We start from the raw sequence: 288,358 nt of genomic DNA, 5'->3' as shown, positions 1-288,358 counted from the left end.
TGTAACCTTTCCTGGATATGTGAGCAATTTCACCTCCTGTACAAGCGCTTATCAGAAGGTTTTAGGTTTCTCCAATGACACCAATTCCCATGTGATTTAATTTAAAAAATGAAGTACCTCATTACTATTGCTGCTGGTAAATTTCCCATGTAACTCTGAATACATAGATCAGTTAAGGGCAGATGAAGTCTTTAGCAGTCTGACTATTTCTTCAGTTGTGCAAGGGTTGTTTCTTCCTCCTTGACTTTAAGGATTTATGCATAAGACGAGAGAGGGTACTGTTTCCTGGCAATTCAGACAATCTCTGAACTGTTCCGTTCTCTATACTCACCACATTGTGTATGCAAAAACCCTGAAATGCCAGCCAACACTGCTGAAGGGTCATCCATTAAGACTGATAAAATGACACCATATTGTTAAGAATTTCATTTTAAAAATTTCTTTTAAATTTCAAACTCTGTGGAAAGCAATTTCCTAGTGATGATATATGATAATCCATACTTTTTGTTAGTGGAAGACCTGAAAGACAGCAAATGTCTATAGACCATTCCCTTACACTAAAGCAAACCAGAAGTGCAAAGACCTGACGCTGCTTCTGCTTTTATTTTGCAGAGCTAAGCCAGCCTGGGAGCAGCTGAACCCCCATTTCATTTGGCCCCTTCTGCCTTTCTTCGTGTTCTTTTTTCTCTTCTCAAACAGATGTCAAAACTAGGAACCTGAGCTAATTTGTGGTTTTAATACCTTTTTATTTGTCAAGTTGCTTTGAGTTCTTCTCTTTCTTCCTCCCTGCTTTATTGAAACCTGCTACTTTTGGCAAGACACACGAACAATATTTTTCTAAGTATCATGGGAACAGAAGTCATTTACAGAACTTTATTTAGGTGATTAGACACACACGTAGAAGTACCTAACCAAATCAAAGGCAGCAGCACTTGCTATTCCTCCCAACTTTGTCTAAACTATTTGACTACTACTACAAAGCTGCTCTGTAAACAATAATTACTTTTAATGAACCTGGTCATTAGACACTTATGTACATTTTTAATGATTTTTGACTCTCATGCTTCTACGCATCTGCCATATTTGAAAACATGGCTGTCCCCCCAAAGTCTCAATATTTGCATGTTGTGAGATGTACCTAAAAGTAGCATTTATACCACCAAAAATTTTTTTAGACATAAGAAATTTAAAGATTCTAAGCCATTTAACTTTTATGACGCCAAACTAAATTAAATTTGATTCATAAAGTCAAGTTAGATACTTATTTCCCAAAAAGAAAAAGATAACTGAGCCTGATGTCAAACTGAATTTTACAACTTGAATGAAAAAGTCAAATCTCATTTTCAGGGTGTTTTGGGGTTCTGTGGGTTGCCTTGTTTAATACAAGAGAAGTGACTGCTTACACTGTGAATAAGAAGTGTTCATATCATTTTCCCTTTGTCGAACACATCATTGTTTAGGAATTCATGTAAAAGATGACACACGCTTTAATGGTCTCCTCTGCTTGGACCGAGTTGTGTCCATTCCCAGTGACTCGTCTAAAATATTATAGTCTTTTTGGGGAAAGGATGTGGTATGCTGAAACTTTCTTGTCATAGTCATTTGAACTACAGATAAAAAATTTTGAAAACCATGAAGGAGCAAGAGATAGCACCTTCCTGGAATACAAGTGAAAATGGCACAGAATTAAATTTATTCTCTTCTGCTGTGATCTAATTAATATTTGCATATGTTACAAACTGGAAATGTTCCAACAGTTAAGGATATGGGAAACAGCCTACAGATTTTTGTTGCACGGCACCTGCTCAGAAGTTCTTCATTTGAATACATATTCATGTGGAGGAGTTACTTCCTTCTTCACCATGGAGGAAGTAAATATGAATGTAGGATCTCTCACCTCTCATACAACTTAATCATAACTGACTATTTTTTAGCATGCAAACTCTACTTGAACAGCAATTTTCAAGACCTAAGCAGTGAGGACAAACTTGATTAAGGTCAACAGACAAAAGAGCAGAGGCTTCAGCACACTCAAAGGTAAGACTTGATCTGGCTGCATGTTTTCAGGAAGGAAGAAACAAGGTGTGTGAGAGGAACACTAAGACATGCATATATTGGCAAGTTCCAAGAATTTGTGTCTCATCCCTAGACATGGTTGTTGACACAACCCGAAACTGTGAAAAGGAGAGAAAAAAACAAAAACCTCCTGAACACCTACCAAAAAATCTAAATAGATTAAGTATAAACAAGGTCAAGACCTTGCTCCTAGTTTAGGTATCTATTATCCTCATCAACAGTTTCAGAGATAATAATGACCAACCATACCAAGGGTCAGACTGAATTTCTGCATCCTTCACTGTGCACAAGATAAAAAAAAAAAAAAAAAACCTGACCCAAAACATCTTTGCCTAGTTGTCTCCTTCTCAGAGCTCTTGCTAAGAACATCAAGAGAGGCACAAAGCTGAATGAAAATAGGCAAGGGAGACACAGAAACAGTTGGCCTACCTACTTACTGAAGAAAAAATTCTGTTAGCTTTGTGTGAATAGGTTCCCCACATAACGAACAAGATCTCGTGTAGCAAAGGTTATGCAACGGTTTTTCCAGGGTTATTTTTTCACAGCAGTTAAAGCCAGCTATTACTAAATTAAGATTTTCCTGAACACCGAACTACCCAGTATGGCTCCAACAGTAATTAGTGTTTACCCTCAGTAAAACAGTGACAGTTTCAGAAAAGTATAGGTCAAAGGGTATTTCCTTCTTTCACACAGAGAAATCTACCCATCACATTGATTTACTTCACTTTTCAAGTCTAATTATCATATATAAATTTAGAAATGTCATCTAAATAACATGGTAGAAATGTAGGATTTCCTTGCTCCACAGCAAAACTGGATCTCTAGAACAAATCTTCAGGTGCATCTGAACACTTGTGATTTCAAAAAGACCAGTATTATTCTGCAAGGAAGAAGTAAAACCAGACTGAGGACAGCTTCAACGCGTACAGAAGGAATTTGATTTACACACAAGAAAAGAATAATTCTTGTCTTACAGAACAGAAAAAGAGAGACCATAAAGACATTATGCTGTAGTAAATAAAGATACTTTTTAAATAGCAAAAAGTGTTTGTACCTTAACACACTTTTTGATGGTGTCTTTTATATTAATTGAAGAGTTACCCATCTGTATTTCAATAGAAGCCGCTACTCTCATTATACAGAGAGACAGGGGAAAAAATGTTGTCTATCTTCCATAAGCAACCCTGGAACACCTCAGACTAGTCACCAGATCAATGCAGGCACAACTGAATTTGATTATTTTACTATACAATCTCTATAATTTTTGAGCTGGTAGAAAAGTGAGGCAATTTTGGCTACATTCTGCTGACGAATTAAGACACTTGAATGTGTTTTGCAAATAGCTTTCTCAGCAATACTGAATAATCAATCCTGAAAACATAGTTTTATACCTTTCATTTTTTTATTTAGTGTTGTTGGAAGGAAATACCAATTTTTAATTTTGAATTAACTGTCCCATAACAATTCAAAATTCCCCTTAGAATTTACTGCGTACTGTTCCCTGTTTTAACATTACTTGCAGGATTCAATACAGTCCTATCTTAAAATAGGACAGTGACAAACATTCTCTTTGGAATTAAAAAAAAACCAAAACAATTAAGTCACCAGAGGCAGACATAGTCATCAAACTTTACCAAGCGAAACAGGAAAATAATTTGGAAATTCCAATAATAGAGACAGATTTAATGAGTTGCAGTGTAAAAATCTCAAAGCTGTTTAATCTTTAGACTTCCTAGTTGTATGAATACATTATCTAAAGATAATTTAAGCCAATCTAACTTTTCTATATAGGTATCTTCCCATCATATACATACACACACAAAATTAATCTAGAAGATGCTCTGTCATTATAGTGCAAAGACACTTAACTTATATTCCTGAATCTTTAAAGCATCTATTTTGGCTTAGGAATCTACTCTTGCCATTTATTTTGTCCCCCAGGTAATAGCTATACATTTCAAATTGTACTTGACTATTTTTAGTGTGCTGAAACCAACCAGAAAAAATGGATTAGCTGTTTGTTTATAACAGTGAGATTTAAAATTAGGTACTTGACATTACAGAATTACCAATAAGAAAGTAGCCATTATATACTATTATTTTATTCAGAAGAAATACTTTTCATTACTTTTTTTTTCCGAAGGGCAATAGGACACCACTACTTAAGACCTACTGACAGCAGAAAGCTCAAAGCATGCACAGAACAACCTCTTTTACACCAACAATATTTGTCTGATAACTTTTTCAGCGCTCTGTCCCTTCCAACCTCTACCATTCTGTGAAAACCTTTCCCAAAACCAGGAACGTGAGAAAGCAGGCCCATATTCACCAGCTTTCCCTGTATATAGAGGGGAATTTACTGTGGCATCAGATACATAGATAAGAGACTGGTTCCCTACTACACTAGAAGGCTTTTGCTTTGCTCAGCGTAAGTCCATTTGCAGTTGCTAGCATATAACAAAATCTTGATGTAGCTAAAGCAGCGTGCAGTTTCTGCCAATAAAGTATTGCTTGTGACCTAAAGTAAAGGCCAATAATAAAGGCAAAGGTCTTGCCCAATTAAGGAAGACAGTTCCTCTTCCAGTCATTCCCTAACAAGATGATTTTTGAACTTTGTAGCTTGTTACATCTTTCTCTGCATATGTGTAATCACCCTTACTTAGAGATGAAGAAATTAAACACAAAAAGATTAACTGGAGAAAGCAGAGTCCAAGACCATAACGCATCTTAGTTACAAAACAATTACTTCTCAAATTTCCTCTACAATCCTTGACAGAGGCCTTAGAGTCTTATTCATGTATGTTTTTTTTTTCCTGGTACTTAGCTACTACAATGTAGATTTTAGTAAAAAATTTTAAACACAATGTATTATTATAATTGCTAGATTAAGCTAAAAATTTGTAAATGTAGATTTGGAAATTTAAATACTGTTGAAGATATTGATGTATACAATGAAATGATTTGGAGTTTAAAGATACCTCTGTGATATCTGAAACCTCACCTGTACTAGTGTCACACTTATGCATGTATAATCCAACTCAACCTCTCTATTGAGTTAATCAATCTTGAGCAATTCCATTATTTACAGACAGAAATGTAGATGTGGGACAGGTTCACCAAGACTAATGTGTTACATTTCAAATCACACTGACAATGAAACTGCAATGTCATAAAATTTAATAAGTTCTACTTGTTTGCATTTCATAGAAATTTCAAGGTCGAAGGATCAAATCAGTCATCCGGATTCACATTTATTCATATGTACAAACTTGGCAAGGTTTGTATTCCCAACGATGAACAATAAGGTTTTCATGAACTGCAACTTCTCTAGAAGTCTGGCATTTTAGCAGTTCTGGGCAGGAGATGCTTTGTTAGGATACCCATAGATGCATCTCAAAAGACCCCTAGAAGCTTGGCTAGTATAAAACAGCTCCAATGAAACAGGACAACGTGAGTTTGTGCCTGAAGACTTTTTCTTTCATTTAAAGAACTAACATGATACAGCCACATAAAAACTTCACTTGAGTTTCTTTTGAGCTTATGTGGAAGAATTTTCTTTTGATGCAGTAAATGACCTCCACAAGCAAAGCAGAGCATCAGGAATAACACTCTTTCCATAATCTCATTTATAATAGAAAGATACTTCCTCATTATAATTATTTTATGTATGCAAGGTGCTGTATTTGAGAAAATACACAGCTGCCTAGACTCATTTAAAAAATTGTAGAAAGATCACCTGTTAAGGAATTTGACATCTAGAAGTATAACATACTAAGCACTCCCTAGGTAACAGAAAATTAAACTAGATCTTCAAACCTTCAATTATCCACTACTTCTAAAAACCCAAAATATTACACTTTAAAGGATGCGATATGTTTTCCTTACAATTACAGCAAATATTACTCAAAGCAGTGTCATGCGACTTTTACTGTAAATCAGTATATTCTCGCAAGACTCAGATTTATATTTAATATCAGATTACTGGAAGTCACTTTTAATCCTTTAAAAATTGATATGCAAAAGTTTTAGGTGCACAGTACTTCCTCTGTGCCAAGTAACAGCTGTGAGCATGTTTAACATGTAAGTTGTAGACTCAGAGAATTAATTTGAACTAGACACTAGGTGTCTGACTTGCTTCATGATAGGATATGCTTGTTCCTAAACTGATGGGAAATCAGAATAATCAGAGAGCAATTCACCCTGAAACAAAACAATTATTTTTTCATATATATAAAACCATACACCGCCTGTCTTTATCTCTTAGTAACAGGAAAGCCTGCAGGACATGTGTCTGAATCCTTTTGGGCAACACAAAGGAAATGGGGAAGGAAATCATGCAATTTTGTGGCTCAACTCTTCATATCGCTGGCATAGCTGACCCTCTATGGAGAGCTTAGTACTAGACAAAAGTAAATGTCAGAGTCAGGCCTGGCATTTCAGGGATGTTCTCACAAGTCCCAAAGTGTAGGAAAAGCAATTCCATATTAGTCTTTTTTTTTTTTGCAGCCCTTGTATCAAAAGCTCTATTGCAGTGCCAGCAGTTTTGTCTTTTTTGTCCCTTTCTTTCATGCTTCATTACCCTCACTGTCTCTGCTGTTGATATCCTTCTGTAAATGGAAGTACACAAAACAAATGGTACAACAGTTACCCCAACAGCAGGTTCTCCTTCAGAGACAGGACTGAATGACTGGTTAATTAACTGAATGTGGTATTACTCAGTAAAACATACCTTCACTAAAACACACCTTGCCTTGTCTAAAGAAGGGGGCAAACATCTGCTTTCATAAATCCACAAAATTAGCTAGTTGCTATCAGGAGAAAATGATTCTAACAAATCTTTAGGCCAGAGTTTTATAACTTCACACTTAATCACAATGGGTGATGAAGTCATAAGTTTAGCCCTGACAAATTTTATTGTATGTACATACATTCATAAATCTTTTTCCTCACATGACCAAAGCACACGTGTTGTACAAGAACAGTGTAATTTTTCTTTCAGATGTGTCAGTTAAAGTCTAGGCAGTTCCACCATGAGTGAAGACAGTCCAAGGTCATCTTTAATAGTTTTAATATTTTAAATCTTCAGAGTTAACTGATGAGATTTAAATCTTGCTGAAATTCTTTTAAAGAAAAGACTTCTAATGAGGTAACTCGTGCACTTGGTTCAGTATAACAACTATCAAATTTAATATAATTGAACTAATCTTGAAAAAGGATAGGCAAGATAGCATCTCAAGAATTTCAGTGTTTTCTCCTATTCTGTGGATTTCTGTTTTCAAAAGCCATTACAGGACAAAAGTTGTCTCCAAGTGAAACATGTCTTAGATAACTGATAAAATAAACCCTGAAGTCAAGATCTGCTTTTCAGAAGTGCTTGAGCCAAAATTTACATCAGGCAGTCTTATAGCAATATTCTTTTCAAAATGTGTTCCTCTGTAACCCTTGCAGACCTGCCAGTCCATGTGTGCTGGCTGCCTGTAGCTCCCTCCCCTGAGCACTGGTACTTCTCCCTGTGAAGTGGGCACAGGCAGGGCTGAGGAACATCACCAGAGCACACGCAGACACAGGAGACTGGTCTGGGCAGCACCCACAGAGTCCGTAACAGAGCTGCAACTGTAGGACCAAGTTCCATCTTGAGAAGAAATGGCAGGACCTTCATGTCCCTGGGCCTGGTGCTGCTTCGGCTTTCTCTCAGCATGAAACGATGCTGTAGCAGCCACTTTGGACAGGCAGCTCGAGCTTAGTAGTTTCACATAAAGGTGTGAGGGAAAGATCAAAATCCTCAGAAAAACTGCCAGATCTAGTCACCTTTATTTCCTCCTCATAGCATCTGCCTTTTTTTTTTTTTTAAATACTAACCTCAAGAATTAATAGTGAGGTTCTTTTAAAGTCAAAAAGTGAAAGTGATTAGACTAACACATTTTCAACCCCGCCTTAGTACCGTGAACTGATATTCTAAAGTCTAGTCAAAAAAATCGTTACTTTGCCCTTGTATTATAGTCTCTATAGTTTTCATGAGCAACCCTTTGATGGCAGGCATGGATCCCACATTGCAAAAAAATAAGGCCAGATCTCCTCCATTCTCACTCACATTCAATGGAATATTAGGGAATATTAAAAATGAATTGCAAAAGAAAACTGAGCCTGCAATTGAGGTTGTGCTTTTATCAAGAAATCATTATCTTGATTGCTCCCTTTCATACGATGCTTTTCGCTCTCATAAAGGATCTAATCCCAGGAAAGAGATGTGTTGGGTACAAGCAAAATCCAGCAGTAAGACACTCAGATTTAGAAGTTCAGTGTACCTTAGATCTTTATTAAGCAAAGGAGATACAAGATAAATTTCAATGACACAGAATCCTTCAGAAAAGGAGGGAAAGAGGTAAGCATTTCAGGAAGCAGAAAGACACCTACAAATAGCATCAACCCTCATGGTCAATGTTAGTGAAGGAAACAACATTTTTCACAATAGAGCTGTAGAGGAAGAGAAGGTTATAAAGCAAAGAAAGTATTTGTGCTGAAGCTAGGGTTATTCATTTGCATGAGAAAGGAAAAAGCTTTCAGGAACACAAAGCTGAATAGCTTGGGAGGGAAAGAATCAAAACAAACCTAACTGCTATGAATCATGTCATATTTATTGAAAACTGCCCAAGGCATTTCCTATCTGCTTAGGTAACCTAGCTAACCCCGTTCAGTGATAACGGCCTCCAAGGCAACCACAGACTTGAAACAGAAAGATTTCAAAAACCTAGCCAATGCCTGAGGAACTTAAGTTACAGTTTTGAAACTTAAGACACCTAAGTTGCCTCCCAAAAGGATCATTGCTACTGTTGAACACTGTTTCAGAGCTACATCTTTATCTCTGCAGCCAAGGGAACAGAAAGTGGAGTTTGACAGGTTAGTGCCAGCAAAGAGGGATGTTACAAACCACCCACGTCGTCAAGCCTAGTCCCCTGTGGTCATGGATAGACATTCAATTTTGAGTTTTCAGAGAAAGACAGGGTGAAATAATAAATGAGGAACCATATCTTATATCACATATTAAAGGATAAGTCTTTCTTGACTCCTACACAACAGAAACTATTCATAGAATTACGTGGTGCAAGCAAGCACAGCCTGATCCTTTCACAAGCTTTTGAAGATATCAGGGCATAATCTTCAAATTTTTCTCCAGAAGTTCACTTATTCTGTTTCCCCCCCCCTCCATGAATTTACCTAGAACCTTCTTTACATAGCTGGCACTTTATGTACAGTCCCGCCTGAAATATTATTCAGCTGCTTGAAAATTCAGAAGACTTCTAAATGGCATGATAAACAACTTCAGAACGTTTACTCTCAAGGCACTAGTCTTCCTTAGCATAAAGGGAAAGAAGAATTACTTATAGTACGCATATTTTTAGTCAGCTTGCAAAATAATCTTCATTTTATTATCCCAAGATGAATGTTCAACTACTTTGATTTTACGTTTGTTCCCTTTGCTTACATCAGTAGTTTCAGTTCACACACAATTATCTTGAAAAAAATTTAACCAGGGTGTACACAGTATTTCAAATCAGATCCTGCATATCCCCAAACAGCAGCACTAGCACTTCGTTTCTTCCAACGGAAACTCCTTGCTCGATGTCCTCTAAAAAATCACATTAGTGTTTTTCACAGCTCCATCACATTAGCAGCTGAAAGTTACCCTTTGCTTAGCTTCATTCCAATTCCTATTGGAATTGGGCAAAGTCACACAATCCGAGATGATTAGCTCCTCCTCAGCACTATAAATATTCCCAACATGTATTTTGTCCACAGATTTCACGTGCACATACCTGTTTCCTACACCCAGTCACTAATGAACATTCCTATTTCCAACACTAAGTAGCAAATATCACTGATTATTTCTCTCCATATTTTAGTGTAACCTGTTGTTTCCCATCCAACCATATCATTATTCTTTTTGTATTAATCCCCTTTCTGTTGTCCAAAGTGGAGGTTTCAAAATTTCCACTTTGAACAATCATTTCCTGTAGGTAACAGTATCAAATTTTCTTGAATTGCAACACTGCATTTCTCATGTATAAGAATGGAGTTATAAAAACCCCAGAGTAGTCACTGTTTCCCTTTTGATAAAACCAAGTTACAATTTAATCCCACTTTCTGTTCATTTCTGCATGTGGATTATTTTCTTCAAAGTACGTTCTTTCTTTCAAAGCATTGAGGGGGATCACCTCTCCCTTCTCTCCCCCTGTTCTTGAACATAGTTACAAGGTTATATATTATCTAGCCAGAGTACTGAGTCCAATTCTACAGATTAACTAGAAAACTCTTCTTTTGTATTTGTGACACTATAAATTTTTAGTCTTATGGAATTCATAAGACTTCCTTATACAGTCACAGTATGGAGACTATGCCCTGTACTGCCAAGCTGTAACTGCAGACCTATATTTTGCTTGGATTGCAAGAACTAAGTTGCTAAAACCAAATTACCTGCTTCTGCTGATCCAGGCAGGTGGTATAGCCAGTACACACTGTAGCTGCTGCCCTGGGAGGTCTGGACCCTCCTCTAACCCTCTTGTCCTGGGCGAGCTCCCTCCCAAGTGATGGGGAGCAGAAGGAACAGCAGCACAATCCCTGCTAATAAATAACAGATCGTGACAGAACTGCAGTGACACATACCTCTGCTCGTTTATGGTACCGTTTAGTCTGATGCTATCTGTGGGCTCACTTCAGCTTGTTGCCACAGTAAGGGCAGAAGTAAGGTTTTGGGAGGATGGATCTGCACGCCACCAAGCCCTCACCATTTTCCTCCTCTCTGTAGGAAGTGTGCTTTTCTCCAAGGCAGATCATGACAGATAAGGACTAGGGATGAGTGCTGGAAAACTGGGAACCATACTTTAAATGCTTATTTAAATAGCAAGAGCTACCTTAATGAGCTGGGGAACAACCTACTGAGTGACAGCATATTTTAGTTTATTTTTCCAGAATGTATAAAAAACTCACATATTTGTCTTTTCTAGAGCTGAGTTTAATATGAGCAATATCACAGTGTTGGATCAAGAGACACAAGTACGGATGAAAAAACTTGAAAGCAAAAGCAGCTAATTGTGGATTAAAGAAGCCACAAATTTGTCTTTTCCAGAGCTAAGTTTAATATGAGGAATAACACAATGTTGGATCGAGAGGGACAAACACAGAAGAAAAATTTGAAAGCAAAAGCAGCTACATAGATAGATCTACTTCAATTATATTTAATGAACATTTTGCCTTTTTCTAGTATCAAGTCAGCAAAATGCCATTTGCTCAATCCACTGAAGTTCACAGTTGCCACAAAGCAAAAGTTAACATTCAATGAGTTTTTCCTTCCCTAATAAATAACAAAAAGAATGCTGATAGGAAAGAACCTTCTACTGCTGTCTTGCCCCTTCCACCCACCCAAGAAAAGTCAATATGAATGACAAAAAGTTGTGGGGGATATCATTTGGGGAGGGTTATGGGGGATTTTTTTTCTTTTTAAATAAAGTAGAACTCCAGCTTTCAGTGAAAGAACTCTAAGCTAATCATCCTTTATAAAGTATCTGCATTTTTCAGGCTCTACTTTTTTATCTATACCAGTACATTCAAGTCTGGCACAGTTTTTGGGAGGTCATAAATTTTGGACTTGTGAAAAGTGACACTCATGATTTCCCCTTGAAAGGAAAAAATCTAATACTAAATTATTCAAGGAGTTTGATTTATTCCTGATGTGTAAAAATCTTTAAATGGATAGTTGTATTCAAATATGCATTAGTGTTAAACACATGCCTAAATGTTATTCTGGTTTACATCTTACTGTAATAAAAGCAGAAAAAATCATCAAGATTTGTACATTTGAGGCAGAAAAGAACAGCTTCATGAATATGTGAATCACGAATATGACTGTACTGTGTTTCTCTAAAAATCTACTAAACGATATGTTGGGTTATTGTGTCTATTCTTGCTCTATAATATGGTACATTCTTGTCCAAGGCAGTGGTGAAGCATATCAGTGACTGTATTGGCTTAGGTAGCAACTTCCAATGCAAAGAAACATCGAAGCATCTGCAAAGAAATATAAGAACTCCATAGTGTTTAATCCTTAAAAGAATGGAAGATGAAGCCAGCCTACAAAGTTTTCTACAGGCAACTGTTATTGGTGAAGATATACAAGCCACACCAAATTAGTAAGGTAGGTCTTAGTCCAGTGTTAGTCTTTTTCCATCTGGATATTTAAGCACTCAAAATATATTATCATGCTGCTGCCTCTCCCTTTTTGTATTCCCTCCCTCTACCAAAATGTTTGGTTTAATTTGTCTTTGGTTTGTCCCCTCTTTTAAAGGTTAAATTGTTCACTTAATCATTTGCTTTATAAATATCTTCTGCTGTCACATTTATTTGCGATTTTCAGTAAGTCTGAGATATTTCACATAGAAAACAGAGGACATAGCAACTCCATTACCTAAATTTGAACTTAGAAATACTTATTACTCAAAAAGCATTATGAATAGCTAGTCACTTGTGACTCATCTGAACCTATAAAACAGACACAATTTTATGCTAAAATTCTAAGTATGCTGTTTCTAATACCATTGCAGAAAGAAGAATTGTCCTGATTCATCCAAGTAGTCCTGACTCATCCTAATGGACAAATGACTATTTGTAGCAAAAATTATAGGAGTTATCGGCTATGCAGCCATTAACATTTACCACTACTGATCCCTGTGTTAACACACTGATTATAAGCCCAGAAGTTTGCCTCTAGCATTTGGTGGAAGCATTTTCTCTAAGATTAATCCTTAAGTTACTTAGTTCATAGCGTATAAAAGCCTTCTGATAATTTCCTCGCTAATGATTTGATCAGTTTTTTTGAAGCTGTAGAGTTAAATTCTTATGCTGAGAAAAGGTGTATACCAAAAGAGAATGAATGCACACATGCACATACTACACTCTTTCTACAAGAGCAGTAGAAAAAATAAACATGAATATTTAAGATTTTTCAAATCCATTATGTTGCTTTAGTAGTTTAACTTGCTCTGAGTTCTGGTCATAACTGAATATATCACTTATTCCGACTCTTAAAATTCAAGAGTAAGAAACACCAAGGACTGAGGCTTTTTAGTAATCAAAATTACTTATATATTGCGTAAGCTAATAAGAGAAGGAGGAAAATCCATTTCACTTCTTTCCTCATTTTGTTTATAAGCAACACCAAGTGCAGTGAAGTCTAAGTATATGATTGCATTCTGTTTCCTTTCCTACTAAAACTTTTATTTCCTTCAAGACTTGATAGAGTCAATCTGTTGCTACCAGTATGTGCTACATACTAAGGATTAGTAGATTCTACAAACTTCCTCTGCAGTTAATTGTCATGGTGTAAATCTGCATTTCATTAAAATTTTACCTGCCATTTCCTGAAGAGTAACTTAATTTAAGCCCCTTGATCATATAATGCCAAAATAGAAACTTAAAAAATGAGTCAAATCCTGAGGAAAGCCGATATCTGGCTCGCCATGACTGCATCACTGAAACCGCCACATTTTGACTGGGAAGTGTACACCAGGGAATTGAAGACGCCCTTGGTTACAATTTTAGAAAGTTAAGCAAAAGCAATTAGTGAACATTTCACATTGTTATGGGGCACTTTGATGTCTGTACTCAAAGTATGCGCAGGTGAAAATATTTCTTGTGAAGAAAATAAACCGATCTCCACTGGTTTCCATTTCTCTACAGACAGGATGATTTTTCCATCTAACAATTTTGTTTTGCCTGCATCATTTCCTAGAACAATACAAGCACAGAAAATTGCAGAAGAAAAATGACTTCCAATTTACATTACACATTCTTTAATTTGTACGTGTTTGAAGTGTACCAAGAGGTATATTTAGTGTGCTGATCTGCCTAGATTTCATTCCTCACTCATTCCACGCACCACTTTACAAAATCTAGCGTATTCTATTTTTCTCAATAGCATTCAACACGTTTACTTCAGATTACAGATCTTTCTTAAACAATGCAATCCTTCTATTAAGAATCTGACATCCACCTTTAGTCATATTCAAGGAGTATTCTCCTTCACAACACTTCTTAAAGTAACATTAAATAACCCAGCATGATATTTTCGTTTGAAGTCTTGCTGCTGCTTGGTCTCCACTGACTGACAGACTTCAGCTCACTCTCATCTTAACTGCTGTCACAAGTACTCAGTAAGGACTTTCAACAAGGTTCTCACCCCGCCTCTTACTCACCCTGACTTTGCTGTTTCATAATCTTTGTCATTATCATTATCATCATGCTCTTGTCAAAATCTTATTCACACTTCTTTTATTAGCAAGCAATTTTACTTTGAAATGCCATTTTTTCTTCATTAGACTTTCAACGAAAATAAATCTGACACATTTACAAGTATTGCTGGAGGTTCTGTTAGCTCAGAACAACGCACCAGACAACCCTTGCTTTAAAGAGTCTGTCAATCATTTTGTATCACACATCACCACAGTTTCTAAAGGCTTCCTTTTACACACTAACTGTAGACATTATGGATGTACCAAGAGACAAAGAGGTATAATTGTAACTGTTTTGACAGAAAAAAGAATACTGAAGTGCTACATTTTTTAACCACTATTTTGTGAAAACATTCCATCAATATTTTCTGAAAACAGAAAATTTTTTTGCAGTGCTGTTTATCAGTCTTCATTCAGTGTATAAAGTCCCTCTCATCCTCTTAGAGACAGATTGCCCATCCAAAATATTTACTTTTTTGTGAAGTAAGGCTTGAGGGTTATATGCAAAGGTAATACTAGTGTACTCCAAGACAAGATAAACATTTGATTCTTACTAGAAAAAAACCAGTAGATTTAGCAAGAACATAGATATAAATTTGATAGAGAGTACTTAGCAAAATGATAGCTCTGAATTATACTTAAAGTTGTAATTATACTCCAAGTCCTGTTAGGCCTCTAATGAGATTTGACAACAGATTCCACTGGGAAGATCCAGAGTACAATTCGCAGTAAACTCACTAAGACAAGAAACTGCTGTTCCGTAATTCTGGTAGCCAGATTATCTTGCATACTATTAGTTAGCCTGTATCCCACTTTTTAAATTATTAAAGTGACCAATTCATCAAGAAACCATTGTGATTTTCATTACAGAAATCATCATCTGGTAGCATGCTTTTCTCTCCCAAGATGGTCACACAATCATGTCTCAGGGGACATCTAAACCCTTAGAGGAGTAGGCTCATGTCAAAGGTAGGTGTCTCTCGGAAGATATACTTAAGAACTCAAGTACCTATCTTTCAAGTGTCTTTAACCCTCTCTACTGCCTCAAAGCCTATAGTATTTCTCCTACTTGTCTTAATTGTTTTAGCAAATAATGATAACAGACAATCAAGAAAATCCCAGGAACCCTAATTTAGACTTCTCACTGTAGATTCAACCTACTGTCCACTAGCTAGATTGTCTTCTCTACCCCAATCTGCCAATCTTCAGCTGTCAGTTTGGGATAGCTTGCTTTCCTTGAATCACAGAATGGTTAAGGCTGGAAGGTGTCTCGGGAGGTCATCTGGTCTGACCCTTCTGCTCAGGCAGGGCCACCTAGAGCCAGTTGGCCAGCACTATGTCCAGACATCTTTTAAATATCTCCAAGGATGAAGAATCCAACATCCTTTCTGAATAAATCTGCTTAACTCCCTTTATACTCCCATTTCAGCCATACCACAATGTTCCAGCCATGCACAAACAATATCAACTATTCATGAATTGAGTAAATAAGCTAGGGATTTGTGAATAATTGCACAACCCTTTTATGGCCTGGTCAAAGATATGTGATACAAAAAAACCATACTACCTTAGATGCAAGCACTCTGTGCACGGGACTACTTAACTGCAACAAAACAAAGTTATTTGAGCTGTGGGAGCAATTTGTTGCTTTATACCCTCAAAGCTGAATATAATTATCTCATAAATAACTAAAATGAACCAAGCAGCAGTGACAGGCGCAAAAGCAAGATTTGTGTTGAATGCAGAACTTCAGGAAATCTGCTTTCTTTTGGCACATTAGTTCATCCTGGTGGCATTCTGCACACTTCTCTGCAGACCTCCTGCCCAGGTGCACTCTCCTTTTCAAAGGGAATTTTGTGCTGTGACCAGAGAAGATTCCTGGCTTAAGGAAATGGTGACTTTCAGGTTTGCTTTAGAAGTGAACAGGTATGCTTTATTAGCTCTAATCTGTTTCACATGAGAGAGTTCATAATGTTCACAAGTGTGTATATTTGCTACAGTACTTATAATTCTTCGTAAGACAGTCTCCATAGTATATTTCTTTACAAAAGGAAAAATATTTTGACTTGTGGCATTAATTTCTTCCTTAAAATTGTAAAACAGCAGTAAACTAACAGCTACACAAAACCACGGCTTTGTTCTTGCAGTAAATTCCTTTTAATCTGGCCTAAACTAGGCATCTCTGGAGGAAAACGTACAAGTAAATACGCAAATAGTCATATTGCAAACTCATCTTACCAGTCTCTGTTCTTAACTAGTACCGAATTCACAAAACTACCTTCAGGTGCAAGATTTTTTACTATGTTTCCACACAGATACACCATACATTACAACTGAGAATATGTTTAGATAAACACCCCACAAGACAAGGAAATTAAAATTAATTCACAGGGACAGATGATAGTGGTGCTACTACAACAGCAACGTCTGACAGTTTTTCCAGGTATGGTCTGTAACAGACAAGCAGAAAAACTGTCAAGACAGACTTGCAGCAACCAAATTACAGTTTTACTTTTGAATATCAGAGAATTAAAGTCCCCCAAATCATGCAAAAGTAACAAATTACGAGCATTTTCTCATTTTGCTTCATCTTACAATAAATTAAGGAGAAAGTTTTCACCAATGTACGATGTGCAGCAGCTATCGCTAGACTCCGATTGCCAAATAAAAGTCAAAGTGAAGCATTTAGGCACCCAGATGGGAGCAGTTTATTGGATGCTGACTCCTCTAGAATATCTGTGCAACAAATGAAGCTCTAGATGACAATACACAGATTTTTAATTCAATGCAATTATTTTGCTGGTAACAGTGGAAGAAGAATGAATCTTGCAAGTAACAGTTAAGTTCAAGATAAAAAAAATGTTCAAAGTGGTAAGGAAAAGAGCACAAAAAAAGAAAGCATTTAGGAGTTGAAGGGAGAGGAGGGAGAACACTGCAGCAGGCAATATCAGTCTTCATTTGAATGAAAACATCAGGGTAAAATCCATACTGGCAGCAGTTGTAACAACATGTCCCATCATGCACGTTCAGTGTAGGCACTCATTTGCAACCATTTTAAGGTTGTACCTCATTATTTAGAATATATTTGTCAGATTAATCCTCCTTAAAATTATTAATAATGAAAAAGGCAGATGTTAGCAACAGTAATAAGAGCCAGCTATGAATGCAGCAGTTTCTTTTTTTAGAAGCTTGCTTAAAGTCCAGATTCTCTGGATTTTGCCCACTGCACAGACACAGAGAACAGCACATACTGTTTTCACACATTTGCTTAGTACTGTAGCCACCGGGTCCAGCACCCTGGCCTGTATCTTTGACCTGTGGGGTACAGTACTTGGCTACACGAGCATGAGAGATAGCATTTTTTTCTTTTTTTCTTCTGCATTGTTGACAAGAAAAATCAAACATTAAGTAGTACTTCAATAAATTTTGTTGACCTGTTTCTCACCAAAACATTTAAGATTTTTATGTTATAACCCATAAAAAACTTAAAATTTCCATTATATACAACCAATATTGAAAGGGATTTTATATTTAGTTTTATTGTTACCTCTGAAGGCAATCATTCCTTTGTGCATTACTCAATTTTGATACTTAGTGCAACCGTCAATGTGAAATGCAACCAACAATTCATGTGTGCCTTGACTTTTTTATGGACTGGAGAAACCAGGAGATGCTATTACAATCCAAACCTTAAATCACTTCTGCTGTTTAAATACCTATTCAATATTCTCAGAAGCCTGTTTAAAATCTTCCCTTTAAAACTTCAATGACTGTAGCAAACTCAGAATAATAGTTTTGCTTGAGTAAGGAAGGGAAAAATAATAAGGAATAATCACCAAAGGCCCATATACAAGCTACTACATCTATTTTCTTAGAGAACAAAGCATGAATTTTGCAATACAATTATGTAACATAGGCATAAACTTGTTTGCAGTAAAATTGCTGAAGACTCATTCTTGTTTTTGTAAAAAAGCACAGCACCCACTGATTTAACTGACTTCAGAATTAGTCTTACAGCCATTTCATACTTCCACTGGCGCTTTTTGGAATGAATTTTTAATTCTCTTTCCAAGCAAGCTGTCATCCCATTGATCCATATCTAATACATGTTTAGAGTTTCTTAATAGTTTTCTTACAGTTTTGGTGGCTTGGCCAGGGGGGACGGGACTGGGTGGCTGGGTTTTGTTTTCAAAAAGCCCTTCGAAGGCATATTATTTGAGACAGGAAGGCACGTGAGACAACTGCTGCTGGCACAGTCCGACAAGCTGTGCAGACTACTGGACCTGCCCGTTCTGCACTGTAGCTCTCACTCTGCCTGCTGAGTGGATGTCAGCATGCATTTTGTTCAAAAAAAGAGCATTGGTACTTTATTTCAGGCTATTCCTTGATCTGCAACTCTGAAGCATAACCCAATTGCTCCTTACACCTGTTTTGCACAGAGGAATGAGTTTTTGCTTTGAGTCAAGAATTTTTAGATATGGGTTCTAGCGAGAAATGGACTGCAGTCAGACATCTGTGGTTTCCCTCAGCAGCAGTGAAAGCATCCAGAAAAAAATAACCTTGTGACAACAGTTTTTTGAGAAAAAAAAAAATCACATGAAACATCCAGCAGTAAATTAAAAAGGGAAGACAGGGAGCTCTTTTTTCCACTAAATGTTCAACACTTCCACTATCTACTCCCCTCCTTGTGTATTGTTATGTAAGCAGAGATAAAAAAATCATACAGAAAAATGTTGCATAGCCCGAATACTACTTTTTCAAACTCCCATAGACCTGATCTTGCAGAGGCTCTACTCCTCTTGCATGTTTCATCATTTTTCTGCAAGCTTATTTGACACAAAATACTTGTTATCTGACCACTCCTGAGCAGCACCAAGTTCTTGATCAGCATTCACTCCTAACTTGGTCTGAAACCTTATAAAGAATCAACAACGATGCAAACTCCTTGCCATGTCTGACCTGTAGGTATTTGAAGCAAGAGTAAACCAAATAATTTCAGATAGATATCTTTTAGTATGTAGTCAGGAAAAAAACCATCAAGGTATGTGTCTATAGCATCAGCTGACATATAAGAACCACATGTCAGGGCATTTCCATTTACCCTCAACAATTTTCTACAAGCTATGTTACCCCCTCTCATCCCCTCCCTTATTTTATTTCTGGTACTGAAAAAAAAAAATCAGATTGTGCCTCCTATTATCGCTGTAGCGCTTTACGAATGTTCTTTAAATTAGTAAGATATCAGAAGTACAACTGTGATAAACTTTTGGCAAACTATTTGTTCACTGGAGGTAAAAAAACATTTCTAAAGCAACCAATGCTATTAGTGGATTTGTGCTGCATTTGCTAAATAGTTTTGCCCCTGGGAAAATGGCAAAAATGTTTTGAAGTTTTATTTGCCTTTTTTCTTTTTTTTTTAAAAAAAAAAAAAAAAGATCTGTGACTGATCTGTTTCCCTCAAAATCCAAATGTGCATGTACAGTTAGGAGAGCAAATGTGCTTCAAACATGATGACAGGAAATCATCTTGTCCATACATTTTTAGAAGATACCTATAAAACCTCACACCCATAGCCAGAGGAAAAAAAAAAAAAAAAAAAAAAAGAGAGTCAGAGCATGCTGCCCGTTTGCCCACAGAGGCAGAAACCAATTTCCCTGGTTATTATAGCTAGGAAGTTCTGGAGCCTCAGACCAAAGAAGGGATCAATCAAGCCCCATTCCCAGATTCCCATATTTAAGAAGGTCAGTAACTCCTGGGTATAATGCTGTTTGGTTTCTGTTTTGAGTTGAATAAATGCCTTAATAGCCATTGTGACTTTTTCACTTGAAAACAGAATTAAGACTCTTCTCACATCTCCACCATGTGTCTGAACAAGTTGGATTCTGCCCAGATACTTCCCAAGCATTTGAACATGTAGGTTCAAACCCCAATGAAAAGTTGCAGATTCTGAAATAAGACTGTTTTGAGACACACAGAGAAGGCAAACGTGCTAAGTCCTGTCATGTGTTCCACTGGTATAATAAAAACAGGTTTATTATGGAAGGACATTCAAATTTCCAACAGAACTGCTTCAAGAGTGAAAGAAGGAACAAGCACAATATAGTTTTTGTTAATTGAAGTTAAATATTTACACAGCCCTTCTGTCTCACATGAAAACTTCAGAGCCTAAGCTTGCCAAGGGCTTGGACAGCCACAGTTGGCATGTTAATTTTGCCAAAACTTTCCCAGCTTTGAAGAATTTCACAAAATCTTAAGGAGGGAAAAAAAAGAGAAGCCAGGGGAAAAAAAAAAAAAAAAAGACAGACACAACTCACCCACAACACCAAGCAGTTTATTACATGAGCACAAATAGGAACTGTCTAATGACAGATTACATCACTAGCAAGCATATATATCCCTTCAGAGAATGGCAGCAAGTGAACAGAAGCATTGGAAAACAGAGGTTAAAGACAGCAAGGCAGGCTTCCCTTGTTCTGAAAAAAAGGTGTTCATCTTTCATCATTTCCCATAGATCATTCACATATGAGAAGTGTTTGTTCGCATGCACCTGGGGGAGGGAAGTTTAAGGAAAGTTGTAGAAAGCAAGCTCACGCAGAAACCCAGAGATCTGGAAAGGCATCAACTGCTTTGTGAATGTTTGTACTAAATCTGAAATTTTATCTTGTCATTTGAATGTGCTCAACAACATAAAATGAGTTTACCATGCTGATACTATTATTACATCTTGGCTGAAATTAGTTTATCGCCAAACACAATGAAAGCTAAAGATGCTTAGCAATATGAAATATTCAAACTTCATTGTAAGTATTCAACTCAGAGCATAAACACAACTTTAATGCAAGTAAATCAGAGTCCAAGCAAATGTTTAAGGATTTGGTTTTCTTTTCAAGATCATGGGCCACTCTCCTGCATCAAGACACAAAGGAATGAAACTTTGAGATTTCTAGTTCTTACAGAAAAAGCAGGATCTTACAGAAGAGGTCCAGAGGATACAAACAACTCATTGAGCAGCTCTTGGATTCCACTCCTAAGGGAGTGTGCATTATTAGTTGGTGACACATCTTAATCAGGTAATGACTGGGAACCATTTCCAGGGGAACAGCCGTTTCAGAAGGCACATCAGAGGACCAGCATGCCTCCAAGTGCATTTTGTCGCAGCTCAACAAGAGCCCCAGAAGCTGTCTGGGGAGGAACTGAAGATCAGCACTGAAGATAAGGGGGGAAAAAGCAAATATCAGAGTACTTTGTAATACCTGTTAAATTATAAATACCTTTGGGAAGCAATTGGTCTGAAATATCTTCCTGGATTCACTGCTGCATATATACAGTGTTATTACACATTGACCTTAAAATGAAATCATGAAGTTCTCCCTTACGAAAAGCTTCAGCTATCTTTAAAAATGCTGAGGAGTTACACCAGTGGACATTGACAATACTTGTATTAAGCCTCCTGGCCAGAACAGAAGCCAGGTTTGGAAGGTTTCTGGAAAAAGCAAGCCAGGAATATCAAAAGGTCCTAAAGGCTTTGAATAAATCAATGTTTATGGTAGGGCTATGGGAATTAGGTACTGAAGTGTTCATTTTCAAGAGAGTTGTACTGATGACGATGTCACTGTTTATAAACTTTCACATGAGTTTACGCATTAAAGCAAAGGGCTGATTAAGTGAACAGCTGCTGATTACACGGTGGTATTGTGAGCTGCATTGGCAACAGAGAAGCTAAGGGAAGACAAAACAACAATATTTAGGAGAAAGGCTGTCACACATAGCAGAAGAGGAGCAAAGCAACCCTCCAGCAGCAGAGGGGTGAGCAGAGCACCCGGCTGGCTGTGAACTTGGCATCTCCCCCTGCTCAATTCACCCCATCTGCTATCACCACCCTGACTGAGGGAGGCCACGAGCCATGTATCAGCTCATCCATCTCCCTCTTTCCCAGAGGTAGGGCCACCAGCTCAGAACCGCAGGCAGGGGCTGGGAGCTCACTGGGCAAAACCAGCAAAGTGAGCAGCCTGGAGAGCACAGGGCTCTGTCCCATCGCAATCTAACACGGAGATCAACAGAAAAGAGCAGGGAGGAAAGGGTGGGAAGAGCAAAAGGTAGAGTGAACAATCCTGGGCAGAAATCAGCTAGGTAACAAGTATCTGGATTATAAATTTAACATTAAGAACTAATTCATTGGCATCAGAGGGAAGAAGCATTACTTAAAGGTTACACGAATGTGCTAAAACCACCTGCCCACCATTTTTTTTTTTTCTTCAACAGCCAATATTACAGAGCTCAATCACCTTAACTATCCTTTGGCCACGCTGAGAGCTGCTGTTTCCATTTTGTGGTTTTGTTTTTAATGAGGATGGAATCAATGCAATCAAATTTAATGACAGAAATTACCTTTATACACCCAATAGATAACAAATTTTATTATTTACCTAACGATTGACTAATAAGAACATTTTTAATCAGTTTATAACTCTTCAGATACAGCACTGTCTGACTTGATGAAAAATCATGAAAGAATAATGAATTGCCTTCCCCTAAGACAAGTGAAGCTTAGTAGTGTTCCTTCTCTTCTAATAAGGACTAAGAAATAAAGCAGTTCCATTGTTTTGACATAGCTTTGTAGTTAACGTATTAACATTGGATGTTTCTGCTCACCCCAGAAAGAATGTTTCCTTGATTTAAGATTTCAAAAAAAATGAACAGAACAAGGGATAAAGCTTAAAAAGGAGAAAGGAACAAATCAGGAAAAAAGAAGGAACAAGTAAGACAGGTCTGCCTAGAGGGATGTACAGCGCACAGTGTCTTTATGTAACCAGCACAGAAAGCAACTTCTCTCTCTCCCTTTGGATGTATCTGCAATTGTATTGCTCATGCTTCATTAGCCCCTAAACGATCTAGTGCAATTCCTCTGAAACACATTGGGCCAGACTAAGATAGAAGGAGGTAAAAAGCCTGGTAAAAGATTTTTGAGAACAAATTGCGCCACAGCTGCTGTAAAGCTGGTAACACTGGACGTACAGCATCAATGCAGCTAAGGCCCCAGTGCTCATGTTAACGACTTCACGCATACAGAGATGACTGGGAGAAGAATAATGGTTTCAAAAATAACTTTACAGTATTATTGCAAGAGTCATCTGGTAGTCTGCATCTTCATTATCTGCAACCACGCCACACAAAACACTTATCCTTGGAAGACAACTAGATCTTTTAAGAAGCATTTGTCAAGAAATTTTCTCGATTCTATCAACTGACAAAAAAGTACTCACTGGGCAGTACACAAGATACAGCAAGTGTTTTGTATTTTAATCCTAGAATTAATATATCTAGGCAGTATAGATACAATCATAATTAATAAACATAAAAAACCTTTCCTGCCCTTGCAAGTAAGGAAAAGAATTTGAATCTTCAATTGCCCTTAGCTCTCACAGTCTATTTTATAGTTTACCTCCTCCACTGTAGCTTCAATACTTTATGGAAGAGATGTTGTATTTTTCATTAGTCTTAACTGTTTCTCCAGGCTTTCCAGCACTCTTATCAGTGTGCACTGCAATACGTGCAGAATATTGAAATACAGCTGCCTGATGTTTTAATAAAACTTTCAAGTTCATATCTAAGCATCACACATTCAGTTGGACATAAATTCATTCTCTTCACAAAATAAGATTTGAAAACATTGTGTTAATTATTGTATTCCTTAAAGATATTGCAGATAGGGCTGACCAGTCAAGCTTTTAATTCAATGACTGCATTGCAGGTAGACCTGTTGCATCCCTCCCAACCCCCGCAAAAGCAGCTGTAAAATTATTTAGTTTAAAACCATCAAGCTCAGCTCTTGTTCCAAGCGAAACATCTCTCATTTTTCATCTTTCCTACATCATGACCAAAACAGATAATGGTATATCCCAAGACACCCAGCTGGGAGTAATAACCGTGTGTAGCCTGTGCATCAGTACAGAAGGCAGCACCAAAAACCCTTGGAGAACAAACCGCATGTTTGTGGAGGAGATGTTTGACTACAGACTGCCCACTGGTCTGATATTCACAGCCTTGAACATACACTTAAGCATTTGAGTCCGTCCTTCACTTGAGATCTAAGGTCCTGTCTTCCTCTTCAGATGTGGTTAAAGGATGAAAGGCTGGTCATATCTTATCTGCTCATTCAGTAGTTAAAGTGCCTGTCAAGAGAGCAACTGATTTGGGATTTATGTGTTTTCAGCCTGAACAAAGAAATAAGAACGACCCAGATTGAAAGCAAAGCAAGAAGTTCTGCTCCTTCCAACGCAGTCAGGGAAAAACCAAACCATGAACAATGAAATTAAGCTGCACTCAGTTAAACCAGAACTGTGAGCAGGATACTAAAGAACTCACTTAGGGTGAAGTGAGGCTTAAATCTCATTTAAGATACTACCACCCTCCCCTCCCCCCCCCCCCAAGTGTACAAATACTCCTAAAAATCCTGAAGTCTGAGTGTCAGGACTTGCAGAGGGTTAAGGACAGAGTGAGTGAAGAAGAGCTGGTAAAACTCATCACAAACCGAGTCTAAACACAAGCTGGTTTTTTGCCTCCTCTACGTTCCATTGAGAACTACAACAACAACAACAAAACATTTCAGGAATAGATGGACAACCAGTAAGAACTAGATGACATGGTAACACCTGGAACAAGGCACTAGCCGTACAGCAAGATTCAAAAACAGACTGCTGAGCAGAGGTGGTTTTCTTGGACATAATAATTAGTTTGTGTTGGCTTTCCTTCTTTTGCATTGAAGAGATGATGCTGAGGATTATATAAAGCACACGTACAACTACAAAAATTTAACTGCAGAAAGTTCAAGATATCCAATGGAAAAAAGCTTAAATTAATTAAATATTGAATTTTTCACCAATGGTGTTTTAGTTTGACTTTATGTTGATTTGATTATAAGCATTCTTCATACTGCCCCAAGATTAATTTAAAGTGAGGACTGCTCTGCTAGCAGATCCTATGTCACAGGCATATAACCTTACTGTGTGAACTACAGAACATGAGTATATCACATATGAATTTGATTAAACTGTGACAGTTAACACAATCTGACAGCTGACAGTACCCCGCTAGACAGAACCCCAGGACAGCTCTCCACATACACTAATAAACAAGACCAATATAAGAAAGTGAGAGGAATTTATACCATTGACAGCGGAGAAAGCTCCATTGATCTTCATCTCTATATATCTCCAACAGGATTACTACAGCACATGCCAATTCAGTGAGAGTTAGTGTCAGAGGTTTATGCGTTTCACTTTCACCTGCAAAGTGCGAGTGCTCACCTGAAGAGATTTTAAAGGAAAGAATTTTTGTTATGACCAGTTTATTGGTCAAGTTCATTATTGTCATTGTTAGACAGAACTCTTCAGAGTCCTACTTTTTGTAACATAAACCATAAGATGAATAGAGCAATTTCACTTTTAAAGATGAAAACTGAGAGAAAAAAGAATTCTAGAGTAAGACAGTTGAATCAGCCTAAATTCCGGAGGGAACAAGTACAGATTTTCCCAACTTGCAGATTCAGCTGAAGGCTCTTCAGATGAATTACAGTCTCTCAAAATAACGAGCTAAGATCAAACAGAATTGCTATCTCAGTGCATCTACCAAGTTTGTAGACTAGAACAGTAACTACAAAACACGCATCATAGAAAAGGAAACCACTTATTTACACCAATGACTGTCGTAGTTCCAACTTACCAGTTTGGCCCATCTCCCCTCTGTTAACTCAAAAAGTTCTCGTCTTCCATACTGCTGCATCAATATTAACACAACAGATAAGGCTCCTAGAACAATGCCTTACACCATTTGTACTGAACTTTCCCCTTCCGTTGTGTATTTCTTTACTGCACATTGGTTACCTCCCACTGAAGTCTCTTTTCTTGATTTCTCCAGGAGGAATTACTTTACCCACTCAAAATATTCTCTCACAATTATCATTGCCTCATGTTGGCTTGACATGCAGGCTTTCAGCAATTGCTCTCTATAAGAGAGATTAAACGGCAATTCATTAAATAAGTTCATTTTATCCTAGTTGCACATTTGCCTAATCAACTTGCATCTTGATGAGACTCAAGCATACATGTATGTGTACAAAAGCCATCATAAGGCTATATAGAAAGTGTTTTCTTTCACATGTTTCTTAAGTTCAAAAGAATCTAAGTCACTCTGTTAGAAAGGTATTACAATATTTTAAGTCTCTCTTTAGTGCGGTTATTTTTTCAGTTAAGATCACAGTGACTTCTGTCCAGGTGTGTTGTTTTTTTTTTTTTTAAAAAAAAACAAACCCTTAGAACTTATACGCAAAAGAATGTTTGGTTCAGTTTCCTAAACAGCATCAATTCTAATAAGCCAAGACATGTTTCATTAATACACTTGCTCACAGGGAAGCCAGAAAAACTGTTCTAGGCAGAATGAGCTGCATTTCAATCATACAACTTTTTACATCTGAAAAATGTACCTATTACAATATACCTATCCATGCAAAATTATTGTGGCACAGCAATTTCCACACCCCTCCCCCTCCATCCCCCCCCCCCCGAAGACAGATGGCAAGAAATTGGTGAAAAGTGTTGGGTGCTTAGCTAGAATTACAGTGTTTCATGAGAATGCACTACAATATCTTTTCTATTTATTTTCGAAAGAACTAAACAGTTTTGGTGTATTTTATGTTAGATTCTATGAATGGAAAATAATGTTGTATGGGTTGCATCAAGATGATAAAGGGCTTGTTCTTCTAATTTTTTTTCTTAAAAATAGCTTTCTTTAGTACAAGAAAGCACAGGAAATAAGTAAGAAGTTTGAAACTTGAACTTTATTACCCAATCTCACTATCTAAAAGGAAATTCAAGAAGTTTAAGGCTTAAACATAGTTTATTGTACTCCATTTCTTTCTCTTCTCTGACTGTTATCCTGCTAACTCTAAATCTGATTATACACTTTTTAGATATTTTCATTCAATTGTCTGACATGACTAGGGAATACAGATTTATTCTCAATATCCCCAAATGCCTGGAAAGTGGAGACAAGTCAAAACCTGTTCAGGATAGTCACAGTCTGTCATTTGATTACACATATCTGATTTGTATTTTTAGATTAAGAGGAAAATTTCATAATTTTTTGTTTTGGGTAAGCCCTCATTTCACAGCAGAGGAACACACACAAAAAATCAAACATATAAATACTGATGCCTTAAAGTAACATTAAAATAACTGCAGTCAATTAATCACTAAAACCACAACTTGATACTTTCTGGAGATGTATAACTCTCCTGTGACCTGAAGAAACACCATAAAAAGAAAAATACAGAGCTTTGTAATCATAAAAATCTGGAGAGTTTACAGATAAATTTTGCAATTAGTATAGCTGGGTTAGAGCATGTCCTGTGTGTCCCCCCAGCTCAATTTTTACATTATTTTAATCCATGTCCTGAATACAAGCTCAGTACTGTTCCCCACTGGGACCTGGACTCTGACCTCAGCTTATTTTGTGTTACACTGGTACCATGTGACAAATTGTGGCAGTAGTATTTTAGGAGCTGCTTTATTGCAGTGATAAAAAAGTGACAATATTTTCACTATTTATAACTTGCACAATTTTTCAGTACTATTAAGGTTCTAATATAAAAATGCAAATGACTGGGTTTGTATACCTAAGATATTTATGGCAATAATGAAGTTCATAAGCACACTAGACCATACGGGTATAAAACAATTCAGTAGGAGTAGCACTTCATCATCTTCTGAGGCATCATCTTGTTGAAAACAATCTAGAGTTTAAATAAATGGGCTAAAGCTTGAGTAACAATCCAGTCTCTCCTCTCACATCTCCCATTAATCTAGTATCTAAACCCAGAACTCATTACATTCATATTTATTAGCCAGTTTGTCACACTCCAATTTTACCCAAAATATCATTAATGAAACACATATTTCCATTCACAATAATTGGAAGTTAACTCTTCAAACGCAGTTTCAAGACTACCCAGATGTATTTTGTGCAAAGTATGATATTAGGTAGTACTGTTACTTGTCTCCAGTGCCACTCCTCTGAAGAGTGCATAACCTTATACCAATTCAAGAAGAGTTTAAAAACAGAATTTTCTTGGTTATTTATTTTCTGTCAATTCAACCCAAAGACACTAGTGGGAATGAAATTCTTAAAAATGCCTACTAAGTACTTAATCCCACTTCTTTCCTTCTCACTCCAATGAGCAGAATTGCTTTTCTTTTCATTTATTATAAATATTTTATAAAATGCATTATACTGTTTTTTCCGCAAGACTTCAGTTTGAGGAAATCTATTGCTTCAGTGCCAGTGTTGCAGCAATTTCTCCATATTAAAAAAGTGGACCTTCTTTCGGTTCCATTATTAAAGCCTTGATCTTTATAGCTTAAAGAAATCATTTATTGTTCCAAATCTGCACTTGCTTTTTCAATTGTATTGCAGGTACCGTCTGAACTTGCTCTCAGTATGAAGTGAGTAGTATCTTGCAGTTCTCCATTTTAAAAAGCATTATAGAGAATTTTAATGTCACATCCCAAATTTTTAAGCTAGTTCTGAATTTTGTGCAACTTCTTATTTTGTGTTGTCTGCACGTTTCACAGGCAAACTCACGGCCCTTCACCCGTTTCATCCGTTAACAACAACATTCAACAGCAGAGGAAGAGCTTTAAGAAAACAATACAGCCACAAACACCTCCAGTTACTGGTTCACAACACAGTCCTATTTCTGTGTTTTTTGCAACCAATCACACATAACATTTTTTAACGAATTGAGAAAGTTTCTTTCAAGCAGTTAGGGCTTATACAGTTAGCTTTTTACATGTCATCTTGTCACCCCTCTGGTACTGGTTTCAAATCCACTAATGTGATTAAAGCACTTCTGTAGGATGACAATCTGCTAAGTGCTCTACAGGTCATCACTGGAAAACTGAATGGGAGTCACACCTGACTAATTTGTCAAAATCAATGTTAAAGAAAAGGAAAGCTTATGTGAAACTTTATCTGTTAAAATGGCTGCTGCACAAAAAGATTTCTCACACAGCTTTTTAGAGGTGTTTCCAGATTTAAAGGAAACAAGCCAGAATATACATCATCTAATTTCTGGAGTACTTGATCCCCTACTGACAAAAAACCCAAGAAGTATTTTGGCAAATATTCATTTAGTAGCTAAATGCAGAAGAATGTGAACCAAACTGTGAACACCAAGAAAATGACTGTGACAGAGCTCCTGTGAAATCAGAGTAACAGGGCTGACTGGGGGGGTGGTGATGTTAAAAAAAGTTAAGAGAGAAATAAAATAGTTTAGATCCCCAAATTCCTCAAAAGTCTGATTTGTGTTCATAAAGGAACTATACCACAGGGTTCCAACAGCCAGGTACACTTTAGGCAGATTACTCAGACTTAATATTCACAGTCCTCACTGCTCTCAAATGTTTTATGAGGCTCGAGTAAAAGCGTCTTATATCCCTAGTCCAGCGCATGCAATATTTATGATGTGCTTAGGGTAATGAAATAGATCTGATAGACGTTCTGAATGCATATACAAAGCAAGGTCTGCGTTGAGGCAGGCAGAAGCTTTCACATGGCAGCATGGTCACCAGAATATCAATCGTGTGGTCCTCTCTTACAAGAATAAATGAGCAGATAACAAGGTAGTGCACTCTGCTTTCCAACCCCCCCCCTAAGGTGGGACAGCAAAGTTCCTTCTTACTCCTCTGAGAAGCTTCTTCACTCTTAAATACTTCTGTCTTGTTCTCTGCATCTACTGGTTAAGAGTAAATGGGAAATGCGGTTACAGGAAATCATATCCCCCAGACAGTCTTAAAAAGCATAAAACTTGCATAGTTACGGAGCCAAAGAATAGCTCCTTCAGTAAAATATTGCTCCAGTGTGAGCTTTTTCCAGGAGCAGAGTAACACAATAGAAGTTTGTTTTTTTTTTTAAAAAATGCTTTCATAAAACTGGATCAGTAAACATCCATTTCTGCCACCTCTCAGACACTTCATTCGTCGAGTATTCATGACCTGAATTGCTAAACCCAAGTTCCTCATCCGTAATGAGGAATACCATACTGCAGTGTAACAGGATTTATCCTAAACATACTTAGAAGAAAACACTGCTTGTATACACTTTATTTTTTAGTGATCTTTTATTGAAGCACCTTCAGTGTTTCAGAAGAGATTCTTCTCTCAGACCTATGATTAGCTCTAAAAGTTTCTAGCATCTCTACTGCAATGACTTGTCAAAACATCAACATATCTATTTTTTCAGACAATAAACACAAACTTTTCAGTTGATGTCCTTTTATGAAGCACCATTGAAAAGAGCAAGGAGCATGCCAGGTACAAAGTTGTTCAGTTGCATCTTGCATAACTAAGGTTTTTAAGATTTTTTTTTTTTTTTTTAGCAAGCGACACAGCAATCAGTTACCACATTGTACAATATCAGAAAGTTTTCTTTAAATCATGTTGACTCAATCAAATGATGACAAAACATCATAACTAATCGAGGAACTTTTAAGCTTATTTTTCAGGTTTTTAGGGGTACTTCACACCATGCAAAAACATAAAAGCAAGGAAAAAAACATTTGGGAGGTAGGCTACATGAAAGCGTACTTAAAAGCAGTCTTTCCTCAAGTGTTTATTTAGTCTCAGAATCCACTATGAATAGCTACAGCTCTTTTTTTGAAATGATTTTCCAACAAAAATTGATTTTTCAACTTCTAAGGAACAAAAAACAAGTTGTACAAAGAAAAAACCTAAATTTCAAGGTGTGGTATTTTTTCTTTTAAACTACTTCACAAAAATGGGTTAGGGCCAAAGAAGTTTAATTCTCTGAATATCTATGTTCTAGAGAAACATAAATTGGTGCTTCAAAGCACTGCACTTGTCAACACTGTAATTTTCCACTGCAAACCAAAATCCTATTTCTAGCAACAACTGCTCATTAAGTTACAGATACCAGTTAAAGCTCTGTGAAATTCTTTGACAAACACAAACAGGATTTCCCCAAGACATTTTAGAAAATATATACTTCTACTATATACATAATTGCATCTTATAAACTCAGTTGAGATGAAAGGAGGATATGTTCTACATCTCAGTTCCACATCAAAAAAAAAAAGGAATATAAGTGGCTTTCACTTTCACAGTTGGTCCATATTTTGCAGACACAAAAAGAAAAATTAGCCCAGAGGCCTTTCAAAATCCAAGGATATTTGTTCTCCTACACTGTTCCAGACACAAAGCAAAATCTCAAATTTGAAATAAAATCCAAATGAGATCTTCTTTACTGCAGAGCATGGAATTGAAAAACAACTGCCAAGCAACGTTTCCCCCCCTCAGAAATCTACTGTTTGAATTTTAAAATTCAACAAGAAAGCCTAAGCCCCGAGAAACACAAGAGTGACCTGCCTTTTCTATATACCATGAGAGGAGACAAGTGTTAAAGAAAACTGACACTTTAGGAAAGTTAACTGATATCTTTGACACCCCTTCACAAAATAAAAAGATTAAACATTGAATAAACTGATGAAGAATAAATCAGTATATCTCGTAAGACATGTAAGGTGTTCCTTTCCTGCATACAAAATGGAATAAGAGCAACTACAAATGACCAACAAACAGTGAAAGATAAGAACGTCCCAGGAAGAAAAATTGAAGTTACAAACACAATTGGAGTTAATATCAAGTAAATAGACAAGAAAAATAATCCCACAGAAGAAATATACTATTTCCAATTGTACAATAAGTGTGTTTACCTCCAAAAAATTAGAAGTTTAGTGATTCGAACCTTGAATCCCTTAAAAATCTTCATCCTTGGAAGTAAGACAACACACCACAGCTGCTTTATTTAATAGTTTAGTTTATTATACATTGCTGCAAATTCTGTCCTATTAAAAGGATAAATGAAAAACAAAAGCAGATGTAAAATGTGTTCAGTCTGTTGTGTAGTGTTAACTAAAACCACTTGGAAAAAGAGTGAGCAGTGCATCACTCCCTCTGAGAACTACTGAGAATTCAGGTAGTAAAAAACCTCTGCTAAAAAAAATGCAGGAGGGAACCTTTATTACAACTGGATATTAAATAGCTGAAAATACAATATTTTTTGTGCTTTTACATTAAAATATAAAAATTAAGAGCAACATTGATCATATGTTATCCATGTTAATTGTTACACAATAAAACCAGATTTTTTCATTGTCACTACAGATGGATGAAATCACAATCCTTCAACTTTCTTTGGCTTATTTAGAATTATTCATCTAGTTGAACCTGAGAAACATTTCATTTTATATATTTTCAGTGTCACATTAACCTGCTGGAATTTCAGTCCCTACACATCTCCTATGACACTAGCACTTCCACTCTCTTTCCTGAGCAAACTGCAGATTTCCATCTTCCTGAGACATGCGCTTCATTACAGGCTTATCAGGAAGACAGTCTAACCCTACAGAGGAATGAAAAGCACTGGATTCTCTAACTCCACCACAACACTGTACATATGAACACTTAAGTGACCTGATGTCTTGTGTCAATTCAATGAAACAAAGCTTGGCTTTCAAAAAAAAAATTATTAAGAAACTTTTACATTTTTCAATGAAATTTATTGGTGAAAGGACACCTGAGACAAGACTTAGCTTCAGTTCAGGTAGTAACACTACTTGCAATGTGATTTGTAGGAAAGTTAATTCTCATTCACTCCTTTATTAACCAGTCTGGGTGAGTTTTTGATTTGCTTATCTCCGATATAAAAACAGGGATTTGAAAAATACCAAGATAAAAATGCTATCTTACAAGACATCTGTTAATTCCTATTGCTAGTTGGGGGGCAAATCGGAAACCGCTTTTCACCCCTTGTGCAGCCCCAGACTGTTAACCTGTCTTTTATGAGACTAATGAAATAAAAATTCACTATTCTTTTATAAATGTAAAAATGCAATAATGTTTGGAGACTTCTGAGCACACAGCAGTTTTACTTATTGCCAGTATGACACAAATAAAATTCAGAATGAACACCTCCAACTATATTGGGTTATATTGTCAACAGAGTGAAACAAACCTGACTGCAACTATTTTAAAAAAAAGTGAAATGTAGAGGTATGGAAAAGAGAATAATCAACCAGCTAGTTTAGTTCCATATACACACGAGTGAAGACTAATATACTCTTTGTTACATTAGCATGTGGACACCGTCTCAAAAGTAGCACAAATTCCACTCATGAATGGCCAACCACTGACCCGGTCAGAAACTCAGACCCACACTGACAAAGCTGCTCACAGAGCTGAAGTTGCTGCTTGGCAGAGCCATCATTTACACCACTAAGAGGGAGCAGTGAATATGACACGGTCAGGAACAAGCTCTATGACAAATCACAGATAAATCAACTTAAAAAAAAAGGCAATGATATTCATCCACAGCTTCTGCTCCAGACACTTTGCAAACTGTAGTGAAAATGCATTAAGATCTGTAATGAATATTCTCTTACTTTCCCCCTCTGAACATTAGAAAAAACCTGGCAATACTGTTTATTTGGTGATTTCAGATAGTCAGTTTACAAGGAATAAGGAAAACACTCCAATAGCACAGGAAATAACAGGTGCATCTAAAACTTCTGGGTGCTATAATAACAAAGACCTGGCACAGAGAACAGTTCAGACTATAAAATTAAAATTTTGCACAGAAGTGTTTACGTTTGCCAACAAAAGCAAATATTTCCCTAGAGCAAGAGCAAAATTGGAGCTGATCAAAGTGTGGTTTGTTTTTTTGGGTTTTTTCTTTAGTAGAATGAAGGCATTATTCTGCCATTCACTAGATAGGACTCATAACTGCTAAGAATTCACTCTGGGCAAAGAGAACATGCTTACAGCCTGAAAACACACACTTGGTTAGATGAATATCACCCTTTTCCACCTGCCACTTGGATGCAGTCTGCCAGTTGCCTACCCAGTCCTGCAATAAAACACCACAGGCCACCTGCCTGGGATGACACTCAGCTCTAATTCAGTATAGGCAACACTTCCCATCCCAAAAGCATTTCATGCTATTACAATTTTAATTGCACCACTTAATAAATGTAAAAACACTCTCCTAGCTTCTGCTGTTGTATATAAAATGCTGCTGCCCATCATAAGATAACTGCTGAGGTATTTTTAAATGCAGTATCTTGATTGGCAGGCACTAGCAGAGAAGCACAGCTAAATTTATGCAGTAATTATTACCAGAATTCCACATAAATTTTTAAGAGAACATAGAATGAAGTAAGATGGTTTTAAAGAGGAAATAAAAAAGCATTCATTCAGTTAATGCAAATGAAATACCACTGCTTTGTGTTTTTAGTGATAATGAAAGTAAAAGCCTAGTCATACAAAGTTTTGAAGGACAAGGCAAATATATATTTCTGCATGACATCTATAGAGTGTCTTGCTTGAAAATATAACTCTGTTGCACAAAGCTACAGATCTGTAATATTCACGTATAGCTGTCTTTTCACGCTAACCAATCTCACTAGCTCTGCTATCATAGCTACCAGTTAAAAAAAAGTGGGAAGCACTTAGAAAAGGTGTTTCGGCACAGCCTGCACTCAGGTCCCCCTTATCAGAGGCATCTGTGATGGACTGTGGTCAATTTATTACTATTTCTGCATCTGCATTTCAAATGCTATTGGGAACAAGCTCCACATCAATTAATACAGACATAGAACACCCTGATTTTCCAGCCTCTGCAGCGTAAGCCTTTTTTCCTCTAGATATTTTTACTACCTACCTATCTACTAACTTAAAACTTTTTTTAACCAAGAAGGAGTGGTGGGGGAGAAAGAGAGCTCCCTCCCTTCCTTTGTCCACCTACAGGTAAAGCAATTCCTTCACAACAAGATTTTCCTGAAACAAACAAAGCTCACGTATCAATAGCAAGGATATTGAGGGTGAAACAGCAGAGAAACACAGCAAAAGGACATTTAAAGCCAGGCACCAGGTTTACTGAGAACAAGCCAAGCCAGGCTCTGTGTAGTGAGCAGAGGGGAATTGGACACAACTGAGCTAACAGAAAGCAGCAAAGGCCCCCAGGAAACCGGAGAGCCAACTTCTCTCCAGGACCGAGGGAACACAACATGGTTTTACAACAGCAGAAATGGTAGAAAAAACTCCATTACCACCACCAGCCTTAGCACAGCATACCTGTTTGCAGAAGAGCAGCCAACACAAGCCCCTGGAGAAACCATCTCCTCGCTAGTCCAACACAAGGAAAGCCTGAAAACACCAAGCTCACACAGGTACTTCTGACAGTGGAGACAAATCTACAGACTCCCAACAAAGAGCTCAGCTGCCTCCCAGTCCCCAGCCAAACTAGAGCTGTGCGCCAGCATCCAGCTTTCATGGGCAGAGGGCAACACAGGTGGTGGCCCTTTGCATCAGGGGTGGCAGCAGGGATCATTGTACCCACCTGGGTAGCACATCTCCAGGTGACCATCAGCACACACTCACCTCGATTTTGTGCTGCTTAAGAAGTTGAAAACATAAAAATATAAGAACTTAAGAAATGCTCCCCAAGCCCATCTAGCTTGTGCATCGTCCCCAGCGCAGGAGCTAACTGGTGGTGCTCAGGTGTTTGTGCAGCGCACATGGGTGTGGCCCCTCTGCTGTCCCTTTTCCCCTGTACCTTCACAGTCCATGATTGCTGTACAGAGTGCACCCAAATATCCGTTTCCAGTATCTCTGAATAACCCCTTTTTTGACCCCTGCTGACACTGTGCCATCACAGCAGCCTCCCACAGCAAACAATTAGAATAGAATAGAATAGAATAGAATAGAATAGAATAGAATAGAATAGAATAGAATATTTCAGCTGGAAGAAACCTGCAACGACCATCTAGTCCAATTGCCTGACCAATTCACGGCTGACCAAAAGTTGAAGCACGTTATTAAGTGCATTGTTCAAATGCCATTTAATCACTGACAGGCAACGGGGCAGCAAAGTCCTCTCTAGGAAGCCTGTGCCAGTGTTTGGCTACTCTCTCAGTAAAGAAATGCTTCCTAATGTCCAGTTCTACACCTGCCTGGTCTGAACCGTTTCCACGTGTCCTACCACGAGATTCCAAGGAGAAGAGCTCAGCACCTCCTTCTCCACGTCCCCTCCTCAGGAAGCTCCAGAGAGCAATGAGGTTGCGCCTCAGCCTCTTTTTCTCCACTCTAGGCAAGCCCAAAGTCCTTGGTCGCTCCTCATAGGACATTCCTTCCAGCCTTTTCACTAGCTTTGTTGCCCTTCTTTGGATGCTTTCAAGGACCTTCACCTACTTCTTAAATTGTGGGGCCCAGAACTGCATAGAGTACTCAAGGTGAGGTCGCTCCAGTTCTGAATACAGCAGATAATCTCCTCATTTGCTAGCTGGTTATGCTGGTCTTGATGCACCCCGGGATGTGGTTTGCCCCCCTGGCTGCCAGGGCACGCTGCTGGCTCCTATTGAGGTCCCTTTCTGCAGGACTGCTCTCTAGCCACTCCTCTTCCGATTTATACTTCTACTCAGCGTTACTCCATCCTAGGTGCAGATTTTCTGAAGTTTGTTAAACACCATATACTACTTTTCACTTGTTTTAAACTAAGCCAGTGTGATTTGGTGGATATCAATGTTAATGTTCACCATCTCCGTCACCACCAGGGTTTTGTGAACTCAGGCAACTCCTTCTCGGCCTCCTTCACTCCTCAACAGGAATCCCAATCTTTCAGTGTTTCTACCCAAGGCAGCTGCTCCATTGCTGAAATGACATCACTGTCCCTCTTCTGGCTCCACAGGGATCTTCCTGACTTAAGAAAACCAGAGCTGCTCACTGTGTCCAAGTCATGAGCACACCAAGGCTTTATACAGCAGCAAAATGACAACTTCTCACTCGTTTTTCATACACTTTCTGCTGGCATCCATCATCATCGTAGGGAAAATATCTAATCAAATATTGTCTTCTGGATGTGAGACAGTTATATTTCTAGTTAGCAGATGAAAGTGTGTTGTTTGCCTGGCATTCTGCTGTGCTCCCTCACATGCAGTGTGACTGACTTGTGTTTAGAGCTGCACAGCACAGGAGTATTCAGATGTTGTTTCATTGGTTTATAAGATATATTTCTAGCATCCCAAATGATTAGAAATAATGTGTTTTTTTCCCATATGTTAGCCTGTTCACATCAATATTGTAGTTTTTAATATTAACCTAAACTCTAAGCAGTTTCAATAATAAGACTACACACTACAGAAACCTCTAACGATTTGAAGAACAAAACTGAAGGTACAGCTGGAGAGCCAGTTCAGCCTGGCATAGTATACAGAGTGTTCTTCCGAATTGGGAGAGAAAGGATTAAAGGCAGTAGTCTGTCCTGGCCAGAACAGGAGGCTGAATTCAGATTCTCCTATCTCAGTCCCAGTGCTCCCATATCTGTAGGCCATAACAAACACCTTTCTTTAAATCAGGGGTCTTGTGTTCCAACAGAACAGACAGAAAAAATCGGTAAATTTTGCACAGCAGACCTGCTTATGTCGTAATTCCACAACCAGTGAGGTTGGTACAGTACTACGAGTGCCTGAATCTTCTCAGAAAAACACAGGCTGTCATAATTAATTGTCAGGATGTGGTATGGACCCTTGGATGCATGTGACTCCAAGCAATAAACCTGTGAAATTAAAGTACTTATAAAGAAGGACTTTGCTAAGTAGTAACCAGTAGATACTCTTTACTTGCAGAGAAATGAATAAGAATACGCCAATGTAAATTCCCATATGGTTCGCGAGAGGAGGCACTCACGGAATGCCTTTTTCCAGGCTGTGTGCCAGAACACAGAAGCCATATCAAAATTTTCTTCACTTGTGATCACAAACAAACAAAAAAATCTAGCCCCACCGAAATGTGTGCTTCCTGATGCATTCAAACTGTGTGTTAATTCATTTGATGCAATGCCAATAAGTATTCTCTTTCTCACCTGTCATGTAAGACCAGTAAGCGGTGTAATTAAAAATAAACAGAACAGGTGGTTCTTTTCTTTTTTCCTTTTTATTTTTTTTTCATGAAAAGACCTTTGGCTTGCATACATATGTTTAGTTTTTGATTTTTTTTTACAATTGAATAAGCCCAGTAGTTTTAAGAAGATTCTAAAGTCTGGTATAGGCAGGAAAAACATCAGAAAAGTGTAGTGAGTCCGTTTTCATGAGTTAGCCGCTTATGACAAAATTACACGTATGATGCCACATCTCAGGCTGATGTCCCCAGCTAAATATCTGTCAGATGACTGTGTTGGGCCCAATACAATATGTATTGCTTTTAAATGTAGTGAGACTGAAAAAAAACCAACTGTGGTGAAGGTTTCCTGGCAGTCTTTCAGGATGTCAGTCGGTGAGCTTTCTGCGAGCTGAAGATCTCACAGTCTAAACACCAAGTCATTTCTTGACTCCTGCAGATTTTCCCAGAGCTTGTCTTTCATAGTCCCCAAGAACCATGAGTCTTCATATTATGATATTATGTGTATTTTTAAAACAATCTGTCCCGTTTGATCTTAGTTATACCTTCAAACTTCTTAAAAGAGATTTTTCGCATCCTGAAGTTGCTATGAATTCTTTTAATAAATAAATTGCACAGAGGTGAAATTTGTTTTTTTTTTTAGTCTTTTAAATCACAGTTATAAGACAGAGTTAATAATTTAAAACTAACCTAAAAAGGTGATAAGAACTTTGCTACTTTTCAGGGATTTCTTGGTCAGACAGGTGCTGTACTACGCTGTGTTTTCTTTCTTTCCTCGCTTCTCAAGAGTTTCTAATTCACCAAGTAGTAAAGATAATTAAAATGTACTTGCAGCAGAAACAGGCTTTAGAAAGGACATCTATGATGAATTTTTCATAGAACCTTGCTTGGGCCTTGGTGCCTTCTCAGTTGCTTAGGTCTAAAACCAGAAAAGCACAGTTCAGCTGCTTTTGGCTGTGAAGATCTCATTGTTTTTGCAATGATCAGATTATCAGTCATGAAAGGGTGCAATCAGCATCACTAAGGCCTGAAGAGCCAGTTCTGAAGAAAACTACAAATGTTAGTGAAATCTTAGTTAAGCTTAGTGATAGATTGTGTAAAACTGTATCTTCAACTAGCCTAGGTTTTTCATTGAAAAGGGATTTTTTTGTCAAATGTTGTGAAATAAAGAAAAAAAACAGATATAGATTGGTTCTTCCTGCTGAGAGGCTTCTCATTCTGATAAACCTTTTCCTAGGATGTTTTTCTTCAGTGTCTCTCTTACTTAAGGGTTAATGCCGTATAAATACTCACAGATAAAGACACTCAGATGTAACCGAATTTTCTGACAAAAATTAAAGTGGCAGAATTATAAAACAGTTTGAGAGTAATGTTTGTCCCTTCTGGGGTGGCCAGAATGGAAAAGAACTAGAGCAGTACTCTACTCTAAACGGAGAACGCAGTCCCTGTAATCCCCTAGGAACTCCATATATATAGAACTGTCTTCAAAATTCGAGATAAGAACACTTCTTTAGTTGGTCCACACTAATCTCGCATTACAGTAAATCTGGTGTTTTCTATTCTGATTCTCTTCTATACGTATAAGTTCTTTGCCTAAAGAGTCTTGAAGGAATATGTGTCCTTGTGTAACGGATGTATAACAAGTCCTGCTGTTTTACTGTAACCAAGTAACTACTCATTCTGTGGAATTACTATTTTTTTAGTTACTGGAGATTCAGATTCTGCAGAGTAAGATCATTTCCAAGAAAAAAAATAGCGGATGAACTAGCACGGTATAAAACAGATTGATAGTAAAAGAATTGCTATGTGCATTTGACAGAGGTGAGTAGGTTTTGACAGCAGTATTTGATTCTCCACTAAAGGATATTTAAATAAACTTCCCCTGCATTCAGATGTCACTCAATGAAAGGACACACTCATAAATAAACAGAGATTTATTATGCTTTTCTATCTTGTGGTCTGTTTTTAGCATGTGTCAAAACTGCAATTTGGAAAAAACAGTACTATTAAGAAATAGTCCTTCACCAAGAAAGAGATATTGCTTGTCGAAACTCTTGTGCCTTTGAAAAAAAAACCCTCAACATTTTTTAACAGAGAGTGAAAAATACATGTATAAAGTTCCTCTCTAACTTTGAAATGAACAATCTCAGGAAAAGAATCTATGAAAAGAAAAATAAAACAATAACCTTAAGATATTCATTGTTTAAGTATTCTGGTTCTTGAATTATTCAGCTTATAACACACATAATTCATAGGAATTGATGCTACATTGTTAAATTAGACCATAATGTGGTAAGGCAGATATATTAAATCATAATAAACTCTCAGACAGAAGTGTGGAAATTTATTTGGTTACTAAAATAACCAGATGGATTTACAGATTTTCACTTTAATAGATTTCCATCCACTGGGTATTTTCTAGCTTAAGTTAAATTTCATTTCTAACTCCTTTTTTAACCAGGTTTTAAATTTCATTTTACTGTTCTTTCTGGATCATATTTTTATATATTTCTTTAACGAAGTGTGGTTTCATAACCATCCATGACATTTTGAATAAAATGACTTCATGTAAAATTAGCATACATTCTTCCAATTTTTCTAAAGGACATGTGTAAGCAAACTGCTTAGAATAAGCAGCTGCAACTATTTTTGTATGTTTATCAAGCATGGCTTATTTTATACAACTGTGCCATTTGGAGAATTAAGATACAAAGAGCCTCAAGACAAAAAAATACAATTTTCGTTTTGCTGTGTTCCATGGGTAATGAGCTGCTTTCTTCTTCAGATGTAATTTCTTCTCTGAAATGTAACAGGCTTGCAAACAATATCAACTGTAGTGACAGAGTATATGGCTAAACAAAAAGAAAAATACTATAGTCACACCACAAGGCAAAAAGGAGGAACCGTCAGTGCAATTTTTATTAACTACCATTAGAATAATGCTCCACAGTAGAGTACATGGGTTCTCATTAGTACTATAAAAGCTTGTCTGGAGAATATAAATTCATAGGTACATCCGTAACTTCGCCAAAACTGTAAATCTGGCTGCACCCCACCTTGGGTTATAACCTCCTGCCAGCTGTTCCCTCTCACAGAATACAATTTTATTTTCCCTAAAAAGGGAGGCCTCTTTACTTCTTCACCCAATCCCTTCTCTGCATCTTTAGTGGCTACCCTGAACATAAGCTGGTAGCATGCAAAGGCGTTGCAGTGGGATGGGTAGGACCACCAACGAGGAACATGTTCCCTCCTAGCAGAACAGAATGACACAGAATCACAGAATCACAGAATGTTAGGGTTTGGAAGGGACCTCTGTGGGTCATCTAGTCCAACCTCCCTGCTGAATCAGGGTCACCTACAACAGGCTGCACAGGACCGCGTCCAGACGGGGCTTGAATATCTCCAGAGAAGGAGAATCCACAACCTCCCTGGGCAGCCTGGGCCAGGGCTCCGTCACCCTCAGAGTGAAGAAGTTCTTCCTCATGTTCAGACGGAACTTCCTCTGCTTCAGTTTGTGCCCATTGCCCCTTGTTCTGTCGTTGGGCACCACTGAAAAGAGTCTGGCTCCATCCTCCTGACACCCACCCTTCAGATATTTATAAGCATTTATTAGGTCCCCTCTCAGCCTTCTCTTCTTCAGGCTGAACAAGCCCAGTTCCCTCAGCCTTGCCTCATAGGAGAGATGCTCTAGTCCCCTCATCATCTACAGCACCTACAGTCACGGACCAGCCTTGGCTGGGCTCCAAGTCGAAATCTGTCTGAAGAGGATCCACACCTTTTTCTGGGTCCATTGCCATCATCATACTTTCCTTCTAATTACTGACCCCCAAAGGGGGCTGAACTTACTCACCCCCAAGTGCAGCACACTGTGAAAAAACTTTTAAAAGAACTAAAACATCAGCAAACTTATTTTAGCCACAGGACTTATTTTGGCCTAGATTTTGTATCCAAATTTCATTTTATTTATGGGTACGGCAGAATTTGAGGTGGAGGATTCACTGCAAAAAGTCCTTCAGAAGCCAGAGCGATGGATTTAGAAACTAAAGACTATTCATGAATTTGAAGAAGGTGAAGATGTAGAAAGCATGTTGCAGTACCTAGCATACCGAAAAATAAAATCTTATTCTCTCAGTTAAAATTAGTTCAGCCAACAGTGTTGTCAATCCAGTGTGTAAAGAACAAAAAACCCATGTGGCTGCAGTCATGTCAGCCAAACAGATGTAAAAGATGGAATCTCTGTACTAATCTGATATCAGTCTGAAATCAGTGGTAGATGCTGCCACCTGCAGAATGGGAACTAGTTAACTGAAGTTTTCTCGTGATGCTCTGGGAAAATGCAACATACGTTAAACATGCAGGGGAAAAAAAGATGCAAGGCGATGGTTAGAAGTTGCAGCAAGGGATATTCCAGTTAGGGAAAGGAAAAAAAATCCGCAAGGATTCCTGAAGTGCTGAGACAGATTTCCCTGGGAGGAATTTCTCTCTTTTGCAATCTCCGTTTTGGAAACTCAGAATTAAACTGGACAAAGCCTGGAGCAACCTGAGCAGCTTTGCACATCAGGCAGGCTCAGATGACCTCCAAAGGGCTCTTCAAGCCTAGATTTTCCAACATTCCTTGAAAATATGTTGGGCTGCTGATCACTTATATTTAACACTAAGGTCACTCTTGCCTGTATATGCAATTCCTAGAATTCTTATGAAAACTATCAGCATATACTGGATCCAACATGAATTGCCAAAGAAGATAATGTAGATAATTAAATGGTATGTTTTTCAGTTTAAACTGCATCCACAGCTGCTTGCGCTTTGACTGTTACAGATGAGTTTTATGGCTCATACCAAAGCTGCTGCATTCATAGCACTGCCTTGCAATATCAATAAATAAAAATAAAATACTAAATATTCTCAAGTGGATGTACTTTAGTGCTTCGACGTAAAATTAATGAGAAATACATGCATTTCTTTTGTTATGAATAACTTAATCAGCATGTCAAATCACTTTAAAACTTATTTATGTGTCAGGAACAAAATTGCTTTCCATCTCCTGTCAACTGCAACCTTAGTTGGGACTGGAGATGGAGTAGAAATATTTTATTAAATTGGCTATCATATAGAAAATTACAGTTTAGCATGGTATTTGATGTGTAACGCCCTGGTTGATGTGTCTTGTTTAAGCACTAGTGAATTAGAAACGCATTGAAGACTGCAGCTGGTATTACCTATGCTTTAAAGAAGCACTGATGTAAACATTTTGTTCTCAGCTTGTTTCTTCTGTACTCTGTTGGCACTTGCTGAGCCAATGCCAATAACAAGTTTTAGAAGCCAACACTGCTCCATACTTCCCAGAAAAATAATCTCTGTTTTTTTATTTCTTAATTTAATAAATGAGCCACTACACTTTCTCACTGGCTTGGTTACTTCTTCTGTGCATTTCGCCCCTTCACTGCATGCCTGGTGTAACGGATACCAAAGGAAAACCCGTGCAGACTGAAATCATGAGTTTATGCACAGAGCACTCAGAACACAATCCACCTCCTTTATATCCTCACTTTTAATATGTCCAGGAGAAACAAAACCCATAGGAGGGGGGAAATACCATAAGTGCTTTTGTTCTGTACACAGCAAAAGGAGTTGTGGGCACCCTGAACTATGAGTGTGTCAGGCTCACATTGCTCAATGGAAACGTCCTACTACAAGCAATCGGTAATCTCGCTCTCTTCTTGTAAAATAAGATAAGTATCAGTAATACAAATTACTTCTATGCCTAGTTTCTGTTCACTTTGCTGGCTTGTACTGCAGTGTGGAGCCATCAGGCAGTTGTGACTTTGCTTTGAAATCTTGGCTGTTTTGGATATTTAAGATGAACACTCATCTTGGGTATTTTGGAAATATGACTTACAGCTGGTTCTGCTTTGAAATGTGACTTTAGAGGTGACTACCAGATTATCTTCTGAGAGGAGGCAGCTTTTTACTATGGGATTACTCAGCCAGCTGAAGCTGGAGCCCTGGCTGGAAGCTGCTGCCAGCACAGCTCAGCGCAGGAGGGCAGCACACGGGAACACAATGCTGTGTCCACCCTAACCCTGACCCTCGCCCTGTGCCCTCAGCGGCACTTGGGGCCAGGACGCTGTGGAAAATGGCTGATCTCAAGACAGAGGTTTGGCTAATGAGACATCAATCTAGTTGGTCTGCGTACAGCCCCAAGGTTATCCTTCATGAAAGCGTATGCAGCACGCTCTGCCTGCGCTGACAGGAGGAAACTTCTCAGGACTGGAGTTCAGCAAGTAATTTTGTTTATTAAGAAATGATTTTTTTCTTCTCCATTGTTCCCCAAGGACCAAAGGATTCATTTATAGAAGCGTATTTTCCACGGTTAGTGTGAAAACTTCTCTTTAATTCCCACATTGAAAGGCAAATTCTGTATAAAACAGAAAATGAGTATGTGGGAGGTTTGACTGGTAAAATAAATGGTCCCTGATAACCCATGAGACGTGGCAATTACATTTAGTGTGGTTTAAGGAGATTTTTGGGGATTATGTTTTGAAACCAGAGACCTTTAGAAAGGAGTTTTTGTATTCATCTTCTCTTGCAGTACCTGATCTTGCCGTCCCTGCTTCTTCTCCAGGTTAGGACAGGTTCCACCCTCCAGAACTGATCACGCTCTGTTGGTGGCTTACTATTTTGCCTTTTACTTGCACATCTAGACTCCATCCTGAGTAGCCTGAGTTCACCCTGTGCAAACCTGAGTTGTGGAGCAAATGACCTCTGAAGGAAGGTGGAGCTGTGTCCTTCCCCCACCGTCCCTTGGGAGTGTGTGACCAAATGCTTTCACCAAAAGCAGCTCCTAAAGATTTTCTTCTTCAGCCAACGGAGGAGTTGATCCTGACTGTGTTAGCTTTGGCTGTTTGCAGGGGAGAAGAGGGGGCAAAAAAAAGCACAGATCTCTCACAGCATTAAACGCAAAACACCATACCTGTCAAGCCTGATGAGGACGTAAAGCTGATGCATCCCAGAAGTCCAAAATCTTTCCTGTTGCCTGGAGAGGATGCTAGTGCCCTAGCAGCAAACTTAGGTGCCTCGACCACCTTCTATTAGCTGCTTTACTCAAGAATTGTCTCTTTCCCCTACCTTGAGTACAGCAAGTACCTACATTCCCCTTCTGGGAGTTTCTCTTCTGCCTTTTCTTTTTTCAGCACTCATGTCTATCACTGGAAGAGAAATTGCTAAGCAAACACTTCTGCTGCTCTTCTGCCTAATCATTTCCAGCTTTTCTAAGTAAATATCAAACAAATACTGCAACACATTATTTAATGTACTTTCTCCACTCCTAAGCAGCCATCCCAGCAAAGTCCCAAGTAATTTTTGTTTTGCTTCATAACAGGACTTCCAGCGGTTTGCTTCTGATTCATATCAAGCCCTGATGAGAAGCCTCCCTGATAATATTAGCTCTTTTGTTGATTTCTGCTGGTAGCTTCCCTCCTCCTAATCAGGTCACTTGGGACAAACGTGGTTCTTTATAAGCTGGTTGGCTCAGGTAGTAAATAAATGCACATCTGATGTAAATTGTGAAGCCAATTAAAACTGTAGTGATTTAGAGCATTCAGGTTCGCAATGCAGTGAACCCAAGCATAAGTCTGGGTGATGATTTCCAAATGCAATAAAAGTCTTTGCTAGAGAAAAACGTTTGCCAAAGAGCAGCAGTGTTGACAGCAGAAGGAGGTCACGCTTCACCACCTCTCCGCCAGTCTGAGTACCTGGTCGTAAGACCTGTCTCTGGCCTTTCGCTTATTGACTGTTTGCATTATCTCAATTAAGCCTAAGCTTTCTGGGTCAGGAGGATGGCTCCTAATTCCAAACTTATAAATGTCACTACAGCAGCAGGTGCAGTATAATATGAAAAGTACCAACCACAGTAGGAGAAATGACAGAGAGAAATGTTCCCCTTCCAAGCGTGTTCATTTTTTGATCCTGTGTCCCCAAACACTCGTTGGTTGCTGTTCTTTGATATATTTAACACCATATACTGGAAAAACCTGGCTGAGGTCGCTGTGTTCTTAAGATCATCATTTTTGGCACAGCTTTCAGGGTAGGATCTGCAAGATTCACACACGTACATGGAGTGTCTCTCAGGTCTGATGCTGGCTCATGTCTGGCATCCCAGACAATTTTACTTAAATCAACTGAGCATCCCACAGACACAATTTTCGCACCCAACCCAGCAAAAGCTGGCACTTAGGTGAGAGACGATCAGTCACAGCGTGCATAGTGCCAAGCCAGATAGAAACAGAAAACATAAACGATGTTAAAATAAAGACAGAAACAGTGACTTTAACATTTTGGGGATGATTCTGAGGCAATCATGTCTCTGCAGGCAGCTCCTCCTGCTGCTGTTTCACTTCTGCATGCAAGCATTTTCACTGGGGAAAAAACTACTCCATCATGCCACAGGCTCAGCTCTTCCTCAGGAAGAGTATACAGAAAATTATTTATACTCATGCACAAGGCGAGATTGTGTCAAGAGAACAATATCCGTTTCTTCTGAAAAACGTTTCTGTCTGTGTTGGTACTGTCAGCGATGTTGGATGAGGAATATGGTTCACACACTTCTCAATAACAGGTTTTACAGCCACATTTTTGGAGTCTGATCCCAAATCCCGTAAAATCCATGAGAGTTTCAGCGGACATAAATCAAGAAAAATAAGGTGAGAGTATATGCATATTATAGTTGTGTTAGAGGGTTAAACTAACAATGCTAAACTTATGCTGATGAGCTTATGTATTCACGCATGCACATAAATAGACATAAAATAACATGCAACAACTCCTGGGATAAACATTATATTTTTATTTTACTTCTGTTAAATGCTTTTTTATACATTGATAAAGTGTAAGAACACAAAATTTAGATAAAAATTTACATCCTTCTATTCCACCCAATAAATTGCCTTGGTTTTTAGTCAGTCATCCCTTTGATGACACCATTGAATTTTTAAACACATAAATATGCTGTAAGAACAACTGGGGTTTGGACAACACATTGCCTCAGATGTTTTTTTTTATCACCACTGTCACCTATGAGAGACTAAAAAGAAAAGAGATAAACTGATAGTGAGGACAATGTGACATCGCTTTGTCATGTTTATAGACTTCCTCTCTGATGGATTCACAGAGTCTCCACTGTGATTAGAGTAATTGATATTCGGTCTACACTGCAGAATAAACAACAGGGACTCATAAAAAGTAACCTGACCACAAAGCACAATTCTGTTACCTTTCCTCTTTTTCCTGCTTGGCAGTTTCCACTCTCAAGGAGAAAAATTTGCAGTAGTGATATATAAACTTTAATACCTTAAGGCCGAAGCCCAAGACTCTACAAAACAATTCTGAAAATCAGAAAAAATAGCACTGATCACAGAAATCTTTTATTGGTCGTATTGTTCTGTTGCTCAGCCCCCAACTGTCCGTTTGCACAGAGGATGAATTGCCATCTGTTATCCTTGCCCCTTTGATATCACTGAAATAAAAAGCAGATCAAATCATATATTCTGACTTCCAATAGCAACTTTTTAGACAGCATGCAATTACACATTGACATTCCTTGCTGGTTTACATTACAGAAGCACACACGGACACATGACACACAGAGAAAGCCCCCGTTTTGTGTTGCACTGCAGAGCTGGGACACGGCCGCAAACACCCTCTGAAGCTGCCGTCCTTTTCGCTGGTACAGCTGCCCTGATGGTGATCGCTGGCAATGAGCAGCCAAGAGCAGTTGCCTCCTCCATGGTCCCAGGCTGCTGTGAGGGAGGGCATCTGTCCACCCCCTCAACAGCAGTGTGATCAGTTAAGCTTTGATGGAGGAGGAAGAGAAAACAAAATTGGATACTTCGATTGAACATGGTGAATAATAGTCTTTAGTCTGACATGTAGAGTTGATCCAGTCAATAGAAAATCACTGAGAAACATCAGCAAGGCCTTTCTAAATTGCTTTTTTCCTTATTTTCAGGTATTTGCACTGGTCAAAAGCCCATCTTTGTAATGGAAAAGACTTCTGCTTTCATCCATTGCTTTCAGAAATAACTTGCTCTACTATGAATAAATGATGTGTTTTCCAGGAGCTGAAGCATTCTGTGGTCTGTTTAGCACACAGAGAACAGTGCTGTGCTGTGAGCTACGTGCTGATAAGACACTTGGTTTTCTGACCCTTCCTTGAATGGAGTACCTTCATTATGCATCCTATCAACAGCTCTGTGCAACAGCGAGACCTTTACGCTAGATATTAGGATGATTAAGTCATCTTCAGGAATAGTAATAGATAAAAGTGCTGTACCAACATTTAGGGTTTGAGCATCATTTAGAGAGAAAAATAATAGGTATGATATTGGGGAAAGGTCAAGAAGCAGTTTAGGTTTAAGATTTAATGAAAACCCGTTCATGTTACACAGAAGGCTATAAGCTGTATTATTTTATGGAACTCAAAAGTAATATCAGCCAGTTGGCCTTTTGCAAATCAGGGGTTGTAAAGTACTATATAAACCAGCTGAGACCTCTTTTTAAATGTCATACTGAAATCCGCACGAGATCAGCATGCTAGGAGTAAAATTAAGAGTATGGTAGGTGAAATCAGATGCTTTGTCTTGTTAACAGCTGTTTGCATAATGGTCCCCTGATTTAAAGGCATCTGTTGTTCTGCAGCCCATCATCTACCACTAATACCCACTATGTTAGAAATCAACCTTCCTTTGTATACACAGTTTGTGTGTCCCTCGTTTTTGTTGCTTATTTCAGTGTTGCTGTCTGATGCACTAGAGAGAAAACACACTGAAATTCTGATCACATACACTGGAACAACATGAAGCAGCTACAATTTTTCACTTTCCGATCAGTGGAGTCTAATGTGTCTTTGCATCCAAATAAACTATTTGCATGACAAGCAGACATCTGTACGAAATTGTTAGCATTCAGTTAGCTAATATCCTTCTTCTGTGGTATTTCAAATGCTGAATCTTCTGTTTCATTTTAGACAGACCAAGCTGGTGCAAGAGATCTGTTAAAAGTGGATTTTTATGAATATTCACTCTATTTGGACAAACAAAGGGAAAAAAAACTTGAATGGAAAAGTGCTAAGTTTGCTTTTAAAAGCTCATGCAAATGCTCTCAGATCATAGTGCTTATTTTTATCCAGCTTTCAACTGCTTTCTCTTTGCTGTACATCTTAGAATGGTTAAATAGTTTATTGTTATGTTTTCATTTGATCATGTTCTTCTATTTGACAGTTCCTGGTTAATTTATGGGGCTTCAGCTGGAGTTAGAGTCCCACCTCGCCACATGTGTCTTGAGCCCTTCAGGTCTTATTCTGGTGAGTAAAAATCACCTGGACAAGGTCTTGAATTAACAGGGAGCTGAAAAGAGCTCCAGCCACTGACTTGTATTTAATCCTTAGAGGAAGTGTGTTTCTCTCTAGCATGTCTGCATTTCAAACCTTTGCCTGCACAACTTTAATTAACCTTGATAGGAGCTTAATGGTGGAATCTCTACATGCTGAGATTAGAGTGTAACAACAGGCGGTTGTTCCAGTTTTCTGAGGAGAGCAAGCACCACAGCTTTCAGATGAAACGCAGCCCTTGAAAGCAGTGACAACACACACTGCAAACTGCATATGCTGCAGACCCAATTTTCCGTAATTCCATCTCAGATAACTGACGTTAAAGTCAGGACATATCACAGAGTAACAAAAAAAACCAATAGCCATTATCAATGATGAAAGTGCTTTTCTGCTTGTTATTTGGGAGGAGACACAGCAAAATGAATAAACATTTGTCCCACTGGGGAGACAGTCAAAAATAACAAACGTGAGGTACAGGGGCATCTTTTTTTTCTATCAACTGTGTTATTATTGAAGTGTCATTTGGTGCCAGGGCTTCCCCTGGTGATGTTCGAAAAGCTGCCTTTCAGTGGGCGCGTGTTGGGTAGGTAAGAGGAAGGCAGTGACCTACCCTGCTGCTGGGAATCCCCGACATCCACAGCACTGTAGAGCCATCAAATTTTGAAAAAGGGACATTCACTAAAAACAGCGTGAGCGCCATTTTTTTTCCTTGTTTGCAGCAGTTTGCAATTGATTTTCTAACAGGATACACTATATACCAAATTTTCACCCTTACTCTTTCTGATCTATCTAATGACCTTCCTTTTTTTCCTGATTTTAACCGCACTGCTGCACTGTGTTCTCCAACACAGTTTAAGTAAATTTGCTATCCATACACTACCTTTGAGATGAAGGCCAGCATCTGACACTGACTTCCCTGCTCTAGGGTGGGCTGATTGTTCTGTTGAAGGCTAATCTTCCCCCTGTCCCTCGCCTTGTATGCTACCCAGTTAAAATATAAAAACGATTTACTTCTCAACAGAAGCAGAGGAAATATCTGAAACATTTGATTTAAAGTTTTCCTAAGGACAGAATCAGACACTCAGCATCACAGATTTTACCTCCCACTGGACCTGTGGTTCTGCGTGCAAATGTCAGAAAGCAGTTCCCCTTCATTCATAAGCAGAGAGTGGTATTCTACAGAAGGCAGAGCCCAGCAGTTTATGAGAGAGGATAATTCAATTTTCCCATTGCGTGCACAGTCATCAGAAATGTCCATTGCCTCCCATACTCCAACACAACTTCACCAGACAACTGTGTTTTTATATATGTAAAACTAAATTTTCTACTAAAAAAAATCTGGATGGTGTTTTGCTGAATTTGGATGGTTTTCCTCTGATCACCAAGAAGAGCAGACTGGCATTCAGAGCCTCGGTTGGGATGTGAGGAGAGACTGGGTTTTTTTCTCTGTTGAACAGCTCATTCTTTTTTTTTTTTTCCTTCTTCCTTCAAGCTCTGAATTAGTTTCACATCAGCTTCAAAAAGAAATAGTAATTCAAGAATGTTCTTGTCATCTACCTAGCATATTTGGTGGTACTTGCAAACGATTTGTCTTACACAGGTATGCAAATCAAAATTTATGAAACAGTGTCTTGTAACTCAGACGTGAAAGACTGATGTGTGTGGATTTATATCACAGGTAAAATCTGCTCTGTTCCTGTAATTTAAACTAGGTCAATACTGAAGCATTTTATTAATGACAGAATTCACCAGCAACCAGGGAACTAAACATTTGCAATCCATCTCAGCAACACAACAAATAATCCATAATGATAGACTTCTATTAAAAGTTTATATGCACCTGCCAGTTTCTCAGTGCCCCTGAGCACCTCATCTGAGAGGCTGTGCTGGCACACGCGCCCCAGAACCTGGGGGTTACCAGCAACCCCACCAGCAACACTGGGTCCTTCAGGCTGCGGATGGGGGATTTGGCATTGCGCGTGCCCGTGCCATTGGCAATGGCCCCTTCACCCACACCTCTGCTTTGTGTCAGATTCAGCAAACTCCAATTCCCTCATGCCATTTTAACCTGGCTGACTTTCATCTTCCTCTTTTTAAAGCACGACTTTGGGGCAAATGCTTTCCCAGAGAGCTGGCCATCTCGCTCATGGTCCTCTTCTGGCAGGAGCTGGAACCCAGGACATTTTGCCAAGGGTGGGCTGCGTGAGATCTCCTGTGGATTTACCAGGTTAGTTTTAAAATCTAGTTTATTTTTTAGGCTAGTTCTGCAATTTTCCTTAGATAAAGTTTGAATTAAAACTTTCTTAAGCTCCCAAGCAATGCTTTGTAAAGATTGTAGGCCAGACTTTAATAGGGGAAGACTGAATCTATTTGACTGAATAAATTCATGAATAATTCCATGAGCTGCTCTCCGGGGGAAGAACAAAATGGCCTGGACAGTGCTGCAAAGCAGAGTACAATACATAGAGTGAAGAGTCACATCTTCCACAGTTAGGGTGTCTTCCAGAGCAATGTCACCTGGAGAGCCTCCAGCCGTTGACAGGACAATTTATCACCAACCATCTACTGCAAAGGACAGCTCTACATATTTCCTGGTTTTAAGTATTCCCTGCTCTACCGAGACCTGATAAAAGCTCATGCTCTGGATCAGGCACCAAATCGAACACCGATGGGGGGTTTCATTTCTTCTCTTTCCTTGTATTTCAAGGAAAGGGTCTACCTGGATCTGCATAAATCTGCTTTCAAGGCATGTCTGTTCTACCTTCTTCTAGTCACATCTGCATATTTTGTCCCTTCATATGGTATATTCTTTGAAAGACAGAGACACTTCTCTCCTCCTTTCCTTCCTATTTTCTGTTTGCATGTATTTAGTGAGACAGAACAAGGAGGTGAACGTGAAGGTGCTACGTCATTGCGTCATGTATCTCTGGGCAGTGCTGGCGGCCCTACAGATGAAATGTCATTTTGGTTTTTGTGCATTAATGGAAAAAGCCAGGGGGTGCCCATACGATAAACAATTTAGATTTACACTGTGCTTCTGAACTAACGTGAGTTTTCATCCCGCAGGCAGAGGGAACAGCACATGGCAGTCAGTGGAAACAAAGAAATCTCCTCATTGCTTTCACAAACATGTTATGAATACTCTTTTGCCTCAGTTCGTTTTTATACCTCCACCAAATACATCATCTTTTCCCCAATGTCCTCTATATCCATTTTCTGCTTTTTTTCAAGCTCCTTTCCACTTCTTACTCTTTTTCTGTCCCCTCTCCTCCCTGGCCCTACATTTTAGTCCCACCCTGACTGCCTTTGAAGTCCGCAGCTCACAGATCTCAACTCCTTAGACTAGCTCAGCCTGACTGACTTTGTAGAAGTGCCCAGAAATAACAGTCTGAGAATCATAAGAGGTCATAAAATAGACTGTTTCAAACCTTTGCCTGACTCTGCTATCATAAGGCATCTTTGAAGTCTTGTAAATAACCCATCTCACCCCTCCTCTTTCTAGCAAGAACATACACGGCAAATATCCAGTTACTTTTAGGTCTTTAGAAAACTGCTCCCTCCTCTCCCCTCCCTCTTTTTTTTCAGTGAAGTAGCAGTTTCACAGGCAAAATCTTCAAAACGAGAGTTACCATCTCCGTGCACTAAGAGGAGTGCTGACATGTCCCTGCCAAGGAGCTCTGCTCTGCCCCTGGCGACCCGCACACCCTCTCGGGTCCACAGGGCCAGAACCATCCCCTCACATTGATCATTTACGATTTTTCACCAGGATCAAAAAAATCAGTTTTGGATAGAAATTATATAAGCATAAAGTACTGCCATTGTCAGAAATGTGAAACGGGGAAAAAATCTATGATTCTAATGGTGGGAAACACTTAACTTGCCTGCAGTTCTGAGCAGTGATGCGAGATGTTTTGTTTTCCTCTGACCTCTTCCTCCTCCACCTCTGTCTGGGGCAAACCCCGCAGTGTGGCAATACTTACATTCCTGCGGGAACCTGCCATTAACAATTACTCTGAGCTCTGGAAAGTGATCCAGCATTCAATACCTTGACCACCTCTGCAGTGAGAAATACTGCACAGTATGTAGATACTCTTTAAATGCTGGATTAGGTTCAGACTGTTAATGCAACTAAAAAAGTTCAGTTCTTTCACTGAAAATTTGGGGGACACTACAGTTAACAAGCAAAGGGATATTACAGTTAATAAGCAAAGGGATATTTTTCATTTCTATGTTATGGAAGAAGCACAAACACTTTTAGTGATATTTACCTTTTACGTTAAGGCTGGAGGTTGGTCCATGGAGCATGTTGATCACTGCAGTGACCACTAGTACGTTCAAAATACTGGTACAGTAAACTGGTAAGGCCGAGCCCAGGCCAGCTGTTGAAGATAAATGTTTAAAACACACCAGGTAATTGTTTGAAGATTTAAATACTCAGATAGAACTCTAGTGTAGTATCAACTATGAAGGAAATTGTCTCAGTCACAAATAAAACTGTAACTAAAAAACATGGCTTTTCTCCTCTCAAAGTAGATGCACAAAAATTTCTCAGCAAGAGAACTTCTTACATTTTTCTGTAGAAACCCGTTTCTTGTTGCAGTTGTGACGTGCTTACAAGCATCAAGTGTTCATTTCAGAGCATAACACAACTAAAAGTAGAGCCTCTGGTTTATTAAAAGCAAAGAAAATAACCCCCAAATTTCCAAAAATGAATAAATGTTTAATTAACCAGTTTTAAACTGGAATTTAAGCTGAACTGTATGGAACTTTTTTGAAAAGAAACAGTGCCTAAGAAGATTTAAGTTGCTTCATGGCTGCACATGTTGCATGAACACTTTTCTATCACTACGTCTTCGTATACCTCCCTGCTGTCCACATGCACATTTTGAAAGCCCTCCTTATGGTTTCCAATTTGTTTTTAAGACTTTCCAGTGAGATATAATTCTAAATGAAAGTACTAAAAAACCTAGTCATCACTAAGTTTGTTTCATGACATTTTTAAACTCTAACAGGCACAGCACACTTCTCAGATTGACTTTGCAGTCCAAAATCAGTTTATAATTTGCTGTATATAATCATGTTCGATGTTTGACTTCAGAAGAACTTTGTACAACATTCCCTGCAATTTATACAAAGTTCTGCTAATTCCCCTCTACATAAAGTTAGAACCATCAAGAACAATTTCTGCCTTGCACCAGGGTAAGACATAAATGACACTGAAATCAGTGGTGAGGGATAGCAATGTGATTATAATGAAACTAAAGAGTTTTGCTACATGTGGAGAATGTGAGAAATATCTGTGATGTTTTTAAAAGAAAAGCAGATTACTTGACACAGATGGTCTGTTAGTATTAATGGCATTCCAGAGATTTATGCCCTGGTAAGGAACTAGGACATTTGATGTAGGTTACTAGAGATTTCTGGATTAATTTCTAGGGCAAATTAACTGTCAAATGTTGATTATATTTGTTGCCTCAAATTACGTGGAGAGAGTACACTGAGGAAAAAAAACCAAAACCAAACAATGGCCTTTAGATTTGCAGATTATTCAGAACCTGAGTTCGAAACAGAGATGTGCAGACCCAATTAGCCGTGACAAGGGATCTGCTTGGGGTGCAGAGAGGTGGGGAGCACCTGGGCGCGTGGGAGCGGGGCCCGACTGCCAGGACGTACCTGTACCTAAAAGCTGCTGCTGACAGGCAGATGGATTTAGACGCCATCACATCGTGTCTCGCATTAGAAAAGGATGTTCTGCAAACGTGAAAACTTCTGTTGGCTGCTGAAAGGGTGACTCCAGTTGGAATCCCAGTTCCTTTAGGTGGACGATTCCCTTTATAAAAAATGCGCTTCGTGCCAGACTGCAAGAGCTTCACCACAGCTCCGCTCTGCCTCCCGTTCATCTTTGCCTGTGAAAAGAAACTGGTTTTCAGCACTCATCTCCTCACTTCCACACTGCCTCATCTGAAGGGACCTTCCAGCTCCTTAATACATATTTTGGGTCACAAGTATGCAACACAGCCAAGAAAGGGGGAGCAGGTTCACCCAGCAACAGTTTGGTTTTCGATCACTACCCCACAGTGAGACCTATACTGTATACAGACCCCTCTCTCTAGAGTTGATCCCTTCATACTGATTTGTGAGTCTATAACACACACTCACAAAAGGCTGGACTGTCTTGGGGAGCAGATCCCTCTGAAAACCCTTGCTGTACTCTTCGTTTAGCAGACGCTTTCCAGTTTAACATGTCTTTCACAACATTTTCAGGTCTGTTACAGTGGTCTGCAAGTCACACAGAAGACACAATAATCTTCAATCGTACACAGCTCATCAGGCCTAGAGCTGCTAGTACGTCCTTGGCTTTGCACAGAGGCTGCACAGACCGTCTGAGCTCCAGGCTCACTCCATCTCTCTGCTTTCTCTCACATTTTTGTTGTGAGAGGCTGCTAGGATTACCCAGCCCTAGAATTAAAATATACACGTTTTCCAAAGACTATACAAAGGTTGGATGTAAGCTTACCTCAGGTGTCTGGGAAGGCATACAGAATGTATCTGGGACTGCTCTGAGGAATAATTTAATTCCACAAAGCTACTTCTCATCATGATCAATCATATAAAAATTGGTCCATTGTGTTTTGGGTCTTTTTTCTCGTCTCTGATATTCTCTGCTTCTCTGAATCATTTTCAGTTGTATGATTCTCACCCACTTTCACACATGGGGATACAACTTACTAGAACGGATATTGTCCATTAGTTTAGCTATGTGAATCTTAAGCTGAAACACCAGCCCTGACTTATCAGACTCTTTACTTTGTATGCTACTCAGCAGCAACAGAAGGTGGGTTAGTTATTTCGGATTCTCATGGAAACAGCTGCAGCTGTTTCAGTGGAAATCTCTGTCGAATAAGACCTGGATCATTTCTTTATTACTCAGGTTAGGCTACTTGTTCTGCACCATTGTTCATCAGATCAAAAGACCCATCTGTCTGTTTTGAAGGCAGAGTGAACGATACTGAATTTTACAGTCAAACTCTGTGTTGCTTTTTAAAAGGTGCAAATTAAAAGGAAATAGTTCCCTAATAAAAAAAATTTGATCACCTTTACCAGAGCCTTCCTAATACTACGGAAGCAGTAGTTTAGATGTCTTTACATGAGGGTTCAACCAAAATAATCTAATGCTACCTGTCTGCATCCTTTCCTCTGCGATAGGTTACAAAATCATCTTCACTAAGAACATCTGGCAAATTAAAGTTCTTCCAAATAAGCGGCAGAGTTCTGCTGATAAATTTAATACAGCACAAACCCTCATGTCGCTGGATGAAGAGTTTGCAGAATATAAAAATGTACAGAACATTAAAAAGAAAGCAGCTACGAAATGTAGGCACTACCTATGCATGCTGCCTGCAAGCTTTGCACAGTAGTTTTCATACAATTCCAACTCCCCTTTTACATCATTCCTAAACTCAGCATTTGAACCGAAAATAGCTCTTATTCAACACCAGTTCATTCCATTTCAAAATAACAAATGTTATTTCAAGTCTCTGTAAAGCTCTGAAGCAGGCTATTCTAAAGCTGATGACATGTCAAGTTTGATAGGATTGAACCTACTCATAAACCAATTTCATTGGCTGGCAAAGATAAGTTAAAGACATAAATATGCTTCTTTTTTTAATCACCACAAATATTGCTTAATTGTACATGCAAATCTTAAAAAATATAACCTACATCCAGCTGACAGAATATTCACAGCTTAACTCTCACATTAAACAGAAGGATTTACTTGACTGGATAGAGTAAAAATTCATGGATTATAAACTCCCAGAGAATTTTCAAAAGTCTGATTTAAAGTTTCAACATCCATGTTTTCACCCTGTATTACTTTCCGAGGAACACAGTGAGCCTCCTGCTGCAGGAGCCAACTCGTGTCTCATGAGGTGCATCTCCATCAGTATTCTGGTTCACGTCAGGATTATGCTGTTAACGTGAATCTCCGAATCACCTGTCCTCATGCCGTGTCTTTTACATAGTGAGTGCCATCTCCATATACAACAGCTGAATTCATTTTGGATGAAACTAAACCATGGTATTTCTCCAAAGGAGGCACCTACTGTGCCCCAGCTGTGGATGGGAATTCACTCCAGAGGACCAGGTAAACATAATCCAAAATATGGTCCCTGAAATGCAATGAGAGTCGATGAAGAGCTGGCTGTGGGAGGTATATTTAGATAAGTTTGAAGCACAGAATTTACTTTGTAATTTAGAACAGAATGATTAGAAAGTACAATGAAGTTTGGAAATGGGAAGAATTTGTGAGGTACTGTAAACATTCATTATTTTCCTTTGATGATTAACTTCTTACACAAGCTGACTGTGAATACCAAGGCATCTGCGTATATGTGAAAAATATAGTGTGTTTTTTTTCCACAAGCTCTGAGCTGTTAATAGACCATAATAATTTGATAATAAGCCAGTTAAATATAGGATAAAAGAAATTCATCCTCTTCCTTTGCTCACTGATGACTATAAATTTGTGAAGACAAAAAAAGTTATGTAGTGAATAAAAATCTGTAATAACATGGTAGCTGACAAGTAAATGTACATTCTCTGGTTTTAAAATGCAATTCAATAAAAAGTAAAAAAAATCAAATTGCTTGGAGAGACTTAATTGGCATTTGAACTACACTATTAACATTTAACATGTAATTGATTTGGCAGTGTAGTGATAGGCCATTATCTGAAATCCTTTCCTTAGGACTCTGCCATGGTTATGAATTTTGATCTGCAGACCGTACTCCAGTCAACTGCTTGATGTCCATGTTTACATGACCAAAGAAAAGACTGTGTAAAAGGTAGCGGAATGATTACAGTCTAGATGGCCAGAATGGCAGGGTGAGAGATGAGGGATTTGAACTAAAACATTTGACTTTCCTGGCCACTGAAGTAAAACTATCCATGCTGCAACCGATCCCTTGCTCTCACCCTCTTCGCTCCTGCTAGAAATGTCACATGGGAAAAAAATATTGCCTTCATATTTTCAACTTAACATCACCCTGATAAGAGAAACCCAAAAACTTTATTTCAGGTCAAAACCAAGCTGACATAAAGACATATTCAAACAAATTATGACAATGTTGCCAAAGTATTCAAAGGTGATTAACTGTAGTGGGAGCATCCAAACAACAGATGTAGTTTGGAAATAATGCACAAATATTTTTCCCCCTAAGTAAGAAATCACTTTCTACTGCAATATTTCAAGTTTGTCTATTTGGTTTTAGATTATCTAAAGGAAAACATTTCTGCTTCTTATGTGTATATTTTAGACTTCTACATGCCTTTTCTCCTCTTCTCTGTACGTTCCTTTCCCTCTCCACCCCTAGAACTCAGCTCAAAAGAACAAATTATTCATTACAGCACCAAATCCAAGAAAACTTGGCTGACTTGGGGTCTGAATTTGAAAGCTGGTTGACCTTTGAGTACAAGAAGGTGCGAACTCCCATTTAATCTCTTCTGTTTTTGGAGCACTTAAAAGAATTTGGCAGAGATTTCAGAGGAAAAAGGCACGTCAAGGACCTCTGAACAGTTTTAGACTTTCTCTCCTGTATCAAGCGATTATTTCCTAACACTGACAGAAGCTTTGAATATCTGAATCCTTGACTGCTCCAACAAATTTGGCTGAAATGAGCCAACAGGAACAAACAGCAGATATAGACATAGATGAAAAAGCATACCTCACAAGAACCAGCTAAATATCTGGCAACTGAATACTCCTGGCTTATCTTGCCTAAAAAAATTTTATTTTTTAAATAAGAAAAAAATACTCGCATGTTTTTAAATGCCTTAGCTGAAAAGTAAGAATGTTGAAAAAAACCCTCCTATTTGTTCATACTTTTTTTTTTTAATCTTAAGATACTACCAAGTAACAAAGGTAAGCACAAAAAAACTAACTTTGCATTACCTGTCTCATAGAACAGGAGCACAAATGTTTAACGAAATGGAAACACAGACAATTTAACATTTCAACAAATAAATATGTTTGAAGTTTACAGATTATCTATGAGGTAAAAAAGTTTAGTGGCATCTGTTCTGGTGTTTACAAACAGGTATTCTTTTGCATTCAATTAAACTGGGAAGTAAAATCAAAATACTCACAGTTATAATAGAAAATCCTCTTTTTTCCTGGGAATTTAGTTCAAATTAAAATTTCTGTTGATACTAGGCAACCAAGAGCTTTGGAAATAGTATTAACTCTCATTTCAAGGTTCAAGCAAATCTTTGACAACTCATACCAGAGGATTATGTAAAAATGTAGGAACTTCCACAGAGAAATACTAAGTAAAATATCTACTACTAAAAATGCGCTGTTCTTTGAAGCATCTGATTATGATCTTTTGTCAGCAACAGTAGTTTGTGATAATAAAGGATGCTGAAAAGATAATACTGGGTCCAGTAAATATAACCTTGAAATAATTGAAAGTATCTTTACAGAACTCCTCGCCCTGCCAGTGCGGTTGGCCCAGCCCGTCTGGCGAAGGCATTAATTGTTGTGGAATGTTTCATATGTGCTTTGGGAAATTGTATAGAATATCTCCACAGCTGTGCATGTTCTCTCTGATAACATGCTGTCACCCTTTTGTTAACATTTGTACTATAGAAATATAGCTATTTTTATATCCAGAGCTCAGAGGAAAACAGGGATAAATATAACAGATGTAACACTTATTTCCCAATATATAATCAAGATGGGCTGTTATTATAATTGTCACAGATTCTCTTTAAAAACATTTCACGTTCCGTTCTGAGCACTGTAGACTTGGAAGTGCTGACAGGGTAAATCTTCATCATTAATGTTGCATAAACCCCATGTAAACCAAGGCAAGGTCAGCCTTCCTAACATGCTGTTTTGGGAAGTAGAAAGAACAAGTTCCAGATCCTTTAACTGCCACAGAACATAAAAGTTGTTGAACCGGAAAGGGAAGGGTGCATGAATTACCGCTCAGCCTGTATATTCTGCAACTGCATGATTTCCTCCTCACTGGTATGTGCAATTTCCCATTCTTTCCCCAGTCCTTTGCTTAATTAACATGAAAAAGATGTTCCTCTCCATTATTTGAGAATATTCTTTGGTTCTATAAGTGAGACTGTAATTAAAGAGACTGCAAGAAAGGAGGAAAACAAGAAATATGAGTCCTAAATTAATGAGATATTACAGATATTATGGATTAGAGCAGTTCAACCTTGCCAGCTAAAACAATAGCAGGGAGACAATGCCTGATTTTTTCTGCTTCCATTAAAGCCATTTTTAATTAAATGAAACAGATTGAGTGGAAAGCCTTTCTTTTATTCTCTCTCCAGGAACCTATGATTTAGGGTTTTTTTTCCTTTTTCTGCTCAACATGACACGAAGGATGTTTGCCTAGCAATGCAATTGGAGGTGACAGGAGAAAGTCAGCACTCAGAATTACCAGGTTTGATTTCTTCATACATTTCATTGCAACATCAGTCACAAGCTGCCTTCCACACCGCCGTCTTCACCCCCCCACCCCAAAAAAAAAAGAAACATATGGCAGGTTTCACAGGGGCTCTCCCCTCTTCTCCAGCGTGGGGCTGGTGGAAAGCAGAAGAAAGCCAGTGCCCCATGCGTGCTGGGCGGCAGCACCCCACCAGCTGAGCCATCCTTTAATTTGGAGAGATACACGCTAGGACAGTGACCAATTTAAAACAGCTCTTCCCAACTGCAACAGATGATGAAAGATAAAAAAAGAAGCAGGGTGTGCCAAAAACCACCTTGAAAAACGACACCAGAGCTGCTTTTAATGTACATACGTACTGGAAAATGACAGTGTGAATCACCTTGCGGTTCTTCTGTGGATTGAGAAAGACGAAAAAACAATAAAATATGTTCTTCAAAGGAGCAGAATGAATATGAAGGGAGGCATTGCCCATAATTTGACACCTCTTTTTAATGTCTCATTGAACGGTAATAATAAGCATCAGACTAGAAAACTGGGACATTCTTTTTAGTGTGCAGAGACGGATTTTTTGACTTTCTTCTTGCCTCCTGTATATTCTGTACTTGTGCAGCATGCTCCCTGAGACTTACCTCTCTGCTGTGCAACTGCCAACAAGCCTATTACTATGGCCAGTCAAATCTACTGCTTCCTGACTAACCTATCCCATGCGTCACCTGCTCAAGACATTTCATAAGGCTTCCAACTCTTATAGCTGAAGACAGCGAAATTCCCTGGAAAAAAAACCAAAACAAAACACGCATAATAGGGAATAACAGTGTCAGTAAAAAATTATGGCTAGAGAAATGCCTTCAAGTGCTCTTGTAATTGTTGTTAATCAAATTTTCAGCCTGGCAAGAACTTTTTCTGCTGTGGTGATTTGTTGGTTGTTTTGCTCTGAGATCACTAAGATATGCTTAACATGTACAATATTTCCAATCCCACTTCAAAGGCTGATTTTGGAGAGATCACCTTCTCGGCCTATGATTGCCTGTTTAGGCCTGTGTTATTACACCACTCGCACTCTCTTCACTGTATGAAGTGTGGAAGGGTTGGGGGTGGGTGTGGTATGCACACATGACTACACAAATGTATTTATGAATTAAAAATAGACTGCAAAGTATAAAAGAAATGTTTAGTAACTTCTTTGTATGCACCCACACTTTTGTTGTGGATCTAGTTGAAGATATCCCTGCTCATTGCAGGGGGCTTGGACTAGATGACCGTTAAAGGTCCCTTCCAACCCGAACTGTTCTATGACTCTATATTTCAAAGATCTTTTCTACAGTCCTTTTAGCTTCGTGGAATATGGTACATAGAGCAACACTGAAAGATGTACTATACAAACCCCCTCTCTTTGACACTATGAATTAATCTGTCCTTACAGACATTTAATTATAGGGGTAGTTGAATCCTTCATGCTTTTTTGCTTGCTATAACAACTATGTCCTATCTGACTCCCATATGAATAAACCACTTTACAAACTTACATGTTCTTGTTATGTTAAGAACTGCATATTCTGAACTGCCACCGACACCATTACCGACTGCTACGAGAAGAGCAACACACGTTTTTTCCTCGTTGCCACGATGTAGCATTCTCCTTATCTGGCTGCATGCTAGATGGACTAGACCTATATCAATTGATGAAAAAAACCACCCCTTTTTCTCAAGAGTCATTCTCCGAATTATTTCCCTTGCTTTCGGTGCAAAATGCAAAACAGCTCCACAAAATGAATCCAAACTCATTATTTTGCATTTCAGTCACGAAAAAAATAGGATCCCTGAGTCATTGTCTACATTTTCTCTCCTTTACAGTTCTCCATTCAGCAATTAAAATTTGGATCTGTGAAAGTTTTGCAAACCCAGGGAAATAAAAAGATTTTCTCAGCCACTTTTTTGGTTTTTCTCTGGCAGACTTTTCTGAGTTAGTGAATTATTTTTCTATACAGAATAATTCAAACCAGTATGTTTCCCGGAGGATGTTAATTTCTTTTTTTAAGCACATTTTTTCCTAGTTAAAATGGTATTTGAAAGAGCGAGAAGGAAATGAGTAAAGGAACGAGACAGATGTATCAATCACTGAACAGTTTTAAAGAGCACAGAATGCAAATATGTTATGTCCTGATTCGGGAATAATAAGAAATTAGAGCTCACATATTATGCATGAAATAAATCCAGCTTCAACCTCCTTTTGGATCACACCAGTCCATCAGGAGATGAGAAGGGTGGAAAGACGTAAGAAAGCACCTTCAGGGTACTGCAGGATGCAAATGCAGAGCAACGTACAAACTGAAAAATCAGGCTTATTTCAACAGACTTTATAATATAGAGTTGTCATATGTGCACCGAGGACTGGCAATGAAAAATTCATTTCTGATGCAGTACCATTTGCCCCATCAAAGACAGTCCTATAATATTAAGGTCACTATACCCTGAGAGCAAGACCCAGCTGGCATCACTAAATTTAGCTGAACGTTAGGCCATGTGGGAATTTCTTACAGATGGCAGTCATCTCATCTTCACTGGAAAAGGTAAAAGCAATATAATTTCATTACTTGTAGTAAGCCTTTGCCTGTCACATCTGCAGAGCAATGACACCACAAGAAGATTTTTTTAAAGTACTAGATTTTGCTCAAGTAACATATGAAGGCTTCACTCTGCACGTGAATGAGCTAAGAAATGGGTCAGTTTATCAGCACTTAAAGCTCATTTATTGGAGTGTGTTAACTTTGCAGAAGTAATGGATGTCTTATTATTAGCAATCACAAGTGTTATCAGAGCTGTAAAACCATTATTTAGCTTAGCGCTGTTCATTGATTAAGAAGCACTTTCAATTAAAACTACCAAAATTTTGGTCTCCTTCATTAGTGACATAATGGAATTAAGATGAAAAGGGATCAGTTTGGAGATCATTTTGTGAGTATTAATGAATTCTATTAATCAACATTACTTAAAAAATTCTGTCTTGGAAATGATAGCTAAGTTGTTAAAGAAATATAGCCAAAGTGGGAATCTCATATATGTTTCATTTTAAAATTAGGAATCTAAATTAGAAACCTGCTTAATAGGAGGTAAATTCTACCTGCCAAATTCACTTTAAATTTTGGAGTTAGTTGGTGTTCAGATTTTAAATTCTGGTGCTTGTATTAGTAAGACAGAGAAAAATATCCACCCAGGAAATCCTGTTCTGTCTTCAGTCACCCAGAATGAAGAAAAATAGAGAAAAGAGGAAGGATTCCAAGTAAGTACAGATCTCCAAAATTGAAGACCTCTCTTACTCAGGGATATAAACATCTGAGACGTTTAAATGTTTTTTTTGAATCTGTAAATCCATACGTATTAATCTGTAACAGTAAATCCCCCATTTTTTTAATGTCACATTAATACACATTGTATAGCTTTAAAATAATTTGAAACTGCATTTATATAATCCAGTTTTGCTCAGTTTCCCCCACATGTAACATAGGAGTCAATCTAACATGAATGTTTGTGAGATAAGATACTTGTTTTTGAAATGCAGTATGTATATATCTACACACATGAAGCAGGAGAATTTCCCTTCTATTTTCTAAAGGTTTTTGAAAAGTGGCAGCTTTCTTGATGGCTCCTCAACACAGTGAGAGAGGAACACGCTCTTCCAAATTATCCAAATCCCCCTGAAGTTTCTACTGAAATCAGAGAATTGGGAAGCTTTTTCTTTGGGAAAAAAGTATCATAGCACCAGATCCAGGATAACTGCCATTATGAATGCTATTTGCTTTAAAGGTACTGCTTGTTCTGAAAAGCAAGTTTTTTTCACTTTCATTACAACTCTGAAAAACTTTAAGACTGTAAGCCGCTACCGACTTACTCTGTGTGTGACTAAAAACATCCAAAAATTTGCAAACTATCTTTCAGTTTGAAATACTACCACTCTGCCTAGTAGCTATCTTAATTAGCAGCCTTTAGATAAATCTTAATTCATTTTTCTGTATATAAAATCAAAATCTCAGTGGTGAATTTCAAAGGATTGGTAATACTGTTCTTGGTTTCTTTCCTGGGATCCTGCAATAGCTACTACAGTGATCTGACATTTAAAATTCCTTTTCATAGTGAAAATAGTATTATTTCAGAAGATGCTTGGACATCAGTTCCTGGTTTGTGTCCTATCTTGTTCATTCCTACCAAGCAGAGTTTTAATATAATGTGCAAGAAAGAGATGTATGTATTCATTCATTCAAGTAAATGAAAGTATCATCAAAGAACTTGACATGCCAAATGTTGGGCTTTACTTGCCCTCACTCATAATTAGCAGCTTTGAAACACTTCTGAACCTTTCTTAGCATTACTTTTCCCAAACAATACGGAATAAATAACCCACGTATACATTATCTGTTGTTTTAATTAATAGCTGCATTTAAACTCATTTATACACAGATACAAATACATAAAGAATTCTTGACACTACACACTATATAAGAATGTTATACACACTGTAACAGAAAATACTGTCTATAATATAATATAATATAATATAATATAATATAATATAATATAATATAATATACGGGTGGATATATATGTTATTATAAGTATATAACTTTTATATACAAAAGTAATATAAAATGCAGATGCTATATAAATGTTCTATATTATAGTATATATGTTATGTTACTATATACTTATAGATAATATATAATATATATTATTGTTGGGCTTATAAATATAACTGGTATATGTTAATTCTAATGCTTGTACTTCACTTCAGGTCATCACAGAACATTTATTCCCAGAAGCTTCACTGTAATTCTATGGTTAAGAAATAATCTGGCTGAGGGATCCTAAAACAATCTTGAATTTTAAAACCTACTTTATGCAGGTCCCATTTCAGTCAGTAATCAACTCTTTCTTTGACATCTGTAAGTCTAGATTTTGTTTGGGGGTTTTATTCTTTGATTAATTGTGATCTATTTTAAAATTTTTATTATTTTAGATGATACCTTCCACTGCATTTCTCAAAAATTTGCTCGCTTGAAGGGCAACCAAGGCTGCAATGAATTATGAATCTGTAAAGCTGAGAGTAAGTGAATACATGTTAAACAGCACGTTTTCCTGTATCACAGGAAAGATGTAAATAAGTTGTCCTTGTTTAATAGGCACTGAAGAAAGTGTGCTGAACACTTTTTGTTAACTTTGCCAACAGGCAGTTATACTTTGTGTAGTTTTAAAGGCTTGCATAGAAAAGAACAACATGGAAACTACTGCTTACCACATTCAATTCTGTTTAACATTTTTGTTAATTACAAAATCAGTGCCACGGCAGTATTTTCGTAGAACTACGCCTGCCATGGAGCCCACAGTAACACTGGGGTTCAACACTAACAGGTCGACGTGATACCTCAGCCAGGATGTCAGCTCCTCAGCCAGCGTCGCCTGTGCCAAATCAGTAGGCCAACTTCAGTGACCTGAGGAATATGAACAAACGTACCTGCAGATAATGTCTTTTGTCAATGTTGTGCTCGCCCCCACTAGAGCAGGATTTCATAGCAACATAATCCTTGAAACTGACACTTTAGCCGACAAGTTGACAGTGGAAAAGACAGAAAGACAGGAAGAAGAAAGTGAGAGGATATTATCCAATGCATAAAATGAAATTCTTCTGAATATTACATCACTTTATACTACAGGTCAATACTTGACAAAGACAGATGTTTAACCAAGTGTTTCTTGAGATGTCAAAATATTAATTGCTTGTCATCACTTTAATAAAAAATATTGCTACTAAATTACAGCTACAACATGAGATATATACTTGACAAATATATCCATGTATTTGCTAACTACTATATTGTTTTAGTTAAATATTCACCAACTAAGCATTGTATAGAGCCAGGCAGTATGTTTGCAAGATGCATGCATATACACCTACATGCATCAATATATCAACAACCTTCCTCATCTGTTTTCAGGTACACCTGCGAACTGGCAGGATTGCATGAATAAAATAGCAGACCTGATACTACCTGTGTTAACCTAATCTCCAGTCCCCGGGAATGGAAGCCCTGCCAGTTTTAGGAGCATTCAACACTTCCAATCACAAGGCCCTGTTTTTAGAAGCTCCAAGCTTTAGTTATTAGAGTTGCTGTTTCCATTTTGGACTTCTACCCAACATATTACCTCTCCTTTAATTTCAGACAAAACAATTTAACTCCTGTCCAATGTAAACTCAGGGAAAATAGAACTTTTTTTTCCCCCAGACATAAAAATAATAAAAAAACCCTAATAATAAAAAAAACCCCTTTCAGTTCTATACCTTACTAATGACTAGACACATGTCAAGGTTATCTATTTTGTCACGAGTATATTGCTCGGGGTTTCTTTTCCATTATCTGCAAGACAGGAAATTTTACACTTTGAAAAATGTGGCTGATGAAATCAAAGTCCACCAAAGTGGATTTTGTCTCTGTTCACCATTTTTGATTCTATTGTAGATTATGCAGAGTTAAAAAAATTTCCTGAAATAAAAGCTGTCCTCATTTTCCTAGAGGAGCCTATGACCCTCTGTATTTTTTGAATACTTTGCTAATTTTGGTTAATGGTTTCTTCTGACCTTCTCTGATGTGTCCCCTATCTGTACATAATCAGAAAGCTTCCCCCCCGTACATTTCTGACAATGATTTCAAATGAACGGTCGCTTTTGTTTCCTTTCATTTAGTTCAACATAGCTTGGTCACTAATTACCAATACATAATTCTAAACTCTTGCAATTAGTGTTAATTACAATACACGAATCTATAAAATTGAACTATTGATTATGATAAAGTACAAAGAGATCACTACATCGTTGCTGTAGTACAAGGTTGAACATGTTGTGGAAAAATAAAATTCTCATTATTGTGCTTGCTTTTCTGAATCAGTGTATAAAGAATTTTGGGACACTATCATTCTCCTGTGTAAATCAAGGTGAAAGCATTGAAGTAAATGTAAGGAAAAAATATTTTCAGTTAAAGAACACTGAGAAACTACTGGAGAGAGTCCAATGGAGGACTACAAAGATGATGAGGGGACTGGAACATCTCCCCTACGAGGAGAGGCTGAGGGAGCTGGGCTTTTTCAGCCTGAAGAAGAGAAGACTGCGAGGCGACCTAATGAATGTTTATAAATATCTGAAGGGTGGGTGTCAGGAGGATGGGGCCAGACACTTTTCAGTGGTGCCCAGCAACAGGACAAGGGGCAACGGGCACAAACTGAAGCTTAGGAAGTTCCAACTGAACACAAAGAAGAACTTCTTTACATTGGGGGTGATGGAGCCCTGGAACAGGCTGCCCAGAGGGGTTGTGGATTCTCCTTCTCTGGAGATATTCAAAACCCGCCTGGATGCGGTCCTGTGCAGCCTGATGTAGGTGACCCTGCTTCGGCAGGGGGGTTGGACTAGAAGATCCCCAGAGGTCCCTTACAACCCCTGTATCATAGTTAATGACTCTCACTAAAGTTTTGCATGTCTGGTAATTATATGTATGATTTACTTTAGACATGAGTTGTTTCATGTCTCGAATTAAGGCAAGAACAGGTTAGCAATCTCTGGGTATGGTTAATATTTTAGGTGTGTTTGGGGTTTTTAAACTATTAATTTAAATAAATCTTGCATAGCAGTGCATTGTAATATATATTTAATCACAAGTATGCCAACTGCTGTTGACTGCTTGGTCAACCTAAAAGGGAACACTGAAAGTGAAATAAAATGGCAACTACCAAGTAGGATTGTAAATGCAGACTTTGCTATCTATTTTTATGATGAAATGGTTTTCTTTTGCATTTTTAAGTGGAGCCAAAATGGGAATTTTTCTTATAGACACCTTGACAGCATATATAGAAAAAAGAGTGTGCAAAATCTGTAGAACAGAAGACAGACAAATAAAATAGGTATTTCTAGCTATTATTAACTCTTTTGAGTTTTTTCCAGAAATCTGCCCATTTCCGGATCTTCCTTTTAAGAAATCAAATTTGATTTTTTTTTTCAACAAGCAAAGAAAATGTGCTAATATTTCATATCCTTCTATAACGTTTTTTACTCTGAGGATCTGACTTAAAAGAATTAAACTATCTTATCCCATATTGACATATTCATATTATAAAAAGTAGGGTATTGCATCATTTCTACTGAAGTACTTACAGAAGAGCAAGACAGCTTTCTCCAAGCCACAAGGTCAGGCAGAGACACAGAACTCAATGTATCTTAAGTTTAATCTTCTAAGACTCAGTGAGAGCATCTTCTGTTCATATTGAAGTAAACTGTTTGAATAGAAAAGTCAGTCTTTCTGGCCACTTTCTAACATGTGCATCTGAACTGGACTACCACTGTAATTTTTGGCTTTTCATAGCCCATTATTTCTGAAAAATAATTTGCCAGCTTCACAGCTTATTGCATAACTGAAAGAAAATTGCCCTATGGATATAAAAATCAGTATGAAATGTCAACAATGGGCTGGATTTAACTACCTTAATTCTTATGCAGAGAAGAACCAAGACTTATTTTTATGCATCCTGATAATTAAAACAGAAATAAAATCTAATGCAAATAACTCAAGCAAAATGATGTACCATTTTCTACTGAAGTAAATGACCCATTTTAAATACAAATAAGCTTAAACATTTTGATAGCTTTTCAACAAGTAAATTAGAGGAATTTAGTGTGCTACTTTCATAAGCAGGCATTGCCTTGATCTTTGTCATTTTGGTAAAGTGAACACCTTTCAGTCACAAAGCAAAGTAAAATCTGACCGTGGATGAAATTTCACTCCAGAATTTTTAATTTACATACACACTCATATATGTATGTGCATATTTACATCTAAATGTATGTATATACACATAATATGCACGTATGCTTACATATGCACATAGATATAGCTGGGCAGGAAGAGATTCATTCAGAGAAGTCTATTATGCAAAAGGAAAATTGAAATGGAAGTTAAAGGTGTGAAACAATCTAAAATCCATCTGATGCTCTTTGAAAAGACAATATGTTTGGCCTGCTCTTAAATTGGAAATTAAATTGTTTTTAACTGCTAAACTTTGGAATATCTAATAGAAAAGTGTTTTGTCTCCTTATGTATAATTCTCATTTGCAAAGAGAAGGATACGGTCCATGACCTGGTTGCCAGGCAACCGCATGGAATTACAAAACATTTTCTTAAGATGTGCTGCCCTGCGGTATGACGAGTCCGCACAGGGAAACAGGCCCAGTGACACGGTTCTCTCTGAACCTGATCATAAACGAGCTGGAGAGTATTCTAGAGAGACCAAGTAAGCGTGACTGTGACTTAAATCGTATAAACTGAAGTTCCTTTATGACCATGTTCTTTATAATGTTGAGTAACTATGAAACAGAGGAAATACAAAGGTCTGTTTAGCTTCGTCCCAGCGCTGGGATGTGAAACTACTCACTATTACGGCTGGAAGGAAAGAATGGTTATTGATCCAGTGAGGGAAAATATACACACATCTGCTAGTGTCAAGCAATGGCAGTGCTTGGAGGGATTATTGTGAGGGAGTTCTTTGCTTTCTTTTCAAAATCCTTTACTTTTACCACACAAACTCTTATACATTCCAACATCCTCTTTAAAACACTATTTTCTTTTAGTCCACATATAAATTTAAAAGAAATTTCCTTTCAAACTGAAAAGATGTTAAAAAGTTTTTGAACTTTAGTTGTCTGAGATACAACTACCAAGGATAGATTTCACTTCAGATGAATACCAACCTCTCAGTACAAGACTCTTCAGAATAGTAATATTTATTAAGCCATACCTCCAAAATATATCAGATATATCTACAACATATACAGATCAAAGATTAATTTATCCATCATTACTTTTCTAAATTCTGTATCATGTGGATTAGTCTAAATATAGTAGGTATGAAGATAAGCAGGGATTCCCCCAGTCAGCATCTTCAAGAAGTGAAACTGTTAATCATTCTGAAAAAAAGAGGCAATCGATGGCCCATCTGAAGGTAGTCAAGTAATCCTCAGATTAGCCATAACTGATTTCTACAGCTTTAATCAAAGCAAGAGGATTAATTCTCCCCACCAATATGCCTTTAGTCATTTCTGTCTCACCTGATCTCCACAGTCACCTAGGGAAAGGGATGTACAAAAGTGAAAACACACATGCATGCAAACATATCCCAGACCACAATCCCATCGCTAGAGTAAAGCTTCTAACAATAAATCTTTTGGAAACAAAACAAAACAAATGAAAAATAACCTCACAACACCCCACCCATCCCAATATTTTGTGCTGTGTTTCTGATGGTAAACAGATTTATTACATTAATTATCTGGTGGTGAAATACCAATTAAATTATGCACATTCCCGAAAAGCAGGGGGCTACTCAACCGTTCACTGGTTCAATGTATGTTATACTCCCCCCCACCTCCCCCGCTATACAGTTGCTGACTTACAAGGCATCTTTTCTTCATGCAGTGGACACCAACCCCAAGCCACTTCTTGACACAGCAGTAATAAGCAGTTCTAACATTAGTAGATGTGCTGTCAGCACTGATGAATTCTTCAGAAAGGTGAAATGAATGCCAAGTAGGCCAGGTTACCTCATTCCCCTGGGACACGTACGTGAAGATCCATGTCCTTTCTAGACAGGTGACTGGAACAGTTTAAGTGACATTTTCAACCGATAACTCAGATACTTCAACTAAGGTGTCTCATATGCAAAGAAAGATTGGTTTTTGACATAACTAGAAATTAGCGCCAGCTGTAGATATGGCAGGATCACAAGTCTCTTGCTCACTGAAAACGTGGCCCACATTTGCCTGAAACAAATTTATATTGTATTTGATAGGTACAATTTGATGATGATTGATTTTAGGATCAATTGTGAAAAGCCACATACCTTCTGATTATTTTGGTGCCAGGAGTTTGCTTCTTCTGACACTTAACATGGATAATCTTTTATTTGACAGTAGTGCAACTTTGCTGAGCAGTACTTTGCCAACATTTGGTCAGCTTATGAGTTTTTGTTCTTTTTAAAGTAGTTGAAATTTCTCTAGGAAGAGAAACCTACCATTCTGCAACAGCTACCTCTGAGTAGAGGAACATCTACAAAGCATCTGGGTGAAATATTATTCACACCAGCAAGGAACAGACAGCTGTTGGACGAGACTGTTGCAGGATAGTTAAAACCTTAAAAGCCAAAACTGGAGCAGAGCGCATCACTAAATGAAATAAAAATGTGTCTATTTGCTTTTTAAACTGACTCAAAAGAGAGGAAAAGCAAACCAATATAAGTAAACTACTTTCAATCTAGTAAAAGCTGTAGTGTGCTGCTGTGTGCAGTAAAAAGAAGGCAAGAGTTTACAAGTTACAACTGCTTAAAACACTTCATGCAAGAAGAAAGCATAATAGCATTGCGTCAGGCAATTAACTGTTCCTACGGCACCAGTTTTTGAGAGATCTGTATCTCAACAAGATAAGGCGTATGAATTCCTAAATTAGACCAGTAATAACATACACACAAAGAAGCAAAAGCATTCTCTCTTCCTTCTTCTCTCTTCCTTTCTGCTTTCTCGCCTGTGTGTGACAAGGTGTGTGGGAAGCTGCCAGAAGCTTCCCCTATGTCTGATGGAGCCAGTGTCAGCCAGCTCCAAGATGGACCTGCCGCTGGCCAAGGCCAAGCCCATCTAGCCATAGTGGTAGCACCTCTGGGACAACATAGTTAAGAGGAGGGAAAAAAAAATTGTGGTGGAACAGTAGTGGGAGAGAGGAGTGGGAATATATGAGAGCAGCAACCCTGCAGTCAGTGCAGAAGGAGGGGCAGGAGGTGCTCCAGGCACCGGAGCAGAGGTTCCCCTGCCGCCCCTGGAGCAGCCCATGGTGAGGCAGGCTGTGCCCCTGCAGCCCATGGAGGCCCACGCGGGAGCAGAGACCCACCTGCAGCCTGGGGAGGACCCCACGCTGGAACAGGGGGATACCTGGAGGAGGCTGTGACCCCGTGGAGAGCCCACGCTGGAGCAGGTTTGCTGGCAGGATTTATGACCCTGTGGGGGACCAATGCTGGAGCAGCCTGTTCCTGAAGGATTGCACCCTGTGGGAAGGACCCACGCTGGAGAAGTTCATGGAGAACTGTCTCTCATGGGAGGCACCACAGGCTGGAGCAAGGGCAGAGTGTGAGGAGTCCTCTCCCTGAGGAGGAAGGAGCGGTAGAGACAGTGTGTAATGAACTGACCACAACCCCCATTCCCTGTCCCCCTGTGCCAGTAGAGGTGAGGAGCAGCAGAAAATGGACGGAAATTGAGCCCAGGAAGAAAGGAGAGGAGGGGGGGGGGAGGTGTTTTAAGATTTTGGTTTTATTTCTCGTTACCCTACCCTGATTCGATTGGTAATAGATTAAACTATTTCCCCCAAGTTGTGTCTGTTTTGCCTGTAATGGTAATTGGTGAGTGATCTCTCCCTGTCCTTATCTCAACCCACGAGCCTTTCATTAGATTCTTTCTGCCCTGACCAGTTGAGAGGGGGAGTGAAAATAGTGGCTTTGGTGGACACCTGGCATTCAGCCAGGCTGAACTACAACATTGTCTTAGGGTACATGACCCATGAGAAACTGATAGAATCCTAGGTATCATAGAATCATAGAATCACTAAGGTTGGAAAAGACCTCAAAGATCATCAAGTCCAACCGTCAACCCAACACCACCATGCCTGCTAAACCATGTCCTGAAGTGCAATATCTACGTCTTTTGAAGACCTCCAGGGGTGGTGACTCAACCACCTCTCTAGGAAGCCTATTCCAATGTCTGACCACTCTTTCTGTAAAGAATTTTTTCCTAATAACTACTCTAAACCTCCCCTGATACAACTTGAGGCCATTCCCTCTCTTCCTATCGCTAGTTACTTGGGAGAAGAGAACAACACCCACCTCGTTACAACCTCCTTTCAGGTAGCTATAGAGAGCAATAAGGTCTCCCCTCAGCCTCCTCTTTTCCAGACTAAACAATCCCAGTTGCCTCAGCGGCTCCTCATAAGACTTATTCTCTACTCTCTTCACCAGCAGTCACAGAGCTTACCCCAATCAAAAAGGCCCTCTGCTGTAGTGACCAAAGGCCATCTGTAGTGGACAGAGTAGGGTTTTACCATTTAAAGTGTATTGATCTTGTTGAGATCAGCACAATTATAAGGGATGGAACTGACTTCCCATGACTGGTACTTAAGCTATGAAAGTGTAACTCCATTCCACCGGCAAAAATTTTTGTTTGGATCCTAAAAGCCATGACTCTTATCTCCATCCCTTTAACTCTGCATTTCTGTCAACGCTTCAGTGCTCAAAAATGGACTAGTTGTGATAGCAGTTAGAAAAAGAACCCAACCACCAAACATCTTTTATTTAATTAAGTAAGCAGATTTGAAATGGTATTATTGAAAGGTAATGGACCCCTACCGTTCCGTTTTTACAGCTGCTCTTACGAGTTGTATTGTACTTCAACTATGTTTACACAGATATTTTTTTCCCCACATTAACTGCCCCTTAATTCTTAACTTGATTTAAAACATAATCTGCCATAAAGGTACATGAAATAGAACAGACTGAGAAAATACTTGAGAATGGCTGTTGTTGACGAAGAAATTAATTTATAGTATGCAGTTACTGATCAGGTAGAACAAGAGTTTGAGAACTGGACTGTATTACAAAGCATTTCTTCAAACATCCATTTTGGATTATTGCTGAAAAGTACTAATTGGTCTATTCTAGACTAATTTACAAACATTCATAAAATAGTGAAAAATGCATGCTTTAGAAACCTGGTACATTTCATGCCCCTGGACTAAAAAGAAGATGAGGATGGAAGCAAGTGATGGGCATTTTTAGTGTAGATCAGTAGTGCTTAGAGGGTTTTTTCTTTTGTACTAACAGACTCTTCAAGTTTTCTCTCATTTCTTTCAGGTGATTTTTTATCTTCGGGTTTAATCCATGGAGGGCTGTGCAACTTCTGTTGAAGGTGAAAATAACATCAATGTCAGCACTGCATACATGATATGCACATAAATGAGCAAATTAAAAAGTATGTTACAAATCCACGGCAATAGTGCACACAGAGCTGTATTTCTGTTCAACGGATGTACCAGTCTTCAACAACTATAAAAGAATATCATATCTGTCAACTGTGTCTAGAGAAGGATTCTGATCTCTACTAAAAACACATATTTAACAATCTTTGACAGTGCAAAACCATGCAAGTGTAATGCTGCTTTATAATCACGTGATTTTTATCTTTTTCTTTTGGTCTATCAAACGAAGAGCTCAGATGTACAACTTAAGACTTTTCTGTTGGTAATATGGCTGAATGTAGCTTCACATAATTGCAGATACAGAATTATTTTGGAAATCTCTTGCCTCTCCTGCTCCCAGGGCTATGGACATCATGTTATTAAATTAAGTCATCTGACTACTAGCAGAGTCCAGTTCTTCAAGTATTGTATAGTTTTGCAAATTGTTACCAGCCAGGAGCCATTTTGAACAGATGGTTGCAATTAGGTATCGTCAAGAGTCTGAACTGAGTAAGCAGTTGTGTTTCAAAAGCATTAGCGTGGAATACATAAATATCCTTCAAATAACTGCATTATTTACAAGACCTTTTAATAAAGTCCCAAGAATTCCTGAGAAACAGAGTACCTGAAAGCTTGTCTCTATTTCTGCTGTCTTCAAACGAGATGTTGAATTACTGCGATTCCCCAAACATGTCTTGCCAACCTGTCAATACAGATGTCAGAGATAACTACTTCATATTTTTTCCTAAAATATTCATGCTTTTCCTAAAAAGAAATCACAGGGTTTTCTTTCAGCCTAGTTGATCAAACTGAACAGAGCAAAGCTATCACAGCTAAGTGAATCCCATACTCCCATCAATCCTATAATAGTCTAACGTGGCTGTAAATTTAACAACTTAACACTTATTTAGCGTTTTTTTTTTCATCACAAACAGCGAAGTTTGTTACTACAGTGGTCTCATGGAACAGATAAGTAACTGCAATTGTTATGGGTGAGGAAGTAGTAACAAATAACTGAAGTAACAAATAGCTGAAAATTAGTGTTACATTCAGAACTTCTCTATTACTATTATCTTGTCTAAACTGCTAAGTCTCTTGTGTATAATAATCCCTGAGCAGGGATATGTGTAATAGTTCCCTGAACAGGGAAGTCAGATGACTCTCAAGGTACAGAAAAGCGTGTTAGATTCATTGCCGTCAATTTATTCCAGCAATAATGTAATTTTCTTTGCCAAGATGCTTTTTGATATCAGGGAAAACAGAGTTGAACAGCATAAATACAATTAATTACACAGTAGATTTTTGAACCAAAGTGATCTTGTGTTACAAGTCTTAAGTAGAGATTTACCCAATACTGAAATTTCTGCTGTAATTAAATTCAGTCCCTTCAGGAAAGTGATTAATGATGCCATAGGTGAAGAAATTCAAATGTGAAATACAGTAAAATATTTATAATCTTCAGTCATCACTTTAAAACATGTTCACATTGGAATTTCTCTACTTGTTTTGCTATTGAAACTGATACATTTAAATTGAGTGAAAATAATTGAGGGGTTTTTTTTTAAGTTTTAAGTCATCAAGACTCTTTCCAACATAACAGTAATTTATTTTAAATTTTAACATAACTCTTCCTCTGAAATGTTTCCTTGTTAGCATAAGCCCTTGCAGATTTGTGAAGCTAAGTCAATCCTACATTTACACACCAGACATAATCCAACATACTAATGAAAAAAGGTGAAAAAATTGTTAGTATATGGACATGAGCTTTGCTCATAGGAACATGAATGCAAATGTGCCATCCACAAGAAACTCCCAATAATATCCACTACAAGGTTTGCTGGCATTTGTGCAACTTTTTTTTTTTTTAAATTATGGGTTATAACATTGGTCTAGGATAGAATAAGCTGTTTGTGTCTAGGAGAGCAATGGAATCATGAACAAAAAGAAAAAATCTCTAAATGGTATGTTTTGAGGCTATTTTTTTTATAGACTTTCTTAAGAAAATGGAAAGTAAATCTGAACTCATCCTAGAGCAGCTCAAATCATAACACATGAAAAATTACCATACTCACCAGAGAACACTGAAAATAAACACCCTAACATGCAAATTAAATATCAAGATATTTTATAAATATCCTTTTAGTAGAAATGACATTAGACTGGAGTTAATTAAAAACTGAGAGATTGACAAGGGGAAAGAAAATCCATTAAGTTTTTGCACTTGAGAAATTCTGACAGCCCCTTGCCTGTGACAAAGTTGATCTAGGAACAGGTGTGAGTACAGAAATGAAACATGTTGAGAAGAAAGCTACTCGGAGAGGAGACGCCTGCCTCCCTCCTGAAAGCTGCTGGAGAGATGATGGTACTGCCAAGGATTTTATAGTACTTCAGGGGGGTTTTACTCATGTTTAAGCTACTGAAGTGAGCCTCTGAGACGGTGCAATTGAGACAGTTGTTGGTGGAGACTCTTTTTCTAATTTTTGCCACTGTACACAATAGCTAATAGAAGTTGGATTAATATTAGATAATAAGGAATAATCAGGGTAGTACTGATTAAAAAACACTATTGATAAAGCTCCTATTCCTCCTCTTATGAAAAAATGAAATAAAAACTGGTGGTTTACGTTCTAGATAAAGACTAAAGAGTGAGATGACAACGAGTAGAAATTTTTAATAAAATTTCAGTACTTCAAAAGCTTAAAAGTGTGGTCCTGGCAGAACTTGCATTTAGTATGTTTACTAGTGAACTAGAATAAAAAAAAATGTATTCATCCTAGTCGTGTTTAGAAAAATTTGAGGGTTTCAGAGACTCAGAATCACAGAATCACAGAATAGTAGGGGTTGGAAGGGACCTCTGTGGGTCATCTAGTCCAACCCCCCCGCCGAAGCAGGGTCACCTACAGTAGGCTGCACAGGATCTTGTCCAGGCGGGTCTTGAATATCTCCAGAGAAGGAGACTCCACAACCTCCCTGGGCAGCCTGTTCCAGTGCTCCGTCACCCTCAGAGGGAAGAAGTTCCTCCTCATGTTCAGACGGAACTTCCTGTGCCTCAGTTTGTGCCCATTGCCCCTTGTCCTGTCACTGGGCACCACTGAAAAGAGCTTGGCCCCATCCTCCTGACACCCACCCTTCAGATATTTGTAGGCATTTATAAGGTCCCCTCGCAGCCTTCTCTTATTCAGGCTGAACAAGCCCAGTTCCCTCAACCTCTCCTCGCAGTGGAGATGCTCCAGTCCCCTCACCATCCTTGTAGCCCTCCGCTGGACTCTCTCCAGTAGCTCTTCATCCTTCTTGAACTGGGGAGCCCAGAACTGGACACAGTACTCCAGATGAGGCCTCACCAGGGCAGTGTAGAGGGGAAGGAGAACCTCCCTTGTCCTGCTGGCCACACTCTTCTTGATGCACCCCAGGATTCCATTGGCTTTCTTGGCAGCCAGGGCACACTGCTGGCTCATGGTTAACCTGTCGTCCACCAGGACACCCAGGTCCCTCTCCGCAGAGCTGCTCTCCAGCAGGTCCACCCCAAGCCTGTACTGGTGCATGAGGTTGTTCCTCCCCAGGTGCAGGACCCTGCACTTGCCCTTGTTGAACCTCATCAGGTTCCTCTCTGCCCAGCTTTCCAGCCTATCCAGGTCACGCTGAATGGCAGCACAGCCTTCTGGTGTATCTACCACACCTCCCAGTTTGGTGTCGTCAGCAAACTTGCTGAGGGTACATTCTAACTCTTCATCCAGGTCGTTGATGAAGAAGTTAAACAAGACTGGGCCCAGTACTGACCCCTGAGGGACACCACTTGTCACCAGCCTCCAACTAGACTCAGCGCCGCTGATGACAACCCTCTGAGTTCTGCCATTCAGCCAGTTCTCTATCCACTTCACCGACCACTCATCCAGCCCACACTTCCTCAGCTTCCCCAGGAGGATATCATGGGAGACTGTGTCGAAAGCCTTGCTGAAGTCAAGGTAGATAACATCCACGGCTCTCCCTTCGTCTACCGAGCCAGTCATGTCATCGTAGAAAGCTATCAGATTGGTCAGGCATGATTTCCCCTTGGTGAATCCATGCTGACTACTCCTGATAACCTTCTTTTCTTCCACTTGCTTCATGATGGCCTCCAGGATAAGCTGCTCCATCACCTTTCCCGGGATGCAGGTGAGGCTGACCGGCCCATGGATTTGTGGACGTCCAGATCGCTTAAGTGATCCCTCACACAGTCCTCCTCGACCAAGGGAAAGTCGTTCTCTTTGTAGGCTTCATCTCTTACCTCCGGGGCCTGGGATTCCTGAGGGCCAGTCTTAGCACTGAAGACTGAAGCAAAGAAGGCATTCATTAGCTCTGCCTTCTCCGCATCCTCCGTCACCAGGACACCCTCCTCATTCAGCAGCGGCCCCACGTTGTCCCTAGCCTTCCTTTTGCTGCTGATGTAGTTGAAGAAGCCCTTCTTGTTGTTTTTGACATCCCTTGCCAGCTTCAATTCCAGGTGAGCCTTGGCCTTCCTCGTCGCATCCCTGCATGCTCTCACTACGTTTCTGTACTCTTCCCAAGTGGCCTGTCCCTCTTTCCACATTCCATGCACCTTTCTCTTCTGCCTGATCTCCGCTAGAAGCTCCTTGTTTAACCATGCAGGTCTCCTGCCTCCTTTGCTAAATTTCTTTCTCAGGGGGATGCATTGCTCCTGTGCATGGAAGAAGTGTTGTTTAAAAAGCGACCAGCACTCATGGACCCCCCTGCCTTAGAGAGCCCTGGCCCACGGGATTCCTCCCAGTAGCTCCTTGAAGAGGGCAAAGTCAGCCCTCCTGAGGTCCAGGGTTTTGATCCTGCTTATCGCCCTGCTTCCTCCACGCAGGATCCTGAACTCGACCATTTCATGGTCACTGCAGCCGAGTCTACCTCCAACCTTCACGTCCTCCACCAGTCCCTCCTTGTTTGTTAACACGAGGTCCAGCAGCGTGCCTTTCCTTGTTGGTTCCTCCACCACTTGCATCAGAAAGTTATCATCGATGCTCTGTAGGAACCTCCTGGATTGCGCCTGCCTAGCTGTATGGTCTTCCCAGCTGATGTCAGGGTGGTTGAAGTCCCCCATGAGAACCAGGGCCTGTGACTGTGAGGCTGCTTGCAGCTGCCTGTAGAAGGCCTCATCAACCTCCTCCTCCTGGTCAGGTGGCCTATAGTATACACCCACCGTAATGTCACCCGTGTGAGCCTGTCCCTTAATTCTAACCCACAAGCTTTCAACTCCTTCTTCACTTGCCCCCAGGCCAAGCTCAATGCATTCCAGTTGCTCCCTCACATATAGAGCAACTCCCCCACCTCTCCTTGTTGGTCTGTCTTTCCTAAAGAGTCTGTAGCCATCTATGACAGCATGCCAGTCATGCGAGTTGTCCCACCACGTTTCTGTGATGGCGACCAAGTCGTAGCCGTCCTGCTGTATAATGGCTTCCAGCTCCTCTTGTTTATTGCCCATACTACGTGCATTGGTGACTCCTAGGTGACTCCTAGGTGAGCAGCTTGAAGACAAAAGATGTTACTGGTCAAAAAACTCCTAGGTGAGCAGCTTGATGTTACTGGTCAAAGTCCTAGGTGAGCAGCTTGAAGACAAAAGATGTTACTGGTCAAAAAAAAGAACAGGATTTCAGGTTGTGTAATGAAAAGGACAGAAATAACCCTAATGAAATACGGGATCATTTACAAATCCATAACTTACTCTAACTGTATATACTAAAAAAATTCAGGTAACCTGTTTCAGCAAGACAATACACAGGAGACAGGAATCAAAAAATATTAACTGAAAGTAATGAAAATATAGGTCAATCATTTAAGACATATACAAAAGAAGAAGTACGTGATTATGAAGTAAATGATGACTAGTCCTTGGATTGGTTTTATGACTTAGAGCAGTGAAATAAGACAGAAAGATGGATTTCTCTGAATCGTAGAGTACTGCCTTCTCGCTTATTTTCCCTTCTCTAATATTTCCTTATTTCAATAAAAATTATAACAATTTAATATATTATATCTAACCATTAGTGACAAATCCTGGAAATTCACCCACAAATTAATTAATTTTACAAAATAATCTCTATATTTCATGTGTGGAAGCATTCTTTACCTCACCATTAAGTTGCTGTCACTGATATTTCCAATACGTGGACATGCATTTTGAAACTATGGGCATATTTGTAAGACAAATATCATGTTCGTTACATTGCATATGCTGTATTTTTATTATAACATGTCAAGAATAATCTAGTGTTTGAACACTCAACTTTAAAAGCACTAACACACAGCAGTCAGAGTTCCAAGTAGTGAAAATTAAACCTTTCCCAGTGAAAAGGCTTCAGGAAAAAGAAATTCTGGAAACCTTTATTCAAGTGTGCTTGATAGTCAGCCATGCCACTTCACCGATTTCACTGTTATTAACTCTTTTCAAATTGCATAGCTTCTTTTTAACATCTTAAAATTTGTCTTAGCCAACATGTACAATTTTTCTGACTAAACACAACAGAAGTCTTACTATTATTTTCTTCTACATGGTTGAGAAATAGATGAAATTTCATGATGTTGAATGCTTGTTACTTGCTCTAGATAAACTTTAACAAACACATTAATGATCTATTCGTGTTTGTAAAATAAAATTTTCATACAAGTGCTTTCTGCCTTAAGCAGTACGTTTTGTATCTAGAACAGTAAGTGAGAAATTTAACAAGGCGTGTTTATTTGGGGTGAGGCATATGTCTTGAAATACTGTGCCGCCTCTATCAGTTTAGTGTGCAGTTTGATTAACAAAGTATCTTTGTGTGAAATTCTGGCTATAAAATAAGCAGCTTGATCAGCAAAGTATGCAAAATTTCAGAAGTTACAGTATCCAGTTCACTTGGTGAATTTCACAGCAGAGCTGGAGAGGTTCACAGCTGGATGTATAAATTATAAAGGTAGATCAACCAAGCGTGCATCTTCATTTAAAAAGAATTTTCAAAAAGCCAGTTAAAATTCAGCAGGTCCCTTGGCTATTAAATTATGCAGTTTGATCTGCAAGCCGCTGAACAATGTAAGTAGAAGGGTATTCCACTGCATCAATGCAGTGAATAAGAACTGGCTTTATGGCTCAAATAAGCACCCAACGTATCGCAAGTAGACAGTAAATCAAGAAGTTTAAGTAAGTGATATTATATTCAGCTTCTACAGTTAGAAAATAATTCTGCTGCTGCTAAAGGGTACCACTGACACAGAGATTTAGTAGACCAAACATCGCAGCTTCAGCACTCCCTAGCATCACTGTGGACCTCCTCCTGGCTTCAGCGGGCACTCAAGCAGAAACACGGGAAGATTGCAGAGCGTGGTGGAGGAGAAAGGACTGGCCTAGTTCTGGAGAAGCTAAACCAGGTACAGGAGGAAAGGACGGCATGATTAGGTGAACTGACAAGCTAGGGATCTTAGTGAAAGTGGTGCTCTGCCGTATCATTCCTGTTGTCACAAGTCAGCGTCCCCAGCTCCACAAGCTGTGTGCTTGCCTATGCTCCAGGCCAAGGGAGCACAATGATTTGTTCACTTACCATGGCAGAGTTTAGCTTACACCAGCATAACTCACGTAGCAGAAGAATGAGTTGAACACCATTGAAATTTGACTATGCTTGGATGAGATATCTCTTTGGAACTAGATTCAGATAAATTTGCATTTCCAGATCTTTCTGTAATTCTTGTATTATTGGTTCAAATGGCCTGAAACCTTTAACAGACAAACTTGGTTACAATTGGCTAAAACTTTCAGAATTGAAACTAATTAAAAGTGAAAGAACTTAAACAATTTGTATTTAAAATTGGAAAAGGCTGTATTTCCTCATTAGACAAAAACTACAAATTCTATCAAACTTTGCAATGAATTTGAAGTTTGCACTGTTATTTAACCCCGCTTCGTTAGTAAAGACATGTGCCTGTCGGTTTACTATGTATACCATAGACCTGTTGTATATTAAGAGGGCTAAGTTCTACTTCTTCTTACAACAAATTGTTACTACTTGTACTCCAGAATGACCGAAATTTTTTGGATCATGAGATTTTAGCTCTTTACTACCTGAAGTATACACTTCTCTGACTGACATATTTTTTTTTTCATCCCACATGCAATAGATATTTTGATTTTTTTATATTTCTCCCCCCCCCCCCCCCCCCCCCAATTCAAATTTTCCAATTTCTGAAGTGACCTGTTACCAAACTGAGACTTTGGAAATGACAATTTTTTGCTGCCATATAACAAACAGCTTCAATTAAATCAGTAGTCTGCATGTAGTTATACCCACTGCTGAATATGGTTTGATGTTTTGTTCTCTTTTTTTCTTGCCTTCACAACAATTCCCGTACTTCCATGAAACATTTCCTTAACTGTTTGTTTTTACGTTTACCATTTACTTATATGCAGAATAGATGATGTTGTATTAAAACATCCTTCTGCAGCAGAAATAACATCATTAGCCAAGTTAGGCCCACAGTTTACTCAAGGACACGTTTCATCAGATCTGCTCATGAATTTATAACGGAACTGTATTTCAATCTCCTTTGACCCTCACTGTTCAGAAGAAAGATATGGAGCAGGATGTATGTGAAGCGTGCGTATACGTTTTCCTAAGACACCTCTGCAGTTCTTCATACCCCTCTCCTGTTTTAGAGGACAAGGTACTGAGCGGACGGTTAAACTAAGATGATGTGACTTCTTATGATCTTCACAGGCCCCATTTAGGGAATGGAATTACTGAATTCACTTTAAGGATTTTATCAGGTTGAAAATTTAGTTACAATGATGATTTCCTTTTTCTCTCATTAGTCGCTTGGGAAAGGGATGGGAGAGTACAATGCGATCAGAGCTCTGCAATTGAAACTGATAGAGAAAAATGAAGCAAAATGCTGTGGTTGCTTAGAAACACTACAAGTTTTGCTCCAATACTCAGTGTCCTTTGTCACTGAATGATTAATGAACATGCAATGTTTGTTTACTGCAAGAAATTAAGGCAGTAAATAAAACTACTATCACTTTTATTTATCAGAGAAGACTCTACAAGGACAAAGAGCAAGAAATCTAAGATGAGAACAGAGAACAAAGAAACACTTTATAAACTGTTTGATATTTTGGCACTACCAAATAGGTGGTTTTAAACAATGTGTTACACATGTGAGAGTTATTTTATATGAAAAAGGGGCAAAGTACATTTTGGCGTACAAGCAAAAGAAATCTCCCAAAACCTTTTGGGAAGAGGTAAAAGAGCTCCGCAGAACTTGGTTCTGCACAAAGACTTTCGGGAGCCAGTTGTAGGGAAAACAAGGACAGGACTAAGAAAAAAATAGTATTGACAAAATTTCTCTAATAAAATAATAATGACCTAATTAATGGAAACTTTTAAAAGAAAACCGAAGTTAAGATTTCTTTAGTCTTTGAAAAATTTCAGACGATTTGAAAAAAATGAGATGTTGTGTTACAGGATATCTTGCCTACCTCTGGCTACTACAGGTCACATGTCAAATTTCATGACAACAAAAGTGTCAGCAGTATCTAATTTCAAATTCAGCTAATATAATTTTCCTGCCTGTATCCCATTTGTAAACAACATTTAATTTATATTCATTCCAATGTAAACTACAGCAATTACTATGAACATGTATAAAACCATACAGAAAAACATTGCAGTGGGATTACAGATTTGTGAGAGAGAGGGATGCTTAGCCATACAGATGAAAAAGTATTGACTGAGACCAACAACCAGCATTTTCCCTTTATTTCTTGCCCTAAAAACTGAAACATTGCATGTTCTTCTCTAGTCAGTCTTTACTACAGTAATTCTTCTCAAACATAAATCACATTTTTGTTTATCAGAGAGACAATCAGAGGATCTTTGCAAAGCTCTGAGAAAGTGTTGCTGAATTAGGAGGTTTCTAAGCAGCATCCCAGTTTAAAGCATATTCATTAAGGCCCTGGTCTTTTATCTTGGCATCAACTTTCATTTATTTTTCTTAAACAAATGGCACATGAGAGTCTGTCATCCAGTCTATACTTCCCTCTTTGGGGGTTTAACAGCTGTAAAAACTTCTGATAAAAACACACATACCCAACTAAATAATGATAAAATTACAAGGAAAAACTCTAATATATTCCTGAGTCTGGAATTTTCTCAGAGTGATAGTATTCACAGGTACAAATCACAGCTTTGTACTATTGAAGTAAAATGATCCTTTATGAAAATAATCTGATTCTAGTTCTTTCAGGATTTAAGGTGGCATCTCTAAAGTCATGAGGGTTAATTGTAGAAAGAGATATTTTCAGTTCACTTCACAAATTAATTTGAATTCTTCCTTGTCTCAAAAAATATAATTAGTTAACACAAGATATAAAAAAAAAAAATAAAAGGTGGGAAGAGGTTGCTAGCCCAAAGTCATCATCTGCAAAGTTATTTTGTCCCATGTGGTCCACGTTCAGGCAGACAGTGTGTGTAAGAGAAAGAAAATAAGTTACGACTTACACAACAACCAGGAAGATTACTTTGCTCATCACTGTGAGCAACCCACAGGACAAGACGTGGTCAAGGTAGGTCCTTAGACTTGTGAAATAGTTGGGACAGTTGTGAAAATGTGTTTTAATGCTTTGGTTCTCTTTGAAAATTTTACGGCCTTTCTTTAATCAATCCTTGGGTATACAAGAAAACTTTCCCATTTTTATAATTGAAGTCTGTGTAGTGTTTAAAGCAAAATAAAGGGATTCTGCCAAACTGGGATGTTTTATTCTCCCATGATGGGCTCCAAATGACCTGGTGTCGAAAACTGAAGGGTGGAATCCTGGAAGTGCGGATGGATTTCTCATAAAGCTTCATGGGTCAGTGTGGGGATGGTAGTATAGAAAGGGAGAAAATTCTCTGAGAGAAGAATAACTTAATGCCCCTCTGGCAAGAAGATACAGTACTTTGAGTGCAGCCACTACTTTTAAAGAAATATTTCTCTAAAATATTATGGATATTGTGCATTCTCTTAGCTATAGCGTAGATCTACTCTTTCACTTTTAGGATGGGACTGTTGCGGTTTGGCATGCCCGAGGCCATGCTGCTTCACTGCACAGGTTGCTGCTCCTCAGAATAGCTCCTGGCTCTGTATTGCTAACTCCTGGAATTCTCTTTGAATCATATCAATCAATTGTGTTTGTATTAACAAAAAGCAAACTGAACACTTTTTATTTCCAATTGAACATGGAAATAAATAAAAAAATATATACCTTAAAAGTCTCACGTAATGTAAGAAGAACACATCTTCCTGTATCTAAGCTTTTTAATGACACACGAGATTCTGTTTCTAATTCGGATAAATACCAAACTATTTGTGGCGTCCTAGCATGGAGGTGTGGCTGCCTTAGTAATCTTTTTTGTAACTTGGCTCTGAAAGCCATTCCTTCAACAGACACTGCAAGCGTAGCACAGAGACTTCATAGACGCCTTTTTGTGTATTAGTGTGAATCCTAGATTGACTTTTATTTTAATATGAACAGAATGAAACTGTGAATATTCCATAATGTGCCCATTTTTCAGTTGGAAAATTAATTTCTAGCAATATGTTTAAAAGCAAGATAGGACTGATAAAACTATCACTTGCTTAATTTTCCAATGAGGAACACTATCTAGCAAGGCACAGTGAATCTGAATACCCCTATGGTATACTTTCTGTAATTTTACTACTTTTTCTTCCCTACAGGAGGTTTTGGCAAATACAGATTTAACAAACCTTAAAGATATAAAATTTAAAGGAAATGTGAGTCCCATAGAATATACCACTAGTCTTAATGTATGATAATTGAGAGATTAAATGCTATAAAACTTAATCCTACTACTCAAATTTAGGTGTATAGCCTAATTTCTTTTTCTTTGAATTATAATGCTACTTAGATGAAAGCAGGGAATAGGGTTAGAATTTAATTTAACTTGAATCACAAAAAACAGGTAGACTCCTCAAGATTTCTAACTCCAGTTGGAGTTGTCTTCTGCTTTCTCAGAAAAAATTTTCATACCAAGCAGCATACCATGCTGACTAAATGGCTAAAAATACTAGTTGCTAGAAGCACGAAAAGCCACCACCGCCCCTAATCAGAGCCACTACTTCCACAATTTCATGGAAAAGTATATCTTTCAGGTGTCTTTCATTGAATTTCTTGCTATAGAAACTAAATATTTCTTGATTTGTGAAACGCTTTAAGGACTTTTTTTCCTCTCTGCTTTAATGTATTTACTTCTGTAAAAAAAAAGTTGCTTGAACCTCTTTCCACAAATACCCAGCCTAAATAAATTCAGTCTCTACCTAAAGTAACCTACATTCCATCAAGCTTTCCCTAACTTTTGCAGGTGGTAACCAATCTCTAGTCGTAATCTAAATGGAGCTCACTCTGACTTCAGAATTTTACATCTTATTCTTCTCCTTTTTTGATTTTTACTAATAAGAATTGAAGTTTCCTTCGTCCTTCTACATTAAGAAAGGTGCAACAGCAAATACTGCGCTCTTCTGGATATGCAATTTCTCCTTGTCTCTGCCCCCCTCTAGAGCATGTGACAGAGGGAAAGTCACTTCTAATTGATAATTAATAAAACTAGCGACATATTTCTAATACATGGAAAAAATGTTAAGCTTTGTACAATTTGTTGGATACTGAATTATCTAGGATTTGTTTTCCAAACTTTTCTTCGCACTGCTACACATTGCCGTCATCGCTACCAGCAAGCTGCTCAGTTACCTCCTGGGGAGCTGGTTATATCTGGAGGCAGGCAATGGGCTCGGTAGTTCATTCAAGAGCTTTTTCCTGCCTTCTTCTACATTTCATCTGCAAATTAGTCAAGGTAGCACTATACTTTTTGGACTATTGAGCAGAAAATACACTCTTTCAACAAATTTTATCTCTCGTTTTTTTCTTTGTTTTCCTGTTTTATTAGTGTTGTTCTAATTGCACCCATAACACTCGCGTTGGGGATTGCTGTTAACAGCTCCCACCAGGCTGTTTGAATGAAAGTTTTGCCTCACTAAAAGCAGCAGATTTAGCTTTCTGTCAGACATGTCATGAGAAAAACACAGCTTGCGGCTTTCCTAGACTGGCAGCAGACGAGATTACATACTTTCAACTATTATGCTGTCACCTCTTGCATCTCCCTGAAGGTTTTGTTTTATCAAATGAAGCATCGGTGACAGCTCTGCCTGGTTATTAGCGGAAACAATATATAAACAAGGTTCTGCATCGTGCTGTAATGCAGCAGCTCTTCAACCAGGAATACGCCAATTCTTGAAATGGTTAAACATCACATCACATCTTTTCCACCGCTCTAACAAGTTCTATTAAGCAGCCTTTGAAAGAAACCTGGAGAGTATACCTGCATAGATTGACAGCAAAGAGTATTTGCTCCTCAGCACTTTAATGAAGAATATAGATGGCTTATAAAATGTATGTACCAGCTTGACTGGGAAAAGTCACATCAATAAATGCCTAAGGTATTAACGTTTTCATACAATCCAGATTAGACCCTGATTTCTAGGTGAGCAAAACTTACATCTTGAGAATCGCACTCCTGGATGCTCTGATTTTCTTCCTTTCTTGAGGCCACGTGAAGATTCTCTTTCTCTGCTGAAGCATTTCGCTGGACATGGGAAATAAAAAAAGAAAACCAAATAAACCGTTAATATAGGTAAAATTTCAGAAAATTCACATTTGAAAAATCAGGATAACGACAAGACCAAGAGGTCAGATATTGCAAACTGTTCACTACTTTATAGACTGCATTTTCAGAAATTTTTTAAAAAGGGCATGTTTTAATATTCACTCTCATTAAAGCACTCCCTTGCAAAAGATTTCTTCCACAGAAGTAATCAAGACTTTCTACCTGAAAACTGGCCACACAAAAGTGATGTGATGTGTTTTTTTATCTTTTTGGTATGTTAAGCAAAATCAAATGAAGTACAAACTAAACTTCATTTTCTTTTGTGCAAACATGTGGATGTGGGGTAAAGGAGGGAGAAAAAGCATTTTCAGAACTCACATTTCTCTGACCCTCATGGATTCTGGGACAGGTTTAGGCCCTGAGTTGAAGCTGGTTATGAACCGCTTTAGCTTACTTCAGCTGTCTACTGTCTGTCCCTGCTGGGACCTCACATCACTGTGAGCTGGCAAAGCATTTTCCATTCCATGCCTTTCACTTACCTCCCCACACTCCAAATGGGCTGCGGTGTGGAGCAGTTACTCTACGATCCAAGCTATCACTTTATATAAGCAGTGAATATCCTTCCACTGAGACAGTAGCCATTTCAGGCATGTTTCTCCATATTCCCTACAACTTCTCAGATTCAAAGGGACATGAATAGGAAGAATATGCACTGTTTTTTATTTTTTTTATATAAAGCTTGCATTGTATTTATACCTCACTATCTTTTAATTTAGCTTGATAACTTTACAATTTTGTGGCCTTAAATACTAGACCACGTATTTCAGAAAGAAATGATCCATAAAATCTGGAAAATGTATTAGTAAATTAACTGGATATTGTGATACATGTACCATTGCCTGTACACCACAACTGTGTACTCTCCTGAGGCATAAAGTAACTGAAACAGCTGGGTGCACAATAGTTTGCTGATACTCATGAGATGATCCTCATGACCACCTTGTTCTGCAGAATTATTGTTTTAAAAAGCATTCGTCCTCCAGTGTATAATTCAAAGTCCCCTGAAATTCATGGAAGGAATGCAAATTATGTAAGATTTGGAAGTGTTTACAAAATAAAACTTACTTTGCTAAAAAACCAAACCAAAACAAAACAAAAAACCCCCAAACCCTTAAAACCCAAATCAAAACATAATGACTTATTGTTATAGAAAACTGATACAATATATTCCCCGAAAATAATTAACTTTTAAAAAATAGCATTGCTGAGCCTTGCTTTTTGTTGTGTTTCAGATCATGAGGAGTTTGTAACTATCCTTAGGGATTTGACTTCCACCAAAATGTCTGCAAGACATTTTGAAATTCATTGGGGGGGTGGGAATAGGGAACAAATCAAAGTAATTTCTCTGCAAAGAAACATTAGAACTTCAGATATCAGTTTTGAAAGCTTGAACCATCCTTTCCTCATGTCACTTATACTGCACTGAATTACTAACAAATTCAAAGTGTTCAAAAATGATGGGGAACAGGAGAAAACAAACCTGGCTGGTTACTATTCGCAATATAGTCTCTGTTTAACAGCTCTTCAGTGAGGAATTGTTAGTTTTACAGAGCAATTGACTACTAGAAAAAGTGATGAGGAAGTGAACAGATTTAAAAGATCAATATAAATAATTGTTTTTTTAAATAATGAATGTCATTTCATACTTGTATTGAGCGATTTGTCTGTTTGGACTGAAAGAATTACTACAGTTCTGCAAACTTAAATTTCTTCCCATTGAATATGAGCAGCGTCTGTACAGTGAAGGATAGTACACACACTCGCCTGACTTCTTGACTGACTGAACCAGTAAATCCACAGGGGATGCCAGGAAAAACAGTCAGCTTGAAGCCTTATTAACTCAGGAGAATAAATGTCTGTGCACAGTGCCTCTAGTTTCAGAATTAGATTCCTGCTCAAGATTGGACCTTAGCAAATAATAGATGCAGGATATATACCTGATTTCTCAGCACGTTGTATTCATTTCTACAGAAAAGGAGAAGTTTGGGATATTTAGATGAGGCTGTCATCAAGAAAACGCTTTCCCAGTGTCAAGTTTTCAAATGCTTACAGCATTTCCTGCCTCTAGGAAAATGGAAAATTTCCAATTCTCATCCTCTTTAATATTCAAAATAGTCAAGTGCAATATTATATCCTAGAAGTCTTACTTTTTTTTCTCTCCCAAAACAAAATATAACATTTTTTGAGGTGTTTCAGTTTTCATACGATTGTCTTCACTAATAGGACCAGGTTCTGTAACAGCCTTTACAACTCTCTTGCCACAGCTGCGCTGCTCAGACGCCGGCCAAGCTGGGGAGCAGCGACGGGTCTGCTTCGGTCCCTGTCCCTTTTCTAACTGACAAACAGCACATCCCTTCAGTTATTGCACAACCACCATCTCCAACTATTTATGATATTGTTACCCTAAGCTGATGCTGATCTGCGTGTCTTGAGTTCTAGTTTAAAATACCATCCTGCTTCTTGGAGTGGCCAAAGGAGGACAGCAGAACAGAGGGCAAGAAGGTGTCTTGCCAGGCCCTGGCTGGGTCCTGCAGGTCTGAGTTCTGTCCTTCTGGCCAGAACTCCACAGGGCTTTCTTGAATCTTATGTAGGTACTTTTAATTTATAACATTTTGAGACTAATACTGACTTCTTACATGAAAAAGAAAATAAAAATAAAAATTCATATTTTTGAAGGCTTATCTGTTTACTGATGATGTGGGAGTCTTTGAGGTAGAGTTGGCAAACAAGATCCTTTGTTATTAAAAATAATGTCTCCGAACAAAAAAAATGAATATGCTATTATTTGTCTGAATGAAGTCTATTTACTAGACTGACAGCTTACCTAATAAAAATGCCATCAAGTATTCCAGAGTGAAATGGTTTGGAAACAGTTTCTGAACTCCTTCCCAATTTGCTTAAAGCTTTCTGAAACCTCCTTAAAGCTTTTCAACACAGGATTTTGCATGCGAATATTTTTTCAAGGGTCATCAACACTTTTATCTTTTATTTTCTTTGAAATAATTTAGAAATTACAGCATCCTCCTGGTGAGACCTTACAAGCTTGACTAAAAACCAAGCTTTGCATTTTGCATACTTGAAATAAGCAAAATTGTTTGCAATGCATTTAATGTATATGATTGCAGATGAAACTGGTGCGCGCTTTGCTTGCGGCAAAACCTCCAGAACACTTATGACAGAGCAGCAAGCCAAACTCATTATTTCTTTGAGTCGTCTTCCAAAGTCTGCACTGGAATAAATGACAAGGGCCCAATTCTGCTTCATGCCTTTGAAATTTCCTTCCGTTATGCTCTATGTATTTTTCATTTCTAACATCATGCAGATTTTCTTCTCAAAGTGTGCATTGTTATTATAATATCGTCATCTTAACTGCTAAATAAAACTGCAAAGTTAGGTCAACTGAATTCCATCTTTAATAATGTGTTTTGACTTTGATATGTAGTTCAATTCTTTCCTATATTAGAAACAGTCTTATCAGATCTTTCTTCTTCCCACATGGCTTTTTGGCATGACCATACGATTCTTACTCTCTCTGGTCAGCATTTGTTCACGTGAGATGCCAGAGCACTATTGACAGGGCTGCTTGCCAGATGACCTGCCAGCCCAGACATGGATTCCATCAACCCATTGATTTCCTGTTGCTTAGACTCTCACAGATTACTCTTCTCTACACTAAGAGTTTCTAGTCATATTCTGCATGTTAAAAACCCCAATATTTAAGGGCACTCATATCAATTTATCAAGAAGATTGCACAGCATTTTGAATATAAGGAAACAAACCAGGCAATTTCTGGCAGGGTGCAAGCTCATGATACCCAAGGACCAAAAAAATCGCCAGTTCTATGACAGCTGTGATGATTTTTTCCTAATGATGGGCAATGTCCTGACACGCATATTCATAGCCGAGTCTGCTAAACTTTAAATGCAGAAAACATTGGAGTTTGTCCAGAAATGCATTTTTTGCTACTGAAGGCTTCACTGGCCCAATCTACAAACATTCAGAAACTACCCAGAGGAAGGACTTGCCAGCCCGGCTTTGGCGTGCCCGCTGTACCTGGCTGCACTTCACAACCTCCGTCTGGCGCGTTGAGTGAGGCCGCTCTCAGAGACCCCCCACCTTGGGCTGGGGGTTGCTGCTACTCACCCGCCTCCTGCGAGGTTACTAAACCGATGAGCTGCAAAGGGGCTACAAATAGGAAACAACCGAGGCCTGAGTGATCCCTGCTTCTCAGTGCACGCAAACTGTTTATATACTTCTGGGAGATGTCTTCTTCCTTTGGGATGGAAGCGGCTTATTGACACGTCTAGGAAATCCAGAACTGCTCAAGGACTTGTAGCACTTACTGTGATAAACTAGAGCAGTTTGGTATGCAGAAAGCGGATGAAGTTGTCAGAGCTTTTCTGGGCAAGGTGCACAGCACGAGAGCCAGAACGATCCCCTTGCCAAAGTCAGTTCTGTCTGATTGCTCCTGGAAACCAGGGAGTTTGTCTGTATATCACATGGGCACACAGGCCAACTGCCACGTAATGCCTCATGTATTTATTTCGGTCACGAAAATGGTGTTTATCCTATCACCTTTTCCTTCCCCCCTCTGTTTGAGTAGCACCATTCGCAATTACAGTAGTTCACAGCGGCATTTTAGATAGCCTTCTGACTCGCCCTCCTAGCCCTACAAATTTCAGACTTTTATTATAATTTTCCACAACAGAAATCACAGATAAATATTTATTAATATCTGCGTATAGTATAAAGGAAATCATTGTATCGCATTTCTTCATATCCTGACTTTACATCTTCCACAGTTTAACCCTCACGTAGAAATAAATGAGAAGTCCAGTTGCAACAACAGTAATCACCCTATATATTTCTATGACACTGCTGGTCATTGTGTATGTATATACATATATTCATGCTTACAGTAAAGGTAACCATCTTTTCTCTACTGCACAGTCAGTATTATTCAACAGTAAGTGGGAAAGACATAGCTCAGTTTTTATTTCCTTTTAATGCACATCTACAGAGTTACATTTATATAGGGCTATTCTTTTCAAAAGACTGTAAATCCTACAATGTACCAGATCTTTCAACTTCTATATACTGTTTCTTACATAAACAGAATTACCCTTGATTGTATATTTTTTTTATTTGCACTATATTTAAAGATCTTTAAGGTGGAAGATAGCTGCTTGCTGGTATACATTGTGCCAACATTGAGCATTGAGCACAACAATCAGAAGTTTTGCAAAGAATCTAAGACAACCTCACTGCCATTAAAAGTGAAAATTGTTAGGGCATCTTTAACATGGATACCAAAAGACCACATTTTCTTCTCTTCACATCTCACTTGCATTTGTATTGGTTGTAATGGAATTTCTCTGGGATGAACATTCACAGTACCCTTAAATGGCTGAACATCCACTGGAGGGAAAGGACTTGTTCTTTCAAATACATCATTGGGGATGATAGACGACATATTTAGATTTTAATTGCCTGAATCGTCCTTTTCATAACATTATTATGAATGCGGAATTTTCCCTCACACATGCAGCTGCCTCCCAGCAGTATATCATGTTGGTCATAATATAGACATTGATGTGCTAAAATTTTTCTTTGTTAAGTGCACTGGGTCCTTCCTCTCTTGAAAAAATTACTCTAAAAGAAGAAAAAAGTAAATAATTCAAAAAATCTCGTTTGTCAAGATCTATGGAAGATATCTTGAAGTTTTCAAGTGCTCTAGTTTTTCCTAGTGCATAATTCTTCCAGATAAAGTTAACCTCATTGGGAAAAAACTAGTTACTAAGCACCTCAGACCAGTGGAACTCCTCTCTAATTGAGCATCCTTCCTACAGGAGAGCTGGAAAAGCTCTCCCTGAACTCCAGAGAGTGGGGGGAGTGACAGCTTACTGTCAGAGACCAGAGCAAAGCATCCTCTCCAAGGGAGTCCAGCGTGACGCGTAGCAAACTCACAAATGTGCTTAAAGACAAGAAAGAAGCACAGAAAGGGAAGGTGAAAATAATAATAGGCCTCCTTTCTCTGGTAATATACAGAAGGCACTTGCATTTACAGTATGGAGCAGAACTCTGTTAACTATGCTCAGGGATCTAGTGTTCTGGTTGCCCAAAGGCCTCCAAGACAGCAGCAAGGGGCTGCTAAACGAGACAGGACTTGCAGGAGACCGGTGCTCTTCTATAGAAACAGCTGCACAGCTATTCTAGGGCATCTAAATAGGCAATGGATGCCAATGCAGAGCAATTCCTAAAACACCTAGCTATGCACAAACGAAAAGAAGCCACATCTGTCTATCATTGTGCTCTAAAATCTGCTGGTTTTTCTTCTAACACAGCTTATATTTAAAGTGTTATATATTTCAGAGAATTTAAACACACGTTTTCTAGTAGGACCTTAAACCAAAATTTTCCATCGCCTCACTTCCTTGTAACAACTGCAGTTTCTTATTTATATTTCCATGCAGTTGAGGCGGGGAAACCCTCGTGAAAATGTATGCAATCAATTTTCTCAGGATCAATAAGAGCATCTCTGTGACGATTTATCGTACCTCAGTTTTCAACACAGAGTCAAATTGATGAATTTACTTATATTTAACTGTAAAGAAGATAGAGGGTATCTAAGTCACATGCTTTGATAAGATCATGCAAAAGTAAACAAAACAATATTCGGGGAAGATTATACAAGAGAGAGCTAAAATTACCTAAATTAACTGAAAACAAAACTTAGACTCTTCCTTCTACTGACCTTATGAAACCCATAAATAATCATCTACATTGAGCTGAGGACAAAACATCATCACCTCCTTGTCACCTAGCAGACACGCAGATGTTTGTATGAAACATATGAGACAATGCAAAACTGAAATTACTGGAGTTAGCTGTTAGGTAGGCTGTTCAGGAAAATTAAACACTAAAGAGAATCCCATATATAACTCAATTTTGGAACCTAGTGAGGCTAAACATTTATAGAGTCCAAATTATATTTTAATCAATAATGACCACCATAAAAGTATCTAAGTAGTTCCAAGTAGCACTTAGTGCACACGTACCTCATGTGTGCATATATAATTATATATAATTTATATCTAGTGTATAGCATGATTTATAATCTTGATGTAAATAATATTAAGTTAGATATAACTGCACTGTGTGTACATGTGTGCATAAGTGTGAGAGAAGAGACAAGCACAAGATAGAGATTAAATATCACCAGTCTAATTACAAAATTCATTCTTTAGTCAGTTCACTCTCATGTCCTGGTTCTTATGCTTCCTAACTGACCAGATAAAAAGAACATTCAATAAACCATGATTTTAAAAAGTATGTTTCCAGTATTTAAGGAAAAAACAATCTGAACATTTTCTAAGTCCCACAAGGTGACGATTTCATGAGAGTCAGAGAAAGTGATGGGTTTGTTCTTTTCTGTGTGTAGTTTCCTATGTTTTCTTCCAGAAGACACAGTCAATGTTGAAAAAACTGTTATTAAGCTTGCCGATGTTCAGGTTTGAAGGTCACTGCAAGCTCTCTAGAGCATGCATTATTCTTTTGTGTTGGGTTTGGGGTTTTTTTTGACAGTACCCTTTTTATATTTTCAAATACTCTGTGGCGAAGAGAGCAGACATTCGCTTGCACAAAGGACTGTAAGGAAGAAACTTCCTGGTGTGGGGTTTTTTTGTTTTTCACAGGAGATGAATGGCCCTTATGTCTTAGAATATTTCCTGATCATAATAATAGTAGCAAGAAAAAAACTACTTGTAGATGGATCATGATGACTTACAGGAAAAAACAGCAAAATTAATCAAATAAACTATTCACTCTGAAGCACTTGTTCCGTTCTGAATTTGTACATGTCTTGAATAGCCTACGCAGTAGTTTCCAAAGAAAATGCTTATAACGCCCAGGCTATCAGATGCTCTAAACAGAAAGAAAGCAGAGAAAAGAATGACAATTCTAGTCCCCTTTTTGCAGAGTGTGGAACAACAAGATTGACATCAGTACTTTTTGAGTTTGTATAAATGTGTAATAATCTGAGAGCGAGGCATTCAAATCTGTTTGATTACCCACAATATTTTAGTATTTACTGGTTCGGGGTAGCAAATCTATGTTCTATTGTTTTATGCTTTACTTATATTACTAGACTCTTTCGTATGAGCATAATTAGGAAGAAAGTTAAAATAAAGGTATTTTAGCTTTCAGTAAAAAGGTATATTGCAGTTTACACCTGTTACTATCTCTAAAGCTGTGGATACCTCCATATACCACCTCCCCTCAAAACACTGTTGGTCCTAAACAGCTTATACTTAACACTAATTTTATTTGTCTTTCGCATTAATAGGGTGGAGAGCATCACAACTGGCCGAAGAACAGCCCATAGTCTAGAACTGATCAGATAGCATTTCCTTAAGGCTCTTACAGCCACAGAAATCTTTGATCAACACCATTAGAACTATATAAGACCTAATAAGAACCCAGCAAAATTTCAGTTTGGGTACATTCTGACAAGCTAAATTTGCTTTATAAAATCATTCTGGCTGCCAGATTTTTTTAGCTTGCACTTTTTTCAGTGTGCCTCCTTACGACTTAAAAACAAACTAAAGAAACAAACAAACAAATCATTAAAAGTGAAGCTTGATTCCAGTGATAAGAGAACTAATCTGTATAAGTCTGAAATTTATTAATAGTTTACCACGGAGGATGTTCAACCATGTTCTGTGTACAGGGCAATCCTTCTACTGCCATATACTTTTGGGTGGTGAGAGCTTGTGCAGTTATAAGAAAGATTCTTAATAAAAAAGACGTTTGTAACTTTCTGTAGATAACAGAACGAGATCTGCAGCCAAATACACATGGAAGTCTTCTGTAATGTAAGAAAAACTACTGAAATGTGAAGACAGATGGCATTCCGACATTACTCGGAATGGTGCTGCCTCCGAACAGCATCACAAAAACCAGCTATTCAGCTTTGAAGGTCACTGAACACTAACATTTTCCAAATGAGTCCCAATTACAAAAGCACCTGTGCCCAGTAATTTTATGCTAGTCCAATGAAAAATGCAACATATTTAGTGTCGTGAGCCTCCATAATTTCTCATTTATTACCTGAAGTAAGTTAGCCTATTGTTTACCCGCTCTATTTTGGTAGAGGGCATAATTGCAAAGTGAATTTAAAGGACATTTGGCTTACATTCTGTCAAAACCCAACATGTTTGTCCTTGCTAAAAATATTCAAACTTGTTAGTCATATAGCAAACTTAAAGTATGCTAACATTAACATCAGACTAACATTTCTATGTATGTAATAACCTATAAAATGAGCTCACAGAAATGGAAAGTAGGTCTTGTCAGGAAAACAATACAGGATTTCAGTATTATCATCAGCAAGTGACACTTCATTCTGTAACAGAAGTCAGCAGAATTGGTAAAATATTTGCTTCATACGATTATTTGTTGGGATTTTGTCTGTAACTGGGGAGGTGTTCCCACAGCTGTCTGCAGCTTCTGTCTCACTGTAATCATTTGGCCGATATGTAAAGAGGAGAAAAACATCTTTTGAAAAACATCTGTTTTATGAGTGTATACCAAGATATAAAGGTTTGTGCCTGAAAGAACAAAACCAAAATTACACTTCATATAATCCAGTTAGGAAATTTAACAAGTTGTACAAGATCTCTTCTACTCCACCTGCAGGCATAGCTTTTGTTAATCCTGACTTTTACAGGTGAGAGAAATGCTCTATTCCTATACAATTTGTTTTCTTTGAAGGCAACTGGGTTAACGACACAAGCCTTTTGCGAGGGCCGCAGTGCTGCCTCTGACGATGTAGAGAGGCGTGAGCTGCATACATATCGGGTACGCTGAGGACAGCTGCCTGCGGTGGGAAAGCTGCTGGTGACACGGTAGGGGTTGGGTCCTGCAAGCTCCGAGGCACCACCATAGCAGTCTCAGAGGGAGCTGAGCAGGTCCAGTGCCTTACAAAAAAGAGTATGATTCCTCTAAGACATCACTTGCCTCTATTTTTTTAATCCCCAAAAGTAGTCTTTTTCTTTGGCCTTTCTGTTCTGAGATTTCCCTTAGATTAATTTCCTATTCTGTCACAGATTCTAAAGAAAATGTTTGTGTAGTACTACAGGAGTTCAGTCCTGAGTTCAGATCTCATGGCACTACAGTTAGGTCACTGGGTTGCCATAAAGTTGTGCTGCAGACATTTTTATAATTCATCCCACAGTGTGTTGTTGTGGTCCCCAGACAGCCTTTGCATAAATATCTCAGGAGAAGCTGATCCTAAAACCTTTATTTATATCACATAGGCATGTATATGTCAATGGATAAATTTAAGAACATAAAAACACCATTGCTGAACTGCTTTCAAGACTCTTTACTGCACCCAATACACCTAAACCAATATCACCTAGATAAAAGGAAAAGTAGAGTAAGTTCTAGAACAGCCAAGAAAAGAATTACATTTATTACTGAAAGCTCTGTGTAGTTGACCTAAAAATATGACTGGATTTGCTGCATAGCACATCAAGAGTTTCTTGAATTATTGTGCTGTTAAAGGACTTGGTAATAGACTGCTAGCATCAGTATCATTAATCATCTGCATTTCAATTATAAAGTTTTAATTTGTTGTTTCTCTAAGTCAAGCAAAAGAATTGGGGGCAACTTGAGAAGTAACTGGGTTTGGCCACAGTAAAAGCTATATCTACTTTTCATATCCCATAATTATTCAAAGGATCAGTTCTGTGGAATATTTTCTGTGCTACAGACCTGACAAAAAGCACTTGAATATCAACATTTTCCTGATAACCTTTTAAAAGCCAGGGTTAGCTCTACTATGTTTTGCTGCCTTACACTAACAAAAGTGTCCTTCAAATCTTATTTATTAGTACATTTTTGAAATCCAAGAAAGAGAGAGTAATCTTCAGCATGACTTGCAGGGTCATCTACAGCTCTGGTAACATATTACACGAACTTTATTTCCAGGAGATCTTTCTGAGTATAAAAAACAGATCTTCAAACATTTTCCCCTGTGCACCTTGAAGACAACAGTCATGAAAATACAACTTGAGACTACGGAATCCCCTACAGCTCCTCTCAGTACCGCCAGAACGCCCACACCATTTCTGGATATTATACTTTCTACTTACTCGCATTGTCACCTGCAAAGACCAACCCAGACTCGCCAGCAATTTACAAGTCAGAGTAGCTGAAGGATTACACAGACAGAGGGATACAGAGCAAATGACTGTATCTGACTGGCCTAGGCAAATCAGAGCCTTAGGGCAGCTGAAAATGCATCACCTATATAGTGTTGCTCATTAAAAAAAACCAAAAACAAACAAAAAAACCCACCCCAAAACCCCAAACCACCCCCCTGCAAATCGGGAAATTAAGGACAAGATGTCAGAAAGCACATAAAAAGAAAGGCAACCAGTGTAATATAAAAAAAATTAAGAGGCATCAGAGATGTGATAAGTAAAAAAAGAGCTAGCATAATATATTCTGATAATGTGTCCGCATGTCACTAACAACAGCAGAGTTATTCATGCAAGGTTGTCTCCATCTTGATTCCCCGTTTTTAATTCTTGCTTGTCACATCATAAATCAAAACTTATTTGGAACAATGAAAAAGTGCGGACCTGATAGCAAACAGCATGCTCAGAATAGGTCTCCTACTGTGTTTTGCAGTAGACAGTGCCCCTTATTTCATAGACAAGAAAATAGAAGTACCGCGTGGCAAACTGCAAGATCACTTAATTAGTGGAAATGATAGGAACAGAACTTCGTTTAATTCAGTTGCCCATGGTGCATTTTACACAGCTTACCCCACACAGGGACAGTAAGTGAAACAGCAGTCCACCAAAATTAAGAATATTGTGATAAAATAGAGAACTAATTCCAACCCCAAACAAATGCAGATACTCTTTTAGGCCCTAAACATGTGAAGTGGGTGAATACATTTTAGGTTTCCTGCATTTAAAACATAAAGATGAGAGCAGATATAAATAAGGATGGCAAGTAAACTACAGTTTACATTCTGCATAGGAATATCAAAACCTTAAAAATGCACTACATTAAAATTTAAAAAATTTAAACCTTCCACCAGCAGAGCACAGGTTGTACATCATTTGTACAAGTACCATACTGCATAGCAGGGTGGGTCTGGACTGTTGTTTGTATTATGTGCTAAAATATCAACTACATCAGTATAGCCCATTTCTCTATGGCTCCTAGTGATCTATTAATGAGCACTTTGAGTAAAAAAAAAATCAAACCAGCAAAACTTCTTCAATAAATAACATATACGTTTTAATCTCTAAATAATGTATCTGGAGAGAAGTTGTTTTTTTTTTTAATGTCTTCCTAATAGAGATTTAGGCTTGCTTGCTGTGACTGGATATCTCAGATCAGCATGTGTGATATAACACACTGAATATTACTGTAAATATCTAGGTACAATGTTATGGTTTGAGGATGAAGGGTCACCTTGACCAAGTTTAATTGCTTTGGCACTTACATAAGCACTTTACCGCCTCTCAACAGATTTTTTTTATGCAAATCAGTAACTTCATTTTGTAGATTACTTCAAACAAAAGCTAGCTGATTGCGTTTCGGCTATTTGTGGCTCTAAATTCATACTGAAACAACTTTATGCAACTCTACTGAGGCTAGTCTAATGCTAAAATCATGCATTGAAGATGATGTTTTTTCACTTTTTTCTCTCACTTTTTTTGCAGTGGAGTTGAACATTCACTTTTTCCTGCTGTCTTCGCAGTTCTCTACCCATGGAGTCATCAAATTTTTTTTCAAATCTATCATAATTTGAAACTATAGCTGTGCTAAACTTCATGATGGTCTAAACTACGATATTACATTCACAACTGGAAATGGAGTGGAAGGGAGCTGATTCCCTCAAGGTTAACCTTTGCACAACTGAGTTTAAATTCTATCCCAAGTAATGAGCTAAAATTACTCCAGCTCAGAGCACTTCTCTGTACTCCAAAGTCCGCAATTCTTTGGATGGCAGAGGATGCCAACATGTAAATAATTAATAAATAATTAATAAATAATTAATATGTAAAGTACTCTATAGTTACTGTATCATCCTGCTTGCTTTTGGTATTCACTCAATAGTACAGCATTTTAACATGGATAAACAACAGAAACCAGAAATAAAACATATAACAGTCATATGTAACCTTCCTCCATGGGAAAACTTGTCAGCGAAGTGTTGCATTCTCAATGTTTAAGAACAAGTATGGTGGATTTTGGTTACGCTTCTCTTTGTAGGAAAAGCATTTGTAGATGCGTATGGACGTGGTGCCAAATGTCAGAATCCTGTATTGTGAAACCAAATTTAAGCCAAAAGAATTCCTTATGTTTTCACACCGGTGCCGTGCACCCAAAGGCACAAAATGCAGAAGAGCACTGGTTAAAGAAACCGCATTGGAAAGGTACGTGATACACACAGAAATGTGTAATTCAGTGCTTCTCCGTGAATATTTTTCCAATATTTGACAAAATAAAATGGCTAAATGTGAGAAAGGACTACCCTCAGTTTTTATTTTCCTACCCTTGTTTGCTTGGGTTATCGGTCCTCCCTTAGCAGCACAGAACGGCAGGAGGAAGGCGACAACTTGCAGCACAAAGCGCACGGAGAGGACAGCTCTTTCCTCTCCACAGATAACACACCCACGCGGGATCAGTGGCGGTTCAGGTCAAGCTGTCGGCTAGTACATGTGTGCTGCCTTGCAGTCATGAAGGCTTTAATCCTATCCACACCTCTTCAGTGAGGAGGTATTCCATAGCCCCACATTAATCGTTTCATATGCAAAACAGTTTCGAAGTAATAAACCCAAGCTTTCATACAACCTTTCTTCTGAATTATGCACAATTCTCAGCCATCTGAATGCAAAAGGGTCCTTAAAGCTAAAAGGTTTCTCTCCTAGTAGTAAATCAGCAAGATTGTTTCACTTCTTTCCACACAGGCTTTTTGTTTTGTTTTGTTTTGTTTTTTTTAATTCCCTGAATCTTCCATCCCTTATCATTCAGCACAGGCTTTTCTCAGTAAACCAAGATTAAAGCAAAGTTTAGATCTGGAGATGGGTCAGATGAAACACAATCTGTTTGTGTGTTTATATTTATCACTTTTTTTGTTGTGACTATCTGCTAAATATGAATAGAGATTTTCTTCAGGTAACTGAATAACTGTGAGCAGTTGCCTGTATGACCAATCGCAATCCCATCCGTAAACACATTTTCTTGCTCTTCTGTCTTGCATTCATTGAGCAGCTAATAGAATTCTGACCCAGAAAAGAGGCATCCCTAACATCCATTGATTAAAACAGTTTTACAATACGAGTATTAGTAACAACGACCAAATAATTTTTCCTCTTATGAACTTTTTCTGCCAGATAAGTGATGATGAAAGACTCATTACAAGTTTGCTGTTGGCAGTGGGACAGATTTTCTTCGTACTGTGCATGAGTCACTGCTGTTGCTTACTGCATAGGCACAGAAGAACCTGTTGTATGCAAGCACAGAGCAACGGATTGCGAGCTTTGAGTGGTTACTGAAAGGGAGACTATTTGATTTGAAAAGAGAAAATAATACAGAAATCCCTGCATATAGTAATAAATTTACCTCTGTATAAACATACGTATAACCATTGGCATTTTCATTCTAATTGTACTTGATTGGTGACAGGTGGGGCAATAAAAAAAAATGAGAATGAGCATCCTATTCAAAGCCGTAATTTCAGTTTAGCTTAGCAGTTGAAAATTCAGTTACACATGTTCCTTCATGGTAGAAGAACTTGTGACGAGAAATTGAAGCAGTATTTTCAAGATTAAACAGGAAAGAAAAATGGTAAATTCTTATGAACTTCACAGATAAGTACAGGACATACTACTAAGTAGTATGGAGCTATAATACAGGAGATACTATAAAGTAAAAGTTTAAAGAATTAAACAAGCCCATACTTCACGCACTTCAAGTGACCTCACAGTAAAACAGAGTAAAGGAACTAAAAGTATTAACAAAAATCTTTTAAGTACTCCACAGATGTCTAGAATTGGGGATGGGTGTAGAGGTTGCAATGCACTTTGCAGCTGTATTTTCAGCTGAGTTCTTTAAATAAAGTAGAAGCACTAACAACAATGTTGGCAATACCAGGGGCAAGGCAGGTGATGGCAAAGACATTGGGAGAAACAGAGGGAAAAAAATGTTATACTGTTGTTGTTTGAATTATAACTCCCAGGTCTGCTTGATACATGTGTGCTTCTGCCAAAGAATGTGCATTTGAGAAAAGCATTGAGTTTGTTATTGCTCTGTTTAATTAAAACATAAGGAAGCTTTTCTATCTAATAGGAATTCATCCATTTACTGCCTGTGAGCTTTTAGTTGTACTTACAAGCACAGTTTATCACCTGCTCCTGGCAAATGAGGCCGCGTGTCCCTCACAGGTCTGCTGATATCAAACGTTCATCTCCATTCCTTTGCAGAGCTTTTCTAATCAAGGAACTAACTACTGGAAAAATCTAAAATAGTCCTTCAATAAATTAAAAAAAAAAAAAGAAAGAAAGAAAAGGCGGCAAAGGCTGCAGAATCTGCCTACAAAGCAAGGAGAATCAGAAAATACTGAGCGGCTTGACCAGCAAGGCTGTCCTCGCTTCTTCAGCTGTGTCTGCTGTCTCTCCTATCAGCTGAAGCTGGACTGCTCTGGATGCCCAGGACAGCCAAATTAAAGACAGCTGGGGTTCTTGTTTGTACTTTATTACTCTAACAGGAACATGAATTTATATAAAAATTGTAAACTCCTGACTACTTTCTACAGTTATGCCCATGTACTAAGGATTAGACATTTCAGTCCCTTCAGTCCCCTTCTGCTCGATGTTTCCAGGGTACTAAAACTGCGGAAAACGCATTCCTGCTAGAACATCATCACATATTTCCAAACTGACTGTTACATGGTCTTGTTAGTATTATGATGCCTACATAAACACCACAGTAGTACTTGTACATAAATTCAGCCATGATGAATGCAATTATCTGTAGTTTATAGCACTTCTGTTCTGGAGGGTAAGTGTGTTTTCTGGCAAATTATAAACACCTGAGGTGTACATTTGTGTTCCCATAAATACAAACTGGTTTTAAAGCCATTCTACAAAATACACATAAACACCTAGTAGTCCTAGGACCCTTTGCATAAAGTGATAGGTGAAATAATAAGCAGGCAGTTGTCATTATAAAGTCTGGAATTAAAAAAGAAAATAAAAAAAATAGAGAACTATAATTAGAAGAGCTGAAGTTTTGACTTCTCTACGTTTCAAAATTTTCTATCATTCTTGATCCTATGCCTAAAGATTCCTATGGCAAATAATTTAAACAAATGAAAGCTAGTCTAAACCCAAATTTTACCCAGATAGCGGGAATCTTCCTAACAAAGAACAGGCAGGATCTACAAGGGAAAGAGGCAGCTGTTGGACATACTGTTTACTAATGCATGGATTTGTTCCCACATCTTTTCTTTAATCATATTTTTTCCTAGTAACTTCTGACTTCGTAGTATGTCCTGTGCTTATCTGTGTCCTTTTTCTTCATCATTTTGGGCTGCTGTGTGGATTACATGCCAGTATGTAATTTGCCAGGGCTGCACTGGAGTCAATCATGATATATTGGCTTGACAGGAAAAGACATTTTCATGGAGGCTCTTAGAAGTACGAAATGCATCATTCCATGCATTTGGAAAGGGCTTAGCTCACATTAGTCCAATTCAAATAATGAATAATAATGGGCTGGACAGCAAAGTCCTAGAGCCGCAGGTGGCCTTTTCTTCAGAGCAGCAGAATGCTTCTAGGGGCACTCAGCAATGATGATACAATATGTCACATGCTAAATCAATGTGTAATGAAATACACTGTCCTGGTCTAGATTTTATCTGTTCAGCTCTTTTATCTAATATCTAAAAACCAAAATATGCTTAAGGGTAATAGGGAATAAGGGGTGGTTATAATTCTGCCTAGCTGAATTGAGGATTACACAGGGAGAGGAGTTACCCAGGTTTTGTCTTCTAGTGAATATCCATGTAAGAAGAGGCAGAATCTGGACTTCAGTTACACTGCATCACAACAGGCAAGGTAGAAAAGAAGGTCTGAGTTATGTGTTTATAACTCCTTTTTGTCGAATTTCTGGTGCTGAGGACATGGACGAAAGCAATATTAAAGAGTTTTTTAAAGAAGCGGTAAACAGGGAGAATAAAATTTTCAAGGTATACAAAATTTTTACAGAAAACCTTTGTGACAAATATTATGCCAGATGAGACTAGACTTTCGCAATGGTTCCTTCTGTCCTTAGCATATACGACAACGTAACAAATTCACAGTGTAAAGCAGCTTTCACTGCTATGAAATGCCACAATATTACTCCAACACGGTATCAGAGTCTGGGGGTAGACAGCAGAAGTCTATTTTTCAAGTGGCCTAGTTACTCATGAACACTTATGTCTAATGCCTGAACGCAATTAGCTGACTTGATATGGATCATTTCACTTCAAATATCTTCTAATAGCCATTTGTTTAGCAGTAACTCTAGATGTTTATTGTAAACATATCTGCAGCTAAAGCAACAAGAAAAGGAAACAGAATTAATTAGGTTTGCAAAACAAAGCTTTTGTTGGACCATCATACACAGACTTTAGAGAAAAACACTTGTTAATAAGTTTATACAAGTCAATTACCTGTATTACATTGTATCTACACCTATAATTTCACATTCCCTTAACAATAGCTAAATTTTACCACCATTTTTTCTTTTAGAGTAGGCAAGTTCAAATACCTAATATTTTGTAGTATGCAAAGTTCAAGGATGGCTAGAGAGATGGGTATATACTCAGGGGTACAACTACATGTATAAATACTCCTTCTACCTCATGTATAAATACACTTTCTACTTCTCTTCATTTTCCCACCTTTTCTAAAGTTTTAAAACAGGCTATCCTTCACTGCAGAGGAGAAATATTAAGATACTTAAGCATCTTAAGGGGGGGGGGGTGGTGTGCTCAATGTTATAATACTTAAGAAACTGAAACAAGCAAATAAGCACATTGCTTCAATAACAGTCTTGATTTTCTACAGCCATCACAAAGGAAAAAGCAATCAGCTGTGGGATAATTAACATTGTATAACACTTCTTACACTTCAGAGCAGCAATAATATACACTATCAGAATCTGTTTTATAGGCAATTACAGTCTTCCCAGATGAACAAAGCAGCGACTAAAGTTACAGTCACAGACATGAACATCTGTATTTTCAGGAAGACAAAGCCAAAGATGCCCAGCCCTGGTAGAGTTACAGACCCCAGGAGGACCAACTCTGTGAAGCGGGAACCCTTCTGAACTGCAAAAGCTCAGTTTTGTAGTTTTATGGAGAAATGCTTTACATTTTGAGACGTTGACTTTTTTCCTCAGTCATGCTTCAGAAGAAGTTTTCTTATCAGTTTAAGAAAAGGTAGGAATCCTGGCAGAGGAAGCTTTTCCAAAATAAATTCTGTTGCTTCCAATTGTCTGTTTCTTTAAGTCCCTTCTTTTAAAGATAGTTGTTCTTATGAAAAAATACCTGACAATATGATTGCCATCATGACCATAGTTCCGTCAACAGAGATGAGGACCATCATTTTTCAAAAGATATGAGAAAATAGGATTCCATAAATAATCCATAAACGACCTCAAAATATTCGGTAATAAAGAAGATTCAGTAGTCATTTCTTATATGACTCAATTTTTCAGTGCTTCAAGCATTCAGCTTAAGCACCACCCATTTAACTTTTAATGATTTGAATAAATATAGGCTGGATACTAAATGTTTTTTTGCTTTCATTGAACGTCTGCTCTTCCATTATATGAGAGCACATTCCTTCAGACCATGTAACCTTCTCATTGACAAAAAAATAACATTTTTTTATTTTTTTATTTTACATGTTATTTATTATTATTTTAACATAAGATAATAAATGTAGCATAAGGGGGAGCTTAGTAATTCTGGAAGATGATGAGACTTCAGGTGTAGGCCAGCAGGTGACTTCTTAAACCGTTCATGACTAATCTGAACTTGAACACCTTGGGTTTATCACCAGTCCATTCTGCATTTCTTTGCTTTATGATTCAATGCAATGTTTTTAATCAAATTGCTAGAAAATTCCTATTAATGGCCAAAATGCCCAGAGTCAATCAGTATTTTCTTTGTAACTATTTTCTAAATCGCATCTTTGCTCCAATCAAAGAGAAAGATCATTCAACTATCTCTAATGTTTCCCACTTGACTCCACATACACATATCAAGTGAAACTTTGTAACAGCAGATTAATAATACATACTGTACACAGGATACCCACGTTAATAATTTTCGAATGAATCCTTAATATATCCTTGGGTAGAAAAATTCCCTTGGGAGTACTTTCACAATTACATTCAAGTTTGTAAGCCACTTAAAATGATTAATTAGATCCTCTGTGCATTTTGTGTCTTCTTTTACTCCTAACATTGGTGGTGCTAATACTAACAAATCTTAAAATAGGTTTACTAATGTGCAACTGCAATGGCACATAAACTCAGTTTGTTTTTATTTCTCACACAGATAAATTTTTTAGATGTACTGGGTTTGCGCAGCAAGGTTTTGGTAGCAGGGGGGCTACAGGGGTGGCTTCTGTGAGAAGCTGCCAGAAGCTTCCCCTATGTCTGATGGAGCCAGTGCCAGCTGGCTCCAAGATGGACCCACCACTGACCAAGGCCAAGCCCATCAGCCACGATGGTAGCACCTCTGGGATAATGTAGCTAAGAAGGGGGAAAAAAAAACCTGCATAATGGCATTTGCAGCAGGAGAGAGGAGTGGGAACATGTGAGAGCAGCAGCCCTGCAGAGCCCACGGTCAGTGCAGAAGGAGGGGCAGGAGGTGCTCCAGGCACCGGAGCAGAGGTTCCCCTGCAGCCCCTGGAGCAGCCCGTGGTGAGGCAGGCTGTGCCCCTGCAGCCCATGGAGGCCCACGCGGGAGCAGAGACCCACCTGCAGCCCGGGGAGGGCCCCACGCCAGAGCAGGGGGATGCCCGGAGAAGGCTGTGACCCCGTGGGGCTGGTTTGCTGGCAGGACCTGTGGCCCTGTGGGGACCCACGCTGGAGCAGCCAGTTCCTGAAGGACTGCACCCCATGTAAAAAACACGTGGAAAGGACCCATGCTGGAGCAGTTCATGAAGAGCTGCAGTCTGTGGGAAAGACCCATGTTGGAGAAGTTCACGGAGAAGTGTCTCCCATGGGAGGGATCCCACGCTGGAGCAGGAGGCAGAGGATGAGGAGTCCTCCCCCTGAGGAGGAAGGAGCGGCATATACAACGTTTGATGAACTGACCGCAACCCCCATTTCCTGTCCCCCTGCAACCGCTGGAGGGGAGGAGGAGGAGAAAATCGGGACGGAAATTGAGCCCAGGAAGACTGGAGGGTGGGGGGAAGGTGTTTTAAGATTTGGTTTTAATTCTCTTTATCCTACTGTGATCTGATTGGCAATAAATTAAACTAATTTCCCCAAGTTCAGTCTGTTCTGCCCATGACGGTAATTGGTGAATGATCTGTCCCTGTCTTTATCTTGAGCCATGAATCATTTTCTCAGCCTGTCCAGCTGAGGAGGCGGAGTGAGAGAGCGGCTTCGATGGGCACCTGGCCTCCAGCCAGGCTAAATCACAACATTAGCTGAACATGTAACAAACACAGCAGCTAGGAAAGGCAAAAGATTTAACAATATGTTTCTCTTTTTCTGCTAAACGTAACTTTAACTACAATGAGAAATACTGTACTTTTCCCCAGTCATCTCCACTGCCAACCATGGGTGGGAAGAGAGAGAGAAATATTTGATGTAAGATATGAGTAGGTGAGGAAAGATATCTCTAAAACAATAACATCTGAAAAGTAATTAAAGGGATCTTCTCTTTCTCCCTTTTGATCGAGAAAAAGACACGTATGCTTGTCTGGAAACCTGCAGAACACCACAGCAAGCGTAAGGCTGCTCTACAGCTCATGTGCCTGGCTTTAGACTGAAGCAGAACTTGAGAAGATGGATGTAAGGTCCCAGGTCTGCGTGAGACCATTAGCCATACCCAACAATCCAGTCTTTTTGAAGTTATTTAAAACATCGCTTAAGAAATTTAAATTGGAAATAGCCATATCCCTTTTCAGCCCTTGTCAAGCGGTAACCCACAGTATCTTTGAGATATATTATGTACTGGATTGTGGGAGACTTTATCGAAACATCTGATAGTTAAAGGCATTACTTAAAAATGAAGGTATTTTGAGTGAGGCTTTGGAGTATTTCTCATACAAAGGCCAATTGATCTGCAGTTAACATCCACAAAAATGCAGCAATACATGGTTACTGGTTACCTCTTCAGCCCATTAGCCCATGGCTAATTTCAGAGTTGAACCCTGGGGTAATGGGCCAGTCCAGCTACTTATACTCTGTAACAGAGAGGAGTCAGGTCAAATAGTTAATGAAATGAAGATAATTATAAAGATCGTGTCACTAAAACTTGAAGGAGAAATTTTGGGGTTACGGACTAAATAAGAGATGCTAGGTGCTTTTTTTCCAATTTCCCCTGATTGTACTCAGCTGAAAAAAAACCTCTGGAACAATTTACTATCAAGATAATGTGCTAATAATGAACACTTCTTTAAAGTAAGTAATAAAAGCAAAGAGCTTCAGCTTTCAATTTAATGATCTCTGGTGTTAAACATTTTCCAGCATGTAATAAAATTTTATTAAAAATAAGACACTGAAGAAAAAGCGCTGTAGAAAAAGTTCCATGGACGCTTTCTGAGGCAACAGCAAAAACATATTCAATCTAAAGAAAATTCTGGAAAGAAAAGATGCGAGGAAGTGTTGCCGTACTCTTATGACTCATCATTAAAAATAATGCAAGACTACGCTTGGCATCTAGTTGATCATAATGCGAATGAAAGTCTGTAAGTCCAAAGAGAGCTATAACAAACAGAACAGAAGACACTTACATGAAGAAATAGGTCATGCTAGTCATGCTTCTGCAATTAAATTACCTTTTATCTTTTTAAAAACAAATTTCTTGCTGCATTAGTCTACAGATACTTCTAGTACCTGAGATTTCTCTGGTAAGTACCTTAGAAGGAGACACATATTCCTTGCTCTCTTTGAAATTAAATTCTAAAACAATGGACAGTGTCATTTTTCAATGCTATTTAATTCTCATGATGTTTATACATTAGGGAAGGGTGATATGATTGTATGTCCTTACTGCGCGTTACAAAATGTGGCTGACTCTGCATTTAGTAATTGCCTTTTTTTTTTTGTTTAATTACAGTTTTCCAATGCCCATGCCAAATACAATGAGGTCACTGAAACTGCAGGTGTCAGTGATATCTCATTAACTCCAGCAGAAGCAAAGTCTGAGGCAACAAAAGTAGAAAAGCACTGAGGTACCACAGAGGCCGGCTTCCTCAGGCTTTAATGGAGCACAAATCTATTCACTGCCCTCCACGCTCTTGCTGTTTGCTTATAGCTGACCACAGATATTAGATCTGGTGCCCTTAGGTTCAACCTCTGTTTTCTCTGACAAAGTTATGAGGATGGACACCATTTTTTTTCCTCAATTGTGAGCATACAATTAATTTCCAGATAAATCCAAGCACACCGTGCTATATCTGTATTGGTTTCTATTATCCTGGAGCTTCATTAAAACCAAAGCTTTGCTCTACGTGTTTTTCATAATTACATAAAGTTTTCATTTACTGTCCAGCAAAAAAAACAGGCTTAATTTTTGTTTAAAACCCATCATCATTTCAGGTCTGATCTCATATTTTATGATCTCTTTGAAACAGACCCTTTAAAACAAGTCCATTAACAAAGCTGCCTCCAACAACACTGGACCACTGTTCTCTGAGATCTGAAGATTCATTTTACAGGAAAAGAAATAGCCTAATCAGGCTTATTACTCTTAAGTTTAAGGGAGGGATAGATATCAGAAGGGAATATTCAGCTAGACAGAATGAGACAACGATGCTGAAAAGTAGTAAGTTAAGAGAAATCATGAGGAGTATTTAGCAATGAAGAACAGAAGAATGAAAGAAAGCAAGGAAATAGAGGAAAAAACGCTAAGTACTAGAGCCTTTCTCTGCCCTCACAGTCTGAAACACCAGGCAGATGCAGAGAACGACTCAGGCAACAGTGAGGAAGTACACAGCAAAATCAATGGAAAATTAGAACAGAAGAGTCACAAATACTTCGCATTTTAAAGCTCTGGTTTTCCAAATCCACAAAGCAGAGATTATGTTACAAAAAAGCACATCCTTATCGTGAATTTCAGATATCCAATTCACTTCACTAATATCTTTTTAAATTCAGACTAGCGTGCTTTATTTTTCAGAAGTCCATTTGCGCCTCTTTCTGCCTCTGGGCTAGGGTTATGACACACAAGATTCGGGGTGCTTCCTGGCCTGAAGCCATCATGTCACAGTTTGAAATGTAATGCCTAATGAGAGAGAACTTCCAAGTTATGTTTTCAGCATGTTATACAGAGGTCACCCTGAGTGAAAAAAATAATCAGACACATCAGAAAAGCTTTCAGCAGCTTAATCTTTCCCACAAGGACAAAAATAAGTCCATAATTACATTTGTGTTGTTTTACAGGTTCTCGAGCAAAGAATTTGCAATTGCTTTGTTCAAAGGGTCAGAACCTTCAGTTATACTGGAATATTATGATAAATTTTATGAGCAGCAATAGCTCTGATTTTAGAAGACATTTGTTCTGATCCAGGTTTCTTTGTCAACCTACAGAGGGAGAGAGATGAGATGATGCATTGCTACCTTCAGTGGTTAATTTTTCATGAACTTGAAGCTATTCTGATAGTTTTCTAGGATCTACAAAGGCACTCTTAAAAGACAGCTTAAAAAAACTTTGTTTGGTCTTCATAAACATGGATTGGGCCCAGCCTTCACATTCCAAACATTTCTTCAGTCTTTCAAAATGAGTATGTATATTTTGAAGAAATGCACACGTATGACTACAATGTTTTTCAAATTTCTAGTCAAGTATATAATTACTATAACCTAGAGTATTAACTGTAACATTATAGCACTTGTATAACTAATATTTAGTACAAATAATTAATTGTATTATTATTTTATATAAATATTGATATCAATCACTTCTGGGTTTGTAGAATGAGATGGGTAAGGTTTAGAGCCTAAGAAATATTCTGGCTTCCTAGATAAATCACGGTATCTTTCTAAATAGTTATTTTTAAAAAAAGACTTCAAAGCCTCTGATTAAATTAGTGAAAAAACTAAGACTCTTGACACTATGATCATTTGATTTTTTTCAGCAGCCTTGCTCTGTGTTTGTAGTAGGTGCTCAGTAACTATGTGCTCAGAATTTCTAACTGCGAGCTTAAATTTAACACAAATACATTATTTCTGCGTCAACACAGGAAACTCAGCCTCTTGATTTCCTACACGGCCATTTTAAAATGCTTTTCAGAGCCTGCCTTGTTCCTGACCAGCTTGTACCTTCTTCGAACAGTCTCACAGAGCATCACTCCTGCTCTGATAAGAATGATTTTTCTTAGGCTTAATGAAGATATAAAGTGCCTCAAGCTCACTTTGCTGGCGAATGAATAAAGTACTTATTTCCAGATAAAAGGAGGATGCCCCACAGTACCTTCACTTTTCTGAATTTTTTCACTGATCATTGTGTGCTGGAATCGACAATATTCACTATACATGAGGCAGAAGCAAGAGCTCCTTGCAGCAGTTTTTGCCACAAAAGTGATGCATTTTCTTGTGAGATCTTTAAATCTTTAAAAACTGGAGTGGCAGTTGCCCTTTCATTCTGTACTATGCATGCCTACAGCAAAATGGTTCTCCTTCCTTTTCAGCCTGTATTTCCCCATCAAGGCCAGGACGCTGAAGTGGCTTTCATCGGTGGTCCTTCTACCTATGCTATGTACTATATGGGAGGGGATGTTATTCTTCGCGGTTTGAAATTAATGTATATTTCAACTCTTAAAATAATGCAGTTCACAAAATTCACAAAAACCACAGGGCATTTATACTGAAGGAATTCATCTGGGGAATACATGAAACAATGTTTTCACGTTAGGCAAAAACACTATAGAGCAAACTAAACACTTTTATTCTGTTATCTGTGTCACCGTATTCCCTGTCGTTTGTGTATTCCACCTTGCTGCTAGAAATATACTTTTCTTCTGTTTCACTTCGTATTTTGGTTTGCCATTAATCTTCCAGTGGTACTAAAGCTCATCTTGTTGCAAGAGGAGGACAGGTATATTTACCCTGCACAACCAAAGATATTTGAATGATAGCTATTATAATTTCTTTTTCTTAATGGTATAATATTAACCTTTTTCAGAAAGAGGAATTAAAAAAAAATAGAGCAAGAATGCATTCCATCTGCTAACTCCATATAAATTCCTAGTTGTTTGTGACGACAGGATACAGTAAGTGCAGAAAATGCCTCAGTAAGAAGGCACTGCCAGTGCTCCAACTCAGGGATTATACCAACCCACATTTCCCACAGCAGGTAGCCTCGTAAACATTACAGTTTCCATCCATTAACAATATTCTGTAAGTACCCGGGTCCTTCAGCACTCATCTGGAGATTAAAAAGGAAAGCGGAGTTTCAGTCCTCCTCCTTTCTCATTTTTCTCTTTCCGCATCATCTCTGTAATGGGAATGAGGCATGGAAACTGCTACAGCAAAAGCGAGATCCGACAGCTCTCGACTAGCTTGGAAGCATTTTCCACTGGCAGAACACAGAATGGTTATTGCTGCGACATTACAGCACAAAAGAAATTCTATAATAAAAAGAATTGTCAACAATCTAGAAAGTTAAAGACCTCATAGTTCAGGATTAATGGCCAGCCTTCTGGTTACGCTTGGTTTTAGCTGTCAGTGTCACTGAACTTGTGTGCACAGAGCCCTACATCCCTCTGTAATGGTCAGTGCCTTCAGCACCGGCGTCGGTGTTAGGACAGGTAAAATAGTTTTGGCTTGAAATATCAGCACCAATTCAAATGGTGAATTCTGTATTTTATGTTCTTGTACATTGTGAATATTGACTCATTTAAGACATGTCACAAAACACACCTCAGACTGACAGTGCTGCTTCTGATTACTTTAAGGGAACTTTTTCTATGATTTAAATGTAAGAATTTCCCATTAACTACACACTCTTCCAAACTCCTGAGCTATCCAGGACAATAGTTTTTTTGCACTGATCTATGCACTTTTATGCAGTGATTTGCACTGATTTTTTTTAAAACCTCAGTTATGTTTCTTTATATCACAGTCTCTAGAAAGACTAAAATCCCTCATTAGGAAATAAATTCTTAAAATGAACCTTCGCAATAAATTTGACACTTGCTTTCCTAATCATCCCTTCTACACCGTGTTCTTATGTTAAAGATCATCTCTAAAAAGCACTCGGGTACTTTGGTTACCAATTATCAACACTAATATACAACCTACTTATTAACACCTTTTTAAAAAAAAAATAAAAATCAGGATTCACCCCAATCCCAGGGCTGATTGTCCCCAGATGATACAGATATCATACACAGTATGGTGTTACCCTTCAGTAGGTTTAAAATAAATTTGACACTTTAAGAAAGTAATTTTTAGCCTGAATGAGAATATCTTTGAAATAAAATATTTGCCAGACAAATCATTTCTTTCCTGAAGGTGAAACTGCTGCTTATCAGACATGACAAGATGTGTAAGTGCTGCTCAACTGAAGCTCCCATTTTTCCGTATGAGAACATATTTAAGTAATCACACACCTAAAAATACTAGCCTGCTATATCAAAATGTTTATGTGAATCTAACAACAACAACAAAAAAAGCTATACATCTGTAGTTAGAGTTAGTTGGTTTGTAATAGAAGGAAGAAGCCAAGAAAAAGACAGATAATAATCGATGTCATTATCATAAAAAAAAGCCCTCCGTAATACAGCTCAAGCGCAGAGAGCATTTATTCTGGACTGACTGTGATTCTTTGACAACCTATTTCACAGTAGCAGATTTCAGTGGTTTTATAATCACAGATAATGCGCAGATTTGTAATAATGAGGTGTCAATGTGTGGAAGAACAGGATTGCAGACCATTATTTTCTCAGACATTTTCATGGCATGTGCCAAGTGCAGAGAAATGTGAGCAACGTCTATTAAAGAGGCAGTCTAACTTCTTCAAGCACTTTTGGATACAGAGGGCTGGATGCTGGTTCTCAAAAGGCTGGAGCATAGAAATACTGACACATTTCACAAACAGGAACATTAAACACAAAATCTGCATGATCATGGAAAAAAGAAGGAAGAGTATTCTGTTCCAGAGGGAGGTTCTCCTTCCCCTCTACACTGCCCTGGTGAGGCCTCATCTGGAGTACTCTGTCCAGTGCTGGGCTCCCCAGTTCAAGAAAGATGAGGAGCTACTGGAGAGAGTCCAGCGGAGGGCTATGAGGATGATGAGGGGACTGGAGCATCTGTCCTATGAGGAAAGGCTGAGGGAGCTGGGCTTGTTCAGCCTGGAGAAGAGAAAGCTGAGAGGGGACCTTAGAAATGTTTATAAATATCTGAAGGGTGGGTGTCAGGAGGGTGGGACCAGACTCTTTTCAGTAGTGCCCAGCGACAGAACAAGGGGCAAAGGGCACAAACTGAGGCACAGGAAGTTCCAGCTGAACATGAGGAAGAACTTCTTTCCTCTGAGGGTGACGGAGCACTAGAACAGGCTGCCCAGGGAAGTTGTGGAGTCTCCTTCTCTGGAGATATTCAAAACCCGCCTGGACAAGCTCCTGTGCAGCCTGCTGTAGGTGACCCTGCTTCGGCAGGGGGGTTGGACTAGATGACCCACAGAGGTCCCTTCCAATCCCTACCATTCTGTGATTCTGTGATCTCTACCTTGTATTCCCTACAGTAATACCTGTGAAAGGAAGGAGACCTCAATTGCTGCAAAGGCTCTGACCCTAAACCAATCTTAAAGACAGGCAGTGGCTTGTTGGGCCTTACCCTTCCGTACACCTACGCCTTCATGGCAGAGGCACAGGCGCTTCCAACCCGAAGAGAAGGACAAGCAGAACAAGACAGACATTTCTACAGCCACATTAATTAGGAAAAACCTACTCCTGAGATCCCAGACTGAAGCTCAGTCTGCTTCACGTACAAAAGAAGAGTCCACTCTCCTGTAAAACACAGAGCTCGTGATCTTAATCTAAATGATCACTAATATCCCCATGTGCTGCTATTAATTAATACACTGCTTTGTTTCCAGAGGTAATAATTTTTGGGAATGAAGGTTTCTTCCTATGAAACAAGTGATTAAGGAACCGACAGTCACTATTGTAAGAGTAGCAATGTGAGATCCAGATTTATAGTTACATTCTGCTTTCTGAAATTATAGTTCCATTTTAATTATATACAGAAAGATTACTAATTTTTGGCTTCAGCCTCTGTACTAATAGCGAATATCAACAGCTGTCGTATAAAAATTACCAATTGGCTATGAGTTAGCAGTTCCTATTTATATTTCAGGAAAGAGTTCTGGAATTTAAGGAGGGCATTAAAGTGTCCTTCAATAATTCTTCTGTACAACTTCCTTTTTAACTGAAATCACTCATTTCTTCTACGCCTATTGAATCATTTGAATACATAAGTAGAATGCAACCCTGGAAATTAAAATTATCAGGACAGTTGTTAATCACTATAAATCCTGACTATATTAAAATGCTTGAATCAATTGAAACAAAACACTTCTCATCAATTTTTCTTCCTCATGCTTTCCCGTAAAATGCCCTTCCTATCTCTGGGACATGTTGCACGATTGCAATATTCCCTATGGTCTATTGTCAATTCCATAGATCCCTTTTGACAAATTTGATTTGAGGTGTCTCATGCTGTTTTATGGGATTTTTTAATCAATCTTTTTCACTAGAAAAACATGACAAGCAACAACAGTCTTACTGTTTAGTGCTATACTACCACAAACTCACTATCAGTGCCTGACAGGTAAATAATCCTACGAATTAGCATCCTCACCTATTTTAGATGCAAATCCATCTTCCTTGTAGATTTGTTACTCACACATGGTCCATTTAGCAAGTGATAGACAGAATATTTTTCCTCAGGAAAAAAAAGTAGCTGCCTCCCAACTTGAAAAAAGGTTTATTCACATCAGAAACAGGCTTAGATTTACCCTCAAAATTCATTCTAATCTTTCAATGAATTTAAAATCCTCCTTAGTTCCAGTATGATGCTCTTACAGGACAAACTTTCACAGATACTGAAAAATATAAAGCTGAGAAGGAAACCATACCTTGGTGCTTGTTACTTGCAATGGAACTTTGGAGCCCTTTGTAACCGGGGATGTCAGCTTCTCAGCTGGTTTCGGAGGAATGAGATTCGTGGTGGGAAGCTGATTGTGCAGAACGGCAGACAGGCAAAGCTGCACGGTCTCCTTCAGAGCTTTCAGCTGTGACTCCTGGGGGAAATAAGAAATCATCACTTCTCGAAGATGTGTTATTACGAACAGAATTGCTTACTTTCTCATTCTGCATTAAACCAAACATTTATGAGCAGCTGCTGCTTTTTCTTATTAACAGAAGCAACTAAGGCTGTTGAAAGCAGTTTTTATCTGATGAGGTTACTGTGAATTACACACCAAACTGCCCAGAAATTCATTGTGCTCTTCTCTTTCCTCCATGCAGTTTAATCCACATTGATTATTGCAAATTTTTATTATTTTATCTGAAAAGAGACAAAAATACACTCTACCAAATATCATACACTGTCCAGACTTTTACATATAACAGAGAAGTAAATATTTACAAGTATTGCAAAGATGCAGACTTTGCATGGAATTTTGTTCATACCATTCAGAATAATTGGTATTTTTCCACAGGTTACAAAGCTTGATTTTAATCCGACAAAGATTATTTCCCTCATGAGCATATTATGCTCTTGCAGTGTATAGGAAATAAACCATAGGTCTTTTCATCTGTTAAGAATATAATTGTCAAGATCCATCACTGCCCATCAAGTCAAACTAAAACTTAAGTGAAGTGCTTGCAACTCAAGTTAGAACACTGCTATTTTACTCACAGAAATATAGATAGATGTATTAATGAAAATAGCAGCCTGTCATTGAAAGAAGAAGAGACAGTAAGAATGGTGAGATAACTACGGCACTCGTATCTCATTTTAAATTTTAAATCTTTGCTCCATCACAGCAAGACACTTAGGGTCAACTGTTAGATACCGAGGTGCCTTTCTTATAGTCATTTCAGGGGGAGTTAGGCAGCATTTGGCCCTCAAAAAAAAAATCTTGTTCTTATTCATTATGTTAAGAATGAGTCTATACATATAGGCTACATCAGCACATTTCAACCTTCAAGGATTTTTTTAAAGATACATAAATCAAGCTATAACATGGCAAAAGTAGATGGAAAATATATGTACAAGTAACATTACACATTACATGCTATATATGTGAAGTATTACATATACAATACAAAAATATTTTAGTTATACAACTCCTAGGCAGTGGCATTCAGCATACACCACCTTGTTTTAGTTTATTTGCTAAACAGGTATTTTTTGGAACTGACAAACATTTCGTGTTTTATATCAGATAAACTTCCCCTGAACTGGAACTGCGGAATATATTTCATAACCGGGAAAATCTGAGTGCTTCTTTAAAAATAAACAGTTAGTAGAGTACATTTCAATGGTAGGATCAAAGACAACCATGAAAAGACTATTAATGCACAGCATAATAAGAAAAACTAAAGAAATGGGAGATGGAATAGAGTTTGGTTTGTTTGCAAACAGACAAAATTGAATGTCTTTGGATGAAGATGAGTACATTGAGGAGGAATGCTAGATTATCATCAAAGAGGACAGCACCTCGTATGAATAACTACCTATTAAAATGTATGAACCTTGAATCAGAGTGATACGTCGCTGACCTAACGGCAGTATAAAAGGGAAAGGATTACTTTACCCATCTGACTCAGGGATCTTTTAATATCTAATTGACAGTAGAAGATCTTAGCACACTTCTTTTCATGTAATGTGCCTTTTCCACTACCTTTTCAAGAAGCAACTGCACAGAGAACATAAATCACCATTTGACATGGTCAAAATATGCTCAGACACCAAACTGGCAGAGGTAGCAGACTGTCTAATGTTGCTTCAAGATATGGACTTGGCCATCATAGCACTATATGACCCCAGTGTTCCTTGCAAATCACACTGATCTGAAACCACACTCCTCCCATCCAGAAATCCCTCTGGATAACTGCTCATTCTCTCTTCTCCCCCCCCTGCCATCTGGTGCTTGTTCTGCCTTGGCTATGGCCAGTCATTTTGCCATTCCAAAAGTGAAAGCAGAATAGGTTATTCTGTTTTCATCCTGTGGGTAACAAAATTCAATTTTGACTTTGCTGATAGATATATAAATGAGCAGCATGAGAGTAAAACTTGAGGAAACACTGTTAGAACCAGAGATGCCATTTAACAAAAATTCTTGATAACCTTGCATAGATATGATTGTGGTCAAAACAGGCTGTAGCTGGTCAAAATATTGCCAACGCATGATGCATGTTGTCAGATTTCTCAGATCTGTTTATACTACTGTCTTGCGGTTGGATTTAATATAGAATAGTTTGGGCTGTGGTAATGCAAAATTTGTCATTCTTCCAAGGGTCCATCATGGGAACTAGAAAAGTGCTGCAGTGTAAACAGACTTAGAAGAGACACTAAGTCAACCGACAGCACAAACCAGTATTTAATAGAAAACTCTGATACCCTCCCAAAAGGAAAATACAGTTTAATACCTATTTATAGGCACAGTTTGACATTGGATCACTCAATTATTCATTACAAATATAGCTGAAGTTCCAAAAATGCACATTGCTTTACACATTGCTTCCATTCCTTTAGGTGAAACTGTGTGCTAACATTGCCAAAACAGTTACAGCCAAGGCTTCACTGAAGACATGGATGGACTATCATTCACCTCAAACTTTTCAGTTCATAGTTCAAACAGAAAAGCTCTTAACCAGGGGAAAAAGGTACCTACAACTTACACGGTCTTATTACTCTGCAGCTGGAACTAGTCAAACATGGGTATTTCTAGTCTCATAAAACTGTCTCATAATTCTCACTAGCATGAGCTTTGCCTTTTTCCTTCATTTGCAGTTCATTTGCTTTTTTTACTCCTGCTTGCCATTTCCACTGCAATTCCACAGTACGTAAGCAATGACGCCATACAAAGACTCTCTCAATGACAATTTGCAAGATGATGACACTGGGCTTCTGGTAAGCCTATGGACCCAAAACCGAGCCCTAAATTAATATTCTATGTATCTAATAGGAAAGAAACAGAGGGTCAGAGAAGTTAGCTGGGTGTGCTGGAAATCACAGAATCACAGAATGGTAGGTGTTGGAAGAGACCTCTGTGTGCCATCTAGTCCAACCCCCCTGCCGAAGCAGGGTCACCTACAGCAGGCGGGTCTTGAATATCGCCAGAGAAGGAGACTCCACAACCTCCCTGGGCAGCCTGTTCTAGGGCTCCATCACCCTCAGAGGGAAGAAGTTCTTCCTCATGTTCAGCTGGAACTTCCTCTGCTTCAGTTTGTGCCCGTTGCCCCTTGTCCTGTCGCTGGGCACTACTGAAAAGAGTCTGGCCCCACCCTCCTGACATCCACCCTTCAGATATTTATAAACATTTCTAAGGTCCCCTCGTAGCCTTCTCTTATTCAGGCTGAACAAGCCCAACTCCCTCAGCCTCTCCTCGTAGGGGAGATGCTCCAGTCCCCTCACCATCCTCGTAGCCCTCCGCTGGACTCTCTCCAGTAGCTCCTCATCTTTCTTGAAGTGGGGAGCCCAGAACTGGACACAGTACTCCAGACAGGGCCTCACTAGGGCAGTGTAGAGGGGAAGGAGAACCTCCCTCGTCCTGCTGGCCACACTCTTCTTCATGCACCCCAGGATTCCATTGGCTTTCTTGGCAGCCAGGGCACACTGCTGGCTCATGGTTAACCTGTCGTCCACCAGGACTCCCAGGTCCCTCTCCGCAGAGCTGCTCTCCAGCAGGTCCACCCCAAGCCTGTACTGGTGCATGAGGTTGTTCCTCCCCAGGTGCAGGACCCTGCACTTGCCTTTGTTGAACCTCATCAGGTTCCTCTCTGCCCAACTTTCCAGCCTGTCCAGGTCACGCTGAATGGCAGCACAGCCTTCTGGTGTATCTACCACACCTCCCAGTTTGGTGTCATCAGCAAACTTGCTGAGGGTACACTCTAACTCTTCATCCAGGTCATTGATGAAGAAGTTAAACAAGGCTGGGCCCAGTACTGACCCCTGAGGGACACCACTAGTTACCGGTCTCCAACTAGACTCAGCGCCGCTGATGACAACCCTCTGAATTCTGCCATTCAGCCAGTTCTCAATCCACCTCACTGACCACTCATCTAGCCCATACTTCCTGAGCTTCCCTAGGAGGCTATTATGGGAGACCGCTTCGAAAGCCTTGCTGAAGTCTAGGTAGACAACATCCACGGCTCTCCCCTCATCTACCCAGCCAGTCATATCATCGTAGAAAGCTATCAGATTGGTCAGGCATGATTTCCCCTTGGTGAATCCATGCTGACTACTCCTGATAACCTTCTTTTCTTCCACTTGCTTGATGATGACCTGCAGGATAAGCTGCTCCATCACCTTTCCCAGGATGGAGGTGAGGCTGACCGGCCTGTAGTTCCCTGGGTCCTCCTTCTTGCCCTTTTTGAAGATTGGAGTGACACTGGCCTTTCTCTGGTCCTCAGGCACCTCTCCTGTCCTCCAGGACCTCTCAGAGATGACGGAGAATGGCTCAGCAAAATCCCCTTTTATTTTGCAGACTGAATCCCTGAATAGCATTCTCATTAAAAGTTCCTGATGTCAAATGTTCTTTGCTTTCTCCTTCACAACTGTCTGCATTATAATGAATAACTGCATTTAGGAGATATTTACAGCAGGCATTGCTCTCGCGCCATTGCTACAGACAGTGTATTGGCACTAGTGAGAGACCACGTCTGCGAGAGTTATACGAGCAAAGAAGGAACATGGTTAATTTTTAAAGTAATACGTGGAGTAGTTCAGTTCAGTGTACTACATCACCAGATGCAGACACAGGTTTGAATAATGATACTGTGAGCATTGCTTACAGAGATGACATTCTGCAATGCTGGATGCAGATCCTCACTCAAGAGCATCATTTCAGTGATTGTGATAACTGAGGATTAAAGAAAAATGCTTTAAATGCAAGGGGAATACTTTTTTTAAAATGTCTAATGGAACCTGAAAATACTAGAAAACCAAACCAAAAAAGTAGTCTTTGATAGCGTATCGAACATTTTTCCTTTCTGATAAACTGCTTCCCTGCTGCGCAGTATTTTCTTCCCAGCTACCCTAAATCTAGAAGCAAGTTTCCCCGCTGCACAGCTGAAGGGATTGAACGCATCCTGCTTTGTCCCCTTCCTGGGATTCCCCACAGCCTCCTGGACATGAGTGGGCACCTTGCCCACAGGAGGGATAGCTCTGTCCCATCAGGCCCACCCTAACAAGGGACCGACCCATTGCGATTCTGCATCCTACTTGGGAGCTAAGACTAAACCTCAGATAGAAACCTTCTCAGTTACAGGCACATTCTTGTTAGTGTACTTTTGCACATAAGAATTGCAGGATTTGGCTTTCTGTGGGTTTTTCAGATGGTTCTTTCTGATTTGATAGCCCTCCTCTTCAATAACTTTGCAGCTGTACTTAACTTCATGCATCATAATTAGTTCCACCGACTTCAGCAGCATTACACCCAGCTACATGCAATTAGGTAAGCACCTACGTCGTTGCAAGGCTTTCATTCCTTTTCGTGAAATTACACTGAAGCATCACACTCACGTTACATTTCTTACTTTGTCAAGGGCTGCCTTTTCCAATTCGTCTTTTGCAACTGCTAGTTTTTGCTGCAGATCTGTTAGCTGCTGTGCCTGTGGGAATAAAGAAGAAAAAGCTGACACAATCTACAATGCATTTTTTTCCCCATAACTTTTCATGCAATGCCTGAGAGTGAGGAAAGGTTATAAATTTTACAAGCAATCTATGTTAAATGGGTCAGAACTGCTTGCAAAAACAACTGGACTCAAGGGTTTGGTTTTTTTCCTTGAGAAAAAGTGTCTTTTTATGTGGGAACTGGGCTCAAATCTGCTTCATTCATGTGAATGCAAGTTTACTCTTTAATTTCAACATCAGTAGCAAAAGTAATTCCATGCTACAAAGTATTTAGAATTATGCCATAGTATCCTTTTGGAAAATTCAAAGTATTCAAAGAGTTTATATTATTTTGTTCATTTATCTGACTTCTGTTTGTAATATGAAACATTTTTTTTGTAGTTTTAAATCTTGAGATGCTAACATTAACGTAACTTGGCATAAACAAAGAAATTCGAAAACACCCAAAAAATCATGCATGTCCACGCCTTATGAACTGCTACTATCTGCTGATATAACAAGGAGTTAACTCCAGATTTATTTCTCCATCTCCTTCCTGGAAAGGAAAATTCACAAGAATTGCCAGTTATGCAACTACATAGAGAGCAAGCAAGGAATAAGGCACAGGTTTCTTTTTCCGTTGTATTTGCAAAAACAGCCCACTAGTTTTTTTCCCTGTTTATGAAGGGAACCACAGAGAAAGACACTGGACTAACCAGTTATCCTTTCTCTCTGAAATTCTGATTAGATAATGCACATTTTGTGCATATAGAACAATTGGATCAAGTTTTCATTCCTCAGTTAAAGAGCAACACATTTTAATTTTGACCAAACATTTGCAAGCACCCTTTCCCTCACACTCACCGGATTTCTGAAGTTCATCCCCTGCCAAATACCATTTTCTTGCCAGACTTTTCAAGATCCCATGCACTCTGCTGACTGTAGCATAGCTCAAGTTATAGCCACACACCATCAATGCTGCTTGGCGTAAATCCCACAAAACATGGTTAACCTGATCTCCGTGCTGGGGCAACAACAGTACTTCCAGCACATATCATAGCTGATGTGTATTGGCTTAGGCAAGCCTGTAGTCCTCAGCAGATACCTCAAGTGATGTTTATTAGGCATAAAATGAGTATTTGCACTAGGCATAGGCTGATAAAATGAAAAAAGCCTGGCATTTTCAGTTCCCTGCTCATGTAAAGAACTACTTAGTCACGTTTTAAAACAGAATTAGGCATTTATCTGTGGCTTTATCAGAGCAGCCACAGTTTTCTTAGTCAAAACCGCATACGATCAGGCAATCTTGCTTCACAGCAGAAGTCAATCATTTGCTCAGATGCGGGGAAGTCCCTTGTGAATGCAGTCCCCCATTTCCACTGCATCGTCTTTCTCACCCCTGACACAGGTCATCACCACCCACACAACACACAGACCAGACCACCGGTTTTGTTCCTCAGTCTGGCAACTGAGCACCCAATACAGAAAGAACCCTTCCATTTCATTAGAGTTTGCAAAATTCAACTGGGCTTTTCATCAGCTTGTTAGAGAAAAAACTAACTGACAAGAATTTTTCTAGAGTGCAGTAACATTTGTGTTTGTCACTAAATACACAACAAACATGGTCCCAGTCAATATTTGAAAGACTGAACATTAAGCTTGGCTCTATCTGATGCAGAAACAGTTCTCATTAGATACTAGAACTAGACTAAATAATTTCTCAATCATTAGTGTTTTAATTATTGCTACTTATTAAAATATTTTCACAGTACAGTTACAAAAGTTAAAACATTTTCAATTAATGAGAAGCAGGATTTGAAAAACAGTATAGATAATTAAATAATTTGAATTGCCATTAAAAAAGAAATGATACAAAATAGCATTTCCATGATAAATCAGAGACCAGGATGGCGTCTCTGATGGTCTGCATTGCTTAAGGATTAGACGCACATGGAAGACGACAGGTTGCCGCATGGTGCGGGCCAGAGAGCTAGGCAACTGCTCCATTCAGCACCAGCTGTGTTACGGTTTAAATCCGTAGAATACCAGAGCTGAAGGTATGAATTTCAGAGTGTCTGGTTTTCTTCAACACATGCGTTACACAGGCATCTGAAAATCTGGGTAGTTGATAGGAAACAGGTAGCGGTGGTTACAGAGAACTGCTGCTTCTTCCCTTGCAGGGGAATGTCTGGTCCTATATAATATGTTGTACTCAATGGCAATGCAGCTATATTAAAAATCAAGTTGGAGGAAAATGTTTCATTTCTTTAATTGCTGCCTGCCATTAGAAAGAAGTAGTTAATCTAACATGTTGTAGCAACTCTGCTCATATCCAGTAAAGCTTTTTCAGTTTATGGTGTAAAGGTATTCTTCCAAAGGACAGGCTCACATGTATTCATGAAGTCTTTCTGAATGCAACATTTATCAAACCATAATTTTTTTAGTAATGTTGTTATATTTTGATGGACTAACCTTTTCTGTAACTTTCACATATATTTATATTATTTCACAGATTACTGACCCAATAGGCCAGTGATATCAACCCAAGTGACACCAAGCGAGAATAAAATCCTGGCATTAAAAATGTATTTTTGATACACCACTCACTTGAAAGTAGTGATATTTATTTACATCTTAGTCCCAAACTGCAGAATAATCAATTTTTTTCTGAAAATTTGTGTCTATCAAGTCTGAATTCATATTGCAATAGTTCCACTGCTGTTTTAATTCAGAATTTTTTAGGGAGCCTAATTCAATTAGTGTGACTTGAATACTGAATAAAGAAAAAGGACAAAATACCAGTAGGACTACACAAGGCCAATTCTGATAAGGAGTAAAGTGCCTTTGAAAAGCATAGCCTGGAAAAACTTACAAATACTAAGTTACTCTTAGGCATTCTTCTAGAATCAGGTCTTACAGATGAAACAGTGATATAAATCATTTTTTCATGCTCTGAAAGAGTGCACTGAGCAATTACTGTCAGTGATGTACACTTTTCCAACTCACTTAAATGAACATACTCACCTTAACTTGTGAATCACATTACACAAATGTCCATATTTAAATTCTTCCAGGCATAAATATAAAAAGCAAAAAGACTAGTCTGATTTCAAGTAGATGGAGAGAAATCCAAATTGACACAGAAATTTTTTATAGCAAGTAACTGAGGCTAGGGAGAATTTCTACATACACATAAAAAAGGTGAAGGTAATGTCTGCATGTCTTTGGGATGATGATTTTGATTGTTCAAGAATTTATAATTATCATATCATAATAATACAGGTAAGTCGAGATGTTCATATTCCTCAAAGTCACCCAAAAGCAACAAAACAGGAGGGCAAGAAAGAAGTTTTGTAATCTGAAAAACAGTGGGTAGAGGCTTTACACTTCCCATGCTTCCTGAGTCACATTAGAAGGAAAAAAACATTCACTAGTGGTCTTTTGTGTACCTTTGGAAAAGTTTTGACTTTTGTTTGTTCTAAAACATTAATCCTATCAATGATCTATCTTGGGACAAATGTACCTATGTAAATACAATGAATAAATTACTGTTGGATTATATACTGTTGATAAAAATGGGGTACTTTAACAATAAGCTTCAAATACAGCTCCTTTAAGTATTCTTGTTAGTGTATTACTCTGAAACAGTAGAGCTAAACTTTCTTCCGAAACCTGGCTTTTCCACAGACATTCCTCCTCCAAGTCCTCCACTTTCTTCTCAGGAGTCAGACAAAACCTAAAGCTTCTCACTCAAGAGGAGAGTTACTAGACTCTTCCCGAAGCCACAGGTCAGCTAAACCAGGCTGTGATCCTATTTCTGTGTACAATTTAACAAACCCAACAGCATGATGGCTCATTGAAAAATTTCCTTCTCAGAATTCCCAGAAACAGGACCCCTCTGTACGATCAAACTCTGGGGGTGCTGTGTGGGGCAGAGGGAGGGGTGCCCAGCTTCACTCTTCAGTCTTATTTGATCCCAGATCTATTCCACGTTAATAGTGGGATATGAATTCCACCTGCAGAATAATTAGGGGCTAAGGTTCAGGAAGGAGGGAGATGGAGATGCACGGCTTTACAGCTATTACAAATACTGCAAGCTTGATAGCGCAGCCAGAATAATGTGTTTTAAAAATGCTTTTTAGCTTTTCTTTCACAGAAACTTTATACAGCATGTCAATGTGGAATCTAAAGTATATAGTGATGGCTTTTGCTGTGGGTGGTGGTGGAGTTTTTGTGTGTGTTTGGGGGGGGGGGGTTGGATTGGTGTTTTTTTTTAAAAAACCTTTTTTTAAAAAACCTTATAACTGCTTAAAATAGTCAGGAAAAAAATTACTCCACTTCCTTTCTTTTCCTTATACAAAATTTCAAAGGGTTTTTTTGCCAGAAAAGGCTAGGTTATGGCTTCACGTTAGAAGGGTTACTCACACATGCAGAGATGAGCACAGTCACGATGGAGTTTTCTTCACTTCAAGGCACAATTGGGATTTTATTTGTTTATTACAAAACTTTTAAAAACTTGTTGTATTTCAGAACAAGGATTGCTGTTTATCGAGGACAAAATTATCACACACTGCTTAATTAGAAAATATGATTAAGTGGTGTTTATTCACATATTAAATAGATTGGATATTCTGAATTCCATTTTTTCTCCACAGAGGCCTTAAATAAATGTTTAAGAAAAAAATATTTACTGTACAACTTTTTATTTTATAATTGATTATATTTTCTAACTAGGACAACTTTTTAATTGGAAATCATTTAGCCGGAAATTTGAATAAATTATCTGGTAAACACAATTCTACTGTGCTTATTTGCAAGCATTATTTGTATCTTAGAAAAACAGAGGCTTGAACTGTTTTCTGTAGCACAAGGTGTTAAATGTGACTGAGAATAACACTTTTTGGCATTTAATCAGATGTGCAGTAAAAAACAGACATTCAGCAACATCTGAATTATGTTTCAAGTACTTACAACAAGTAGAAAAGTCAGTTAAAAACATCATTTCTGAAAAGACTCACAGCTTGTACATTTTCTTAATGCTCTTTACTGCCAGAATGCTTTTATCCCTCATTTACAACTATTCTGGATGTACACTAAAAAAAGGAGACAAGACCTTTGTGCTCTTTTAATAGCTGAAATTTCTCTTCTCCTTCCCCAACCGTCATGCTTTTCCTTCACATAAAACATGTTACAATGAAAGTAAAATAGCAGTTTGCTAGGGTTATAGTAAAGTACTCTACTGCTAACTAAAGGAAAATAACTGTTTCTCTACAGAAACATGCTCAGAGGATGCACACTAAGAGAAGAGCCACATCACGCCCCTGTGTGCCTGGTCTGTGTTTTTGCCTCTCGTAGGGGATTTTCCTCCCTCAGATCAGGCCAGAGCACCTTTGGGTTTAGCACCAGTTGTTATGTCTGAAGGGTAACTGATCTGCATGATTACAACAACCTGCTGCTCTTTCTTTTCTGAGTCAGTCTTCTTTAACCAATTGTATTGCTTACTTTAGCAGTAAGAGAACAAACACTGAGGGGATAAGCATTTTAAAATTCATTTTAAGCATACCAGATTGCTCTACACCTCTGTCAGTAGTGTGTTGGAAACATTTACTTCCACTTTTCTTGGGGGATGATTAGATCATGTCTTGCCCAAAGCTTCAATTTTTTAATCTGGGGGCTTCTTTCTAAGATTTAACCATTCCAGTCAAGAGTGTAATTCAGCGAGGAAAACAGAAAAATAAAGCAAACAGAACTAGTAATTCTGGCAGCATCACTTAATAGTGTTTGTCAAGAACTATCTTAAAATTTTCCATTTAGAAAACATTACCTCATATTCAGCTGATAACTAAAGTAAAACCTGTAACATCCAACACACATAGTATTCATTAATGCAGCATATTCATTATTGCAAAGTGACTCCAAATCAGTCAACAAAGAGCAAAACAGAAATTTCAAAACCCCTCCCAAAATGCAGATTAAATTTATTGTATTTATTTTGAGAACTTCATGCTGCAGATCATCAAGTAGGTGGCTTTGAATTTGCTGTCAGCAATATCCCTGAAAACAGGATCAAGCAAGGGGGACACTAAGTGATGCAGAATTATACCCTCAAACAATTTTTATTTCTGCCTGCTTTGGAAAAATGCTGAAGTATTCAGAATTGCCTTTGTTAGGAGGCACACTCAATTTGGGACATACAGTCAGATGCTGATTGTCTGGAGCTGGGTAACCTCCAAGCCATCACCGCACAGCGTGGTCCATCAAGGAGCCCCAGAGCCAGGAGAATGGCTGTTTCTGGATTTCAACTTGTGCCAGGTGCCACCAAGGACCTGCTGCCTAAGGCATCACCTTGGGCTGCTCCTCCAGCCTCTCTGGTTCCAGGGAAAGCCAACTCATGTGGATACCATGGCTGGCACCCACTCTTCATTTTCACAGTTTGTCATGTTTGTATCTGAGCATTCCCTCCCTTAATGCACGAAGGCTGACAGCACACATCCTTGATATCCTCAGCATAAAATGTCTTCAGCTCTAATATGCCAGAAAAAGACATCTTTCTTAACAATTCCTACAGCACCTATCACTGCAGAAGCTTAAATGTTGAAGAAAAATGATTGTGCCATAACAGTTGATCCCAAAGTGTACTTCTGCCATCGGCATTACTCTTACAGCATCTTGCCCCCTTTTGACATATAGCACATGTGGACCCAGGCCCATAGTTTTCACAGAAAGCGTTCCCTCTTTTTCCTGCTACATGTTTACAGAAGATGAAGCTTTCACTCATCTTTCAGCTTCTTATATGCCTTTCCCTCAGTCCTATTTTTTTCTCAAATCTTTGGGCATTTGAAATTTTTCAATACTTTATGTGACAAAGTTTTTAAATTTTTCAACCCTACTGGGCACACTCAAAATCACAGTTACAATTAAACCATTTGGAAATGTCAGTCAAAGTCCAAACCAATTTCAATTTGATATCATTAGTAAACCTCTCCTCATTTTAGTGAGAGCTGGGCCAGGTCTGTAAGTTGATTGAATAGCTGCATGCCGCCAGTTAAACACGGAGCTGCTGCTGCTAATTTAAGCAACCTTGCCTCGCGCTGGCTATTGACTAGCCTTGTCTCATGCAGCGACCCAGACTAGCTGTTGAAGACTGCATTACTGTCTAATGCAAGTCCATATCCTTAAGGCCACATCCTCAGGGCCATATAGAAACTTTTAAAATTGGATTTTTTCAGTTCATTAAAAAAGTTACAACATTTTTTCATGCTCAAAACTGTCGTAAAAAATGTACTGACAATAACATAATAGACGTGAATTAGTAAGTACTGAAACAATATTCACATTTCACAAATCTGTGATTTCCAAAACTGCATGAAATCATTAAAAAAGCACAATAGTAGAAGATTTATTTCAATAAAGATATGAATGAACTATGTTAAGACATAATCCAATGTCCTTACTGGGAAATATATATGATGACATTCCTCCACTTTCTTGTATGTCACTTATCCCTTTCTATTAAAAAAATTTCCATGTCTGCAAATAGCTTGTAAGTACTTTTCAGCAGCCAATTCTGTCTAAATCTTCAGGCCCCTCCTACATTGCTGATACAATGTGCTAACATTAACATACTACTAATGATTATAACATCATAGCAACAACATACAAAAGTTGAAACAACATGCAAAAGTTGAAACAACACTAAAACATGGCATTTGAAAAAGGAAAATATGCACCAGGAAAAAAATGCCAAGGTAAACAATGACATCTACTTCCTAAGCAAAAGACACGTAATCTAGATAAGGCTTTCTACATACATTTTTGTCAAAGTTGTGAAAATACACTATACCACCATTCAGAGGGGAAAAAAACAACCCAAACCACACCCTACTAGTAAAAAATCAAATTAAAAAATAAAATCTTGTGTTCCATGAAAACAAGTAGTACTCACTCATCACACAGTGATAAAAGACCATGGAACAGAAGATGAGAAAATGCTCCCTGTGCTAATTGTGTTATCTCAACAAGATAGCCATCTGAAAAGTAATCATGCCATCTCTTACCACTCTAACATCAACCAGATATTTATGCAACAGCCCCAATATATTTTACAGAAATCAGCTAAGCAAATTTCAATTTCCTGTCTCTCCTAGGGACCTTAGCTTCTACTGAGAAAAAAACCTCAATAATATCCTGTCTTCAAGTATTTTTCTACATCCAATAAGTAGCCAGATCTAATCACAAGTCATTGATAACCTGAAAAGCAAAATTATACATCCAACAGTAGGCAACATCCAAATACATACCTAAAGATGTACAAACATATTCACTTGATCAAGAAAAATAAAATCCCAAAGGGAATAATCAAGAAAAGAGTTATAAAAACAAACAAAAAAGTATCATAAGCCTTCTCACTGTGAAAGAAAAAAACCAAAATCTAGCAGTTTGTAAGACTGAACTACCACACACAGCAAGAGCTGTAGGGACCCTAAACCATGAAGACCAAGTCCAACTCTCATCATACTACAGAGCAGAAATACCTCAAGGAAAATCTCACAATCTCTTCTCTTAGGACTCAGAGAAAACACCAATTCTCACCCATGACATATTAACCCATAAAACCCTGCACAGCCCAGCCCATCAGTCATCCACCTCAGGATGCGGCCTGCCAGATTCTGGCACAAAGTTCATATTCACTTCTATTATTCTCAAAACAGCCAAAACTGAATTCTGTAAAATAATCACATTCTAGAAATCCATAGACAGATAGAGTAATCTTCATATAACAACAACTTCTAATGTGAATAAAATCTACACTATACTTCCACTCCCTCAACCACCAATGCAATTGCTTTGAGGAACATGCTTACAAATTTATTCCTGCCATTCTGATGACTTTCAACAAACAAGGATACTCCTGGAAGCAAACACACCCATTTTCAAACAAGTCTTCAAAGGAATAGCTGTACATTATCACACTGTAGCATGAAAATTCAGCTCTCCCTAGCAACGTGCTCCTGACTGCCATACATCCCAGATACAGCAACTTCTATGAAAGAGCATTAGCTACTGATTAAGCTATTAAATATATAACTTTACTGATTTTGTAATTGCCTTGTATTGAAAATGCTTTGAAAGAAAAATGTCATCAATCTTTCTGTCTGGCTTTGCACAAACAAATGTATACAAATGGAACCAGAGCATGAAATGTAAACTGCTCTTTAAATTCTGGGCTGATCTGCACATATAACCATCAAATCACTGGATCTGTTACTCACAGATGGTTAGTACTACCAGCACAAAGATGATAATTCCTGAGCTAAAGATGAAGAAAAGCATTTTGCAATACTTGCAGCCATGATGCTGTCTCCTACACTCAAAGATCTTCGCTATAAAAGAGCATAGTTTGTTATAATTGTTAAAGGTCTGGGTCAAGTTACATATGATATCTTTGACACAAAGTATTATTTAAACCTTTCTTCTCCAAATTATTTTAAATTTTATTGTGTGGGTTGACACAAGATTTATTTACACCCCCCCCCCCAACCTTTTCAGCCAAATTTAAATGCTATGGCACACAGACTTCTTTTTTCAGGGGTAGTCATAAATCCTCAGACAAACTGTTATAGATAAAAAATCATTTCTCTCTCTAACATAACTCTGTGCAATTACAGATTGATAAGAGTTTTCACTTGATTGTTTTCTATTAATCTTGTTTGTGCATCATCACTTTTCTTGCTTTAGGAAGTGGTATTCGGCTCCAAGATCTCAGTTCCTTACAGACTCTGCAGAGTGGATGAAGAACTTGAAGACTGGAAAACAGAATATGCGTGGTACCCATCTTCAGAAAGACAGAAATGAAAGAGTTGTTCTAGATCCGTTAGTACAACATTCATTTTTGGAGAAGTACTGAAGAGAATAATCAGACTACCTCTCTAGGGGACAGAGTTTTATTTGGTGTATATATACCATCCACAAATTGAACAGTGAACTAAACATATACTCATCAAATATTCTGGTGACATCAAACCAGAACTCTGTGTGTCATAGAAGATGGGATTTATCTAAATTTATCCTGACAAATTGGAAAAAATAGGCTGACATTCACTAAAGACAAGTATGACGCTAGATACAGAGAGGAATAATCAATAAAACAAATATAGAGTATAGAACAGTAGGGATGAATGACTTGGGAAGATATTACCACTGAATACATCATGTTTATGTAGTAAAGGAAAAGAACACTGTGGGTACAGGCTACAAAAGTCCTTTTGCTCTGCGCAACATGAGTGAAATGTCCAGCTGGACTTCAGTGTCCATTTTAGGGCACTGCAAATGGACAGAAGCCGAAGAAAACAAGTTCAGATGGGATTAACATGAAGCATTAATAGTTTGCAAACATGTACTGAGAAGCAAGACTGGAAAAAAAATTCTACATGCATTAATCTAAAAAAGAACAGCACAGAGAAACACAGGATAATAATCTCAAAATATGCAAAATATTGCTTTAAAGGAAGGGGTTTAAAAAAAAAAAGTCTACTTTCCAAATCTACGGGAGATAGCAGGATAACTTAATGGCTTCCATTTCAGCAAGAAAGGTTCAAGACATATAAGAAAACATTTTCTACTACGAAGGCTAATAGACTAGAACAGAGAAAAGCAGTAGAAATACATAAGAGTTTGAACAGCTGCAGGTTTCTAAAAAAAAAAATAAATCACATAACATTGTGAAAGAATAGCATGTCTATAACTGAACCTTCTTTGGAGTAAGAGAGTATGGAACAAGCAGCCTCACAGTCACAGGCCCTGGTTCTCATGGGGGACTTCAACCACCCTGACATCAGCTGGGAAGACCATACAGCTAGGCAGGCGCAATCCAGGAGGTTCCTACAGAGCATCGATGATAACTTTCTGATGCAAGTGGTGGAGGAACCAACAAGGAAAGGCACGCTGCTGGACCTCGTGTTAACAAACAAGGAGGGACTGGTGGAGGACGTGAAGGTTGGAGGTAGACTCGGCTGCAGTGACCATGAAATGGTCGAGTTCAGGATCCTGCGTGGAGGAAGCAGGGCGATAAGCAGGATCAAAACCCTGGACCTCAGGAGGGCTGACTTGGCCCTCTTCAAGGAGCTACTGGGAGGAATCCCGTGGGCCAGGGCTCTCTAAGGCAGGGGGGTCCATGAGTGCTGGTCGCTTTTTAAACAACACTTCTTCCATGCACAGGAGCAATGCATCCCCCTGAGAAAGAAATTTAGCAAAGGAGGCAGGAGACCTGCATGGTTAAACAAGGAGCTTCTAGCGGAGATCAGGCAGAAGAGAAAGGTGCATGGAATGTGGAAAGAGGGACAGGCCACTTGGGAAGAGTACAGAAACGTGCTGAGAGCATGCAGGGATGCGACGAGGAAGGCCAAGGCCCACCTGGAATTGAAGCTGGCAAGGGATGTCAAAAACAACAAGAAGGGCTTCTTCAACTACATCAGCAGCAAAAGGAAGGCTAGGGACAACGTGGGGCCGCTGCTGAATGAGGAGGGTGTCCTGGTGACAGAGGATGCGGAGAAGGCAGAGCTAATGAATGCCTTCTTTGCTTCAGTCTTCAGTGCTAAGACTGGCCCTCAGGAATCCCAGGCCCCGGAGGTAAGAGAAGAAGCCTACAAAGAGGACGACTTTCCCTTGGTCGAGGAGGACTGTGTGAGGGATCGCTTAAGTGATCTGGATGTCCACAAATCCATGGGCCCCGATGGAATGCACCCACGAGTGCTGAGGGAGCTGGCGGATGTCATTGCTGAGCCACTCTCCATCATCTTTGAGAGGTCCTGGAGGACAGGAGAGGTGCCCGAGGACTGGAGAAAGGCCAGTGTCACTCCAATCTTCAAAAAAGGCAAGAAGGAGGACCCAGGGAACTACAGGCCGGTCAGCCTCACCTCCATCCCGGGAAAGGTGATGGAGCAGCTTATCCTGCAGGCCATCATGAAGCAAGTGGAAGAAAAGAAGGTTATCAGGAGTAGTCAGCATGGATTCACCAAGGGGAAATCATGCCTGACCAATCTGATAGCTTTCTACGATGACATGACTGGCTGGGTAGACGAAGGGAGAGCCGTGGATGTTATCTACCTTGACTTCAGCAAGGCTTTCGACACGGTCTCCCATGATATCCTCCTAGGGAAGCTCAGGAAGTGTGGGCTGGATGAGTGGTCGGTGAAGTGGATAGAGAACTGGCTGAATGGCAGAACTCAGAGGGTTGTCATCAGCGGCGCTGAGTCTAGTTGGAGGCTGGTGACAAGTGGTGTCCCTCAGGGGTCAGTACTGGGCCCAGTCTTGTTTAACTTCTTCATCAACGACCTGGATGAAGAGTTAGAATGTACCCTCAGCAAGTTTGCTGACGACACCAAACTGGGAGGTGTGGCAGACACACCAGAAGGCTGTGCTGCCATTCAGCGTGACCTGGATAGGCTGGAAAGCTGGGCAGAGAGGAACCTGATGAGGTTCAACAAGGGCACGTGCAGGGTCCTGCACCTGGGAAGGAACAACCTCATGCACCAGTACAGGCTTGGGGTGGACCTGCTGGAGAGCAGCTGTGCGGAGAAGGACCTGGGTGTCCTGGTGGACGACAGGTTAACCATGAGCCAGCAGTGTGCCCTGGCTGCCAAGAAAGCCAATGGGATCCTGGGATGCATCAAGAAGAGTGTGGCCAGCAGGACAAGGGAGGTTCTCCTTCCCCTCTACACTGCCCTGATGAGGCCTCATCTGGAGTGCTGTGTCCAGTTCTGGGCTCCCCAGTTCAAGAAGGATGAAGAGCTACTGGAGAGAGTCCAGCGGAGGGCTACAAGGATGGTGAGGGGACTGGAGCATCTCCACTACGAGGAGAGGTTGAGGGAACTGGGCTTGTTCAGCCTGAAGAAGAGAAGGCTGCGAGGGGACCTTATAAATGCCTACAAATATCTGAAGGGTGGGTGTCAGGAGGATGGGGCCAAGCTCTTTCCAGTGGTGTCCAGTGACAGGACAAGGGGCAATGGGCACAAACTGAGGCACAGGAAGTTCCGTCTGAACATGAGGAGGAACTTCTTCCCTCTGAGGGTGACGGAGCACTGGAACAGGCTGCCCAGGGAGGTTGTGGAGTCTCCTTCTCTGGAGATATTCAAGACCCGCCTGGACAAGATCCTGTGCAGCCTACTGTAGGTGACCCTGCTTCGGCAGGGGGGTTGGACTAGATGACCCACAGAGGTCCCTTCCAACCCCTACTATTCTGTGATTCTGTGAACATCCTTTCTATTTTCCATAGCCTCCTAAGAAAACAGCTTTTGCCAGAACCTAACCAGTGCTAATGGGATTGCCACACATATATATATAAGAATTTTTGATCTCAGTAAATACAAAGTAACATTTTGTATTTATGCTTTTAAAAGGAAAAGTCTGTGAGATTATTTTCAGACTTTTCATTTCATCATCTATCAGTCTGCTTGTTGTACGGTGGCCATTTTTAATTTCATCTTCATCCTTTGTAAGAAGAGAAAAGGCTTTCAGCAAAATTCAACTCAATCCAAAGAAAAATAACCTCTTTTTTGCTAATAAAATAATCAAAGAATAATATGCAAGCCCCAGTTGACCAATGAGATTAAAATTATCACATAGAAAACATCATAAAATAAATAAAATATAGCTAAAAGGGGGTTCAGTTTGCTACTTTCTACTCATTCATCATCACACCTTTTCTGACAAAGTCCAGGGAAGCTTTTTAGAGAACATTTTCCTATCTGAAGTCTTTGAGAGTTCATTCTTTCCAAACAATATGCTTAAAAATGCTGTACATTAAACATGTAATGGCTGGTAAGTCTCCTCTTCCAGACTCTACTCAGTTGTTATGCAATGTGCTGAAGCCAGCCTGTACCTTAGAGAACTTCTAATCCTTAATAAAATCACTGGTTTAAGATCTTGGGGTGGAGAACTTCAATATTTTGCATCACGTTTATGTTTAAAACTGATATTTTATAATAGCTTTTTTTTCTGTTTTCTTTTTCCTAAGCTGCATTGCTAGATTTCCCAAGGGAGGTCGCAGAAAATCCAGATGCTGAGGAAACACACTGGATGAATAAACACAGTACAAGCTGGAGCTCCTGTCTGAAAGCGAGAGGAGTTGTAGTATCCTCTCAGGGAAGTTGATATGACAGGCCCATTGGACACTGTCCTCAGCTTCCTCTTATCATCTCCTTTTAACATCGAGCTGCAGAAGATACATTTAGCATTACAAGGCCATGCAAAAGCAACAACAAAGATAAGAGCATTCTTTTTGTGCTAAATAAATCAACGTATAAATAAAGCTTAAGGAAAACAACGTTGCCTTTTTGGAAAGCTTTCTGCAAGGAAAGAAGGAGTTTTATGGCGATTTGAATACAATGAAGAATCCTTTAAAATGTGTTAAATGGACTCATTTTTCAAACATGCAAGGTCAGTTGAATTCTGCGGTTGATAACAATTTTATTACAAGCAGGTGCAAATCATGGGTGAAGTGCATTTATGAAACTGCTGGATTTCGGTCAAGGCTGACCGCCATCTGCATACAAATAGTTGGATCCATATTGGAAAACCTGATACTTCTGCATATTCATACACGTGCAAGCACACAAAGCACTTCTGTAGAAGGTTATCACAAATTTAAAATTGTGCAATCAATTATTTCAAGCCCAGACAACAATTTTCATGTTTAACACAAGCTCTCTGCTAAGCCAGGCCTTTAGTGGTTTTCTGGGTGGTTTTTTGTTTGTTTGTTTTTCTTTAATCATTTCACCTCTTTCTCTGCAGGGAACGCAGAATCTCCTAGTCTGCATTACAGAAATAAATACTTTGCAACTTCAGGAAATAGTTTTACTGTGGCATGTAATTAACTACTGCTAATAAGGAGGAAAACACATATGGTGGCATTAATTTTACTTTAGAGGGAGTATAAATATTTACCGCATCCGGTCAATATGATGTGAAAACTATTCTACACAGTTTTGCTTTTGTTTGACTCTATTTACTATAGCAAATGCATGGTTTAAAATTATTTTCACACATTCAAATAATAAATTGATTGGTGTAGCCCTATGTGGTTCAAAGAGTTTGGAAAACGGTTTTGATTATAAATGTCAGTTTAGTTAGGTAAGTCTTTAGAACATATCCTTTGCCCCTTATGTATAAAGTCAATTCAGGTGTTTCCTAGACAGAAATACTTTCTTGAAAGAAGTCCTCAAAACAAAAAGAAACAACCCCACATTATTTTTAACCTGCCTTCTTTTCTTATATAGGTCTGTGTAAGTGGTTACAGGAGAAGTCTGAACTGGAGATTCTGATATGGTCCTGTTCAGTTTGTTAGAGGTACCGAGTGCTCCGTACCTAAAACACTGTTTAGGAGCTTAAAAGAGAACTGAAGGCAAGAGACAATCTTGGCGTTAATTGATAATTAAGTGATACTGCACTTCACAGAAACATGTGGGTTCAAGAGCACCACCACAGAAAGAAGCCAGGACAATGTGAGGAGCAGCAGAGGTTATCAAGCATGGGGAGCAAGATTCTCCTCTTCCCTCCCTCCTTCCTCCCCCTTCCCTGCTCTGTTCCTCTCTCCCAGTGACCCTCACCAACCTCTCCACCTGCCTTCTCCTTTCCTTCTCTCTCTGAGTATCTCCGTCTTTCCTGCGTCCTGGTGCCCCTCATCTCCCAGCCTCACATTTGTCTTGTCAGACATCCTCTAGTTCAACGCTGCTGCCTGGGCACGTGGTGGCTCTAAACACAAGGAGAGGTCTGAGGACCCCCCAGGGCACCAGGCCATTTGTTCGTCGCTGTAAACACCCACCTTGACAATCATGCTGCAGGAACCAGCACCTCTGTGTACCCAAGAGGAGCAAGTGTGGTTTGCTCTTCAGAGGAAGGTGCACAATTATACACCATCTCACTCACGGTAAGACCATGTACAGAATACTTCTTAGCAATTACCTAACTGGTTGTAAGGCACATGCTACTTAGTTGCTTATTTAAATGTGAATTCTGCTATGGAGCAAAGATTAAGTACTTTAGTAGGCTGGACACAGGTAGCTGTTGCTCACATTTGAACTCTTTTTTTGTTGTTTTAGATTTCTCTATCAATATATTTTGCCTCAGAATTAAATGACAAAAGGAAAAATAGTTAAAGCAGTAAATGAAATTCATGTGTCTGAAACTCTGAAGCAGAATCCTTAGAAGTCCATCACAAAAAAGTAAACAAAGATATACACAAGCCATAACAGTAAACCATCCTCACCTTGTGCATTTAAAAACACGCTTTCAGAAATACAAGATACTTGTATAAACCAATACTGAAAGTCATTGCTAGATTTATTTTTCTTCTTCTTATATTCTTATCATACACACGTTTGCATGTAATGAACAAAAAACCAAATTCTTTTTAATTCTTTTCTAATTTAGTAAAACATGTGACTTCTGGGACAGTATAACCAGTGATGGGAAGACAGTAAATGAAGGAGAGGTAACTTCAAAAGAATCCGTTATGAATGCCTGAAACAAACATGGACCTCAATTTAGCAGAGCATTTAAACTTAAGAGTACTTCACTGAATCAGGGTTTTAGGACCATAATTCAATTATTGCAATTGAGAGCAGACTCCTTCAGAACTAGTAAGCATCTACTCACAAAGGCAGTTCTAAAATGAAGAAGCCTGTGTGAAAATTATTATTAATCATTCCTTATTTTTCTCATTATAACATAAAGCAAATTTCAGCTTTTGACAACTCTTTAAGGATGCTACACCGCATGGTTTAAGGGACTGGACTCTGACAAACACAGAGGAGCTCTAATTCTAATCTCAGTAGAGATGCTGACAACTTCTATAGCCCTGAGCTCACTGCTTAATTCCTGTAACTGCTTATCTGTCATATGGCATTATATCACTCAGAGATAGAAAAATACAAATATACATACACAACAATTAATTAGCTAGATTACAAAACACTTTGAAAACATAAAAAGAGTAAATAAATGCCAAATGTTATGAATTCAATTTATATTTGCTACCACTTGGTAAATTATTGCCACAGAATATTAAAAGTAGATATAATTTACCAATTCATGAGAGTATTAAAGGAGAAAGCTGTCTTCCCCCCACCTTCATCTTCCTCTCCTACTGAATCCCCAGAGCTCTAGTCAGTACAGAGTCATTGACAATGATAGTTACCAAAATTTTAGAACTAGTTTCTCAATGGTGATTCTGCAAAACAAAAAGCAAACAGCTCCCCCCGCCACTACTTCACATATATCTGCACAATTAATTCCACCACAGAAAGCAACAGTTTAATGGGCACAGACTGAAGCATTCCCTTATGCCCTTTAGAAATCCAATAGCCTGAAGTTGACATCTTTCTGGTAAACTACTATGAGAAGCTTGCAAGCTTGAGCTACAGAGCAAACAGAATTCCATGGAGTCCTCAGTAAGGCACACAGAAAACCTAAGGTTTAATGGGGTGGGAGCGTGGTGGAAGGGGGAAAGGGTAGCAGTTCGCAATACAGCAGTAACTAGCAGCCAAGAGATTATCACACACACCATTCTTGCTCTGTGCTGGCAGAAGACTATACATCCACTGGTTTGATCTTTTATCAGAAAGAATTAGAGCTTCACAAAACAGCCTCAACAGCAACAGTAAGATGAAATCTGTTTAGTTTCTAGTATTAAAGCAGCTAGAAATTAAATACCACCTGTTCTTGCCCAAACCTAGCAGCTTCTCTCTGATCAGACAGATATTTAAAAAGCTTTCCACCCTATACCAAACAGCTTCTACTCTGTTCACTGGGTCTGTCTTCAGACCTGAAACACGCACAAAAGAGCACACTGAAACACACCTCAAATGATCATTTAGGAGGTTACCGTAAGTTTTCTGTCCCATTTTCTTCACAAATCAAATTTCCTTTAGTCAAGAGACGGACAAATAAACCTACCAAAAATATTTTGGACTACATATAAAGGATACATCAAATTAGGAAATCAGGCAATCACATACAGAATTGCACATGGTCAAGAGATGTTTCAGGTATTTGCACGTGTATTTCTCAGTACGTGGGACTTCGGAATCCATTTCACAATTCATTAACATCGTCCATCTAAAGTTCTCAGAGTGTTTTAAATTACATTAGCACATAATTTCCCCAAAAGACAAGTAATATTTTCCCTATTTTGCAAGCAATTGCATTCAGAGCAGAACTCACCCTACGCAACTTGGGACCTATATCTGAGCTGGTGGCTCTAGTATTCCTTCATAATCAAGAATTATATCTACTCAATGTAGGTCAAGGAGTTTAAGGCACAATTCATGTGGTCAAATGCAGACATAGTCTTCTGGAGAAGATGTATTTCCCAGACTCCCGCAGCAGTACTGAATAACTCTCCAAGGATTAGAAGTGGAGCCTATGGTGCAGGTGTCCATATCCAGTCAGATGAGACCCACTTCTATTCCCATTCACACTAAACACAAGTAATTCCCTCTCTGCCACCACAAAACACCTTAACCAGCACCGTCATAGTGTACTGAACTGGGATCAGGAGAAGGTGGATTTCGTTTTATGTATGTCAGACAGCCTTTCCCATTTATTCACTTCCTTACGCTCGTGTTTTCCTTCTCCTCTTCTGCAAGCTGTTTTCAGGTGGGCAGCACTTAGCAAGTGTTGCCTTGCTAAGCGTTACTACACAACCTAGCATAAATCAGATCCATTTGCAGGATGGCTGCGTATTAGCCTAATGAAAACAACAAGTAGATAGTAATACTGAACAATTCTTCTGCTTCAGCCGAAGAAAACAAGCTTTCACACCCAGGCAAGATTAGAAGTTATAATCTTTTCCTCTGTTCAAACTCTTAGTTATAACTAAACTGAATTTGAAAAATAACATGTTATTTTTGTTAAGGATAGCTGGTATTAACATTTAACTGCCTAGGTGTATAATATACTTTGTTTTTATCTGTAAGTCTGTTCCCCTGGTTTGGGTCTTATGACCAGAAATAAATGTTTGTGAAAAAATCTGCAATTAACCTGTGCATAAAAAAAAAAAAAAGAACAAGAAAATCACACTGTGTATTTTAAATGGCCTACATTATTCCATCTTTACAGTACTAGGCATACAATAGCGAGACAGTAGAGAGAGTTAAATACTTCCAGAAGGCAATTTCGACCTCATAGTGAGATGAATTACTTTGCAAGTAATTCTAGCTCTAGTCCTTTTGAAGATGACTATTTCTCTTCATCCTTTGTGCCCGGAATAAAAGCACTACTCAATTAGCAGCCTCCAGTCAGGTGACCTAAATCTCTCTCCTCCCTCGTTAACAGGGATTAACCTCTCGCTGTGTTAACAAGGACTTGATGCCCTTCAGCAAAATATCTATGTGTTTTGTCCTTCTCCACTCCCCCTTTTGATTTTTTAAGTGCACTAGCTAGACAGGCTATTCATTTGGATTGCGTAAGTCACAGACATTTAGTTTTTTTTTCTAGAAGCTTCAGTTTTGGTAAAGATGTTTCAGCCCATAGCAGGAATTCAAATCCAGGGACATAACAAACATTCCAGTGCTCAAGCTTATCACAAGCACAAAGATTTGCTTTAAGTGTTAATAAGAATTGACATTGTCATGGATGACTGCTAATCAATGAAAAACCAAGAATCATCTGTAAAATATTCTATTGTTCGGTTAGAAAGATGAAAAATGTGTTACAGAATCCATGGAATAGGGCAACAGGTTTCGGTCACCAGGTTTACGTGAGCATAGCTTTATGTGAGTGTGTAAATACAGATATTCATAAACTAAGTGCTTTAAACTGCTTTTGTCTATTTAAAAACAAAGAAACCAGACAACTTTTTAGGCTTTGAATCTTCTCTTCCTTGCCCCAGAAAGCAATTTAATAAAAAGCTCTGTCCCTGTTAGAGTGGTTTGTAATAAAAAAAAACAACCATGATAGATGATATTTCTGAAATTGCATTATGGTATTACATCTGTCTTTGGTGTTTTGAGTTCTTTTCGGTACAGCAAGAAGAAAATAATTCCTTAGAACTACAGTAATATAGGCAGCTATCATACTGCTACATTACTTCAATACCAATATTAACTCTAACACTTTAGCTAACTATAGTGAAATAAAACTTACCTTAAAAATCAAATCCTTTTTTCCATAACGAAGCTCTTTCAGCTGGGCTTGGATCTTTTTTGACTGAAAGTAAGGATAATAATATCAGAAGGTTTTTTGTTTTAAATATTTACTTTTAAGATCAGAAAAATACCCTAGCAAGTTCTGACAACAGTAGAAACTAGATCAGCTTTAAAATGTAGAAAAAACCCCCAAAATCGAAGTCAGTTGCTTTTCCAGAGTAGTATGTCTGAACCAGGAAAAAGTATAATGAAAATGCAAAATGGCACTCACCTAAAGAACATACACGAGTTAGTAACATTGTGAATAACCATTTGCCTTACACATTTCAGACATGAGGTGTTATTAATACTTTTAGTGAAACAGAACTGAAGGCATCACCTTCATAGTAAAAAAGTCTTCTTTTGCTTAGAGGGAAAAAGTGTCCATAGTGTTGCATAGGTTCTTCTTTGTAATGACCAGGGTAATGAACTAGGTTCTCAGTTTGTATCACAGTATCACAATATGTTGGGGGTTGGAAGGGACCTCTGTGGGTCACCCAGTCCAACCCCCCCGCCGAAGCAGGGTCACCTACAGCAGGCTGCACAGGACCTTGTCCAGGTGGGGCTTGAATATCTCCAGAGCAGGAGACTCCACAACCTCCCTGGGCAGCCTGTTCCAGTGCTCTGTCACCCTCAGAGGGAAGAAATTCTTCCTCATGTGACCATGTCCTCCAAGGTAGGTACAGTTATGTTGATTTATAGAAGCTTAGGCTGATGTTTATTTTAAATACTATTAAATTTATCATTTAAATAATTTTAAGTAATGATCTATACATACTTTTATTTACTGAAACAAAATGTAATAGATTTTTTTTTGTACTACACCCATATATCCAAGGAGCATTTTTTCACCCTTTGTATAAGATTCCTGTCAAAACAATAATTTCTTTTTAATAAAATCCACAGTCTCAACTGATATTTCATGTTTTCTCACCTTAACTAATGCCAAATGTTTAGAACTCCTAGGAATGGATTAGGAGTCTATTCCACATTTACTGAAACAGCACATCCATAAACATATTACAAATGGTAGCATATCTTTTGTAAACTGGAGCTTTTAGAAAGATTTGAAGACTTTCGAATTGGTTCAGTCACATTCAGTGACAGACTTTTGAGAAGGAAGAACGAATCTAAAGATAAAGAATTTTAGAACTTGCTTTAAATATTTCAAAGTAAGGCCAAATAGGTTATTGCATTCTATAAAATCCGAAACAAATAGCCAAGATCAGTTCAGTCCACTTCTGTAACTATACCTGCTGTTCTTTCATCTACACAGCAGAACGTGCCAGTTGCCTACGCTCAGTAGCCCTGTCCTCAGGTCTGCACAATGCAATCAGTAGAGGTATGGAATATATTCCACATCAACTAAAGACCGATGAGAAAATGTTAATCAACTTTAATTGTTCTAGGAGTTGTGCTTAAGAAAGTATAGAGCCTCTGTGATATACAACATGTCCAAAATAGCTACAGAGGAATCTGAGAGTTACAATGAAATTATCATTCATTTGCTAAATCACAAACTTGCGATGAATTTAAGAGTTGTGGAGCTAAAAGTATTCAGTGCTTGATAGAAGTGACTCAAAAGCACATATATGACCTGTAATTCTTTGTAATCAAATTTGGTTGGTTTGTAGTTTTCCTGCAGTTCTAACGAGAGGACATACAAAATATTTTAGTGCAGTCAGTCAGATACGATCATCATTAGACACAGTTAGTTGATAACAATTTCTAAACCACGGCATCTGGGCATAATTCCCTGGCACACTCCCTTTTTGTGTCCTGGGAAGCCCAAGGTTTGCACCTCCCTGCCTTCCTTTCTCCAGGACTCTGATTTCTCAGAGAAGAAAACCCAGCCACATAAACTGTATCGGATCACAAGCGTGCTCCCATCTATGCAACTGGACTGCAAGGAATCACAGTGCTCAATAAACCGGTTTGCATGCAGTCTTGGAGAGCAGAACGAAGCAGGAGCCTCCTGGTAGGCAATTCTATCCATGAAGGGTATTTGATCTAATAACTAAAAGGATACTGATTTCACACAGTTGTTTTGCTTGGTGAGCAGAGTACTTAATTAAAGAGCAGAAAAAACACTGCGTTTCTGTGGCTGACACCAGCTAACTCTGGCAAAACAATAACACAAAAAGGATGCTCCTGTCGCATCTTTGCTTGTTCTAATGGCGCTAACCTCTTTAAAAGCCACAAATTTGCCAGGATGTTTCACAGAGTCTGAGATTCTGAAAGTTTAAAACACACAACCTGCTGCCTCGAGAGCTAGCTTATACTAAGTTTTATGAAATTCTCCGACAGCAATACATGTCACACTAAATTGAATTTAATCTTAGGCTTCACCCTGAGATTTAAAGACACTTATGCTGCAAGTATTAAAGGAGACATAATCAGGGAAAAGATCTTCAAGTTAATTACCAAACATTCAAAATGTTATGCAACTAGGAAAAACAAACTTGAAAAAGAGGGGAAAACAGAAAGCTGTGCTGCACACACTGACAATTTTTTAGCAGTAAACAAGGGAAGAAAATATATTCATATTCATATACTGTGGCATGTTTGAAAGCAACAATGGTGATTTAGGAAGATAACACAGATTTTGACAAGCTAGCAAAACAAAAAAAACCCAAACTCCTATTATTTCTGACCAGTGATGATGTCTCAGAAACAGTGGTTGCAGGTCTTCAGTTAGCTAATATCACTAGAAATCACTACTTTCACCTCATAAGTTATGACCTCCAAGTTAAAAAGTAGAGTGCTTAATGAACAAAACACGTTCAACCATAATTATGAAGATTTTAATCAAGAATAAAACTGTTATGCTTCTGTTTCATTCTGGCAAGGTGCAATGACTTTCACAGAAATTACATATGCAAAAAACCATGACTAAAGTCATGTAAATGAGCACACCAGATATACAGTAATATTCTCTTTCATGAAACGTTAAATAGCTAAAGGGACTTCTCACATGAGTTCAGTTACTTGCATATTTATGTATTTGCAAAAAAAATTGTCTTTTGTTTTGTCAACTGACTTTGTCAGCTCGCCCTTCAGTAGCGGGGAGATTTCTTTCCCTCTGTTTCCTGAAGTGACCCTTTATTCCTTGAAGTAATGAAACATTCTAGGAATCAATAATAATAATTTTTTATTTTTCTAAAACTTGATTTTGCAGCTTGCTTTGTAATACATTGGAGTTTCTTCTAGTGAAGTTACAGAAATGAGCTGAGATGAAAGTGCTTTAGGAACACTCACCGTTCACACATGATATATAACCTGTACCAGAACTGCAGTACAAAAGACTTCGATATAAGCTTCTTTTGGGTATGTTAGACTTAGAATAGACAGGAACCTTACTTACCTCTTCTGCATGAATACCACAAAGCTTGTTTCCTGACAGGAGCTTGTTTTTGAGGCTTTTGTTCTGAGAAGGAGAAAAAAAAAAAATCACTGTTTTCTTACAGAGAGATATTGAAATATTAAGGGATCCTTTAAATATTTGATCATACTGGTTTTATTTTATACATGGATAACACCTTAAAGTCACCAGCAAAGGCACAGATATGAAGACAAAATAGATGCATCATGGTACAATATCCTCTCTTATGGAGTTCTAAAAGCCTATGACTTTGCCTTAAAAACTGCTTTCACAGGAACAGGACTGCGCATAGCAACCTTTCAAAACTCTCTAGCAGCTGAAAGCAATTTGGATTGGATATGATGAGGTAAAAAAGGAAAGAAAAGACCCTCTAATCATTACCTGTGTCAACTGCATAGCTCAATATCATTTTCAGTAAATCATTTGAACAACTGAGTAATAGGGCCAAGATCTCATCACTAGACCTTGATTCATGGGGTCTTTTTGATAAATTTCATAATTTAAAACTGCAGATAATCTAAAACTTGAGAAGGTTAGCTACCTGATAGCATTGTGCCCACTCAATATGCTTTTTGATGTAGGAGTTTTAAATATAATTCTTCTCAGTTTCAGGGAAAATAATAAACCTTGAGAACATGAATTTTCAATAGTCTGGTAATTCTTTGTGCACTCCTCACTCGTAATATCCCATAATTGACAGTCAAGGGTAAAGATTTCTCTGCACTGCGGACATCTTTCAAAACTGTTCCGACACAGGAGTATTCGACAAGCAGACCTTCGTGTGCTGGACATAACATGTTTACACTAAAAAGAAATGAAAAGAACACAAAACCCCACTACTTCTGTGCTAACAAACAGTAAACGTACACACAGAAACCTAGTCCACCACATTTCAGAAATGCATATTTATTACTGAATAGCTATATTATTCTTGAATAGTGTGCACAAAAACAAGCTAGCATTAGAGAAAAAAGAGTACTTCCAGCCAGGACATCAGTTCAAACTTAAGTCCACATCCCAGTGAAACACTGGAAGCTTTATTTCCAGAATTAGAAGCTCAAGAGTTTTTCTTGAAAAAAACTTTCTTGTTAAAATCAATGCAAAGAAACTAAAATTCTATTTGGAACCTCCTTTGCATAATTCCAAAATAAGGAGAAGATATGACATCATATCACATGTTTCTGTTGCTATCTACCATGCAGCAATACACACTGGTGCAGAAGCAATCAAACTCTTCCAGCTGTTTGACACAGGAGCCCACAGTTCTATAATGCAACAGAAAAGAACTGGGATGTTACTTTGAATGAGACAACTCAGATTCTGCCTTGCAAGATACGATTTGCAAAGGGCAGGGTGTATGGGCAGCGAGAACAAATGTTGCTCTCGTAAGTCTCGCAGTTGATTACTTTTTGTTCTTTATTTGAAAATGATGTTGTAGCTCAGCACAGAGCAGTACCTTATTGTACCAGACGCTGAAGAAGTACAGAACAAGATTGCTGGCTCTGTACAAAGGGAATTGGGTAGCAGATACGAGATGAACAAAGATAAACCAAGTAGAAACCAAAGAGATGAAGCACACCCAACACATCTATTGCTCGCCAGGGGTACATCTAAAGAGCTATGTTGTACTGTAATCACACAGTAGATGTGGTTGGTTTCTCATAAAAGATCAGCATCACCTGTTCAGGTGATGGCCACGCAGATGTGCACTGCTTCATCAGGGAATTGCACTTAACCCAGGAAGTCATGCCATCACTTAGTTTTTACTAACTAGCTTCACCACCCTCCAGTGCCCCTACAGCCTGATGATGGTTCGTTTAGGTAACAGACTCTATCCATATTTCAGAACCAAGGTAAAAATGAGTTGTAATCCTTACATTTTTACTCACTTATATTCCTTTTGCCAAGTATAAATTACTATAAGGAATACTTCTATTAATACATTAACAGTTCACAAGTAACTTCTACATAAGCTGTTTTGAGAAGGCCCTGCAGTAACCCGGAATGTGAAGAACTGAAAGCCTACCACCTTGAAAAGGCACACATTGTATTAGATGGTTGTCACAATTTCCACACTGTGTGCCAAAGTAGGCGGGCAAAAGAATATAATTCAAAACCAGAACTTGATGAAAATATTTTTAGTTAGGAGATGGACTCTGTTTTGGAGATTTAGCTAGGTTTAACAGGATTTACCAATACACTCTCATTATCCAGTCTACAAGCAACAAAAACCCCAGAGTTACCAGAATGCAAGAAAAACAGTCATGATTTAATCTGCACTTAATGTTTTTAGAAACAAGAGCAAGCGTTGAAGTTTACAATTATCAAGCGCATAATAAGTAGGAGCCTGTCAGAGGTAGATGACAACTTCTTACTTACAATTTGAGTGTTTATGTTACTTAGCAAAACACGTCACTGTCAAATATAGCTTTGCATACTGATTAACAGTGACATTTTTCTATAGCAGAATATGAAGTATACCAGTAAAAATATACGAAGTACAGTAGAGCCTGATTATATCAGGATTCTGAATGAAATGTTTCAAAATGAAGAGTCTGATCAGGTACATGTTCTGCAAGTTTGCTAGAAAGGGACTATACAAAATCGGGTCAGTCAATGAGATTTTTAGGTTACAAATGCTTGTTGAGTCAAGACAGAAGTTCTGACCTCTAACTCTTAGATAAGGATTCAAGATGATGCTTCTTATTTTCCAAACAACAGCAAATAAGTTTAACTAGCATTTTACAGAGCTTTTACTTCAAACATTTTACTTGTCATGAAGTACTTCAATGGAAACAGTCTGAAAGTCAAGTTTAAAAACCAAGAAAAGTTTAAGGAACAATTAAGTACCTGTAAACAGGTTTTTAATAGCCTCTTAAAATTATAAAGAATAATGATTTTAAGTAGATGTGGCCTTTTAGATTTAGAGAAAGAGTCCCATTATATTCAAACTAGACAGGTATTTTAATGTATTTGAGTATCTTGGAAAGCTTATAGCACAAACTGTTAGCTGGAGCGTTCACATGTAATCATATCATTAAGCCAAGTTACTGTAGTATCTAATTCTTAATTTACTACATCTTTTAACTCATATGCACCAGTAGTTTCAGTGCATCCCTAAATTCAGGTGCAGAAAATTGCTCAGTGGTTGCCACATGTGCAGGCACCCTCTTGTCTCTTCCCTTGCTGTGGATTCTTACTGTGCTGGTACCCACACTCAAGAAATGGTACCACACATGAGTACAGTATCTATCAGTGTCCTCCAAAAAAGTGAGAACACTCAACGTACAACCTGTCAGATTTAACATATTCTTCACAGAGCTTCCACACTGAAAATAAAAACCTTTCCGCCTCCTTCCTAAATAGATCTGTCAGTCAGTCCCTGGGCACTTTTTTTTTTAGCTTTCCTCTCATGCTGATGTAACATTCACATATTTTGTTGGGTTCTGATATTATTTTCAATATGTGAGACCAGGCTTAATAGAAGCTGAATTCACTATATGAACAGTGACAGTAACCCTATATTTAGGTTACCTAAAGATCTCCCTCTGATAGAAAAGCACATAGAAGCTGTAGCATTATAGTTGCTTTGCCTGTGTGCCTTTGGAACCTGCAAGGGGGGAAAAAACCTCACCCTTGTTCACTGGCTAGAGGGGTATATATTCCTTTCTATTCCTAACTTTTGAAAATAATCCCTTCACTTCTGTCACTTGTTCTCCTGAATCAAAGTCCAACAGCTGGCCAAAATAATAACCAAATGTCTGAAGAGATGCACCCTTGTTGTTACAAAAGCAGCCATCCCTACCATGATGGACTGAGCACATCTCCTCTCTGGAGAATGGGCAGAGAGGGAAGAAAAATACAGAGGGATATGACTACCTTAGCATTCTTACTAAACATTAACCATGATGCCAGTAGTCCTTGCTTTTCATATTGTTAAAGAATTTTACTAACTTTTATCTCAATAAAATTCAAGTCTCATTCCTCCTCCTATCTCCTTCTCCCTATAATATCAACGCACATTAGCGGAAAGGTATGCTGGGGTATTTTTCAGAAATTTTTTTTAATTCCCATCTCCCTGATAGAAAACTTGGACAAAGACGTAAAAAGAAAAGTACAAACTAAACACTTAAAAGCTCAGAAGAAGCACTTTTACAGTTGCAGTTTTAGTTTCTTCCTTTTCTGCATACTCATTTTATTAAAAGCGTTAATTATATAGCTACATACTGTATTTTTCATAATAACTGCTCCTTGTTTAGCATGTACAATAAACACCTCATGAGGCAACATTCACTATTTATAGGCATTGTTAAATGTGACAAACTACCGGAGTCCAGTTTAAAGGGGTTTGTCATCATTGTAAATCTGAAGTTACAGGGATTAACATTCATCTGATGTATCATATATTCTGCTTACAGAAGGATACAGTTATGCCACCGATGCAAAAGGCACAGATTTTCAGATATTGTTTGTTGAGGTTAGGTTATCTTGACCTCTGGCCACACAGATAAGCGCTTACTCTTATGTTTCTCTTTCTATTAAGACACATCTATATTATCTCTTTGAAATAGCATCAGGTTCTCAACCCAGCACGAACAAACTATACAATCACCAGTACAAAACAAATTAGTTTGCCTGCTAGCCTTTGAAAGCACGAGGACAAAAAGTACGTTCAAGGAAAGAAAATAATTTTCTCTCGCAGAAAATTATTGCTGGCAATCAACTTCAATTCAGACATTTTATCTGAGGTCTGACAGCACTTGTTGGCTGTATACAAGATAAAGGTGGCTCTGCTTCCCCTGATGAATAGTACAAATCAAACCATGCTGAGCCCCTGCTCGTCACTGGAACATTTCTTTGTTATGGGCACCTATTAAAAAAAACCCAAACCCAAGAAGAACAAAAAAACCTGGACTGTGCTCAGCAGGATTGTCAGGGAAAATTACCAAGATGAATGGTTTTCCATCTCCTGTTAAACCAAAGCAGTTCACAGCACTCTTAGGAGAGAAATCAGAAGACAACAACAGACCAAGATCAAATATCTGGACTTATCTAATATCACCATGTATTGGTACCCATTTTCTTCGGACATTAGCTTTGTATTTCATGATGATGAAAAATGCTTTATATACCATGAAACAGCATGACTGCTTTAATCCCAGCAGGGCTGGCTCAGCCCTTCATCTTTCTGAGACAGATAAATTGAGTTTCCTGCACTCTACTGCATGAGGTTTTTCAGATAATATCTTAAGAACTGCAGTTCTACCTTTACTTTACGGCCAGCGAAGACATTGTGACTTTTTGTAAGAGGAGGAGCTTGCCTTGATGTTCTTGAGGACATTTGAGTCTCTTTTCCCCACAGTTTCTCAGTAGACAAGTGTGCCAAACAACTGAAGGTCTCTGCCCCACCAGTGTATTTTAGTACTGATAAAGCATATGTGAACTGCACATTTCTCAGTTCTGTCTGGATCTAAATTCAGAAAGCACTATTGTCCTTCTAGCTCTGAATTCCTGGGAAAAGCCCACTTCCACCATCACCAGCCTTCAGCCTCTCCGTGCCCAGAAATGCCCTCTAACCCCTCTGCCTGTGCTGTATTTCTGAGGAGCATGCAAACAGCCAGAAGCTGACAAGCAGACCGAGTAATCCCAGCACACACATTGTATTTCTGCTGCTGTAAGCTTAGACATATTTGGACTTATAATGTCTCATTTTGTTCATTTGGGTCTTCTTCTGTGACCTGTCCCCCTGTCTTACACCCTTACATGACAAAGACACATAAGAACAAGCTTCCCCAAACAAAGAGCACACGTTTATTTTCCTTGGCACATCTATCCCTTATAATACTAGATGCTGCTATTTTTTCTCTTGAATTTCAGGTATTCCAACTATCTGAATGAGCAACACACAAAAATCTTCTATTTGAGCTTTTGTGTTGGATGCCGCAGGATACTGGTACAACTATTTAGAAGCACATTATTTCCATGAATTTCCAGGCATGCCGGGGAAGTAACAACACAGTCTTGTAGGGAACTGAACACAGACTTCTGTTGCTTCATTGAGAAGTGTGTCCACAACTTCTTCCAAACTTTAATCCAGAATAATTTGTGGACACAAAGAAAATGAAGGGCAGGATCAGAAATATGTCTAGGCACATAGAGCTTCCTCCTGAGACAAATGGGTTTTGTTGGTACCCCTGCATCTCTGTACATATATGACAATTATGCACAGCGATGGCATAACTTGATATGAATGTCTTGGCTCTACCAAGTAAATAATTCCTTATGTCTGAGTCACAGTATGCCCTGCAGTTGTGCCCCATATAATCCCACTGTGTAAAACTGAAATGCAACGCCACTGTCTTCTATTTGCACTTTATCAACTATCTCACATTTGCCAGATGACAACGCTGATGAATTCAGGCACCTGCTTCCATATCCACCACCACTGCTACTCCAGTCCTGCCTCACATGAGTTGTGTTGTGGGTGGCCTCTGCTATTGCCTGTGCATCTCCTCCAAACCTCTCCGTTAAGGAAGTTTTGTCTGTTCTGCACTAGTCAAGCGGCATGAGGCCGCCTGAAGACTCCTCTTGGCCATGGCTACAACCATGATTTTGCTGTATCATAAAACAGTCGCTGTAACAGTGACAGCACAATGTTAAATGAACCAGAGCAAGGAGATATAGAATAACAATGATAAAAAGAAAAGTATATATTTTAAATATTTGGGGCTTTTTTTCAATGTCTTTATCACTTTCTCTAAATGTAGACATGAGAAGGTAAACATGCATATATGTATTTAAAGTCATAACAAGGTAAAATATTGCAGCATCTTGGACTGGATCCAGTACAGACAGTAAATTTTTAGTCACATTTCCACCTGACCATGCAAAAATAACTTGGAAGTATAACACAGCAAAAAACTGTAGCAAATGTTGAGATTTGATTCTATCCTTACTACGGAACAGATCGGGTTGCAAATGTGAGCCTGTCTACCACTCAAAGGGAAATAGCAGCGTAGAGGCAGTCAGAAGCCTGTCCGTAGCTAAAAAATACATTTCATCTGTTGCATAACAATAGTTATGCAAATACAGAATAAGTCATCTTTGATCTAGCCTTCCTCATGCACACGCTCTTTTCTCAGAATCTTTTCATATATTTCAGCTTTTTAATGTTTCCACACAGAAAGTCTAAACACTGGCTTCTCCATAAAAGCTCATCCCTACAAAAATGATGGTTTACGTGGGATTTGTGTCTCTAAAGCACAAATCGTTGGTAGCTTGGCATTGAAAATGTTTAACATTTAAAGGCTTAGTAGGAAGGTTTAATTCACAGTCTAGTTGCCATCAGTATTTGCATCACTCAATTGCCTAGATAACTACTTGTGGACCAAACCTCAGTCATCCACAGATAAGTAGCTCTTCTTGTGTCTGAGACTTTATTCAAAACCACAGGTAAGCACAGGAGTATCTGACTATCGTGAGACACTCCTCCCCTGCCCAAGATGACATAAGTGCTCTGCAAAGGCAGTTGGACTTAAGATGTCCTCCACCGTTGTTAGTCACTCACAAACTGTTAATATTCTGAGCAGGATTAGAGAACTGCTACTGTGTTTTAAAATGTTAACATTTTTTCAGAATGAGTTAAGATGCTGATTTTCCATAGCAGTCTTTTATACTAAAAATATGTGATGGGATCTAAGGAATCATATCGCTTTAAGGCTCCGTCATTCATGATTGTTATTAGAAATGTTTGTGCTCTGAATTCATGAGAAGTTCATGACGCAGTTCGTCACCAGCTATCTGGCAGTCTCTAGGAATAGCTCTTCGTCAGGTAAAAAAATGGCTGAAAAGGTCTTTAAAGTTCTGATCAAAGACATCATTTTTAGTAACAATTACTATACTTCAATTACTATCTGCACTAGATTTAAAGATGCGGGGGTTATTTTTCACCCCTTTTAGCCTGTAGTTTGAGTTGTGTGTCTCTGAGTCACAATAGATTTTGCTCTACAGCTCTCATCTAAGGTGAGATTTATTTCCTGTCCAGTCCTCACAATTAGAATCACTTGGAGAACGATGCTAACCCAGAATGCCACAATTCATTCATGGTGAACAGCTGTTCAGGAGCTATCCTCATTCCTTCTGTTTGCCAGGTGGAGTTTAGAGTCTTCACTATGTCCTGTACCAGCTTATCTCTCCCTGCTATCACCTTCAAGTATAAATAAAACAAAATTAAATTAAAGAAAAAAAAAAAAGGAGTACTGGGAACAGATCTGCACTGTAAAAGGAAGATTATAGTACACTGGTACTTCTTTAATACCTGGGAACTTGTTTCACTGTTTCTTAATCAAAAGCTTTTCTTTTTATCTGGAATAAATGAAATTTAGCAACTTCTCACATTTGCACCTGAATGTTCACACATGCATCTGAGTATTAATATTCTGTCAGAGTTTGCAAATATGTATCCACAGTACTTTTTCCCTAAAAATAAATAAATAAAAAAAAATTGTTTCTTCCTGAAAGCCTATTATTTTTTATAGGGTTAGGATGCAATATCAAATGTTGGTACATGCAATCTTTTCGATGCATGTTTTAAATAGTCCAGTGGGGAAAAAAAGTCTCTCAGTCTTTCATCACTCCAAGGCTGTGGATTTTTCTGTTATAACAATGAACCGGTGTACTGCACCAAGTATTCTTTTTCCCCCAGGGTGCTTTCTTTCTGGATTGCAAGAGGTCAGGGCCATTTATTTTCCTTATCTCTGAGTACAAATAGCTCACGATGGGAAAATGATACACAAAAATATTTACTGGATTAATTTAATCATCAGTTACACTTTTCCAGTCATTTCGACAGGACTTTGTTACGGGAAAACAAATGCCATGTCTAATTCTTTCCATGTCAGATATTCTAATTAAAAACATAGCAGTGTATTAAATACAGAATCCCATTTTACAGAGTTTATATCTGAAATGAAGAGTAATTGCCTATGCCACGCAGGATTATCTAGAGAAGAATCCCGACAATTCTTTGATCTTTCCCTTTGGTCGAGGCGGCTGAGTGCCCTGGGGATGGTTTGTGGGATCAATAAAGCAGAACACCTAGTTAGGTAGATGTTAGCCTGAAGCTCCTGCTTTTCATTTGTTCAACATTTGTGAACAGAATGGTGAAAAGAAGCTGATGCTGCTGCAAGCTGCAGGTTAGGCTTAAAAAAAAAAAAAAAGAAAAAAAATGAAGAGCCCGGTGAGAACTCTTTTAAAGCAAGGTGACAGCAATAAAAAGAGCATGCTGAATGTGGCCAAACATGTAAATAATAATCTAGCTATAAAACACACTTCTGACTTACAAAAAACCAAGCTCCTCTATCACAAGAAGCGTGAAGGGTCATACTGCTTACGTTCTGCTCTACAATTTCTCTTCTGCTGCTGTACCAGCAGAGGGGATGAAATGTGGCGTTAAGCATATTTTAGATCTCTGCACATTTGCAGCCCAGAATTGTCAACATCTGACTTAACACATAGATGGCATAGTTACGAAAGGAGAAGGGCAGAAGATGACTAAGGAGTACATTTATGCTGCTCTCTGTGGAGTCATATCACTCAGGTTCACTTTAATATTAATAGACTCTGTCTCCTGAATTCTCTCAGTACCAGTGCATCGAGCATTTGTTGTTGAAGAACTTTTTGACCACTATATTTAATTTTTAAAAGAAGTTTTGCAAGTACAGTCTACAGACAACTAACATATACATCTGCTGTTTTGAACAAGCTACTGCAATATCAGTCAATCAGGAAATAGATGTCCCTGCAGCAGTTTTATTGCATTGATTCACATACTAAACATATTTTCACCATGCTGCGCTCGTTCAATATACCAAGAGATAAGTACCTACATAATAGGTACCAGATAATAACTTCTTCTTGCCTCTGTCCTGGTATGGTCTATTCCCACTTATAGAACACAAAGTGATTTCCAGAAGTATTATGATTTCATGTTAAGATATTTCAGCACTTTCTAAAATATTAATTTTAATTCATAAATTTGTGCATACACCATAACCAGTGCTAGACGGTTTGAAAGGTGAAACTTCTGTAAGGGTAGAGTTCATATCAGGAGGCAATGAAATGCTAGTTTCATCTTCAGAACAGATGAAGTAGAAAAGAGTTCACATTCTCTTATATCTTGTTAAGCAAATCATGGTAGCAATTTACCACAGTCAGAATTCGTGTAGTAAAACCATAAGCCACACCTGTGTATCTTCAAAACATCAAGAGTGTAACCTAAACACCATCCATTGTTCCACTACAGCAGGAACAGGCAGCAACACAAGCTCTACCTATGTTTGAAGCTGGCAGAATGTGAGATATCTTCATCCTTGAACTGGCCTGGCTGCATGGGCAGGGAGACTACGCCATCTGTAAGCTGTGTGGAGTAAATCAGTAAATAGCCCAGGCTCTGAGTACAGCTTAAACTTCTTTGGTTTCTGAGAGTAAATAATATAGATCTATAAACTAACTAAATGTTTTCAGAAAAAAAATAAAACTCACTAAATATTTCAGTGAAAAACTGAAGAAGTTAAAGAACATCATAATACAAGTTGAAGACAACAATTCTTAGTACTTATGAGACAGCCTAGTCAATCCAGGGGACGTGGGGCATCGTTCCTCTCAGAACACCTGGAACAGAAGGTGATCTGCCTGGTCATCTGATAATCAATTCCTACTTCTGACAGGAACATCTCCTCTTCATTAATGCTGCCACGAATATGGACTTGAGAGATTCTCTCAACATCAAGGGAGAGTTTCTGTGAGATTTAGGGTCTTGCCCTAAATTCAACAATTAAGAGTTTAATATTATAAATATTATAAGCATTTTCTTAGGACAATACTAATACAATAGTCATTTTTAGAAGTACTTTATGTGACAATTCAAAGTTCTTTGAAATCATTTCCACAAAGCATATTTCCTTGTAGATAAACTATCACCTTTTTTTTCATGTTGACAACTCAAATCAGTATTCATGTTCAGCAAAGGGAATTTGTTGATCATTTACCTCAGATGATATATAATTAAGTGACAGAGGTTGTACTGTGTAACTGTGAAATTATACAGACTGCAATTCTGAATTATATAAAAAAGGGCAAAGCCCCAAATATTTAAAGTATCGAAGCACATGTGTTGTTTTCCACTCTGAATCTCTGCCCAGTAGGCTGTAGCATTCGGCAAAGACATACCTCCAAAGTTGGGCAAACAGTAAACTGTGCCTACAAAAGAATCACAGCATCACAGAATGTTAGGGGTTGGAAGGGACCTCTGTGGGTCATCTGGTCCAACCCCCCAAGCACATGCTTCCTTTTTCAGAAAAATGCATTATTAGTACTTTGCTCTTTCAATACACACTGAAAAGTAAGGCAGTATTCAGAAAAAGTCCTTCCCTCTGCAACCAGACAGTTAGTCTTTACTATTATCTCCAGGCATCCTGCTTTTGTGCACATTCCAAATGTCATCTATTAATGATAATGTTCTCTGAACAGCAGCATTGATGCACAAGCTACAAACAGTAATTTGCCTCAAAGTACTGGGGACCATTTGCAGTATTTAAGTGTAAAAAAAAAATTCTATAATTCTTGATTAACTTCATATTTTGTTCCACACTGTTGCTGCAACAAAACAAGTTTCAGACTGCTTGATACCAAAACTTTCACTAAGCCTATTTTCATAAATTATGTCCTAATCCATTCAGTTCAAGTTACTGTTAGCACTATATGTCCGCACTCCAGCCATGAGCCCAGCTATTTCGCAATGCTTAGCGCATTGAAATATCATCCTTAAACCAGCATCTTGCCTTTCTTTGCCATACTTCCACCTTCCCAAAGCAGAGGAGAAATTGCAAAATACATTTCATTCTGATCCACTTAAATCATCCTTTGATCATGTTTGATGAGTCTTGACAAGACCAAAAGCCTTAAATTTTCAGGGAAACTTCCAAAATAAAAATATAGTGTTTCAGCCAATCTACTACACTACCTTTACCTTGGTATCACGTCAAGTGTAAATACACACTTTGCACTTCATAAGTAGCATTGTGGGTAGTTAGTTACACTAAAAACAGTAAACCGTGTAATAAAGACAAATGATGAATTAGAATAAAGAACAAGATTGTGGTATCGTTGATAAACTGTATGTGTTCAACACCGTACACACAGAGAAGTGGAGGCTAGACGAGAAAAGCTTCGCGTACCTTAGCCTCACAGACCATGTATTAGTCAACTGAGAGATGTAAAGATCTGTACAGTCACAACACATCAAGACAAAACATGTTTTTAAATAGAAAGAAAACACAGTCATGAATAATCTGAAGTTGAATCTGCAATCTTGCAATTGAACAGTTATGTTGCACAGATGATATAATTTCAACAAGGGAAGACCCAGATGTTTCTGATGGGAGCCACCATTCAGTCAAACGAACTGCTGAACATTCACAGATACTTTATCTACTCATGATGGCCATGAAAAGAAGTCTAGATTTTCCCCTGAGATGACTGGGTTTTCCCCCCCTTGCTTGAGATATCCAAGTGAAAGCTATTTGAAAAGCATGGCAAGACCTAACAACAGAGAACAGAACATGCACATCAATGGAAATTGTAGGACATACCGAGTGTTCACTTCTGGATAACAGCCCATATCTGTAAAGTAGGACTAAGGAATTATTCTTTCTGTGCCAGGTAGCAACGAAAAGACCTTGCTTTCAAGGCCTGAATTTGAAAGCTGTGTTAGCGACGTATTTAAAATCTTCTCTAAAGAAGCTTGAAAGGAACTGCATGGTTTTACATCTGTCCTTGAATGGCATCAGTTTAAAATATTTAGCACACAAAGCATATTTTGGTAAAGCACATAGCCAGAGAAACAATGCTATGCTTTTAGCATCTGGGCTAGAGACTGCTCTGTCTTTTAAACACAGGAGGGTGGTCTGCAGATGGAAGCCTTCTATAAGTCTGTTTTTCCTTACTTTAATCATTGCAGAAAAATCAGTATCAACTGCCAATATGTTATGACTTAAAATTTTATTTAACTCCATAGTTTGATAAATGGTATTTACAAAAGATGTTTGGCCGTGGTCTCCGTAGTGTAAGAAAGTTCACTCTACATGCATCAGCAAGGTATTTTTAGGACTGGAAACATGCTTTACGAGAAATAGAGACTTGTCATTTTCTAGATTTACGGTGTTTGTTATTTTGCTGGATAGAATATAGGCATATTAATCACAATAACAATTACTTTGATACTGATTCAACTAAACATTCACAGGATCTCTCATGCTAAAAATAGAACCAAAAAAATCTGAGTAACAAAGTAACAAATTAGAAGCAAAAAAAATCTGAGTAAGAAAGAGAAGGCTCCCCACTTCTCCATCTCAACATCAAAGCCACTAAAATACTGAGGACTGTAAATATGCCTAAGGAATGTTTATTTTTCTGCTTGAGATTATCACGACGCATAATATTTTGCTGGATGTTGTGACTGATGCCTAGAATTGCATCAGAATGAATGCCTCATTGCACTTCCTCCAGATTCCTTCTGGATTCAGAACTAAGATGGGAAAATTCTACATGCTGAACGACTGGAAAAACTGAAGAAAGTTTATGCATTTGGAGAACTATCACGAAAGCTTTAAAAACTTCATCTGGTTGGGACTAAAATGTTGGACATCCCAAAATAAAAAGAGGGAGGCAAATCTATCCTAAAAAAGACCAGGAAAACCAGAAGAGACTCAGCCAGATATTCTGTCCTTTGAGGACTGCATCAGCATGTGCAATGCCAGTTGTGAGTTGAACACATCCCAAGCCCCCAGACATCAGTTAGCAGTGCTGGCTAACCACATCAAGTACACACTGACGTGACAAGTGATGACAAAACAATGTAGAACACAAAACACAACTGTAGACCAAAAGGAGAGGAGGGGAAGTAATTCATTTGTCTGTCTGATGATTGAAGAAGCCTATGCACCAAGTCCATCATTCCTGTGTAGAGTCTGGAATTAGCAAACACAGAAATTTTCATGCAGCTGCAAGAAATTTATGACTCAGTCTGAGATTTCAACTCTGGGAGCTGGCAAATGCAGCTATAATCATGGGGAACATTGTCATAACATTCCCCCAACATCAAAGGCTTCACAGTCCTAAAGGGGTCTGCTGTCTGAATAAGGTACCAGAAAATGCAACAAAGCAAAATAAATGACAAATGCACATTATTTATCCCTACAATACATTAAGAAAAGCCATGTGCACACAGAAAAGCAAAAGCCGCTGTAAAGTCAGGTAGTTTAACTGAACTTGCTTAACAGAATTACACTGATTTAATGCTAAGCAAGTGTCACAGAGTCACAGAGTGGTAGGGTCTGGAAGGGGCCTCTGGGGATCATCTAGTCCTGCCAAAGTAAGTTCACCCAGAGCAGGCTGCACAGGGGACTGCATCCAGGAGGGTTTTGAATATCTCCAGAGAAGGAGACTCCACAACCTCCCTGGGCAGCCTGTTCCAGTGCTCCATCACGCTTCAAGTGAAGAAGTTCTTCCTCATGTTCAGATGGAACTTCCTATGCTCCTGTTTGTGCCTGTTGCCCCTTGTCCTGTCACTGGGCATCACTGAAAAGAGTCTGGCCCCATCCTCCTGACATGCACCCTTAAGACATTTATAAGCATTTATAAGGTCCCCTCTCAGCCTTCTCTTCTCCAGGCTAAACAACTCCAGCTCCCTCAGCCATTCCTCATAGGAGAGATGCTCCAGTCCCCTCACCATCCTTGTAGCAGTTTCAGACAACAGGTCTTACTAGGCTTTGTGTGTTTCAACACCATATAAAATCCAAGTTGCAAACAAGTCACGCACAAAAAGCTGTAACCATAGAAGTAAATACTTTAAAAACTTGAATGCTTGTTTATCTTCTCTCTCTGCTCTCTAGGCCTTCAATCTACAGCATTAAAATCTCATATGGCTAACACAGTGCTTCTGGGCATGTCTCAGCCTCGCCAGCATCCGGCTGTTCAGCAGAGCCTTTACTGCACAGACTCACAAAACGAGAGCGGTCATGTTGTGTCTTGCTTAGATAATGGAAGATCTAAGCTTGGCTTCCTTCTGAAGGAGTGCAGATGCAATACTCACAGAGCCGTCTTGTCAAAGGGGTGCTCTAATCCCGGAATTTTTCATATTTTAGGGTCATGGAAGGAAAAGCATAAAAATTTTAATGCCCTCTATAAAAGTTCTGCTTTGCACAAAATACATAAATATTCAGGACACTTGTTCCTAAGAGAGTACCCACAAAAATCTGTGCAGGATTAATTTTTCATCTTTTTTTTTTATTCAACTGTACTTTATACTTCAATACCTATTAGATTTTTCCTTTTTATTTTAGTTGAAACTAAGCACTAATAGGTTTGGACAAGAAAGCAAATTTGACAGTCAGCAGATTTCACATTAATACTTGTCTTGGAAAAGAAAGGATGTAAAAATGTAATTTACCCAATCCGATGATATCAAATAGAATATTGGTCTGTCAGTCATAGGCAGGCAATCTAAGTAATGCATCTGCCCAGCAAATTTAATAACTTTTATGCTCATATACTTTTCAGAACTATCTTAGAGATCTGGCTCTAGGTCATAGAAAGTGCACTTCTCCTGAATGCTTCTTAAAGCTACAGCTCACTATGCAGACTATTTAAAAGTGGTATGTTTTCATCTGCAAAACGTATTTTGATATTTCTGAAGGCAGCTGGATTGTCAGAGGAACATCCTTTTAATGAACTTGCTGCTCAACAGCTGCGTGTCTTGGAATCCATAATTATTTCTCAAAATCCAAATCCCACATTGACAAAAAAGCTGTGTCATTCCAAATTTCCACAAGTTCATGATTTAAATTCACAGACCCGTATTTCTGGCAAATATGAGAAACTGTGCTTTGAAATACTAACAGGCAAGACATGACATAATCGTGATATAGACTTTAAAACTACCCAGTCAGGCAGGTGTGTGGTCCTACTCCCAGTTATACTTACTATATTTAACACAACTGATAATATCTCATTTTACTTTAAGAAGAAGTGGTCCAGCTGATTGTTCCTTGGACTAATTGATTAAGCAGAGAAATAATGTAGTTGGCAAGTAAGGAAAGGGGAAAGCAAGGCAGAGAACAACCAGAATCCTGATTCGGGGCTGGCAAAGAAGAATAGCCAACCAAGCTACCACCACCCACACTGCGGCAAAGGCATTCATCTTAAGGGTGGTGCTGGTAGCACAGCTTAACCAGGTAGGAGAAGCTGCAAACACCTGTGTACTTTAGGGATCCTGTCACAAAGCCCAACGGATCAAACTGAGCCAGTCTAACTGTCCAAATACTTCACAAACTTCTGTCGGGACTTGGAGATGGCCAAATCACTGAATCACCTCTGCTGAGACCTGAAAGTAGAAGAGTTTCACAGCTGCTGATTTGACTGGTGGTTTGTTAAAATTGTCAGTACAAAGCCCAGCTCCTGAGATTTTTTTTTTTAAAGACATCAAAAGCTAAACTTTTACATTAGGAATCATGAAATAAATGCATTCGTGTGTTTAAGAAAACTGTCCTTAAGATTGCTACAAAACAAAAAGGCTGCAGCCTCTGCAAAAGACACACATTTCTCACTGTAAACCACCTACCAAACAGCAGTATTCTCTTTCTTTTAAGCAACTGGTCTTGAATTCTCTCCATGAATATATTAATTCTGCTTTCAAGCTTGCAAAGACAAACAGTATTCACATTAGAGTGTGGAGTGTCCCGTCTGGCTCCTCCACTTACCTTTGCAAGTAAGAGAGATGCAGCACAAAAAACACAGAACACTATTTTAAAGTCAACCTTAACTGAAAGGAGGAAAGTAATATCACTTGGGCTATATGTAAAGTGTATGTAATCAGACTTTAAAAGAAATCTGAATTAGACATGGAAATATACGCTCTAAAGCACCACTAACAATAATAGAAGAAAAACTCCAAAGGTTACGGCAAAGTTAAGTTTTAATTTCCTTCCTTTTTACACTTGCAGGACAACTTCTGGTTGTATTAGAAAGACCAGAACAACTAAAGGAAAATCACATATTCTCTGAAGGAAAAAATGTGGGACATCTAATGACTAAAAATACTTCACTTAAAATTACTGAGACATTTCTGCATCACTCATTGATCTTAAAACACCATAACAATTGAGTATTCTTTTGCAACAATTTTAAAGAATGTACAGTAACCATGCAATCTGAAGTACACAAAGTTCTACCCAGTGGATTCTTTTCTACACAGTACTCACCCTGTGCAGAGGATGTAAATCCTAGTAAGCAATGCAGTGCAAACAAGATTACTAGGAACTGCACATACACACTTGCCTCTTTCAAATGTAAGTAAGTTGGGGCTTTCCCCAAATGATAAAAACCAGAGCTGGCAACAGTCACTGGGAATCTGCATCAATTAAGAGAAAAATATTTATCAAGTGTTTTCCACCTAATCAAGCATTTTAGTGAAATGCAATGGCATGATAGTGCTTTTAATTTAGCTCTGCATATTCTAGTAATCAAACTAGATCGGCTTTTGATTGCTGCAACAATAGAAAGTTCAAGAAATTTTATATTTTTCTCCTTTGCAGCCACAGAAGAACAGTCACCCTCTGACCCAGAAAAGGATGCAATTAACTATAATCGCATGAGTCAATTCAGTGAGATAATTCTTGTGTGCTGTTGAAATGATGCTTAAAGGAGCAGCATGAAGCTTAAAACAGAAATAAAATCAGATTCTGTAGTGTATACCAAGGAGGCATACAGTATAGGTAGTAGGGCTTTGCAGAAGCAGTTCATGAAGAGCACTGAATCGCTGCATCCCTATACCTGTCCCAGCAGTTCTGGGTTTGATTGGTGCTTTACTACGTTGTTTTATTTACATTTCTGCTAAAAGTAATGTGCTCCTCAGAATGAATTTCCATGCTGAACTTTATCTGCTTGTAAAATGAAAATAAGTTGAAACCATTGTAAAAAAGAGCGAAATGGTTTTTACAGTATGAATTAATTCCTGCCCTACCAGGTATCTTCGTGAATTCCCATCCTGATCCAGCAAGACAGGCATCATTAGAGAAAGGAAGCACTGGTGAACAGCAGCTTACGCCTTTCGCCCAAAACTAATCAGCATCCATTGAACAGCTACAGGATACGAATTTTATTCCTGGGTGTTAATATTTCCTTGATCTACTTATGCCCATTTTTTTGGCAAATGAAGGAGGAGATCCTAACTCTCAGGTTCCAGACCTTCGCTTCTTTTCTCCTAAGACCTAAAGTTCATCAGCATAAAATCTACAGTTTAAATACTGAGTGCCTAACATCGGCCAAACCAAATACGCTAAAGCTCGTGGCTGTAACGCACAAATGCACAACGAGAAAAGATTTTTTTAAAAGCACAAATTATGCTACTAGGAATTCAGGGAGGAAAAAAAATGTCCATTAAATATAATCTGCCTACAGATTCTATGCAGCAAAAAAAATGAGAAATTTATAGCATAGCAAGCATTTGATTTAACAGAGACAATACATGGGAATTACCTCAGAAACTTAATCGGGTTCATCTGACCTCTGTGACTACCAAAGCAATGCAGCAGCAGACAAGCAGAGAGGCTGACCAACCATCCATCTACTCCTGCTCTTTCATTTAAGCCACAGCAAGCCATCAAACAAGGCATCGTCACAAGTGTCCATAGAATTTTGTTTTACTAACTCTAATATCCAAAATTTTTTGCTTTCCACGTATATAACTTCAAACTGAAAGTGGTTTTGTAGCAGAAATGGATAAACTGGAAATCAGCAAAAGATAATGTTACTGCCTGCATTCACCTTAAAGGGAGAGCATCCTTATTTTCATCACAATATTTTCTACCACCTTGCTTTCACCTTTAAAACACAAATAGACAGCCAAAAAGAGCACATATCCAAACAGAAAGAGGTTGTTAATGGCTATTCTATTTCTTATGAAGATGCTTCAATTTTTGGCTTTTTATGGTGTCCGGGGATTTTTCTATGTAGCAAAAACTCCCCAAATCCCTGTTTGTGCCTCCCAGTGGCACAGCACCCAAAGCCGTTCAGCTGAAGCATACCATGCCCCCGGTTGAACAGCACATCCCATTGCCTTCCACTGAAACATTGTTTTACTGGGCAAGTAGACCCATCCCAGTAACCTGTTTCTCAATACGGGGCCTGGCATAAAATTCTTCCTGTTTAAAGATACTTGTTCTTGCAGAATACCTGCTATCCATTGTCAAAATTAAGGATGGCAGGCTGATACCATTTTAAGAAAGACTAAATTAATACATTTCCATAAATTAGTACTTGAGACAATTGCTGAGTCTAATGTGGAAAATGTGGATTTTCTAGCTCGGTACTATCCTGCAGTACTTTAAATTTAAGATGAAATTATCTCCTTCAGTAAAAGAGCAAAATTCCACTGAAATCAACTGAAAAATAACCTTACATAAGGACCGAAAAATCTGTCACAAACAGAATAATTTGAGAGGGCCATTGGAAGATCCGAAGTTTTGATGAGAAATAAGATCAGTAAATCCATACCAGAAAGAGAAATTTTTCCCAGCCACATCTAGACAAAATGAGCCATTACAGTTTTCACTGAATCAACTGCTGGCAATTTGATACCTTAAAGTTATTTTTTAACATCACCTTGTATTCTTTCACACACATAAATATGTATCTAAATCTGTATGTAAAGAGTATTTTGGATTTAAATGTACACACATACTTACAAATACATGCACATATAGACAGGCATATGACCAGGAATTGGATGCCTGACATATACAGGATTAAATTTGTAGTCTGACATAGAATAATTATTTTGTGTTTGCAAGAAAGTAATGACAATACATCAAAAGACAGCACAGCTTGTGGATGAACCATACAAATCTGACACTTTTATAACATTATTTTTTTCAATCCATACAGATCTTTTCTGAGTTCATGTAGCACTTTGACAAAATACTATTCAGATCTTTATTCACAAAAGAAAACTGAGATAAGACAACACCTTCCAGGATAATTTAAGAAGCATCTGCTTGATTAAACTCTTACAAATTCACTTCAGAAAAATTTCCACATCTATTAAACTCTGCATGTTTTAAATTGTTTACAAGATAGTTAAAAAATGGACTAATTAAAGAGTTATTGTTGTTGTTTTAAACATTTTCAGTTGTAAAATCTGTGAATTCAAATTCTGAAGAACAGAAAGTTCTTTCCATGGGAAGGCTTTTATAGGTAAACTTGACAGATGGGCAAAATTATTGGGACAGATATGGCAAAGCCACTTTGAGGCAGTCTAATGAAAACTGTGTTTTTAAATCACAGCATAGCCAGAAAACCAGCTTTCTTAAGATCAATACAGTACTTAAACGACAACTAAACAAAATCAATGCAGCTCACTCAAGTTATTATGCCTAAAATTAGTGACAAGTGGATTGATCTATTTAATGTTTCCTTCTGCAATAACATTGGCAGCCCCAAATATGGTTGAACTGTGTTCAGAAGGGGCTATGGGAGAGAAGACTCCAGAACTAAGTCTTCTATAATGTTTCTGGGTAACAGAAAATTGGCAATTTCGGCCCAGAATAGCACATTTTCTACATTTAAGACTCAGTATGAGGTTGACAGGACCCTGAGGGTGAACTATTTCCTATCACTAGAGAAATATATACTGAATTGCTGCAGTGATTTTATAGGAAGAGTCCAGTCAAATTTGAGAGTGTTTTGTTTCCACCGCACTGCACAAACAATGTTTTCACATTTTTAAGGCAACCGCTTCCTTAGCAAGGCTGAGATATTCATTAGTGTCCTGGTTTCGGCTGGGATAGAGTCAATTTTCTTCCCAGTAGGTGCTGTGTTTTGGATTTAGTACGAGAAGAATGTTGATAACACTGATGTTATCAGTTTTTGCTGAGAATTCAAACAATTTTTCCTGACTCCCATGTCCAGCTAATGAGTAGGCGTAAAGGAGCTGGGACGGAGTATAGCCAGACAGATAGCCCAGGCTAGCTGATGCAAATATTCCATAACATCACGCTCAGTTTATTAACGGGTGTTGGCCAGGGGACAGGAATCCTTCAGCTTTTCTCATTTCCGTGGTTTTGAATTCTCTCTGGTCTGGAGTTTGATCTTTTCTGGGAGTTCGGTCTTTTCTGGGAGTTTTTCAAAATTCACAAAACTTTGCGAGTTTCAAGTTCCGTGATAGCTGTTCGGGGACTGGCTGCATTGAGCAGTAAGAAAACTGTATTGTATATAGTTTGTTTTACATAATTATTGTTATCATTAGTAGTATTATCCTTTGCTGTCTGATTAAACTGTATTTATCTCAACCCACGAGTTCCCCCTTTTTTCCATTTCTCCTCCCCACCCCACTGGGGATGGACGAGGGGGGTGAGCGAGCGGCTGTCTAGTGCTTAGTTGTCAGCTGCCAGGTTAAACTGCAACAATTAGGAAAAGTGATACGTAAGTATTTGAGTTGAACAAATTTGAACATCTCTGAAATCTTTTGCAGGGACAAAAATGTCTGCGTCTGAAAATATTCCAGTGTTTCAGGCTCAAATAGGTGCAAAGTAGGTGAGAACCAATTCTTTTTTTTTCTGTCAAGAAAAAACAGTTTCATATGCTTCTACTTCTTTCAGAACAACACCGTGAGGTGTTACATTACAGCTGAACAGCTTGTGCAGACACCTTAGCTCAGGTAATAATGAGACAGACAACTTAAGAATTTCATGCAAGGCTTTCTTCTAGAAATATTTTAATATGGATTTCAATTATGTATTTCATTGTTATCTTTTTATCATCTTTGAATATCCACGCGTAATTGGAATTATCATTCCAAATGTTGTATTTAGCTTGACCAAATTACAACTAGAGGATAATGAGTCTCAGGAGAGGACTATAATCTTTATAAGGTGACAGGCCATCAACCCTCAGTCAAAAAAATATTTCACCATATAAAGTTGACGTTTTCCAGCTACATGTCATCTTGATTAAGAATAAAAACCAGAAAACACCAGCAGTCTAGTTTAATTTAAACCTATAAATAGCAGAAAAAATATTACAAAAATCACTTTCTCCTTCCAATGAAGTCAGCAAATAAACTTATCTGTATTCAACAGCTGATCCTAAAGAAACTGCGAACTCTCCGAGCCTGCTCCCTTGAAATCAATGGAAGTTTTGTATGGTGTACCATAATATGATCAATTTGGGGTTTGCCAGTCTTTTTTCTTTAAATTCTTATTTACTTTCATGAAAATCTAGTTATAACTACAAGAGCCATGTCGTTGCCAACTAATCTAGTAGTCTGAGCTTCATAGCCTCTGGAGAGCTCTCAGCCCAGGACAGGAGCATTCCAGGTGCAACATAATTTTATCAAGAAACTTTTAAAATGAATAAGCCAAATGCATTTTCATGTCACATATACCTTTATAAAGTCTTATGCTGAGAAGTACTCTATGGTGTTTTCAGAGGCAAAGAATACTCTGATACTGAATTTGGATGACTCCAAGCTCCTCAAGGGTGATCCCTCTTTTTTGATCCTACACGACAAACATCAGTAACTTATAGTACTATTTGCAATGACGAAATCAACAGCCCACCTTCTCTTTCTTAACGAACCACAGAAATTTGATTCTTAAATGCTCTTTATTACTTCATCTAAGGCTAAAAATCAATAGTGTCTACTCAAGATTTTGAAGTATCGCTTTAGATTCTTTTTTTTTTCTAACCACATATACCATTGTTACTTCCTTTAAAGTGATCTTTCCACTAGGCAATTTTAACATCTTGGTACTAAAAGCAAACTTTTCCACTTGTCTGCATAATACAAATAATTTAGATCAGCATTTTTCTTTTCCTGTTTGGCAAAATTTACACTAGCTGCAGAGAAAGTTTTAGATTAATTATAAAATTTCACCTACACTTAAAGCTCTCTGGAGCTTGGCTCTGAGTCTCCTTGCACTTGAGATCTGTAATGCTGGAAAACACTGGTTTGGATAACACTAAGATTCACAAAACTCTCTGTACAAGTTCAAAGATCAAAGATTTTAACTGGGTTTCATGTTGCCCCTGTTGTCTGGTGGAACTGCAACAGATGTCATAGAGAGTCATGTGTGCAAAGGACAGAATACAGCTCTCAAATTTTACTGTTCAAGATGATCTCTTATACTTCATGTTTTGCTGCCTTTTTGAAATAACATGCAGTGAAGGAACCATTAGAATGTTCTATTTTTAACCCTTAGATTCAAACATACTGACCACACTTGTATAAGATGAAATGGATCATCAGACAACTCCAGTGTCTGCCTTAACCCAACAGCCTATACAACATAATTTTTGAAATGCTTACAGAAGTTTCCCTTAAACACTACCACACTATGTAGCATCAGTATCCAGGAGCAATAATTACCAACAACAATTTCCTGTGAAAGAAATGGAGGCACAGATCGGAAATTACTCTTTCTTTTCTCCATGGATGATATTTTGCAACAAATGACATTTGAAAAAGACTAAGCTTCGAGGGTAAAAAGCCTGTTAGACGGTTATGAGACTAAATGAGTAAGAAAAATAAAGCATTCAAACCCATTTCGGAACTTTAGACTTAATGAAGGAGGATGTCAGAAACAAGAATTTAATAAAGTGTCCCGGGCGGCACGGAAAAACTGGGTAAAGACATCAGAATGACTTCAGCAGGATTACATAGGAACAATGCTATGATTTTCAACACTGCAGTTAATTGAAAAGATGACAGATAAAGAATATTGGGCAAAATCCAAGCAGACAGTTTTCTAAACGTTGTGGCTAAGTACAGGATGAAAAGAGAGCCCTAACAGGTATACATTTAGTTTTTAATATTCTCATTCGTTAAGGATACATTTTACCTAAACATTCTCATTTGAATATCTCCTTCACTTTCTAGTACTTTATGGCTGTGAATCAGAGTTTTTATAAACCCTGGATCTGGATGTAAAGAATGAATGAAGAATCCAAAACAATGGCAGTACCTAGGAGAGAAGGATCCAGACACAGCAGAACCATTGTGCTCCCTTAACTGATGCTCTGATTCTAATTGTCACTCAACAGCAAATGAGAGAATGTGCCCTACACTTTTGGGTCTACAAGGTCGGGAAAACAACATTTTTAAAAACAAAAGGTTTTTCTGACATTCACTGCAGTTGCTACTGTATCACTACAAATATAGCTCACAAACAATCGTGATGCAATAGGATTTGGTTTCTGTGTGACCTCGTATGTTGTCCCCTAAAAGCCATTTTCAATGTATTAAACTGCATTATCAACTTTTCCTTATCTTTTTCATAAAAAAAAAAAAAAAAAAATCTCCTGGACAGTTTTAAGCAAAATTTAAAAAAAAAAAAATACGACACACTTTTATTTCAAAAGAAGGTGTAATCAATCAAGTAACAATACTGAATTCAAAGCCCTTCAGCAGAATATGATCTGTGAAGCTGCTCTTCTACTCTTCCAGCTTATTCAGCTTTCCCTGGGCAGTGCCCCCCTGCCTCTGACACTTGTGGATGTTTTCTTCTGAATTGTAGAACCAATGCAGCACCCAAAGAGGGAACAGGACTTAACCCAACTTTCTTCTTGAGGGAAAGGCTTTTATCTTCGGAAAAAAAAAGTTAGTTTTATCTGCAGAATATGGCAAGTGAAAAAATACAATGTCCTCCTTTATAGAATAGTATCAGCATACAGCCTCAAAGCCTTAAAATTTCATTTCTGCTTCACTAAGGGAGGTTTCTTGGGGTTTTTTTCGCCACCATAATTCAATGCAGCTTGATTGAATTCACCCTGCAGGGCATGAAATTCCCAATAGATAAGGTGAGACTTTAAACTGCTCTGACTTTACCTTTTATTAGTGCAGCTAAGCACAGAGAAGTTGAGGAAAATTCTTTTTCAGGATGATTTACTTGACACAAAAGCTATAGCCACAATTTTTACACGAATAGAATAAAAGTACTATTTACAAGGTAGTTATTTAAAACTATGCTTCTTGGCGAAGAGAAGACATACTACTGAGAGCTACGGTCAAATTAATTTTCCCCTCATGGTTTACTTTGTATTGCCTGTACAATAATGTATCTTTTATGTAATTCTTGTTTTTCAAAGTTCTGCCACAGCCTAAACAGCAAAGAAATATATTGCCTGATATAAATCACTCGCTCAACTCTATAAATACATGACATTGTTGTAAACAGAATCTGTAGTTATTAACATATGTTAAGATATGTATACACAGAGATATTGTAAAACACTTTGCCCAAACATAATGTGACTAGCTAGACAGTCATTTCTTACCTAATTAAATGTAATTAAATGGTTTAAATGAGGGTAAACTCTTTTTTTTAGTGCATGCTTCTAAGTCTAATGTGAAGCAACTACAGCATCTGTGTGACAAAGCTGAGTAACATTTCACTGCCAGTAGAGAATATGCACCATTTATTGACTTTTGGGGAAACATCCCGACTCCTTTATTTCAAGGAAATTGCATAAAAGTGTACATCAGCTAGGACACTGACCTTTAACTGAAGATGGCTTTTATAGGTGTACGAGTAGGAAATGAATGAAAAACTAACAAAATGCACAACAGATGTCAATGCAGACACTGATTTAAGAAAGGTATCCAGCGTGTATACATGTATTTAGAGGTGCACCCAAAATGATCCATTCTGAATGCCAAATAACCATTATTAAGACCCATGATTTTTCTGATCACTTTAATAAACCAGGGTTAACACAGCATCCTGCTTTAGCTTCATTTTTAGAGCGGTTTTGACATCATTTTCTACAAATGATAGATAACTGCCATGGTAGAAGTGAGCTGCCCACTCTGTAACAGGTGGCCTCCAAAACTGAAAATTTTCAGTATTTTATACATATTCTATTTTAGTTTACATTTTTGCCAAGTTTCTTAGGTCCACCAGTGCTTCTGAATTTTCAAAACTCTTGGTTTCTTTGTCAGTAACAGAAACTTCTCAAAATAAAAGCTTATCTGTTTACATGTCAATTGTTTATTAGACTACATTAGCACAAGCTGCATGGTATTACAGCTGGAAGTCTGACAGATTTCTTCTGGTATTGCAGGAAGCACTTAGAGACCTCTAAAAAAGACAGGCTTTTTAGACACATAATCCCTATGTGCTGTACCTGGCGCTTTATTCCCCTCTACACCGGGGACTGTTTTTGTTGTTAACTGTTTTTTTCCAAAGCCCTGAATAGCCTGAAAATTGCCTTTCTGTACAACACCCTGTCCTCAACATGCTACATCACAGCTACTGTATGCAGTCAGAAGGCTGTTGCTGTCTATTCCCATCTCCAAATTGCAAAGCTGAATGGCAGTAGGGCATGCGCTGAAAGAACAGAACTAACCAGGGAATTATTTTTATAGTCATAGAAGAGCCTGAGATTGCAGAATTCACAATTTGCCAATAGAAACTGAGGGTGAATGTGATATTTGAGAGGACAAAAGTAGCTATGAAAGGAATTCCATTTTCATTACCTGTCTCTATATATCTATGCGCAGATAGCAATTTTTAAAAATAAATATAAAATGCTATCAATTATTTAGATACACAGCATAACCAATTTTGCAAACAAGATTTGTAAAAGCATACTGTATATTCAGTGACTGGAGGCAGGACCTAGATAACACATTTCCTCAAAGTCATACCATTTAATTTCAGTTAAATCTTTGTCAAATTAAGTAGTCATTATTTAGGCCCTCAAAAACAAATACTGAAATTCCAGAAAAATTTATCAGCAGAATTAATTGGCAAACACACTATGGAAGTTGAACCAAAAGCCATTAGAGGTAGGTATAGCTATTGGTTCCTTTTCCACACAGTAGCTGATGCACAGAAGGACTAAGCAATTCTCTCAAATCAAATTTCTCTCGAGGCAAGTTTAGTTGACTAAGCCAAGAACAGTATATGCCAGAGCTTCCTATTTCCAAGGCACACCAGGACCACAGTTCTTCTTTAATCACAAGTACTGCTACGTGCTTCCTCCTAAAAGATGTGCAAAATAAACAGTGCCCACAATTATCTTCTACAGCTCTCAGAACATCTTGCAAGATGACAACATAAAAAATTGAAATATTGCAGGTAGTTTCATTAAATGAGAAACAAGAGACTTTTCCAGTATTTATCCACGTGAATGTGTTTGGATAGGGTAGCAACAAAGGAATGGCAGATGTGTCACCTGAATGGAAGCACTGTCAGTACTTGCATCAAACCTCTTCCTCAGTTTTCTTTTTTAGCTATGTATCATTGCTGCTCTTAAAGATATCGGTGTGAAAAACCCTTGTGTCTGGGGGGTGGGAGCTTTGAGGGGTGGGTTGGGTGTGAGGGGGGAGGCAGTCAATCCTCATGCAACTTTGAAAACCTAGAAGACAAAATCTTTGTTGCATTTTTTCGACACCTCATTTCCTCTTTGCTTCAGATGCTATAAAGTCTCTTTCCCTTAGTCATATCTTTGTCATTATATTCCTTCTGTAAGGTTTAATCCTTTAATTCCCACACCAAATTTGATACATTTGTAGAATGTACTGGAAGATTCTGTAGTTCCATTTAGAGCATCTAGCCTTTAATTCAGTATTTCCCCAGAGAAGAATGTAGCCTTTTATTTCTCTTCAGTAAATTTTTTTTTTCCTCTTTTTAATTTTATCACCTGGAATAGCTGAATAATGCAAATCAGACTGACCTTTTCAAATAATTCCAGTCGAACAATAGTCAAATCCTACGTAATTTAGACATACGGAGGAAGGAGAAGCAGGTAAGCTAGAGTAGAAGACATCATTGAAGGCTTCAGGAAACAACATTTTTTTTATTTGCCTGGTGTGTTCTCCTTCTCTTTTAAACTGTTATCTCTAATTTAATCATTGCTCTGTCTCTAAGGACAACTATCATTTTTCAATATACTATTTCTTTTTGCTCGTTGAGAAGCCCCAACCACAGGTGCCCCAAATAATATTTATACAGAACAGAAACTGCTCACTCAGTGACTCACAAAACCCCTATCCATCTTCTCCACTGTTTTCTAGTCAAAATACTTCCCTAAAAAACTTAAAAAAGACAACCAGGTGTGGCAGGATAATAGACATACACATGAAAAGTATGTCTTAAATATTTACTATCTTACAAATGTCAATCACTCGGTTTACAGATGTACTTTTTCCCTGTGTGTCTATATATTGTCCAAGAATTTGCCAAGATATTGAAGAGAAATTGTAATCTTTTTCATTCTTCACATAGTGTAGAGACCCCAACCAGACTGAAGCTTCATCTAGCGCCAGATATTTCAACGTGACTGAAAGAAGCGACACAGTAGATGACTGCAGCCAGCCTTGCAGCCACCACTAAAAGACATTATTCTGGTTTATTTTCAAGGGTTTCCTTGGGATGAGTTGAAGAGGAACTAATGGCAGACTGTTTGCAACTGCTAACAAGGTGCAGTAAGGGGTACTACTGTGGCAGGACAGCAAAAGACGTATAAATCCAGCATGCAGGCATTCAATCTCATGAGAGAATATTATGTAAAAATACGGCAAATAACAACGAATTCTGAAAGGAGTAGTCAGATGACCAAAAAAATCCATACAAACTGCCTACAAGCTATTCAAAAATAATGTATTAGAGGCCCTCAAAACCTTGAATGACTCAACCAAGCTAAAGCAGCTACACAGGGAATAACTCAGTTCAGAAAATCTTGTTCAGGGGAGGAGAACAGGAAAGGACAAAAAAAAATTCAGGTTAAACAGTGAAGTAAGAGGGAATTTGACAGTGTAAGAAGTTGTGGAGGTATCTGTTATCAAAAAAGGATTTAGATAAATTAATGCACAGCAGGTTCATATAAATACACTACAGGTAATAGGCAGGGATGCATCTTCTAAAATCCCAACCCCAGTGACTGCGGCTGCTGTGGGAAGTGAGGCAGGCTCATGCACCCTGCCCTAACAGCTTTTGCTATTGCCATTGTCACAGACAAGTTACTGAGACTGACAGACTATCGAGCATCTCTTATGGTTGTGTAATTCAAAAGACGAGAGGAGTCATACTGCTGTGCCATACCCAGAGTGCCATCCACCAGATCACAGTGGCTCCTGGGGTTTGCCACTGCCCAGAATCTATTTGCGATGCAAACTTCTCTTATCTCGGGTACCCTAGAATTTCACCTGACTTCCTCTTTTTTCTTTTTTTCCTAACAGGGAGAGAGAAACACAGATGTAAAACCTGTGTGAATCGGTATATCTCTGGGTATCCAAGTCAACATATCTTTGTTTTAAATGGAAGGAATGTCGAGCGTTCTTAAATGCCCATTCATCTCACATAGTGATGGAGATGTTTTGTCACTCTGCAGACTGACAGACAATTGGAAACATAAAATTGTAGGTCTGAAAGTTAGAGGTTTTTCTGAAAGGTCTCGCGATAAGCCTGAAACGCTTGCAACATCAATACATCCAGTTTACCCAGTCAGCTCTTGCAACTTCAGACAGGAGGGTATAAGGAAATAAAACATTGCTGAATCACTCCATCTTTAAACTGAGAAACAAATACTTTTGGTGTCAAAAAGAAAGATTGCTTTCAAAGAAGATTCTCTAAAATGTGCAATAAATACTCTAAATATTACAAAAGTCTACTGACCTACCTAAGAAAATCATTAGCAGTCAGAGGGTTTGAATGTTCACTAATGAAGTTTTTATTTGTGTGCAATAAGAGACAGGACTTTTTACAGCTGGTCAATAGGATCAGACTGATATGATTTATTAGAATTAACAGGCTCAATTGCAAAGCATCCAGTGATCACAGATGGGAAAAGAAAGCAAGGTAGTTGTGACTGTAGATGAAGACAGCTGAGATCAAGGCTTAAATAACACGAGCAACTGAAATAGGCAATATTTCCTTTGTGAGTTAAAATGCGCACTTTTTTCACACTAACTGTATATATACACTCTCGTAGACCAACGACAGAGATCACTGTTTAAATAAGTTCTTTAAGGAGACCAAGTTTTCATACACATCAAACTTAGAATAGTTTAGGAGAGCAAAACATAAGAATTGAACAGAACAGATAAAGACAAGAAGCCTGGCTGGTAAGAGAACAAGAGATCATCTGAATAAAATATTTTCAAGGGCAAAGTTCTTTGCAAAATGAGGGGAAACTATAAGGAATAGAATGGGAAACTATGGAAATTAAAAAAAAACAACTATGAAAACTATAAGAAATGGAAAGGGAAATTTAGATAAATTGGGAAGAAAAAGGAGGAAAACAATATGATGCTGCTCAAATATTTTAAATTTCTATTCTAAGATCAAATTTCAAAATAAATTCAGTTTAATACTAAAATAATTAAATAAAACATGCTTTATGTTTTATTGGGCATTTTGGGATCAATTTGAGATTAATATTCATTACATAAAGCTCAAGAAAACATTTTAGGAATGTGGGGTTTTAAAATTTTATTAAGAATCTCAATTCTGAAATAGTATTTCCTTTCTCCTCCTCTCGTTGTTTATTCTTAAAACAGGTAACAATATTATAGATAAATTTTCACTGTGTATCAATAATATGTAGAGCTGAATGAAGTATTCCTCTCTGAAAAAGCACAACTCAGAAGCACAGCAAAAGTTACAGAGGCATACTATGGACCCACGCACCAGTCGCAAGAAGTCAACAGTTGCATTCAATAGAATACTATTTCTAAATGCGCACGGTCTTTTTTTTTGCTTTTGAATTTAGAGTTTTTCACTGGACCTTTATCTTTCTGTGACAACAACGTGAGTTTTAAATAAGAAGCCAAACAATAACCTCTTTCAGTGTAAACGCTGAATGGAGAAGACAATCAAGTGTTCCTCTTACCTCGTTTTGGAGGTCACGGATCATTTTGCTCTTCCTTTCCATTTCAGTCTTCAAAAAGTTAATCTAGAATTTTAGGCAAATGTGGAGTGTGAGTTGTTGAAATGTACTAAACATCAGTTTGACCATTAATTATTTTTTTACTCTACTCACAGCTTTGGGAAAAAAACAAGACCAGAAAAACCTTCTGCTTCTATACCAAACTGATATAGCCCACAGTTAGGTATTTGCTAAATCTACAAACGCTTAGCATGATATTTACTAGAAAATTTATAATCAAGATAAGAAAACTGTTGTACAGAAATGAGCTTACTTTACTTTTGCACCAGTAAATATAGTGTTAATTTTTCGCAATGAAGTCCAATGTGATCTGCAGAGAACTAAGGGTTTTTATGACAATACTAACTGATTTTATGATCTCAAAATTTTTTCACCTTCTAAGAACACAACATCTATCATAGCAGGTTTCTAACACAGTTATTTGATTTGAATGCTACAGTACTGGTCCTAATGAGAGAAACCCATTGATTCTAATCAGACTCACCTGTGGAATAAAACGTATTATATGTGAAAGCATTCAAATCTGGTCTAGTTCCTATTCATTACAAATGCTCACCTTGCAAAGTAGAAATTCCCGTCTCTAGTTTTAAGACTGAATTTAAATGAACACAATTTAAAAGATTGTTTTTACATATCAGCCTAAGTTTCTTTCAGGACTGAGCGTTCCTTCTAGCTTACAGAACATGATGGAAGAAAGGAGAATGCAATTAGAACAATGGGACTAAAAGAACGCATTCCTTTCACTTTGAAAGGAAATGTTCTTGGATACCTTAATTAGCAAAATACTCATCCTTGTATACCCAGTGCCCCATTCCACGTTCTCCCCTCATTGATACAAAAGCCTATCTATGTTCATGAGAAACTAAGTTGTTCTGACATTGAAGCAAATTTGTTAAGAAAATAAAATCTCCGGAAGAAAACGGATTTAGATTATAGAGGCATTGACCTAGAGATTAATGGTTTGGATCTCCTGCAGATAAAAAATGAGACTGAATCTGCACGATGTGACAGTTGTTCTCAGAATCATGTCCACACTCCAGTAGACCGATGTCAGTAATTTAAAAACGATCACCAGACTTGACATCCCTCTCACCAGTATCAAAAGAGAAGTCAGAGAACACTATCATCACTACAAGAGAACAATAGGCAGGTGATCCATGAGACTGGTGCCACCTCATATGCAGAAATGGAACATCTTTTGCAAACTCTTCCCAAATTCTCTCAGTGGTTTGGTTGTGGAAATACTAACTCCACATAGAGCTAACACTGAGGGCAGTGTTTTAACAGAAGATGAATATGTTCAGCACTTGCCTAACAATCACGTCCACAAATACTGAAATTTAGTCCATGTACACTGTATAAATATCAAGATTTTGCACAACAAAAAATAAAGGTCACAATCAAAATACAAGACCAGGATTAAATGGGGAAAAACATAAAATAACTATTCACACAGTGGGTTTTGGTTTTTCAGCCGTTCAAAACATTTGCCAGCTACCACTAAATACTGACAAAAATAATAGTGTGACCTCTATTAAGGTGTGTTCCCTTTCTTAGTCATAACTCTCAAGAGAATATTAATATTCCTTCAAATCACTTCACCTCTATATCTGTATATATATGAAATAATTAAAGAGATATGATACCAAAATTATTATCTGTGAGCTCTCTATACATGGCTTGTAAGTACCAGCTTGGATCTTCTAATGCAAAGAGATTTAAGATACCACAGCACTGTTAATTTAAACAACAATCTATGTTAGTTAAACCAATAATTTTTGTTAATTACTATTCACAGACACATGCATCTGATATTACTAATACGGACATTTTAAATACAGCAAACTTACTGTTTTAGCTTATCTGAATAACTAAAAAATATTTCTTTACATCCCTTTCTTTTAAAAGTAATACCAATATTAATGAAAAAGTCATTCATTTTGCTTTCATATTGTAACAGCATTTTTAAAGCTCTTCTACTAAATCTCTAACAACGGAAGAACCACTTAGTCATAAGGCACGGCTACAGAGGGCTACATAGGAGGGAAACATATGGCCTGGCTACGGAGCTAATAGAGAGACAACCTTGTCTATCTATTTAAGTGCATCTATGCTGTAACTTCATGCTTTCAGGCAGATCAGTCTGCATCAGACCACTTGCATGATGCTTTTAGTCAGTCCCAAGGACAAAGCATAATACCATTTTACAGAAGAGATGTAAAAACTCTACTTTCAGTCACCAAATCCTGATAGCATAATAAGCAAGAATAGACATTTATACCCAGCTCTAAATTACAAGGCACAGAAACTGAAAAATTGAAATGAAGAAACATTCTACATCTCCTCCTCTTCTTTACCCACTCTTTGTTCTTGTTTGACGTTCACCTCTTTCCACATGTTGGCTGCCTTTTATTACTATCTAGCTGTAATTATGAAAATACATAATAGAAATACATTGTTCTAAGGCTGAACTTTGCAATATAGAGCAAGGACACTGTTTCTGTCTCCCCGAGACAGGCATCCAAGGTACTTGGAGCTTTGTGTGTTTCAGAGCTCATTACATTTATTAAAGGCAACAGCTTCCATTCAGTGGCCTTTACTCACAGCAGTTTGTGACCTTGAAATGTTCAAATTAAATTTTCCCCCATAGAAATTCAGAATGCTTTAGCAGATGGCAGTGATCTAATTCTAAGAGTCAGACACTAGTTAGTTATTCACTACAGACGAAGGATGGAAGAATACCAATATAACATCATTACTACACAGCCAAAGCTCAGCTGCATGCTTATTTGCTAACCTCCAGACTTCTCATATCTCGCTCAGGACTAAGACTTCAGCAATTAAGATTGGACTGGAACACATTCACTAACTCCTAACTGTTTTGGCAATATCTGGAAACCCTATCGTACTCAGTATTAATTTTCATGATCTAATTTTTGAGTTATAGTGTAGGAATTGACTCCAAAAGCCAGAGAGAACTGGTGAGGCTATTGCCTAAAGCATAGGAAATATTCTTTCCTCTGGAAAAAAGTCTTCTACAAAGTGTTAAACACTTTGAAAAGCAAAGCTAAATATACTTTTATCTAAGAGGATTTCTTAGATGAATGTAACTTTTAAGATGTAAGGTATATTTTAATTAATAAAAATTTTGTCAGAGATATTTGGGACTTTAGGACCTGTCATAAGGGTTGTTACTAAACAAAATATTTTTGAAGTGAAATGAACATCTGATCTTTTCATTAAAAATATCACAGACATGAGTTTGTAATGGTTCTTCAGCTTCTTGTTTGGGGGTGGATATCTCTGAATTAAATTCCCTGTATTGTGTTAGTATTTTGTTACTAAGAAAAACCCTACTGATTTCAAAATAACCATATTGTTTATTGTTTGTTTTTACAAGTCATGCATAATTACTTAATTCTCATTTTTTATAGTGAACACTGAGCAACTGGGAAAAAGGAATTCACAGACATATTTTCTCCTTTATTTTGACAGACGCTACTGTAACTGTATTGTCAAACAATTCCATCACCATGCCTTTTTCAAAATTCTTAATATGATGTAAATTACCAACAGGAAACAAAATGTAAAAGACACACTAAGCTTAATCTATTTAGCCAAACTCTTTTTGAGTATTTCCCTGTTTCATTCTTCATATTTTCTCCCTCAAGCAATGAAGAGTCCTTCTCCAAAAAGCTCTAAAAGCCTGTTAACCTAATGCAAAGATACAGAATGACTACTTAGCCTATTTATTCATATCCACTGGAAAAAAAACACTTTCAAGTTACGTGTGTTATTTGCCCTCTGCCTTTTGGTTAACAAAAGTGAAAATTAGTCTGTGGTCCCTACTCCTGTTCCTGGAAGAAGTGGTTCCACTTCACATTTAGAGATACAGCTTGACATTATTAATAAATTTTCTCACTGCATTACAACCTATTATGAACTGCCTCCATATTTGATATTAAATGCAGAACAAATAGCACTGTCAACCTTCATCAATTCTTAAAGAGGACAACAGGTTATTTGAAATTACATCTTACACATTTTATATACGTGTTTTATAACTAAGCCCAGTATGGTGCTTCTGACTAACAAGCTTTATCTCTTTAAGAAATGCTTTTTGATATACAAATACTCCATAGTTCTAGTGTGAGATGGTCTGTAGAGAAGCTCCCTCACAACCCAAGGCTTTCTGGAAGACTGTATTTGACCTTGAACTTTGTAACATAGAACTACTCTAATAATTAAAACCATCCTTATCATACCCAGTACTCCTCTACACATTTTACTACCCCAGATAGAGCAGCTGAAACAAGAGGCATAAATTTATCCAAGGTCTGCCATATATTTTCTAGAAAAGACCCATCCCAAGGTGGACTGCTTCTGCTCTTCACGTGTTAGTGATATAGATGCAGAAGACAAAGAATCCCAAAAGGGATTGCTCACTCCTGCTAAGGGCCCCCAGGTCAGTCCTCAGTGTGATTAGTACTGTAAAGGACAGGAATGTCTTTACACCTCCTTTTTGTTTCCTCAAAACAAAGGGCTGCTTCTACCCTCAGAAAGTTGTTACTACCTAGCAGCAGCTCCGCTGGCTTCTCTCTGAGAGACTGTACCCACCACCAAGTCAGCAGATCCTCAGAATGGCAGCTTTTTAGCTGCCTGCTGTTCTCAGCTTCTCTAGTCTTACAGGGCCAAAAAATGGACCAGCATGCACAGTGACATTGATAACGTTGTTTCTGATCAATCATTTGTGCAACTGATAGCAAAGAGTCCTGCCATAGATCGCACAAGACGTGGATGCAAAGTGTAATTGCATTGCTGTGGCGTCTCCTTTATCCTGTCGGTTTGGTCAGAGTCCTTGAATACTTTCCCAGGTTATTTTTCATGTAAATTGACTTAGTTCTTGCAAAATTTTACTTACACTTTTGGATTTACCTAATAAAGAGTACCTTCAGGCAGGCATTCCCTGTTGAATATATATAGTCAATTAACATACAGTAAGCCTTGTACTACACCTCCTTGGCAAGTGCAGAAAAGAAATATGTATTTCTAACCCCCCTCAAGTGTTTTTATTCATGTGTTTTTGATAAATGTAATTCTATTCTTTTTTACTCTGATGAAAATTAATATTTACTTCACTAAATCCTGTAGAATAAAATGTGCTTAAATTGGATTAGAAACAAGACTCATAATTCATTAAATCAGAATTAAATTCAAGCTTCCATGTTTTAGCTAGGCTTGCCTTAAAGTACCTAACCTTCTTTCATAGCTTTCATATTGGCTTCAGAAAAAAGTGAAACACACGGAGAAACCAGGTGTAAAGTAATCCTGTGTGACAGTAATAGTGTTTATTTCCATTTCTATCGCAGCTTTCATCTGAGGATCCTGAAGCACTTTTTGAATATTCATTCAGTCTCACTGTATTGGTGAGCTTCATTATGTACATTGTAGCCTGAGGCGTAAAGAAATAAATGTCACAAACCAAGGACACAGTTCTGCTTTCTTTAAAATCAGTGGCAAATGTAATATCCTGTCATTAGCAAGTTTTAGAATACAGCTCAAGGATTCACTTTCTCCCATCAGCTGACAACACTCCAAGCCAAGTTCTGTTATGAACTCAGAGGGAGCTTTCCTGGTTTCTACACCAGGTAATATTTTTGCTGACAGTTAACAGTAGGTTTTGTTTGACTTGTGTAGAACAAATCTTGTGTTCTTCCCCAGTGCTAGGGCGTGGATTGCATTTACACAGGGCACGGCTGTTCAAGTTTGAAAAAACCACTGTATTACATAGAACAACAGAGCCAATAATCCATTCACTACATCTGAGATTTATTTAACTCACAGCTGAATTAGTCTTGAATACCAAAATCTAATACAGAGATTAAATAACAAAATATGTTTTCTGCCATTAATTTGTAGGACTACATCTCATTATGATGATAAAGCTAGTGAGAATGTGTTCATGCACCTGAATAAAGACAACTTTCAACCAGCATGTTCCGAGTACTTAGCAGAGACAAGTAGGTTCGCATTTTTTTCTTATTTGGGGCCGATATATCTTGCCTCAGCACAACACGATCTTAAAAACAGAGCAGATGGGGTTTTTTTCTGGATATATGCTGCCCTGGCTATGGAGAAAAACCCCCAAAATATGTTATTCTTTTCAAATTCAACACAGCATTCACTTTACTCCTTTTCTGCCCTCAAGAACAAAAGAGGATTTTTGTTCTCAAGACAAAATTACAAGTACCAAAAATCCACTAAGCAGATGTTGTAGGGGACACAAGAAGAGGTAAAACACTATCTTTACCCTTCAGACTTCTGAGCAGCAGAGGGGAAAAAATGTTTTCAAAAATCACGTTAATTGAAAGAAACCTGCAAAACGAATACTGTGGTTCAAAATCTGCATTGTTTCTAATTGGAAGGTAGCATGTAAAACAGGCACTCTCACATCTTGTTCACCAAGGGCTTAAACTCGTATCTTGTTCACCAAGGACATAAAGCCACACGTGAATCACACTCACACAAAAGAAGGCATTTATAAACACTTGCTGAATTTCATAATTATTTTTAAACCTCTGTCTTGGAGGAACCCTTGTTTTGTAAGCCTGGAACACAGTCAAATATTACTAAATAAACCAGTAATCGTCCAACACGAAACTAAAAATAGAACTATAAACCCTTCTAGCAGCTTGTTTTAAAGCCCAGAGTTAGAATCACAGAACACTTGAGGTTTGAAGGAACCTCTAGAGATTATCTAGTCAAGTTATACTCAGTGGTGTTCATGTTACAGGAATACTACTAACACAGGAAAAATTTCTTTTTTCCATCTTAGCCGAAAACGTGATTCTACTCTTATTTTCTGCAGTAGCAAAACGTGGCAATTTCTGCCCCCCCTGCATTACAGTGCTACTCAAAAATCCAACCAATTGCACAATTTATCCAGAAACAGAATTTCGTTAGCGCATGAAATCTTAATGGGACTTAATACCTTCCTACAGTAATAATTAGATCTACTGTGGTCAAAATTGGACACTATCTTTTCGTTGCTGAAAATCAGTAGTGATTCCAAAAGAGTCAGCGGGTGTGTGACAGTGCACACTGGTGTAGATGAGACATGAGAGTCCACAATGACAGCCTCATCAGTGAAAAGACTTAGGCCCAAGTGTCCAGGCTCAAGTCTGCAGAAGTGCATACACACAGCTAAATCTCACAGAAATTAGTGAAGACGGGGATCTTAGCGCTTTTGAACACACAAACTTTGTTCAGCTCCTTTCTTGAAGCTTGTAAAGTACCAACACATACCTGAAACAGAAGTTTTTTACATGCAAAGTTTTTTCAGCTAATGACACATTCTCAAGGCAGAAGGATTAAAAAAATACAGAAGAAACAAACAAAAATAATGAAAGAGGGACAAGGAAGCACTCACAGTAGCCTGCTGTTTTTCTGCTTTCTCAGCTGCTTCATTAAGTTGCTTTTGAAAGGCCTCCTGAAGAGATTTCATTTCTTCCCTAGTTTGTGGAAAACACAGAATAAACTTCATCACAAGTGTCCATTAAGAAATAACTCTTCAGATTCAAGAAAAAGCACCTTTAATTATTCAGAGTAACAGACAGATGTGCGGTCTCTATGTGTCTTGCTAATAAAATCATAACGACCCCATGAACTATAGTGCCAACGCAAGACAAAAATTATCTATGATGGAAATTGGCCACCTTTTACATCTACTGAGTAGCCTGCTGTGCAAAACATCTGCCAGTGTATAATTTTTAGCAAAAAACTTTGGCACTGAAAAAGCAGGGAAAGTGGGCTACTGAAGACTCATTGAAATGAAACCACACTATTATCAGTAAGAACTAGTTCATATCTCTTTTAAAATTAATAAATAAACAATGCTGTGGTAAAATTCAACCTTCACATGCTTCTTTCTTCAGAAAAGAAACACAAAATTCAGAAGAAGATTCTGGCATACAAATGGACAAGAAAAAAACAAGAATATAATTGTTTGGATTGGGCTTTATTTAAACCCCAAAAAAATTTTGTATTACTGATGCAGCCAGAAGCTGTGAGAATTGCAGCGGGCCCAGATCCTCTGCTGGCCATCTCTTTCTACGCACGGCACACGCGCACTTTGGAGCTGTGGTAAAGTAGAAGAGTGCCGTATTTCAGAACAGCTGCAGAGCTTTTTCAAGGCTGTTGCTCACACAGAAAAACCTTCACAGGAGACCGATGTGAAACTGGGTTTATACACAGAAAATAATTTAGCCCAGTGAAAACTAAACTGGAATGGAAACCATCTAGTTCATACAGGAACAGAACTCGTGAGCTGCTGGATAATCTTTCTTGTTAGCCTATAACTCTACTATTTTTAGCAATTTTGGCAATACTGGTACAACACAGTTTTAAATGAAATAGTGACTGAGCAGCATGAAACCAATGCACCATCAGCATAATACGGCTCCCTTACTGTATAAACAGATGCAACCATTTCCAAGTGCTAATGGTGCACAGAGAGAACAATACTTGAGGCATCATAGTAAAGTGACAAATTTTTACTTGCAACTTGGTTAAGTACTGAAAAATTCACACAAAAGATTTAAAAAAAACAAATCTAATTTGAAGTCAGCAGAACTACACCTACTTAAACAAGATTCCAGCACACTAAAGTTTACCATCCATCATTGCAGAGAATAATGAAAATAGTGCTCACAGACAAAACACAGCTTACAAATGTCCAAAGAAAGTAGATAAGATTAATACTGAGATATATTTTGAATTTTTGTTCAAACACAATAGATTTAAGCATACCAGAACGTTCACTGTCCTTCACTTGCTCCAGAGGAGGTACAGCTTGAAGCTGCTGGCAAATAAACAGCGACCCTTCCTTAGCAAAATTCTATGACGGGGATTCTCTGGCACATTTTTAACACCTGATTCTTACACGCAACTTCCACACCTCTCTAGCAGTAAAATCCAGTAAGCCTGTAACAGCCCATCAAGCCACAGCGATATCTCCAAGGCATTTCTTGGACTATATTGTAAAAACCTTTTCTTTTCTGAAGGAGGGTGAGGGCTGTTGAGCAGCATAGTGTGTATTGCACCCGTCCAGGGTCTATCTCTGGGAACAGTGGTTGGGCAGCATGCTCAATAGCTGAATCCCTTAGAAGCAAAAGTCAAGTTTTGGACGGACCTTGAGAGGCTTCAAAGGGTGATTTAAGGAGAAGATTGTAGTATGTAGCTAAGAAATACAAATTTTCCCTTAGCAGACTCAATTTTGCCATCTGCAACTAAGATCTGTGTAGTAAACAGGCCATTAATACTTTTAAGCAATTAATCTCTATTTCATAAAAGCTGCACAACAATCAAACCACTACAAAACCACATTTGTGTATAAAGGGTGGAGTCTGTGACGAGGGCAGCTGTGATGCTGAGATGTATACCTTCAGCTGCACCCAAGCCACACAACATGCAAGTGTTTAAATATGACATTAGCTGAAGTCCTATTTTCATCATCTAATAGATTTGTCTGGAATACTTGCGAAAGACCCTTATATATCTGATGCTTCTCTATGAAAGTAAAAAAGAGGAAATCTATGGGTATTGTATTATGGATCTTATTTGTTGTGTACTGAAGAACTGAAGGTCTTTTTTCAGTCTGGAAATGGAAAGAGAAGGGAGGAGGTGGGATCTTACCTTTGCTTTTGGCCCATTTCCAGAAGTTTCTGCACATCACTTTTGGCTGATGCTTCATCGTTTTTCAAAGACTGATAGCAAAGGAAGAAATCTATTACCAAAAAGATCTTTAAAGTTATTCATCTGTGAAATGATTAATTTGATCCTTTTTCATAAAATGCTCCTGGTGAATTGCAGATATTACTACTCGCAAGAAATGAGGAATAGCCTGACTTTTCTTTTAATATAAATCAGCACAGCTAACTGTACACAGCTGTTTTTCAAATATTAAATGAGAGTTGATCAAATAAAACAGATTTAGAAACAAATGACTAAAAGCATTAGGATTATATGACAGAGAAGTGTGTATATACAGAAGATAGTACTACTACAGCTCTTTGCCTATATCTGGATCTCTGCAGTGTTAAGTCTAAAATATCTGATAGTATAATTCCACCTGGTACTACTTTCAACTGTGCTGCATAAGAAATCACACTCTCAAAGAACTCTGTTACAAGGAGAAATACATTTCTCTAAAAAGAAAACACCTACAATAATAAAGCATGCTAAAGCACTTAAAAAAAGAAAAGGAGAAAAGATTCAATAGGCCAGAGATCCAATTAATCAGAAAAGGTTCACTTTAACTAGAACCAGAGAAGTCTGAAATAAGACAATATAACACTGTAACACAGCACAGTATTGAGACACAGTACCGGCATTCTCCTTTGAACAGACATAGTGATGCTACTTCTTATATTTTTCCCATTTAGCTTACATCAATGTGATGATAAAAATACAATGTCAGGAAAATACTGTCCTTTAAAATGGCATCACATACAGAGGCACATCTCAGTTGATAATGGGTCTGAATATTTTTACCAGACCAACAGGCTATCTCCAGAAAAGCAGGTGCACTCTTAAGTGAATGTCTGGTGATTTCAGGACTTCAAATCCAGACCTGGATTTTTCATCTACTTTTTGCTCCGAGGAGCTAATTTGACTCCAGAGATAGAATCTGACTATTGCCCTTTCCAGTCTACCCACGATACCCCAAAACCTCCCAAGTTAAATGTAGAGGTGTCTCAGCTCTAGCTGCAGGGTCATCTAGCAGAATTTGTCAGCTAAACTTGTAAAGTAATGCCCTGTAGTAAATCCAGTCAGTCTGCCTAGCTGGCATGTCAGGTGGGTAAAGGGAGCAGCTAAACCAGGCTGAGTGTATGTGACTCCTCAGCAAAGACGCGAACAGCAACAGCAAAGGAGATCCTTTTATAGTAGCTGCCAGAAGAAATGTGTGGTAACTCCATTAAGACAGCTTATTCTTTTTCCTTCCCTTCCATTTTCGTTCCACTACGCTCTGTTTTCAGATTTTATTTATTTTTGTAAGTGGACAAGGGGTCCAGCACACTAGGATTACGTTTTCCAGAAAAACATCATTTATGTTAAGTACAAGATCAACAAAGTAATCATCATTCATGCATTAAAAAAACCCATATTTTTTGTAATAAATAGATAACAATATTAAAAAAATCAAGATATTTAATCTTACAGAAGCTGAGACATAACCTAACCTGGAGGTTTACTTTAATACCCTCAAGTTCTTTCGAAGTCTTCGACAGTTGACGAAGGATATTGCTCCTTTCCTTAAAGACTTCTTTCAGCTGTCTTTCCAGTTCTTCATAGCCCTGTCTGACACAGAAAATAAGAGCATGAGTTCTTATCAAAACATTACTCCATGCGTTTGAAAACAGTCTTAGTTAACCCAAACCAAATTAATTCCAACACTGTTCATAGATTCCAAACTAGAGTGTGGGAAGGTCCCCCTGTTCAGCTATGTAACTTGATTTCTCCTGATGTAGCTAAATAGATGCTTTATATGTCAAAAGGATGTACTTCATCTGAGTACATAAATTACCAGACTGAAACACTGCAAATAGTGTATTGTCTGTGATGAACAGGAGACAGAAAGGATGCGTTTAACATGAGTGATGGTACATAGTAGGAGATTTCTTCTATTTAAAAGATTTTCCATGCAGGAAACCAAGCATAATTTCCCCCCACTTAAACCTCCATACAGTATAAACTAGAACTGATATGCTGAGAGGAATCAAACCTCATTATCAATTAATGGATAAGTCAAAATATTCTTCTATCCTTTCCAAAATGGCAACTTTTACTCGGAACGTAACTACATGTTTTAAAGTTTCTGTAAAAACCACAACAAAATAAATCCAATGCATGTTGGTTTAGGTTGAATGAAATACAGATCCAACTCCCATACCCTATTTCAGGCAAAAAGCAAACATTTCTGTTAATTCTAAAACAACTTATTTTTAATTTAAAATTGTCATTTTGAGGATGGCTGGTCAGTGTATTGAAACACCTCTTCCTTCTATAACTTAAGTTTAATTTTATTTTATTTTTTTTACTCCTTGCTGTACCTCTGGTTCTAAGCAGGAGGAAGAAAGAATCTGAACTCTACGACACATCAGTACTATTTTATCATCAGAGCCGAGACCTTGAAGTTAAACAGGAATCTTAATGCTCCTTTTAATGGACTTTGAATACACATTTTAGCAAAGAAACTCAGTAAAGCAGATTAAATATGCTATCTAGTATCAGTCCAATCTGTTTTAGCAATAGATAGCTCACAAAATATGATAGATTTATGAAAGAAAATTATTCTATATTAAATAATACGTTGAATACCTAGGAGAGATGAAAGTGAATAAAACACCTCTTTCATCAACACAAGGTTTTAGGCAATGAATCTTAACATTATATTGAAGTTTCGAGCAATAATTATATTCAACTTTGACAGAATGTTGCAAATAAAAAAATGTACAGGTCTGAGTTTGCATCTCTAATGAAACACAAAAACATCTTCAGTTTCTTCTTGCTGCTGTAAAGAAGAACTGAGATGTTTTGGTCTACAACATAGCACCCAATACTTTCAGTGAAAATCTTCAGCACAACTGCCAGGCCAACTCTTCCATTTTATAGTAGGAGTTCTCTTTTAGAGGAAAGGTAAAAAAAGAAAAAAGGAGAGAGTTTCCTCCCCCTCCACCCCAATACCAAATTCCCAGACTGGTAGAATACGAACTATAAGCTTTCTAATAAGTTCAGTAGCTGGTAGATAAAAAGCTCAGCTGTCAGTAAAAAAATTCATCCTCTTGAGAAGTTTTGCTTTTTCTGTCAATTTGTGGATGAACTTTATTTCAAGAAACTGTGGTTTCCGACTGTTTTGATTATGTTCATCCACCAAGGGAAAGGGCAAACTGCAGATCTAGTGGGGGAACAAGAAGTACCTCTGAGAACGTCTGTAGGAGACATGGGGTGAAGTGAGTGTAAGAAGATAATGCCGGGACTCTGCTACCCATACCTAATGGTAACTAAACAGCACTCAGCAGTAATCTGGCTATCCTTAATATAGGTAACTAATGTTGTAAAAAATAAATTGTCTCAAATAGAGGTCACAGAGTAAAACTCATCATGGGTTTGCAGGAAAAACCATATGCCAAGATTACAAACCTTCTGGAATTATTTATATTGAGGTTTTGGTTCAAATTTTCCCATCAAATTGAATGAAAGAACATAATTGAATGAATTAGCCAGTTGCTAGAATGCTTCATAAATATAAGCATTTTGTTTGTTACATACGATATAAATAAAATCTACATCAGGTTTTATACAGAAACACCTACATTAATTCGTTACCACTCCAGCCATGTGTGATTTCAAACAAGGTATACATCACTGTAAAAGAGCTGGCTCGCCTCAGCAGATGTAACAACATTACACGTAATCAGGCTGACGAGCTTCAGAGAATACTCCTGTTTTAATTTGCTGGGGAACACGGGTCAAGGAGGGATTTCTCCTGCTAAATTAATCAGATAGTTTCGGTAAGGTCATCCCATTCCTCTCTAAGCATCACAAAAAGCATGTTAGACTTGATGGTCTCTTTCACCATTGAAATGTCGTGCTTTTGTTTAAAGTTAAACCCTGAATTAAAAAAAAAAAACTATCTGCAAGTGGTAACATTGTCTAAATGATCACTTTAAAGTAACATCACCACCCCTAATTCCAGAGTAGCCTGAGCACTTAGAGGCCATCTGACACAACCAGCCCAACATGGTCCCCATGGGTATTCAGCTGGAACAGGTTTCACGCTATTGTCCTGTAAATACTGATATCTACCCATTTACATAAACTAGGGAATCACCTGAATTTTAAATTTGAATTTAATATAAACCCTGCACGCACTTACATTTTCCTTCAAGCCATATTTTATGACAAGCCAGGCAGGAAGGAGACAAAATGCCAACAACGAACTTACCACAGAGTCACAAAACAAACTAAACCCTCAGAACTGTTACAAGAGAACTTAAAAAAAAGAAAAGAACAGTGAAGATACACAGCTATCAGATCTATTAACTGTTAGGTCGTCAAAAGTTTTTAATTCTGGACAATATTATCTCTGATATCAAGCTTTGACCCTCAACATTGTGTCCAAGAACAGCATCCACCTGTTTGAACACAGTAAAATGCAGCTCTGCATCTGTGTGATAGCAAAGAAAGCCTTGAATCAGCCCATCTCTTCTGGTAACCTTGATTTCTACATTGTGAACTCATGTTGTTTAGACCAACAGTGTAACTCAAGTGAAAAAAAGATAAAATGGTAAATACAGTGGTCTAATAATTAATCACTTAGATTGTTCAAGAATTCCTATATTCTTCCACAAAACTGAATATATGGTCACTTTCACACTGCCTTGATATTAACATGATTCTCAGACTGTGTTTAAGGAAAGATCCGTGGTCAATTGGTTTGCTTATTTTTCCCTCCTTGAATTCTAAGCAACCAAATTTTAGTCTGTCACATATTTGACAAGCACTCTTTGGAGGGTTTCACACACATACACACAATATAATTGTAAGTATGGACAGGCAGCCCACATCAGCACGCCCATACCCTGCAGCTGTGCCATTGTATGAAAAGCATAGTGTTTTCTCCAAAGCTAATGTTAGCATAAAAAAAAAAAAATTTGATCGTGACATAGTAACATTTCTTTCATAATTGAAAACACATATATTACAAAACATTTAATAACAAATACAGAATTTTGTCCTGATAAGTATCAGCAAACTCCTCTGAATTTGATTAACTAACAAGAAGATTATTTATCTCATTAAGAAAAAAACACAGATGTAAAGCAATTGGACCTAATATCAACAAGACTCAATCAGCATAATTCCTCTGAAGTCAGAGAAGGTTTAAATTGAAGAACACTTAATCTACATCTAGGTACCTGCCTGAAAGAAGCATATGGGTCTTTCAGAAGTATGGCAACATCCCTCACCATGTGCGAGAATGTAAGTGAAGGAACTTTAGTAGCAAACCAGTGAAATATTAAAGTTCAATGGCAAATTATGTAGGTGTGGAGGGAGAGCAGATTCTTGCAGCCAGAAAAATAAGCTCTAAACTGAACAATTTGCTTATGCTGAACTTGGTTGCAGGTTTCGTACTACAGGATTCTGGAAGAAGCTGACTCAGAGAATGTGACGTACCACCACTGTACCACCCTGCCATAATCACCATGAAATCCCAGGGACTTTCTGAAATCTCCTGATCCTCACAAACCGTCAGAGTTCTTTTCATTTTGCAGTATTAATTATACTTGGCCCACTTAAGTTAGACCCATTCCTAGGAAGCCCACTATGCAATTATACGCAGATTAAATCTGTTCTCTGAATATTAGGTTCCACCAGTTACACAATTCTGCAAAATAAAATGTTATTATCCGCATGTCCACCTGGGATTAAAATAAATATTTATCATTTCAGCACACAAATGTGCTTTTAAAAATGTTCACTATGAAACACATGAATTTAGCAATAGTCTGCATGTTAAGGTCATCTGTAGTACTCTAATTGCAAGTTATTTTGTTTTTATCATCAGCCTATTGATGTAGTGTCAGTGTAAATTCCAATATAATTTGCTTTCAAGGGAATGACATTCGTTTATAGTTTTAAGCTTAGTCAGCTCTTTTGACTCTGCTATTATTCTTACTGACATGCTTTAACAGATTATAGAAAACATTTCAACAGGTTCTAATTTTCTATATGCAACAGAGACAAATGTCTAGTAACTTAGATCACTCCACCTCTGACTTTTATTTTCTTAAATATTAGAAGTTAAGCTTTTAGTCTTCAATATAAAGATTGAGTTTATTTCTCACTGAATAATACGTACTATGTCAGGACAAAGTAAAATTGATTTTGTTTTCCCACTAGGTTTACAAAGCCTGTCTTTGAAATACAACTTTTATAAAGATTTCAATTATTTATGGTACATAAACATTCCTGACCAAAAAAAAACCCCAGCCCTTAAAAGAGAAAATTGGAATACATTCTGCAGTTTAAGACAAACAAACAGATGTGTCTTTCAGCAAATCTGTTGTCAGTTATATTCTTAAATCTACTCTTTTGAAAAAAATTTTCTGCTCTAATTGCAATTAATAGTTTAGGGCATTCTGCTGTACATTCTATGAAAATTAGGTGAGATGATGAGAAGGTCACAGACCCATGGGTTTGGCCATTTTTTTAAAGAAGAAATAGTTAAGAGTATACTGTACACCTTTTCATGCATCATAAACAGTAAGTACTCCTTAAAGAGTACACTTGCAAAGCATGGGATTGCCTAGGTGTTTCTAAAGCAATCTTTTGAAGATATTCTTGCTGGCAGATGTGTACACATGAATAGGGTTTATATTCAAGTGAGAAAAAGATTCATTGCAATTCTAAATCAACGTATCTGGAAGTTGAGGATAAGAATCTCTAAAACTGTAAAATCAGCAAACAAGATGTAAATGATTTATAATCGAATATTGGAATGCTGCTTTTTCTCTCTTTCTAAATATGAGTATTTTTTATCATCTAGAAATTCAGTAGGAGGGAAGTAATTTATTAAATATGAACAAACAGAATGATCAGGTTATCTAAAAAAATATGCACATACATAGTATATTTAATTACACTTCATATATTTAATATACCATAATAGTATCCAGCCTGAGTTTCAACAACTGTTACCTGATTTCAGTCAATTCTGAATTAACAATTACATCTGGAAAAAATCATATAAGCATTAAGTTGATCAGCAGATAAGGTCTTGCTGAAGGCCAGCCTTTGACTGATACAACCACTCTCCATACTCAAATGGCATTTACATTATACTTTTTGTATCTGCACACTGTCTAAACACTGTTTCTGACCTGGGGGTGGGCAGGGAGGAAGAAAAATGAACAGAAAACTCAGGGATTTAGGGTGAGGGGAGGAAAATTTTTATTTACCTCACCTTCATAATTGGTGCAAAATATTTGGTTGGAATGTTTCACCCCTACCCACTGAGAACATATATGTATTTATTTGAACTGTTAATAAATCAAGCCTGGAACATAAGATTATTATCAGTTATTAACAGTTCAAATAAAAATCACGTTGTCAGTACATATATGACTATAGCAAGTTATGACCACTTAAGTAGACTGAACATTAATAGCCTGCAAAGTGGTAGCAGTGCTGGTGCATTTCATCCGGTTTCTACGCAGCTAGCAGCTAAAGAATCCGGCCCTTAGCATTTCTTTCCTCTTATTTTTTAATGCACTCATCGTAAATAAACCAAAACAATCTAGCATCTTTTTGGCAGACTCTGGGCTGTATAGAATCGATGACTCATCAGGGAAAACATGCAACTGCCATTTCCCATCAATGAGTAAAGCAGCAAAAGGAGATTTCTGATAACTTGCAGCTGGCGTAGAAACCTGGCTCCAGGAAACGCCACAGCAAGTTGAATCGTCACGAGTAATGTGATACTGAAAATAACGACCCAAATACAAAAAAACCAACTTGTCTTCATCCACTGAAAAGTACACAGGCCACAAAAGCAAAGAGCTAATACCATGAGGAAGGATGGTACAAAACCCTGTGACTGACCCCACAAAAAAAACAACTCCTCCTCCCAAACATACAGATAGGGCTGCTAAGCCATTTTTCGTCTTCAAGCTATTGTTCCATTGGCACTTTACCTAGAGCAATGAATACTTACTGGATATATACAATTGTAAAATGGAACAGACATCTGAAAAGGAAGTTATTAAATGCTTCACAACTATTCAAATACAGACTGCATAAATATGGACTTGTTGTCTGTATGTAGAGCTGACTTTTCACATCAGTTCTACAGGATTTAGTCTGTAATACAAAATCTATTCACACCAAAACCATCCTTTTTCTGATAGCCTTTCTAGTTCTGATATTCTTCATCGGATGATGAGGGGACTGGAGCATCTCCCCTATGAGGAAAGGCTGAGGGAGCTGGGCTTGTTCAGCCTGAAGAAGAGAAGGCTGAGAGGGGACCTTAGAAATGCCTATAAATATCTGAAGGGTGGGTGTCAGGAGGATGGGGCCACACTCCTTTCAGTGGTGCCCAGCGACAGGACAAGGGGCAATGGGCACAAACTGAAGCAGAGGAAGTTCCAACTGAAAATGAGGAAGAATTTCTTCCCTCTGAGGGTGACGGAGCACTGGAACAGGTTGCCCAGGGAGGTTGTGGAGTCTCCTTCTCTGGAGATATTCAAGACTCGCCTGGAAGCGGTCCTGTGCAGCCTTCTCTAGATGACCCTGCTTCGGCAGGAGGGTTGGACTAGATGACCCACAGAGGTCCCTTCCAACCCCTAACATTCTGTGATTCTGTTTATGTCCATAAAACTGCTTCTGGTCTGATTTTCTACTGCACATCTAAAACTTTTGACTATGACCTCAATGTTATTACCCTTAAATACAGTAGTGTTACACTGGTCTCCTCAGATAACCAGCAATACTTATTTCCACCATCTCTTACAATACAGTCAGGTTAGCATTTCTGTCTCAGCTAGCTGTATAATTTAGTCTTGTAATTGTTTTGGAATTTTACATTTAATTCTGTTTAATAAAAAGAACCAACTGACCTCATGGCATCTACAGGAAATTCCACTCACTCTCAGCTGTTATCCCAGTTGATATAAAATTGAAATATTTCTGCTTTACCTGACAAAACTGTCAATGGGTATCCTCTGAAAGTCTATTTCACTGTTTAATAACTCAATTTAGTAAAGTTCACTGATCAGCTATAATCAAATTTTAGAATGGAACTTCTAAAACTCTTTTATTAACCCAGAGGCAACAAGATGAGAAATTAATCCTGGATCATTTGATTCTATATACATAACCATGCACACACATATACAACGTATACATATACAAACATGCACACAAAAGAGATGTATAAACCTAAGTTTAATGCATTTCCAGGTAGAGAGAGGCCCCAGGAGTATTCTTTTTAAATTCATGCTGGAATGCAATAATCATGCTAAAAAAGTGCATAGTGAGATCAGCTTGCAGTATGCTCTAGAGTTGCCAAAGACCATTTGACATTTCTACTGGCTCTGGAAGGGCAAACAACAAGTATAAGGTTAGCTACCCAAATTAAATTCCCCTATTATATTTTTTAAAATAAACGTGACTTGTCCTAATGATAAGCTACCCACATTTTTCACATGGCACTTCTAATTCAAAAATCTAATACTACCAAGTTAGATTTATTGCATTACTAAACTATGCCATGACTTTTTCTAGTAGATATGAGAGTAAATTTTTCAAATTAGCATCTTAAGAAGTCAGGATAAAGGTGATACAAGTAGTTAGGGGACTGAGGTGCTGAATTAACCCTTCGTTTACTACCAAGACCCTAAATTCTTCACCAGTTGCTACCCAGCACCACAAGCACCTAACAATCTTCTTGTTACGAGAAATTAAATCCTGAGCCTGCCGAAATGCCCAGAGACACCAAGAAAAGAAAATGGAGGCATTAAATCCATGGCCTGGTGACCAAGCATGTATCTGGTTTATGAACAATACAAATTAAGTCCTGATCTTGTGAGTATTCATTAGGGCAGGGAGAAAAGCCAAATCAATGAGCAGTGTGAAAATTAGCGTTCTGCTGCACTTACGGAGACCTGGGAGGGCCTGGATGTTGTATTGGGAACATAAACTGCAATAAGAGAACAGCTGTGATTTCTCTAAGGCAACCTAAAGTCACTTCATCGAAGTGAATGCCACAAAGATTCCCAAATGAGGTAGCCCAGACCGGCTGCCTCTACTCTCCTTCAACAGCAAGGGAGTCCCATTTACACAGCTTATTCACAAGAGTTGGCTCTGGCCTGATGTGGGCTAATCCCCTTATATTTTGTGATAACTGAATGAGAGGAACAACCCCTTGAGACAGGGAATGCAGTGACTCGGGACTGAACCACTCTCTACCAAGATTTGGCACTCCCACTGACTGCAGAGGAAGCCTAGTGATAGGCATCATCAGGGTTAATGTTTTCTGTGAAGGGCTCAAGACAGGACAAAGCTGTTGAATATAACAACTGAATTCAGCCAGTACAGTAGCAATTGCACAAATACCCAGGTCACGGCAGAGTAGCGATCCCAACAAAGAGCGGCAGGCTGCCCACTCAAGCCAGGGCTGCCAACATGGGCTCGCTCACATCATGCAGTGTCCGCTGCCAAAGCCTAGGGACTTGGTAGAAAGGCAGCACCTTTGAACATAACTTTCATTACAGATTTTCAAAATCCTTACACTGCTTAAGAATTTAGAGAAGACATATCTGCACTTCCATTTCCAGTCCATCTGCCTCATGGATTTGAGATAGAAGGTATTGACAAAATATATGGGTTAGTAGCAACAGATCTATAAAACATTAAAATTTGGAAGAAAAATATTTCCTTGGTATTTAAACTCCTACCATTACAAAATACGATTACTTTAGGTTTGTCTTGTAGCAATAAATTTCCCATTTTTTTTTCCAAATATTAAAATTATTTTTCCAATTTCCACATATTTAAAACTGCTGTTGCATCCTAACTTCTACTTTAGTTCTACTCAGAGGCGAATAAAACAGTCTGTGCATTATAATTCTTCCTTTCTTCTTTCACATACCCTGGTGCTAACATGATTCAAGCTAGATCATTAGAAACAATAAATACTACTATTTTTTAACTGGAGAAATGAAAAATCCCTCAATTTGATTAAAATTGTTCCAGACATTCTTACAGAAATTTAGAAATTGAAGAAGAAAATGCTTATTGACTATTCTATTTTTTCCCACTGAGACCTTTCTGTTCTCTGTTGTACGTATCATAATGTTTCTGCCCTTCAAGTTTCACTGTCTCAAAGCCTTGGACCTGCTGCCATCATGTCTGTGAGGCATTTCCACAGCCTCTCAAACTCAGAATATATATAAAAGAAAATAATCCTAACTTTCAGCCTATACTTTCTTTTTTTAAAATTTTTTTCCCTGAACTATGGAAACTATTGGCAACAAAGCTGTCACATTCCATTTTACTGTCTCCTGTCTCCTTTTTCTCCTTCATGGTGCTATGAATTTAAATATGATAAGTACATAAAGAGTAAGGACAACCTCATGGTTGGAAGAACATCAAATGTAAACAACTTGTTTTCTTATTGTGTTTTACAGGCAAGTCATAGCACTAGCTTAATACTTAGATTTTTGTTTATGCACTTTGACATCTGAGATGAAGGCATATCACCAGTAGCAGAATCCTATCTGCTTCCGAACCTGGCTCACCTGGAACGTCTGAGAGTATTCAGTTATAATCAGAGAACAGTGGGTCTGCATATCTTTTGCTTTGAGGGTGAATATTTATTAATTTTCATTCATTTTTCAAATTGAATTTTTTATAATTGTTTTACTCAATCTGGCATGAAGTCAAGAAAGTGAAATCTAAGCTCCTTATAATGCAGAATTTACCTGCTCAGCAATTCTGTTCACAGGTCTGTCCTCGTACCTGCTCTTCACTCCTTTATAGTGGCATTAGAACAATAAGCAGAATAGACAGAAAAAATTGTATGGTCCATTTTCTGCCAGAAAGGACTACTACGAACAATTTACCATTAAATTTGTCTTTATGATATCAAACCATCTTTAACTGCGTTCACTCCACCGTGAACCGTGAGATTATCTCAAGATACTATCATCCTGTGCTTACATAAAACAGAACCATGCATGCTGCAACTCATTTCTTTAGGCTCCTTAACATATTAAAAAAAATAATTGAAACCATTCTTTGCTATTTCTTTTGTTTGTATTGGCACAACAATGATGCTGTTCCACTGACACTTCCAGAATGTCTTTTTCACTTCTGATTATATAACTTATAAAAATTATTCCCCGTATCTTGAACTGTGTCCTTATTAAACTTCAAACATTTGCTTAAAATACTCACAAAGCCTAATTATGTATAAGTGCTGTTTCAGATAAAAATCCATGTTCTCATAAGATGTGCTTAACTGGAGGTCCCTAGTCTATTGAGAACAACTGATTTGGTTTTGTTGCTAATAGATTAGGCATTTTTCTTGAATTGTACAGATGCACTGAATTACTATTTTAAATACAATTACAAAGTAACCCCAAAATGCATTGCGTGTTAGGGTCATATATCGACCAACCAACCAAAACTGTTATCTTGACTTTAGCCATAATGTCACTTCATTTGTATTTCTCAATGTGATACAATCATCAGGCAAAAAAGAAAATGAAGATAAAAGACAGGCAAGCTGAAGAGAAAAATACAGCTGTATCTGCTAAGTGTGAAGGTATGGCCCCATGGGAGAGATGTGGACTGTAGAAAGACAGAAACAGGACAAAAGTCTGAGCGGAAAAGAAGATCTAGAAGCAGCAGAAAATAAATATGAAACTGAAATCTAAATGAGCACCAGAAGTATCTGAAGAGCACAAAAGAACTGGCAAGTCCTGGGTAAACAATTAAGAGGGCTAAATAAAGTACTTCGGGTCCACTGCTGTGTCTCTGACTCCTTAACAACTAAATACTGCTTTCAGCACAATTTACCTCAGGGAAATTTGGAGTAACAAAATGTAAAACAAGTAGTGAATAATTTATGAGGAATAGACACAGGAGGCTGGGAAGCAAGAGAACTGGCAATTTCAGGATGATGTCAACTTCTGAAACATTAAAGAGAAACTCTGGAAAAAAAAATTGAGTAGATTTTAAAGAACAAGAAGTGCAAAATAAATGAAAGGGACATATAACCAAAATCATTTCTCTAACACTTGCCAAAATATTACAAATTTGTATAACAGAGATAGAGTCCTCTCAAATTCCACCATTGAAAGTTATCCAGAAATAGCTGTATGCAAAAAACATTGCAATATATCTACTTTGCAGCTTTCACTTCAACAGAATATATACAGACATACATATATTATTTCAACGCTTCTTTACCATGTGAAACACTTCTTTCTGTTTCCCCAAAAAATGTACTGAAACTCAAGTTTAAAAAAAAGAGATACATAAAAAATTTGACGAACAGCTGCTATTCCCACTGGACCAACACCTAAAACCATATTGATTTTTCTCTTTATAAAGTCTCTATGAAGTTAGTTCTCATACAATTAAGCTTAATAAAATGTAATTGTCTAATAAAAACTGCCTGTGATATTTATAGCTTAATGATTCATCAGTAATAGATCTGAAGAAACAGAGTAACGTGTGAATGGGTAGACTCCAATAGATAACACCATAGAATAGATCTGCAAAACAGGCACGCTTTACTTTTTTGCATTAGGTTTCTTTATATATTATCTTCTAAGACAAATTTGTATTTCCAAAAACTTGGATATAAAATTTTATGTTTATAATAGAAATTTTATAGAATTATGTTAATAGGAGTTACACTTATTAATCATCATGTCATCTGTCCATTCTGAAACTTATTTTACTAGTGCGTAACACTTTGGTAAGATTTTGATTCATTCTTAATGAAATCTTTGGTGGTTTTCACTTAACATTTCTATTTCAGAAAACACTTCAGGCCTATGACAAAACATTCAGGCGGTTTGCTCCCTTCTTTCCATCGGAGTTCCCACTGCGTTTACTTGTCCAGTGCCTTAAGCACTTCATAAACACAGGGTTTTTTGTTAGATTTTCATCTATCTGGGTTGCAGATGGGCACCAACCTGTGATGGTTCCCTCCCTACTTTTTATACCACCTCCCCTCCGATCCCTGCTACAGGTTGGATTTATAACCTTGTGTCAGTACAAGCCTACAATCGAATCAGCCCTCGATGATACTGTGGGCATACCTTCCAGCAGTTTCAGGTGTTACTCTGCTGTTATTTGTTGATCCACACCAAGGCTCATCACACTCTGTTCCTCTTCGCATCGTCCTGTTTGCCAGGGCTCACTACACTCCGTTACTCAGCTCTTGATCAAGACAAGGTCATGATGCTCCCGTGACAAGAAGGAAGGACAAACTAAAGGAAACCACGGGTGTATGCCATATTTTCAATTGGACACTGATTCCATAGCAGCTTAATCTTTAGATGACTTGGAACAGTGAAAAAATATCACTGACCACAACTTTTCCCTTAGCTTTTTAGGGCCTTTGTGGGAACTACAGGTATCTGACAGGTTTTTCAAAGGTCGCAGCATGACTGATAATAGAAAGCATTATCAAGTGCAAATACAAATGTTTCTATCCCTTCCCACTATAATCTTTTAATTCATTAAAAACACTTCTTTTCTGAATACCTCATAACAAGAATTAGAAGGAGAGGGAAGAAACAGCTAAATCTATGATGTACAGAATGCAAATCAAGTGGTAAAGAACAACATTCTTATCGAGTTTCATGCAGATTTGTGTTTGCTATTGAGAAAGTCCTTCTGGATTGCTGAAATGCAGCTATGTTAATAAGCAGATATAAAAAGAAAATGCTGAAAACAAATACCCGTCTCGCTTCCTACAGACTTTCCCTTTCTCAGACACTAACTCTTCCCCCAGCATATGCCTCCACCGGCAGCCAGCACCTGGTATGTCTTGTAGATGGAACAACATGTACTTCTTAACTTCCCTCCAAAGTTTTTATTTTTATCAGGTTCCTGGTGACATAAGCACTTCACAGCTGCATCCAGAAATTTGCGAACTAAACCTGCTCAGAGAACATCTAATTGACAGAGAACAGCTGTGACCACGCGTTTGTTTTTTCCTCTCATTCCATATCTGCTTTGCACGGCATTTCCATTGCACATTTTCTCAGGACCAATGGAAGATAATGCTACATAGCTAACCTCTTCATCAACACACTTTGTGAGATCGAAAGTTGCTTTCCAAGAGTGGCACATGAACATGCCTGAAGTCCAACACATATACAACCAAGGAGACAGGTTCCATATGCTGAGCACCATTTCTCTCCCAAAAATAAGGAGCTTCTTTCATTCTATATTCAGACCATTTTTAGTAGGCAAGAACGGAGCCAGACATTAACTTCATGAAATTGTCTACGTTTGTAATTTGTCTTAGAGTGACTTTTACACCTTTTTGCAAGTTTTATATTGTCTTTTGTGATCCATACTCAAGCGATCTCAAAAACAACCACAGCAAAATTGGAAAGAGTGGGCTGTAGCACCGCTACAGCAATGCTGTGATCATGTAAATTCATACATCTCCCAGCTGGAGAGATTTCCTAGGTTATCAGCATACTGATACATCTATGCTGTCCAACTTCTAGTCTACAAATATTACTGCAGAATTTAAATTTTCCTAAATGTCCAAAGTATCAGGCTTCACCATTTCATTCAGATGATTATTTGTTTTCCCATATAAAATTCATATAACAAAAAGTAAAGAATTCAATTCAAAAACTGTTCAGGAATTAAATTAAAATTTGAACTCTATGCACAATTTAAAAATAATCCTCATTCCTTAGCCAAGAAAAATAAAGATAATTGAAGTATCTAAGACAGCTAGTCTGCATGTATTCTCACCTCTCTGAAAACTGTGCTGCTGTGCAGTCAGGGTGCAAGGATTTATCCACGTTATGAAAAAGCTGAAGGTGAAACTGCACTAAATCTCTCTCATCGGTCAAGTAACTTAAATCATTTACATCAGCTAGTTTGAACCTGTAGTCAACTCCTCTCTGATAACAGGTTGGTCTTGCGGAAGCCAAAAATATTAATTGCTTTCCTGGAAATACTGAGAACTTGAAACAAGTGAGGTTTTTTGCTGTTGCCGAACCTCAAATCACACAGACAGGGTCTTGGGGAAGATTCTATACCCCAGTATAAGTACTTGGTTTGAGAAACCTTTCCTACTACACTCGGAAGTATCGCTGAAGACCGGTCTGACTGTGAGAAACTATCCAAGCTTCGGCAGAGATTAGTTACAAATTCCCACAATCAAAGTGAACAGTAGTCAGTCTTTCAGGAGGCTGTAAAGGAGACACTTCTATTTACCTCTACACATTCCAAGCAGGTTAGAAAATGTGTATAACCTATATAACCCAACAGCAATTTAAAGGGTTTATTGATTTAGTTTGTACCTGAACTGTAGAATGATTTTCTCAAGGGAAATTACAATATGAGATCACTTATCAAGGACAAGTCCACTCTTTTTCAGAGTGACGTATTTTGCCTTGTGGTATTTATAGCCAGATATTTAACTAAAGCAAATATCTCTGACGGATTTTGATTATACTGAATTATGGTGTTATTAGATATGAGACAGGATTAGTTGCTTAGAGGGTGAAAGTTGTATCTCACATATCCGTTTTATGATTTATGCTGACTACAGTATCTGGGGTATTGACTTGCTGATAATTCTAGCATCATTTGCTCCCTCCTCCAGTGAATGGTTTACTATTCTAAAAAAAAAAAAAAAAAAAATCCAGAAAGCAACAGCTGCATTTTCAGACCAATTCCTCCTTCCCCCTGGTGCACTTCTTTACAGGAAACAAAGAAAGGGATTGTACATGGAGGAAAAAAACTTTTGTATGTACTTCTTTATATCTAAAAATGCACTGAGCCAAAATACAAGGTATTTCTTTCTGTACTTCTTCTTCTTGGGGACCAATCTGAAACCACTTGAAATATTACAAAAACATGATTTTCTAGTTATATATACTATTCATTACCATGGGAAGAATCTTGTATTTATTTAAGTAACTTCAGAGAAGCAGAGGTGATGTAGAGCCTTGATGACAGATTTACATAATCCCAGTTTGGAGAATTTAGAAAACATGCCTGCACATATAATATTACACATTCCTATGTAGTTCAGAAATCAAAAGTGGTATCTGTGATAAAAGACTTTGGATAGTCATACTTCAAACTCCCAAGCTTCAACACATCTATTTATGCTACAAGCAACATCCATCACAAATGGGGCCTCATACATGTGCAGAAATGCCAGAATTAGAAGACATGAACTCTTCAGCATTATTAAGATCAAAACTTGAAGAATCCAACTCTTACAGGCTTGTTCAAAGCCCATCGTGTCTTTCACCTGCACGGTCTGGTCTCTGCTCTTGTTACAAGACTTAGCCAATATCCACACTATTTCAGGAAGTAATCCTCATGCTTGTCTGTAAAAGCTTATTTATGGCATGCAGTTCAATTACTGAGGTTGTTAATAAGATCAAATAACTGAAGCACAACAGTAGCAAAAAGACGTGGCAGATCATCTCAGACCAGCAGCACTATTCTCTGGACAAACAGATTATTTTTATTTCATACACTACATCCTTATCCATACATCAGTTTTTCAAAGGCTAAGCAAATGTGAAAATAGGAAAGGGAGGTGCAGCACACTAATTACAGCAAAAAGGACAACTTCACTATTATGCCAACAGAGAAGTTGACATGGACCTCAGTGGAAGCTGTATGAGGAGATATAACGATCCATGTCTTTCTGTTTGGATGAATACGTAGGTGCAATAATTTGTGTTCACTTTCTATTAAGTGATTAGTAATTAATACAGAAAGTCAGGCTTTAAAGTCAAAGTTTGATGGGCAACACACCCTCATAATAAAGATTTTGTGCAGTCATAATGGAAACTCTTTGATATGAGTCAAGAGCTTCCATTCTCATAAGAAAAATCCCAGATAATTCAGCACATTAAGAGCAATAAGATTCTAAATATTTAATAGAGTTCTACAGAAATTATGCTATGCATAAAACCCAGTATTTTTCTGGTAGCAAACTCACCAGTAACAAAATTAGACTCACTGAACCTTCTATACACACCTTGCAGACTTGAAAGAACAGTACCTTTTGAAACCTACTTCAGTGAAACGGATCCAAATGTTTGGTCGCATAACATTTAGTGTTTGCACTATAAACTTCCTAGCAAACTTACCAAGAGTTGCATAGGCATTACACAACTCTGTTGTTCTTGTTTATCTTACTCTCATTTGCTTATATTACAAACAAAAATTTGCAGGTCTTGTGTTTATATTTCTTTTGTGATGAATTTTATGAAGTGAAGGGGAGAAAACAGTAGCAATTTAAATATCCATTCACGTTTTTGTCTTGCGGCACTTCATGACATGAAATAGTCTTTAGAAGCGTGCCTGCATTTATCAGCTACACAGGTTTGACTTTCTGAACCCAAAATAGGCTGGCATTTCACTTGCTTCCCTTACACAGTCTATTAATCTAACGCACGTTAGCCCAAACCCCAATGCCCTTTCTTAAAGGGATAACTATTAATTTCTAATTATTTCTCTCTAAAGTAGTCTTACTGTTACTAAAGCCATTCTCGCTATTATTAGTGCTGTGTGTGCATACAAAACCAGGGACCGATGCAACATTGTGTCATGTTTGATTGCTAGAAATTTTCCAAAGAGAACTACATACTGCACTCAACAGATCGTCTTCTGAAGGTACCCAGATTTTTACTTCAAGCTGGAAAAAAACAGAATCACAGAATGTTTGGGGTTGGAAGGGACCTCTGTGGGTCATCTAGTCCAACCCCCTGCTGAAGCAGGGTCACCTACAGCAGGCTGCACAGGACCTTGTCCAGGAGGGTCTTGAATATCTCCAGAGAAGGAGACTCCACAACCTCCCTGGGCAGCCTGGACCAGGGCTCCGTCACCCTCAGAGGGAAGAAGTTATTCCTCATATTCAGCTGGAACTTCCTGTGCCTCAGTTTGTGCCCATTGCCCCTTGTCCTGTCGCTGGGCACCACTGGAAAGAGTCTGGCCCCGTCCTCCTGACACCCACCCTTCAGATATTTATAGGCATTTCTAAGGTCCCCTCTCAGCCTTCTCTTCTTCAGGCTGAACAAGCCCAGCTCCCTCAGCCTCTCCTCGTAGGAGAGATGCTCCCATCCCCTCAGCATCCTCGTAGCCCTCCGCTGGACTCTCTCCAGCAGCTCCTCATCTTTCTTGAACTGGGGAGCCCAGCACTGGACAGAGTACTCCAGATGAGGCCTCACCAGGGCAGAGTAGAGGGGAAGGAGAACCTCCCTCGCTACCTTTTTTCTACCTCTGAGGCAGCGTCTCAGAGCAGGTCTTTGCTCAGCACCAGGGCGTCAGCGCTGGGGGCCCTGGCCCCTCTGCCACGGCGGGTCTGAGGCTGGGAATGACGCAGACGTCGTTAGGGCTGTGCTTGGGGAGAGGTTAGACCTGCACTTGGCAAGGAAGGGTGATGCTTTGCGGTGTCACTGGCGTCCCATGCCGGTGCAGTGACAGCTCGCCCTTGTCTGCCAGCCGTGGCGTGTTCAACTTTGCCTCTGAACCTGCTGCTTCCCCAGTTCCAACCTTCGTGTCGTGGGAAGGGGATGGAGATGGTGAGAGCCAGGCTTGGAGCGGGTCTGCTGGCCGAGAGCCTCGGCGCATCGCTTGGATCTGACGCGCTCCACCGTCTTCCAGCGTGGCGGTCCAGACTCGGAGGTTGGAGCTTGTCGGGAGGACACGGCGTTTCTGCCTGTCCGTCTCACCGCGCGGTCCTTCTCCCGTCCTCCTGGCAGTGCCTCGGCCCAGCTTTGCTCTGGCCTGCAAGTCCTTGGGCTTCCCCCCTTGCAGGGTATCCACGCGCACTGGCGTTCAGCAGAACAGAGCTCGAGGGATTTAAACAAGCTCGTTAATCAGCTCTAGCAAGCATCAGTTCCTGTTCAAAGAAACGTCACAATGTCTAGGTCTGATGTTACAGAACCTGCCAGGGCTCGGCATAATTGCGTTTGCTCGGGGGATTCCAGACTTGCTTAGTGAGCTGCAAACCACGCTATTCCGAATCATTTCCATCCGGGTAGCAGTGAGGGATACGCCTCGTGGAGCACGCCTGGCCGAGCAGACACGGGGTGAGTGATCCAGGTCCCACAGAGCAGCCGCTGTCGACACCAGCCCAGAGTCTGCGGGAGCAGAGCAGAGTTGGGTATCGTGCTCGGCAGCACCTCAGCCCCGGCCACTTCCCAGTTAGCAAAGGAAGCGTTTTTCGAAGAGTTCCGGCTTTTCAGTGGCTGCTCCTTGAGGTGTCTGCGAAGAGCGGAGCAGAGGAGGCAGCTCCTGGTGGAGACCAGCACGCGAGGATGGGAGCGGTGTGATGAGGGGTGCTCAGTGTGGCTCGAAGGAGATCCACGGCGTTCCCAATAACTGCTGTCCTTAGATCCACAGCATTCCCAGTGACTGCTGTCCCCACATCCGTGGCGTTCCTGGTGACTGCTGTCCCAAAGAGATCCATGGAGTTCCCAGTCACTGCTGTCCCAAAATCCACAGCATTCCCAGTGACTGCTGTCCCCAGATCCACAGTGTTCCCAGTGCCTGCTGTCCTGAGGAGATCCATGGCATTCCTGGTGACTGCTGTCCCGAAGAGATCCACAGCGTTCCCGGAGACTGCTGTCCCGAGGAGATCCGTGGTGTTCCCAGTGACTACTGTCCCGAGGAGATCTATGGCGTTCTCAGTGACTGCTGTCCCGAGCTCCACAGCATTCCCAATAACTTCCGTCCCAGGATCTACGGCATTCTCGGTGACTGCTGTCCTGAGGAGATCCACAGCGTTCCCGATAACTGCTGTCCCAAAATCCACAGCATTCCCAGTGACTGATGTCCCGAGGAGGACCTGCAGCGCTGTCGTCCCTCAGCTGCCCGGGCTTTGTTCTCTTGGTTATGGCTTGTAGGCTTCGGCACTTGGTGGTTCCAGCCCTAAGGAGGTGCTGGGACCGCGTCCTGGCTGGGGGAGGAGGGTGTGGAGAAAGCACCGAGCGGTTGTTCTCCAGCTCTTCTGTCAATAAAAAGGAAAAATAAAAAGGTGTATGTCTCCATATTGCTTGCTCTGTTGAATCCTGGTTTCACTTTTACAGCGTAGGAGGCTGTGGTTGGAACAAGGCCGAGAGGTCTTCTCTTGGGCGTTCTCCAGCCACCCCCTCCCCTCCCTGGGTGCTGAGAAGGTAGTGACGGGGATTTGTGAAAATTGCGTTGTCTTCATCACCGCTGCTGCTCGGGAGAGCAGGTCCAGCAGCTGCCAGAAACCCCACTGGGTTCTGGCCATCCTGAAGGCGGCCGTGAAGCCTTTGAGGCCCTTGAGAAGCCTCTGGAGCGGTGGTTCTTTGCCTTGTGGCGGTGAGCTGAGCCCTCGTTCTTCTTCCCCCTGCAGTGCTGGTAACCCGGGAGGACGACTTCAACCGCTTGAACGTCCGAGCCAACTTCAAGGGCTGCACAGCTCTACACTACGGGGTGCTGGCTGATGACTACCTGATGGTCAAATTGCTGCTGGACGGAGGTGAGTCCCGTGGTTCTGCAATGGAGTGTCCCACCTCCAGCTGGCTCCTGGGCCAGGGGCACGTCCTTCTGAGTAGATCTGACCTGCAGAACTGCCAGGCTCAGACAAGGACCACGCTCTAACACGAGAGGAGGCAGAGCACAATACTAAGTGATGCAGTTTTAGTAATTTCAAAATTGTTTTAATTAGATCTGATTTACAAAGTGGCTCTTGCTGGAAGAAAAATATAGCAAGGCATTTACAGAAGCAAAGGAGGAAGGACAACTTCCCCCCATATTCAACAGTCCAGTTAGTATATAGGAGACCTTGGTGTATATTTTCAACTACTTTAGCTTTTATCTCTGACAACAATGTAAACCAACCAGGTTTTAAAGCACTTAGAGGTGACAATGCAGTTCTTGTTGATGTTGTTCACACTTTCCTGAGAAATAAGTATTCATCATGGTAGGAGTACAACAATCCCATCCCTTATTTGCATGATTCTTTTAAAAAGGAAAAAAAGAAAACCATTCTTAGTGTGTCAGTCCATTTTACACAGAGTAAAACAGCTGTAAATAAATGGGGTTGATGGGTACTTCACCTTTTCACCGTTCAGAGTAAGTACTTAGCTTTGTGTTTTACATATTAAGCTTCAAAGGTGGTACAAATCCACATCATGCACAATACAGAGAACACTCCAAGGATTTTGTAATATTGAAGAGGGGCAGGTTAGGAAAAAAAAAATGTAATTTATTTGAATGTTGATGTTGTTAGGCAACCAAATCAAAAATAATTATTCATTCTACCTTGCCACTTTAAACCCATATTCAAAAGTTTATGCTTAGAAATATGAGATGTTTAATACAGCTTATTAGTTGTAAAAAAGCCTAACTCTAGAAAGGAGCCAGAGTTTCCTTTCTGGCTCTCGAGATTGTTCACTTTCTTTTGACCCATTTGTTTCATTGCGTGTGGTAACGTCGGGAGTCCAATGTACCTTTAGGGTAAGAAAAATGAATGTCACTTTTTGGTTGATAAATAATTGGGCTCAATTACCTTTGCCTCTTTTAGGAAAGTAAGGCTGGGAAAAAAAATTTATGAAATGAACAGCCAGCTCACAATAGATCCTGCACAACTTTGCTGAGGAGAAAGAAGTCAGCTCACTGAAAACACAGGTGTTAAAATGTCAGTTGCTATTGGCACGCAGGGCCCTGCTAACACTGCTTTGAGGAATAAGTGTAGTAGCAATACTAATTCCTCCTCAGGAGCCTCACTAGGCACACCGCTAGGAGAATGAGAGCTTTGGCATTTTTTGCCAGTGTTTTACACCAGCCCTAAGTCTCGACTATCCACTAGCACGAGACGGCACAGTTCTGTTGAAGGAACACAGAACATCTGCTCGTCTGCAGTCACATACTTCATTTGACAAAAAGTTCCTTGTTGAAGATAAGTCATTTGTTAGGTTCTTTTGAAATGAGTTCACCTTTGCTGCTTAGTTACAGAAGACTAAGCAGGAGAAAGGACAGGAGGACCAGGAGCAGTCAATTATTTTGGTTTTGCAGCCTAATGTCAATCTATGCTCACAAGCCTGAAGCAAGAATTCTTCCCTAACTGCAGCTGATTTCTCGGTATATGCTGCTATTATGGTCTCACTTGCAAAGATTTCTTATTACCCATCATTACTATGACAAACCTTTGCAAAACAATCAAATATTGATAAGAAATTTAAAAGAAATTTTAATTTGATAAAATTATTTTACTGTCCATCTTATCTTCAATTTTTTTTTTATTATTTTATTTCCAACTTATGGAGGCACTGAAGAGCTCCACATTGAAGATATTCCAGGCATACATTTACCCCTAGCAGACAAGGGGATTCTGGAAATGAACTAAATGCAAAACAGTATTCTTTATATCTGGATTTTGATTGTGAGACCTCTCCATCTTCTCCTAAGATTCCCAGTGAAATACAGTTCTCTCCTGCATCAGGAAATAAAGTGTTTAGGCTCCAAAGGCACTATTCTATACTCAGATCTGCAAATTAGAAAGCAAATTGCTCTGTTTCATTAATTAACAGCTACAGAAGAGCAATATTTGAAGGTGATGTCTGTCATAAAATCTGCAATATGGATTTTGGTATAGTTCAGAAGTGGCCATAAAATAGTAACCTTCACCTTCTGTAAAAGATTCTGAATGAGTCCCTCACATGTGTTTTCTTAGATAGCTCCTCCAACTTCATTTATACAGCATATAGATTTCTTTGGGGAAGGCAGGGCTGACACTGATTGTCATAAGCACTCTGCTCCCAGCGATATACCAGCATTTTAAAATAAAGATTATACAAAAGGGATTTGCTATTATCAAATTTTTATAGCTTAACACTTTCGCTGTACCTTTGGCTAGTATAACACACGCAAAAACCAGGGAAAGGGTGCAAGAGAGTCTTGTTTTTAAGAGGAGAACAGCTGTAAGGAGTTAATTTCTATTTTAGCTTCCTGTGGATTTTTTCCAAGTCTTACCACCTTTGCTTTACTGCTGTATTCAGAAAGCTTATATACTTCACTGAGAGATCTTTGAATAGTTCTCCACTGCCAGTTTCCAAGGATATGTTAAATTCTCATCTATTATCATTCACGTTAAGTGGAGTTTTTAAAGTCCAATATTAAGTTTACACAGCTTAGCTTAAGTGTTTTTATGCTACTATTTTGAGTGTAGCCAAACTGAAAAAATTATGATCACTGGACCCTAGGTGTTCAAAAACTGATGTCTAATTCATCATTCATGTTCATTTTCTACTGCATAGTCTGAAATAACCTGTGAAACTAAGGCTCTTCAGCAAACATGGTTCAGAGGAAAGAAAAAAAAAAGGAAAAAACAGTACTGGAATAATTCTTTCTTTGGTGGATGGAGGTGGGGATCTATTTTTAAAATTCTTTTTAGCAAAAACCAATCTAGTTGTCTACTTAACTGAAACTCATCCCGATAACTGCAATATCCTCCACTACATATTTAAGCTTTGCCCAGTAAAGCCTGTTTACAACTTACACTTAAGCCATCTTTGGCAAAGCTGTCTATTTACCTTTTGGAGTGTAGTTTTTAATTAGAACAGCATGAAAAACATTTACATTAAACAGACAAAACTGAGTTTTTCCAACTTCTTTTTTTTCCAGCTTCTTTTTTCCAAGCATCTGGATCTGGTGGCTTTAACAATAAAATCTTAACAGAATATCTTTCACGGAAGTTGCTTTTGTTTAATGAAACAAACTCAAAGAGCAAGCTTCCTTTGCTCTTTATTACGTAGATACCCAATGCAAAACAGAACTTATCCTGGTCCTATAATCTCTTGTTAAGCTTAAAATATATATATTTTTTTTCCCTGCAAAATTTCACTCCTAGGACCTCCACAGTAGTTTAAATCCAGTGAAGAAGCCGGTGCCAAGTAGGTCCCACCCACAGTGCTTTCCTATCCTCCTCTTTTCAAATGCTTTCTCTGAAAGCTGGAAACTGGCAAGTGCTCGGGAAAGCATCATATTGAAAGTACACAGAAGGACGATACAGACAGAAAGCAAAACTCTAAGGCCTGGGGGCCTTTTTTGCGGCTGCTGTCTTTACACACCAGTGGAGCAGAACTGTGAGTACCCAGGCAAATCCCTGATGTAAACACCATGGAAGAAAGAGAAAAATGAACCCTCATTTAAAAAACAATGCAATGTTTGTCTCTTTTTAACAAACATGGTCCATTTTACTTCTATAATCCTTAGAGTGCAATGCTGCTGTCAATCCCAAAGATACACTTAAAGACTGATAGATGACCTAGTATTATGCTAAGCAGGTTTTCTGCACTCTTTTTTTTGTTGTACTCAGTTCATACACGTGCTTTGCTATGCACAGCCCACCTATGAAGGTACATAACACCACCAAGAAATATACGTAGAAATTAGCTGTCCTCACAGTTCCAGCATCTAAACAGAAAATACAAATGCACTCTACCCAGAAGCTAGGAATTTATTATCGTTAGCCTTATGCCGAAAGGCTCAAAGGCTAATTTTTGATGCCATAATCTGTTATTTAATGATCCAGACCCTGGCTGTTTAATATTGTGTACATAAACCTACTCCAGCCATTCTCAGCCTCCAGGCTCCTGGGAATCAAGCAGCTTGTCTCCTAAGGTATGAGCAGACCATTTTTATTACTGTTATAATTAGTATTCCAGGTACACTGGGCAAACATAGATCGACATCCGATATGAACTGTACGAACAATTTAAATCTCAAGGAACTTATTTTTATGTCCTATACAGTAATTAGCTTGAAAACAGACTATGTTGTCATTTCCATGGTAATGAATTGTACCTTCAGAGAAATATCAAACATAATCAAGGAGACTAGTGTGTTACTATGCAAATTATGAACCTATAAGCCTGCTTTAAGATCAAGCGATTATGGCGGGGACAAAGGTATGAAATATAAATCCCTATCATTCTCAATCTCTTTTTTCTATTAACTTACAAAACTGTAGATCGGCAGCAGGAAGAAATGTAGGCAGTATTATTTCAGTCTCTAAAAACAACAGTATAACCTGTTTGTTTCCAAATAAAACTGAAGCCAGACCTAACAGAGACAATGGAAAGCACCACTAAAATTACAATCATACTCAACACTTACACTGATCAAGAAAACCACAAATTTTACTGAAATATAGCACATTTCTCAGACATACCTAAACTCCGAACTAAGCAGAGAGTAGATTTGCCAATTACTCTGTTAATAGATCTGTAACTTGTAACAAAAGCCATCGCCTTCCCAGTATTGACCTCGAAGCCTTTATTTAAAGTATCATCTATCTTCCAATATAATCTTTGTTTGCCACTCCATACTGAACACACGTGATACCTATTAAGTGGAAAGAGGAGCAGCATCTGTTGGGTAATCAAATAAAAGAAATCAAACTAAAAGAAGGCAGAAGCAAAGGCAGAATAACAGATTTAACACGTAGTTAAAAGGAAAAGTGTTTCACCTCCCCCCAGAATGTTCCAATTTATTGCAAACTCTCCTAACTAAAGAATATTTTTTAAGTAGAGTACAAATATACCTCTTACTTATAGCACTTTCATCTTTGTATTTGAGCAAGAGACAGAGGAAACCCTTGTTTATTAAAATGCCTAAGACTACTATTGGCAGTGTTACAGCAACTTTATTCCAGGGCGCTCTGCCTGCTGCCAGGCTTTCCCACACACCCTCCAACTGGTAACGACACACTGCGATTCACACGGCAGGAATTCACATGCAGAGGAAAGGACAGAAAATCTAAAATAGAGAAACATGATACTGAAGAAAAAAAACACCAAACTCCACAACACAGAGCACACTGAGGTATGAATCATTAGCTCAGAAAACTTATTAGAATTAGGTGAAGCAACCTAACTCGTCAATCTTTTCAAAGCCTTGCCAGATGTCACGGTAAGAAGTCACATTTACAAACACAAGATTTTATCTTTTTCTTTCAAATACTACCTACCTTTACTATTCCTAATATGTAGATCTGATTATCGGGGATATGATAAACCTCAAAGAGAAACAGATGAAGTGTACCAAGTTTGACATCCAGCACGATCCTCTGCCCCAAGCCTCCCAACCCTCAGGGACTGTGCTAGAACCATTAGAACAAATGAACAGATTTTTGTTAGCTTCTAAATTCAATTCATGCAGAAATTACATAGAACAGACACATACCAAGTTTCATTTAAAGAACTCTAACTGAAACCGTAGTAATTTCCCCCTTCTCTAATTTTATTTTTTCCCTTTCACCCATTGAAAATGTTTTTCCTCAAAAATTCTCACCAAAGCACTAATCATGTGTTTTCATAACATTTATCACTCTAAAATCAATTGGATGCTTATAATACCCACAGGATGTCACTTATATTCCTGGTTTCTCTCAATTAAACAGTGAGGGGAAACAGCTGTCTGAGAAAACGGAGAACAATGTTGCAAGGTCAATAAGTATTTGCTCCATTTATCCATTTTTGATCAGGCATGATTTGATCGGGTAGCTTATTTTTCTTTTTTAACCTCGGTAAGTAGCCAGACTGGTAGTTATTCATGAGCTACATTGAAGTACAGAAGAACTGACATGCCACTGGAAATGACAAAATATTGATATCACATTCTTCTAGTAAGCTGTAAAGGAGAAAGTCTGTCCTGATTCTGCTCTGCTCTATGCTAAAGTGAAATAAATGACTATTAAGTTAGTGAATTGCACCAGAATTAGACTGATGTATGAGATAATCAAAACTAGACCATATACAAGACTGACATATACTTTTTGTAAATATGATCATTAAACCCACCAAATCACCACACAGAAGTTGAATGAAGCTACTGAAGGTGAAGGGTTCTGGAGCAGAGGCTCGCGCCGAGGGACCCTTTCTCCGGTGGCAAAACCGCAGCGGCGAGGCGGCAAAAAGCGCCGAGAGAGAGAGGAGACCCCAGCCCCCCCCCCCTCAGCGGGAAAGCGGGAAGTGCCAACGAGCAGCAGCTCTGACTCAGCGGGGGCGGAGTCGAGTGTGACAGCGGCCAAACCCCCTCAGGGATAAGAGCAGCCCCCAGGGAGCGCGGGCGACCAGAGGCGGCGCAGCAGTTCGCGCGGGCAGGGCGAGCGGGGAAGGCGACTGGCAGGGTACAGCCGCCCCTTCTGGCTACTCGAGTAGTGGGCATCGCTCTTCCAGGAGATATTCTAGCCATGGTTACCACCCGTGGTAAAGCTGTGGCTCGAAGGAGTGTGGGGACCCAGACGGAGGCCTCATGCAAGAACGCGGGTGTCCAGGTCTCTGGCTGCAGGGAGTGCCTGAGCCTGGCGCTTGTACCGGAGGACAGCAGAGACAACGGCTGTGTTCGGTGCGAGCAGGTGAATGACCTGCTCAGCCTGGTGGCAGAACTGAAGGAGGAAGTGGAGAGGCTGAGGAGCATCCGGGAGTGTGAGAGGGAGATCGACTGGTGGAGCCGCACCCTGCCCTCCCTGAGGCAGCGGCAGCAGGAGGCGGCTCCACAGAAAGCAGAGAACCCCCATCCCTCTTGCCACCGAGCAGAAAGAGGGGGCCTAAGAGATGGGGGGGAATGGAAACAGGTCCCTGCTTGGGGGGGCAAGCGAATTTCCCCCCAGCCTCCCTCACCTGCTCAGTTGCCCTTAAGCAACAGGTATGGGGCTCTGGAATGTGAGGGACTGGCCACAGAGGATGTGGGTGAAGGTGAGGCTCCATCCAGGGGGTTGCCTAGAACGAGTCAGACAGCCCCACGTATTACAACTGCCTCAACTAAGAAAAAAAGGAGGGTCATTGTCATAGGTGATTCCCTTCTGAGGGGAACAGAGGGCCCGATCTGCCGACCGGACCCATCCCACAGGGAAGTCTGCTGCCTCCCTGGGGCCCGGGTTAGGGATGTTGCGAAGAAACTCCCTGGTCTGGTGCGGCCTTCTGATTACTACCCCCTCTTGGTAATGCAGGTTGGCGGAGACGAGGTAGCAGAAAGAAGTGCCAAGGCCATCAAAAGGGACTTCAGGGCACTGGGGCGACTGGTTGAGGGATCAGGGGCGCAGGTGGTGTTTTCCTCCATCCCATCAGTGGCAGGGGACAGCACTGAAAGGGGCAGGAAAACTCACCTGGTTAACAGGTGGCTCAGGGACTGGTGCCATCGGTCAAATTTTGGCTTTTTTGATCATGGGGAGGTATACACAGCACCGGGCCTGCTGGCAACAAGTGGAGTTCAGCTATCACAAAGGGGGAAAAGAATTCTTGGCCACGGGCTGGCGGGGCTCATTGAGAGGGCTTTAAACTAGGTTTGAAGGGGGAAGGGGATATTGCCCAGCTCACTAGGGATGAGCCTAGGCTTAGAGTGCCAAGGCCAGGGGTGAGATTGACAGCCCAGCTCAAGTGTGTTTACACCAATGCACGTAGTATGGCCAATAAACAGGAGGAGCTGGAAGCCATTATACAGCAGGACGGCTACGACTTGGTCGCCATCACAGAAACGTGGTGGGACAACTCGCATGACTGGCATGCTGTCATAGATGGCTACAGACTCTTTAGGAAAGACAGACCAACAAGGAGAGGTGGGGGAGTTGCTCTATATGTGAGGCAGCAACTGGAATGCATTGAGCTTGGCCTGGGGGCAAGTGAAGAAGGAGTTGAAAGCTTGTGGGTTAGAATTAAGGGACAGGCTCACACGGGTGACATTACGGTGGGTGTATACTACAGGCCACCCGACCAGGAGGAGGAGGTTGATGAAGCCTTCTACAGGCAGCTGCAAGCAGCCTCACAGTCACAGGCTCTGGTTCTCATGGGGGACTTCAACCACCCTGACATCAGCTGGGAAGACCATACAGCTAGGCAGGTGCAATCCAGGAGGTTCCTACAGAGCATCGATGATAACTTTCTGATGCAAGTGGTGGAGGAACCAACAAGGAAAGGCGTGCTGCTGGACCTTGTGTTAACAAACAAGGAGGGACTGGTGGAGGACGTGAAGGTTGGAGGTAGACTCGGCTGCAGTGACCATGAAATGGTCGAGTTCAGGATCCTGCGTGGAGGAAGCAGGGCGATAAGCAGGATCAAAACCCTGGACCTCAGGAGGGCTGACTTTGGCCTCTTCAAGGAGCTACTGGGAGGAATCCCGTGGGCCAGGGCTCTCGAAGGCAGGGGGGTCCATGAGTGCTGGTCGCTTTTTAAACAACACTTCTTCCATGCACAGGAGCAATGCATCCCCCTGAGAAAGAAATTTAGCAAAGGAGGAAGGAGACCTGCATGGTTAAACAAGGAGCTTCTAGCGGAGATCAGGCAGAAGAGAAAGGTGCATGGCATGTGGAAAGAGGGACAGGCCACTTGGGAAGAGTACAGAAACGTAGTGAGAGCATGCAGGGATGCGACGAGGAAGGCCAAGGCTCACCTGGAATTGAAGCTGGCAAGGGATGTCAAAAACAACAAGAAGGGCTTCTTCAACTACATGAGCAGCAAAAGGAAGGCTAGGGACAATGTGGGGCCGCTGCTGAATGAGGCGGGTGTCCTGGTGACGGAGGATGCGGAGAAGGCAGAGCTAATGAATGCCTTCTTTGCTTCAGTCTTCAGTGCTAAGACTGGCCCTCAGGAATCCCAGGCCCCAGAGGTAAGAGAGGAAGCCTACAGAGAGGACGACTTTCCCTTGGTCGAGGAGGACTGTGTGAGGGATTGCTTAAGCGATCTGGATGTCCACAAATCCATGGGCCCCGATGGAATGCACCCACGAGTGCTGAGGGAGCTGGCGGATGTCATTGCTGAGCCACTCTCCATCATCTTTGAGAGGTCCTGGAAGACAGGAGAGGTGCCCGAGGACTGGAGAAAGGCCAATGTCACTCCAATCTTCAAAAAGGGCAAGAAGGAGGACCCAGGGAACTACAGGCCGGTCAGCCTCACCTCCATCCCGGGAAAGGTGATGGAGCAGCTTATCCTGGAGGCCATCATGAAGCAAGTGGAAGAAAAGAAGGTTATCAGGAGTAGTCAGCATGGATTCACCAAGGGGAAATCATGCCTGACCAATCTGATAGCTTTCTACGATGACATGACTGGCTGGGTAGACGAAGGGAGAGCTGTGGATGTTATCTACCTTGACTTCAGCAAGGCTTTCGACACAGTCTCCCATGATATCCTCCTGGGGAAGCTGAGGAAGTGTGGGCTGGATGAGTGGTCAGTGAAGTGGATAGAGAACTGGCTGAATGGCAGAACTCAGAGGGTTGTCATCAGCGGCGCTGAGTCTAGTTGGAGGCTGGTGACAAGTGGTGTCCCTCAGGGGTCAGTACTGGGCCCAGTCTTGTTTAACTTCTTCATCAACGACCTGGATGAAGAGTTAGAGTGTACCCTCAGCAAGTTTGCTGACGACACCAAACTGGGAGGTGTGGTAGATACACCGGAAGGCTGTGCTGCCATTCAGCATGACCTGGATAGGCTGGAGAGCTGGGCAGAGAGGAACCTGATGAGGTTCAACAAGGGCAAGTGCAGGGTCCTGCACCTGGGGAGGAACAACCTCATGCACCAGTACAGGCTTGGGGTGGACCTGCTGGAGAGCAGCTCTGCGGAGAGGGACCTGGGTGTCCTGGTGGACGACAGGTTAACTATGAGCCAGCAGTGTGCCCTGGCTGCCAAGAAGGCCAATGGGATCCTGGGATGCATCAAGAAGAGTGTGGCCAGCAGGTCGAGGGAGGTTCTCCTTCCCCTCTACACTGCCCTGGTGAGGCCTCATCTGGAGTACTGTGTCCAGTTCTGGGCTCCCCAGTTCAAGAAGGATGAAGAGCTACTGGAGAGAGTCCAGCGGAGGGCTACAAGGATGGTGAGGGGACTGGAGCATCTCCCCTACGAGGAGAGGTTGAGGGAACTGGGCTTGTTCAGCCTGAAGAAGAGAAGGCTGCGAGGGGACCTTATAAATGCCTACAAATATCTGAAGGGTGGGTGTCAGGAGGATGGGGCCAAGCTCTTTTCAGCAGTGCCCAGTGACAGGACAAGGGGCAATGGGCACAAACTGAGGCACAGGAAGTTCCGTCTGAACATGAGGAGGAACTTCTTCCCTCTGAGGGTGACGGAGCACTGGAACAGGCTGCCCAGGGAGGTTGTGGAGTCTCCTTCTCTGGAGATATTCAAGACCCGCCTGGACAAGGTCCTGTGCAGCCTCCTGTAGGTGACCCTGCTTCGGCGGGGGGGTTGGACTAGATGACCCACAGAGGTCCCTTCCAACCCCTACTATTCTGTGATTCTGTGATTCTGTGAATCTACAGAGCTATGTAAAACCAGCATATATTTGTTCTAAAACCTAAAATTGCTTGCTGCTTTAAAAAAAAAAGTCAAAAATTTTTAAGTCATCATGCTAAGCTTCAATACATAAGAACCCATATTGTAAAAACCTTTCATTATCATTTTACATATATTTAAGAACCAAAGACACCCCAGAAATATTTTATTATCACTAGATTATCATATCCCATTCCTCCATTTCCCTTCTTGGCATAAATAATATCAGTATCAGATGTATATGAACAGTAACTTTTTCCTTCAGATTTCTGCAACAGTAAGAGGAAGTCAAGGGTCTGATTGTAAGTTCAACAGCAATATCTTTTCTGAAAATAGCCTTAAAGTTAGGAGCTATAAAACTGACCTGGACCTATTGTACAGATTATTAAAGAATCTAGCTTACAAAAAAAGCCCAAAGAAAACTGACTTTCACACAGTACTTGGCCTCTAAAAATTGAATTCTCTTTGGACTATTCAAGAACACACTGAAGCAGAAACACTCTCAAATTCAATAATGAAAACATCTTCAGAAGTACTGAAGTTCACCTATGTTGACTCTCACTTATGAATATAACATTTGGATATGCATAAAACAGTTTCTGTTTTTCTGTTGGTAAAATCAACAGGATACTCTGCTTATGTATATTCTGGCTTTCCACAGAAGAATCTTGTTTCAAGCACTCAGTCCATCTCACTGATTTTCCTTTTTTTAGAGTACGCTGACATTCTGAATTCAACATGAGCACCTACTTCCAACCTCTAGGAAGGGTGTTGTGCAGGATGGCGTGGGAGAAATACCTATGCTAATAAATAATTGCTTTACTAAACTTTGAAATTCTACCCTACCAAAAAGTTTACGGACTCAGGTTTGACTGTAATATATGAGCAAGGATCGTTCTGTCATTGATGGTCTTCAATTCTGAAAAGCCCAGAATGTGTTCACTAAATACCAAATTACATGTGTCTTTTTCTTTGTCCTTCAAAACTTCCATTTGTCTTGTTGACTTCTGCTCTCACCAGTGCTACATAAGGGAACTGCATCTTTCAACTACTATTTAATATTACTTACATAGTGCAGTACAGAAACAAACCAAGATAAAAATCAGTCAGAAATCATCAATTACAAATGTTAACAAAAAGACTTTTCCATTTTCTTGATCAAGCTTTTAGACAGGCTGCCCTTACACTCAGCCAGATAGGGTTGAATAAAAGGAAAGCACTTTACAACAGGGACTCTCATTTACATTTCTAAAACCCCTGAAACCCTGTTACTGCTGTTAACAAAGGTCAGTGTGACATAAAAATTAGTTAAAACATTATAAACATTCAAAAATTCTGATAGGAATCACTTTTCTTTCACATAGTACGTGCTAAAGCTTGCTGATACCAAGCCCTGACAGAGTTCTTTCAACACCACCAAAACTTCACCTAATGCATACAGCTGTGACTTACTTTCACTGAATTTCATGCGGCTATCAAGACTGATAAACATTCAGGCACTGGTATGTATTTATGACAGTTATATTTTTGCTCGGACACACTTTATTTCATAAAAAAATGTAGAAGTGATACATATATTCTGAAAGTAGGAAATATTTTCCCAATAAAAAACAGAAATATAAAATGACAACACAAATTTATTGAGTGTGAAGTACATAATAGAAAAGTTAATAAGCTTTCTTTCTGACAGACTCTCAGAAAACTGTTTTGTGCTATAAAGTCCTGTGACCCCCCTGGAGTCACTAACACAGACACAGAGTGCAAGCTCTAAGACCCAGGGTGACCCTACAGTCACAGCAGCATTCCCTTCAAATGCTGCAATCCCACCTTTAAGACCTCTCTGAAAGTCAATAACAAAAAACTATATTGGGCAAACTTTTGAAGGGTTTAAAGATCAAACTCTGTTTAAATGAGTAATCACTCAAAACCTTGAATAGTAATTTCAATGGACTTGACTTCAACATGGCACTAAAAGAATGAGGGTAGTGATCTTTACATGCTGAAGAACTGGTCTCAATATCTGGAAGTGAACACAAAAAGCGTTTCCAAATGTTCCATAAACAGTGGATGTCTGGGTTTTGTTTATACAGATACATACAAAGGAAATCCAACTTTTCTTATTTTTATTCTGAATGGGCTCACCCATTCATCAGCTAAGTACACTTTTCAGAATGTTTAATGCATGATATTTCATATTGCCTTATTAAAAACAGTGAGATTTCCTAGAATTCCTAATTCTTTCCCTACTAGGGAATACATATAATTTATATATGTGTATACATACATATGTGCACATAGATACAACCACACAAATAATTGCGTGTACACGTGCATTTACGTCAAAGGATTTTTAAGTTACTTTGAAGTGTCATCATTGCCACCACACACTTCCCATCCAACTGTATTCAATATTTTTCTTTTTTTCTGCATTGATTTTTAGGTACCATCATAGAATCCCTCAGAGACTTTTGCATTTTTACTAAATTAGTTTTCATAAAGTTCTGATGGTTTCAGTTACTACCCAGCTACTCACCTCATGAGTATTCTCAGTTCACATTGTGCTGACAGGAATACAAGACCTGGCTTTTAAACACATCTTCTGCATTTAGAAAAGAAAAAACACTGCAGTATTTGAGGAAGCATTTCATAGTCTTTAAACTAGAACAACTCAGAGTAGAAATGTTTTAGCTGTGTGCTTGCAGATACCAGAAAAATTAGTTGTCTGTCTTCTGACAGAGAAGATTAGGTACTGCTAATGGTTTTTCTCTAACCCTATTATTCCTGTACATATATTTACAGTTTAAAAAAAACTATAGAGAGAAACTACCATACTGGCAGTTTCAGGCAAGCAACGATTCAGCATTTGAAACAGTAAACATTTAAAACAGTCATTTCTATACATCTATTCACTTTTTCAGACATACGTGAACCTCCTCACGCACAAGAATATGCTCTCATGAGCCCTGATGACTCACTCCTTCCCTGAAAACACAATTTGTAAAATTCTGCCTTGTTTATGAAATTTCTAGGAAGGGCAGAAACATGCAAAGGACCAGATTTTCAACTTATGTTACCTATTTCAGTGAAATCTGTTTCTTAACATTTGCCTGAAAAGATGTGGTAAACACCAAACAAGCATCTAGACTGAACATAGCCAACACAATTTTACTTAGGAAAATAAATATTTTGATAGACCTCAATCTGACTGACTTTCCTATTAGCTACAAATACTTCTTTCATCTGTTCTGTATGCAATCCTGAAATGAAAGACAAATTCCTGCAAACAGCCTTCCTTCCAATAAAAATAATTTGGAAAAAATTCCAGTGTTTTTGTCGATCCAGCATTATTGAAAGACACTTATTGTAGTGCAAAGACAAAACGCATGCACAATGTAAAAATATTACATACATTGAATGTAAAAAAATGAAAGACATAACATTGTTTTGCACTTATGAACACCACTTCCCACATTTGTATTCCATCATGGAAATTAAGAACTTTCAGAAAGATGACTTGACTGAAAAAAACATTGATTTCAAGGGCATTCATCATTTAACTGGAATGGGATCTTGGATTTGAACTCAGAATTTTCATTTCAAACCTGGTTTCATTACATTATAGTTTTTTGACAGCTGCCCTTTATATTGACTGCTTTTGTACAAGTACAAATGTATCACCTCTTTCAAGAATCACATTAGAAGTCAAATGTTTTACATCTCATGAGTTTTATTCAGGTTAAATAAATAAATTGAATCAGAAATTGAGCTGAAAGCTTGACCTTGAAGTAGGCTTTTCATTTTGACAGCTCTCAAAGGCTCCATAATATCAATAATTTTCTTGCTTCGATACAAGTCTAAGTCAGGCATATCTGCATGTTCAGCAGAGAATCTGGGAACTCCACTTCTGAAGCAGCTGAATCAAACGGTTGCTGTTTCTTTTGCTAGGGGCTGTCCTGGAGAAAACTGTCTCAGTTTGGGAAATTTTTACTTAATTTGATCTATTGTTACTCAACAGTGACTTCTGATCACTGATTAGGGTATTGGGAAAAGAGGGGAGGCATGAAAAAAAAAAAAAAGACCAGACAACTACTTCAGTAAATACTCTTCCTTCCTCTCCCCCATGCTCCTACACCACACATTTTCTTTCCCCCACACCTCATCTCAGCTTTCCTTCTGTCTATGACAGGTTGTCCTTGAGCCACCTCAGGTGACTACGGGCAGTGCACAGCAGTTTTCCTCTGCTGCTCTTTGTTTCTTGGTGCTTATTCTCTGCTCCAGCATCAGTCCTCCACAGGCTGCAGACACTCAGGTGCGTCCCTGCTCTGATGTGTGTGGCTCCCAGGCTGCCATCCCTTTGGGGTGTCCCTGCCCCAGCGTGGATGACGCACAGCTGTGGTCCCTTCAGGAGTGCCCCACTTTGGCACTGAACACCTCCTGCAAGAGGCACATTTCCAGCCATCTTTACAGCAGCATATCTTCAACAGTGAGCTTCCAAGACCATCTCCTCCACATCTTCAAAGGCATCTTCCTACCCCTCTTTCTTAAATATGACTGAACATGGACACCACTCGCTCCCCTCATAGGCTGCAGTGTGGGCATATATGAGAAAATTAAGATTTCTTTTGATTTACACACACACGCATTTATTCCACCAGTACATATCAGCAAGATCATCTTTCACTCTTTCGTTTACGGTAGTTGCAATACATAAATGAGTGCTTATTCTACACATTTCACGTGCCTTCAAAATGAAAACTAGAGAAAAAGATAACATTAGTTTAAACTGGTTTAAGAAAAAAAGCATATAATGCTTTACAGAGTGGAAAAGTGATCTTTGAACTTTGCAAGCTTCTGTTTTCATCATATTCTTTGTCTCACACTTTATGATGTTCCTAAAACCAGTGAATGGTGAGAACGCAGATAAATAAATGGATTAGGACATCTGAACTCAAAATATTAGTGATGATTCCAATTATTTTATTCTAGATATCTGCAGAGATACTCCTTCCTCTGAAGTAGCTGCCACCGACAACACAGGACTAGATGCATCTCTGCATCGTGACGACGGCACTTTCTACTTTCTCACACTCTTATAAGAGTTCAGCAGCATCTGGGAATTCTGGCCAGAATTTCAGAAGAGACTGCAAGGTGACACTTGAGCAGATGCTCAGATCCATAATTGTTTTGTATTTCCTATATGTATATTCACTTAATGATGATCAGCTCTAGATTGAGGGTATAATTATTCCACTGATTAAAAATGAAAACAACAATTAAAAATTAGCAAGTAACATTTCCTAATATGTCAGTACCTAAGACACTTCATCAGTGTCACTGCAGTCATAACCTAGCAACAGTTGCAGCAAGTGCAGAAGAGGTCAAGAACTTATAAAACATGCTCAGCTATTTTTTAAAAGAGCAAATGATTTACTGGCATATGATTTAATTTCTTCCTTATACTGAGTGAAGAATTAAAGTGCAGTTTTTAATACCTGCATTCCCTAAAGAAAGCACTATAAATTATCAAAGTACTAAATGTAATCAAGATACGTGGATTATAATCATAATATATTTTTAAAAATATGGAATCTTAAATTCATTGATGTATAACAATATACTGTTGACATCAGGAAAAGAGGTGGTTAGAAATGCCAGAACAAACTTTGGATGGGATCATCTTTGATTCTCTACGAAAAGAGTTGCAAATAAGAGACAGTGTCACAAGACCCAGTGGAGCAGAGATGCTGGAGACAGGCCTAAAAGTAGGAAGGCAAGTACTTCAGGATTCCCAGCTCCCAGCCAAGTGCCTTACCGGACCTTCTTGAGGAGGTTATCTTCTTGTAACTGCCATGTAGCTGCTGACCTGGATACATTATTATAAGAAGATAACGGATAAAAATTAATTGTTTTGAAGAAAGATCTCAGCAAACATTTGAAATATTTTCTAAGCACATTTCATATAATGCAAGAAGATTTATCAGATTTATCATAAATAAAAAGAATCTAGAAATTCAGTCAGGACGCTTAACAGTGGAAAAAACGTAATAAATCTACCATCTTTCACAGTTCCTGGCTTCTTCTAAGATTTGCTGAGAAATTTAACATTTGTACTGTCTTACTGAAGAAGCTCATTTACAGAACTGTCAGTTAGGGTTAACTCAATGAAAACATCCTCAGCTGTGCAAAGTAATCCGTGCTGAAGAACCCAGGCCTGTGTGTCTGAATGGGGAGACAGCCTCTTCAGGATTTTATAGATGCACTTTAATAATCTCATAGCATATTCAAATTATCTTTAACAAATGCAAGGGAGAAAAAAAAAGTTCTGTGAAAAGCAAACATGAAAATTTCAGGACTTCATTTCTTTTATGAAGAAAGTTGAAAAGTATCCAGCTGATAAGCAGTTTTGCAGAAAGAGACCTGGGAGTCCTGATGGACAACCAAGCTGATCATGAGACAGCAAGGTGCCCTTGAGGCAAATACAGCTAGCAGCATCCTCAGCTGCATTAGGAAGAATGTTACCAGCAGGATGATGCTACTGGCAAGATGCAACTGGAGTGCTGGGTCCAGCTCTAGGCTCCCCAATGCAGGAATGACGTGGACAAACTAAAGAAAGTCCAGAGAAGGGCTCTACTGAATTGAAGCATCTGACATAAGAGAAGCTAAGAGAGCCCAGACTGTCCAGCCTGGAAATGACCTATCTTAACAATGTGTGTAAATAACTGACAGAAGGGTGTAAAGAAGACCGAGCCACGCTTTTCTCATTGGTATCCATCAACAGGACAAGTGGCAGTGGGCACAGATTGAAATACAGGGAATTCCAACTGAACATAAGTAAAAGCTTTCTAGTTGAGAGACATGAGGTTGCCAGAGAGCTTGGGGAGTCTCCATCCGTGGAGATATTCAAAGCACCCTGAGCAACCTGCTGCAGCTGACCTCGATTTGAGCAGGAGGTTGGACTAAAGCCATCACCAGAGGTCCTTTCCTACCTCAGCCACTCTGCGGTTCTGTAAATACACTCAGGAAGATATCAGGATTTTATTGGCTTTTATAAGATTTTATAGAATTCATCACAGCAGATGAGCAAATTCAAGGGATTTGCTGCTGCCATGCTCCGTCTGTTTTTTTCCACACGTGCAGAGTTTAAAGTAGTGTTCACTGAATATGTTCCCTCCTCCATAATACATGATTTATATTTCTTCAAGTTTCTCTCCCCTTTTAAGTCTTTTAGGAATGTGATTTATGAAGTTGCACTTGACATTTCAGAGGTGGTCAGAGAGTGGAATTCAAATTTCTCAAGTTTAAAAGGACTTGCTAAAGGCAAGTGAAAGAAAAAGACCTACGAATTACTTTTAACAACATTACTATGGTTCAGCCAAGCTCTGTCATCACAAAAATCTGAGTAACAAAACCATTTGTCCAAAAGAGGTACAGAAATGAAAGAAAAGAGAACAAAGGGACTAAACCAAAACGAGGAGCTAAACCAAGAACCCCCCAAAAGCAGTGATGTTTGGGGGTTTTTTTGAAAGCAAGATTGCACATAAATATCTCCAAATATTTTGTTTCCCTAGAGTCTACATCCTCACACGTTTCAGTAAAACCATCCAACATAACACTCTCCCATACGGATCAAAAGATAGAATATATAGGACAACTTTTCCATGATTCCAATGTTCTTTCTTTGACACTTTGGCCAATGACAACCTTAACGGCCCAAACCTTACACGACACAACCCATGTCATTATGTTGCCTCTACTCTCTCCTCTCAGGGAAGCAAAGGTGTGCTAATGGTATCTGGAGCTATTTATAAACTCTGATCCTTCCCTAGAACACTCATCAAGCACAGGACTGAGCTGTAGCATGCTCTTAAGCTCTGTGCCAAGGTTTTGGTACTTCTTACCCAGGAAACAACTAAAGCCAGCCAGAACATCCTGACACCCTAGATGTCAATGACCCATGTTAAGCAAATAAAAATCTAGTATGGTCTGACAAATTAAGGAGTTGTATGAATTCAGACTAACACTTACTGCAACTGTGTTATAAATGCAGAAAGGATACTTTTGTTTTTTGCAAAAATAACTAAATGGCTAGGAGGCAAAGTGCATCGAGAATTTCATCCCTAAGCAAACTGATTATCTTAGAGCTTGTATGTACCTAAAAGCACACATTTCCACATATAGATCCTGCAGTCTGGAAGCTTGTTTCAAGTTTCCTAGTCTTGTCCCACTCACTCTGAAAAATAGACTCTCTCTAAAAATATGATGCAGATTGCTGAAGTTTCTGCTATATTTTGTTAAATGGCAGATGGCTCTCAATGTCTTAATGACATTGCTTTCATAACTGTTAAGTCCTCTGCAGAATTAAACTTCGTTTACTATGATACTGAAATGCAACAGATACACAGCAGAGTATCTTCAGGATGGAAGTTTCATCAACTCCCTTTTTTATTTTGTCTCCTGTGAAGAACATCACAATGAATACCCAATAAGAGCTGTAAACTTTAGAGCTTCCCAAGTCCCCGTAGTTTTCATGTTTGCAAGCACTGTTAACATGCGCTTAAGCCCTTGCTACTCCTCCATTTTTAATAGAGTATTTTAAATTTTTCTCAGACAAATAAATCTAAGAGATTATAACATCCACATTTTAAACAAAAAAAACAAGTACTATGTATTCGGCACGAGTCCATATCCTTCCAGCAGAAGATGGATGTCAACAGTAGACGTATTTCCTGCTGTATTTCACATTTTATCTAAAATGCAGCTACTTCATCCATTAGCTCCTTTCACTGTTTCCATTATACAAATGCAGTCAGCACAAAGACACGTCTGCTTTGAGAGTTAATCACTTTGGCTCATATCTCACTCCTGTACTAGGAACTGCCACAGCACAAAACCAGTTGTATCATTTACTAGCTGGTATTCTCCATTTCTTAATGCTTCTTCTGAAATCGGCAACACATTTTTGTACATGTGCTGGATAAAGCAAATACAGAAAAGCAGTCGCCTCAAGGAAGAATTCTTTGATAGTTTTCCTATTAACATTCAAGAGAGTTTAAGCTATATTCTTTGGTAATTATTAAGATACTTCAAGTCACACAGTAGACTAGCCACAGTTCCAGTGCTCACTGGGTTACTTCTCTCACTTTAGTAGGCACTTGATCAGACTTTAACCTTGCTAAACTTATGATGATCATCTCAATACGTGCCACTCTATGTACAACATACCATATCGCTTGTAATGCTGCAGGTTAAAGATATGTCAGAATGCTTGACAACATCACGCAAATTGCTTCTCAAAATATAAAATTTCTACGTAACAAGCCCAAAGAACACTACAGTCCAGACATTTGTTTTAATTCCTTATAAATCTAAGTAATTATATTAACATTCTGGCTGATTATTTTCTATCTGTGACATTAGCCTATTAGATTAGGTGCATTCACCCATCATAAGTTCATGGAAATGAATAATCTTTGAAAAATGAACACTTACTTTTCCACAAAAATAAAAGGAGGCAAAACTGTCTTTAACTCTTGTGAGACCAAATTCCCATAGGAAAAGTGTTACTCTAAGCAGTCACAATTTATGACTCTTATTTTACATATCTTAGTGCTATTCTATTAACAGTAACAACATCATCGGGGGCATAGTCAGTGCTATATAGGAACAAACAGGCTCAAAAAGGGGTTTTTTTCCATTTTCAAGAGAGGCATCAAGCTATTATTTGTACAATGCAAAAGTAGTGAAAACATTGCACACTACTGGGAAATAAGGTTGTGCTCTAAGTAATTTCCGTCAGAAGCTGTCACAGGCATAAGTGAATAGTGACTCCGCAAGCTATGTTAAGACTGAAATTATGTTCTTCCCATTTTAATAAAAGTAAGTTCAATGGGTCAACAGAAGAGCAAAGATGGAAGTAATGGCACAGATAAAACTTCAAGAATAGAATGGAATTGAATCCCTGCGTTTTCTAGTGGCATTCCCACAAAGCCATAAAACCCTGGATTTTGCTGCTGTTGATTTGCATGTATTTAAAAAGTACATGAACCTTCCCTCGTACACGATTGAAGTACCAGCATTAGACCATATTTGCCAACACTTTAAATACAAACCTCAAAGAAAATATGTATAAAACCACATGGAATCAAGTTACATACATATTTTTAATACAAAACAGAATTTACAATAAATAGAAAATGTGAATCTTCAAGTTTGTGACCTTAGTAATGATTAAACGATTCTGGCTTTCACACAGTCTTTGGTTTCAAAAACAATTTCTGTAAAAAACCAGCTATATGTAACACTTGAATGAAATAAAATGAAAGTACATTAAAGAATGTTTTCTTGCTACCAGTTTAACGCCCTTGACAGCCTAAGGTAATAGATCCCTTTTCTTTTCGCTGTGTAAATGGATGATGCTATCCCAACAGTATACTGCTGCATCTTCCCATCAGAAGCACGGCTTTTAAGGAAATACCACTACATATGACAAGTATTGGATTTTTTGGTTTAAATTTTTCTTGTTTTTAAAGTGAGCATCCATTTAAAAGCAAGCATTAAATTGTAAAGGTCTGGTTACCGTGAAATCCTATGAACCGAATATATTTGCTATCTCTAGATATGCAAGAGATATCTGTAAGGAATTACTCTCATGGCTCCAGTAAAGACCTATAGTGAGCTGCTCAGTCATCATACTATAAAAATATCTAGATTAAGGTCTACATCTCTGATTTTCTGTAACTTAGGGTCTAACTCTGCGTCTAGTCATGCCAGATTTATGTAAGGCTGTACATGGTATGATTTCAGAAGTACTAATGTAATCAATTACTGCTCTGACACATCTTAGTCTTCTCGTGTTGGTCTCAACAGAACTTCAATAACAGCAGGGCAAAATACCATCTTACAGAGAAGTGTTTTCACTTCTAGTGACATGCCTACCCTGAATATTAATTGGAGATCACTCTTAATAAAAATAAGTCTATCGGCCAGAAAAGGAATTGGCCTACATCTTATTTGCACAGTGATGGGCATCCGAGAGAAAGAATAAAAACGCTGCCACGTGCAGAGCTCTTGTTAAGGCCTTTTAAATTAAAAGCTGGATATTGAGTTTGTAGTGCAAGAATGCACGTATACAAACATCCTTCTAGAGGACAAATTTGAGGGGTTCTGGTGGGTTTTGGGGTTTGAAACCTAATTTCCTATGCAATTAGGTTAATATTAAGGTTATTAGCCTATTTAACCTAGTCGACATTCAAATGGAAAGGTCTGAAGACATTCCATGGTGCTGTATTTTTACTTCTACTCTCTGTGAACACTCACATCTCTAAGCTTGCTTCTGAGAAACTTTTGCACAGAACAGGATAAAAAAAAAACAAAAACAAAAAACAAAAAACAGTGGAAGTAAACAGACTCGTAATGAATTTGTTTTCACATATCAATGAAAATTGGTAGGCATTTTATATTTGCTTAAATGCTTCATAAAAGGTTTTTTGGTTTATAATAATTTTCTCCCATTCTGAAGGTCTATAGCCTAAACGTGAACTTTCACAGAAGGTGTACTTTTTTTATACTTTTCAAAGTTAAGCGATAGAAATGCACAGCGCTGTGCGTTTTATCTTCTGAAGAGACTCGGGAAAAGTTCCTTGGGTATGGGTCTGAAATGGTTTACGTATCCTTTGCAGAGAGACCTCTCTTCTGCAGAGCTGGGATGTCATATTGCAGACAGAAAAGGTTACTAAAAAGGTCTTAGTAAATCCCTCGGAAAGAAGCGAGGAGGAAGACAATCTTCACCATTCCCTACCTAGTGCAATCAGTTATACACCTGTATAAGGAGAATTCCCATGCTTTTTAATCAGCCTAGATTTATACTTACTCTCAGCTGACACAAAACCCAAGAGCTGTGGCTAATATTGTTATATATAAAGCCCATTAGTCATAAACGTAACGAAGTCTTTCCCTCTTCCACAGGTTCACTTTGTCTTGAATGCTTCCTTCATTTTAATCATGGTAATATAATGAAAATAATCCCCGCAATAAAGAAAAAAAGCATTCAGCATCAAGTCATAGATCCAAGTTTTCCAAGTAACTCAAGGTATAGACATTTTCTCTCCATGGTATTCTCACCTCCTTGCATCGTACAAGTGAAAAATCTCTTTCCTGAAATACTGGTTCTTTTTCTATATAACTTCCTTTATCATTACTCCTTCCAGTAGATACCACTTTTTAATAAAAGTGGTAAAAAAAAAGATTATTACAATAATCTATCATCTAGATAAGATCACCACTTAAAATTTCATACCTGAGGACCTCATAACTACTGTTTTATCTCAGACTAGAAATGTAGAAAGAATAATGTTAGTCCAAGTATAGCAGCACTGCCTTTCTCGCAACATATGAGCTATCAACCTTACATATGACCTATGGAGTAGTTTTTGCTGTTCTATCTTTTTTTAAACCCTGTTCATATCAAGTTAATTCAAGCAGGGCCTTGGAGCTACGTACAGCAGCACAGCTGCTATAGATGATCGACGTTTTTCTCCAATTTATTTAAAACTAAAACAATAACCGCAGTCTCCTCCAGAAACCAACAGCTAAAGTGTAATAGCAGCATCAACAGATAAAATAAGACATCTCTTTCACTCTGCTGCTCTCATCTATCCCAGAATTAATAGTTCTGGGTGAGTAGCTAAATGAGCTAACAGGAGAATAGCACCTACAAGAATAAAAAAGCAAAACCTCATTTCCCAAAGGTAACGAAGCAAGGAAGCCACACATATTAAATGTTAATCTCACCTGAATGAAGCTTTTCATTTTGATCAAAAATATTGAAGTAAAATTTTTGAGATTTCTGATTCAGCATTTCATGACACTTTTTAGTTCAATTAGTCTAGTTTGATTTATTTTTGCTCCAGAAATGGTGACGAATCTAAAACAGAAATACTGAGCTGCCCAGAGTATGCATCTTCTAGGTTTTAAACATATTTTTTGATCTGCACGAATGATGAATGTTCATATTTTTCAGACCCAAATGAACAAAATTAGGAAGCGAGGTTTGATTTTTTTCGCACTCTTGTGCTTAGTAATTACTCTTGTGTGCAGTTTCTTGAACATTTTCAGAATTAAATGGTTGGTGTTTGATTGACATGAACAAAAATACTGAAAGTAGGAGGTACCTCAGTGTTCCTCTCAAACTCATACAGGGTGTCCCCCCCAGTGCTTATATAATGGTTCCTGTAAGGATCAATACGCAAATATACACATGCCCGTTATCAGCTACTTGGTAAAAGAAAGAGTAGTTTGATTACATTGCTCTGGCATGGGATTGTCCAGGCGTTTTGACTGTTGGGCTGGATGCCTCCTCGGGTACCTGTCTGCGAACCAGTAACAACGCTCCCACGAGTGCTAGGACATGGAACACCAGGTGCCTAGGGATGCCGGAAGGATACGGCCCTGGTGCCGAGAATACAGAGCTCAGTATTGGGTGGTAACATGACCTACGTATCCTGGAGAAGTAAAGCATCTTTTACGGGAGAAAAGACAGAGGTAATGAAACAGCAGGAACGCTACAGAGAATGAAACAAGAAAAGCTACTGAATAAGCCAAAACAAAGGCATCAAAGTTACTCATATTTCTACACAGCTGATTACAGTGGAAATAGGCATGAACAGCAGACTTTTTTTAGTTGGCCAATTTCTGCCATGATTACTAAATTATGCTGAAAAAAACATAAAGGAGGAGAAGCACAGAAGAAAAGCAGCTCAGAAAAGGTCCTGAGCACTCTGAATACACTGGAATTATTCTTTCTTCCAGGCAGGAATGCACAGCACGGTTCTCTCTTGCTAATCACACCCCATTTTTTGGTTGGCTGTCAAAACACAAAATGATGATACAAATATAACTGACCCCAAATGAAACAGGAAAAAAATATAGGAAGACATGACTAAAAAAGGTCAAATCTTCATGAAAAATACGTTTAAAAATAAAGACAGAAAAAAAGGTGGAACAAAGTTGCAAGCAGTGTCTCTACTGGTAAACTACTTTGGCAACTTGCCGTTCTGTAGCAATTGCTTTATTGGCGATGGTAACTTCCACCTAGCCTTTACCCCAACGTGATGTGTTTCTATTAAGATTTCCAAGATAGTCAAGTAAAAGCACAGATAATAAAAATGTGATTAAAGCTGGTATCATATAAGGCTAGTCAACAGTGTACAAGGTAATAAGAATGTGAAAACGTGCTCAGAAGTGTTGACCCACATGATGTACTTCGTCTCTAAGTACTGCTAGAAAATTCCTCCAAAGCACATGAAGCTCCAGGAGATCCAGAGTCTTGTCATCTGCAGAAGCTACTTGGATGGAACAGGTCTACTTCCCTCTGCACAAAGAAGTCCCTAAAACACTTTGCACCATGAAAGCTACGACTTTAGGCACCTCCTTTAACGTTTTCCCAGTGCCATTTCCCACAAGTAAGTGGAAAAAATAGAACAGCGTGTCAGAGTGTTGTAAAATTAACTTTACACTCTAACCTACTTTTCATTGCAATATTTAAGGAACTTTTTTTTCCTGAACAGTCTCGAAAAACTGTATTATCACCTAAGTATAACCTTCTTCAAAGAGATGGAAAAGTAATTACGCAACACCTAGGTCATTTTGAAAATTTTAAGTGAATTTAAAACAGTAATAATGAATAATTAAAATACATTAAGTGTATAAAGTACAAAGCAAGATAGGTCTTAAAACCTTTTGAGAAAATTAATGCTTTTTCTTCAGTTACATTAATATAATGCAGAGGAGCAAAAGGGCTGTGCTTTTCATGGCTCAATTCATTCAAAAGACTAGTCTAGGGAAGTTTCAAATCAAATTTTACCAACAGAGCTTGATCTCACCTCTATTACCAGCCTTATAAAGGAAAGCAGAATTTCCCTCTTCTGCTAGAGAACAGCAACACCATGTAAAATATGGAATCAACCTCTTTAGTCATTAGTATTCATTAAACTACTGCAGCTAAATCAAACATGGAGAGGAAAATATGTACCACTACTCATTAAAAAGGTTTAAGAGTGCAGGTAGAAAATAGTCCTTGACCCAGCATGACTGGCCAATAAACCCCTACAATGAGAAAAGGCCAGAGGACGTGGGCAAGGGCGATGCACCCGTGAAGCTCAGGGAATAATACGGAGTATGACTGACCACAGCTTTTGCAAAGAGAGCTGACTATCACAGCTTGAAGTCAACCAGACCTTTTGTTTTAGATAAACAGCTATCAACAGTTGAGTGGATAACTGGTGATAGAAATGTCTCTCTCTGAGTTCATTAGCAGAGTGTGAATGCCTCCCTGGGTTAACCAGACCAGCATAGGGGGAGCAAACACATGGCTCAGCCCAACACAGCGTGTAAAAACTGAGCAACTACTAGAATAATTTCAAAAAGTGCAACAGGCTTGAGCTGGTTTCAACCCACTTATTCCTTCATGGCAACTGGCGATGCCCAGCAATGTCACCGTGAGCATATCATAGAGACTAGAGATTACACTAGCATTGTGATTAATCTGTATATTGCAATTGCTACATTTTGTTAAGTATAACTTAGATCTGTATTGTGATTTCAGAATATTGCTGTGTCACTCTGCTAAACCAAAAATCCTGTGTAACATAAAATATCTTCACGTACATAACATTAAATAGTACACTCTCTGTACATGGACTATCTAGAAGAAGCTGGTCAGAATATTAGACTCTGGCACCCAAAAAGCCATCAAAGACATTATTTCCATGAGAGCACAAGTTCATTTGCCCTCCAAGGAGAAGACAGCAGGCTGCTACTCCCTGAGGATAGAAGCAAGGCAAGTAACACCTAATACATGAAGACTTCAGAAGGCTTGCCTAGATCCCTACAGCCACATAAGCTCTGAATACCGACCTCATAAAACAGTATGCAATGCCATGCAAATATAAGCACCTTGCTTTCTGAAGCGCTGAGCCCTAGTCAGCAGGCCTGCCCCTCAAACAGGTTCCCAAGTTCTCCTAGACATCTCAGCACTATTTCACCACATAGCAAAAACATGCATTTATTTTCCCTCAGATTCTCTTCATTACCTCCTTCTCGGCTTGTGGTTTTGAAACAATACTGGATCCTGTTTGGTGGATATATTCTAGTTCTCAAAAGCTACAGTTTTAAGAAGTGAGAAGAATGGCAGAGACGTTACCAGGGTGCTGTTGAGAGTAAAACGATTTTCAGTCTCATTGAAACAGTTTCAAATTACAGCAAGGGTCAGTAATAGTCAAAACTTTCCATCTGGTGTTTGCTCACCCATATGGCCACAGCTGGTAGCTGCAGTTCGGTCCTACCTAGTAGATATAGACACGTAATCAGGAAAATTGTGTTATTCTCAGCACTCTTCCCGATCAATGCATAAGCTTACCACACTAACCGCTTATTCCAGGATATTCTTACTGCCTCAATACAGCTTCGTACTTAGAGCATGTCTTTAATCCAAAACTAGTTCCTCAGTTCCCTTCTCCGTGTTCTAATATCCAAGAAGAAAATTAAAAGCAAGAGAAATAAGAAAAACAGCCGATTATCATTTACCACTAAAAAAACCACACCACCAACAAAAAACACACAAGTAGAAGAGTTCAGACTTCCAATTACTTTTCCATTAAATGAATACAAATAAAAAACTTCATACAGGAAGGACATGACAGCAGTGTCATAAATTTTCCTGGACCTATTAAAAATCCTTAAACACATCCTGATTATTAGAACTGTTCCGACTTTCTTTTGCACAAACAGTTCTAGGAAGCCTTTGCTGTTATCCAGAATTATTTCTATAAATCCACAAACAAAACTTTCCTAGATCTCTAACATCATTCCTACCTGTCTCACCTTCCATGGTACATTGTTTCTTTGACTTCTTACATCACTTCAGGAAATCACCCCCCCCCTCCTCCAATAAAACAGAGGAACTGATTTTTGGCATGGTATTACCATCCTGCTACCTCCTATGCCTCTTCCTTCTTTCTCTCATTTCTTTTTGGAGTAGACAAATGAAGAAGCTACTGCTTTGCATTTGCACAGTAGTTAGCACAAATGGGGCTTTATTCTGACTTCAGTCGTTATTTTAAGTGAAATAAAAACATCATTGCTACATTTAAAAGCATACCTTATCAAACCACTCTAATAACAAGTGACACATCTCAGTACATGCACAAAGCTCTTAGTCACAGCACAGCCTGTTGTCTCTGACTCAGTGAAAAAGGGATGGTGCCAGAGCTGCCTAGTCCATTGCTTCCCTTGCTTGTACATACTGCGAGTGTGAAAGATAAATAACCAAATGGTCAGTTATGGTGCTTCCAGCCACTATCTTCTGGGTTTAGTGATGACTTTGCAATAAAATTTCAGCACTTTCAAAACTGAGGGATAGTAGATGTGGGTTTATGAGATGGGCTTTATTTTTTTTTTTTTTTGAGATCAGAAAAGAAACTGTGCAAGAGAATCTCAGCTAAGGATTTCCAAGCAACAAATCATTCCAAGAAAAAAATTAAAAACACTGTCATTTTTATTAATGAAATAAACAACAGAATATAGTCAATGTTTTCAATTTAGCATGCAAGCCTACTACAGGAGGAAGCAAACCTTCCTACCCACTGCAAGATGAATCTCAGAATCAATATCTGGGATTCCCCCCCCCTTTTAGTTTTCAGTATCCAACATCTTTACTCCTTTAGAACTGTAGCTGCTGCATACTGAGCATTACTGAACAGACAGATAGGTCTGAGCTCTTCTGAAAAACTGACTCTGAGAAAACTGAACTGTGTGGAAAAAAACCTGGAAAACTGACATTGGTGATTATGCTGTATCATTTTCCCATCCTAGTAACATACCATGCAGGCAAAAAAAAATATTTTAACCAGCAAACTTTGATGACTTGAAGCAAATCCCCAGGCTTCTCCTATATAGTTACTATTTAAAGAGCATTGGAAACAAGAGATGCCTCAAACTTCTTCCCTCTGAGGGTAACGGAGCCCTGGAACAGGCTGCCCAGGGGGGCTGTGGAGTCTCCTTCTCTGGAGATATTCAAGACCCGCCTGGACAAGCTCCTGTGCAGCCTGCTCTAGGTGACCCTGCTTTGGCAGGGGGGTTGGACTAGATGATCCACAGAGGTCCCTTCCAGCCCCTAACATTCTGTGATTCTGTGCTCTGAATTCTGAAGAGAACAAAGATGGGACTGGAAGTTCCCCATGCCCTCAATGCAAATTCTGTACAGTCAGGCCACTGCTGTGCTCAGAACTGAAGAGGATTCATTTTCATTATGTAAGAACTAGTCATATTTGGATTTCTGGGCATTTATTTTTCACATTTTCTTTTTTCCATGTCTGTGAGCTGCAGAAGAGCAAGTTTACTCAGAAGTTGGTGTTTTCTAATATCAAGGAAAAGCAATTTTTATGGGATCTTTGGTTTCAGAATTTTGCTTTCATTTTTTGTCTGATGGTGTGCAAGTGCATTAAACATGGAAAAGTGAGAGTAAATTCAAGGAGGAAAAGGAAACAACAGTGCCCTCTGAGCAGGACAATGGATCTGCATTTGAGAGAAGTGGCTCTGATGCCTGGGCTATATTGACTCAATGCTTTGGCGCCGTGTATTTATCTCAATGGTTCCAGAACACCCAGTAGAACTTGAAGTTTTGCTGAAGTAGGTATGCTTTATATTCAGCTTCGGTTTCATCCTTTCCAAGGAAAAGAGTTCCTATTTCCAGCGGAAGAGAGATTCTTCTCTTAAATGTTATCTCCTATATGCCTGTGAAGTTGATTGCCCCATAACTTTCAAGAAGACACAGAAGCGGTTCCTCCGCAGTGCACTTGATCATCCACCTCCTTTTTGAAGGACCCCACTGAGGTGTAGCGAGAGGTTTTCCCTTAGTGTAGGAGTGTCTCATTCTCCGTTAGCTTAAAAAAATGCTGAGCTTTGAAAACAGACTTAGGTTGCCTAAAAAAAATCATAGCAGACCACAGTTAAGTGGTCTTGAACAGTATTATTATTCTATGAAAAAGGGATTTATGTTAACAAAAGAAGAGTCTCAGAGCATTTGACATCAGAAGTATATTTTTAAAGAAAGGAAAATATTTGGCTGAAGAAAGGTGGACACGTTTTGATTATTTTGTTACACAAAAGTTTGGGGGGGATTTCATTAATTTCCTGCTTTAAGATGATGTATTTATTTTCTTGCTAAAGTTTATATCGCTTCCTTTTCTAAACACCTGTGCACCTGGAGGCTACAGGTACAACTGTTTTTGAAGAACACAGTTTTCCGAAATGAAGCTATATTTTGAAACAGATCTTCACTTATCTCTAAATTGTGTCATTTGTTAGCCACAGTTAATTATTCTAATCTTTACCCTGAACACGCTGTACAATCTGGGAACAAAACCCAGGCAGTTTAAACAAACAACAACACAAACAGTGAAAGATGGTCAACACAAAAAGAAAACAGGAAGTCCTAACTTTCCAGGCCCTTTTAGTATCAGCAGGTAAAAGCACTTCTTGGAAAGACAAGTTCTCAAACTAATAAAGCATTACAGTTTGAGCATTGTAAATGTAGCACTGGGACTGCTGTTGTGCCTTTCCCACAGCAAAAAGTATGCAGATAATTCTGTGAATACATAACATCTCTTCACAGACAAGAGTCAGGACTGGTTTGGGAGTATTCCAGAAGCAGCTGTAATTCTAATGAACAAGAGGACAGATACCCCTGAAATACCCATGTGGCTGTAACAGGCTAAAAAGGAGTTTCTAAACAAAGCCTCATTACTCTTCAGAAAAACATTGAGCTCTGTTCTTCTTTCCTAAATTCATATGAATAAACTATTTTGACAGCATTGCTAAATATTACGAGGATACTCATGTGCCTAAGACCTCCCCTTCCACTCCCCTGAAAAAAAGAACAAGAAAAACCTTTGCAAGTGAACGAAGATCATGGAAACTCACAAGGAATGTTTGTTCACCATAGAGAGAACCCTGGACTTAGAGCAACCACAAAACAGAGAAATAAACCCTAAATGAGGAAATGTGTTTGAGTGATGCAGTGAAATGTGAGATGACAGGAAGCCTTAGGAGTAGTATTTCATTTAATTTTGGGTTTCACAGCTGATCCACAAGCAAGCTCCTAGTTTGATTTGTATACACCCAATGAAAGCAAAGAAACCTGAGCAATCACAGCTGTATGAGCTACACAAATTCCCTTATTATTCCATATCTGTATACACTTATCCTACTTCTTCACATTTCAGATAAATAAACAACCATCCTTTAGGGAAATAAAAAAATCTCTTCCATTATGTGCACTTTTTAAACTAGAGTAGATTTATTTTGACCATAAACTAAGTTGTGTTCAAATGCCCAATTAAACAATTCACCCTAAATCTCAGATCAGCAAAATAATAAGCATATGGTTAATCTGTTGGAACATTCCAGTTTAGCACATGCTTAGCTGTGCTCTTTTCAATTACCAGCGCTCTTTGCACGCAACAAGCTTGCCTTAATTCAGGTCTCCCATGTAGCACGTCCTAGTAATTACGACTGTCCTAATGCTAGAGAAACATATGCTAAAAAAGACAGACTATACCAGATAGATGATGTGGAACAGTCAGAGCTCTGCTCCCATCTCTTTATATTATTTTGTATGAGTTATTCTATTTTACTTATCTCCTTTCCCACCATTTACAAACAGAACAGCTACAAAAATCTAACTTACTGAGACAAATTTATGCAATAATAAATGGGCTGGACTGTTTCAGATGTTCACTTAAACTGGAACATCAAAGGGGAACTTGGGAAAGCTACACTACAAGTTTGATATTTCCATGAACACAAGGGCTTTGCAGTTTATCTTCTTTTAGAGGTAGCAGTGGGAGCAAGTTTCTCAAATTAGTTCTAGTGAAGTCCAGGTTTACTTGAAGATTAAAGCAACGCTAACATTTCCAACACTACAAATCCATTTTGAAAAGGACGTTTTCTAAGGTGAACGTATATGACATACACCACATGCCATTGCACACTTGAGCCAAGAGAGATTCAAGTCACCGAAGAAGGAAAAAAAGAAAAAAAAAAAAATCACCAAAAAGCAACAAAAACCCACCCTTGGAGGAATTTGCAAAGTAATTAGAATAAAGAGAAAAAAGTCGATAAACCAGCAAATACCATTTCCTGTCTGACAGTGAATTTGCCTGGGGCACAATAAAGCATCATCGTTGCTGAATATTGTGCAGGAACATAAATCCACCCGACGAATGTACACTTTCTAGTCTGTAGATGTTACGTATTACAATAAGGTCCCAGAGTGTGTCACTGAAAAAGTTAAGGCGGAGTTTGAGAAAATGGAGCTTCTGCTATGTTGGAGCAGTAGCATCCCAAGAATGGACTTCTGTCACCTCATAAATTTATCATTCATTGCAGCAATATGAAGAACTTGGCATCTTCAACTTAGAAGAGCAGCAGTGTAGAGGAAGCATCTATAACTGGCTCCCGTATTCACAGAATCATGGAATGGTTTGGGTTAGAAGAGACCTTAAAGATCATCTGGTTCCAGCCCCCCTGCCATGAGCAGGGACACCTTCCACTAGACCAGGTTGCTCAAAGCCCCATCCAACCTGGCCTTGCACACTGCCAGGGAGGGGGCAGCCACAGCTTCTCTGGGCAACCTGTGCCAGCGTTTCACCACCCTCACAGTAAAGAGTTTCATTCTTACAGCTGATCTAAATCTGCCCTCTTTTAGTTTAGAGCCATTCCCCCATGCCCTATCACTACACGCTCCTGTAAAAAGTCCCTCTACAGCTCTCTTACAGGCTGCTTCAGGTACTGGAAGGCTGCTATAAGGTCTCCCCACAGCCTTCTCCAGGCTGAACAGCCCCAACTCTTCTCAGCCTTTCCTCACAGGAGAGGTGTTCCATCCCTCTGACCATTTTTGTGGCTCTTTTTTTGGCCTTTTCCAACAGGTCCATCTTTCCTGTGCTGAGGGCTTCTCAGGACTCCAGGTGGGGTCTCGCCAGAGCGAAGCAGAGGGGCAGAATCCCCTCCCTTGACATGCTGGCCACGCTGCTGGAGATGCAGTCCAGGATATGGTTGGCCTTCTGGGCTGCAAGTGCACATTGCTGGGTCATGCTGAGCTTCTGGGTCAACCAGCAGCCCCCCAAGTCCTTCTTGGCAGGGCTGCTCTAGATTCATTCTCCAGCCAGCCTGTGATAGGGCAATCCCAAGCACAGACCCCGATGCAGGACCATGCACTTGGCATTGTTGATCTTCATGAGGTTCACAAAAGTCCACCTCTCAAGCCATCCAGGTCCCTCTGGATGGCATCTCTTCCCTCCAGTGTGTCAACCGCACCACACAGCTTGGTGTCATCTGTAAATTTGCTGAGGGTACACCCAATCCCACTGTCCACGCAGCCCACAAAGAGGTTAAATCAGCGCTGGTCCCAGTACTGACCCCTAAGGAATGCCACTCATCACTCGTCTCCACTTGGACATCAATTCGTTGACCACAACTAGTTGCGTGCAAACGTTCAGCCAATTCCTTATCCACCAGGCAGTCCATCCATCAAATCCATGTGTCTCTAATTTAGAGACAGAGATGTCATGCAGGACAGGGTCAAATGCTTTGCACAAGTCCGGGTAGATGGTGTCAGTTGCTCTTCCCTTATCCATCAACGTTGCAATCCCATCATAGCAGGCCACCAATTTTGTCAGGCGCAATTTGCCCTTAGTGAAGCTGATTCAAAGATACAGTAGAAAAAACTAACAGTACAATGTATACTGTTAAGCAGGTATTCTTTATTGCGGCGCCGGGCACACGGGGGATTTCTCCTCCAAACGCACGTGCCAAACACCCTGTCATTTCAGGTTAAATACAATCAGAATATAAATATTCATTATGTTTCAGAGAAATGCTTAGCATATTCATTACTTTTCTGAGAACTAATTAGCATATGCTAATGTCTTTCACGCATGTCTGTTGGCATCCTTGGTTGGTCTTTGGGGGTCCTAAGATGCAGGCCCATCCTCTTCATCATGGTGTTCATTGGTTGACCTTTGTTTCTGTGCAAACTTATTCTAAGATCATGTATATCATGTCCTTCAGGTTGTTTAACTCTGGTCTTGTTGCCCTCTTGGTGCCTCCTTATCTCTGTAGCTTGGTGCCCTCCCAAGGCCGAGCTGTCTGGAGTAGAATTATGTCGGAGTCTCTTTTATCTTACAGTTATCCCAATTATTCGCTGAGGACCAAGACCGCTTTTGTTTGACTTCATTATTTTGTCTAACAATTGAGTGATAACTTGTGTCTACATTCATCCACTACATTCCTGAATAGAAACAGGGGTTAGTACAACAGTTCCACCATTAGATCACTGTGTATGCAGGAATACAAACGGCAATAATTAAGACTACTAAAAACTAGAAAATATTAAAGCTTCTTTGTTATAGTTTCACATTTCTTACAATCCCTTCGATCAAGCCATGTTGGCTGTCACCAATCACCTACGTATCTTCCATGTGCCTTAGTATAGTTTTCCAGTAGGATCTGCTCCGTGATCTTGATGGGCACAGAGGTGAGACTGATTGGCCTGTAGTTCCCCAGGTCTTCCTTTTTCTTCCTTTTTTAGTTATGTTTCTCCTTTTCCAGTCAGTGGAAACTTCACTGGACTGCCATGACTTCTCAAATATGATACTGGCTTAGCAACTTTATCCAACAGTTCCCTCAGGACCCATAGATGCATCTCATCAGGTCCCTTGTACTTGTGCAACTTCTGATTCCTTAGATGGTCTCAAACTTGATCTTCTCCCACAGTGAGGGGTTCTTCATTCTCCCAGTCCCTGCCTTTGCTTTTGCAACTTGGGCAGTGTGGCTGGAGCACCTGCCAGTGAAGACCGAGGCAAAAAAAGTCATTGACTACCTAACCTTCTCTCTATCCCGGGTAACCAGGTCTCCCATTTCCTTCCGGAGAGGGCCCACATTTTCCCTAGCCTTCCTTTTATCACTGACAAACTTCTAGAAGCTTTTATTGTTGTCATTGACGTCCCTGGCCACATTTAATTCTATCAGGGCTTCAGCTTTCCTAACCTGATCCCCGGTTACTCAGACAATTTCTCTATATTCCTGGCAGGCTACTTGTCCTGGCTTCCACCCTCTGCAGGCTTCTTTTTTTTCCTGAGTTTGTCCAGGAGCTCCTTGTTCATCCATGCAGGCCTTGTAGCATTTTGGCCTGACTTCCTCTTTGCTGGGATGCACTGAGCTTGGAGGAGGTGATCCGTGAATATTAACCAGATTTCTTGGGCCCCTCTTCCCTCCAGGGCTTTATTCCATGGTGCTCTACCAATCGAGTCCCTGAAAAGGCCAAAGTGTGCTCTTCTGAAGTCCAGGAAGTAGTGAGCTTGCTGTGCGCCCTCCTCGCTGCCCTAAGGATCCTGAACTCCGCTATTTCATGGTCACTGCAGCCAAGGCTGCCCTTGAGCTGCGCATTCCCTACCAGCCCCTCCTTTGTTGGTGAGAACAAGGTCCAGCACAGCACCTGCCCTTGTGGGCTCATTTGTCACTTGGAGAAGGAAGTTATCATGAATGCATTCCAGGAACCTCCTGGATTGCTTATGCAATTCTGTGTTGTCCCACCAACAGATATCAGGGTGGCTGAAGTCCCCCGTGAGGACCAGCGCTTGTGAACATGAAGCTGCTCCTATCTGTCTATAGAGGACCTCATCTGCTCAGTCTTCCTGGTCAGGTGGCCTATAGCAGACCCTCACTATAATGTCACCAGTCCTTGCCTTGCCTTTAATCCTCACCCATCCCCAAGGTGAAGCTCCATGCACTCCAGCTGGTCACTGACACAGAGGGCAACAGCCCCTCCTCGTCTCCCCTGTCTGTCCTTCCTTAAGAGCCCATACCCTTCCATTTCAACACTCCAGTCATAGGAGTCATTCCACCATGTCTCTGACACCAGTAAGATCATAGCCCTGCAGGCCCGAGCACGACTAACTCCTCTTCTTTATGCCCCATGCTACATGCACTTGCATAGAGGCATTTCAGTTGGGCCCCTCATGGAGCTGACTTACTGGCTGGGCTATTCCTGAACATTAAACACATCCAGGCGAGAACTTTGAAAATTGGAGTCAAAATAATCCCATTTTCACTCCTCACAAAGAAATGAACAAACTAGTTAAATAATTTTAACCCATAGAAAAAAAAGAGGTTTTTTTCTCTGCATCTCTGAGGTAGTAAATCATTGAATATGGAAAAATAGTGCCATTATTAGCAAGATACAATATATCAATGAATATATTTTGTTAATTAATGCTTTTCAACTATTAAATATGCAAGAAAGTACAATTCAGTATAGGAAGTCAAATTAGGAAAGCTCATTAAAATCTATAAATCTGTTGCAGACACCTAGTGTTGAATAATTCATCAACTGTTTAACACATTTACTAAAAAACATGTAAATTACTTTTATCACTGGCCTATTTTAATTTTTTGTTTTGTGAAGGGATTCTTTTTTCCTAGCACCAGTCTGAAAGTTTAATTGCAAATTGATTAACATGGAGCTTTGTTAATTAAATCAGCTGAAGGAGATTTAGGCTGACACCATGCTAGGTGCTCAAATTAAGGGACTGTCCCATTGCATTAAATATAGTGCATTTATCATAAATAAACTAACAGGCTGTTAATTTGAGCTGACAGATAATGGAGGAGGAAAATGAATCTTTACAGTATTGTGTGTAATAGATACACAGCTCTTTTACCAGTAATTGTAGCTTTACAGGTTTCTGAACAATTAGAAAGGGTTTTAATAATGTTGCTTTCAGTTTGAAATGAGAAGAATAAAATCCCTCACTAATACTTTGCTTATGTGACAGTACCAGTCTGAAGATCTGCACATATTTCAGTGTTTATGGGCTGACTGTTAGTAAGTAAGAAACCCTAGAAAAATCCATTTAATTTTAGCAACCTCTGACTGGAGAGTGTTAATAAAACTAAAGAAATTTGCTGTATAGTGTCTAAATGAAATCTTATCTCTAAATGAATCTTTATCTTCTGGGCATCATCATCTACATGGTTGTATTCAGACAGTGTAAAATGTACAAGTTTCATAAACTCAGTTGCAAGTTCCTTTAGTTTTCAAAGTTTCTTGGCACTGCCAAATGCTCGTATCATTCTGTTCTCAGAGTTCTTAACATAAAAAATTTACCAAGTCAATTACTACTATAGGTCCAGAAATTCTACTTAAATTTCTCCACTGGAGCTCTAATTCCCACGTAAAGAGATATCCAGGAAAGTAAAACTGCTTTATCAGTGCAGATTGCCAACACTCTTTCCTGTAACTGAGTGGAGCCACCAGAGAAGCTCATGACCAGCACACTGAGCTACGGACACATGCAAGCCGTAGTCAGCAGTGCAGACCTGGTTTCAGACTGAAGTCCCATGTGCACAGATGCAAAGAAGTAGCTCCGTAAGCGTCAGCCAGCATCAGGAGCCATCAGAGATCCCACATAGGAACACGGCAGCAGGTACAGAAAGGAGAAATCTAATACCACACATGCGTATGCCCCAATAGCTGCAACACACTAAACATATCTTGGAAGTTTTCGTCCCTCTCGGTTCAGATAAAACACATCACACCATGCAGCACAGCACTGGATGTATACTTGGAATTGATTTGCCATCTCCATACACGGAATTTCACGTCAAGCTGGCTAGCTTAACAAATTAAAAGTGACAGCAAGGAGCATCTTTTCCTTTCCTCTTTCCCTTGTAGTAAGTTGAAGACAGACTATTACCACGTGACCCTCCCACCTTGTTTATGCCAGCACCAGTGATTACGTACAATCAGTCACATAGTGAGAGGGGATCAGGGTATGGATAAAGCTTCAGCAAGATCGCTTCCTTGATATGCCTCATAAACAAATACATTAATGCATATATAATGAAATGCATATCTGAAAACAGGAGAAGCATGACACTATTTTGATACCAGATTAAGTGCTGCCTGCTCACAAAATTGCTGATTCAAAAGGGTAACACTGCTACTACCTAAGTGATTTCTTTCAAAATAGCTGTGCTTTCACTTGAAAAGTCAACCCCTCCCCTCACCAAAACAAAGACATAAAACAAGAGCAGTCACTTTAGAATATACGGAAAATCGTCACATCTCTTGCTCTCCTTACTCTCCTTCCAAATGACTGGAAGAAAAAGGAGATCAAAAGCCCAACAATGCTCTTAGACTGACAGTAGATATTAGTAAGGATATTAATATCATATAATTAAGACTTCAAATTAGTTAAGACTATCTGAAATAATTAATACTTAATCAACGAGTTTTGCCTATATTTTTTGATACTGATGCGAAGTGTAATCTCATACACATTTGCTCCATCAACTGCATATATAGTCAATACAGAAAGCCTGCATGCTCCTGAATTATTAAAGTTCCATAGTTAAAGATTAATTTTTTGTAAGTACCTCCTAACTTCTACATGAGGTGCTCCCAATACACTCCAAAAGGAGTTATCAGCAGAAGGTAAAATAACTGCATGTTTGCTTATGAGCAAGAAAAAAAAAGTTATTTGGCTAAGAACGCACTATAGATTCTCAAGAAAGGTCAGAGACCTTTTCAAGACCAGACTGACGATTAAAATCGAAATACGTTATTGTGCTACACTTGAGAATTCATGCTTTATGAAACTCTAATACACAGGGATGAACTGCTGCTTGCCTAGTTTTCAAGTTTATACTTACAACTATTGTCTTGGTTAACTGATTTACCTTGTAATAATTATTCATTGTTATTACCATCAGCTGGACAATACTTCACAACCACCTTCACTAATGAAAATCTCTTCCAATGAGATCAGTCCTCAAAATCCTTTAAAAATAAACTAAATCATACCTGCCAAATGTTAACTGCACATGAATGCATTTATTGCCCTTCTCTTACACATAACCTCTACCTGAAACTACAGAATTACTAAGATTTTGTGGGCTTTATGCAAACTTGTTACTAGACTACAGGGATTCCAGCTTTCAAATGGAGCAGGGGCAAAACATCAGGCATTCCCAAAATGCTATTAGCCTAGAAAACCTCCCAAAGCTTCCTCTTCTTTTTACACTCACCACTGAAATATTTTATCGTGCACTGTATAGATGGCCAGACAGGGCGTCCAACTTTATTCTTAGGATAGCTTTTAGATGATGCTAAGGCATTCCTATAAAACAAGATCCTCAAATATGCCTTGAAATTAAACAAACTGGACCACTGGAAGAGATCCAGGATTTACAGGAATAGTCTACAAGTTCTGATCTGCTTACTTGTCATAAGCTGCATTTTGCAGTAGGCATGTACAGAAAGAAGACAAACCATTATAATTTGAAATAGTGATTAAAATGTTATTGTTGGATTTCACCTAGTGTTCTTTTTACAGAGATTAAAAACATTCATGCAAAAATGAACATTTGATGATTTTTCAAAGTTGGCATTACATGGGCTAAAGCTGACACTATGCCTAGATGTCACTCTTCTGCTCGAAATTCAGAGAAAACTTCTCCTTTGAAGATATCTTAAAAGGTTTATCATGTCAAATGAAACAACACACACCATAAATAATCACAAAAGTTTCCAGAATACGTGCACGCACAAAGAGTGGAATCCGACAAAATCCCATGTAAGGGATCCTAATCCATGAAGCCAAAAGAATAAAAAAAAAAACCAACAAAAAAAAAACCACACAAACCAAAATAAAATCATGCACAACATAGAAGCCTTCAGACTGAAAGGATAACCCATTATGACATTTACCCAACAATTTGGTATAAATTCCCTAGTAATCTTTATGCCTTTTATAGTTATTCACCACCATGCATTTATGCTTACTCTTTTATCCTCTCTTTACAACAATATACATTTTCCTGATCCTTGTTTATAGAAGTGTATGATTATTACTCCTTCCGCTTTGTTTTCCCCTCTCCTCTTGTTATTCACTTCAAATATTCTTAAACAAAGATAAATTAAGATCCTGATAAAGTTAGTGTATGTACTACTAATTTTCAGTCTAACCTGATTTTGTTATCCTTCAGAACAAAAAAAGAAAAAAGCCGTATGCTTTTAAATCCAGGTTGTCTGACATTCAGCAAGTGACAACCTTTCAGGAATTTCCCATTATTTTCCCTAACTAAATATATATCACCTCCTTTAAATAATACATATGACAAAGATATGTAGCTCCCTTTAATCCTTTCACAGTAATAAACTGATGCCTTCTCTCTTCCGTTGGAGGTTGATGGTGCATTATAAGCACCGTAATTTCTCTTTAGACACCTCCTTCAGATGGCTAACACAGTTTAACTCCTGCATTTATCACTTTTGGCAGTGTCTGGTCATGGATGCACTGTTCCGACACTGTCATCGCTTCCTCGGGTAGCTTTATTCTTAAAAGACCATCATGCTCATAAATTGCTCGCTGTTCATGAAACACCGCATTCTGAGCTCTCATCTCCATCTCTTCTTTTCTTTCTTCACTCAGAGCATTGGTTTTAACTTCCAAACTTTGTTGAAGCTTTCAGTGTTTCAGGCCTGTGACGCAGGATGCAATCACGTAAATTTTACTTGTATTAGCAAACAACTGCCATTTCAGATCAGCTCACTGACTCTGCATCACTAACAATTCAGCAATACAAGCCAGTTACGCGGGGTTTTGGAAGCTATTACTCTTGTTACACTAAATTTATTTTTCTGTTGTGGGTTTGTTTTTGTTTCTTCATTTTAATATCCATGCTGGATAAAAAACACACAGCATTCTCAGTCATCTAATAAGATCATCTTGCTCATGAAAGACATCATGTTTTTTTTGTGTTGCGTGGATTTTGTGTTGCATGGATTTTGTGTTTCAACTAGATTCACCTGAAGTTTTCTGTCACCTAAGTGACAGGTAGCATGGATTTAGACTCTTCACCACCATCTTGTAGTTAGTTTGCGTACGTTATTTCCCTCTGCTCTCACTCACGAGCATCAAGAATAAAATGACCAAAGGCTTCTCAGTCTGGTGTGCTCATGCAGAAGGTGTCTAATGATATCCTGCAGAGAGACAATACATATCAGAGAGCATCTCCGAGTAAACAAGAAATTTCTGTCACTCAATAATTGCTTCTTCTAAGGAATTTTTTGTGAAACATTTGATGCAGGCAGTACAGAGTATGCAGTAGAATAAACAGGAAATAGGACAGACTGAGAGTTTAAGATGACTTTATGATAAAATTCTACATTATTATATACCAGTAGAACTAAATCTATTTTTCTAACTGTGACTGAATCAATGTTATTCTACTATTGGGGAAACAACATTACCTGTAGTAACATTCCGACATTTAGATCCTGGGAAAACAGGGGTGGAACTTCATTGGGACAAACCCATAAAGAAGTCACATTAATTGGTAAGCTATATGAAATCTATTCAAATTTATTACTAAGGAAATACTGTAGTTAACTACTTCACACTACTATTATTGCATTAGTCTTACCAACCAAATGTTTTCTATTCAAAACAACTGCTCGTTAGAACTAATTCAAAGGGTTTTCAAGATATTCTTCTTGAATATACACACAGCAAGAAAACTCCCGGTATATGCTGAACACATATTCTGAGTTTTAAGCTCTGTTAAGGAATTTGCGTTTCATAAAGCTGAGGAAAAGGAGCAGTTTTAACTACAGCTAAGCTTGTCTAGTAAATGGTGTCAGATAAACAAAGTTTATATTATTTCAAAAGATAAGCAAAATCTAATTGGACAAATGCAGCACTATCATCAACGGAATAAGGTGTTCCACTGATAAATGTGCTGTTATTTCCAAGCCTTAGAGATTAGAACTATTAATTTCTGATTCTGTTTTTTCCTATAATCAAGGTTTGCAGATAAACATGTAGAAGAGAACTAATTCCAATATTCATAGCAAAAGCAAGATAAAGGATCCATTATCATTCATTGCTAAAAAATAACAGCTCGTATATTTTCTGATTTACCATCTAAAAGGCAATTATTATTATAGTCTATTATTTGTTTGTGCAACAGCAGCGCCCAGAGAACTGAAACACTGACATTGATATTGAGACCCTTATGTGAAAGGCACAATCCAGATACTATGAAAAGTAACTATTTCTGCCCTACGTTGCTTAACGAACAAATCACAAATTACAAGTGGGGAAAGACAGGCATACACAAGCACAGTAACTTGCTCGAGGTCAGGCAGCAGGTGCATAGTAGAGCTAAGAATAGGCATCAGGTCTCTTAGAGTAACCTATTTACTAAAATAAGCTGATCAAGTGTCGTTAAAAAGGTTGTGTCCTTTTTACAATGAAATTATTGGTAAGTAGATAAACATTTCAACGGTATGTTTATGATTAGTAATCATTCTTCTTTCTATAGCCTACGAAAGCTGATAGCGCAATGACAACTACACTAGATAAGAAGTCTTCCCTTTCACAAAGCAGGCACAAAAATTACAGTTTCCTTGCATATGGAAGGCCACTGACTTCCAAAATAATTTCATTGAGGAAGACTACTAATTTTTAAGCTTGGCTACCAAAAAGCCATGCATTATTCCTTACTGAACGGCACTCTTAAATTCTCAGGCTTCATTATCTTCCTGTATGCTAGTATCACAGGGGACACTGCTTTGATAAACTAACATTTCTAGTACTTTTCAGCAGAGGATATTACCCAAGTATAATAGCAATTCAAAACATAAAAGGGGCCTGTATTTTTACTAGATACTAGTTTAAAAAAAAAACAAACTAAAAAAACCCCCCACACAAAAAAACCCAAAACCAACCAACCAAACACCACTACCACCACCTTTGTAAACCATAGCCATGAGAAATCATTGAGAACCCTTTAACAGAAATTATGAATTGACAAGCAACTTAATTCAAATCGTCAGACTGGAACAGGTTCTGAAGAGACTTCCACATTTACAGCTACACACACATGCTTTTTTTGTTATGGTTTTATCACACCACTGTGCAGCACATTCCACCTCAAAACATAGTGTCCTGCACGTCCCTTCTGTTTTCAGAAAAAGTTTGTCCCCTATTGCTCTCAAGTAGAGGATTTAAACCTACAAAGTATTTTATTCTTTCCTACATAGTGTACATAACATATAGCTACAACTGACGTTCTTATCTCCAAATTAATATTGGGACCAATGAAAATGTGAGGTTGTCTCTATTAGTAGTCGTCACAGAAAGTGTCTTGCTAAGAAAGTCATTATTCCGCTGTGTACTGAATTTTTTATTCGGATGGTTCATATAAATTAGACCTTAGTGTTATTAATGGAAGTTAAAGTCTCTTCTTTGAGTGCACGTCAATGATAAACAAAAATATATAATTATCTGTAAAAGTCATGCTCCACAGACAGCTATTCTTCTCTCTCTCAACCCCAGGTATTACTACTACTATTTATGGGAATCTGGCATGCTATTAGACCCAGGATCAGGGCTTCCCCAGATGCTGTACTAGTACCTAAGAATATCGCTGCTCCACTGAGATCACAAGCTAAACAGAAGTAGTTATCTCATTTGCATGATTGTATCAGCTAACTTGAAAGGTCTGTATTAACAGTTACTGAGGTATTATCTGAGACAGGGAAGTTAAACAAGGGGAAAGGAGATAAAGATAATCTGAGCAAGCTTTCTGGAAGCCCAGATTACCTACATTGTTTTTTTAGTAGAAGGTATTCAGGTGATATCAGGCATTGTGTCTCAGCCAGCACAACTGCTTGATCAGTATAGCTTTTTCAGTGTAAAGAACTTAGAGAAATCCTCTACACTAGCATAAAACTGTAATTTATGTAAGGTACTACCAACTTCATGTTTAACAGGACACATTTCTATATCAGGGTAAGGTGTACCTTTAAGAGTCTCAGCGTTTACCCAAAACGAGATTGTGCGGACCAGCTACATAGATACTGAAATGCCTTTTGGACAGAGCATGGTTTGAGCTTTTATGGTAGTGGTTATAAAATCTAGGAGCAACAGATGTTCTGAAAACTGCTTTGGAGTCATCTCAAAACAGATTTTGAGATTTTGAGTATTTCTGAGAATGTTCTTTCCTAGTCCTTGTTTGATTTATAGCACTACCTAGTTGTATATAGATTCTGTGAATCTGTTCCCCCTGCAAAGCTTAAAACATAAAATGAAAAATGGATGTGCAAACTTTATGTATAGTTTTTTACATTACATTCTCCTAGCTGTCATTTGTACTTGTAAAGGCATTCCTCTCTCTACTTCACTGAGTCTGGAATAAAAATATTAAACGTCCTACTCTCATGTTTCTTCATGTGGTACTTCACATCTATAATGCAGGTACCAAATGTAGATCCCTGTAGATAAGGATGATGCCACTGACATCAGTAAGAGCAAATTTGAGCAAAGGAAAGTAGAGCCAGAACATTTTTTATTTTTTATTTTATTCTACCATGAAAAGTATTTTCTCTTCTATTTAATTACAGGTTCATGCTTGTTAATCACACCACACAGGTTTCTCACTGCAAATGATGAAATAACAGATTCTCTTCACCTTTGAGAATGCCTATCAAGTTTTAAAAAACTAAATAGCATACAATCCCAGTGCAGACTTCCTTAAAGTATAAAAAAAACCTCTTGGTATCACTCAACTGGTGTTTTTGTTTAAGTTTGTATTTTTCTTCCACAGTTCTTGTTTTGTCTGCTTTCCTAAATAACACATGACTTGGGAACCTACTTGATTATGCCAAATACTAGCATTATTTATTCCTTTCTACAGAGCAGCACTGAATAGGCAGTCTGTCTGCGTGGATTTTTCTACGATTTGCTTGCCTTTTCAGTGAGATTCATTTTCCTGGGTGTTACTCAGTCATTTGAACATAAAGCACATTCACTTCTCTATGTAACATTGTTAGATTCAGGGTAAAATTTTATTTATTAAAACAGAGTACAATTCCTTTAACCCTTAGAAGCTTCTGCAAGCAGGAAGACAAAAAAAGAAACCATCATCTGAGATATGCTAGTGGACGAGCAGTCTGGGATTTTGTGTGTGTGCATAAAATGCATTTGCTTATAGCTGCACAATCTTATTACATGTGCTCTAAAGTTTACAAGACATTTCTACTTCTCCATCTCTGTAGAAATAGCTAGCACAGGGCTGTTCTTGTTCAGTCACATGGCGGGCCATCCATACCCAGTGCTTTCCTGACAAGTTGTGCTCAACTTAGTTTAAAGGTCTACTCGCATGGGCAGACTAAGATCAAACCTGTGCAGCTACTGCGCAGATATCAAATAGTTCTGCTAAAAGATCTGCCATACTTATGTATTTTGTATGTCTGTATTTAGCTCTACAGGGTCACACAATCTGAAGGTCTTGGTCTGCAAAATAGTGATAGTGTGGCTCATCAGGCAAGCATTTGCACATCCTTTACTTTGGTATCTTCACTTCCACCCTCACGGAGGAAGGAAAAGCACGAGCACAGGAAATTCCATGGGTAGATAGGGCCTCAAGTCATTGTTATTGATCTGTCCCATCCGTACATCCTTCTCATCTGTGACTTTCTATCACCAGAAAACTTGATGACACATGAAACACCTTCCTTATTGGCCAAGCAATATAATTTACTTGTAAAATGAAACATAGCAGCCCTAAAGAGCTGGAAACCAATACATGTAACCAAAAATCCATCTGGTACATATATGTGATCCTAATTAAACTGCTTGATAGGGTAATATCTGTTACTAAAGTACAGTCATGACATCTGACACCTTCCGGGTGGGAAAAAAAAAACAACATCAGCACTTAGTAAGGTAAATATAAGATGCCTTTCCAAAAGATCAGATGTTTGAAATCACCAGTTAGAACACAATATTTTTAATACTGCACTTGAAAAACAAGCTTGTATCTTAAAAGGAACAAACAAGTTTAACTGGCATTTCAAAATACTCCAGGAGAGAAAAATCTAGTTTTTATGAATTCCTCTGCTTGGTTTTTTGGGGGGTTTGGGTTGGTTTTTGTGTGGTTTTGTTGTTTTTAGGTTTCACACACACACACTTAACGGTTTATGAACAACAACTGCTCAAGGGGCAAAAATGCCCACACCATAGATCTCTAGATCTGAAAGAAACTGGTACTATTCAGAAGTTCTAACTGAAAGCCGTGCTACACAAAAAATGAAGTTACTGTTTTACCTCAGACTAAATCACAAAATCCTTGCTCTCTTCCAGATTCCAGGCTAGCTGCAGCTTCTAGATAAGCTTTCTGAATGGCTAGAGTAAATGCTTTCTGTAATGTACAGACCTCCGACCCAGAGTACATCTCTAAGATGTTTGCTCCATCTAACATACAAATATACAATTAAAACAAACAAATGGATTTGGGGTTGGGGGGGGGACTGGTGTTTTGTTTTTACTGTGCATTAATGACCTTTCTATGTATAAATATTCAACAAATTACTATGTTCTACTACACGTTCTCAACATTTTTAATCTTGTTAAGTACTTTTAGCTTCATTTGCTGATTTCTTTTGTTAAAAATTTCAAGTGTACAGTCAAACAAAACATTCAAGGTGAATATCTCTACTTCAGCATGCATCTGATCAATACATTTACATTTGTAATCATTACTCATGCCATCTGGCTTGATGTGCTCATTAATAAATAAAAAAAATTCCATTGCATTATTGATTTTAGATATTTGCTGACTTTCTTCTCCCTGAAACTGCCAATGTCATAGCTTTACACTTCACATTTGTTGTACTTCATAGAGAGTCATCGCCAAACATTGTCACGTAAATATTCTGCTTATATTTTCCAACATACTTGTTCGACTCTCCAATACAGAATTTACACCATTCAGGAAGAGTTTAGAAAGCAGTCTGCTCTATTTCATCAAGACCTCCTGCTGTCAACAGCAACAACTGTGCAAGAAGTTACTTCTACTTTGATTGCTGCACTGTCACTTATAATTAAATTTTCTGCTGTGCTCTAGCATTTTTTCTAGCACAGGGGGGATACATTATTTGTATAGCACACAAATCACTGAAATATCCTTCAGCGGGTAGAACTGCAGAAGAAAGCTTGCAATGTGCATATTTCATGGGGTAGTTTGCTGATATCCATTGATTTTGACAGCAGCGCTGTTCCATATTTTAAATATTTTTAACTGTTTACCAATGTAGTTTCAGCAAATCAACACCAGGAAACTGAACTGGCATGTCTACAGCCAGAAATGCTTAGAAACAGCTTTTTACTGCTCAAAGTAATGCATGCTACATCTTGAGGCTCAGGAGCCAGTTACTGCTCTTTGCTGCCTGCATTGATGGTCTTCATGCCTCCTCGTCGTGCCTTAATCTCTTGACCATGTGCACTGGTTGAGGACAGTGCCCAGATAAATCTCTGCAACCACATACCAGCTGTGACCGATTTGGTGACACCTTCAGTTTGAGATAAAATCTCCTTCTTGGATTCATTACGTTTAAAAATTTCTTTTTTTTGTCTAAGACAACAGTAAAGCATAAAGGGTTTTTGGTGGGTTTTCTGGGTTGTGGTTTTTGGTTTGTTTGTGGTTTCTTTGTTTTTTGTTTTGTTGTGGTTTTTTTTTTTTTTTTAACCAACACTTTTCACTAGCTTCCACAATCAAATTTGTATGAAATTATGATAATTTTCAAACAACAAAAAAAAAAAATCAAGGTCTTTCTCACTTCAGGTTTTAAACTTGGATTTGTCATGTATTTCAATTATGGTAAAAAGCACTACACCAGCTGTTCTGGGTAGAGTGAAATAAGTTTCTGGAGGCTTGATGTTTTCATTTACTGCATACGAATACAATATGCATAAACAAAGTAAACCAACTGTTGTACGGCTTCGAGTACTGCCCTAAGAAAACATAAATCATTTCATTCCCTACTAACATTCATTATAAAAAAAGTAAAACTTCACTTTTCTTATTTAGCCAAAATCACTTTTCATTCCAAAACTGAATTTTTGAACAGACTGAGTACAAAAAAAAGGCTTAAATTTAAGTCTCAGTATTGTGTTGAGCAATAATTCCACCTACTCAAACTGTTTTTATGAAGGTCTTTATAACATATTTGTATGGAAAATACTATAGGCCTAATTTTTAAAGCAAACTGCTTGCATAATTGTGAGCTTTATGCCAGGTGGGTAATCGTGCATACAAATCACCACCAGGCCTCTTGGAATTTGCTTTCTTACTTTGTGCTGTACGAAGAGAATGACTGAGCTTTCTGCTCAAGCACACAATGTTCTCACTATTATTTCAGTCCAAACGTGTTCTAAAAGTACTGGAACCAGAAACTACTATTTTTCTGCAGTAGAATTCCATAACAACAAAAACCCTCCAGACAGCAACCCCTACCTCCACACAGCAGAAAAATCTCCCTCTAAACAAATCAAAAAAGCCAGAAACAAGATTCCCTCCAAAGAAAAAAAAAAAACACCACACCCCACTCCCAACCATTCACTGGCAAACTCACCAAACAAAACCCCACTCACCCACCAGAGCATAAGCCTCTGCCGAGTTCCATGTTTTTCTTTCTTTTATTCTGAAGTGAATACATTTTCATCCTAAGGAAGTTCATTCAAAAAAATCCCTTCTTTTGCTTAGAAAAGAATATCTTAATGGTAACTAGGAAACACTATTGGGAAAAGAAGCAAGACTTATTCAATCAAATGACTAAGCACTAAGTGGAAAGGAGGAAAGCGTCTTGGAAAAAACTCTTTATCTACGTCATGCTTCTCATGTGCCAAGTCACAATTCCCATTTAAACTTTTATTAGCTTCATAGCATATATCTGGAAACAGTTAATTGGACAAACAAGCCCTTCTTTTTGTCCTCTCTCCTCCAAAACTGGTTGATCATTTACGACACACAGGAACAGAAGAATACACTGCACACTGTTTGCAAGAGTCAGTCTGTTCTACAACTTTGACAGGAAAAGGATTAGAGCTGACCCATTTTTGCAATGAAGGAAAGCAGTGCTGATACATTTCTACACCATGGCAACCATAATCTGCATTACCTACTTATGAGAAAACACAAAGAATACCAAGTACACACTGGAAGTTAATACTCTTATTAATAGATGACTATTAAAAATGCTTTCTAATGCATACAAAACTCCTGCACATCTATCCTTGCTTTCAAGTCCGCATCTCTATTCCCAGTGCAGATAAAAGCATTAACCAAACCTTACAAGGGGAGCTAATCAATAGAGTTATCAACTGTTCAAATAGTTGTGGGTTTTTTAAATTCTTAACACAAATGTTTCAGTATGGACACTTTCATAGACAAAATTAAAGTTAAATTTTTATTCCAAAGTAGAAGAAAAAATAACAACCTCTCCTTCAGAAGTGACTATGAAAAGCAGCGGCCAAATCCACTGTGGAGCACAAAGAGCAACATTTTGATTTGAGGCAAGTGAGGTATTGACCGAAATAACCAAGCATCCAACAGCAGCAAATAGAACTTTAAATATTTATATAGTCTTCATACAGCCTCGCCAACTTTTAAATACTCTCCATATTTTCTCTTCAAGAATTTGCATATATTTAATCCTTTCTCCTCTAGATATAAATAGATTTAGCAAAACATGTTCCTAGAAATGATGAAAATCATCTGTTGTTGTGTTGCCTCTGACACAAAGGCTTGAATATATGAGTCTACTACGAAAACAGTATGGGGGAAGAGGAAAAGAAAACATCTTGCCAATAATTTGTTTTCATAATGTGGGTCTGCCAGTCTAAATCAAATTTCTAACTAAGGTATACTCTCACAGTATCCTTCAAAAACTACAATCTTGATAACTGCTTAATAATCAAAACTTATTAAATAAAAATTGACTGAGAAACACACATTTAGGTCTAGCAAGTGGCTTCCTCTTGATGCTGAAGAGACAGGCAATGTAACTACCTAGTCAATACCAAGTATAGTATGGCAATGACATGACTTTAAACCTGAGGATTAGTTTATCCTTGTGCACGTAAGCAGAAATCATTATGTTCTGTATTAAACGGTGCAATGATAAATACATATTAATGTTCTGAAGATTTGTTCTCCCTGGCTCTTGGGTGGCGAAGAGTTTTAGTAGAAAATCTACATTAAATATTGTGTCACATTTAGTCATGTTCATTTGCAGTCCCCTTGTAACATTTATGATACCCACCAGTAGTCACAGTACATAATACTAGTAGATGAGAGACAGTGCAGAGCAGGGCTGAAGGAAGATGCCACAGCTACTGAGACAGGGAAATATTTATGGTAAAGCTATAGTACAAATTCCAGTGCATGCTTATGTGAGAATGGATCTACACAAAGATCTTCTAAATAGAACTTAATAAAATCTAGATCTTAAAATCTTAACTAGATCTTAATAAAATGTACAGTACTAACTCTTTTAACAATTTTCTGATTCTCAGATAACATTGAAACAATTCCTAAAGGATCCTTAATGCAAAGGGCTCTTGCAAAGCATAAGGAATGTATTTTTGCACTCTGCTTTTTTTATACATTTTGTTAGTTGTATTTACTTTTAGCATTCTAGAGGAAGTACACATGCACATCACATCGCATTCCTATACAGTAGCATGAGTAGAACAAGAGCCAAACAAAATTCAAAGTCTACGTTGAAATAGTTTTAGAAGAAATTTCTAACTAATCTGACCTCCTCTACAGCATATCAAGTTGTAAGTCACCAAAGACTGTACAAATAGCTTATAACACACTTTATGTTTCTGGAATTATTGTTTACAAGACATCTTTGACATTAAAAAAACTGAAGGATGTTAATTCATGCCATAGTTTCTACAGAAGCAAACCTTTTAGTCTTTGTAAAATTCCAAATTGACTAAGATCAAGCCCAGAAATAAAATAAAACATCTAATTGATGTCTTGCAATTAAACATTTTGATTAATGAGTCTATGAATTGTCATTATCAAAACTATCCAGTCTGCCAGTTGCCTTTGTTTCTGGTTTCTATGTGTTTGTCTACCCATCACTCTGCTCCTGCCTGGACTTCTGTCTTACACATGTTATGAGCCCTTCAAAGGAGTTGACCAAGATTGTAGAAGTAGGCTTTCCTCGTTATGCTTAGCTACTCAATAACTGAACAGAGGTATCAAAAGTGAAGACGACAAGTGGTAAATAAGGAAAGCAGTTAGGTTTTTAGAACAAAAAAAAAAACCCAAAGAAATACACAGTGAAAATAACAAGAGTCTGAACAAACCTTTATCTGATATGATGAGTAGCAGCAACAGAAGGCCTTCATTAGACATGTGCCGCACACAAGTATCAGTACCTCTCTGAGGTATTACAGAACTCCATCAATACTCATATCATGACAGTATCACAGTTTGGAATACAGGAAATAACTTGCATCTATACATACGGTATTTTTCAACTATTATTCTGTTCTTCTGTGGGGAAAAAGCGATTTCATTATCATTCCTGTTATCAATAAAAGTTAATTTGCTTTGTTTCATGCTTGCATATACTCTAAAGTCTGCAATATACAATTTGAATCATGCTACTGAAATGTGGTTGACCCACATAACTGATTTGAAAGAGTCCTAGCTTCCCTACTCCGTCCTTTTCCATGAACTAGTGGAGTCTCCAGCCCAATTCAGATCTCTTGGGATCCCTAGTAATGCGTGCTTTCACTATAACAACCTACAATGCTGTCCAGAGCCTCCAGTCCTGTACACTCCAACCATCTCTCATTTATGCCTTCACCTACGCAGTTGCAGACATGTGAGAGGACTCTCAGAGACAGTGGAAACCTTGCTTCCACTATGTCCGTTTATTTCTCGGAGGCAGTCAGACTAATTTATTAAACACACCACCATCACTGCACTTTCCTCCACGCAGTAAACGCACAGGTACATTTAAAGCTCAGACAAGAGAAAACCGTTCACATTAGGGCTTCGTTCCTTCTGACCACATCAGGATAATTCTTACTCTTATTCTCTGCAGCAAATGTTTGTGTAGAATAACATGTTATGTTAACTTCCTCTGCATACTGAGATGTGAATTCTGTTATCTATAAGCATTAGTGCTAATAAAAGTAGTTCTACAAAATAATTTTAAAAATATAAGGTGATCATCAATAAATGCGACCAAGGAAAAATATATATAACAATTCACAGAATGATTTATGGGTGTGTTTTAGTGGCTGTGTCCATCCATAAATGAAACCGCGGGAAGTAAAAATCATATTGCAAACGTCTGCAGTTAGCACTTCTTACTGATATGAAGGAGGAATATTCTTATTTGCTATATTTCAGGTGTTAGTCCAGTTCTCCTACTGGAAGCTGAAATCAGGTTAGATCTTCCTCCCACTGTTCTCTTAAAGCCTATTATGAATCTCCTACAGAAATGTATGAGGCCAGATCAGTCTTACTGGTATGATTTGAAAACCTTTGATCACAATATATGTGACTTTGCAATTGCAGTTAAGGAAAAGTCCTTTCAAAAGCTTCAGCTGCCAGTGGAAGAGGCCACAGAGAATAATGCACTGAAAGAAAGAGAACACAATCCTCTCTCCTTTAACTGGATGAGCCACTAAAGCTTTTACATGTGACTAAACTCCTAAAGAGCAGACACAAAAGACTGTGATTAGGTCCCCAACAGAAAGTTTATTTTCAAGGTCATTTATCACTCACTAAAATTAGCTTTCCTTGAAGTTAGTGTTTTTCAGTAGATAAAACCAAGCAAACTGTCACTGGTATGGGATGTTACTGTCACTCTCTACCTGTTTTCTAAAGAATCATACAATTATAAGTTGGAAAAGACCTCAAAGATCAAGTCCAACTGTTACCACCATGCCTACTAAACCATGTCCCGAAGTGCCACACATACACGTTTTTTAAACACCTCCAGGGATGATAACTCAACCACCTCTCTGGGCAGTTTGTTCCAAGTGTCTGACCACTCCTTCAGCAATGAAATTGTTCCTAATATCCAATCTAAACCTCCCCTGATGCAACTTGAGGCCATTTCCTCTTGTCCTATCTCTAGTTACTCCGGAGAAGAGACCAATACCCACCTCACTACAACCTCCTTTCAGGCAGTTGTAGAGAGCAATAAGGTCTCCCCTCAGCCTCCTCCTCTCCAGACTAAACAGCCCCAGCTCCCTCAGCCACTCCTCATAGGACTTGCTCTCTAGGCCCTTCACCAGCCTCGTTGCTCTTCTCTGGACACACTCCAGCACCTCAATGTCCTTTTTGTACTGAGGGGCCCAAAACTGAACACAGTACTCAAGGTGCAGCCTCACCAGTGCCGAGTACAGGGGGACGATCACCTCCCTTCTCCTGCTAGCCACACTATTCCTGGTGCAAGCCAGGATGCCGTTGGCCTGCTTGGCCACTTGGGCACACTGCCACCTCATCTTCAGCTGGCTGTCAACCAACACCCTAAAATCCTTCTCTTCCAGGCAGCTTTCCAGCCACTCTCCCCCAAGCCTGTAGCGTTGTGTAGGATTGTTGTGACCAAAGCGCAGGACCCGGCACTTAGCCTTGTTGAAACTCATATAATTGGCCTTGGCCCATCAATCCAGTCTGTCCAGATCCCTCTGCAGAGCCTTGCTACCCTCAAGCAGATCAACACTCCCGCCCAGCTTGGTGTCATCTGCAAACTTGCTGAGAGAGCACTCAATCCCCTCATCCAGATCATTGATAAAGATGTTAAACTAGATCGGACCCAAAACTGAGCCCTACGGAACACCACTCATGACCGGCCACCAGCTGGATTTTACTCCATTTACCACCACTCTCTGTGCTTGGCCATTTAGCCAGTTCTTTATCTAGCGAAGAGTACACCCATCCAAACCATTGGCAGCCAGTTTCTCCAGGAGGATGCTGTGGGGAACAGTGTCAAAGGCCTTACCAAAGTCCAGGCAGACAACATCCACAGCCTTTCCCTTGTCCACTAGGCAGGTCCACCTGGTCATAAAGGAGATCTGGCAGGTCAAGCAGGACCAGCCTTTCATGAACCCATGCTGGCTGGGCCTGATCCTCTGGTTGTCCTTCATATGCCTGGTGAACGCACTCAAGATGAACCACTCAATAAAGCTACAACAGTGAGGTTTCATAGAAGTATGAAAGGCAATTAAATTGGGTTTACTATTTATTTTGCTTGCTAGTGCTCCTGGCAATCAATAAGAAGCAATCCTTTTAGAATAGTCATCTGCTATACATGTATTCAACAGATTATTTTTCTAAAGAACCGTGCACTTTTTAAACATACCGGAACAATCTATACTAGCTTTAATTATTTTGTATTTCATAAATTACTAGACATTCACAGTAGACTATTCATCCTAGACATACTTCGGAATTTTGGTCAGCACAGACAAGTCATCCACGCTATTTGGTAAGACAGCTATTAATTTCAATTGTTCTAAACAATTTTTTTCCTAAAATGGGAATGCAGTTTCTGAAGAGGAAACAAACCAACTTACTTTTAGTCGATAATACAGGTGGATACAATAGATTTAGGCAGACAATTTTAAGACATCAAGTAAAAATCACAAAATAGAGCATTCTGATATACTGTGTATTCTATTGGAAAAGAAAGTCAAAACAACAATCAAATAATTTTCCTTGCCATGAATTCTTAACTCAAAATCTTACCTCAATTCAACTTAGAGTCAAACCTCTGCCCAATTATCACCTGGATATCTTTGTTACCAAACAGGTTTGTCTGTAACAAGTATCGTACTGTACAGTATCATTTAAGTCTGTACTGAAATGGAAAGAAACAAAAAAAATCTGATTCATACAGTCCTTTAAACAGTAATTATATATTTCTACTGAATAAATATAACTCATGGATCTAATGGCATATTACACCAGAAAATACAAATACATTTTCCTTCATGGTTCTTTCAAGCCAAATTTAACTATAGCTCTGACTTACATCTGGAAAGAAAGATGAAAAATAGCTTTCGTGTGACTTTACAAAGTAACGAAGAAGGAACAAATAACTCATATTTAGTCATTCCTTTCTTTCCATTGGATGGACACCGATGTCATGATTTTACATTAAGAAGAGGAATTATTCCACTCATTAGAAAAAGTTTTCCAATTACTTGCACTGCACAGAGCAAATCCAAAGCTAATTTGCTAACATCAAATATCATTAACCATATGCCACGTCCAAAACAAAGGGGCTCCTAATGAATGCGGAAAATCTGAGAAAGCAGGTCTGCATTATTCTTCTGCATGATAGCAGCCTGGAAATTCACAATGCATAATTCTGCTTTTGCCACTCAGTTTTTCCATTTACTTGCTGTAGGAGAAGCTGTTTAATGTGCACTCTTGCGCATGTAATATTAATAGTAATTGAGCTTGAAAATACATCCTTTCTGACTGCTGGCTATTTTGCTGGGATGTATCTACATTAATAACAAACAGGAGAGTTGGTGATTTAAAAATTGTTGGATTTCTGAATTTAAAAGGCAGACTTCCATGGTGAACTCACTTAGAAGGCTTACCCCCATCCTCATTACTGCATGAGTTCTGTGCAGGTTAAATGCACAGCACAGGTCCTAGAGTTTGACTGATATGCTGGGTTTTTTTGCTTGACTTGACCTCTGTACAAATATCACAGCTCTAAATCTATACAATTAATGAAAAATGATACAGGCTATATGCATAAATGTGTGCATCTGCACACTTTGATAGTATGTTGTCGATTTTTTATTTTTCTTTCAGACAGTAACGTCTCTCATCTAATGCTGATTTTGGAAGTATGTTTACTGTGATTTTTTGTTTTCAGATAAACAACTTTGTAAAAGATTTGTAGCCAAACTACAACATGGTAGAGATTACATATATAAAAGACTGAAATTAATTTTGTACTTCGACCAGAAGGAGATACATGTTAAGTCAAAAAGGCTACACTATGGGACCATCTACCATTTGGCTTGTATTCATAGTATCTGACTAAAGTAAAAGAGATATTTTAAAATGTATTTTTAAACTGTAAACATTCTAAGCAACACTTTATATTTCGTATCACACTATGGTACATAGAACTACATGTGATATGAGAATTCTTGACTTCATCACTATAAAACCAGAATAAACATCAGTTACTTAAGAGTTTATTAGACACAGGTGTTATGATTTAAGATATAGAGAAGGAGAAGTACTTCCTACCATCACTTTACTGTCAGAAAACTAAGGAACAGAGCAGGGAAATTTGCCCACAGTCTTAGACAGAATCTCTTAAAGAGAAGTTTAGTTTGACTAGGATTTTTAGCAGAGGATTGCTCAGATAAGCCTGGGAACAATCTCAGGTTGCTACGTACCAGCGACAGAACAGACAAAGGAGTTAGGATAGCTTTCGTCAGCTCAGGAACATCATCATTTTCTCACCAAGTAGAAATAAACCTTTATTGCAGCAGGTCAGACCTCTGCCTGCTCAGATACTATGTACAACTAATAGCCAAAAAAACCAGCAAGACTCCAAATAGTCAAATTGCTCTTGGTGCCATCAGTTTCAGAAAATATCTTATGAGCTCGATAAACCAGGAGACACTGAGGGTCACCACAGATCTCTGAGATAAGTCTACTCTTGTTGAATGTACAAGTAATTCAAGTAAGTTGAATTACAAGTAAGACCTGGTATACACCTCTCTTTTTGAGTCAGTTGGATGACATTCTGTCTCAATCAGATATGTCCACACTTTGTAGGTAATACTCGGACCTCACATCAAGAGTTAAAGGCTGATGGCATCTTTCTAATGTTTGGACTCAAGGGTCCCCAGGCTGCCTGAACTACCAGTATTGCTATTTTTTTTTCATTTTCTCTAGGAGTAGTTCCAAATATTCTGGGATTTCCTAACTGTGCTAGGACTCTCACGTGCGATAAAGTTTACATTTCAACCTTCCTCATGATTTGCACCAGAATGCAGCTAAACATTAATTTGCATAGTGGTACCTTCTACTTCTTGCCTATGTGCTTGCTTTTCTGTTAATATCAAATATAACTAGACTTTGCTGTTTTTGAAAGCACATTTTAAAACATATTTATTTGAAGATTCCCTTAGTGATTACTTATGCATAAAACCCCAACTTCTTAGAACATCTAGGTGTTAATTCCCAACAGGAAAGTTGACGGAGAAGTCCAATTTTGCTATCTGAAAAGTAACTTGATCACAGAAGCTGAAACTTTCTTTTATTTTACTTAAAACAAGTTTCTATTTTGCTACTCCTCTCAGGTGTTGTCAGGAAGGATTCATCCAATAAATACTTACGCACAGCTCTTAATAACAGGAACAAGTTCTGATTCCAGTCAAGTCAGTGACATGGTTTCTTTCTCATTTCAAGCAAGACCAACATTCAGTTCACAAAATACAAACCCAAAGAATTACTATAATAGTGTGGTTTCATTATTTTTGTTGGTTTTACTTCTGCGTATATGAGGGCTTATATCAGAGACTTAGAGTCTCTCTAAAAACTATTAATCTGCCAAATTCAAAACATCGCTCATTACTGCTCTTCCAAAGCTTTTGGTTTGGGGTTTTTTTGGTTGTTGGGTTTTGTTTGACTGATTTGATTTTGAGGGTTTTTTTCCCCCCCCTCAGGAAATACTGTGCCCGCTATTACCAAGTGAAGTAATTATGCAACAGAAAAGAAACAAGTGATGAAGTCTCAAAAGTTGTACCAATATAACAGTTTAATACTTCATGATCTTCTGTTTCTGTGGTAACAACATAAATGTTTCACCATAAGGCCTATAAAGAGAAAATTAAAAGATGTATTACAACTGCAACACATCACTTTAAAAGTACAAACAGATCATATTTAACAAACTAAGAGGAACAAAGCCATGTTCAATACAGGATCAGCTCCCACCTTTTCCGAGGATAACCACATTTATATAGCGGAAAATTGGAAATATAAAATAATTGTTTGAGAGCATCTCTTGTTGAAATAATGAATTGTTAGCAATAGAGAACAGTAGCTTAACAAGAGGGGTCGTGGTTTTGTTTTTTTATAGTAGACTCAACAGCTTAAAAGAAATATGATTTTGAACTACAAAACTCCAGGGAGAAGTTTGAAATAATGTAAGGAGCAGCTAATGCACTAGCAATCTCTACAAATACACCAGCTAAGTAAAAACAATTATGTAATTTTCATTCACAACAGGATTCTTTCAAGCACAATATTTTGTCCTGAAAATTACATGCTTTATCTAAAGTGTCGAAGTTCCAACTGATGAGTTGCAGAAAACTTACATGATGTCACTGTCTGTTGACTGATACAAAATTGCTTCTTTCACAAGAATTTTTTGCCATGTTTTTTCATTAAAGAATTCAACAGTACTACTGAATTTCATCAGAAACTACATTTCACTAAAACATGTGCATTGGGACTGGCCTCGTTTAACATCTTTGTGGGTGACACGGCCAGTGGAATTGAGTGCACTCTCATTAACTACCATAAGGATAACAGGAATTCTAGTACAGACAAACTTAAGACCTTCTAACAAGTTGAAGCACAGCAACACAAGTGTGTGGGTACAAGATCCAGCTCCCCTGCATCAGTTGCATTTGCATAACTCTGATCCCGGGTTGAAATCTACCCAGACAATGCTCTATAGCTAAGACAAACACGTTTCTGACCTAATATTTCAACACTAGTAAGGTAAAGTATAAGGAAGCAGTGGCCTTCTCCAGGCAGCATGTGAGCAGATCTTTCACATCCACCATGAAAATCTTCAAATGCACGGGTCTAGGCACGCTGCTTCTCTTCAGAGCTGCATAAACCATCAAGCTTAAACTGCAGGAGAGCAGGAAACAGGACACATCCCTTTGTATCCCCATTGTTTCCGCTGTGCCGTGTCTACCAAGTTCAACAATTCATGCTTCGGCTCATGCAGGAATCAAAATCCAAAGTTACAGCCTTGCCTTCAGAGAAAAACATTTGTTTCTCTCTTACTGCAGTGTGTCCAACCTATGTTAGTCATCTCGTGAAACCATATGAAACTTTCCTCGCACTGATATTTAATACATATGACATCACTGAGTATCATAGCACTGTTAGAAAAATAAACAAAATTTCATTCTTAGACTTTCTCACTCCATTACCTGCCTTCTCTCCTCCTCTTTCCTGAAGCTGAACTGATTTTCTATCCCTATTCCTTTCATCCTATAATGAAAACTAAACCAGAAGTATTTTCAACTCAGATCCCTGGATATATGATAATTTAATAATGCAGTTCTTTCCCATACATTTCCAAGACCCATGGACTTGAAGCTTCCAATGCCGCCTACTATATGGTCAGGGACACGCACACCCACCAAAAAGCCCATTAAAAAAGCTTTCCTCCTAGCCAAAGTTAGGTTTGAAGGCAAAGGCATGCACACTGAATCTGAGTAACACAGAATGGAGCTGGGCGAGGCTGCAAGGTAGCATAAAGGTAGTGCTGTAGACAGTACTGTAGCATTTTTCACTATATACTAAGTTTCACCTACCTCCATCCTACCTGATATTTCCCCTCATGCACTGCATCTTATATCTACATTCCACTATATCTGATATATCTGTATACATTCTGACACTTCTAGAGGAAATGTGAGAACTGTCATTTTCACATGGCAACACAAAACAATATATTTTAATTAGAAGAGCATGCTTTCTTTCTTGACGTTCAAAGGGAAGCATGGTAACAATCACAAATACATCAGACCAAAAACTAACACAGTCATGACATTACCAAAAAAAAACCAAAAAAAAAAAGATGGCACAAGACAACTGATGGCAATACTTATAAAGCTTAAGCATACACAATTCACTCAAAGAGAAAGAAACACTATTAGCTCATTTCAGCAGGAGCTAAGTGAACATAAAGGAAAAAAGGGAGGAAGCCAAAAAAGCACGAATCTTAAGAGCGATCTTACTGATCACCAGAGTATGGGTGTAAAACAGCATGTGGGAAAACAGAGCCTTGCTTCTAGCTTCAAACCATGTTCAGTAAAGATCCCTACAGCCCTGCTTGTTTATTTGTTGCTCCATTAGTAGCAATCATGAAATATTCCATACCACATGTAAAGTAGGTTCAGGAAACTCTGAAGAATATATTTCAACACTGAATATATAGAAACAGTAACAGCAGTAAAAGGCTATGAAGTAAATTATTCTTTAGTTCCTCACTTTAGTCTTCATACCATTTGCTGGGATAAATAGAAATGGATTTCCACCCCAAATCACCTTAAAGTTGTCAGGAGAAATACTTTTCTCCTAGTGCTCTTCCACCACCTTCACCAGTGATTTAGCACCAGGCAATAATACTCACAGCCTAATCATGTTTCCAGATTTTGCAAATACTTAAGCAGGTAGAGAAAAAGAAGCATCACCCACATAAGTAGACTCAGCTACTACAGTTTACCTTAACTTAGCTTACTCTTAGCACAAATTTTCTGTATTGGTGAAAGACAGAGAGTGATTAGAAAGTTGTATTAGATACCATTATATCCCATATAAACACCTGATTTTCTCTTCTTCATGTCTTCTGCCTGCTACAGAAGAAAGATGGAACTCGGAAGGAGTCGTGCAGGTGAGTGAGAAAGGCGGCAGGTAGGCACTAGACTGATCAATATCACACAAAGTCAGTACAGTCTGGAAGGGTGAAAAACTGCACACAGGAATATATTCCTGCGTGAAGAGTCTGGAGGGAGCTCTATTTCATACGCTGCAGTTGTCTCAGAGGCTAGTTTAGGTTCAGAAACAAGAGACCATCTAACATTATTTTTCACATTTGACATTAAACACTGGCTGTTCTTCTACAACTCAGCCTAAGAATCAAGTCTTAAATACCGATTTGGACCAAAACGTTGAAAGTGCTAATTGAACTGGCAAAGATACAATGCTCACAATTAAAAGATGTCTCCATTTGGTTAGTGGCCAGATCCATAGCTGGAATAAAGTTGCAGATGCCAGCTGATGATCTGAGTCAGTTCCACTCTGAAACACAGTACTGCATTTCTTGCTTGTACGTTGGAAGGGACTACAGTGATTCTTACATTGCTGTGTAGCCACTGACCTCAGACAGTGGCTTTTAAATATGGAGTATTGTTTACTGCTTCCCTCAGGGGCACAGATGCAGCCACATTTTAAACATTAAAATATCCAGATTCCGTTTTCAACAGAGCCATTCTTCAGCTATCGTGTACAACTCTTCCTGTTGATATGCAATGTTCAATTATGTACAGATACACACTTTATTCTTTGGAGTTACCTAGTGAATTCTAAGAAAAATTGAAGTAGAGCCTATGCCATGCCCGTATTCTTCTCTTTTGCATATTAGAAGGCACATTGTTGATTAATACTAATTTGATGAGTGCTGGAACATTCTCTCAATCATCATTTTCACTACTCGCGTTATGCAGAAGACTACCAATATCCTACGAACCACTCTCAGTAGCAAACGTCACAAAAAACAAAAGAAAAACAACTTTTAAAGCATCAAAGGCTTAAAAGACTCGAGTGGCAAACAAGCTAGAGTTGTTACAGATGTCTCTGGGACACTATAGATATGGTAGGTTTTTCACAACTACTGTAACATCCATTCAATACCCATTAAGGAAAAATATTTCAGACAGTCATAAATACAATTCAGAAAATAAAAACAAACTCCATGAACTGGAAAGCAGAATGCCTTGTATTTCACAGAATGAGATGGCTCTCAGAGAAAAAGATGTCAGATTGCTTAGTCTACCTGAGCAACCTGGTTTGTTTGGCAGCAGGATGCCATGAAGCCAATTCCTGTACTTTTATTCAAACAAAGTTAGAAGACTGTTGAAAAACAGTATCCTTCAGGATACCAAACACACCAAAAGTAAGAGTGACAGTCACTCTGATCTGTACAAAGAGTCTGCTTTTTCTCCTTATAGCCCCAGAATCAAATAAACAAGATGCATTAACTTTTTCCGTAGGTCCTGAACCAAGAACAGCAGAGTAAATATGCTAGCAGGTTGTAAAACAAGAAACTTGTTGAACAAAAAAGGAGACAGATCAGTATGTTACGCATTCCACCTTCACTGTGGTTCCAATTACTTTGAAAGTGAGTAGTAAATCAGGAATGCATTAGCAAAAAAAGGCTTTAAAGAAGGAAATAAAAACTAGGATTCACTGTGTGTCAGTATTTCAAGGATCTAAATCATACAGTAAATTTAAGTAAAACCTCATACTTAAGTGCTTGTAGTGGACTGAAAACAGCAAGAATGAAGTCAAGCATCTTTCACACAAGAAGCCTTAACCCAGTGAGATTTTCTATTTTAGAGAAATTAGAGCTAAATATCAAAGGCTGAAATGAAAAATAATCTGTCACCATCTTGTTTATAAATAAGAGAAGAATTCTCCACACCCCCCCCCCCCCCCAAAAAAAAAAAAAAAAAAAAAGATCTTTGAGTCTTGTCTTGGTTCTGTCTGTGCTAAACTGAGTGCCAATTTCTTATTCTCTTTCCATACATGCCAGGAGGATGCCCCTGGGAGCTTCATGTTATTCTGTCATAGTTATTCAGTGAACTCAGTGGATAGCACAACGACTTCAAAGGTGTCAAATGGGTGTTATTGTTAGTAATTACTGAAGGTGATCACACAATTGACTTAAAACAAGAGTCTGTTACAAGTTTTACTCCACTGGCATCCTGCAAAGTCAGTTGTTATTCCCAGGGCTACAAGTCTGTTGAACAATGCAAACTTTTATGACCTTGACCCATAGAGACTGCAAAACAATAAAGTTTTGATTTTTTTTTTAATTTTTAAGCTAAAATGTCTTAGTCTGTGGTCCTCCCTCATTGGTAAGATGCACTTACAAATCTGTTGCTGTTTCTTATAACAAAGTTCTATATTGTTTGTTGAACTAGCATTTTGTAACCAGCCATCAAACTCAGCCTTACACACACTATAATACAGGCACTTTAGCTGCTCTAAATGGTTTCTGTATACAAAAGGAAGTCCCTTAACTCAGTATCACAAAAATAGTAATTCAAACCAGAAGTGGGCAAAGGACTGGTGCAGTGTGATGGTCTATAAATGGATTCACTTAAGGCTGAACGTTTATTTACTCTGAAATCAATTTTGTTGAAGTGTCACATGGGAAGAGGTCTATAGTTGTTAACACAGTGGTCTTGTAAGCGTGGCCTGAAGTTTTAAAATGTCTAAGCAATTGTTAAGCAAACAAAGATTAAGGGTGAGACAGAATACATTTCTAACACTGCAATATCTATTTAAGTAATTGCTTCATTTTTTTAACTGTTTGTGAGTTGTTGGGGGTTTTTTTGGTTTTATTTTGTCATCCAAGTTTTTTTTTAAGTTTAATGTTTAAAAGATTGCATCTTGATGTTCACTATGAAATATATATATATATCTGTTTACACATATTACTGCAAGGGTTACTTTCCTCTATTATTGCTGGTTCAACATCTCGAAGACAACTGAACCTCCAAAGCCAGACTCCACTCCTTATACATATTCCTAGGGCTGTAGCAACAAGCATTCATTACACAAGTTTAACCAGGGAGAATTTCAGTTTAGTTTAGCCAGAATTGTACAAAAATCACCAGTTCGTTTATATACCATAAATTTTTTCCAACACTCTCAATGAAGCTGTAATGGAAATCTGGATTTTCTGAGTATTTTAAGAAACAGCTATTTATATGAGCATATTAAGAATGACCCTTGGACTAGCGCCAAGCTGAAAACCCAAATCAAATGAAACCACAGTGACTCTAGCCATGTCCAAAAACACCCGTAACTGCTTTTTATGAAGGCAGGATTTCGTCCATTTTTCAGCATAAATCAAGTTTCATATCTTAATTCCCATACAGGCTTTGGAAGGAAAAGAATAAAAGAAAGCAAACAGAAAAAGAAATCTTCCCACTTTTCTCCTCCCCACAAATAAGAATTTTAAGCCTCACACAGACTGTTTCATCGATTCCAAATTATCTCAATTGAAAACAACGCTGCAAGGCATAGTAATGATGGTAACAGAATGAACACTGTTCTTTGCTCCAGTCATCTGTCTTGCAGAAGTTAGTACTACTGTCGTTAGACACAATTTTATAGATCAATTTCTTCTAATCCCAGTGGCTTCTGTAAGTACATATCCTAATTGTTGACCAAAAGCTTCCATTACTTTATTCTCTTCCTTTGAGGAAGAGTGTGCTGTAACATGGGTCAAAATGCTAAAGTACTGACTGCAATCAGAAAATAATCATTAAAATATTCATTCAAAGACAGTGTTAAACCCTCAGCCATTGTAAATGAGTGTAAATACAAACATATTAATCATAAGTGGTTACTATTCCTACTATTTCTGTAATTTTAGTATGCTTAGTGTGGTAAGAGCAGTTAACTTTCATGAAAGTAAGTAGCGAAACTCGTATCAATTAAGTGTAGAGTTACCAGTTTATAACAACTGGTGTCTGTCCAAAGGAGAATAGACTGCCTAAATTTTGCTAACAATTTTTTCCCATAATACCACTGGCCTTGTCATTCACTTTGTTCCATATCTACCATCACAGATCACTTTTTTAATGTCTTGTCATCTCTGTACGTAAAAACTGTATGAAGACTGACCTTGTCATCCATTATCAGAGGTAACCGAGATACCTTGAAGCCTAGTTACCACAAGTAGTGTAAGCACAATTTTTTTCTTTTAGTCTTTTGCATCAGTTTATTTCTTTTTATTATTATTCAAAAACAGATGCAGGATTCTGCTTATCGCACCTATTGCTTCAATCATGCTTGAAATCCAATTTTACAAGCCTAGTCATTTTCAAAAGCTCAACTAACATTTTTAGCATGGATTTAGAGGTCATATGAAAGGCTGCCAGTTCATAAAAGGATTTGAGGCCTGAAAAGCTTCAGGTCTTTCTCTAAAGTAGATTTGGGGGGGTACCTGCCATGCAAACTCTGCAAAAGCTTCAAAGCCAGTTCAGAGGACAGTATGCAAAAGCACCCACTGCTTCACCCTCTTCAAAGGAGTTGTTTGCAGCAGCCCCCAGGATGTGTCAGATGCTGCTGCAACAGGAGATTACGCTGATAACCCAGCCTAGCTGGGAGAAACCCACCCGGATAACAGCCTGCTGAGCAAGCCTTTAGCACAGCACCAATTTCTGAGGTTACTTGCTCAGTAGTGTTAGACCTATGCCATAATGGCAGCAACTAACAGGCATTATCAACATAATATTCTGTTGAAATACAAGGAATTTGAGAAAGCGTTTATCTTTTTTTATGCTGAAATGCAAGACCGTCCAACGGAAAGACTGCAAAAGTGGAAGTTAGCAGACTAATTCCAGATTAACATATTTTCCAGAAACCATGCTTGTCTCCAGTATAATTTCTGACATTTAAAGGAAGTAGCAGGATATAAAAAAATTAAAGCCCAATGTTATATGTAGAAATAATTTGATATTTTTATCTGCAAAAGATGTATCCAAATTTGATGCCTCAGCTGTTGAAAAAAAAGATTCAGCTGTTTTGAAGCATTTCATTGTATACAAGTAGAAGCATACATATCTATTCAACCCACTGAGAAAAGATGGCCAAAAATCAATTTTTCATACTTCATTATATGTCTACAACTAGAAATCCTTTACAGAGGCACATTCACTATACATATTTATGTATTTTCCCTTACGTGAAAGAAATCTTTTTACATTCAAAAAATACATTAATGGAATAGGACATAATTTTGCAGTTTTTAAGTTTCTTTTTATCAGTATCCACAATGATGTTTTGGCATCTACTCCTGATGAGAAGACTTTCCCACTGCCACTCTTTTCCTTTAAATTAACAAGAAGCAGGTAAGAATTCTCTCCCCGTCCTCATTAGTCTGTGGCAAGTAATGAGCAATAAGCAGCTTTCCCCACAAACAGTCTTATCTGTAGAACACAGAGATTTACCTTTAAGTCAGCATTAGGTGTAGCTCATTTATGAGGTTTAAAATACACGAAGCATGTATCTGTAGCACAAAAAGTATCTTTTCTATTGCCTTAGAATTCTCTGAAAGTGCTAGCTTTCTATTGCTTTCTTATTAGGAGACTTTTAAGGCACATTTTTAAATGATTTTTTTAAGCTTTGATTTTAAAGAATTAAACCTACACCAACACCATAATTTTTAAGTCATGAGCAGTAACCAGGAGAGCAGAACAAGTTTCCTTCCCTCCAATGTTTTCTCACACTCTACTTATATAACATTTTTTTTTTCATCTTTGCATAGGGAAAGCAGCATCTGGATGCAGCTAGCCTCTAGTAAGATACCGGTAAATAGAGTATCTCCAGAATAGTATCAATTCTCCAACTTACTCCTTCACTACTTAATGTCCCTTTTTATCTACCTCCTCCTAACAGATATGAAAATCAGTCTGTTTTCCCATCACTCCCTTTTGACCCGTCATCCTGTCAGGCCCCAGAATGGCTATTGCAATTTCTCACTTCTGACTTTGCACAGTGAAACTTCCCCAGAGTTTCCCTGCAAGTCAGGTGGCTGGGGGGATTGCTTGGGTATGTGTGGTTTCCAGTTTAGTCACTGACTGAATTGCCGAGAATACATCTACCTATTTCTCCAGATGGGTCCCTGAAAATATTCACAAGAACAAAGATTCTGTTCCCTACCTGAATATTCTTCTGCAGGAAAAGCTCATGCTACCGTAAGGATCATTTCATTTCCCAGAACATGGAAAGTTTTAAGGCAGATGAAATTGTTCCACATTGCTGCTTCCAAGCTTTTTTCACCTTCCTCTGGTAGCAACCACCCTTGTCAACAGTGCATTGTTCTACAGGTTTAATCCAGTGTGACAAAAACTTCACATTCCTGTAATGACTAAATGTTATAGGGAAAGGTTTTCCATTACACATAAAAGTACCATTTTAACATGTGATCTAATCATCAAGCTTAAGCAGCAAAGAAACATGATATATGTACAGCAAAGAAGAGTGAATGCTATAATATTTCACCCTGACTGCAGTATCAACTTCTGTACATCACCTGTTTGATGGAAATGGGTTAAACCTTTTAGATTACATTTTATAAGTTAGTGATGGGGAATTCATCTCATACAAAAGGAACATATATTCCTTAAACATGTAATTCTGGTATATGTATCCTGTATTTCTTCCTAGCTATATCAGAAGCTACTTAAACTTTGTCAGTCTAGGTACATATAAAACAGGCAATACCACATACTATCACATTATAACAGATAGAAATGTAAGTTTTTCTGAGTCCATTTGAAGAACTGAGTGGTATTTCCTTAAAACAGATTATTCTATTTAGTTTTTATAGCAATTTAATTCTTTCTGCTTCCAGGAACAGATAACAATCTTCCCATGAGCCAAAGCAGCTCCAGCTGAGTAAAAGTCACAGAAGGAACTAGGATGTTCGAAACGGGGACAGAGAGGTATGAGTTAAAGGAAAATATTAAATTAAATGTCTGCTTTCATAAGCTTTCCTGAGCCAAATACAGCACTTCTGTGTATACTGAACAGCAGATAGTTGTTTTACGAGTAAATACAAAAGCAGCTGCAGAGAAGTCTCTATTCGCTATCTGTGCACTTGAGGAGTGCATTTTTTTCATCCATCATTCATGTATGAATGCAGAGATTTCACAGAAAGCAGTATTTGAGACTGATGTTTCACCAAATTAAATAACACAGGCTGCATTGATTGCAAAGTTTGAAATGCTTAATGATGGCAACAGAAGGGAGAGAGCAACGCTGCCATTGATTCTGACCCTTGCCTCGCCCCACTGTCACCTGGGCACCATGGTTACAGATTCATTTCCCAAGCCTTGCCATTTGCATTAAACCAAATAACTTTATTCCTCAGCTGAGAGTGAAACAAAGCAATCTTCAAGGTTAGACTTTTTAAAAGAGGTCAGGATGGAGTGCTAACAATCATGACTGTTTGGTATCCCCCATACATATCAGCAGCTAAATAACAGTCTAATTTTCAAAGCATATAGCTCTCATTGAGGTTCAGATTTTCAGTAGGTTAGTGCAGACAACATGCTGGCCCCTTTTGAAATTCAAAAGGCATCAGATTAGACTCGTTTGGCTCACTTGGAGAAAATCCACTGCAGATTATAGGTATTAAGCCTTTCTAAAATGTCTGGTCCTTTGGCAAACCTTGGCTCCCTTCATGGAAGGAAGCAGAAAACAAAACAAAATCCACAAAACAGCCACAGAGCCTACTTTCAGAGGAGAACATGCCAGGAACTTGTGGACTCTCCATAGAACAGAAAGGTAGATCTGCAGCGGGGCTGATGGACTATGCCAGTCACTAATAAGTAGTAAGAATAACAGTGGCTATGTTGGATATTTTGGCACAGAAAATAAGAATTAAGGATCAGCTGATCCAGTTCAGCAAGGCAGCTCAAGGTTTCAGCTACTTACTAAAGACAGTTGTTTGATTTGCACCCTGGCTGAGCTTCACCCCATCCTAAAAAATATTTCTTTACAAAAAAAGCTGTAAGTGAAGCCAGTAGTAAAATTGATTTTATTTCTCCATTTTCAAGAGAGACATTCTCTCTTTGCACATTGAGCACACATTTCATTACGCTGCATCTGGAGAAAGAAACCTCCTCAACAGACAATCTAATCCCACCCAGAGCACGGCTGCTTTTCAGTCTTGTCAGTTCAATTCTTCCACACATTTTTTTTTTTTTTTCCACATTTTCTTCCACGCATTTCAGTACAATCACACTTTTTTTTTTTCCCCTTGTTCACTGCCACAGGCTAGTCTGAAACACACGACTGCAAAATCATTCAGACATGCTGAGGATGGCATACATCAGGGCGACAAAGTGTATTACTGCGGTTATTGCCACTCTACGTCCCCCGGTTCTCCAAGCAATTTTGAGGTACAAAGTCACAGCTCCTAACTCTGTAGTCATTCACTTCAGCAAAATCACAGAAACACTTGAAAAGCAGTATCAAGTACTGAGAATCCCACTATGATACAGTACCAGTAAACGACCACATTTAGTTTACCACTTACAGCATAATTTGTCTTCCTCCACTCCCACTACCAAACCATGTTTTATAAAGACTCATAGCTACTACTGAAAATACATGTTAAAGGGTTATATTACAGTGAAATCACAGAGACCCTATCCTGTCATAAACCCCCGTTTGCCTGTCCTTTCATAGAAGGTATTTTGATGCTTTCTAGGTAAGAAGATAGTAGCACAGCCAGTGATAACACACGTTGTTTGGTTGAAATGTGGTGGCCTGGAAGAAGTTCATATGGAGAAGATGGAAGGATGTTCTGCTGCAGCTCCATCTTGACCTAAAAGGCAAAGGTGTTAGTTCTGCGACTAGATGGGATTCAGCAAATATGTGCTCGGTTTTCCAAGTGCTGCAATTTATTGACAGTGGGTAAATTTATTTTCTACCCAGCAAATGAGGAGCAAACCTGCCTATTTCCCACAAGGAAATTGTGACCGTAAATTGACAAAATATGAACATTTGTAAATGACAACAATAAGAAGATGAGAATGGATGGAAAAATTAACAACTTCAATAAAAGACACCAGCTGGCAGCATACTAGCCTTATCTTATCTATGTAGCACATGGTGACAAAACACACCAGAATTTTTGACATTTCTCTACTGCTTTCTGTAGAAGTTATCAATCAATATTGACAAATAAGGTACTGAGAAATTCCCTACACACCTATTTCTCCAGCTAGTAGGAGTCATACACACTGATTTCTCTTGTGATTCACCAGAGTATTGTTTGTTTCAACAAATAGAGCAGAGACTTCAGAGGGAACACTACAAAAAGCACTGCTAAAATAATAGACAGTAAAAGATAAATTAATACAGGAATGACATGACGTAACAGGTGAGATGAGTAAGTAACACCACAAGAAGTAAAAGAAGAAAAATCTATAATGGCACACAAACACTGTTATTTGATGCAACGTCTTTTTTTTTTTGGCATTTCTAAAAGGTGCTTGCCACTCCAATGTGTTTGAAATAGCAAATATAACAATACACAACTTAAATCTCCGCATAATATTAAGATTGAAGGACGGCATGAAATACCTTTATCTTTTCTGACAAACATATTACTTGTCTTCCATACAGACAATATTTGCTGATCTGACCCTTACAAGATGTCTGGCACACCCACTGTGCAAAGCTAGACAATGAGAAGAAACAGTATTTTTGACAAGTGGCATAAATAAGATTTATTTCTCTGCAGAGTGGTACATCATTAAGGAACACTTTCTGTGAACAGGTTTCTGTTAAATATAGAAAATAATATCAAACCCGCAATCTCACAGAAAGAGGGATTACAAGTTTAGGTTAAGATGTCCTTATGTTCTGTCCGAGATATAAATTAATAAATGAGAAAGAAACAGGAAAGTGTCAGCATTATACTTTCTCTAAACACAAAAAATACATTAAAATGTCAAAAGTAACTCCGCAGCAAGTCTCCTGGGCAGAAATGCATTATACATAGCATAACAAGCAGAATCCCAACTGTTCTGTTACATTAAGACTGAATTCTAGAGATCCTGAAGATTTACCCGAGATCACATGGAACTTCAAGAATATTTTAACTGCAGATTAGATCAAAGCTAAAATAAGTCTTTTCTGAAGGTTACAAAAGTTTTTAGCAGCATCCTTTCTTCCCCTCTCCTCACTTTTTTCTTTTCCTTCTTCTTCCTTCCACATTCCAGCAATCAAATACATAAATGACAAAACATCACAAAAGAACCTATGTTTAGTATTTCTGGCCAAACTGAGAAAGACTTTCTTTCTTGATTTCTGATTTAGGTTGACAAGCTTAAATTTATGCACCATTTTTAAATGTTTTAGCCCAGATAAAAAGACAACAACCTCTTCCAAGAGCATCATTCTTAACCAAAAATTAGCCCTATCATAACATAAAATTTAAAGCTTTTGACAAAAATATTCGCACCACCACCACCAAGTGCAAGATGTACAGATAGAAATACATGTGGTTGCCCTGTTGTAGAAGGGCTGCAAACACAGAGAAGCAAGTCTGTTACTTAAGGCTAGCATGAAGGATATACGTGTACGTACACACACACACATTCTTGTATGCATATACAGTGCAGTTCAAGCACCGGGAATCCCAAATTAGCCTCAAGCTATCTCATTCTGATGCCCAAGAAGTCCCCCTACAGCAGGTTCTTGTTTACTTTTCTACACAAGATAGAGGTGCCCCACCTACCCTGTTTAAACGCTACCTTGAAAGTCTCTGCACCGTGCCGCAGCCTGCAGATTCGACGTGGTCGTGTTCTCTAAAGCAGCGTGGTCGGCAGCTGCACTCATGCCAAGAAAAGGGTCTTTCATTTTGCCCTTGCTGGTTTTGTAGCCCAGCACCTGCCCCCCCTCCCGAGGCCATGGGCTTCGTGGAGGGGGGAGAAGGAGAAACAAATGTAGCCTCTCCTGCCAGATGTGTACATCTGGTGGTGTGGTTTTTGGTTTGTTTGTTGGAGTCTTTTTATTTGGATTTGTTCTTTGTTTCTGTTTGGGGGGAGTGGCAGTTGTTGGGTTCTTTTGGTTTTGTTCTTTTTACATATATCACTGGAGCTCAAAACTTTTCTCCCAGAAGAAGGAAAAGGCTTTGTTTCACCAAATAGCTTCTAGTTTGCTGTATTATGCACTTGCTTGTAAGCAAGCAGAATAAACCCCCAGAATAAAGCCCTCAAGCTAAACACATTCCTTGAAACAATGGAGTTGTGCCTTTGGTAAATTTGTTCCTTATACATTTAATAACAGCCCAAAACAACGCACATGCTTCTTCAGGTATAGTAACATCGCAAGCCATATGCTAAATGCCACTACTGTACCTCAAGTAGAAGTCCTGACAAACCATTAACGAAACATGCATCATCATCCACATTGACAAACATCAGCAAGCTTTCACGGCCCAGAAAACTCAGACAGCAAAAGCAAGTGTGGAAGGAATTCTAAGCAGGAGACAAATGATGGAGTTAACGGCCCAGATTTCTGGAAGAATTCGGAAAGCACAATATTAAGACAACCTCTGTTATCCACCAAACCACCAGCAACAACGCGTCATCTTTTCTGCTACAGAATTAGCCTACCAAAACTCTGCAGAGTTCTCCTTCAATCATGGGGAAAAGGAAAGGCACTGCTGGACCTCAGAATGAGATCTCAGAAGTGAGCATGGATTTGGCTACCTGCTGGAACACGTAACAGCGCAGTGGCCACAGCCAAGGGCATTAGCACAAAGTTCTTGCACCTCAAAATCTACAAAGGAGCAGGGTTCCCTCTAGTCTCATATCAGTCTAAATGCAAAACAGTGACTTTCAACATCTGATTACAGCCCAGACAGTGTTTCTAAGACGGGAAAGACCTTAAGAATTAGAACCAAGGATTTTCAATATACTCCCCACCCCAGTATAACAACATCAAAGACGTTCCCCTTTATCTTTCCTTGAGCCTCAGAGCAGGTCCTTCACACACCTTTATCTGAGAGGAGGGAAACAGATTAGTATTTTCATATTCCTTAAAAACGTCACATTCTCATGTTTAATAAGCTAAGTGAATTCACTTTCTATCACTTCCAACAATAGACATGCATTAGAGCACCACCCGTACCTTCATTAAGCAATATCCACCTAGCAGAAACGACCACGCTACTTTTGTCCTGTTACAAACTACAGAGGTGGCATTCTTCTGAAGCCAATAAATTACAGGTTGCTTTGTAACATTGGCATAGTAAGACTACCAGCAAACTGCACTTTTCTAAAAAGAGAACCAGCAGCCATTTCTAAGCCATTAAAATAAGTTCTGGCTTTTACAGCCCCGTTGTTTGTACATCCATTTAATGAGCTGCTGTAGCAGTAATATTATTATTGTTGTTAAAGTGCATCTTTCTGTGTTTATGGTCCTGTTCTCAGCTATAAAGCATTCTACTTCAATTGAATTATTCAATGTCTTGCATCTTTGTCGTATTTCATGTATGGACAGAAAGGAATTGGCTGTCATAGAAAAAAAGGAAAGCTATGTTTCACATCAAGCATCTTCTAAGGAGTCAGCTTTTTGTCATTTGGACAAAAAAAAAAGAGTGTTGGTGATCAAAGACTAAAGTATCCAGCCTTTCAACAGTAATGTTCAAGTAACATTCAGAAAATTGTCCTCTTAGCTAAAAGTAGGGAAGTCTCATTAGACAAGATAATCTGGACAATAGATCTTAGTTACCCCAATGACTGAGTTCATGAAAGCATTCCCTTCTAGAAATGGTTTTCCAGGCAGAATGTTTAGGTGTCCGGGGCTACAAAAGCACGCAGTTGGCTGCAGAATCAAGCCCTGAGCCTATTATATGCTATAAGCACTCCACACAGTTAGGACCCATTTCTGAAGTAGTATGAAGAAACTATGCTGTCTTTAGCACAGTATGAAAAAAGTCATGTACACAACCATCACATTAGATCTGCCAAAACCAAGATGTCCAAGGAATTATAAAAGTGGAGAGGAAAACACAAACTTCACAATAGTTTTATTGAGTTAAATCCACCTTCAAATATGTTCCCCTTAACTTTTTATGAGACTGGTTTTAGAGCAGTAACTTTTTACTTATCAAAACATACGTAGTTAACTGGACAGGCAAATATGCCTCAATCTTGTCACCGCTTTGGCACTACGACCAACTGGAAATATGATTAAGAGTCACCATTCTGCCTCAAAGCCACACCAAAACCAAGTTTCAGTAATACAAAAAAGACTGTTTATTTCAAAAACATGAACTTTCTGCAATTTGATAGGCATTTGGTTCTTGCATATGATTTCAGACCATGCTGAGAAGCTAGCTGCATACTGTTGTGAAAATCAAAAGCTAATAATGAACGTAAACCTTAAGTGATGGTTGTGTATTTCCCTCTTTTTAACAATACTATTAAATAAGAGAAAACAACATGCTGTGTTAACATAGCTGAACTCATCGATTCATATTTGTTTACAGTGAGACTTGGAGACACACTGAGGTCATACAAAACTATCACCATAACATGATGCAAAGATGATGGCATCACCACACGATAAGGAACAGAAACGCAGCAGCTGTTGACCTCTGCGGAAAATGCTGTGCTCACTGACTTCAGCACCAACGTAGGACATTGAGATACAGTGCTTCTGTACAAACTTCAAACAATAAATCCTCGTGATGGAAAAACTTTGTTCTGCAAGGTCGATGCTTTGCGCCTTAGCTAAGCAATTTCACACAGCAGGATATGAGACCCTGCTTTTTGCAAACACAACTAGTCCTGCAAGCCCACTCTGATTGGGTCCGGCCAATGAATTAACTGTAAGTTTACAAGAAATACTAACTGCCACAGGCAGAATTGCCTTCTGCTGAAGGAGATTAAAGCATAATCTCTTTCCAGTAGATGGCATATTGATAGTACTGTATCATTTTTTACACTTCCATCATGTGCTGTTGAAAAATTACTCTATGTTCCACACAGCCAGTTAAAAACCAAGTGATTGAAAGCAACTGTGGAACATACTAGTCTGGGACTTGTAAAGCTCCAACTCTACAGTAGAGTTTCAGTTTCCTTTTTAACAGGATGATTAGTCTGGTACCAAATGCAAAACTTCACTTTGCAACACATATTGTACTTACGTGGAATTTTAACTTGATTTTCTGTGAAATTGATCATTTTCATCCCTCAATAACAAAATGCAAATCATGTGCCACAAAATTATACTCCTGTGAAAGTATATCCAATTCTCAGACTCATACTGTTATAATTAGTACGCACATGCCAATTTTCCAACTATTTTTTGAACGGTGGGGAGAGACTTTTATTTACAATCCTCAAGAATGAGCTACAGCTCATGTTTCATACAGGTAATATTTTCTCAGGAAAATGAGGCACCTGCTTTAAGGGCTTTAGACTAGATGCTTTGTCCTAGTTTAGTCTCCTGAATGTTCAAGTAGTTTGTAAGACGCTTCACAAAAACAAAAAAATATGAAAATTTAGAATAGTTTTCCACACCTCTTTTCACTACTGTTTAATCTGCACAAGCTCATGCCAGATACAAACCCACAACTGCAAAAGGTGGCTTGGTCCTTCCTCCCCTTTTTAACTCTGGCATAATCTAGCAAAGAATGTATCACTCTTCAATGAGTATAGAACTATTGATCCGAATCAGCAAGAAGTTTCACACTTGACTGCCAGTGATTGTTTCCGTAGACCACTTATTAAATCAGAAGGGATAATTATTGAATCATGATATATTACATGTTTCCTCCAACTTTTATATTTCAAAGAGCATTGGAGTGGTTTGTATGGACTAGCACTGTAGGTCCCTAAATCCAAAGTGTTACCAACAAAAAGTACACCCCTCTCGCTGGTAACAAACTCCTCCAAATGAATGAAGTAATTACAGTACTTTAATATTCCCGATTTCTCTCTGCATTTGGAACTTTTCACACTCAGAGATTTTCACAGTTATTTTTTGCCTGTGTTTGAGGATATACAGAGATGTGCTACTGCTCTACATGACTGAGTACTTGGCAGGCACACTTTTTTTTTTTTAAGTCTCTGTGAACAATTAAGGTTTAAAACATGCAGTGCTTCTGCAAAAAGCTGCTTCGACGCTGATTTTACAGGAAGAGACCAAGAATAAGGGAAAAGACACATTTCCCTGATGAATGTACCTGCATGTATCCTCTGATAATACGCTTTAATTACTAAGTACCCTATAAACTCCTAACACAGCAGAGAAATACCACAGTCAGAATTAGGGCTTGATTTTCTGGAAAGGAACTGGAAGTAAAGAAGCCCGAAGTGAGAGCAGTGTCACTATAACAGATCTGCTCTGTACCCAGCATTAACTTTCCATCTGTGTACATCAAGACGACAGGATAGAGTGTCTCAGCTTTATCTTTTCTTTGCTGAACGTGTTATATCTAGAGCATAGAGAATATACTATCTCAGAGCAACTGAGCAATACACATTATCTTATCAGAACACTGCATGGTCAGAATAGGTTTTATTTTTAAGCTGCAACAGATTTTGTTCATATTTCCTAAATGATTGATCATGCTCGCACAGAAAGGAGTGCTTCTAGGTTGCAGCAACTTTTTAACACATTTCCTGGTGTTCAGATAACGCTGCAACATCTTACCTGCATTTCACAGTGTAAAAAAAAAAAAAAAAAAAAGGAAAGAAAAAAAAAGGTAAGCCCAAGGTCTGCGTTCAGATGCAGAAACCTGAACGGAGATAAGGTTGTTCGAGTGTTTGTATTTTTTGCACTTCATAAGGGAAAACGTTAGCATGTTCTCAATTTCAGCTTTCTGGCTTGCTTATTTCCAATGAAACAGAGTCTGTTTTTACTACTGTATACAGAAAGCTTGTATTTGTTACTGTGTTGTTACATCACACAAGCTGTGGGTCAACTTAGACAAGAGTAGCTCTTCTACATCATTAAAAAACAAGCCTAGAAACACCAAGTGAAGACTCCGTATCTTTCAGAGGATCGGGAGGGGGAGGGGGAAGAGATGCGAATCAGAGAAGATACCTGCTCTGAACTTACTACCCCGGTAAAAGCCGAAAGCTGTATTATTTCTCTTAAGAGCACCGAGTCAGAAAAAGGCAAACAGCAAAAAACCCCAGGAAAACTCCGAGCAAAGCCGCTGTCGGTACTCACCTAGCGCTGACAACCAGGGCAGGGAAGAGGGGCAGCAGGTAGCAGGCAGAGATGAATCTCATGCTGGCGCTCCCGGTTCGCTCCGCTCCCCGCCGGCTCTCCCCGCCGCTCCCCGCCTCCGGCTCCCGAGCCTGGCCGAGCCCGGGGAGCCGCCCGCCCCGCCGCGGGAGGGTCCTAGCTCCGCCGGAGCGGGGGGGACGGCCGCGGGGCGGGGGGCTCCGGGAGGGGCGGCACGAAGCGCAGCGAGCCGCCGGTCCGGGCTCCAAGGTTACAGCGGAACGCAGCCGAGCGCCTTCCTGGGGGGGGGAAGGAAACCACGCTGCAAACCCCTCCGATAGTCAGTCTTTATTCGAAACGAATGCAGGCGAGGTGGACGGCACGGAGGCAGGAGTCGGTCCAAGCAGGCGGCAAGTCCCGGGTCAGCCGGCCACTACGGCTGGCGAGGCTGCACTTCTGCACGGCAGCAGTGCGCAAGTTGCTGCCTCAAGGAGGTGTTCTCTCACCCCAGTACCGCGTCAGGTTCGAGGGGAGCAGAAACAGCTTCCAAAATGGTATTTAGAAACCTGGATGTCGTCTCTAAATGCCCTTCATCACCTGAAGCGACTGATTCAGACCTTCGGAGCAACTAAGACCTTTTTTTCCCCCCCTGCTTTCCCTGTTTGTATTTCACCTGATCTTAATCTTGATTTAAATAAGTCACTGTTGGTTAAAGATTTTTCAGAACCTAAATAGTCCCTGCCTTGTCACAAGCAAAGCTCGTCTGATGGCAAATCATATGAAAGCATGACATTTGAACAAGAGTCACCTTTCTACACAACACAAAAAAACCCCACCCAACCCAAAAAACAAGCCCAAACTCCTCTACAAGCACATGGAGATCATTACAAGCAGCAGCTTTGGTCATCCAAAAGTCATTCAGAAACTACAGTATACATCATGCTCCTAAAATAAAAGTTTAACGGTTTAAGCTGGTGTGTCATTTCATTCAACTATTTATTGAAGAGAATTTCGGATTCCATCAGAGCAAATAGAAATTCACTGTTGGAAAAGAATAGAAGCCTTTCTGAAATTAGTATTGACCCTTAATGACACATTCACATGGCATACAAATAGAACAAGTTAAATTATTTGTTACACGCTTCAGTAAAAGTGAGAGGGAGGGAAAAGAGAAGAAGAGAAGAAAAAGGCAATGTACATAGCCAAAAAGTAATAAAATAGTGTATTTCTGACTTTTCTTCCTTGTGTCCTAACTCTAGTATCTTTTCCAGCACACCTGGCAGCAAGTTCTATTCAACTGCATTAATTTAAATCAACATTTATTGTTATTTTGATGCTACATACCAGCATGAAAGAAACAGTCATGTTACCATGGATACTTATGACAGAATAGTAAAAAGGTCATAAAAAGTGTAGTCGGCTTGTCATTTTCCCTTCCAGAAAAAGCCAGCCTTCCCAGGCTACCATGCACCTCGCAGTCCTGTATCGCCAGCCAATACTCCTTTTATTTTGCTTTCCTGTGCACACATACAGGGTGGAAAGGGGGTGAAGGCACTGGTGCACTAAGACAGAAAATCATGCCTGACAGCTCTGAATGAGCTTAAGAAAACTCATGAAATTTTGCAACTTGCGGAATTATTTTTTAATTCTGTTACCACTTTGCATCATTTTTTTTTTGGGGGGGGGGGGGGGGGGGAAGGGAAGGAGATGGAATAGAGAGACCTACTGCTAAGTCTTGGTTGCATCTCAAGGGTTTTACCATGCTTGCACAGGAGAACGTCTCCACAAGTGGTTTAGTGGCTCCACAGTACACAATGTCTGCA

The 288,358-nt window shown here is 38.6% G+C and overlaps 1 protein-coding gene and 1 long non-coding RNA gene across 2 annotated transcripts; both read right to left on the bottom strand.

The window, feature by feature from the left end:
- Positions 1-47,238: 47,238 nt before the first annotated feature.
- On the bottom strand, positions 47,239-65,762 carry LOC142361876 (uncharacterized). The gene is made up of 3 exons (XR_012764488.1): positions 55,440-65,762; positions 54,035-54,145; positions 47,239-48,229 (listed from the first exon to the last, which is right to left on the bottom strand). It is a non-coding gene; the product is annotated as an uncharacterized LOC142361876 (long non-coding RNA).
- Positions 65,763-74,615: 8,853 nt separating this feature from the next.
- LUZP2 (leucine zipper protein 2) lies at positions 74,616-287,120 on the bottom strand. Its single transcript, XM_075425668.1, has 12 exons — positions 286,539-287,120; positions 189,957-190,074; positions 188,410-188,480; positions 186,146-186,227; positions 178,660-178,722; positions 147,694-147,756; positions 144,289-144,351; positions 124,071-124,145; positions 118,439-118,603; positions 88,869-88,955; positions 75,938-76,015; positions 74,616-75,254 (listed from the first exon to the last, which is right to left on the bottom strand). Exons 1-12 carry the CDS (start codon positions 286,598-286,600, stop codon positions 75,150-75,152), a joined length of 1,032 nt encoding a protein of 343 aa, XP_075281783.1. The 5' UTR covers positions 286,601-287,120; the 3' UTR covers positions 74,616-75,149.
- Between the last annotated feature and the right edge of the window lie 1,238 nt (positions 287,121-288,358).

This window comes from Opisthocomus hoazin, chromosome 7 (genome assembly GCF_030867145.1).
Source record: "Opisthocomus hoazin isolate bOpiHoa1 chromosome 7, bOpiHoa1.hap1, whole genome shotgun sequence".
NCBI classification, from domain to species: domain Eukaryota; kingdom Metazoa; phylum Chordata; class Aves; order Opisthocomiformes; family Opisthocomidae; genus Opisthocomus; species Opisthocomus hoazin.
This window is presented reverse-complemented; position numbering and strand designations above follow the sequence as displayed.

What these genes read in the sequence shown, in the direction of transcription:
- LUZP2 (XM_075425668.1), bottom strand. Translation starts at nt 286,600, where the DNA reads ATGAGATTCATCTCTGCCTGCTACCTGCTGCCCCTCTTCCCTGCCCTG. An exon ending in CAGAAAAACAGCAGGCTACT is followed by an intron (nt 178,723 to 186,145) that starts GTGAGTGCTTCC and finishes CTAAAATTCTAG; the next exon opens with ATTAACTTTTTGAAGACTGA. An exon ending in AAATAGAGACAAGCTTTCAG is followed by an intron (nt 75,255 to 75,937) that starts GTACTCTGTTTC and finishes CACCTTCAACAG; the next exon opens with AAGTTGCACAGCCCTCCATG.